General features: G+C 39.0%; 4 protein-coding genes, 2 long non-coding RNA genes and 2 pseudogenes across 31 annotated transcripts in view; 4 read left to right on the top strand and 4 right to left on the bottom strand.

The window, feature by feature from the left end:
• Positions 1–737: 737 nt before the first annotated feature.
• ZNF461 (zinc finger protein 461) lies at positions 738–51,910 on the bottom strand. Of its 6 annotated transcripts, none has more exons than XM_036068032.2 (7): positions 51,726–51,910; positions 34,393–34,964; positions 32,170–32,258; positions 21,507–21,654; positions 20,566–20,661; positions 6,112–6,165; positions 738–2,737 (listed from the first exon to the last, which is right to left on the bottom strand). In XM_036068032.2, exons 4-7 carry the CDS (start codon positions 21,628–21,630, stop codon positions 1,347–1,349), a joined length of 1,665 nt encoding a protein of 554 aa, XP_035923925.2. In that variant the 5' UTR covers positions 21,631–21,654; positions 32,170–32,258; positions 34,393–34,964; positions 51,726–51,910; the 3' UTR covers positions 738–1,346. The 6 variants fall into 6 exon arrangements, with proteins under 6 accessions (XP_035923925.2, XP_035923921.2, XP_035923924.2 ...); XM_036068028.2 differs by having other exon boundaries at positions 21,507–21,633; positions 51,726–51,907; XM_036068031.2 differs by having other exon boundaries at positions 6,112–6,162; positions 21,507–21,633; positions 51,726–51,906.
• Positions 37,823–39,409, top strand: LOC144378761 (uncharacterized; annotated as a pseudogene).
• A 124-nt stretch (positions 51,911–52,034) lies between the features above and the next one.
• On the top strand, positions 52,035–123,011 carry ZNF567 (zinc finger protein 567). The gene is given in 7 exon segments (XM_036068014.2): positions 52,035–52,603; positions 53,365–53,469; positions 55,682–55,755; positions 74,427–74,553; positions 74,808–74,894; positions 78,646–80,293; positions 121,963–123,011. Coding segments are annotated over 5 exon segments (2,592 nt in total). The 5' UTR covers positions 52,035–52,603; positions 53,365–53,469; positions 55,682–55,746; the 3' UTR covers positions 122,684–123,011.
• Positions 70,025–119,009, bottom strand: LOC144378787 (uncharacterized). Of its 5 annotated transcripts, XR_013444305.1 has the most exons (11): positions 118,086–119,009; positions 117,191–117,251; positions 103,865–103,908; positions 91,378–91,449; positions 81,521–81,753; positions 74,683–74,925; positions 74,400–74,547; positions 73,556–73,756; positions 73,130–73,317; positions 72,862–72,994; positions 70,025–71,001 (listed from the first exon to the last, which is right to left on the bottom strand). It is a non-coding gene; the product is annotated as an uncharacterized LOC144378787 (long non-coding RNA). The 5 variants fall into 5 exon arrangements; XR_013444306.1 differs by lacking the exons at positions 73,556–73,756; positions 81,521–81,753 and having other exon boundaries at positions 73,130–73,320; positions 118,086–119,008; XR_013444307.1 differs by lacking the exons at positions 73,556–73,756; positions 81,521–81,753 and having other exon boundaries at positions 118,086–119,008.
• Positions 123,012–152,486: 29,475 nt separating the features above from the next.
• Positions 152,487–178,432, bottom strand: ZNF146 (zinc finger protein 146). 10 transcript variants are annotated; one of them, XM_036068084.2, is made up of 4 exons: positions 178,028–178,121; positions 168,041–168,274; positions 165,369–165,491; positions 152,487–155,573 (listed from the first exon to the last, which is right to left on the bottom strand). In XM_036068084.2, the coding sequence occupies exon 4, from the start codon at positions 154,776–154,778 to the stop codon at positions 153,900–153,902; it is 879 nt and encodes a 292-aa protein (XP_035923977.1). In that variant the 5' UTR covers positions 154,779–155,573; positions 165,369–165,491; positions 168,041–168,274; positions 178,028–178,121; the 3' UTR covers positions 152,487–153,899. The 10 variants fall into 10 exon arrangements, 9 of the variants coding, with proteins under 9 accessions (XP_035923977.1, XP_035923980.1, XP_077919468.1 ...); XM_036068087.2 differs by having other exon boundaries at positions 152,487–154,907; XM_078063342.1 differs by lacking the exon at positions 165,369–165,491 and adding an exon at positions 163,947–164,037.
• A 32-nt stretch (positions 178,433–178,464) lies between these two features.
• ZNF565 (zinc finger protein 565) lies at positions 178,465–216,004 on the top strand. 5 transcript variants are annotated; one of them, XM_078063309.1, is made up of 7 exons: positions 178,465–178,590; positions 190,899–191,060; positions 192,530–192,616; positions 196,918–196,991; positions 203,073–203,199; positions 203,875–203,970; positions 212,072–216,004. In XM_078063309.1, the coding sequence occupies exons 4-7, from the start codon at positions 196,983–196,985 to the stop codon at positions 213,340–213,342; spliced, it is 1,503 nt and encodes a 500-aa protein (XP_077919435.1). In that variant the 5' UTR covers positions 178,465–178,590; positions 190,899–191,060; positions 192,530–192,616; positions 196,918–196,982; the 3' UTR covers positions 213,343–216,004. The 5 variants fall into 5 exon arrangements, with proteins under 5 accessions (XP_077919435.1, XP_077919436.1, XP_077919438.1 ...); XM_078063310.1 differs by lacking the exon at positions 190,899–191,060; XM_078063312.1 differs by lacking the exon at positions 196,918–196,991.
• The window catches only part of LOC144380284 (uncharacterized), a 24,465-nt gene continuing 6,759 nt past the window's right edge, over positions 214,573–232,278 (bottom strand). The window contains exons 1-6 of one of the 4 annotated variants that reach the window (XR_013444319.1): positions 224,822–224,881; positions 222,839–223,089; positions 222,553–222,634; positions 221,515–221,542; positions 220,595–220,644; positions 214,573–216,433 (exon numbers count right to left, since the gene is read on the bottom strand). This is a non-coding gene — a long non-coding RNA (uncharacterized LOC144380284). Of the gene's footprint in view, positions 216,437–220,594; positions 220,645–221,514; positions 221,543–222,552; positions 222,635–222,838; positions 223,090–224,821; positions 224,882–232,278 lie in introns of those variants that run through there. The other 3 variants (XR_013444320.1, XR_013444318.1, XR_013444321.1) reach the window with 3 other exon arrangements.
• LOC118520220 (U4 spliceosomal RNA) lies at positions 227,120–227,251 on the top strand (annotated as a pseudogene).

The raw sequence follows: 232,278 nt of genomic DNA, 5'->3' as shown, positions 1-232,278 counted from the left end.
GAAAAATTTCTAGCTTGTCTGACTTAACCAAAAACACAGAGACAGAGAGGACCCAAATAAATAATATTATAAACAAAAGGAGAGAGTTCCAATATTGCAGAGCAGGCAATGAAGGATGAGGAGCAGAAAGGCAGTAAGTTTATAGTTGGCACAATGTTTATAAATCCCTGGATAATATTGAAAATAAATGAAAGAGGGCTAAATTTGGACCAATGATGAGAATTTCATGAATAAAAGATTATGACTGGGGCACCTGGGTGGCTCAGTCGATTAAGCATCTGCCTTCAGCTCAGGTCATGATCCCAGGGTCCTGGGATCGAGCCCCGCATCAGGCTCCCTGCTCAGCGGGGAGCCTGCTTCTTCCTCTCCCTCTGCCTGCCGCTCCCCCTGCTTGTGCTCTCTCTCTGCCTGTCAAATAAATAAATAAAATCTTTAAAAAAAAAAAAAGATTATAATTAATCTACTTTCATCCAAAGAATTTTTTTAAAAAGTTAATCCCTGGAAGAATACAAAAGAATTGACAGCTGTGGTTGACCCTGTGTAAGTAAAGCAGGTGGCTATAGAAACAGATATTAAGGAAGCTTTAATTTTTACTTTACTTGCTTGATAACTTCTGAATTTTGTAGCATGTGCTTTTATTGCCTAATTTTTAAAATTAAAAAATCAATGTAATATCAAAACATACATACACTCTCATGGCTGGTAATCTACCCTCCATAATGGAAATAAAACAATGACAATGTAAGAATGTTTACTGTATGACCATTTGTGATGAAAATAGAAACCACTGAACGTCTACAGTAGGAAATGGCTTAAAATACAGATATATATCCCATACTAGAAATATTTTGAGGCTTGAAAAATAATGAGTTAGATCTTTATGTATTCACCTGGGAAAATGTTCGCTATTATTTGTGCAAAAAGAAATTGCCATGAAATATGTCACTATAAGTGGTATAACCTTCCACACACATGCAATAAACCCTTCATATTTGCAGGTATGTTTGAGCAGGATGGAGCAACACTCACATATTGGCTATCTCAGGGATTTGTGAAAGGGGAAGAAATTGTTTTCATTTTATTTCTGCCACATTTCATTAGTTTCAGTAAAAACACTGTTTTATAAAATTTATCTCCAATACTGGGTGTTATAACAACCCAGAAACAGCACTGGAACCAGAGCAATTAAAAAATTTTACCTGTTGATTACTTTTCCATTTTCCCGCTTGAAGTTTTTTTTTTTTTCCCCAAGGATTACTGAAATAAATCAGTATTAATGAAATTCAGTATTTTACCAACTTTTACCTTGAAGACAAAAAGGAAAACCTGTATTTCTAAAAATATTATCATGATGCTAGAGTAGGATGGGGAGAGAGGAGAGGAAATCTTACTGGCATCTCAACAGTATGAAGTGCCTGATGTAGGTTAAATTGCAAGCCATGATTAAAGGCCTTTCCACACTCATAAGGTTTCTTCCCAGAATGAATTCTCTGATGGTGTGAGAAGCTTGAATGATAGCTAAAGGCCTTCCCACATTCCTTACATTCATAGGGCTTCTCACCAGTATGTATTCTCTGATGTTGAATAAGGTGTGAATGAAGTCTAAAGGCCTTAGCACATATCATACATTCATGAGGTTTCTCACCAGTATGAATTCTCTGATGTCTTTTGAGGTGTGAGCACTGTCTAAAAGTCTTCCCGCATTCCTTGCACTCATAGGGTTTCTCACCAGTATGAATCCTCCGATGTAGAGTAAGTTGTAAGCCATCACAAAAGGCCTTCCCACATTCATTACATTCATAAGGTTTTTTGCCAGAATGAATTTTCTGATGGTGAGAGAAGCTTGAGTGATAGCTAAAGGCCTTTCCACATTCTCTACACTTGTAGGGTTTCTCACCAGTATGAATTCTCTGATGTATGGTAAGGTGTGAGCGATGCCTAAAAGTCTTTCCACATTCTTTACATTCATAGGGTTTCTCACCAGTATGGAGTCGAAGATGTTCAGTAAGTTGAAAGCCACGAATAAAAGCCTTCCCACATTGCTTACATTCATAAGGTTTTTCACCAGTATGAAGTCTCTGATGTTGAGTTAGCTGTGATCGCTGCCTAAAGGCCTTCCCACATTCCTTACATTCATAGGGTTTTTCACCAGTGTGAATTCTCTGATGCAGAATAAGTTCTGAGCCGTAATTAAAGGCCTTTCCACATTCTTTACATTCATAGCGTTTTTCACCATTATGGATTCTCAGGTGTTGTTTAAGTTGTGAACAATGAATAAAAGCCCTCCAACATTCCTTACATTCATTGCACTTGCTACTATTTTGAATTCTCTGTTTAGTAAGATATGATGTATTAACAGTTTCTGCACATTCCTTACATTCAGAAAGTTTTTCTTTAGAATGAGTTCTTTTGTGATGACTAAAAAATAAATGGTAACTGAAGATTTTTCTACATTCTTTACACTCAAAAATTTTCTCTCTATTATAAAATTCCTGAGTGAGTAAAGTATGTTGGTTAAATATAGGCATGTGTTCATGGTTGATAACAAATTGCCTGAAATAGCCCTCCTGTTCCTGTTGTATCTCAAACTGACTACTGCATTCCCAAATATCTCTGAAAATGGACTTCTCAGGATTATGACTTTTAAATTGTTCCATGATAGCCCATCGGGATGTCTCTGTCTCATAAATGTCTCTTTTTGGAGATAACTTCTTGGCCTCACACCTGGACACCAAGTCTGAAAGATAAGAAACACATTTTAATTGCTGGCTTTGTGTTAGAAAACAAATAAAATATCTATGGTAGAAAAGAGAGATAACTGAAAAATAATTCACACACAAGATGAAAGGCTTGGAGAGCTCTTAAATACCATCATGCAACTGAATGAAAAAAAGGGTAAGGAGAACATAGAGAAATGAGAGCTCATAGGAGAAAGTGAGGGAGTTAATTAACAAGTCAAGTCAGTGGTTCTGAAATTTTTTTTGAAGATTTTATTTTTAGGCAATCTCTACACCCAACATGGGGCTCGAACCCACAACCCTGAGACCAGGAGTCAAACACTCAACCAACTGAGCCAGCCAGGCGCCCCAATGGTTCTGAAATTTTGATCTACCTCAGAATTTGTTGCAATTATGGATGTTTAGGAAACATTCTAGATCAAATGAATCAGTATCTACCAGAGTCAGTTTTAGAATGAGATCAACTGAATTAGAATCTACAAGTATATGTTTAACACTTTCCACCAGGCCAAAGGATTATGATATGGAGACTGCTAATTACCCCCAAATGTATATTGTATATTGATTGAACCCATGGTTTTTAATTGAGAACAACGCTGTCCAATATAAAACACTGCATTTCCCAGGCTCTTTTGCAGAATATGCGATCTAACTGAATTCTGCCTTAAAAAATGCATAAGTATTATATAGTAGTTTCTGAGATGTTAAAAGCCAACTGGCCCCTGTCCTATATCCTTTACTCTTCCATTTCCTCAGACTGCAATGTGGATGTGGTGTCATGTCACATAATGGTTTTGCAGAGCAGAACTTCCACTCCAGCCTGGACTTTAATGCAAGAGAAAACTAACCTTCTATATAGTTTAAGCCATTATTATTTTTGAGTTTCTGTCACATGCAGCCAAACCTATAACCAAATTAAAGTAGCTTTCTATTGAACTGAAATTTAAAAATCCAATTCTTTATTATGAGAACACAAGGCCCTCTGTGTACTAATAAGGCCTCACTTAGAGTCCATTTCCATTTTATTGGTGTGCTACAACGCTAACCTCCTTTCAACAATTAGGACATTCCAAAGTCTTTCTTATCTTAGAGCTTTTCAGAGGCTGTTTCAGAAGAAAAAGTTTAAGACTGACAGCTGTATAAAGCATCCTATTCTAACACAATTTATTTTTCCATTTTCCTAATGATGGACATTTGGGTTGTTTTCAATTGTTGGCTATTATGATTAGTACTGCTATGAACATTCCTGTACATTTCTTTAGGTGGAAATAGGACTCCTTTCTGCTAAATGTATACATTTAGGAGTGAAACTGTTGCATCATGGGATATGCATTTGTTCAGAGTTCACTGACACTTTCCAATAGTTTCCTCATTTTCTCATCAAATTGTAAAAGAGTTCCAGTTCCTCACATCCTCACCAACACTTGTTATTGTCAATCTTACATTCAGGCATCCTAGCAGATATGTTATGATACTGCATTGTGGTTTAATTTGCAATTTCCCTGATGGCAAGTGAGGTTGAGCACTTTTTCATATGTTTATTGGCCAACTGGATATCTTCTTTAATAAACTGCCAACTCAGGTCTTTTGTCCATTCTTACTGATTTTGTGTGTGTGGTAAAATTCATATAACATAAAATCTACCAGTTTAAACATCTGGAAGTATACAATTCAGTAACTTTTAATACATTCTCAATGTTGTTCAACCATCAGATCACTATCTAATTCCAGAACATTCTCATCATGCCAAAAAGAAACCACATATCCACAGTCATTTCCTCTTCCCCTCAGCTCCTGGCAACCACTAATCTGCTTTGCATCTCTATAAATTTGTCTATTCTGGAAATTTCATACAAATGGAATCATACAATATGTAACCTTTTGTGTCTTTTTTCACTGACTACAATGTTTTCAAGGATCAACCCTTTTGTAATATGTATCAGTGCTTCATTTCTTTTTTAATGGCTGAGTAATATTCCATTGTACATATATACCATTTATTATTTATCCATTCATCATTTGAGTGTCATTTGGGTAGTTCCTGGGTTGTACTGTTCTTTTTTCTTTGTAGGAATTCTTAATGTAGTCTGAATATAACCAACATATTGCAAATATCTTACTCGGCCTGGCATTTTCACTCTCTTAATGTTTTGATGAATAGAAGTTCCTAATTTTAAGGCAGTCTAATCCCAAGGTCATGAAAATATACTCATATTTTGCCTTTCATATTTAGACCTATAACCTACCTAAATTAGATTTTAAATTTTAAGATTTTATTTATTCATTTGAGACACAGAGATACAGAGAGAGAGAGAGAGAGAGAGCATGAGTAGGGAGAGAGGCAGAGGGAGAGGAAGAAGTAGGCTCCTCGCTGAGCCAGGAGCCCGATGCGGGGCTCGATCCCAGGACCCTGGGATCAGGACCTGAGCCGAAGGCAGACGCTTAACCATCTGAGCCACCCAGGCGCCCCACCTAAATTAGATTTTATGATGTGAGATAGAACTCAAGATACCTAGCTTCTGATGTAGTTATCCAATTGGCTCACACCATTTATTGAGACCATCCTCTGCATGTCTTTCTCTGTAATCCATTCCAATAAATATTTCAACTCCCATACCTATGTTGAAATATTTCTAAAGTCACTAATAAAATCACTTTGCCAAAATCAGTGCTCTAGTGCTAGTCATTACTCTACTCGACTCATTAGCAGCGTTTGACACAAATGATCAGTCCCTTTGCTTCCTATATACCATATTCTTCTGTTTATCCTTCTACCTTTGTACTTGTACTCAGTTCCCCTTAATGCATCCTCTTCTACTACCTGACCTCTAAATATTGGAATGTCCTGAAACCCAGGCTCTGGCTAGCCATCAATCTATACTCTTTGCCTATAACAGGTCTCACTTAAGTTCCAGTCAAATACTCCTAAGTCTTAAATTGATAATGCTGACTTTTTAAAAAAATGTGGCAAAATACATGTAACATAAAATTTACCATCTTAAAAATTTTAAGTGTACAGTTCAGCAGTGTTAAGTATGTTCACATTTTTGCACAACCAATCTCCAGAACTTTTTCAACTGAAACTCTGCACTCATTAATAACTCCTCCCCATTCCTTCCTTCCCCAGTTCCTGACATCCACCATTCTACTTCTGTTTCTATGGATTTGACTACTCTAGATACTTCATATCAGTGGACTCATACAGTGTTTGTCTTTTTGTGACTGGTTTATTTCACTGAGCATAATGTCCTCCACATGTTCATCCATGTTATAGCATGTATCAGAATTACTTCCTTTTTAAGACTGAATAACATTACACTGTATACATACGCATATATACATATAGACACACACATTTTGTTTATCTACTCACCTGTTGATGGACACCTAGGTTGCTTCCACCCTTTGGCTCCTGTGTATAATGCTGCTAAGAACATGGGGGTACAAACATCTGTTTAGATTGCTGCTTTCAATTCTTTTGGGTATATATCCAGAGTTAGAATTGCTAGATCATACGGTAATTCTCTTTTTAAGTTTTTGAGGAACCATCATACTGTTTCCCACAATGGCTACACCATTTTACACTCCCACTAACACAAAGGTTCCAATTTCTCCACATCCTCACCAACACTTGTTATTTTGCTTTTTTTTTTTTCTTTTAAGATTTTACTTATTTGACAGAGAGAGAGAATGAGCACAAGCAGGGGGAGCAGCAGAGGGAGAGGGAGAAGCAGGCTCTCCACTGAGCAGGGAGCCTGATGCAGGGCTTGATCCTAGGACCCTGGGATCATGACCCAAGCCAAAGGGAGACCTTTAACCCCTTGGTTTTTCATAGTAAACCTCCTAATGGATGTGAAGTGAGATTTCATTGTGGTTTTGATTTGCATTTCCCTAATGGCTAGTGATGTTAAGCATCTTCTCATGTGCTTACTGGCTACTTGTATATCATCTGTGGAGAAATCTGTATTAAAAATCTTTTCCCCCTTTTTTAAATTGAGCTGCTTGGTTTCTTTGATATTGAGTTGTAGGATTTCTTTATATATTCTGGATATTAACCCTTTGTCAGTTATATGATTTATAAATGTTTTCTCCTATTCCAGAGGTTGCCTTTTCACTCTATTGTGTACTTTTATGTATATACTTCTAGCTTTTATCTTGTATTCAATACAAGTCTAATAAAATTCCTACAATGTTGTTTGAAGAACTTGAAAAACTAGTTCAAAAATATATTTGGAAAAACAAACATTTAAGAATAGCCAGAACACTACTGAAAAAGATCAGAGTCAGAGAATTTACAATGCCTATGATAAAGACATCATAAAGACTTAAAAATTAAGACAATGTAGTATTCATATAGGGCCTGACTCATGGAAAGACCAGAAGCAGACCCACATAGAAAGCATTACAGATCAGTGATGAAAGAATAATTTAATAAATGATATTAGAACAACTAGCTATAGATATAAAAAAATTACTCTGGTTCCCTACCATACACCATAAATACATAAACTCTAACTGCATTAAAGACCTACAAGTTAAAGGAAAAACTGTAAAGTTTATGGGAAAAAATATGGATATATATAAAGCACACCTAAAGGTAGAATGGATTTCTCAAACAAGACACAAACAGGCTAACTAGAAAAAAGATAAAGCTAAAAGAAAAATGGGCAAAAGATCTGTTTAGACATTTCACAAAAGGAGAAACACTAATGCTAAACAATCATATGCAAAGATGCTCAAACTCACTAGAAATCAAGGACATTCAAATTAAGATATAATGTGATACCATTTCATACTCATGAGGTTGGTGAAACTTAAAATATCTAAGAATTTCACTCATTGTTAAGATGTTGAATCACCAAAATTATTCAACATTGCAGTGGTAATGTAAATTACTACCAACACTCAGGAAAACAATCTGGTGTAACATAAAGTTGAAGATGAACATGTTCTATGATCCAGCAATTCTAATAGTACATAGCCTGGAGAAAATCTTGTATTATGTGCTTCAGGAGACATGTAAGAATATTCATTGCACCATTGTGCAAACTAGCAAAAAATTACAAACCCAAATTATAACAACCAGAAATTTGTGGAATGAAATATTATACAGCTATGAAAATGAACTCAGGCATAAAACAATATGGGAAAATTATTATAAACCATGTGGTACAAAATAACCAAATCACAAAAAACACCTCATTATCATTTTTATAAACTTAAAAATAAGCAAAACACAACAAATAGTATTTAAGGGCATACACAAGTGTCATAAGCTATTTTTAAGAATGGAATAATCATAATACAATTCAAGATAATGGTTACCTTTAGAGATGTAGCAGGGGAAGGGACCAGGGAAAAGCATACAGGTAGCTTGCATGGCATTGGTCACGTAACAATTCCTAACTAAATCACCAGATAGACTCCTCAGATTAAATAAAACATTCCATTCTCTCTGGAATACATTATGACAGGATCCAGCAAGATCAGTGGTACTAGTTACTTGGCTACACGTATCCAAGACGATCCCAACAGCCAAGTTGTATGCCTGCCAGAAGTCAGCTGTATTTGTTACCCTCCCTGTTTATACCAATAGATGAAATGAATATGAAAACTGTTTCAGTAAACTAACTGTTTTGGAAAGATCACATAATGGCAATCACTTAAGAAAAAGCAAAAAAAAAAAATGCTACGAGAAAAAGATTGGTGATGGTGACATAAAAATGAAGTACTCCACACACACAGTCTTTAGGATCTTCCCCTTCTTTAAAGAAATCAAAGCAAATATCATAGAAAATGCACAGTCTAAAGTTCATTTTTAAAAAATTTTTTAAAGATTTTATTTATTTTAGAGAGAGAGAACACATGTGGAGGGAGGGGCAGAGGGAGGAGAGGGAGAGAATCTCAAGCAGACTCTGCCTTGAGTTTGGAGCCTGATGAGGGGCTTGATCTCAAGACCCTGGGATCATGACCTGAGCCAAAACCAGGAGTCAGACGTTTAACCAACTGAGCCACCCAGGTGCCCCTAAAGTTCATTTTTAAAGGAAAATTTAAAATCTCTATCACAAACCAAAAACCCTGGAAATTACCTATCATACAATAAAATTACTTTGAAAGCCTGAAGCAAGAAGGTCAATCGATTTGGCTTCTGTGGACTTGAGGAACTACCGTGTGGTGAGTTCCCTGGGGTTTCTTTTCTTTTTCCTGTTTTTTTTTTTTTTAATTCCACTATAATTAACATAGAATGTTACATTAGTTTTAGGTATACAATATAGTGATTCAACAATTCTATACATTACTCCATGCTCATCCAATTAAGTGTAGTCTTAATCCCCTTCACCTATTTCACCCATCTCCCCACCCACCTCTGGTAACTATCAGTTTGTTCTCTATATTTAAGAGTGTTTTCTTGTCTCTTTTTTCTTTGTTTCATTTCTTAAATTCCACACATGAATGAAATCATATATTTGTTTTTCTTTGACTACTTCACTTAGCATTATACCCTTTAGATCCATCCATGTTGTTGCAAATGGCAAGATTTCATTCCTTTTTATTGCCGAATAATATTCCATTGTATATATACACACCACATCTTCATCCATTCATCTATTGATGGACACTTGGGTTGCTTCCATATCCATGCTATTGTAAATAATGCTGCAATAAAAATGCTGCATATATCTTTTCAAATTAGTAATTTTATATTCTTTCTGTAAATACTCTGTGGAATTACTGGATCATATGGTAATTCCATTTCTAGTTGTTTTTTGTTTTTTTTTAAGATTTTATTTATTTATTTGACAGAGAGAGACACAGCGAGAGAGGGAACACAAGCAGGGGGAGTGGGAGAGGGAGAAGCAGGTCTCCCATTGAGCAGGGAACCCGACGTGGGGCTCGACCCCAGGACCCTGGGATCGTGACCTGAGCCGAAGGCAGACGCTTAACAACTGAGCCACCCTGGCGCCCCTATTTCTAGTTTTCTGAGGAAACTTCATACTGTTCTCCACAGTGGCTGCACCAGTGTGCATTCCAAACATGCATGAGGGTTCCTTTGTCTCTACATCCTCGCTAACACTTGTTTATTGTGTTTCTGATTTAGCCATTCTGATAGGTGTGAGGTGATACCTCACTGTGATATCTCATTATGGTTTCAATTTGCATTTCCCTGATGACCTGTGATGTAGAACATTTTTTCATGTGTCTATTGGCATCTGTATGTCTTCTTTGGAGAAATGTCTGCTAATGTCTTCTGCCCAATTTTTAGTTGGATTATTTGTATTTTGGGTGTTGAGTTGTATCAGTTCTTTATATATTTTGATACTAGCCCTTTATCAGGAATGTCATTTGCAAATGTCTTCCCCATTTGGTAGACTGTCTTTTAGTTTTGTTGATTGTTTCCTTTGCTGTGTAGAAGCTTTTTACTTTTTACTTCCAATAGTTTATTTTTGCTTTTGTTTCCCTTCTCTCAGGAGACATACAAAGAAAAATGTTGGTATGGCCAATGTGAGAGAAATTACTATGTGTGCTCTCTTCTAGCATTTTCATGGTCTCAGGTCTCACTTGTAGGTCTTTAATTCATTTTGAGTTTATTTTTGTGTATGGTGTAAGAAAGTGGTCCAGTTTCATTCTTTTGCATGTAGCTGTGCAGTTTCCCCAACACCATTTGTTGAAGAGACTGTCTTTCACCCATTGGATATTCTTGCCTCCTTTGTCATAGATTAATTGACCATATAATTTTGGGTTTATTTCTGGGTTTTCTATTCACTTCCATTGAACTATGTGTCTGATTTTATACTGTTTTGGTTACTACAGCTTTGTAGTATATCTTGAAATCAGCTATTGTTTCTTCAGATAAATTTTCTGCCCTTTTTTCTCTCTTTTCTGGGATCCCTATAACGTGAATATTATGCTTGATGGTGTTACTGAGTTCCCTTAGTTTATTTTCATTTTTTATTATTCTTTTTCCTTTCTCCTGTTTGGCTTAATAGCTTTCCATTATTCTCTCCTCCATGTTGCTGATCCATTCTTCTCTTCCTCTAGTCTACTACTTATTTTTAATTTCAGTTGAGTTCTTCATTATGGATTGGTTTATTTTTATGTTTTCTATCTCTTTGTTGAGGGTTTCACCGAGGTCCTCCACTCTTTTCACAATTCCAGTTAGTATCTTTATGACCATTACTTTAAATTCTCTATCAGTCATATTACATATCTGTTTCACTTAGGTCTATCATTGTGATTCTGTCCTGTTCTTTCATCTGGGACATATTCCTCTGTCTCTTCATTTTGTCTAACTCTCTGTGTCTGTTTCTATGTGTTAGGAAAGTTAGCTATGTCTCCTGCTCATGAAAGTGGTGGCCTTATGAAGAAGAGGTCCTGTAGTGCCCTGCGGTGCAGTGTCCTCCAACTAGAACCTGGCACTTCAGGGGTGTCTCCTATGTGTGTTGCATGTGCCCTACTGTTGTGGCTGAGCTACATTTGCCTTCAGTCTAGTCATCTGCAAAGGTTCTCTTTGCCTGTTGTGAGCTGAGTTTAGTCCCTGTGTTGTTAGTGGGCCAGTCTAGGGCTACTTTGGGCTTGAGTTGGGTCAGAGAGGTGTCTGCCAGAGATGCAGTAGCACCTAACTTCAGGGTGCTCTCCTTGTGTTGTTTCCTGAGAAGCTGTCATTGGTGAGCAGGGCCTATGATCAGATTAGATGTCTGCTCCAAGCCCACTGCTGAAGCCATAGTCGAACTGATGTGGTTATCTTCCCCTGTCCCCAGGGCAGGAGTCACTTTGGAGTGGTGCTGGCCCCTGTTGGAGGTGCTTGCACACTGTCACATTTGTGGCACCACTCTGGAGAACTCCTACCAGGCCAGGTTGGAGGGGCATGATCCAAAGGAGAACAAGGGGGAAGGTATGCGGTGTTAGCAAGGTTTGTACTGGTCTGCAGTGGGAGAGGACATGCAGCCACTCTGGAGAACTGCTAAGGGAGGGTCCACAGGAGAGCATGGGGGCAGGGCATGCTGTTACCAAGCTAGGTGGAGAGTGTGCATGCTGTGCTGGTTCCCACAGGTATCCATGTATCTATGCTGGGGGGCAGGGGAAAGAAATGGTGCCTGCCAGCTCTTTTGTTCTCAGAGAAGTCTCCCATAGATCCCTGACCCACCAGCACATATTCTGAGATTAGCAAATAAATCTTCCCCCAGGTGTTTGTCAAATTGCTGTTTCTATGCTATATATCAGCAGGGCTGTTTATTATGCTGTCTCTTTAAGGGCAGGGACTCAGTTTTCTATCACCCTCCTGGCTCTCTCAGAGCTGAGCCTGCTGATTTTTAAAGTTCCAGGTGTTAAGCCCAACTAATTTAAAAAACTGGTGAAGTTAGACACCTCTGGCTTTCAAAGCCAAATGTTATGGGGATTCATCTTCCCAGTGTGGGTCCCCCATGCCTGGGATGGGTTCTGCTCCTCTTCCTTGTCAGTGCCTGTGGTGTCCTTCCCTCCCACAGACATTATTACAGGTCAGTTTGGTTCCTGCCCACATCTCTGCCCTTCCTACCTTTTTCAATGTGGTGGTTTCTCTATACTTAGCTGTGGACAGTCTGTTCTGGCAGTCATCGGATCATTTTCTGGGTTATTCAAACTGATGTGGGTGTTATCGAGGTGTAGCTATGGGATGAGATAAGCTCAGGATCCTCTTACTCCACCATCTTCCCAGGAAGTTTGTCCCTGGGTTTTCTTTTTATTTCTTATATATCCCCATAATGGGCACTGGACAGCAGGCCTGCAACCTGGAACCATTAGCAGATGCACACACACACCAAGAAAAATCCACTCTCCAGCCAAAAGACTAGGAGGAAGGAAGCCCAAAAGACTTAGTGGAATCCCTAGCACCTGCTCCACAACCTAGACCCTAGCAACAGTTTCATCAGCCAGCTGCAGTAGCAGGAAGAATTCTGTGATTGATGTATCAGTAGCCACAGCAAGAGGAAGTCTCTTGATGTAAAAGCCAACAGATCAATTCACCCAGAAAGGTACCATTAGCAGAGTCTTGCATCTCCCTGTCCTCTGCCCAGTGGCATAAGGAAATCCATGCCCAGTGCCTTCTGTATCTCACTGAAGCTAAGTGTATCTCAATGGCTTCTGCCTCCCCCAACCCACAGAAGGTGGCCTAGCTACACCAGGGATTCACAGAAGTTTCTGTCCTTGCAGACAACACCAGCAGGCACTGAACAGGATTCCCAGCAGTACCAAAGATATAAAGCATATCAGAATAGCACTGAAAGGGCTCTGAAAACTAAGCTGCCATTAGAACTAAAGCTTACAAAAGTAGGACAGATCTATACACTAAACCTAACAGCATGACTCCCTGATAAAATAGATTGAAATAGACTTAAACAGAATCAAGACTCTCTTAACATAAAAACAAAAATGTCTACGATACAACAAATCACCTGTCATACCAAAAGCCAGGGAAACCAAAATCTGAAGGAGAAAAGACAATCAACTGAGACCAATACCAAGATTAATTAGATGCTGGAACTACCTGACAAGAATTTTATTTTATTTATTATTATTATTTTTTTTTTTTAAAGATTTATTTATTTATTTAACAGAGATAGAGAGAGAGCACAAGTAGGCAGAGCGGCAGACAGAGGTAGAGGGAGAAGCAGGCTCTCCGCCAAGCAGGGAGCCCGATGCGGGGCTCGATCCCAGGACCCCGGGATCAAGACCTGAGCCAAAGGCAGCCGCCTAACCGACTGAGCCACCCAGGCGCCCCTATTATTATTATTATTATTATTATTTTAGATTTTATTTATTTATTTGAGAGTGAGAGGGAGAGTGAGCACGAGAGAGACAGCACCAATGGGAGGAGAGGCAGACTCCCCGCTGGGCAGAGAGCCCAGTGACGTAGGGCTTGATCCCAGGACCCTGAGATCATGACCTGAGCCGAAGGCAGACGCTTAACTGACTGAGCCACTCAGGTGTCCCCTGACAAGGATTTTAAAGTGGTCTTCATAAAAACACATTGACAATCAATTACAAACTCTCTTTAAACAAATGAAAAAAACAGAATATTTCTGAAAAAAAAGTACTTACAAAAAAGAAGTAAATGCAATGAAAAATATAATAACTGTTAAAAAAGACACACTACTGGTCTCTAGAGTAGACTAACAGAAGCTAGAAATCAGTGAACTTAAAGACAGAATTTACTTCATCTGAAAAACAAAGATAAACAGACTTAAAGAAAAAAATACAGCCTCATTCCCTGTGGGACAATAACAAAAGGATTGGATTCATATCATCCAAGTCCCAGAGGACAGGAAAAAGACTGTGGGACTGAAAAAATATTTAAAGATATAACAGTTGAACTTCCCAAATTTCATACAACACAAATCCACAGATTCAAGAAACTCAGCAAATACCTATTAAGAAAAATCCAAAGAACTCAAAACCAAGACATCCATTTCTAAAAACTAGACAAAGAAAAAAGTCTTTAAAATAGAAATGCATATTATATATTGATGATAAAGAAATACCAATTCAAAAGACTAGATTTCTCATTTGAAACTATGGAGACCAAAAAGAAACAGCACAATAATTTTCAAGTACTAAAAGAAAAGAACTGTGAACCTCAAATTCTATACCCATTGAAACTATACTTGTTTTTTAAAGATTTATTTATTTATTTTAGAGAAAGAGAGAGTACGTGAGGGGGAGAGGAAGAGGGAGAGAGAGAAACTCAAGCAGACTCCGAGCTGAGCGCAGAGCCCAATGTGGGGCTCAATCTCACAATCCTAAGATCACAACCTGAACCGAAACCAAGAGTCAGACACTCAACTGACTGTTCCACCCAGCCGCCCCTCCAATGAAACTATTCTTAAGGAATGAAGAAGAAATACAGGCATTCTCAGACGAAGGAAAACTAAGAGAATTTGTTTTTGCAGACATGCCCTTAAAGAGTGGCTAAAGGAAGCTCTCCCAAAACAAAGAAAATGATAACAGAAGAAGGCTTAGACATTCACAAAGAAAAGAATAATAGAATGAGCAAAAGGAGAAAAAAACATACCAGGCTATTCTTTACCCCATGAGTTCCTTTAGTCCTATTTTATGGTAAAGCAAAAATTTTAACACTATCTCTTGTGGTGATTAATGTTGTAGAAGAAATAGTTAAAACAATTATACCAAAAAAGTGGGGAGGATAAAGGGACCTAAATGGATGTAAGGTTTCTACACTTCACTTGAAGTGGTAAAACATCAAAACCAGCAGGCTGTGATAGGTATGTACATATATGCTAATACTTAGAGAAAACAATAAAATAAAAATAAAGCAACATATCAAAAAGCATAAATCAAAATGGTACTCTAGAAATGTTTGAGTAACTCACAGGTAGGCAAGAAAAAAGAAACAGAAGAACAAGAAACAGAAGAAAACAACAAAATGGCTGGGGTGCCTGGGTGGCCCAGTCAGTTAAGCATCTGCCTTCGGCTCAGGTCATGATCTTGGGGTTCTGGGATCAAGTCTTGCATTTAGAAGATCCCAAAAAAGAAATCTCCAAGTCCGCATGGTTTCACTGAAGAATTTTACCAAACATTCCCAGAATCTTGCACACAGTTTCTTCCAGAAAACAGAAGAGAACACTTCCCAAGTACTTTATGAGGCCATTATTACTCTGATACCAAAACCAGGCAAAGGCAGCACACACAAAATAACTGCAAACCAACATCCCCTATGAACTCAGATGAAAAAAATCCTCAATTAAATTTTACCAGTCAAACTCATTAATGAATAAAAAGAATGATATACAATGACTAAGTGGGATTTATTCCAGGTATGAAAGGCTGATTCAATATTTAAAAATCAATGTAATCCATCATATCAACAACTAAGGAAGAAAAAAATCCCATGATCATATTAATAACCATTTATGATTTAAAAAAACTCTTAGGGTGAGGGAGACAAACCATAAGAGACGCTTAATCATAGAAAACAAACTGAGGGTTGCTGGAGGGGATGGGGGTGGAGCGATGGGGTAACTGAGTGATGGACATTGGGGATGGTATGTGTTTTAATGAGCACTGGGTATTTTGTAAGACTAATGAATCACAGACCTGTACCCCTGAAACAAATAATACATTCTATGTTAATTAACCAAATTAAAAAAAAAAAAAGCTCTCAGGGCATCAGGAAGAGAAGGGAACTTCTTCAAACTCATAAAGAGCATCTACAAAAAACCTAGAGCTAATATACTTTATGGTAAAAGACCAAATCCTGAATGTTTTCCCTCTAAAATTGTTAAAAAAGGATGTCTACTCTTACCACCCTTATTTATTTTTTTTAATTTTTTTTTTTTTTTAGATTTTATTTATTTATTTGCCAGAGAGAGAGAGAGACAGTGAGAGAGGGAATACAAGCAGGGGAAGTGGGAGAGGGAGAAGCAGGCTTCCCGACGAGCAGGGAGCCCGATGTGGGGCTCAATCTCATGACCCTGGGATCATGACCTGAGCCAAAGGCAGATGTTTAACGACTGAGCCACCCCGGAGCCCCATTACCACCCTTATTTAATACAGCCCTGGAAGTTCTAGCTATTCCAATAAGGCAAGAAAATAAAGGGCACAGTTTGGGAAAAAAAGGAAATAAAACTATTTGCAAATGATATGACTGTCTACAATAATGAATCTACAAGGAAATAATTGAGTTGAATAAGGTCACAGAATACAAGATCAACATACAAAATCAATTTAATTTCTATACATTGACAATAAGCAACAACCAAAATAAAAAGGCAATTTATAAATGCTCCTGAAAAAAAAAAATACTTAGGTAAAAAATTAACAAAACATGTACAGGATCTATATGATAAAAATTATAAAATGCTAATAAATCAAAGAAAAAATACTTGAAGAAACATACTGTGTTCATGGATTGGAAGACTCAACAGAGTAAAGATGTTAATTCTCTAACTTCATCTACAGGTTTAACATAATTCCTATGAAAGTATCAGCAAGTTTTTTTTGTAGACACAGACAACCTTATTTCAAAATTTACATGCATAGGGGTGCCTGGGTGGCTCAGTTGGTTAAGCATCTGTCTTCGGCTCAGGTCATGATCTCAGAGTCCTGGAATCGAGCCCCCTCTTCAGGCTCCCTGCTCAGCAGGGAGTCTGCTTCTCCCCCTCCCTCTGCCCCTCCTCCCACTCGTGCTCACTCTCTCTCTCTCTCAGATAAATAAAATCTTTAAAAAATAAAAATAAATAAAATTTATATGCATAGAAAAGAGCACTAAGGATAGTCAAAGAATTTTGAAAAATAACAAAGTGGGAAGAATCACTCTTTCCAGTATTAAGGCTTACAGTAATTAAAGTATGGTACTGGCAGAGGGTCACAAAGATCAATAGTACAAAACAGAGAACTCAAAAATGGAGCCACACAAATGTGTCCAACTGATTTCTGACAAGGATGAAAATGCAATTCAATGGATAACTTTTTAAATAAATGGTGATGGAGCAACTGGACATCCATGGGGGAAAAAAAATTAACCTTGACCTAAAGTCTCACATCTGTAAAAATGAACTCAAGATGGTCCATACACTTAAATGAAAAATGTAAAACTATAAAACTTATAGAAAAACACAGGAGAAAATCTTTGAGATGTATGACTAAGTGAAGTGTTTGGGCTTGACATCAAATAAAAAAAAAAAACCCTCACAATTCATAAGATTAAAAATGGACAAATTAGATTCTATGTAAATTATAAACTTTTGCTCTGCAAAAAACCTTGGTAAAAGGTTGAAAAGAAAAATTACAGACTTGAAGAAAATATTTGTTTAACTCACAAATCCACAAAGGCCTATCTAGAATACATATAGAACTTTGAAAATTCAACATTAAAACACCAAATAATCAAATTAGAAAATGGGCAAAGACATGAACACACATGTCACTGAAGAGGATACACAGATAGCAAATAAACACATGAGAAGATATTCAACAAAATTTTCTATTAAGGAAATTCGAATTAAAACCACATTGAGATATCACTACCCACATATCAAAATGGCTAACATGAAAAACAGATAATACCAAATGCTGGCTAGGATTCAGTGAAACTGGATCACTCCCGTATTGCTGGTAGGAATATAAAATAGTAAAACCATTGTGAAAAATAGTTTGGCAGTTCCTTTCATTACATGTTTGAGCTTTATCCCAGACTTCTTTTCTTTATTATTATTATTATTTATTTGACACAGAGAGAGAGAGAGCACAAGCAGACAGAGCGGCAGGCAGAGGGAGAGGGAGAAGCAGGCTCCCTGCAGAGCAGGGAGCCTGACGCGAGGCTCGAACCTAGGACCCCAGGATCATCACCTGAGCCGAAGGCAGATGCTTCACCGACTGAGCCACCCAGGCGTCCACCAGATTTATTTTCATGTACACACTTTCACATGAATATAAGGAACATATATATATATATATATGTTTATGTGTATATATATAGTTGTAATTCATATAATATATATATTCTTACATTCAGGTACTATATACATGAGATAGAAGAGCCAACTTCAAAAGGACATACCGTAGGATTCCATTTATATAACATTCATGAAATAACATAATTAAATAGATGTAGAAGAGATTAGTGGTTACCAAGGGTTAGGAATAAGGGAGAATGGGATGGGTATAGCAATAACAAAGAGGAGGGAGCCTTAAGGTGATAGTACTACTATTTTGACTACTGTGGTATGATACAAGACTATGTGATAAACCTGCATAGAACTATACACACAGAAGTCTGAAAAAGTTCTATGGATTGTACCCATGTCAATTTTTCAGTATGATATTGTACTGTTGTGCCAGATGTTAACATCTGGGGAGGCTGGAGGAAGTGCACATGGGACTTCCTTGTACATTTCTTTTTTTTTTTTAAAGATTTTATTTATTTATTTGACAGAGAGAGAGATAGCTAGAGCAGGAACACAAGCAGGGGGAGTGGGAGAGGGAGAAGCAGGCTTCCTGCCGAGCAGGGAGCCCAATGTGGGACTCGATCCCAGGACCCTGGGATCATGACCTGAGCCGAAGGCAGACGCTTAACGACTGAGCCACCCAGGCGCCCTCCTTGTACATTTCTTTGTAACCTCCTGTGAATCTATAATTATTTCAAAATTCAAAGTTTTTTTTTTTTTTTAAGATTTTACTTATTTATTTGAGAGAAAGAGAGAGAGAGCACAGAGGGAGAGTGAGAGGGAGAAGCAGACTCCCCGCTGAGCAGAGAGCTCAATGCAGGGCTCGATCTCAGGACCCTGAGATCATGACCTGAGCTGAAGGCAGATGCTTAACCGACTCAGTCACCCAGGCGCTCCTCAAAATTAAAAGTTTTAAAAAAGAAACCACTACACCTTTGCGAAAAGAAAGGCGTGGTCAGGCATCAAAACCTGATAGAAGAATGACATCTTTAAATGAAAACAAAACACTTAGAGTATATATCATTTTTCCATGATTCCTTCCATATTAGTTTCTTAGGACTGCTGTAACAAAGAACCACAAACTGGGTGGCTTAAAACAACAGAAATTATACTCTCTCACAGTTCTGCAGTACTAATGCTGATTCACAGATATCATCAAAGACCACTCATCTGTAGTATGGCCCTGCTCTTGGCCTCCAGGACCCTATACTTTCCTACATGACCTCCTTCCTTCCCAATCAACCCTCTACTATCTCTCTCCTTTTTTTTTTTAGTATTTTATTTATTTACTTCAGAGAGAGAGAGCACAAGTGAAGGGCAAAGGGAGAGGGATAAGCAGACTCCCTGCTGAGCTGGGAGCCCGATGAGGGACTCGATCCCAGGACCCTGGGATCATGACCTGTGCCAAAGGCAGACATGTAACTGACTGAGCCACCTAGGCGCCCAACCCTCTGCAATCTCTACTTCCTCAATGTAATTTTCTTTAACTTTCCCAATTTCTAATCAACCTTAATTTTTCCTACTATACCATTAGAACATATGTTCTTGATCCACTACTGTAACATTTAAAAAAAGGTATTCCTGTTACCTCGTAAAGCAACTCGTAGGAATTTTTTTAAAAATTAATAAACACTGTTGACTGTCTTTTGATGAATAAACATTTTTAAGTTTGGTGTACTCCCATTTGTCTATTTTGCTTTGTTTACCTATACCTTGCTTGGTGTCATATCCCAGAAATCACTGCCAAATCCAATGTCATGAAACTTTTTCCCTATATTTTCTTCTAGTTTGGGGTCTTAGATTTAGTTCTTTGATCCATTTTGAGTTAATTTTTGTATATGGCGTAAGGTAAGGATCCAACTTTATTCTTTTGCTATGGATAATCAGTTTTCCCTACTCCATTCATTAAAGATAGTCCTTTCCCCCATTGAATGGTCTTGGCACCTTTATCTAAAATCATTTGGTCATATATGTGAGGGTTTATTTCCAGCCTTTTTATTCTATTCCATTTTTGAAAGATTTTATTTATTTATTTAGAGAGCGCGTGCAAGTGGGGGAAGGGGGAGAGAGAGAGAATCTCAAGCAGATGCCATGCTGAGCACAGAGCCCAATGTGGGGCTCGATCTCACAACCCTGAGATCATGACCTGAGCTGAAATCAAGAGTCAGACACTTAGGCTACTAAGTCACTCAGGCGCCCTTATTCTATTCCACTGATCTATATGTCTGTCTTTATGCCAGTACCACAGTCTGATTACATAGTGTTATAATTAGTTTTGAAATCAGGTTTTCCCTAATTAGTCTAAAATAACCTTACTAGCCCAACATTCTGACCAGTGGGCCTACTCCTTGAAATAGCTTCCTGCCTCCTGATCATTGCTCACTCACCTGGGCACCGTCGTCCTGTCACTTCCCTCACAACCATCCAGGGCTCCTTCCCTTGCTCTAATGAAGAGATCACAGCCGGCTTAGATATAGAAAGTCCTGGTTATAAGAAAAGAAATGGAGATGAAGTGGAAATCAAAGTACCCAAATACTATGGTTCAGAATTGATAAAAAAAAATAAACTATAGCACAAAATGGTATTTGATAAAGTCTACAGTTGAAAAAAAGAATAAATTAAACACTCATATTCAGGTAAACTCAAAATAAAAAAACAAAGCAAATAAATAGGTGATAAAATGCTATTTAAATTAGATAAGCTTTCTATCTCTACTTCGCTATGTGGAAAAAACAGCTTCTTGAGTATGCTTATTTCAGATATTTTTCAATGTTAAATGAAAAGTTCTTAGAATGTAACTCCCAAATGCAAATTGTTTAAAAGAGAACACATTTGTTGTAGGAAATGCAATAGTGTTCATTTGAGCACTAAATAGTAAGTGATATTTCTTGATCCAGTCCATCACTACATTAATTGGGAAAGCTAAAGAGCTTCACACCCAGGCCCCATGTGTTTAGTTTTAACCTACTCTAGTGCACCTGCAGGTTTAGCACAGTGCAAATGAAACAAAAGATGAAGTGGTTTCTTTGACCATTAACTAATTAACAATTAATTTATTAACATTAAATAATTAAATAATTAAGCATAAGCTTTAATGGTACAGAATTCCAATTCTGTTCTTTAATCATCAAGGAAGAACATTGATTATAAGGACCAGAGGAAGGGTTAAGGATGGGGAAAATGAAGACGCACCCCCATCTAAGTGTGCACATTTTTATGCAAAGAAAAAATTCATCTAGTTATTTGAAAGGTAGCTCTAAAATTCATGGTAAAGAAAGCAGAAATTCCAAGAAACAGATTCTAAATTATAAGAGGCAGATAACTTTACCCAGTGAAACCAAGTTGCTATAGTTCTCCAACATCACATCTTTGTACAAATTCCTCTGTGTAGGGTTCAGGCATTCCCATTCCTCCTGAGAGACATCTATAGCCACATCTTTGAACATCACCATCCCCTAAAATGACAAATAACAGTACTATTTTTTGAAATTATAAGAAATATTTTTCAAAAGGAAGAAGAGGTGCTAAAAGAAAGCATGCAGGAAAAGGACAGTATATATACATATATATATGTGTGGATATATATATATATAGTGTATAGTGAGTATATAGGCAAAGGTGGAAGCGTGTAACATGGGTCAAAAAGAAATTTAGTGGAAATGAAGCAGAGTGCTTCCATGTTCTTAAAAATTCAATTTTTGCAGACACATCCTCTTGCATAGGATGGAAAATCAGTCATCTAGAAATTTAAAAAAATAAGTAGAGGTTTCCAACTAAGTTAAATAGTTGGAATTTTTTTAATCTTTCCAGAATGTCTTATGAAAACCTCCAACTTGAGAAAAAGGACTTGAAGATTTTTCTTCATCATTATGACCATTATGTCATAACCATTTTTACTTTTCATGCAAATTCTTTAGTAAATATCCAGTGCAGATTGTATTTTCCAAGGATAGATAGAACAACAACTCCCATCCCATATGCTCTTCTTCAGTGTAACCTTGACATACCCCCACACCACTGGTATAAGGTCTATGTCCTCTGCCCTTGAACCTGATCCTGGGAAAACAGTTGTGACTTACTCAACTTATAAAGTATGCAGAAATAACTATGTGACTTCTGAAGCTGGATTATAAAAATGTCTCTCCACCCAGTGAGAACACCCTACACCAATTCCCATAATGTCTATTTGGAAAAGTCAAAATTGTGGAAAAGTTCAAAGATTTCCCATGTGTGATTCAATTAACCATTTTCCCCTGACAACACCATTTCCTGTGAGGACATCTCAACTGGGTGGCTGGTTTTTCTCCTACAATCTTACTCTTTCCTCAATCTCACTCTGTCCTCTCTTCTCCTCATTGCTGGTGCCAGCAACTGTCCCTCCTTCTCTAAAATCTAATGTCATCATTTCATCAGACTATACATGCATTATTTCTACCTATTGCAGTGATGTGCTAACATGCAGATTTTTCCCCCTCAGGAATTTTAGCTCCTGGCTCAGTGCCACCATCTCCAATACTACTCCTATCTTAATTCTCAGTGATTTCAAATATCTATATAAGTATTCCATCTATCATCCTGGCCTCCCAATTCCCTCACCTCCTCTCCAATGAGCTTGTCTTCCACTCTAGTTCACTCTTTGTATCACTATCCTAGACATCATCATTAATAGTAACTTCAACATCTCCAAAATATCAGCTGTCTTTCTCTCTGGACACCTTTACATTGTCACTCACCACACTCATACCTCTTCTTCCCTTCTTACCCAACTTAAAGTCTATATTCAGCTAATCATCCAACTTCATAATGAGCCTGATGCGAACTTCCTTTTCATATTTGCTAATAAGCAAAGCCTGAATCCTAGATAAATCTCTCTTCCTACTCTATCACTGTATCTATGTAACTGAATATGATTAGAGAAAACCACCAACCTTAATGACGAGTTTTTATTTTTATATTTTGTTTCCCTTTCTTAAATAAACATTCAGATGTCTTACGCCCACCTTGTCCTTTCCATTTTGTCTCCCACCTCCTAACCCCTTACAGATGAGCAATTTCGTAAGTTTCTTTGATATCTTTGCAATGTTTTTAAGCAAATACAAATATATATACATTATTTTCTACACTTTTACACAGAAGGTAACATACTATAATATATACACTGTTCTGTACTTGATTTTTAAATTCTAAAGTTAATGGTTTCCTTATTTTTCTATAGGTACATATAGTCCATTTTTTGTATTTATCATAGTTTATTTAACGAGACATCTCTAGATGGATACTTGGTTGTTTCCAATCTTCTGCTCTAACAAACAATAGTGCAATGAATATTCCTGTAAATATGTCATTTTGTATACATACAGGTATATCTGTACCAGAAAGTCTCAGAAATCAGATTGCTAGGTCAAATGGAAAATGCATTTGTAATTCTGGTAGATGCTGTCAAGTTTCCCACTATAGCAGCTGGACCATTTTGTCAGACACCAGCAATATATGAGAGTACCCATTTCCTCACAGCCAAGGCAGCAAAGTATTTTGTCAAAACATTTTGTTTTTATCAATTTAATATGATTAAAAAAATTATATGTCAGTAGAATTTTAAATGGTATTTCTTGAATTATGAGTTGAGTATTTTTCTTTTTGGGGGTCTTTTATATTTCTTTTTCTGTGAAATTTCTGTTCATGTCCTTTGACTCTTTTCCTACTGGGCCATTGGTCTCTTTTTTAAATTTCTTAGTCTTTACAAATTAGATGATAAGTTCAGTGCCTGTATATGAATTGTAAATACTTTCCCCATTTTGTCATTTCTCTTCTGACTTTTCTTACCAGTATTTCTTGCCATGTAGAAGTTTTTTATTTTTATGTAATCAAATTTGTTAATACTTTCTCTTTTAGTTCCTAAAATTTTGAATCCTAGTTAGAAAGTCCTTCCAAACATCAAAGTTATGAAGGAATACTCTCATGTTTTAGTCTAGTAATATTATGATTGCATTTTTAAAAATTAAATCATTCAATTTAATTGGAGTTTATTCTATATGGTAGATGAAATACAGATTGGGCTTTATTTTCCAAAATGGCTACCTAGTCTATCTTTAACCAAGAAGGTAAAAGAATTGTATACTGAAAACTGTAAGATGCTGATGAAAGAAAGACAGAAGTAAATGAAAAGATATCCCATGCTTAAGGTATGGAAGAATTAACATTGGTAAAATGTCCATACTACTGAAAGCAATCTACAGATTCAATGTAATCCTTCGATTCCCAATGGAATTTTTCACAGAAATACAACAAATAATCCTAAAATTTCTATGAAACCATCAAAGACCTCAAATACCAAAGCAATCTTGAGAAAAAGGAACAAAACTGGAGACATCACATGTTCTTGTTTCAAACCACATTACAAAGCTATAGTAATCAAAACAGTATGGTATTGGCATAAAAACAGACACAAAGATCAGTGAAACAGAATAGGAAACCCACACATATATGGTCAATTAATTTATGACAAAGGAGCCAAGAATACACAATGGGGAAAGGACAGTCTCTTCAATAAATGATGTTGGGAACAGTGGACAGCCACATGAAAAAGAAGTAGACTGTATCACTATCTTATACCATACATAAAAATCAACTCAAAATGGATTAAAGACTTGAATATAAAACCTGAAAGTATAAAACTTCTAGAGGAAATCATAGGTGGTAAAGGTACTTGGCAATGACTTTTTGGATTTGATACCAAAACAGCAAAGGCAACAAAAGCAAAAATAAACAAATGGGACTACATCAAACTAAAAATCTTCTGCACAGCAAAGGAAATCATCAACAAAATGAAAAGGCAACCTACATGGAGAAAAATTTTGTAAATCATGTATCTGATAAGGGTTTAATAATCAAAACATAAAGAACTCATAAAACTCAATAGCAAAAAACCCCAAATAATCTGAATTAAAAATGGGCAGAGGATCTGAGTAGACATTTCTCCAAAAAAGACATAAAAATGGCCAACAGGTACATGAAAACATGTTCAAAATCACTGATCATCAGGGAAATGCAAATCAAAACCATAATGAGATAGTGCCTCACACTCAGAATGGCTATTATCAAAAAGACAAGACATAGCAAGTGCTGGCAAGGATGTGGAGAAAGGGGAACCCTTGTGTACTATTGGTGAGAAATGTTAATTGGTGAACCTACTATAGAAAACAATATGAAGATTCCTCAAAAAAATTAAAAATAGAATTATCATATGATCCAGCAATTCCATTTCTGGGTATTTACCCAAAAGAAATGAAAATATCTACTTGGAAAGCTATTGGGACCTCCATGTCCACTGCAGCATCATTTATAATAGGCAACATGTAGAAAAAAAATCCCAGTGTCCTCCAATGGATGAATAGATACAGAAAATGTGATACACACACACACATACACAAGAATATTATTCAGCCATTAAAAAAAAAAAAAAAAAGGAGGGGCACCTGGGTGGCTCAGTCGGTTAAGTGTCCAACTCTTGATCCCAGCTCAGGTCTTGATCTCAGGGTCCTAAGTTCAAGCCCGGTGTTGGGCTCCACACTTGGTGTAGAACCTACTTTAAAAAAGGGGGGGTGGCGCTTGGGTGGCTCAGTTAGTTAAGCATCTGACTTCAGCTCAGGTCATGATCTCAGGATCCTGGGATCAAGCCCTCCACTCAGCAGGGAGTCCGCTTCTCCCTCTCCTTCTGCCCCGCCCCTTGCTTGTGCTCTCTAATAAATAAAAATAAAATCTTAAAAAAAAAAAAAAAAAAAGGAAATCCTACCGTTTCCAACAACTTGGATGGACCCTGATGGCATTATAATAGGTGAAATAAGTCAGACAGAGAAAAACAAATGCCACTTATATGTGAAATCTAAAAACAGAAAACAAAAATCAAACTCATAGATGCAGAGAACAGACTGGTGGTTGTCAGAGATGGGGGGGTGAAATGGATGAAGCTGGTCAAAAGGTATAAACTTCTAATTATAAAATTTATAAGCCCTGAAGATACTATGAACAGCATGGTGACTATAGCTATTAATATTGTATATCTGAAAGTTGCTAAAAGACTAGATCTGAAAAGTTTTCATCACAAGAAAAAAACTTGTAACTATGTGTAGTAATGGATATTAACTAGATTTACTGTGGTGATCATTTTATAACATATACATATACCAAACCACCCAATGTTGTGCACCCAAAACTAACACAATGTTACATGCCAATTATATCTCAATAAAAAAGTCTATCTTTAGCTTGCTGTTTTGAGATACCACTTTTATTGATATTCAATTACCATATGCAGGTGTATTTCTAAATTTTTCTATTCTGTTCCCTTGATCTATTTATACACCAGTACCATGATGTTTTAAATACCATGCTTTATATTATGTATAATTATATGAATTATCTGGTAGAGCTAACCTCTTCTAAGAGGGGATTAACAAGATCCAGAGTCAGAGTCAACAATATATAATATACAATGTTGAGTATACAATAAAAAATTATTAGAAATGATTACTAGTAAAAGATTACTAGAAATGCAAAAAAAAAAAAAAAAGAAGAAAATATGACCCATACTCAAGAGAAAAATCACTTAATAGAAACACCAGTAAATAATTCAGATGTTCAGATTAGCAAACAAAGATCTGAAAAATTTAGGTACTTTAAAAAAGAACCACAGGCAAATCCTAAAATCAAGAAATAAAAAATTCACTGGAAGAATCTGCAGCAGATTAAACACAATAGAAGAAAAGATCAGTAAACTTCAGGACAATTCAATAGGAATCACCCACTGAGGATCCAGACTGAAAAAAGACTGGGGGGGAAAAAAAAAAAAGAGCCATAATGATCTATGAGACACCAGCAGTCCAACATACATGTAACTGGAGATTCAAAAGAGAAAAACAAGGCAAAAAAAATCCTTAGAACCAATGGGCAAAATATTTTCCAAATTTCATTTTTAAAAAAGCAACCCATAGATTCAAGAAGCTCAATGAATCCCAAGTAACATGAAACAAAGAATGCTAGGGGCGCCTGGCTGGCTCAGTTGGAAAAATGTGGGATTCTTGATCTCAGAGTTGTGAGTTCAAACTCCACATTAGGTGTAGAGATTACTTAAATAAATAAAACTTAAAAAACAAACAAAGAATACTATACCTATGATCATACTTATAATCAACCTACTGAACACCAAGGATAAGGAAAAAAAAATCTTAAAAGCAACCAGACTCCTTTTCCTACAAAAGACACGTTATGCATAGGGGAACAACAATAGGAATCAAAGATTAATTCCCATTAACAACAATGGAGGCAAGGTGACAAAACAGTATCTTTAAAATGCTGAAAGAAAGCTGTCAACCTATAATTCTATATCCAACTGAAATCTTTCAGAATGATAGGGAAATAAAGCTTTGGTGGGTTTGGTTTTATTTGGATTGTTTTTTGAAAGAAACAAAACCTGAGAGGATTCTTCACCAAAAGACCTGTGCTACAAAAAATGTTAAAGCAAGTTCTTCAGGGAGACAAAAATTTGATACTAGGTAAAAACTTCTATCCATAGAGGAATGAAGAGTACTATAAATAATAAATTTGGGGGTAAATAGAAAAGATACCATTTTCATTTCATAATTTCTTTAAAATATAATTGACCATCTAAAGAAGAGAAAGCTTTGTGGCTTTAATGCATTTAGAAATAAAATATATGAGAACAAGAGAATAAAAAGATGTGAAGGGAAAATGTAAGTATCTAGTTGTAAGATTTCTGCATTATTTGTGAAGTTGTATAATTACTATAAGACTGTAATAAGCTCTTTTTAAAAGCATACTGGAAACCTTAGAACAACCCCTAAAACAATAAAACAGTAAAAATATAGTATAGCTAATAATCCTATAGTGGAGATAAATGGAATTCTAAAAAGTAGTGAAGATACATGGAATACTAAGCAAATATAAAACTTGTCCAAGAGAAGGCAGGAAAATAGGGGAAAAAAGTAAGACTAGATGACAAGATAATAGATTAAAACCTAATAATTACATTCACTTTAAACAGTCCGTGGGAAGTCAGGAAACTTTTTCTGAAAAGGTTCAGATAGTAAATATTTTAGGCTCTATGAGTCACATATGGTCCCTATCACATATTCTTCTTTATTTATAACCCTTCAGAAACGCAAAATCATTCTTAGCTTGAGGCTGTGGGCTGGATTTGGTCAGCATACCACAGATTGCTAGCCCCTTGTCTAGATACTCAAAGGCGGTGATTATCAGACTGGATAAAAAAGTAAGACCAAACTATATGCTGTTATATGAGATACACTTAAGTTAAAATAAAAGGCTAGAGAAAGATATGCCATGAAATAACAATAAAAGAAAGCTGAAGCAGTTATATTAATACATAGAACGCAGGAAAAAGAATATTACCAAAGGAACATTTCATAATAAAGGCGTCAATTCATCAAGAGGATATAGGAATCTTGGGCCACCTGGCTGGCTCAGTCAGAAGAGCATGCAACTCTTGATCTCAGGGTTGTGAGTTCAAGCCCCACACTGGGTGTAGAGATCACTTAAAAATAAATAAATAAACTTAAAAAAAAAAAAGGACATAGTAATCCTAAATACGCATGCACCTACTAACAGAATTTCAAAACATAAAGCAAAACTGACAGAATTGTAACAGACAAATCAACAGCTGTATTTGTAGGTTTCAAAAGTCCTCTTTTAGTAACTGATAGACCAAGTGACAAAAAAAATCAGAAAAGATAGAGAAGAGTTGAGTACTATCACAAAACACTTGACCTAGGGGATAAACACTCTATCCAACAATAGTATAACACTGCTTTTTTTTTTTTCAAATGCACATTGAGAATTAACCAAGATAGTCCACATTTTGGGCCATAAAACAAGTCCCAATAAATTTAAAAGGACTGATGTTACAGAGTATGTTCTCTGACCACAACAGAATTAAATTATGAACTAAATAAATTAAAAATGAATTCTCAGAAAGATCTGAAAAAGTCCCCCAAAATTTGTAAGTTAAAGAACACTCTTCTAAGTAGCCCATGGGTAAAAGAAAAAAGGGAATTTTGAACTCAAAAGGAAGAGAACATTATGCAGAAAAAAGGAAAGAATAAAATCAGTAATCAAAAGTAGCAATCAAAGACTAAAAGCTAGTCTTTGAAAAGATCAATAAAACTGATAAATTGCTAGTATACTGATCAAGAAAAAAAGACAAATTATTAACATCAGGAATTAAGGGCGGGGCATTACTATAGATCTGACAGGCATTAAAAGGATAATAAGGGAATATTATAAACAACTTTATGCTAATAAATTTGACATCTAAATGGAAATAAATAAATTTCTTGAAAGACACAAATTACTAAACTGATTCAAGAAGAAATAAAACCAGGGTGCCTGGGTGGCTCAGTAGGTTGAGCGTCTGCTTTTGGCCAGCCCAGGTCATGGTCCCAGGGTCCTGGGATCAAGCCCCGCATCGGGTTCCCTGCTCAGCAGGGAGTCTGCTTCTCCCTCTGCTCCTCCCCCACTTGTGCTCACACTCTCTCCCTCTCTCAAATAAATAAAATCTTTAAAAAAAGAAAAGAAAAAAAAAGCCCCCCAAGCCCTATATTAATTAAAGAAATTAAAGTCTCCCCATGAAAAAAACTCCAAATTCAGATGGTATATTCACTTTCTATTGCTGCTGTAACAAATATAGCACCTTAAAACAACAAATTTATTATCTTACAGTTCTGTATGTTAGAAGTCCAACAAGGGTTTCACTAGACTAAATGCAGGTGTCAGCAGGGCTCTGTACCTTTCTGGTGGCTTTAGGAAAGAGTCTATTTCCTTGCCTTTTCCTTGCCTTGACTAGCTTCTAGAGGCCACTTACATGGGTCATGGCCCCCTTCCTCCATCTTCAAAGCCAGTAACACTGCAGTTCTCTAACAGGAGTATACACATTACATTCTCACATCTCCCTCTGATCCTGATTCTTCAGATAATCAAAAATAACCTCCCTATCTCAAAATCATTAATTTAATAACATCTGCAAATTCCCTTTTGCCACATAAGGTACCATAGTCACAGGTTCCAGGATAAGCAAGTAGACATATCTGGGGGTGATTATTGTGCTTACCACAGATCCCTAGGTTGTTGAATCCTATCAGACAATTAAGGAAGAAATACTACAATTCAATAAATTCTTCCAGAAAATAGAAGAGGATGTATTTCCTGACTTATTTTATAAATTAAGGTGAAATAAAGACATTTTTATGTTAAGAAAGCTGAGAGTATTTATCATCAAAAGAGACAAACCATGGGAAATGCTGAAGGAAGTTCTTCAAGCTAAAAAGAAATGATACCAAACAGAAATTCAGATCTCAAGAAGCAAGAGCAATTAAAAATGGTATATATGTGGATAAATAAAATATATTTGCAAATAATCCAATAAAGTATTTTTTCAAGGTTCTTTTGATTCCTTTGTTTCTGTGGATTTTCCCCTTTTTAAATTTTTATATTGCACTTTCTCTTTCCTAATTTGAGATTTGTCTTATCTTATTAATGATAAGTTTTTCCTGTTTTCTAACACATACAATTTTTATCTTTATAAATTCCTTCCATATTTCCTTCTACTTCCTTTCAACTTACGTATTTTCATTATTTTTGTTAGAAGCATTAAAACTGTAACTTTGCCCTTAGAGTCTTACTTTAACAAAATCCCATGGGTTCCAAAATATAGTGCTATCACAGAGTACCAGAAAGTCTTTACTTTTAGATTATATTTCTTCTTTGATCCAGGAGCAATTATTGAGACAGATTTTACAAATTGTTGGTAAGAGTAACTTTAGTTTTCTGATTTTGTTATTAAATCCTTGCTGTATTTCATTGTGTTCAGAGGATATGGTTTATCATTTCTACTTACTTGGACTTAATTGTAGCCTAATATTTTGTTATTTTTCCTGACTGATCTATGAACACTTGAAAAGAATGTATAATTATTATTACTAGGATACAGAACTGAATATATATCAATTAGGTAGATTTGATAGAGTGTTTCATCCTTACTAAATTTGTCCACTTGGCCTGATTTTGACTGAAAGGATTAATTAGTGTCCTCTACTGCTTTCTTCTTCTATCTGCTTTCCTATCTGCTCACGGAAATGTGATATTTGATACATGTGCATTTATAACTATGTTATCTTCATTTTGAAATGTATACCTTAGAATTATATAGTGTCCTTCTTTGCCATGTTTAGTGGTATGATGTGTCCTGAATTTTTGTCTGTTTTTAGTTTCCATTTGTTTGTTATAATTTATCCATCCTTTCATTAAACTTTCTAAGTCACGTGTCTCAGAGTCTCTTAAATACAGAGTTGAGTTTTTCTTTGAGACTCAATCTAAAAGCCTTTTTCTGAGTTAAAATTCATATATATTTATTGATAGGACATATATTTATTTTTTGCTCTTAGTTTTATCTTGTAATTGTTTTGTTCATTTGTTTATATATATACGTGCATATATATCTGTGGGTCTTAAATCTTAAGTCTGGTATTATATAAATTTATTTTTTGTCTCTCTCACTACAAGTTAAGTTTCACAAGGGATGATTTGTATGTGTCTGATTTTTTCCCCCACTGATTTACTTGTAGTTACCTAGAAGTAATATTTGTTAAATCACCTCATCAAACCAAAGTTCTGACAAGAGAAACATCAGTATTTCCCTTTTCAGAAGAATACTATTTCTGTTCTCTCCTTCTCCTGGCAGAAGTCTGAGCATATGAGAAATGAAAAATTATTTATTGAATGATTATAAGAACACTGGTTAGAAAGGAGAGGAGGAAGACCTTGAAGTTTTGAAACTAACACTTACTCACTAGTAAGTTCTTGTATGATATTCAATCAGGCAACAATATCAGGATAAAGAATGCAAATATTCATAGGACTATAGAAAAAAAAGGACATTAGGAACAAAAAAATCAACTTACATGGGCCATGGTTTTTTTTTAGAATTCAATGTATTAGTCCTCTTCTTAGTTCCACTTTAGAAGAAACTCACAGTCCAAAGAAAATGTTGCTGGATGAGAGGGGTTTAAAAAAAAAGACATGAGATGATCTTGCTTCTTAGCTACCAACTTGCTAATACAGAATGACATTTTTCTTCCCCTTGCACGTCTCCTATGCCCAATCTCCATACACACATACATGAAAGATTAGAGGGAAATTGGACAAATCCCAACCTTACTCAAAACAAGAAGGGAAGCCAGGTATAGTAGAATGGAGTCAAGAAAGACTGGGCCCAGGCTTTTTAGCAGGAAAGATTTAGGCAGACCAGTGCCCCAACCCTATGATAAAATGAACACAACCAACCTGTTCAGACCTATCCTGACAAGATCTTCACTGAATTAAGAGGAAAAAGAAAAGGAAATGGACATTACAAAAAGATTAGAGAAATAGAAAACAACCCAAAAGCCCTAATGCATGACTCACAGGAATTTTAAAAACAGAGACTGATGGAACACAGACGAAAAAGAAGAAATCAACGAAACAAAAATTTCCAGGCCAGAGGCGCCTGGGTGGCACAGTCAGTTAAGCGATGGACTCTTGATTTCAGCTCAGGTCACGAGATCCAGCCTGTGTGTCAGGCTCTGCACTGAGCCTGGAGCCTGCTTAAGATTCTCTCTCTCTCCCTCTGTCCCCCCACCTCCGCACGTACATGGACATGCACTCTCTCTCTATTAAAAAAAAATTCCAAACCGAAATAAATACTTGAGACTTTAATTCGAAGTACTGGTGAGAAAGCACACCTGGAAGCATCCTGGAAAATCTTCTGAAATTTATTCCTGAATACATACAAAAGACCTAAATATCCTGTAATAAAGAATTACAAAACAATGTGTATTGTGGTCTAATCTTTCGGGGAAAACACACATATACATAAGCATATATGTATGCATATAAGGAGGGTGAAAGCACTTGTAATAAAATGTTCAAAGATGGGGCGCCTGGGTGGCTCAGGTGGTTATTCATCTCACTCTTGGTTTCGGCTCAGGTCATGATCTCAGGGGGATCAAGCCCCGTGTGGGGTGGCTTGTCCCTCTCCCTCTGTTCCTCTCCCTGCTCACATGCTCCCTTTCTTTCTCTCTGTCAAATAAATAAATAAATAAATAAATCTTTTAAAAAATGTTTAGAGTGGTTGAAGAATTATAGGTAACTTTTACTTTAAATAAAGTAATATAACAAAAGAATTTTAAAAGTTTATATGAACACTTTGGTAAGCAGCAGCACCTAATCATCTCAGACACTGATTTTGGAAGTGCAACAGTGCCATTCTTTCCTCCTACCCTAGGTATTTCTAAGGGGAATGGCAGAAGTAGTGAGGTAGATAAGAACTACGAGACGCCAGGCCTTTCCTAAGTAATCTCTAAACCCAATGTGGAGCTGAACTCACAACCCCAAGATCAAGAATCCCATGCTAAAAAAATCTTTAACAAAAAAACAAAAACAAAAAAGAATCCCATGCTCTACTGACTGAGCCAGCCAGGTGCCCCCAACCAGGCCTTTCTTGAAGCTCAAACTTTGTGTGACCTTGTGTGTGATGTGGAGTAGACATTGTTTGTGACCATGGTAACTATGATTCTGTGACACTTGGTGCTGTGTTTGAGCTCTTCAGATAACTGTTGGGGATGACGGCTAAGTAGGCATAAGGGCAGTTTGTGGTTGGGGAGTGGTTGTTTTTGTTTTACTATATATATGTGTCTGTGTCTGGGGTAGTGGGATGATGATAAACGTGAGTTGTATTATGTCTTTTTGGCTTTGTGTTGTATGAATCTACAGTTGAATACTGGAATGTCTCCCTAACTGCCTGATTACGAGCCTGGGTGTAACGCTTTGCGTAATTGTGCTTTTTTTCTTTTATGCAAGTATCTGAGGCTCACACAAATAGCCACCTGCAATCATGGTCACAACCACATACAAACTCCATTCACACAAATGGCCACGCAGACAATTACACTGTCACAAAAGCACGATCCGAATCCAGTCGCTCTCACAACTAACAGCCAAATATCCTTAGTCCGGAGACACACTCATAGTTTCCTTCAAGCACTCACAACAACCCCATCTATCCTCCTAGAGCAGCTCCTGCACTTTGGAGGCCTAACGCTCCAGACACTCCTCTTGCCCAGGCCTGGAGTTCCAGGAGTCCTTACCTTCAGCATCCTCAGGAAGGGCTCTGGTCCAAATTCTGATTTGCATTCCAGGTGAGGCCGCACGCCTACCCTCGCACACTCCGCTGGTCGAGTAAAAAGCCCTCACGTGCCTCTGCGGCCGACCAGTCAGCCAACGTTCCTACCGGAAATAGCTTTGAACCGCTGTGTCCTCTGGGAAACGTAGTCCAAAAGGAAAGCGCCGGGGAGCTGAAAGTGGTAAATCTTCTGCCGCGTTTCGGGATGCACCTGCGCAGTTTCATCGGGCCTGGAGTGACGCTACCACCTCTCCCTTTCGAAGGCTCAGACCCGAATATTGGGTCTGAATCCGGGTCCTCGGATTCCTCTGAGGGCGGATTTCCCCAAGCCTGGCACCGTGGCTGTCCCTACCTCTCAAGGTGGACGCGCACGTGCTGTGATTTGAGGGAATTGTTGTTGTCCGATGCGGAGGGATCCGGCCTTCGTCTGTAAGGTGGCTGTGGGAGATGTGTTTTCTGAGTCCGAAGGTGCGAGTGGCCGAGGGTGAGTTTGATCGAGAGGGAGAGGATGTATATGTTACACCGACTGAGTGTGTCCTGAATGAGGAAATTAGTTTGTGAGACGTTTCTGAGACCGTTTGAAATAGTGGTCGTGATGTATACCCGTGTGGGGCCACGCGCAGTGATTGTGAAGTGGTGTAATATAACGTGGCTTAGGAGTGAGGGGCCATTTGAGACCTGTGATTGATTACGCATGCTTGTAGGTGGCGCGACTATGCGGGCAGTGAGTTTGTAAAGTTTTGTGGGAGGCTGTTTGTGTTGGGTCTACGTATGACTAGCAGGAGCGGTTGGCTGAGAGGTAGGTGTCCGTCGCGAGAAGGGAGGAGGCTGGTCTCCCTGATGGACCCTGATGGATGAAACAGATACTTGGGCCAGGCAGAGCTGATCCTGAGCCTTACCTGTATGCGTGCGAGAGGCGTGAAGCGACATTGTGGGGTCTAAGTGTGTGCGAGAAACCAGAATTGACTGAGAGGGGTGGAAACTAGTACAGATTATCTGCCAGAAGAGGCAAATCTAAAGATTTTTAACCTTGCTAAAAGTACAGAAACCCTATCTCAAAGTGTCATATGAAGAAATTTATCTGTGAGAACAAGTGGTTGTGTTTCTGGGTCTGATTCTTGGTCACGTGTATGAGTTGGTTTGCATTTGATACTGTCCAAGGTGTTGAGTGAAATATACAAAGTATGGGAAAGTGGTTTGTGACTGTACCCAAGTCTCTGAATGAATTGTATGACAGTGCAAGAGCAGGTGATTAAACATTGTGACTTTGAGGTTGATATATGTGAGTTTTAATTGAGTATGATTGGGAGATCTGTGAGAGATCTAGTAAATTTGTTTTTGTGTGTTTGAATGCAACTTATGCAAATTAAAATCTGGATGGAAGATAATGTGTGTGGTTGTGATCTGAATGTAGTTACTATATGAGAGACTGCAATATTAAGAGTGTGAGATTGAGAACTCTAAGCTTCCTGCAACATAGGTTTTACTTGAAAATTAAGTTTCCAGCGGAAATTTTTAAAAATTTAAGTATAACTTAAAACGTGGATTTTAAAAATATGAAATAATTTATTGTGATGAATGCAAAATGATCATGAAAGATTTTTTGTTAATCTCTGTTATAGGGTAACTGGGAGTATGGTTAGTTTTCTTCGGTGGAAGTGAAATAGATGGGAAGTCTAAATTCTTAGTCGATCTGTATAAGTGAAAGAGTTCTAGTCAAGTGAACAAAAGCCTAACTTGAATAATAAAAAGTCATGGACTGTCAGTCAATTCTTAAGACTTGACCCAGTATACTGACCCAGAACCCCTTGAATGAAAAACCCTGCTACACTGCCAAAAATTTATGCTGATAATTTTCCCCCATGCCTTCCTATAGGAACCCACAGCCTTTACCAGGAAGACCATACTTTGAGGAAAAGGAAATAATCAGACCTTGGACACTGGCCTTGAGCTGACACTAATTCCAGGAGACCTAAAACCTCACTGGTCTACCAGTCAGGGTAGAGGCTTAAGGAGGTCTAGTGATCAATGTTGTTTTAGCTAAGGTCTATCTCACAGCAGACCCAGTAGGTGCCTGAATCCATGCTGTGGTTTTTCCCCCAGTTCTGGAATGGATAATTGGAACAGACATACTCAGCAACTGTCTCTCTGGCCTGTTGAGTGAGGAAAGGACAAGTGGAAACTACTAAAACTGCCTCTACCTAAAAATAAATAATAGACCAAAAGAAATACTGCATTCCTGGAGGGATTGCAGAGATTAGTGCCATTATTAAGAACTTTAAAAATGCAGGGGTGGTGATTCCCACCATATACCCATTCAACTTGCCTATTTGGCCTCTGCAGACAGAAATCTTGGAGAATGACAGTGGGTTATCATAGGCTGGTGGTGACTCCAACTGCAGCTGTTTTACTAGATGTGGTTTCATTACTTGAGCAAATTAACATTCCCTGGTACCTGCTATGCGATTACTGATCTGGCAATTTTCCCCCTCCATCCCTGTAAATAAAGACAACCAGAAGTAACGGTTTTCACTTGGCAATAACAAGTAATATACCTTCAGTGTCCTACCTCAGGGGTACATCAGCTCCCCAGCCCTGTAACTTAGTTTACATGTATAATAATTTAGTTCACAGGGATCTTAATTATTTTTCCCTTCCACAAGATGTCACACTGGTCAATTACATTGATGACATTATGCCATTGGACCTAGTGAGCAAGAAATGGCAACTACTCTAGATTTACTGATAAGACATCTGGGTGTCAGGGTTGGGAAATAAATCCAACAAAAACTTAGAGGCCTTCTACTACCTCAGTGAAGTTTCTAGCGATCCAGTGATGTGGGGCATGTTATGATATCCCTTCTAAGGATGAAGGATAAATTGTTGCATCTGGCTCCTCCTACAACTAAAAAAGAGGCACAAAGCCTAGTGGACCTCTGGATTTTGGAGGCAGCCTATTCCTCATTTGGGTGTATTACGTTGGCCCATTTACCAAGGGATGTGAAAAGCTGCTAGTTTTGAGTAAGGCCCAGAACAAAAGAAGGCTATGCAACTCTGCAACAGGTCCAAACTGCTATGCAAGCACTTTGCCTCTTGGGCCAAAAGGCTCAGTAAAGCCAAGGGTGTTTGAAATATCAGAGGCAGATACTGATGCTGTCTAGGGCCTTTGGCAGGACCCTATAGATGGGTCACAGTTCAGGCCCTTAGGATTTTGAAGCAAAGCCATGCCATTTTCTGCAGTTAACTACTCTCCTTTTGAGAAACAGGTTTTGGCCTGCTACTGGGCCTTAGAGACTAAACACTAAACCATGGGCCACCAAGTTACCATCATAAACGGGGTGTAATCTGACCCAACAAACTATTAAGTTCGGTGTGCATAGCAGCACTTTCATAAAATGGAAGTGATGTATAAGTGATTGGGCCAAGTATGCCCTGAAGGCACAAGTAATCCTACTGGTCAGAGCTTTAAGCAGTGCACCTGGTTTTTGTTTTGTTTTGTTTTGTTTTGTTGCTTGGAAGAAGAAATGGTCAGATGTGCGATTACATACTGATTCACAGGCTGTGGCCAGTGGTTTGGGTGGTCAGGAACTTGGAAGGAACATGATTGGAAAATTCATGCGAAGGAAGTCTGGAAAAGAGGTACAGACCTCTTTGAATGGGTAAAAGTGAAGTTCTTTGTGTCCCATGTTAAATGCTCAGCAGAGGAGGGTTTTAATAAAGTAGATAGGATGACCCAGTCTGTGGACATCAGTTGGTTTCTTTCCTCAGCCACCCCTGTCATCACCCAATGGGTTCTTGAACAAAGTGGCCATGGTGGCAGTGATGGCAGCTGTCCATGGGTTCAGCAACATGGGTGTCCACTCACTAAGGCCAACCTGGTTACAGCCACTGCTGAATGCCCAATCTGCTAGCAGAGACAAACAGTGAGTCCCCGATATAGCACCATTCTCTGGTGGCAGGTTGATTACATTGGACTGCTTCCATCATGGAAGGGGCAACATGTTTTTTCTTAATGGAACAGACACTCCAGATACAGATTTGCCTATGTACATAATGCTTCTACCGAAACTACCATCAGTGAACTTACAGAATGCCTTATCCACTATCATGGTATTCTAAACAGCAGTGCTTCTGGTCAAGGAACTCATATCACAGTAACTGAAGTGCAGCAGTGGGCCCATCCTCATGGAATTCACTGGTCTTCCCAAGTTCCCCACCGTTCTGAAGCAGCTGGCTTGACAGAATGGAGTGATGTTTTGAAGACTCAGTCACAGTGCCAGCTAGGTGGCAGTATCTTGCAGGGCTGGGGCATGGTTCTGCAGAAGGCTGTGTATGCTTTGGTATCAGCATCCAGTCTCTGGTGCTGTTTCTCCCATAGTCAGGATTCACAAGGCCAGGCATCAAGGGGTTGAATTGGGAGTGACAGCACTCACTATTACCCCTAGTTACCCAATAGCACAATTTTTGCTTCCCCTCCCCACAGCCTGTGCTCTGCTGCATAGAGGTCTTAGTTCCAAAGGGAGGAATGCTTCCACCAGGAGATACAGTGATTCCATTTAACTATAAATTAAGACTGCTACCCAACCGCTTTGGGTTTCTCATCCCTCTGAATCAAAAGGCAAAGAAGGGAGTAAGTGTGCTGGCTGGGGTGATTGATCTTGACTACCAAGGGGAAGTTGGACTGCTACTCCACAATGGAGATAAGGAGGAGTATGTCTAGAGTACAGGAGATCCTTTGGGGCATCTCTTAATATTACCCTGCCCTATGATTAAAGTGAATGGCAAACTACAAACTATAAAGGCAGGGTTACTCATGGGCCAGACACCCAAGAATGAATGTTTGGGTCACCCCACCAAGTAAAGAACCATGACCAGCTGAGGAGCTTGCTGAGGGCAAAGGGAATATGGAATGGGTGGTGCAAGAAGGTAGTTATAAATGCCTACTACAACCACGTGACCAGTTTCAGAAATTGGGACTATAATTGTCATGAGTGTTTATTTTGTTGTGTGTTTGTACGTATGTATATAAATATCTTTGTTCCTTTTTTATACCATTATCATGTAATATAAGATGTATTGACCTTATAGTATGTAAGTATTGTTAACTTTACATAATAATATTTAAGTTGTGGGATATAAGGGAGAAAAGTAAACATCATGCAAGACTTTGCACCCTCTTCTGGGGAAAGGATTCGTGTATTTTCTGGTTGTATGCAGGATAGTTGTATCATGTTAGGTGGAAGTATGTCTGTTACTGTTTTTATTCAGATTATTATACTATTTTATTCAGATATTATACTGTTTTATATCAGATATTAAGTATGTCCTTGTTACTGTTTTTATTCAGATATTAAGTATAGTTTAAGGACATGCAGGTGCCAAATTGACAAGGGGTGGACTTTATGAAGCCTAATTTTATGTAACTTGGCTGGGCACGATGCCCAAATATTTGGTCAAATATCATTCTGGGGGCGCCTAGGTGGCTCAGTCGTTAAGCATCTGCCTTCGGCTCAGGTCATGATCCCAGGGTCCTGGGATCGAGCCCCGCATCGGGCTCCCTGCTCGGCGGGAAGCCTGCTTCTCGCTCTCCCACTCCCCCTGCTTGTGTTCCCTCTCTCACTATGTCTCTCTCTGTCAAATAAAGAAATAAAATCTTTAAAAAAAAAAAATATCATTCTGGATGTTTCTGTGAAGGTGTTTATTAGATGAGATTAACATTTAATTTAAATTAAAGCAGATTATCCTCCAGAATGTGGGTGGGCCTCATCTAATCAGTTGAAGGCCTTGATAGACTAAAGACTGCTCTCTCCCAGAGCAGAAAGGAACTCTGCCAGCAGGCAGCTTTTGGACTCAAACCGCAGCTGTTCCCTGGGTGTCCAACCTGCTGACCTGACCTATAGATTTCAGACTTAACAGGCTTCTACAATCTTATGAGCCAATTCCTTAAAATCTCTTTCTTAACTCAATACACACAGACACACACATACATCCTGTTGTTTCTGTTTCTCTGGAGAACTCTGACTAATACACTATTATAAGGACATGTATTGTCTAATTTAATCCTCATGAGAACCCTGTGAGGGAGGTATTACCATTCTCAGTAAACTGCTTAGGCAAGTGAGGCATCAAGGGCTGAAATAAGTTGTGAAATGTCACAGAGTTCCTGAGAGATGAAACTAGAACTTGAGTTCCAAAGTCCTCAATCTTTATTTAACTACCAGATTCTACTATTTTCCAACTCTATACCTTCTGCTGTATTTCACTAAGCCATTCCTGATGAGTATCTCTCTTTGACAATTAAATTGAGGCCAAAATCATAGTGATTATAGTGTGGTCTATCATATCTTATTTAACACATTGTTTATTCTGAAACCTTTTTTTTACTAATTATTATCAAGAATTCTTTTTTAAATTATTCATTTGAGAGAGAGAGAGCACACACACGAGCGGGGTGGGGGGATGGGCAAGGGGGGAGAGAGAGACGCAGACTCCCCGCAGAGTGGAGAGTCCAACTCAAAGCTCAATCCCAGGACACTGGGATAATGACCTGAGCCGAAGGCAGACACTCAACCAACTGAGCCACCCAGGTGCCCCTATTATCAGGAATTCTTCAGTGAACATCTTTGTAATACTTATTTATTTTTAATTCTTCCTAAGTATCCAGAAGTGGGATTTCTATCTAAGACATTAGACATGCCTACAGTGTACCAGAAGTTGTGCCTATGTATTAGGATGAAACACAGATGAATAAGATATAATTGCTACCTTTATGCTGTTCATAATCCAACAGGGGAAATAAAAGTAGGTCAAAGGTAATATCAGATAAAGGGCTAGTATCCAAAATCTATAAAGAACTCATCAAACTCAACACCAAAAGAACAAAGAATCCAATCAAGAAATGGGCAGAAGACATGAACAGACATTTTTCCAAAGAAGACATCCAAATGGCCAACAGACACATGAAAAAGTGTTCAATATCGCTCGGCATCAGGGAAATCCAAATCAAAACCTCAATGAGATACCACCTCACACCAGTCAGAATGGCTAAAATTTACAAGTCAGGAAAGGACAGATGTTGGCGGGGATGCGGAGAAAGGGGAACCCTCCTACACTGTTGGTGGGAATGCAAGCTGGTGCAGCCACTCTGGAAAACAGTATGGAGGTTCCTCAAAAAGTTGAAAATAGAGCTACCATACGATCCAGCAATTGCACTACTGGGTATTTACCCCAAAGATACAAAAGTAGGGACCCGAAAGGGTACGTGCACCCCGATGTTTATAGCAGCAATGTCCACAATAGCCAAACTGTGGAAAGAGCCAAGATGTCCATCGACAGATGAATGGATAAAGAAGATGTGGTATATATATACAATGGAATATTATGCAGCCATCAAAAGGAATGAGATCTTGCCATTTGCAACGACGTGGATGGAACTGGAGGGTATTATGCTGAGCGAAATAAGTCAAACAGAGAAAGACATGTATCATGTGACCTCACTGATATGAGGAATTCTTAATCTCAGGAAACAAACTGAGGGTTGCTGGAGTGGGGGGTGGGGTGGCAGGGATGGGGTGACTGGGTGATGGACACTGGGGAGGGTATGTGCTCTGGTAAGTGCTGTGAATTGTGCAAGACTGTTGAATCTCAGATCTGTACCTCTGAAACAAATAATGCAATATATGTTAAGAAAGAAAAAAAGAAGAAGAAGAATGTAGCAGGAGGGGAAGAATGAAGGGGGGGAAATCGGAGGGGGAGAAGAACCATGAGAGACGATGGACTCTGAAAAACAAACTGAGGGTTCTGGGGGGGGTGGGAGGATGGGTTAGCCTGGTGATGGGTATTGAGGAGGGCACGTTCTGCATGGAGCACTGGGTGTTATGCACAAACAATGAATCATGGAACACTATATCTAAAACTAATGATGTAATGTATGGGGATTAACATAACAATAAAAAAAATTTAAAAAAAAAAGTAGGTCAAAGGTAGAACATAACAAAGACCTCTGGAGAAGTGCAATGATAAACCATGGGAATTGACAAGAAAGAATCCTAACTATAGCAGCATGTCCAAATTATTGTGAATTCACAGGAACTCTTGAATGTGAATTTTCCCTAGTCAAGTTTATGCCCTACAGTTTTGACTCCCTTGATGTTGGGTCCAAAGGGAAACTAATAAAGCAAGGTGATTCTCTCACTGGTTGCAGGGCATTATGGCTAATATTTCAGAAGTGAAATAAATTCTTCCATCAAAAGACATAAAACAACTAGACCAGGGTTTGAGCCTCTTAGCTCTTCTCTAGGCAGAAACCCCTAGGTATGCTTGGAAACAAACTGTTAGAAGGGACATAAGACAAACCATTCATAGCCAACTATATTTAGAATATGCTGAGCTATAAATCTAACCTAAGGACCCATAACAGACTTTTTTTCACCTATTTTTAAAGAAGTTCCCTTTAATAAAATTTCTTAAAAAATAATCTAAAATCAAGACATTCTTGATTCTTCTAAAGAAAATAGGAAGTAAATTTAAATTTATATAAGTTATGGAAGTATACTTAAACCAAAAATCAGTATCACAGACTAGAAATCAATAATGTTAACATTTAGAGGTATAAATCCAGATATTTTTCTTTTTTTTTTTAAGATTTTATTTATTTATTAAATGACAGAGAGAGACACAGCAAGCGAGGGAACACAAGCAGGGGGAGTGGGAGAGGGAGAAGCAGGCTTCCGCGGAACAGAGAGCGCAATGCGGGGCTCGATCCCAGGACCCTGAGATCATGACCTGAGCCCAAGGCAGACGCCTAACAACTGAGCCACCCAGGTGCCCCCAGATATTTTTCTTTCTATTGCTGATGTATGACATTCTATCCGTAATGATATATATGACCTTTTGGTAAATGGAATAGTTGTACATGTTGTGTAGTAACCTGCTTAAGCCACTGTCAGTATATTTTGAATTTTTCTCTGTTTTTTGGTTATTCCTCAATTTAATTTTTAATAACCACGTAATATCTTATTGTGAGGAACTTCTGGAATTTATTATATTTGTATATTCTTGCTGGACTCAGAAAGCTGAACCATGCCAGAGAAATTCCTTCTATATGCTGCCTAGCTCCCACATCTGGCCCACCTTCCCCTTTCTTCCAGGGTCATATGGGGCTAGAGTTTGTGGAGTTGGAATGTTTTTGTCATTGGCAGTACTATCACTTCCAAAGACGTCCATCAAGTTCTCCCAGGGGAGGAGTGAGTGCCTAAACCCTGTTCAGAAGGATGTAACTACAAGGATGGGATGTTGGAGCCTGATTTTGCCCATTAAGAATATTTTCGCTCCACTACATCAAAAAAAAAATTTTTTTTTGCTCATTATTTATAATCTGCCTACTGGAAGTATCCTCCTTCAATATGACTCTCTGGAGAGCCTTTGAAGAACTGATTTGGGAGCGCCTGGGTGGCTCAGTCGTTAAGCGTCTGCCTTCGGCTCAGGTCATGATCTCAGGGTCCTGGGATCGAGCCCACATCGGGCTCCCTGCTCCGCGGGAAGCCTGCTTCTCCCTCGCCCACTCCCCCTGCTTGTGTTCCCTCTCTTGCTGTGTCTCTCTCTGTCAAATAAATAAATTAAATATTTTTTTAAAAAAAAAGAATAACTGATTTGGCATTTGTATAACTGGAAACAACTGCATTTTGTTTTTACTGAGGCTTCATTTTCTTGAGATCTAAGGTGATTTCATCTTCCTCTGGCCCTTTTTCCCTGATTGGCAGCACCTCAGCAAACCCAAGTCCCATTTCATTTCCTATATATAGGAGTTTATATCTCTCAGCCAGGTGTGATTTCCTTATCAGAGGAACAGAGACAGCCCTGAATGGTAGAGAAACCAATGAGTAAACAGGCTCCAGGAAAAGGGAAGCCATTGCAGTTAAAAGCTCAGCTGATATGAAAAGCTAGAACTTTAAGATGTTTGAGCAGCTTTCTTTAGCCTGAATTCTCAAAGATACATCACCATCATCCCCATTCTGTGTCTGTAGCTATTTCTATAATTATTTTGTGAATGTAAAAGAAATAAATAGAGCATTAAAATTCAGAAAACAGGGAATCCTAAAATAACAATAGTCTACTATGAACATTTATTGTAAATCCCTTTACCCTCCCTGTATATGTAGACTTTCCTTTCAAAAATAGAATTGGCTACACATGGCTATTATGAAACCTACCTTTCTTACCTAACACTAGTGAACATTTTTCCATGCCAACAAGTAAAGGTCTAGAGCATCTCTTGTAATGTAAAAAACTTCCATTTTTTAAAAGATGGAAGTGTATCTTCAGAGTAAATTCCTAATATTGAATGTCAGGTAAATATATACTTGAATAGCAGTGGTTTGAACTGCGCAGGTCCACATATAGGCAGTAACTATTGTTATTGGTAAGGATTCCACTCAACAGTAGGCTATTAGTAGTTAAGTTTTGGGGGGAGTCAAAAGTTACACATGATTTTCAGCTGCACAGAGGATAAGCATCCATAACCCCTGTGTTGTTCAGGGTCAAATGTAGATATTTGTGTTTTTTTTTTTAATGTGGATAGTTTTTAAACATACTGTTATATGCCCCACTATAAGGCTTGTACCAGCAATATATGATACTGCCTAATCCCCTCTGTATTAGTTTTCTGTGGCTGCTGTAACAAATCATCACAAACAATTATTTTCTCTCATAGTTCTGGGGCCAGAAGTCCAAAATCAAGAAGTCATCAGAGCCAGACTCCCTCTAAAGACTCCAGGGAAGAACCTGTTCTTTGCTTCTTCCACGTTCTAGTGGCTGTAGGTATTCCTTGACCTGTGGCCCCATCACTCCAATTTCTGCTCCATGGTCACATTGCCTCCTCTTCCTCTGTCAAATCTTTCTCTGCCTCACCCCTACAAAGACACTTGTCATTGGATTTAGGGTCCACCCAGACAATCCAAGATAAACTCTTCATCTCAAGATCCTTAATTTAATTATATCTAATTGAATTAATTTCCAAATTAACATTCCTAAGTTAGGACCTAGACATATCTTTTTTGGAAGTCACCATGCAGCCCATTTACCCTATCTTAATAACAATATGTTGTTATATTTAAAATTTTTGCCATTCTGACAGGTGGGAAATGGTGCCAGTATCATTTTAATTTCCATTTCTCTTTTCTACATTTAAGCGCTTTTACATATTTTTTGTGAATTGTTTGTTCCTTTTAGCCATTTTTTCTGTCAAATTTGTTGGTATTTCCCTCAATTTTAAGAGTTTTTTAAAATTGGGGTATAATTGACATATAACTTAGTTTCAGATGTACAACATAATGATTCAATATTTGTATATATTGTTAAATGAAGAGTTTTTTTTAATATTAGGAATTCTTACAGACTGAATTATGTCCCTACTCCCAGTTCATAATGTTGAGGCCCTAATCCCTTGCACCATACCTTAGAATGTGACTTTATTTGGAGATAGGGCCTTTAAAGAGTTAAGTTAAAGTGAGGCTGTTAGGGTGGACCCTAATCCAATCTAACTAGTGTCCTTATAGGAAGAGGAGATTAGGGTATACAGAGAGACATGTGTGATGCATACATACAGAGAAAAAACCACATGAGGACACAGCGAGAAGGCAGTCATCTTCAGGCCAAGCAGAAGCAACCTCAGGAGAAAGTAAACCTGCCAACACCTTCATCTTGGACTTCAGCTTCCAGAACTATGAGAAAATTAATTTTTGTTGTTTAAACCATCCAATTGGTGGTATTCTGTTATGATAGCCCTAGCAAACTAATACAGGAATATTAGCCCTTTATTTGTGATACATCTTGCAAATATTTTTTCCCAATTTGTAAGTTGTCTTTTGATTTTATGTTTTTTTCTAATGTAGTCAGATCTTTGAATATTTTCTCTTATTGCATCTGTTTTCGGAATCATAGTAAGAAAGTTCTTTCTTACATCGAGGTTAAAGAGGGATTCACTGATGCTTTCTTCTAAGACCTATATGGTTTCATTTCTAATGTTTACATTCCTAATCTATTTGGAGTTTATTCTTGTGGTATGATAATGTAAGGATATAATTCTATTTTTTTCCAAATGGCAAACCAGGAAACTTGTCCCAGCTATGTGCTTATATTTTAATTTTTTATTTTGAGATCATTGTAGATTTACATGCAGTTGTAAGAAATAATAGATCCCACATAACCTTCCCTCAATGGTTATTTCTTGTAAAATAATAGTACAATATCATGACCAAGATATTGATATTGATACAGTCCACAGAACTTATATCTTTTGTCGGTTTTACATGCACCCATTTGTGTATCTATGTGTATATTTAGTTCTATGCATTTTTATCATTTGTGCAGAGTCCTGTGACAACCACTACCATCATGATTCAGAACAGTTCAATCCCAAGGATCCCTTTTGCTACCCTTTTATAGTCACAGCCACCTCCTCTCCACCCAATTCCTGGCATCCTCTAAGCTACTCTCCATCTCTATAGTTTTGCATTTTAAGAATGATACCTAAATGGATTCATACAGTTTATAACTTTTATGAGATTGGTTTTCAGTTAGCATAATTCCCTTGAGGTCCACCCAAATTGTGAGTTTCAATGGTTCATTACTTTTTTTTTTTTTTAAAGATTTTATTTATTTATTTGAGAGAGAATGAGAGAGAGAGAGAGCATGAGAGGGGGGAGGGTCAGAGGGAGAAGCAGACTCCCTGCTGAGCAGGGAGCCCAATGCGGGACTTGATCCCAGGACTCCAGGATCATGACCTGAGCCGAAGGCAGTCGCTTAACCAACTGAGCCACCCAGGCGCCCCGGTTCATTACTTTTATTGCCAGTGTTTTTCCATGGTAAAGATAAACCCTAGTTTGTTTAACCATTTACCTGTTAAAAGACATTTGGGTTATTTCCAGTTTGGGGTTATTATAAATCTACTATGAACATTCACGTATAGGTGTTTGTGTAAACCTATGTTTTCATTTCTCTGGGATAAATGGCGAAGATTGCAGTTGGCTGGGTCGTATGGTAAGCTATACACTTCTTTTATTGTGAAACTTCACTTATTTCAATTTTGTTCATTCCCAGCTCTGTGGATACCCTTATCCTTAGGAATTTATGTTGGCAGCATCACTGGTCATAAGGGGAATGCAAATTAAATATAAATGTACTACTACACACCCATTAGAATGGCTAAAATTCAAAAGACTGACGATAATAATGCTGATCGGGTGAGGCAGCTGGAATTCTCATACATAGCACGTGGGAGCATAAAATGGAACATTCACTTTCAAACACTACTTTGCAATATTTATTAAATCTAAACATTTACTTTCTAATCTAGCAATTCTGTTTTTGGGTACATAATACAAACAACTGATTTCATATGCATGCCAGAGACTGACACAAGAATGTTCATAGTAGCTTTACTCATAATAGCCAAAAACTGGAAACTCAAATACTCCATCAACAAGGGAATGGATAAATAAATTATGGCACATTCAGACAATATAATACTATACAATACTATGTTAAGTTACAAGCTACTGCTGCATACAGCATGGGTGGCTGTTACGGATACAATGTTGGCTAAAAGAGGCCAGACACAAAAGTACATACTGTATGATTGCAGTTCTGTAAAGTTCAATTATTGTGATAGAGGTCAAAATAATGGTTAACTTAGAGGTATATTGATTGGGAAGAGACATGAGGGAGGCTTCTGGGATGTTGGAGTTTATCAAATGGTGGTTGTAAGGGTTTATAAAAGAAATCATTAAGCTATGATTTTAAGATCTGTGTTCTACTTTGTACAAAAGTCTTATTTAAAATGAAGGAAAAGAAATTATATATGCTCAGTAAATGGCAGGTCTATGATATGAATCCACATTTCTCTAACTACAAAATCAGTTCTCTTTGATTCTGGTTTTTTGTCCCAGACGCCCAGATTTTATTACATTAAATGAAACCTCAGCATAGGTAATTAATTTAAGCAAACAAACACAACTTCCACTAAAGGTAGATTTAAAGGATTGATAATATCCTATATTAGTAGAATAGACACTCTTTATGGTATGTTGGTGAAAATTTAAGCAGGGCAGTTGATGAAGGTATGTAAGTCGATTTTAACTTTGAAAGCTTCATTCTCAACAATGTTTAAGACTTTAAGATATACATGTTCACAAAAAGGAGTGTGCAGTGAAATGCTGTATGGGGAAAAGCTAGAAAGAAGTTAAATATCCTTCAATAGGGAAATGTCTTAGTCAAAACATTTGTGACAGTTTGTAATTTGATGACATGAAAAGCTGTTCACCATATTTTGTTAGATGAAGAAGGTAGATTACAAAACAGTATTGTGGTGTGATTCTGTTTTGAATGAATAAATCCTATATGCCTATATCCATGTGTTAATTCACAGAGAAACAGATGAAATGATTTGGAATAAAATGTTCAAAGAAGCTGTTTCTACATGAGCTTTATTTTAAGCTTTTCTGTATTTTCTAAATTTCTGAATTAAGAATGTACTAATTTTACAGTCAGAAAAAATAATGGAGCGAATCCCTCCCTCTTTGAAAGCAGAAGAAATAATAGGAGATATGTGTATGAAACATGGAGTAGACTTCTGTAGTGGTATGAATTCTGGCTATAAGTGGCCTGAAGTTTCTTCATAGATGTGAAGCCTTTCAGATTCTACTACCTTAAAGGTCTTAATTTTGAAACTTAAGATTTTTTTTAATTTAAATTCAGTTAGCCAAAGTATAGTACAAAACCTAGGATTTTAATACACAATGGATTCCTCTTGCTGGTTGCACCTCAGTTACCTCGGCTCAGATCCCTTATTGCCAGTCTCTCCACCAGCCATTGCTCCAACAAGGAAATCACATCTGCCTTGGAAATTAATTAATACTAAACCCTGCATGTAGGAGAAGAAATGGGACTTAGGCCTGATGTGGCTATGCAGAAATTCAGACCGTTCCTTTGATGATTAGGCAGAAAAGGAAGTTAAGAAAGTAATCTGAAGGATCGGGATGATGACACTTTAGAAAACACAGCAGAGATGTCCATTTCTACCTCCAGGAATCTTAAATCAGTCCTTCAGAAAATTAGCTAAGTACCCTAACGAGTCACAATGAAGGAAGTAAGATGGCTCCACAATGCAGATTTTGAATTGGAAAGGGGGAAAAAGATACTGTAATCATGGAGACCCAGTTGATTAGTTAAATAAATGTATATAGAACCTGTATCACACCCTTGAACAAATTTCTCTAAGTGGGTTGAGTCATCTATATTGCACTCAGCAGAAGTCAATACCACATTCCTAAGTCTACATACCCATGAAATGACAGGAACCATGTCCTGCTAAGGTTCTGGAAGGGAATGTAAAGTTGGTGAAGACATGGGAGCTGGACAGTAAGAAGGAGTTGCTCAGTAAAGTTAATAGTTAAATAAATTATAAAATATCCATGTAAAAGAATACCAAGATAAACAAATGCAAAGCTGTAGGAAGTAATTAAGGATATAGAAAAATTTCAAGATATAATACCAGTAGAGAAATCACTTTACAAAACAGGTTGACCAATACAATTATATCAATATGGAGTGATAGATTTAAAAAAAGTCTAGAAAGTTAAACACCTGTTTCAGTTATCTATTGTTATGTAACCATCCCCAAAATTTGTGGCTTAAAACAAAAAACATTCATTAGCTCATTATTCTGGGGTTGGCAAATTTGGCTTGGCTTGGCTGAGCGGTTCTACTAATTCCACTCATCTGATAGCAGCCACTGGCTTGGTGGGGGCTGGATGGTCTAATACGGTCTCAATGAAATATCTGGCAGCTATTGCTGAATGTCAGCTGGGTTTCTGTCTCCAGGTGATCTTTTGTCTTTAAGCAAGCTAGTCATAACCTTCAGTTTGAAGTCGTCTCAGGGCAGGAAGAGGAAAAGGGCAAAAGCTGCAAGACCTCCTAAGGCTTTGTCTCGAAAGTCTTACAACATCACTTTCACCACATGCTATTAGTCAAAGTACATCACAAGGCCCTGCCTAATGGTAACCTAACCATTTCACAGAAGAACTTCTCTGAAAAACAAAGAGAACAAGGGCAACAAAAGCCCCAACCTTGAGCTTGGTTTCATATATGCCCAGTAATGTTTTATTTTATCCCGGCTCTTCACTCAGAGAAGAGCACTGCAGGGGAAGGGGAGGGAATCATCAGACACCAGACCTTTCTTGGAGCACAGACTAGTGAAATCGGAAGAAGTTCTTCAACACCACACAGCCTCTTGCCATCTATCACACACAGACGGAAGTAAAAGGGAGATGGGGAGTACTGCTAATCCTTTTTAGTATCAAAGGAAAAAGCCAGGGTCACTGACATCCAAGGCTGAAACTTTCTCTAAGTTCACAGGAAGTTTCCTGGGGAGACAGCTTTGGGAATGATGTGGTTCTGAAACATGGAACTTGACCTCAGCTCCCAAGGGAGATCCTCTGAGGAAGGAATCCTTCTCCTAGGACTCTTCCAAATGTCTTCCTGGGACTCTTCCAATTCTAAAATTCATTCCAAAAACAGGTGTGTGCTTTTTTGCTTGTATGTAACCTTTATACTACCACTCAAATATCTGACTCCCTTTTGGTGACCTTTTCTCTGCAGCTGGGGTCCATGGCTCTAAAGCAGGAGAAAAAAGGAAGTTGCAGGGAACCCAGGCATATACAAATCCTAAGAAAGGACAGAACCTAAAATTGGCCCCTAGATGGGCAACATCATCTTCACTGATACCCCCCACTGTGTTAAGCACGAAGCTAGGCACTGGAGGTGGGGGTGCCCTGACAAGGCAGCTCAGGCCATGCTTCGGTGCAGCGCGACTTGAGTTAACATAGGCATTGCAGTCTTCACAAGCACAGATACACTCTCAGAGAAGTCTTCAACAGACCCCTCAGTCCCGACGTTAAACCCAGAACTGAAGACACGAAGCTCTATCTCATTACACAACCAAACTCGTACCGGTCAGAGAATTAAAAGCCTCTTCCATCACACTAGGTAACAACTAGGCACTATCTTATGATGGGCAGTCTCAAACCCCACAGTGCCACATGCCTCACATCCCAGCCGACTGGTCACCCACAATGTCCTGCATCCGATTCGGGACACACACGCAAATCACACACCTGTCACAGCCACATCACCGCACATACTCGCACTCGGCTTCGTCACGGCCACAAACGCGCATACACAGGCTTGAGCCCCAGGCTCCACACACCCTGTCAGCACTGGGGGGGCGATGGGCTTCCTCACCGTGCGCGACGGTTGCCACTCGGAACGCGACGACTTTCAGGGTTTCGGGCGATAACCAGAGAGAACCCAGGAATCAAAGTTCTTTTCCAAAGGCTGCACAGGGGCTGTGGGAAATGTAGTTCAAGGGCGGAAGAGCCCGTATGTCGAGAAGGCGCGCGCGCGCCACCGCGCGCGCGGAGCCCACGGCCTGAAACACCGAGCCGCGGAGACACTTGGGAGGTACAGCCCGCGCGGGAGTACGCAGGCGCAGACGGCTGGCCAGTGGTCGAAGGTGAGGCTGGTGGGTCTTAGGAAGGCGGAGGAGGCGGGTGATGGCGGGACCCGTGGGGAATGCCGAGGAGGGAGGCGGGAACCTGGGCTGAGAAAAGCGGGGAAGGAAGAGGGAACCTGGGCCAAGAAGGCCGGGGAGGAAGGCGAGAGTCTGGGCCCTACAGAGAGCGAGGAGGGAAGCGAGAACCTAAGTAAAAGAAGGAACCAGGATCCAGGGCCGAGGAACGCCGAGGAGGGAATAGGGAGCCCGGGCCGGGGAGCGCCCTAGAGGCAACTGGTAGTCCAGGCTGGACAGCGCCGAAAAGGAAACTGGAAGCCCGGGGCTGGTGTGAGGATGGGGAGGGCAGGAATTTTGTCTGTGTTTTTCTCCCCCGTAAGGAAACTCCAAGTCTAGGAGTGCGGCCTGGCACACACGGGCGTTCAGTTCGTGTAGCTTTTTGTGGCTGTCCTTGTGTAGTTTGGGCATGTGTTACTCCGGGTGACGTTGTGGAACCGGTTGTTTGTGAAAGTGATAAGGTCTCCGTGTGTGTCTAATTTTTAAAATAGGTTGCGAGTCGATTTGTGTTTGAGACTGCATGCGACTTTGGAGAAACGACAGTAAAGGGTTTGTGAGTAAAATTTTGCTACTTTGTATAGAAGTCTGTTACAGGCTCTGTGAGATTAGCATGACGTGTGTTATGGGATTGTGATTGTGTCGTGGGTGATATAATTGTGTCTTTGTCTAATTTTTAAAGTGTTTTGTGTGCACAGTCCGCGGTAATTCATGAATATTGTTTATTGTGTGACTGAGATGGAGCGCTTGAGAAATTGGATGCATGACCAGTTAAATATGTATTTAGGTTATCTGAATTTTGGCCTTTTTATACGCTTGTAAAATTTGACCCTGTGGCAATTAGACAAGTGAAATAGAGATTTTTTTTTTTTATGGAGAAAAGGAAGTAAAATAAAAATAATTTTCAGATGGTAGGATTGTATATTGGGAAACCCCACACTGACTAATAACTTGTATGTTCAAATGAGTAGAACACCATTTGGGAAGACACACATAAAAAATTTCTCCCATAATTGCCACTCAAAGTTTCTATTTGGGTGAATCTCTTTATTTCCCTGCTGCTGGATGCATTCCTAGACAGATTCAGTAATTTCTTCAGTCATTCTGAAGACTGAATCTGTTGAACATTCAAATATAAGATTAGTCTCATCATCTAATAGCTATTTAAATAAGAGTCTCTATAGAAATCAATACTTTGAACTTGTTTTAAAAGTAAAAACTCTCCCTCCTGCTGGAAGCCTGCGAGGAAAAGAGTACATGATCAGTTTCTTCTTTAATTCCTCAACCTCTATTTTGTCTCCTCCTTATCCCCTCTAGGTGGGTAGTCTCTAGCTGGAATGGATTGGGAGCTGGAAAACAGGAGACAAGTCAGAAGTCAGGGACAAGAAGAGACTAACATAATTGGTACCGTTATAATTTAGTGTAAGTCATCTCTTAACCTTCTGAGAGAACCCACTGCTGGGAACTTCCAGATACACTTCCCTTCTCATGGGTGTAGCCACTTCTCTAGCTGTCTCCTCAGTGTTTTCTCTGAGCATGCAGTAGTCCACCTGCTCTGGTGGGTCTTGTTGTCTCTCCAGTGAGTCCTCTTGGACAAGAGGATCCAAGTCAACCCAGGCAGGCTCCATCCATGGGTTGCCATCTAGAGCTCAGGTGAGAATTAGCCCTCTCAGTCACTTTGCCCTCTCAAATCCTGGAAATATGTACATTTCCCCCAAAATTCTCTCACCACTTTGGTTTCCAGTGGCATCAGCCTCTGAGGGGCCCCTTGTTTTCTTCCCCTGGAAAACTATGCCCTAAAAACGATTTTTACTCTCCTAGACATTTCCTTCTCTCAGCCTCTCCAGCCTCTTAAAGTTGGGGTTAAATTAATGATAGCAAACCTTACGTTTTTTACAAGATTTTATTTTAGAATTAGGGACACTTAGAAGCTTGTTTTGCTCACCAGCTTTGGGATGTCTGCTGAGACTGAGAGAAAAATTTCTAAGTTACCATACTGTTACAAACAATAACAACAATTAGAAAACTCGGAGGCTTGTTGGAAAAAACATTGACAAATCAATAGGCTTTCTATGTGTGCTTATATGTATGTATATATATGTATCAGAAAACTATGGAAAATGGCCAGTGGCCATCAAAAATATGAGATACAAAGGATTTTGTAATCTGTGAAAAAAGAATGTTCCTAAGGGACTCAAAAAGTCAGACTTGAATAAAAGAACAGGAAGACACAAAGTGATAAAGTGTTAAAACTCCCTAACATCGTGCAGTTCCATTAAAATTTCAGTAAAATTTTTGAACTTTCTAAAATTCTTAGGAGAATATGAACAAGCCAAAAATTCTGAAAGAAAATAATGAAGGGGGAAATAGCCCAAACCTGATACTAAAATATGTTTGAAAACTGTAGTAACTGAAGAGTCATCCAGACAATTAAATGAATAGATTAGTGAAACTAAATATAAAATCCAAATCTACTCAAATATATAAAGGAAATAAAGTACATGATGTCAGTTTTGATGAAGGGAGGAAATAATGTTATTGAACACCTAACGGTACTAAACCAGATGGTCAATAATCTGTTATAAGTTATTTTTGCATAGGAAAAACAAAGACAATTGAGAAACTATAAAAAATTATTTTAAGTGAATGCAATATTTCCGGGGCGCCTGGGTTGCTCAGTTGGTTAAGGGTCTGCCTTCGGCTCAGGTCGTGATCCCAGGGTCCTGGGATCACACATCGGGCTCCCTGCAGAGCCTGCTTCTCCCTCTCCCTCTGCCTGCTGCTCCCCCTGCTTGTGCTCTATCAAATAAATAAATAAAAATATTCTTTAAAAAAAGAATACAATATTTCCTTCCTTTTAAAAAGATCTAATAACCAATCTAGAAAATAAAAATATGATAGAGAAATGAAAGAATTATAAGAGACCATTCACATGAGAAACTAAGGATGTTTTTTAAACTTATGGGAAGAAGCTTATTTTCTGTCATAATAAAAAAAATAGGGGCGTCTGGGTGGCTCAGTTGGTTAAGCGACTGCCTTCGGCTCAGGTCATGATCTCAGGGTCCTGGGATTGAGCCCTGCATCGGGCTTCCCGTTCAGCGGGAAGCCTGCTTCTCCCTTTCCCACTCCCCCTGCTTGTGTTCCCTCTCTCGCTGTCTCTCTCTCTGTCAAATAAATAAATAAAATCTTTAAAAAAAAAAAGAAAAGAAAAATAAAAGCTAGAACTACAATTTCTACCTATTAGATAGGCAAGCATCTAGAAGTTTATATCCGCATTTGTCAGGGTGTGGGGTGACAGGTATTCTCATATATCGTTGTTGATAGTATAAATGGTAGAGCCTTATGGAGAGCAGCTTGGAGGTAGGCTACTAAGAGAGAAAAGATGGTGCTAGAAAGAAGGGGAACTTGCCCAAAATCTAACCTGTTGCCCAAGAGCCTGTATCTCTGGATTTGGGGATAAAATAAGATCTGTCTAGCTCATTCTCCCCCCATAAATGATGTGGAATGTGCAGAGTGGTCAAGGGCCAAAGTAAGGGAAACGGAGGCAATTTCAATTGAGTCCTAAGTCACAAGAGAGCTGTAAGGCATGTATAGTGTCATGTGGCTTCATTTCATCTCAGCTTTGCCTTCATAGGAACTGCCTCTTTTCCAAAGAGGAACCCAAAGGAAGACTGGTCACCTCTTGCAGATCTCAAAACCATGGCTCAGGTGAGGTGATGATTTCTCTCTCCTTTCCAAAATCATCTTTTTTTTTTTTTTTCTTAATGGATATTTGAGCATTTGTCTTTCTTGCACTAAATCCTCCTGCCTATCATCCCCTACAGAGAAGTGGTCCTCATTTCTTCCCATATTGGCCAGATAAGTCTTTTCCTTCCACAAATGCTCCTTCTAATTTTAACCAGTGTTCACACATTAAGTGGGTATATCACTGAACATCTTTCTCAGTCTTCTCCCAGAGGCAGAGTTGGGACAAAAAAAGCGTTTCCTCAAATGAGAACATATTACTGCATGAACTTGGCTTTAGATAAAAACAGTCAAGAGGGAGATGGAATTGATATATTGCTATTAATAAGTGGCAAGGAGTCTTGTCTTGTGGCTTTGAGAATAGAGCTATGCTGAGAATCTTACTTTTCTCCTGTCTGATCCTTCAGTTTTGCTCATAGCTGCTAACAATTCCTAAAAATCTGTGGCTTGCCAATAACACTCCCCCATTATGCTAATGGTGTTCCTATGTTTAAATTTCTTATAATGGGGCGCCTGGTGGCTCAGTCGTTAAGCGTCTGCCTTCGGCTCGGGTCATGATCCCAGGGTCCTGGGATCGAGCCCCACATCGGGCTCCCTGCTCGGCAGGAAGCCTGCTTCTCTCTCTCCCACTCGCCCTGCTTGTGTTCCTGCTCTCACTATCTCTCTCTCTGTCAAATAAATAAATAAAATCTTTAAAAGAAAAATAAAAAATAAAACTAAATAAATTTCTTATCCTTTTATATTTGGATGCAGGAGAAGTAAATGTATATGCTTAGATCACCATACTGCATTACAAGTTTTAACTCTTGAAATATTCTGTTCTTGGTTTCAAAGTCGTTACTCTCTTGGTTCCTTCAGAAAATTCGTCTTTAGGGGCACCTGGGTAGCTCAGTCGGTTAAGCATTCGACTCTTGGTTTCGGCTTAGAGCATGATCTCGGTGTTATGGGATTGAGCCCCTTGTCCAAGTCTCCTTGGGATTCTCTCTCTCCCTCTCCCCCTATGCCTCCCTCCCCCACCCCGCTCACATGTGCATGCTCTCTAAATAAATAAATAAAATCTTAAAAAAAAAAAAGAAAATTCATCTTTGTATCTGGACGTCTTAAATACTAGTGTCCTCCAGATTTTTTATTGGTTCTCTTCTCTTTAGTCTCCTGTTCCTATTCACAATCTACCACTAGTCTAATGATGCTCACATAATTTTAAACCTGAAACTCTGTCAGAACCATATCCAATCTCCAACTAAATATCACCACCTGCATGTTCCACAGATACTTCAGGCATATGGCCAAGATTTATCTCATTATCTCCTGCCCATCCTATTCTTTCTTGTTTTGTTTTCAGTCTGCTTTTGGCCCCAGTCCCATACCCACCTACTAATACAGCTAGCTTGAGTTAAATAAATGTCTCTCTTCCACTGCATAATTTAGTGGTAAATATTATTCCTTATAACACAGTTCCTTCATCCCCACTGATATCTTTATTTTGAGTGCCTCTTGCATCCCGTGGTCACTTGTTTTCCCATTTAACACCTTTGCTCCTTTTCTAGTCCTCCAAGTGCTCACCCCAGTGCTCACGTTTGGATCTTTGTGTTTCTGTGCTTTTCTGTTTAACTGTGTGTGTGGGTGTGGGTGTGGTAAAATATACGTAATATAATATAAAATTTCACCATTTTAGCCATTTTTAAGTTTATAGTTTAGTCCCATTAAGTACATTCACAGTGTTGTGTAACCAGCACCATTATGTATTTCCAGAAGGTTTTCATCATCCCAAACAGAAACTTAAAACATTAATCAATAACTGTTCTCTTGGGGCGCCTGGGTGGCTCAGTCATTAAGCGTCTGCCTTCGGCTCAGGTCATGATCCCAGGGTCCTGGGATCGAGCCCCGCATCGGGCTCCCTGCTCGGCGGGAAGCCTGCTTCTCCCTCTCCCACTCCCCCTGCTTGTGTTTCCTCTCTCGCTGTCTCTCTGTCAAATAAATAAATAAAATCTATAAGAAAAAAAAAAACTGTTCTCTTATACTTTTTATAGCATCAGACCTAAAGCACATTAGAAGAATGTGTAAAGACAGCCCGTTAGGGTGGAAGATGTTAAAATGCTTATTAACAGTTTAAATTCAAGAATAGTCATCATTAATAGTAATACGATTTTCTTTCTTTTTTTTTTTTAAAGATTTTATTTATTTGAGAGAGAGAGAAAGAGAGAGAGAGAGCCCATGGGGAGGGGAGGGTCAGAGGGAGAAGCAGACTCCCCGCCAAGCAGGGAGCCCGATGCGGGACTCGATCCAGGGACTCCAGGATCATGACCTGAGCCAAAGGCAGTCACTTAACCAACTGAGCCATCAGGTGCCCCAATAATACAATTTTCCAATTCATGTACATCTCTTTTTATTTAGATCGTTAAATTCTCTCAGTAATGCTTTGTTGTTTTCAGTTTACCTTCTTGTACATGTTTTGATATATTGATCCCTGAGTATTTTTTTTATGTAAATGCTATTCATTTTTCTGTCAAATTCTCACTGTTTACTGCTAATGTATGAAAATGCAATTGGTTTTTGTATATTGACCTACAATCTTTCTAGTCACTTATTAGTTCTAGTAATTTTTTGTATATTATTTAGGATTTTCTACATAGACAGTCATGTCATATGTGAATAATGACTGTTTTCCATCTTTTCTTTTTTTAATTTTATTTTATTATGTTATGTTAATCACCATACATTACATCATTAGTTTTTGATATAGTGTTCCATGATTCATTGTTTGCGTATAACACCCAGTGCTCCATTCAATACGTGCCCTCTTTAATACCCATCACCAGGCTAACCCATCCCCCCACCCCCCTCCCCTCTAGAGCCCTCCGTTTGTTTCTCAGAGTCCATAGTCTCTCATGGTTCATCTCCCACTCCGATTTCCCCCCCTTCATTTTTTGCTTCCTACTATCTTCTTCTTCTTCTTTTTTTTTTTTTTTTTTTAACATATAATGTATTGTTTCAGAGGTACAGGTCTGTGATTCATCAGTCTTACACAATTCACAGCACTCACCATACCATCTTGCTTTTCAATCTATTTATTTACTACATTGTCTAGAACCTTCAGTACAGTATTGATTAAAAGTGGTGAGAACAGACATTTTTACCTTATTCCTGACTTAGGGGAAAGGGATTCAGTGTTTTACTATTAAGTATGATATTAGCTACAGGTTTTGCATAGATTTATCATGTAAAAAAGTTCTAGTTTGCTGATAGTTTTTATAATGAGAGGGTATTGAATTTTTTCAAAAGTTTTTCTGAATCTATTGGTTATTCCCCATTATATGAATTTTCTCTTTTTTCTATTAACACAGTGAATTATATTGATTTTGATATGTTTAGCCAACTAAATAGCTCTAGGATAAATGCCACTTTGTAATGATATATATTTTTTTATATACTGCTTAATGAATTTGCTAATACATTGTTAAGGGTTCTTTTGTTTATGGTTCATAAGAATTTGGTTTGATTTTTCTTGTAATACCTTTGTTTAGTTTTGGTATCAGGGTAATTTTTTTTTTTTTAAGATTTATTTATTTGAGAAAGAGAGAAGTGTGCATGTGTGTGAGTGGGGGGGAGGGGCAGAGGGCAAGGGAAAGAGAGACTCTCAAGCTGCTCCCCACTGAGCTGAACGCTGGGCTCAGTCTCATGACCCTGAGATCATGACCTGAGCCGAAATCAAGAGTCAGCCGCTCAGCCAACTGAGCCACCCAGGCACCCCAATATCAGGGTAATTTTTATAAAATAAGTTGGGAAGTATTCTCTCCTCTTACTTTCTGAAAGAATTTGTGTAAATTGGTATTACTTCTTTTTTTTTTTTTTTTAATATTTTTATTTATTTATTTGACAGAGAGAGACACAGCGAGAGAGGGAACACAAGCAGGGGGAGTGGGAGAGGGAGAAGCAGGCTTCCTGCTGAGCAGGGAGCCCGATGTGGGGCTCAATCCTAGGACCCTGGGATCATGACCTGAGCCAAAGGCAGACACTTAACCAACTGAGCCACCCAGGCGCCCCGGTATTACTTCTTCGTAAAATGTTTGTTAGAATTCAGCAGTGAAGCCATCTTAACCTGGAGATTATTTTGTGGATAGGTGTTTAACTAGCAGCTCAGTTTCTTTAGTAGAATTAGGAATATTCAGGTTATTGGGTTTTTTCCCTTCTGTGAGCTTCTGTAGTTTGTATCTTTCAAGGAATTTATCAAATTTATTGACATAGAGTTGTCTAAAATATACTTTTTATCCTTTTGATGTTTGTGCAATCTGTAGCAATGCCCCTCTTTCGTTTATGTTATTGGTAATTTGTGTCTTATTCTTTTACTAGGTCAGTTGGCTAGAGGTTTATCAATTTCATTGATTGTTTCAAAGTACCAGCTTTTGGTTTCATTGGTTTACTCCATTGTTTTTGTTTCCTCTTTCTTTACTTCTTTTCTTATCTTTTTTGTTTCCTTTTTTTTTCCAGTACTTTATTAAATCATGTTCTGGTTTTGCAGATGGAAGCTTATATTATTGATATGAGACCTTACTTTTTTTCTAATAGAAGCATTTAATACTATAAATTTCCCTCTAAGCACTGTTTAAGTAGTCTTCAAGAAATTTGGACATGTTATATTTTTATTTTGATTCAGTTGAAAATATTTTCTAATTTCCCGTGAGTTCTTTTTCAACCTATTGGTTTAGAAGAAATGTATTTAATTTCCAAAACCTGTGGGGATTTTCCAGATAGCTTTCTATTATTGATTTCTACTTTAATTCTTTTCAATCAGGGAACATATTTCTATTTGATCTTAAATTTATGGAGATCTTAAATTTATGGAGACTTTTTTTGTGGCACAGATATAGTTTAAGTAGATGACTTTTCCATGTGCACGTGTATAGAGTATTCTGGTGTTATTAGGTAAAGTATTCTCTAAATAATCAGGTCAAATTGGTTGATTGTGATGGTAAAGACTTCTGTATCCTTATTGATTTCAGTCTATTTGTTATAGCAGTGACTGAGAGGAAAGTTGAAATCTTCAGTTATAATTTTGGTTTTGTCTATTTTTCCTTTGCTATTCTATCAGTTTTTACTTAACGTATTTTGAAGTTCTGTTTTTAGGTGCATTCACATTTAGAATCGTTACATTCTCTCATGAATTGACTCACTCTATTATTATGAAATGCCTTATTTAATCCCTAATAATATTCTTTGTTCTGAAATCTATGTTGTTTGATATTATAGCCATTTTGGCTTTCTTATGATTAGTAGTTACAGAGTGTTACATGATTTCCATCCTTTAAAAAAAAAAGATTTACTTATTTTAGAAAGAGAGAGAGTGTGAGCAGGGAGAAGGGCAGAGGGAGAGAATCCTCAAGCAGAGTCTCCACTGAGCATGGAGTCTGATGGGGAGCTCAATTCCAAATCATGATCTGAGCCAAAACCAAGAGTTGAACACTCAACCAACTGAGCCACCCAGGTGCCCCTCCATCCTTTTTACTTTAACCTTCCTATGTTTTCATATTTATAGTGAGCTTTTTTTTTTTTAAGATTTTATTTATTTATTTGAGAGAGAGAGTGTGTGTGTGTGCGCGTGCACGTGCAACCAGGGGGAGAAGCAGAGGGAGGAGCCGAGGGAGAGGGACAAGCAGAGTCAGTGCTGAGTGCAGAGCCTGATGTGGGCCTCGATCTCTCGACCCTGAGATCATGACCTGAGCTGAAACCAAGAGTTGGGATGCTTAACCAACTGAGCCACCCAGGCACCCCTATAAGGAGCTTCTTATAGTACTATATAGTTTGTTCTTACTTTTTTCTCCAGTCTGATACTCTCTACTTTTTTATTGCAGTTTTTAGTCCATTTTCATTTAATGTAATTATTAGTAAGTTGGGTTTAAATACACCATGTTGCCATTTTTTCCTTTTTTCCCCAATTGTTATTTTACTGTTCCTTTTTTTCTATTCTTACTTTCTTTTGGATTGAGAAATTTTTTTATGATTCCATTTTTTCCTCTGTTATTCACATATTACAAGTACTTCTTTGTTTTATTTTTTTAGTGGTTATCCTAGGCCAAGGATTGGCAAACTATTGCCTGAGGACTAAATCAGTCATGCCACCTGGTTTTGTAAATAAAGTTTTACTGGAATGCAGCCAGTTGCCAAAGCATTTGGATAGCTTATGTTGCTTTCTCTTCAAGTTTACTGCTCTTTACTTCTTCAGTGTCTAGTCTGTTGTTATTCCCATCCATTGATTTTTTCATATTATCTACTTTTCTTCTCTAGAAGTTTTTTTTTATCCTTTTTTATATCTTCATTTTCTCTCATCATATTCATCTTTTCCTCTATATTCTTGAGCTTATGGATCATGTTCCCAATATCTGCTTTAACATCCTTATTTGCTTAATCCATCACCTGTTATTTCTGGTTTGTTTTGTTTTGTTTTTTTCTTCCTTCTAAATATAGGTCCTATTTTTCTGCTTCTTCGCATGCCTGGAATTTTTTTTACTTGAATTTTCAAATTGCTGAAGGCTGTATTTTGTTATGTTCCTTTAAAGAGTAAGCTACTTCAGATCATTTTGACCCTTTTGAGGCTTAAGCTTTTGTTAGTGTAGAGCAGCATTTGGTCTAGGGCTAGTTTAGCCCCATTACTAAGGTTAGCAACTTAGAGTTCATAGCCAAATCCAGCCTGCTGCCTGTTTTTGTGAATAAAATCATATTGGAATGTAGCTAGACTCAATTTTTTTTTTTTTTTACATGTTGTCTGTGATTGCTTTTGCACTACAACCAGAGTAGTTGTAACAGAGACCATATGGCCCACAAGCCTAAAATATTTACTGTCTGGCCCTTACACAGAAACCTTGCCAACCCCTGCTCTGCTCAAAGCCGGTATATTATCAGCTCTCTCTATTCTGGCTGGTGGGAATATAAACTGTTCTCAGGCCTATTTGAGCTCTGGGAATTGTTCACCGTATTACTTTCCTCTTTTTCCTTCCCCAGCTCCACAGAGTTTTACTTCCATGTATTTGCAGATCAGTGTTCAGTCATAGATTCAAGGGAATCACTCTGCAGATGTCTGGAGTGGTCTTGGGGTGTGTTGTGTGTGTCTCTGCTACTCCCTACTCCTGATTATTTTGCCTGGCAGTTCTAGCTATCTTGGACCCTCCAAACTCTGATCTCTGTTTCTGCAACTCAGGGAGCCTGCTGGGCTCTGTTTGTGTATCCTCTCCAGGTTCCTGACCTAGAAACTGTTTTTAGGTGGTAGGCTGGGGCAGTTATAGAGCTTACTTTGTTTCCCTTCTTGCAGGATCACCATTTTGTCCTGTCAGCTGTGCAGTACTTGAAAATAGATGTTTAATATATCTTTATAGTCTTTTAGCTGTTTATGGTAGAAGAGAATTTCCTATAGCAGTTAATGTCCATGGAAATGGTAGTGTGGAGTACTGATTTGCTTATTGGACAGTTAATTTGGTTCAACTCAAATCTCAGACTCTCTGATTGGTGGCAGCTTAAATCCCTGCTTTATTTCCTTTATGTTTAACCAGAGTGCTTGGCTTCGGGCCCACCCATGCCTAATTTGGGTATTAGCCAAAGGTATGAATAAAGTTTATTCAGACTCTTTGGGGCTCCCTTCTGGCTTTCATTTCTGTGGGATTTCCCTGCTTCCCTTCCAGCTGCTGCTGTTACCCTAAACTCTGTCTTTTGGTTCTTCAAGCCAGTAAGACCATGGGTTTCCACCTCAATTTTATTTGCCACACACAGTCTCTACTTGGTACTTTCCCTCAGGCTACAGGTAGTATAAATTGGCAATTCTCCCCTTGCTCTTCTGTTCTTCCAAATGTAAACCCTCCCCTCCAGTTTCTATCTGTTTGGGTCTCTTTGCAGTGCCTTCAGATAGTTTTTTAAATATATATTTTTGATCTGGAATTTATACTTGTTATCTACAGTAACAGTCAAATAAGAGATATTCTGCCATTCTTGAAGCAGAACCCCAAAGCCACCCTCATTTTTTAATCAACTTCATTGAGGTATAATTTATATATAATAAAAGCACTCATTTAAGTATAGAGTTCATGAACTTTGAAAAGAATATAGGTCTATATAATCACAACAGTCAAGATTACAAAATTTCTGTTACCCCAAAAAGTTCCCTTCTCTGCCCCCATACAACCAGTAGCTCTACTGCCACTCCTGGCCTTCAGTAATCATATATCTGCTTCTGTTGCTATAAACTAGTTTTGCCTCTTCTAGAATTTCACATAAATGGGATAATAGAATATGTGCTTTTGGAGAGATTGGTTTGTGTAACTCAATGTTTTTGAAGTTTATTCATGTGTGTACATGAACATTCTTTGTATTGCTAAGTGGTACTCAAGTATATAAATATACTATGATTTGTTTATCTACTCATGTTTTGATAGACTTTTTTTTAAAAAGATTTTATTTATTAGAGAGAGAGCATGCATGAATGTGGGGAAGGAGCAGAAGGAGAGGGAGAAGCAGACTCCCCACTGAGCAGGGAGCCCGACATGGGGCTCAATCTCTGGACCCAGAAATCATGACCTGAGCTGAAGGCAGATGCTTAACCAACTGAGCCACCCAGGTGCCCCAAGACATTTTTTCCCCTACTTTCTGACTATTACAAATGATGCTTGCGTGAACTGTATTTTCATTTCTTTGGGGTAAATGCCTAGGCGTGGAATCAGTGGGTTGTATGAAAAATATATGTTTAACTTTATAAGAAACTGCCAGATTTATGGAGAGTAGTGCCATTCTACATTCCCATCAACAATGTATAAGAGTTAGAGTAGCTCCATATCTTCACCAACACTTGGTATGGTCACTTTTTAATTTTAATTATCCTAGAGAGTGTGTAATGGTATTTCACTATTTTAGTTTTCATTTCCCTGATATAAGTGCTGAGCATTTTTTGCTTATTTGACATTTAGATATCTTCTGAACTTGTTCAGAGCTTTTTCCAATTTTTAATGCATTCATTGTTTTCTTTTTGTGTTGTATGAGTTCTTTATATATTCTAGACATAAGTCTTTTGTCAGATAAAAGTACTGTGAATTATCTTTTCCCAGTCTGTGATTTGATTTTTTATTTTCTTAAAGGTCTCTTTCAGAGCTGAAGTTTTTAATTTTGACAAAATCCAGTTCATTAGGTTTTCAAATTTTATGTTGCGTGTTTTTTGTGTCCTATTCCAAAACTCTTTGCACACTCCAGGTTGTGCATATTTTGTTTTTTTGCTTACTATATGAGTATTATGAGTTTAGACTTTCTTTTTTTAAGTGAATTATCTATTACAACTTAATTCTTTTGTATGCCATAAGAGTTGAGGTTCCTTTTTTAAATTTTTTTAATGAATTTTCAGTTTTTCCAGAGTTGTTTGTGAAAAGACATCCTTTCTCTACTGAATTATCCTGGAGCCTCTGTTGACAGTTATCCATATATGTATAGGAGTGTTTCCATAGTCTGTTTCATTGATTTGTATACTTACCCTTTCACCAGTGTACACAGTCTTGATTAGTCAATGAGGTCACAAAATCAGATAATGTGAATCTTCCAACACTGTTTTTCAAACTTACTCAGACATGCTAGGTGTTGTACATTTCCAGTAAATTTTAGAATCAACTTAACAATCTCTATAAAACAGTCTACTTAGGGGTGCTTGGGTGACTCAGTCGGTTAATCGTCCAGCTCTTGGTTTCAGCTCAGGTCATGATCTCATGGGTTGTGAGACTGAGCCCTGCATTGGGCTTGGTGCTCAGCGGGGAGTCTGCTTGAGGATTCTCTCCCTTTGACCCTACCCCTACTTGCATGCTCACACATGTGCTCTCTCTCTCAAATAAATAAATTAAATCTTTAAAAAAGAAAAACAGATGTGTTGGGAGATTCTTAAAAGTGGTACTGTAGGGGCACCTGGGTGGCTCAGTTGGTTAAGTGACTGCCTTCGGCCCAGGTCATGATCCTGGAGTCCCAGGATCGAGTCCCGCGTCGGGCTCCCTGCTCAGCGGGGAGTCTGCTTCTGCTTCTGACCCTCTCTCCTCTCGTGTTCTCTCTCTCATTCTCAGATGAATAAATAAAACCTTTAAAAAAAAAAAAAAAGCGGTACTGTAAGGGGTACCTGGGTGGCTTAGTTAATGGAGCGTGTGACTCTTGATCTCAGGGTTGTGAGTTTGAGCCCCAGGTTGGTATAGAGATTAGAGATTACTTAAAAATAAAATCTTTAAGGGTCATCTAGGTGGCTCAGTTGGTTAAGCATCTGCCTTCAGCTCAGGTCATGATCTCAGGATCCTGGGATCCAGCCCCACATTGGGCTCCCCGCGCAGCAGGGAGTCTGCTTCTCCCTCCCTCTGCCCCTCCCCCCACTTATGCTCGCTCTCTCCTCTCTCTCAAATAAATAAATAAAACCTTTAAAAAATAATAAAATAAAATCTTTAAAAAAAAAAGGGACGCCTGGGTGGCTCAGTTGGTTAAGCGTCTGCCTTCTGCTCAGGTCATGATCCCAGTGTCCTGGGATCGAGTCCCACATTGGACTCCTTGCTCAGCAGGGAGTCTGCTTTTCCCTCTGCCTGCTCTGCCTGCTGCTCTCCCTGCTTGTGCTCGCTCTCTCTCTGACAAATAAATAAAATCTTTTAAAAATATAAATAAATATAAATAAATAAATAAATAAAGTAGTGCTCCACAAATATGAAATGAGTTAGGTTGTTGTCAGTGTTCTTTAGAGATTCTAAATCTGTCCAGATTTCCCTCCCCCCTTTGGTCTAGTTCTTTCATTTATTGACAAACATTAACATCAACCATGGTTTTGGACTTTTTTAAGTCTCATGTTACTTTTGCCAGTATTTGCCTAGTGTACTTAGAAACTTTTCTTATTTAAGTACATATACATTTGTAATTGTTATTCTGGTGTATTTTCTCTTTTATCATTATAAAATGCCCCCTTTGTCTGTAGTAGTAACATTCCTCAACTTTCCCATGTCTAGTGGTTGTGTATAATTTTCCATCCATTTCCATTTTCAGCGTATTTATGGTATTTAAAATATTTCTCTTACAGACAGAATTATATGAGTCTTGCTTTTTCATGCATTCTAATAATCCTGGCCATTTTATTGGAGTGTTTAGTCCATTTATATTTAATACAGTTAGAGGTATATGGATATAGGGCTACCATTTTGCTGTTTGTTTTCCAAATGCCTAACTTGTTTTGTTTTAAGTTTTTAACTAATTCTTATTAGTTAACCTATAATGTAATATTGGTTTCAGGAGTAGAATTCAGTGACTCATCACTTACATATAACCAGTGCTCATCACAACATGTGCCATCCTTAATACCCATCACCCATTTAGCCCATCTCCCACCCACTTCCCCTCCGGCAACCCTCGGTTTGTTCTGTATCATTAAGACTCTTATGGTTCACCTCCCTCTTTTTTTTTTTCCCTTCCCCTATGTTCACCTATTTTGTTTCTTAAATTCCACATGAGTGAAATCATACGGTATTTATCTTTCTCTGACTGACTTATTTCACTTAGCATAATACACTCTAGCTCCATCCATGTCATTGCAAACGGCAAGATTTTATTCTTTTTGATGGCTGAGTAGTATTCCATATAGATACACATACCACATCTTCTTTACCCATTCATCAGTTGATGGACGCACGTTTGGGCTCTTTCCATAACTTGGCTATTGTTGATAATGCTGCTATAAATATCGGGGTGCATGTACCCCTTTGAATCAATATTTTTGTATCCTTGGGCAAATACCTAGCAGTGCAAATTGCTGGGTTGTAGGGAAGTTCTATTTTTAACTTTTTGAGGAACTTCCATACTGTTTTCCAGAGTGGCTGTTACCAGTTTGCATTCCCACCAACTGTGTAGGAGGGTTCCCCTTTCTCCACATCCTCGCCAACATCTGTTGTTTAATGTGTTGCTAATTTTAGCCATTCTGATAGGTGTGAGGTGGTATCTCATCGTGGTTTTGATTTGTATTTCTCTGATGATGAGTGATGTTGAACATCTTTTCATGTGTCTATTAGCCATCTGGATGTCTTCTTTGGAAAAATGTCTCTTCGTATCTTCTGCCTATTTCTTTCTTTTTTTTTTTTAAGATTTTATTTATTTATTTGACAGAGAGAGACACAGCGAGAGAGGGAACACAAGCAGGGGGAGTGGGAGAGGGAGAAGCAGGCTTCCCGCGGAGCAGGGAGCCCGATGCGGGGCTCAATCCCAGGACCGTGGGATCATGACCTGAGCCGAAAGCAGACGCTTAATGACTGAGCCAACCCAGGTGCCCCTCTTCTGCCTGTTTCTTAACTGGATTATTTATTTTGGGGGTATTGAGTTTGATAAGTTCTTTATAGATTTTTGGATACTAACCCTTTATCAGATACGTCGTTTGCAAATGGGAGAAGTCCCATTCTATAGGCTGCCTTTTAGTTTTGTTGATTGTTTCCTTCATTGTGCAGCTTTTTACCTTGATGAAATCCCAATAGTTCATTTTTGCTTTGTTTCCCTTGCCTCTAGAGACTTGTCTAGTAAGGTTGCTATGGCCGATGTCAAAGAGGTTTCTGCCTGTTTCTCCACTAAGATTTTGATGGTTTCCTGTCTCACATTTAGGTCTTTAATCCATTTTGAATTTGTTTTTGTGTATGGTGTATAAAAGTGATCGAGTTTCATTCTTTTACATGTTGCTGTCCAGTTTTCCTAACACCATTTGTTGAAGAGACTGTCTCTTTTCCATTAATCTTTCCTGCTTTGTCAAAGATTAGTTACCATATAGTGTGGGTCCATTTCGGGGTTCTCTATTCTGTTCCATTGATCTATTCATCTCTTTTTGTGCCAGTACCAGACTGTCTTGATGACTACAGCTTTGTAATATAACTTGAAATCTGGAATTGTGATGCCTCCAGCTTTTTCTTTTTCAAGATTGCTTTGGCTATCCAGGGTGTTTTGTGGTTCCATACAAATTTTAGGATTGTTTGTTCTACCTATTTGAAAAATGCTGGTGGTATTTTCATAGGAATTGCATTAAATGTGTAGATTGCTTTGGGTAGCATAGACATTTTAACAATATTTGTTCTTCCATTTCTCTGTGTCATTTTCAATTTCTTTCATAAGTGTTCTATAGTTTTCAGAGTAAAGATCTTTTACTCTGGTTAGGCTTATTCCTAGGAAAGTTATGGTTCTTGGTGCAACTGTAAATGGTATTTGATTCCTTGATCAAAGGTGTATTGGTGTATAAAAATGCAACAGATTTCTTTATGTTGATTTTGTATCCTGCAACTTTGCTGAATTCCTGTATTCTAGCAATTTTTTGGTGGAGTCTTTCAGGTTTTCTACATAGAGTATCATATTGTTTGTGAATAGTGAAAGTTTGACTTCTTCCTTGCTAATTTGGATACCTTTTATTTCTTTTTGTTGTCTGATTGCTGAGGTTAAGACTTCTGGTACTATGTTAAATTACAATGATGAGAGTGGACACCCTTGTCTTGTTCCTGACCACAGAGGAAAGGCTTTCATTTTTCCCCATCAAGGATGATATTAACTGTGGGTCTTTTGTATATGGCCTTTATGATGTTGAGGTATCTTCCATCTATCCCTACTTTGTTGAGGGTTTTTATCAAGAATCGATACTATATTTTGTCAAATGCTTTTTTTGCATCTCTTGACAGGATTGTATGGTTCTTATCCTTTTAATAATGTAGCATGTCACGTTGATTGATTTGCAAATATTGAACTACCTTGCAGCCCAGGAATAAATCCCACTTGATCGTGGTGAATAATTGTTTTAATGTACTGTTGGATTCGGTTTGCTAGTATCTTGTTGAAAATTTTTGCATTCATGTTCATCAGGGATATTGGCCTTTAATTATCCTTTTTAGTGTGGTCTTTGACTGGTTTTGGAATCAAGGTAATGCTGGCCTTGTAGAATGTGTTTGGGAGTTTTCCTTCCATTTCTATTTTTTGGAACATTTTGAGAAGAATAGGTATTAACTCTTCTTTAAATGTTTGGTAGAGGGGCACCTGGGTGGCTCAGACAGTTAAGCGTCTGCCTTTGGCTCAGGTCATGATCCCAGGGTCCTGGGATCGAGCCCCGCATTGGGCTCCCTGCTCCATGGGAAGCCTGCTTCTCCCTCTCCCGCTCCCCCTGCTTGTGTTCCCTCTCTCACTGTGTCTCTCTCTGTCAAATAAATAAAATCTTAAAAAAAAAAAAAAAAGTGTTTGGTAGAATTCTCCTGGGAAGCCATCAGGCCCTGGACTTTTGTTTGTTGGGAGATTTTTGATTACTGATTCAATTTCTTTGCTGGTTATGGGTCTGTTCAAATTTTCTATTCCTGTTTCAGTTTTGGTTAATTTATGTTTCTAGGAATTCATCCATTTCTTCCAGATTGCCTAGTTTGTTGGCATATAATTTTTAATGTTCTCTTATAATTATATTTCTGTAGTGTTGGTTGTGATGTCTTCTCTTTCATTTGTGATTTTATTGATTTGGGTCCTTCTCTTTTCTTTTTGGTAAGTCTGGCTACGGGGTTATCAATTTTATTAATTCTTCCAAAGAACCAGCTCTTAGTCTGATTGATCTGTTCTACTGGGGTTTTTTTTTTCTATTATTTGTCTATTATTTACTTCTGCTCTAATCTTTATTATTCCCTTCTTCTGCTGGCTTTAGGCTTTATTTCCTCTTACTTTTCTAGCTCCTTTAGGTATAAAGTTAGGTTGTGTATTTGAGAGTTTTGTTTCTTGAGATAGGCCTGTATTGCTACATACTTCCTCTTAGGACCACTTCTGCTTCATCCCAAAGGTTTTAGACTGTCATGTTTTCACTTTCATTTGCTTTCATGTATTTTTTTTTTAATTTCTTCTTTAATTTCCTGGTTAACCCACTCATTCTTTAGTAGGATGTTCTTTAACATGTATTTGTGGTCTTTCCAAATTTTTTCTTGTGGTTGACTTCAAGTTTCATAGCGTTGTGGTCAGAAAATATGTATGGTACGATCTCAGTTGTTTTGTACTTGTTGAGGCCTGATTTGTGACCCAGTATGTGATCTGTTCTGGAAAATGTTCCATGTGCACTGGAAAAAAATGTGTATTCTGCTGCGTTAGGATGAAATGTTCTGAATATATCTATTAAGTCCATCTGGTCCAGTGTGTCATTCAAAGCCATTGTTTTCTTGTTGATTTTCTGTTTAGATGATCTTTCCTTTGCTGTAAGTGGTGTTAAAATCCCCTATTATTATTGTATTTTTATCAATGAACTTCTTTATGTTTGTTATTAATTGATTTGTATATTTGAGTACTCCCAAATTGGGAGCATAAATATTTACACTTGTTAGATTTTCTTGTTGGATAGGCCCCTTTATTATGATATAATGCCCTTCTTCATATCTTGTTACAGTCTTTGGTTTAAAATCTCATTTGGGAGTGCCTGGGTGGGTCAGTTGGTTGCGCGTCTGCCTTCAGCTCGGGTCATGATCCCAGGGTCCTGGGATCAAGCCCCACATAGGGCTCTCTGCTCAGCGTGGAACCTGTTCTCCCTCTCCCTCTGCCTGCTGCTCTTGTGATCTCTCTCTCGCTCTGTCAAATAAATAAAATCTTAAAATAAAATAAAATAAAATAAAATCTAGTTTGCCTGAAAAAATATGGCTCCTCAGCTTTCTTTTGATGTCCATTAGCATGATAAATGGTTCTCCATCCCCTCACTTTGAATCTGCAGGTGCCTTTACTAACCCTTTTTTTTAATCCTTTTAAATATATTCTGTATTTTAAGGCAGTTTTAGGTTCATAGCAAAATTGTATAGAAAGTACAGTTTCAGGGCTCCTGGCTGGCTCAGTCCATGGAGCATGTGACTCTTAATCTGGGATTTTGGGTTCAAGCCCCACATTGGGCATAAAGATTACTTAAAAATAAAATCTTTTTTTAAAAGAAAGTACAGAGTTTCCATTTACCCTACACAAGAATAGCCTCCCCATTATCAACATTTTGCACTAGAGTGATACATTTATTACAGTGAACCTACATTAACACATCATTATTTCCCAAAGTCTATAGTTTACATTAAGGTTCACTCTTGGTCTTATATATTCAGTGGATTCTCACAAATATATAATGATATATCCACCATTATAGTATTATATGGAATAGTTTCACTGCTCTAAAAATCCTCTGTGCTACATCTATTCATCCCTTATCCCTTCCTTTTTTTTTTTTTTTAAACTATCTCCATAGTTTTGCCTTCCCAGAATATCATATAGTTGGAATCATACAGCCTTTTCTGATTGGCTTCTTATCCTAACCTGTTTTGGGTTTTGTTTTTTTTTTTAAGATTTATTTATTTTAGGGGAGGGAGGAGTAGGGGGAATGGGAGAGAGAGAATCTCAAGCCAACTCCCCACTGAGCATGGAGCCCGATGTAGGGCTCAATCCCACGACCCTGAGATCATGATCTGAGCTGAAATCAAGGGTCAGATACTTAACTGACTGAGCCACCCAGGCACCCCAACCTGTTTTTTAGTCATCTGTTCTTATATATGTTGTCTCTTGTGTCAATCAAATACATTTTAATAGTTCATTTTCATTCATGTATTGATTTTTTACTTACATCTATTTCCATGCCCAGGTTTTTCATTACTCCTTTGAACACATTAAAAATAGCTGCTTTGAAGCCTTTTTTTGGCAAAATCCAACATTGGGGCCCACTAGGGATTAGTTTTTCTGGCTTTTTCTGAATATGGGTCATACCCCTTCCTCTTGTTTTGTTTGTGTGTTTAGTAATTTTTGCTAGAAACCTGAATATCATGAATAATACAGTAATTTCATTCTGTCTTTTTTTTCTGAGGATTATTGGTTTTTTTTTAAGCAGGCAACTAATTTGCTTGAAATCGAACTTTAAAACTGCCCCCACCCTCAAGTGTAAAGCAGCTGATATATCAGCTCAGTTCTTTCAGCTTCCACCTGCTGCTTTTAACCCTAGCCCCCTTAGGGGAGGGGAGGTCAGTTCTCTTTGTGTTCACATACTTTAGCTCTTTATTAAGGAATTGGTGTTTATACTTATATTTTAGGGCTTACTTTCTGTAGGGCTCTTTCTTCCAGTGTTCACCCCCTATATTTCCTGCTGCTCTGTGAGCTGCAATTTTCTGACACCTCCATCCAGTAAGGCTTCAGTTTTCTTCTGCTTGAGCTATGAGCAGGTTATGTAATGCTGTTAATAAAAAAATGCAGAAATCTCAGAATCTCACTAGGTGTAGGTGCACTTCTATTTTTCAGAACTCTTTTCTGGTATCTTTTGCTAAGTCCTCTGTGATTTCTCCAACAATTGCTTAGTTTTACTACCAACCTGGAGTTCTGGCAGCGTTTATACTCTGATTTTGGTTCTTATCCTTTCTGCAGTTCTCTCACTTCAATAATTTATTTCCAGGGGTGCCTGGCTGACTCAATTGGTCAAGCGTCCCTTGATCTCAGCTCAGGTGTTGATCTCACGGTCGTAAGTTCAAGGCCCGCATTGGGCTCAACACTGCGTGGAGCCTACTTTAAAAAAAGAAAGAGAGAGAGAGAAAGAGAAAGAGAGAAAGAAAGAGAAGGAAGGAAGGAAGGGAAAAGAAAAGAAAGAGAGGGAGAGAGAGAGAGAAAGAAAAGAAAGAATGAATGAATGAATTTATTTCTAAATCTCCAGCTTATCTGCCAGTTCTAAATTCTGCCTCAGGAGCTGTAGGGTTTCTGCTACCTTCATGCAAGAAAAAGCCATGAACTGAACAGTTCTTACGCATTGCAGTTGCTGTCCATTAAGAATAAATTCTTCGGGGGGCACCTGGGTGGCTCAGTCATTAAGCGTCTGCCTTCGGCTCAGGTCATGATCCCAGCGTCCTGGGATCGAGCCCCGCATCAGGCTCCCTGCTCCGCAGGAAGCCTGCTTCTCTCTCTCCCGCTCCCCATGCTTGTGTTTCCTCTCTCGCTGTGTCTCTCCCTGTCAAATAAATAAATAAAATCTTTAAAAAAAAAAGAATAAATTCTTCGGTTTTTGCTTGCTTTGATTATTTTCCAGTGCCATCTGTCATTTATTATATATTATGTTCAGAAATATATGTTATGTTAATTCTAAATAATGATTATCTGAGGGATCGTTTTTGTGACCAATTCACTGTATTAGTTTTGGATGCCAGTTGTTCCTATGCATTCTAAAACCATATTCTTCCCACATAACATAATCTTGACAGGGAAAAATTTTACCTCCTCAGTTGTGCTCCCCTTGTAATATACTGCATCTTGTATATTCTTTTGTTGTAGTACCTGTAACACCTTCTAGCAGGTTTGTGTTTATACATACCTTATTAAAGATATGTGTTCCTTGCTTTGAGGCTATGCAGGGACCATGCTTTGTATGTCTTGGCATTCCAGTAAACGAATGCAGTTTGGGGGTACAAAGCGACTTCACATAAATATTTTTAGAATTAATTATTAAATAAATTCAGTGACAGTTACTTCTGCCTTCACTTTTGTTTATCTTACTATGTAAATCACAAGACAAAAATGATTGGCTTTCTTTATATTCATATGAATGCCCCAAAGGAGCAGGATCAAAAGTAGTCCACAATATCTAGTCAGCTTACTCTGATCATAGTCCCAATACATTGCAGTCATCAGTGTCATTCAAAGATGTGACTGTGGACTTCACTCGGGAGGAATGGCAGCACCTGGATCCTGCTCAGAAGACTCTCTACATGGATGTGATGTTGGAAAACTATTGCCATCTCATCTCTGTGGGTAAGAAAAACTCTCTTTGAAAATTCCAGTAGTATACATTTCCTTTCAAAGTGCCTGAATTATGCCCTGAATTTCAGGCTTAAGAGGTGATGAATCATTTGTTAACAGAAAGGATAATTGTGTACTTACCCAGAACAAGATGTTAAGTTTTCTCTTACATGAAGAAGTATCTTAATTTGCATTGAAAATGTACTGTACTAATTTTTCAAATGTATTGAAGCCTAAGCAACTTAATCCAAATTTTTCTTTATCAGGGTGTCACATGACCAAACCTGATGTGATCCTCAAGTTGGAACGAGGAGAAGAGCCATGGACATCATTTACAGGTCATGCCTGCTTAGGTGAGTTTCTGATTCTTCAGGTAGATAAAGTCTAGTGGAGAATAAATTTTAAAATGGTCATGTGGTGGGTGGCACCTTTGAAATATTTTGTCTTTTTAAAGGCTCCTAAACTTTTAAATGATCATCATGCCTGCAAAATTTAAACTTTTAAATATCACTTTCCCAATATAATATTCTTTTCTAGTTTGCTTGATGTTATCAAGGATAGTTGCCACTCAATCAAAATGTACTATAAGCCTTCCTTTAGATCTTTTTTCTTGATTTGTGTCTTTTTCTAGGCTCAGTCCTTTATCTTCTTGCCGTTGTATATATTTCTTTTAGGGATTTTTAAATCTATTTTTAAAGAAGAGAATATTCTTGGTTAATGTTTTTCTTCTCACTGCTTTCCATTTTTTTTCTTTTTCTTTTTATTACCTCAGATTTGTTTTCTGTGCTAAGTCTAATAAGCTCCCCTTCTCACCACAAATCTAGCTGTTGGTTTTAAAACTCACTTGCCTTGGCTAGATTGATAATTCCACAGTTATCATTTTCTTCCAGTAAACTTTTGTGGTTCATTTTATATGGCTGATCATCACACCTGAAGTCAACCCTTGGTGTGAGTAAAACATTACTTATTCTTTTATCCTGATTCCCTTAGTGATTATTTCCAACTTGGTCTGTTTTCTTCATTACTAGCCATATTGCCTGGAACAATACCTGGCATGTAATAGTCACTGATACATATATTTTTAAATGTATATTGTTTTACTAGACTCTCAGTCTTATTTCTCTGATTTGACCTCAAGGGATCTGCCTTTAAATTATAGTAATCTCATCCATTCTGAGGACTGAAGCTCTTTGTTTTATGTAGATGTCTCTAACACCGACATACTCAGCACATTTCTCCCACCTTCACTGTAGTACTTCAGGAGTTCTGAACTCTGATGTTTCATCTATTTTGTGACATTATGTTGAAATGAAAATCATGAAATTGCCTAGCTTTTAAATTCTTCCTCATTATCTATTTCCAAATTATTTTATTTCTACCATGATACCAGCTTTTTCTGTCTCTATCACCATCTCTTGTGGATCGCTTCACAATTTGTATTATGTTTATCAGCCTGTGAGATATATTTACTTACATCTTCCCATATTTTCATTTTTCACTGATGTCATACAAAATGATGTTACCTTATTTCATGTCTTGACTATAATAATTACATCTTGGCTTTCCTCTAATTTTGTCTTAACTCTTTCAATTTATTGTTCCCTATTATTATATGAAATTGAAATTCTTGATTCAAGGACTACTAAAATAAGCCTTCATTTGGTCTTTTCAGCTTTATTTTTCTCCCTGTGGAAAACTTGGTAATTTCCACTTGATCTAGTCTCCTCAATGTTCTCCACACATCTATGATTTGTCAAGATGTATGTACTTTTCATTGTGTTGTGTTCTCCCTTTCATATACTATATATCTTTTAAGTTAAGTCTTGAGATTTTTTTTCTCCATAAATTGTTCCTTAACTACTCCACATTCTTTTTCTAAATTCCCATGCTACCTACTAACTAAAACACAACTCTTGGATATGGTTATATAATTTGATACCTGATTATACATGGTTTATATTTAAGGATTCTTTCCTTAAGAGGATAAGATCCTCTGTTCGAATCTTTTTTGCTGTAGTATATAATATATTAAGGACTCAGTAGTTGCTTCATTAACTGTGGAGCTATCAGAGGAGGTATGTTTTCCTCTATTCAGAAAGCTCATACTGGTAATTCCTTTCAGATGTACCTGCTCAGGCCATCATTGTATAGATTCTGATTGAAATGGTTGAATTCTGCCAAGCACTATCTATCTAGGTAGGATACACAGTGTTAATGTACACTCAGAAGAGTTCAAAGGAGATAACCAATAAAGTATTCTTTTCTATGAAAAAGGATTACTATCAAAATCTGCACTTTTCATGAAATATTTATGACTTGATTAAGCTTGTAAAAAGATTTGTTAAAAAGACTTTCCTAGACTATAACCATTTTCAAGTTATAAAGAAATAGTGCTTAAAGTGGTGGGGGGAAATAAGTGAAGGAATTTTCATATCATTGAATGATAGCATTTTTTTTTTAAATTATCTAAATATGAGCAGAAATAAGACTGGAAGGCAAGCCAACTGATTAAAAGAACATGAGCAAAGCATGTGATTAAGTGAGATATTTATAAGCCAATAAATATGAGGCCTTCTGTTGTTATGTGTGAGATTTGTCAGATACGTGGACAACGCTGAAAGCTTGTTTGAGTATAAAGAGTGAATCTAGGTGATTTAAAGTCTTGTTTACAGAGGTTTCTTTTATGTTCGTGTTGAAGGTAATGGACTGAAGGAAAAAAACCTAGGTTTAACATTGTTCTATTGGATGTGCATGATTGCAGAGTAACAGAAGTCAAATATAGCTACAAAATTATAAGAGAAATGAAGGTTAAAGTTAATGATTTAGAATGAGAATGAACAATCTAATCTTGTCCAGCATATGGAAAACTGAGTTAAGAAAAGTTATTATATTGGGGAAAGACTTGCAGCAGTCTTTAAACATGAAAAAGTAAGTCTACAAAGAGGAATAGTTATAATTGATGGTCATGAGATTTTTGTTATTGAACCATCCTAGAAGGATAGATAATAGCAATATGAATATGCCAGTAAATGTACCCCCAGTTTTATAATTCCTGTGGAAGTATTTTCTTAGCTCTTTTCTCACAAGAGAAAATGATTCCCAGCTATATGGGGGATTAGAGCCTAGGCTATAAGATTGTCTTTCGGGGCGCCTGGGTGGCTCAGTCGTTAAGCATCTGCCTTTGGCTCAGGTCATGATCCCAGGATCCTGGGATTGAGCCCCACATAGGGCTCCCTGCCCCCTCTCCCCCCCCCCCCGTGTTCCCTCTCTCGCTGTCTCTTTCTCTGTCAAATAAATAAATAAAATCTTAAAAAAAAAAAAAAAAAGATTGTCTTTCTAGGGGTGCCTGGGTGGCTCAGGTGGTTGACAGTCCAACTCTTGATTTTGGCTCTTGATTTGATCTCAAGGTCCTGAGATGAAGCCCCGCATCAGGCTCTGCACTCACTGGAGAGTCTGCTTCCTCAAGAGTCTGCTTCTCTCCCTCTCCCCCCACTTGCATGTGTACTCTTTCTCTCTAAAATGTATCTTTTTAGAAAAAGTGTCTCTCTAAACACTAGGAAATTGATACTTGGAAAGATTAATTAGCCATTGATAGCTACATGGAAAGGGGTGGTGGAACAACTGGAAGTGTTTTGCCTCACCATCTAGGGATGAATGTATAAAAATATAGGCTCTGATCTGTGTTCTCCAAAAGTAATCCTTCCTCTAGTATTTTTCTTGAACAAGCTTTTCTACTAATTTTTCTTGTCCATCCTACTTAAAGTTTATTGTCTTTGAAAGGTTCACTTCATTGCTTCTGAATCCACCTATCCAAGCATCGGTCTCTCACCATTCTTTGTCTTCTCCTCACTGCTTGGTGTATTTGTTTCACTTTCTGTATGAAGTTCTGGTACAAAGTGCAAAAGTTGATAATGTACATTGCTTAATTTTTTATTTTTTTCCACACTGAGGCAGGGTTTTTATTTAGGTTTTGTGTCTTTTCCCAGGCAGGGAGTAATTTGTCCTGGGTCTTTCTTGATCTCATATGCTAGATACTAGTACAACTTCTTTCCATAGCAAATATGTGAAGATTCACAAATTGTTATTAATTATATTCTTTTGTAGAAGAAAATTGGAAAGAGGAAGACTTTTTAGTGAAATTCAAGGAACACCAAGATAAGTTTTCTAGATCAGTTATATTCATCAACCACAAAAAACTGATTAAGGAAAACAGTAATGCGTATGAAAAGACATTTACTTTAAGCAAAAACCCTATTAATTCAAAAAATCTACCTCCTGAATATGACACTCATGGAAAGATTTTTAAAAATGTTTCAGAATTAATCATCAGTAATCTAAGTCCTGCAAGAAAAAGACTTAATGAGTATAATGGATATGGGAAATCACTCCTCAGTGCTAAAGTGGAGACAGCTCAACCTGGAGTCAAATCCCATAATCAACGTGGCAGGGCTGTCAGTCATAATGAAGTACTTATGCAGTATCATAAGGTGGAAACTCCAGCACAGTCATTTGGATATAATGACTGTGAGAAAGCCTTCCTTAAAAAGGGAGGCTTAATTACACATAATAGAGCTCACAGAAGGGAAAACCCATCTGAGTGTAATAAAAGGAGAAGAGCAACCAATATTGAAAAAAAACATACATGCACTGAATGTGGGAAGTCCTTCTGCAGAAAATCAGTACTGATTCTGCATCAGGGAATTCACACAGAGGAAAAACCCTATCAGTGTCATCAATGTGGAAATTCATTTAGAAGGAAGTCCTATCTCATTGATCATCAGAGAACTCACACAGGAGAGAAACCCTTTGTTTGTAATGAATGTGGAAAGTCCTTCCGCCTAAAGACAGCCCTCACTGATCATCAGAGAACACATACAGGGGAGAAATCATACGAATGTCCACAGTGTAGGAATGCCTTCAGATTGAAGTCACACCTCATTCGTCATCAGAGAACTCATACAGGAGAGAAACCGTATGAGTGTAATGACTGTGGGAAGTCCTTCCGCCAGAAGACAACACTCTCTTTACATCAGAGAATTCATACAGGAGAGAAACCCTATATTTGTAAAGAATGTGGGAAGTCCTTTCATCAGAAGGCAAACCTTACTGTACATCAGAGAACTCATACAGGGGAAAAGCCCTATATTTGTAATGAATGTGGAAAATCTTTCTCCCAGAAGACAACCCTTGCTCTTCATGAGAAGACTCATAATGAGGAGAAACCCTATATTTGTAATGAATGTGGGAAGTCCTTCCGCCAGAAGACAACCCTTGTGGCACATCAGAGAACACATACAGGGGAAAAATCCTATGAATGTCCTCACTGTGGGAAGGCCTTTAGGATGAAGTCATACCTCATTGATCATCACAGAACTCACACAGGAGAGAAACCATATGAATGTAATGAATGTGGGAAATCCTTCAGTCAGAAGACAAATCTGAATCTACATCAGAGAATTCATACAGGGGAGAAACCCTATATCTGTAATGAATGTGGGAAGTCCTTTCGCCAGAAAGCAACTCTCACTGTACATCAGAAAATACATACAGGACAGAAATCCTATGAATGCCCTCAGTGTGGGAAAGCCTTTAGCAGGAAGTCATATCTCATTCATCATCAAAGAACTCATACAGGAGAGAAACCATATAAATGTAATGAATGTGGGAAGTGCTTCCGCCAGAAGACAAATCTCATTGTACATCAGAGAACTCACACAGGGGAGAAACCCTATATTTGTAATGAGTGTGGTAAGTCCTTCAGTTATAAGAGAAACCTCATTGTCCATCAGAGAACTCACAAGGGAGAAAACATAGAAATGCAATAAATGATGTGACTTCTTTGTAAACCCTTTCCAAGTTATTGTAAAACTTTAGTTTAAAAAAAAAAGCATGCTAAAACATTTTAATAAGGTAATTTTAATCACAAATGTAATAATAAAGTACCAACTACATAACTATCTACTGTTTACTAGCATATATAATGGGTATGATCATTGTTATTGAACTCTATCAGAAATGAAGCTAATTTTTAAGTTTTCAAGTTCTGTTGACTCAGTTTATTTTTTAAAAAAGTATTACATAATACATGCAGAGGCAAGATACAAAATGGTCATAAAATCAGTTTTTATAAAAGAAAATATGAAATATATTTCTCCTTATGCTCTGGAATAAAAAAGTTGTTACTTCCCCAAAGATTACCATGTACCTGGCTTATAACGTCATGAAGTAGTCTTTGCATGTCTTTAAACTTTATGTATGTTTTATCATGTGTCATGAATTTTTTTGTGTCTTGTTTCACTCAACATTTTTAAGATTCATACATTATTGCATGTGGCAGTAATGTGTTCATTTTCATTCTCTTTACTCTTCCATTTTAAAATATACCATATTTATCCTCTTGATGGATATTGGTATTTTTTAATTTTGTGTTATAATAAAAATACTGCTATAAATGCTATAAATATTCATGTGTGTGTGTATTTCTGTTAATCTTATATTAAGATGAATTACTCAGTCCAAGGGTATATGCAAGTTTCTTCAGCTATGGTAGATAACTGCCAGACATCTCAGACCTTTCTGACTATGAGTTGATTCACTTTGGAGAGTAACATCTCTGATTGTAAGCAATGTGGAGAAAGGTCTTTTAGCAGTCATCCAACTGGAGAATTCTAAAAAAATCCATATAGTGTTATAATTGTAAGAAGACTGTTAGTCATGAGTATATGAATGTAAGAAATTTTAAAAAGACTCTTTAGCTGTGGCTTAAACCTTACACAAAACCAGAGAATTCATATTGGAGGGAGTCCTACAGTTGTCATGATTATAGGGATACTTTTAGCCATAACTTACACCTTATTCAACATCAAAGAATTCATACTAGAGAAAGGGAGACCAAGAAGTGACAAAGATGAGTAAAATTTGGGAGAATAAGTCACTGTAGACAGAATTATGAAATAGATATATAAGTAAGCCTTTATACCTTGATTTTTCTCAGGAAATGTGGGTCTCTGAACTTCTCAAATGAAAAATCACTGGAGGGGTGCCTGGGTGGCTCAGTTGGTTAAGTGTCTGCCTTGGGCTCAGGTAATAATCCCAGGGTCCCGAGATCGATTCCCGCATCGGGCTCCCTGCTCAGCGGGGAGCCTGCTTCTCCCTCTCCTCCCCACTTGTGGTCTCTGTCGCTCTCTCTCTCTCTCAAGAAAAAAATAAAATCTTTAAAAAAAAGAGAAAAATCACTGGAGAGATTGTGATGTTTGAGAATTGGAAATCTGCTAAAACAATAACATCTATAGCATCTTTTCTGTGAAAATAGTAAATTCAGCAGCACCTTGAACAGTGTTACTGAAAGCCCCTGATTATTTATAACATATATTTACTGTATACACTGTTACTCTGTATAATAAAATGCAGTGGAAATTTAAATAAGTTTCCCCTGCCCCCCAATTGAGGCCGTCTGTCTTACAGAAAGGGACAGCAATTGCCAGTGGATAATAAATGGAAACATCCTTGTCCAGGGCTTGCAGATAACTTGAGAGAAAAAAAAAGTGGGTGATAAGGAAATTCCGACATGATAAGAATTCAGACTTGAGAGGGTCATAGAAAATATAATGCCTTGTCTGGCCAGACAGAACATTGTGGAATTCAGCCTTTACAAATAATTATTTATGCTTACAGGGATTTGGGGTCTTTTGAGGTTTGGGGTTTGTTTTGTTTTTTGAGTGTGGGCAGTTTGAACATACTAGAATAAAATAAATAGGTAAGTTATAGGGTCTGTATTCATAAATACGAGAATCTAGTAATTGTTTCATTTGAATAAATCTATATTTGTATATGAATAAATACTATTATATGCTAACAATTGGCAATTAACAAAAGAATTATACTCACAACTGAGGATGTAAGCCTATCCTTTTTCCTGGGTATGTAGTGAGTGGGGAGGTAGTAGTACAACTGAATCTGTTCTAGCCTCAACCAACCAAAGATGTTGGGAATGTGTGAGTCACTTTTTCTTGGATATTCTACTCTCATTTGTTTCTTCTCTCCTATGCATTTCTGTGGCTGTCATAAAAATAAATTATCTAGCATTCCTACATGTGCTATCCTGCCTCCTGGTTTACTAATTATGTCCTGAAATAGCCATGTTTTGTTTTCAGTAGAGCATTGTATGCATATACTTATTTTATTGCTATATAGTACATAAAATTCATGTTTTATAGGTCTTGTGTATGAGGTACTAGAAAATCTGGTGTACTAACAGACAGTGTTTTAAATGGCTAAACTTAAAAATACAATTATGAACTCACAGATGACTAGGCTGTTTTCTTACCTACTAGAACTTCCAGTATAGGAGGTTATATAAACAAGTCAAAAGTATTTGTATAGTCATCATTGGGAACCTCTACATATTTATGCTCTTAACTGTTTCCCAAGATCTCCCGCAATTTCTACTCTCCTATCATAGTTACTATACCCACCAAAATATATATCACTTATAGGAGGGGATGGAATGGAGTATTATTAGAAGAGACACATTGCTACTGTATTCATTATACTGAAAACATTAAAAACAGGTAGGCCAGTCCCAGACTCCTTTGGTACCCTAGGACAAACAGCAAATATCCTAAACCTGTATTTCACATTTTACATTTCCCTTACTCCCAATCCTATAGTAAGCCCTCCTCATGCAAATCTGTGGGATGTAATATATCTCAGTTGGCTAAAGAGGGAAGGGGCAAAAAAGATATTATGCAAATGTTTGTCCACAAAATGTTACCCACTTGAAATGTCCCTGCAAAAATTCAAAGAAGTGGCAGAAGCGAAGTTTTCTGTATGATTTTTCTGTTTTTAAATGTATAATTTTTAACTTTTCCATTTAAAATCAAGTCCATTCAATTTAATTTTATAAGTGTGCTACTTTATAAATATATGCAATTTTCTTGTTGTTTTAACCACCAAATTTGTGATGATTTTTATGGTAGCTCCAGGACATTAATACAGATTTTGGTACCAGCAAATGGGGCTCTGCTAAAACAAACACCTAAAAATGTGGAAGTGCATTTTGGCAATGGGTAGAGGCTGGAAGAATTTTAAGCCACATGATAGAAAAGCCTAGATTGCCTCAAACAGACTGTTAGGCTTAGGGATGGTAAGGTGTAGGCTCAGGAGGAAAAGAGCAAGATTGAGAAAGCTATTTTCTTAGAGGATACATATATCCTCATGAGGAGAATGTTACTACAAATATTAACATTTAATAGTGTTTCTGGTGAGGGCTCAAAAGAAAATGAGAAAACTATTACTGGAAACTGGTGGAAAGATGATTCATATTACATAGCAGAAAACTTGGCTGAATTGTGTTTTATAGTTGTGTGAAAAGCAAACTTGTAAGTGATGAATTTGAATACTTGGCTGAGGAAATTTCCAAGGAAAATGTTGAAGGTGGGACCTGGTGTATTCTTGCTGCTTATAGTAAAATGTGAAAGAAAAGAGAAATTGAGGAAGTAACTATTATGCAAAAAGGAATCACAGTCTGATTATTTGGGGGAATTAGCCTATCCAAACTGCAAAGGATGCTGTAATTAGGAGATTCACTGGAGAAAGCTTGCTCTGGAGAGAGGGTGTGCCTGGACAACTTTAGCTGAAGAGATTAGGTATGTGACTCATGGATCCAATCAACCATCTCAATAGAAATGAATAGAGATGGTTGCCCAACAGTGATGGCTTTTTTTTTTTTTTTGAGTGTGGACAGTTTGTCCTGCCTCCTGACTAATTGTGTGGATCCCTGTGACAAACAGAGAAGACCCACAACCCATAAGGTCTTTGCAAATTTTGTATCAGCAGAAACACTGCTAGCTTGGACTGACAAGAACAGAGACAGGATGAAATAACAAGGCTGTCAGGTTTCCAAAATTCTACAGGCAGGAAATGGGCTGATCAAGATACTCAACTATAAACATGTGTTACCCTTCAAGAAAAGAGGAAGAATGACCATGAGCCATGGGCCTTGAGGGCAGAGACCCACCCTGGAAGGTAGAGTCTCAGGGCACAGGGGATTACTGTCAGGCCTTGAAAACTAATGGAATTTACTCCACTGGGTTTTGAACTTTCTTGGGACCAGTGACTTTTTGTGTGTTTATTAACCATCCGTATAGTTTATGTTTATATCTTTTGTCTGTTTTTCCTTTTTTTTGGGGGGGGGGGTTGTGTGTGGGTTTTTGCTGTTGGATATTGAGAGTTCTTTATATATATTAGATATTAGTACTTAGCAAGATATGTGATTTGCAAGGATTTTCCTCTAGTGGGTAGGTTGTCTTTTCATCCTCTTAGCAAAGTCTTTTGCAGAGCAAAAGATTTTAACTTTGATGAGATCTAATTTATCAGATTTCTCTTTTATGAATCATGCTTTGGTATCAACTCTAAGATCTCTTTACCTAGCTCTAAATCCCCCCAATTTTTTCTTTGTTTTTTCCTGCAAGTTTTATAGTTTTATGTTACACATTTAAGTCTACAATCCATTTTGAGTTAATTTGTGTTATATGATTGTATCATATATATGACTGAGATATTATTGAGTTATAATGTATAAGACTTAGGTAGAGGATTTTTTGTTTGTTTTTGTTTGCCTGTAGTGTCCAATTGCTCCAGCACCATTTGTTGAAAAAGCTGTCTTTCCTCCATTGAATTTGTTTTATACCTCAGAAATCAGTTGGGCATGTTTATGTGAATCTAGTTCTGATTCTTTGTTTTGTTCCATTGATCCAAGGGCCAGTTTCTACTAATACCACACTGCCTTTATTATTGTATCTATACTATAAATCTTGATATTGGGTTGAGTGATTCCTCCCACTTTGTTATTCTTTATCAAAAGGACTTTACACATTCCAGCTCATATGTCTTTCCATATAAATTTTAGAATAATCTGATCTTTAAAAAAATAATAATCTGGGGGGGCGCCTGGGTGGCTCAGTCGTTAAGTGTCTGCCTTCGGCTCAGGTCATGATCCCAGTGTCCTGGGATCAAGTCCCACATCAGGCTCCCTGCTCAGCAGGAAGCCTGCCTCTCCCTCTCCCACTCCCCCTGCTTGTGTTCCCTCTCTCACTGTGTCTCTCTCTGTCAGATTAATAAACAAAATCTTTAAAAAATAATAATAATAATAATCTGGTTTATATTTACCAAGATAGAAAAAGTAATGGCCTCACAAATATATCCACATCTTAATCCCTGGAACTTGTGAATTTCCAGGTTACATAGCAAGGGATTGCAAGATGGAATCAAGGTTGCTAACCACCTGTCTTTAAATAAATTATTCTGGATTATTCACACGGGCATGATGTAATCACAAAGGTCTTTTTAAAGATGGAAGAGACAGAAGAGGAAGTCAGAATGATGCCTTTTGAGAAGGACTCTACCTGTTGTTGCCTGTTTGGAAGATGGAGACCAAGAGGGCCATGCGCCAAAGAATGCAGGCAGGCAGCCTCTAGAAGCTGGAAATGACAAGAAGATTAAGAAAGAGGAGGAGGAGAATAGAGGAGAAGATAGAAGGTCCCACCTGAGCCTCCAAAAGGCCATAAGGGAATGCAGCCTGCCCACAACTTGCTTTTAGCCCAGTGAGACCCATGTCGGACTTCTAACATATAAAACTGTAAAATAATAAATCTGTGTTTTAAGCCATTTGTTACAGTAGCAATAGTACATTTACAAAAATTCTCGCTGGATTTGGATAGGAATTACATTTAAACCTCTATATCAATTTGGAGTAAATTGACATCTTTACGGTGCTTGGCCTTCCAATCCATGAACACACTGTGTCTATATATTTTGTTTTATTTCTTTCATCATTGTTGTATAGTTTTCAACATAAGAGTCCTACATATGTTTTGTTTTACACTACTATGTATTTTTGAGTGATTATAAATAGTATGTATTTTTTAATTTCAGTGTCCACATGTCCATTGCTAATATATAGAAATACAACTGATTTTTGTATGTTTGTCTTCTACTTTGTGACTTTTCTGAACTCAGTTGTTGGTTCTAGAAATTTAATGACTCATTGAATTTTTCTACATAATCATGTTATCTGTAAGTAGGACAGTTTTATTTCCTATCTATAGGCCTTTTATTGCCTTTCTTTCCCCTACTGCATACACAAGAATTTAAGGATTATGTCAAGAATAGTGAGAGGATAAATTCTTGCTTCTTGATCTTCAAGGTAGGATTTACTATTACACCCTTAAGTATAATATTAGCTGTAATTTTTTTGTAGATACTTTATCAATTTGAAGACGTTCCCCTCTATTCCTGTTTTTCTGAGTTTTCATCATGAATCAGAGTTGAATTTGGTCAAATGTTTGTTCTATATCAGTTGATTTGATTGTGTTGATTTTTTTTTTCCTTCTTTAGTTTATTGAAATGGTAGATTACCTTGATTGATTTTCAAATATTGAACCAGCATTGAATCCCTGGAGTAAACCCCACTTGGTCACGTAAAATTCTTTTTATATAATATTGAATTCTCCTTTTTAATGTTTTTTAAGGATTTTTTGTGTCTATATTCATAATGTATAGTAGACTGTGTATTTTTTTCTTTTATACTGTCTCTGTCTTCAGCATCAAGGTAATACTAGTATCCTGTTTTCTGGAAGAGATTGTGTTCTTTAAATATTTGGCAAAATTCTTAAATGAAATTATCTGACCCTGGAGGTTTCTTTTTGGGGAATATGTTACAGATTATAGATTAAATTTCCTTAATAGTTTTTCGGCCATTCACATTTTATATTGGGTGTGTTGTGGTAGTTTTGTGATTCAAGTAAGTTGTTCATCTAAGTTGTCAAATTTATGTGTAGAATTGTTTGTAGTATTCCCTTATTCTTTTGATGTCTGCAAAGTAGTGATATCTGCTATTTCATATGGGTATTGGTAATCTGTGTCTTTGGGGGTTTTGGTGGTGGTGGTGGTGGTGGTGGTCTTTCTAGAAGTTTGTCGATTTTATTGATCTTCCCAAAGAACCAGCTCTTAATTTCAGTGATTTTTCCTATCTTTTTTTTAAGTTTTAAGTTTCACTGATTTCTGTTCTTACTTTGATTTGTTCTTTCTTCTGTTCGTTTTCCATTATTTTCTTTTCTAGGTCTTGTTTTGGGAAGTTAGATTAATAATTTGAGAATTTTCCTCTTTTCTAATATATGCACTTAGTGCTATAAATTTCCCTTTCATCCCTGCTTTATCTGCCTCCTACAAATTTTGATACATTGTTTTTTAAATTTTCTTTTCTTTTTCTTTTTTTTTTTATTTGACAGAGAGAGAGCACAAGCAGGCAGAGCAGCAGGCAGAGGGAGAGCGAGAAGCAGGCTCTCTGCTGAGCAGGGAGCCTGATGTGGGGCTCGATCCCAGGACCCTGGGATCATGACCTGAGCCGAAGGCAGACGCTTAACCAACTGAGCCACCCAGGCGCCCCTGTTTTTTAAATTTTCATTCAGTTTTATTTTCATTCATTTCAATGTCTTTTTTCTATGAATAATTTTTAATTTTTATTTACTTAGAAAAATTAAATAACCAAAGCAGTATTTTAAAATTGCATATGGTTCATTTATTTATCAATAGAGAGTATTCTTTCTGATGAAAATGCCATTTTCACTAACATCTCATTTTTAAAATTCAGGTAAGTCTCTTTGGTTATCATTCACTAAAATACATTTTGGTTTTTACCATATACCAATTTATATATGTAGTATTTATTTCCAAAATTAGGTTCCCAAACCATAATCAGCTCAACATGTTTTTGAGACTTCCTCTTTGACCCGTGGATTATTTAGAAGTGTGTTTTTTTTGTTTGTTTGGTTAGTTGTTTTTTTTTAAGATTTTTATTTATTTATTTGACAGAGAGAGACACACACACAGCGAGAGAGGGAACACAAGCAGGGAGAATGGGAGAGGGAGAAGCAGGCTTCCCGCTGAGCAGGGAGCCCGATGAGGGACCGATCCCAGGACCGTGGGATCACGACCTGAGCCGAAGGCAGATGCTTAACAACTGAGCCACCCAGGTGCCCTAGAAGTGTGTTTTTAAGACAGCCACTCCTGGTTTTCTTTGATTAATGTTTGCATGATTATCCTTTTCTATTCTATTACTTTCAACTTGCCTATATCTTTATATCTGAAGTGCGTTTCTTGGCAACAGCATATTTTTTGTTTTAAAGATTTTATTTATTTATTTGACAGAGAGAGACACAGTGAGAGAGGGAGCACAAGCAGGGGGAGTGGAAGAGGGAGAGGGAGAAGCAGACTCCCCGCAGAGCAGAGAGCCCGTTGCGGGGCTCAATCCCAGGACCCTGGGATCATGACCTGAGCCGAAGGCAGACACTTAGCCGTCTGAGCCACCCAGGCGCCCCAACAGCATATTTTTCAAAATGTTTTAATTGTGGCAAAATATACTTAATGTAAAATTTACCAGTTTAACAATTTTTAAGTGTACAATTCAATGGCATTAAGCACATTCACACTGTTTTGCAAACATCACCACTATCCATCTCCAATATTTCATCATCCCTAACTGAAACTTGGTATCCATCAAACATTAATTCCTTATTACCACTTCCTCCCAGCCAGTGGTAACTACTATTCTACTTTCTGTCTCTATGAACTTGACTATTCCAGGTACCTCATATCATGGAATCATATATTTGTCCATTTGTGTCTGGCTTCTTTCACCTAGCGTAGTATCTTCAAGCTTCATCTATGTTGCATGTGTCAGAACTTAATTCCTACTAAAGACCAAATAACATGTCCATTGTATGTATATACCACATTTTATTTTTCCATTCATCCAATAATGGACATTTGGGTTGCTTCTACCTAATTTTAGCTATTGTGAATAATGCTGCCATGAACATTCACATACAAGTATCTGTTCTAGTCCCTACTTTAAATTCATTTGTCATTGTTGTACTATATGATAATTATATATTTAATTTTTTAGAGGAACTGCCATAATGTTTTCTATAGTAGCTTCACCACAAGGGTTTCTCCACATCCTTGCCATTGATTATTATTTTCTTTTTTTTTTTTAATTATAGCCATCTCAGTGGTTGTAAAGTGGTATCTCATTGTGGTTTTGATTTGCATTTTCCTAATGACTGATGTTGGTTCCCTTTATTCTTGAATGATTTATATATATATGTTTCTGTTTGGGTTTTTTTGGTTTTTTTGCTGGATATAGGGCTTGGAATTTGGAATTCTTTCTTTCAGTGCTTTAAAATGTACCACTTCTTCTGGCCTCTATGGTTTCTTATGAGAAGTCTGCTTTTGTTTGAATTTCCCCCTCCAAATTTAAGGTGGTGTTTCTCTTACTTTCAAGATTTTTATTTTGTCCTTAGTTTTTAGAAGTTTGACTATGATATGACATGATATTGATTGGGGGCAGAGGTGGGGGGAAGCTTGTTACTCAGTGTCTTGAATCTGTTTATGGTCTTTTGCCAAATTGGGGGAATTTTCAGTCATTATTTCTTTGAGTACTTTTTCAATCCTGTTGTATTTTTTCTTCCAGGACTTCCATGTTAGGAATGTTAGATCTTGTATTATAATCTCACAGGTTCCTGAGTTGTTTTTCACTCTTTTTCAGTCTATTTTCTGTTGTTCAGATTGGGTAATTTCTGTTGTTCTGATTCCTTCCTCTGTCTCCTCCATTTATGCTGTTAGCACATCTATTAAGTTTATTTCCATTATCATACTTTTCAGTTAATTTTCCTTTGTTTCTTTTTTATATCTTCTATTTTCTTCACTGGACTTCACATTTCTTTGCTAAGACTTTGTTTTTTCTTTTGTTTCAAGTATATTTGTTTCAGGCATTTTTGTGAAGTTTTATGTATTTATGAGATAATTCTAACATCTTTGTCATCTTGATACTCTTTTGAATATCTTTTTTCACTCAATTTGAGATTTTCCTGGTTCTTATTATGATGATGGATTCTAAATCTTATTTAAACCTTGTTTAAGCTGGCGTTCTCTGACTCCACTCACATGGGAAGGGGCTGTGCCATCTTGTTATGGCAGGTGGGAGACAGAAACACAGGTTTCTCACTCAGCCTCCGTTGACGGGGGAAGGAGGAGTCCTCCTTACTATTATGTGTGAATGGGAGTTCTGGCACCCTACCAGCCTCCTTTTTATACCTTCCTGGTTGAGAGAGGTAGGAGTGCCTCTTTATCGCTCTTCATTTGCCCTCCATATTCACCATAGAAAAGAATGGCCTAGTTAGCCTGGGTGGTGGTGAAGATCTTGACTCTATATTACACTTACTCTGACACCAACCCAGTTAGTTGCTAAAAATTTCCCCCTTGGGGGATGCCTGGGTGACCCAGTCTGTTAAGCATCTGCCTTTGGCTCAGGTTATGATCCCAGGACCCTGGCTGGGATCAAGTCCTATGTCAGGCTCCTTGCTCAGCGAGGAGCTGGCTTCTCCCTCTGCCTGCCACTCCCCCTGCTTGTACTCACTCTCTCTCTCTGACAAATAAATAAAATCTTAAAAAAAAATTCCCCTCTTGGTACTGCTGTGGCTGTATCCTATAAATTAATATCCTATATTTCCACTTTTGTTCAGTTGAAAATATGCTCTAATTTCGTTTGAGACTTCCTGTTTGACTCATGGATTGATTACATGTCAGTTGTTTAATTTTTAAGTATTTGTGGACTTGCTAAATATCTTTGTTATTTTTTTCTAATTTAATTCCATTTTGGTAAGGAAAATGCTTGGCCTGATTTCAATTCTTTTACATTTATGAAGATTTAGTTTGTGACCCAGAATATAGTTTATCTTGGTGAATATTCCACATGCAACTGAAAAGAATACATACTCTGCTGTCAATCTATAGATGTCGTTTAGATGGCATTGAATTCTTCTGTACCTTGATTTCTTGTCTGTTGATCTATCAATAGGAAGAGATAAATGTTAAAATCTCCCACATTAATTGCGGATTTATCTACTTCTTTCATTTTATCAGTTTTTGTTTTGTGCATTTATTTTATATAGACACATATATATCCCCCACCTTTACCAAGGTATAACTGACATATAACACTGGGTAAGTTAAGATGCACAATGTGGGGGCACCTGGGTGGCTCAGATGGTTAAGCATCTGCCTTCGGTTCAGGTCATGATCCCAGGGTGCTGGGATCAAGCCCCACGACCGGCTCCTGGCTCGGCGGGGAGCCTGCTTCTCCCTCTCCCTCTGCCTCTCCCCCTGTTCATGCACTCTCTCTCTCTCTCTCTCTGTATCTCTGTGTCTCAAATGAATAAATAAAAAAAAATCTTAAAAAAAAAAAAAGATGTACAATGTGATTATTTGATACGTGTATATATTGTGAAATGATTACCACAAAGGGTTAATTGACACCTCCATCATTCCATATAATTACCTTTTTGTGGGTATGGTGAAAACAGTTAATCTACTTCCTTACCAACTATCAGTTACATAATTCAGTATTAACTAGAGTCACCATGTTGTACATTAGATTCCCAGAACTTATTCATCTTATATCTAGAAGTTTGTACCCTTTGACCAATATCTCCCCACTTTTCCCATCCCCAAGCCTCTGGCAACCACCATTCTCACTCTGTTTCTGAGTTTGCCTTTTTTAGATTCCACATATAAGTGAGATTGTACAGTATTTGTCTTTCTCTGACTTATTTCACTTGCATAATGCACTCAGGGTCCATCCATGTTGTCACAAATGGCAAGAATTCCTTTCTCATGGCTGAAAACTATTCCATTGTATTTATGAGTGTACACACACACACCACATCTTCTTAATCCATTCTTCTATAGATGGATACTTAGATTGTTTCCATATCTTGGCTATTGTGACTAGTGCTGCAATGAACATGGCAGTGCAGATATGTCTTTGAGATCCTGATTCTATTTCCTTTGGAATATATACCCAGAAATGGAATTGCTGGATAATACTATTTTTACTTTTTGATGAATTTCCATACTGTTTTCCATAGTGGCTGTACCAATTTACATTCTCACCAATGATGTACAAGGGACCCCTTTTCTCCATATCATCACCAACACTTGTTAAGTCTTGCCTTTTTAATAATACTATTCTAACAGGTATGTGGTGATATCTAATACTGATTTTAACTTGCATTTTCCTGATAATTAGTGATGTTGAGTACCTTTTCATGTACATGTTGGCTATTTGTATGTCTTCTTTGGAAAGGTATTTATTCAAAGGTATTGTATGTCTTCTTTGCCTATTTTTTACTATTGAGATTTTTGCTGTTTGAGGTTTTTTGCTATTGAGTTGTAGGAGTTCCTTATATTTTAGATATTAATCCCTTATCCAGGTAGATGGTTTACAAATATTTTCTCAAATCTATAGGTCAACTTTTCATTTTATTTATTTTTCTGTGTGGAAACTTTTATTTATTTTTTATTTTTTTTAAAGATTTTATTTGAGAGAAAGAGCACAAATGGGGAGTAAGGAGGCAGAGGGGTGGGCACGGGAGGGGCAGAGGGAGAGGGAGAGAGAGAATTTTAAACAGGCTCCACAGCCAGGGTGGAGCCAAGGGCACAAGGTTCGATCTCATGACCCTGAATATTTTCACTGAATAGAATATGAGACTGACAGTGGTTTCCTTGAAGTATTTTAAAAATGTTGTTCCACCTACCCATGGCATTCATACTTTCTGATGAGAAATTTTGTTCTTAAAGGTATTGTTTTCCTATATGTAATGCATCAGTATTCCATAAGAAGCTTTCAAGGTTTTTTTTCCTTTGATTCTCAGCAGTTTTATTATGGTCTGTCTCAGCAAAGGTTTCTTTTTAGTTTATCCTTTTTGTGGGATTACAGGCATACCTCATTTTATTGAGCTTTGCAGATCAGGTTTTTTTTTTTTTTTTAAGATTTTATTTGTCCATTTGACAGAGCGAGACACAGTGAGAGAGGGAACACAAGCAGGAGGAGTGGGAGAGGGAGAAGCAGGCTTCCTGCCGAGCAGGGAGCCCGATGCGGGGCTCGATCCCAGGACCCTGGGATCATGACCTGAGCCGAAGGCAGACGCTTAACGACTGAGCCACCAGGCGCCCCTGCAGATCAGGTATTCTTTAAAAATTGAAAGTTTGTGACAAGTCAGTCTTGAACAAATCTATTGGTGCCAAAAAAATTTTTGAACAAAATTTGCTCACTTTGTGTGTCTGTGTTATATTTTGGTTAAGTCTTACGTCAAAATGTTCATTATTATTATATTTGTTGTAGTGATCTGTCATCAGTGATTATGACTCACTGCTCAGATGATGATTAGCATTTTTTAGTGATAAGGTGTTAAGGTATGTATATTTGTTTACACAATGCTATCGCACATTTAACATACTACAGTGTAGTGTAAACATGACTTTTATATGCACCGGGAAACCAAAAAATTCATTTGACTCTCTTTATTGTGACATACTTTATTGTGGCAGTCTGGAACCAAACCCAAAATATCCCAAGGCATGCCCATATCTTTCTTGAATCTGTAAGTTTGTATCTTTTGCCAAATTTGGTAGGTTTTTGGCCATTATTTCTTTAAATATTTTCTCTTCATTGCACTTTCTTCTCTCCTTCTACAATTCAAATGACACAAGTGTTAAACTTTTTGGTATTGTCCCTTAGGTCCTAAAGTTTCTGTTAAATTTTTTTAATCTTTTCTATTGGAGGGGTGCCTGGGTGGCTCAGTCAGTTAAGCATCTTCCTTCGGCTCAGGTCATGATCCTGGAGTCCTAGGATCGAGCCCCATGTTGGGCTCACTGCTCAGCGCTCCTCTCTTTCTCCCTCTCTCTCAAAAAAATATATAAAATCTTCTTTAAAAATCTTTTATGTTGGGGGGTGCCTGGGTGGCTCAGTCGTTAAGCATGCCCCACGTGATGCTCCCTGCTCGGCTGGAAGCCTGCTTCTCCCTCTCCCACTCCCCCTGCTTGTGTTCCTGCTCTCACTGTCTCTCTCTGTGAAATAAATAAAATCTTTAAAATATATATATATTTTATGTTGGATAATTTTTATTGATATATGTTCAAATTCACTTCAATCTTTCCTTTGTTTTCTCCATTTTGTTATTGAGCCCATCAAGTAAGTTTTAATTTTTGTTATTATTTTCCAGTTCTAAAATTTACTTTTGATTCTTTTTTTTATAGCTTCTATTTCTCTGCTTAGTCATTCTCTCAAGAGTATTCACCTTTACTTCCTGAAACATGGTTCTCATAGCATTTGAAAGTCTTTGGTAATTCCAACATGTGTGACCTCAGTGTTGGGTCTTTTATTTTTTTTCCCCCACTGTGAGTTGAAATTTTCTTCATTCTTTGTATGTAGAATACATTTTTGTTTCTTGGACATTTTGAATAATTTTATTCTCTTGGCCTAGATTAAATCCTATGGAAGTTGATAATTTTGGTTGGTTTTAGCAGGCAATTTATTTCCATTCAGCATGCAAGTTCCAAACCACTTTCTGTGCCTTGAGGCTCCAATGTCAGTTCAGTTTTCAAAGCATTTGCAGTGTTGTTATGCTTTATGTGTGCTTCACCCACTATCCATTTTGGGACCCAGATGATGATCTACCTTCTGATTCAGTTCTCAAGGCCTTTCGTATGCTGCCTAGTGTCAAATCTACACATGTACAGCTTGAGAGTGCTCCCTCAAGTCCATACACCTTATGGGACCCCTGACTTGAGTTGCCTCCTCGCCTCTGTCTCCCCAGAACTCTTTAGTTCCCAGAGGTCCCCTTCCTGATCTAGTTAGATCTAAAGAGCTTTAGTTTTCCTATTCTCTTTTTTTTTTTTTTTTTTTTTACACTAGGCTCCACAGCCCACCTGGGACTTCAACTCATGATCCAGAGATCAAGAGTCACATGCTCTACCAACTGAGCCAGCCAGGCACCCCTTTAGTTTTCCTATTCTGCTGTGCCCTTCCCACAGCTAGGTCTTCCTCCAGTGCCAACCAGTAAGAGAATAAAGAGGAAAAAAGTAATGGGATTTCCTCTATTCTATTCAAAACAGACTTTCACTAATAAGGTAGGATTCTCCTTCCTCAGGGTTTAAGTACTTGCTGGCAGCTGCTGCAACTACCACCTGCCCACTAGAGGATTGCAGCTTTCAGGACTATTGTTTGCCTGGGGTGAGACCAGAAAGAAAACAAAAACAACATAAATTTCTTAGACATTACCCCACAAAATCCTCTTCTCCCACTCATTTGACCAGAAAGAGCCTCTCTCGGAGTTCTTTCTATTTGAGCTTGGTGCACAGTTCTGGGATTCAGGTTGTGTTTTAGTCCAGGCAAGAACACTTAACCACCAAATTAGTCAAACTTCCAAATTCTGGTTTCCTTCTCCAGTCTACTAAAATTTACTTTCAGGTTTCTCTAATAGCTGCCCATCCATTCTCTCTAGGATTTTAACTGCATTCAGTGGGAGACACAGGGAAGAATATACTAATTCTATCTTAACTGGTATTGGCTCTTTATTTTTTAAGATTTATTTATTTTAGAGAGAAAGTGCACGTGTGAGTGGGGGAGGGGGGATGACAGAGGGAGAAGTGGGAGAGAGTCCCAAGCAGACTCCCCACCAAGCGCGGAGCCCTTCCTGGGGCTCAATCCCACAACCCCAAGATCATGACCCGAGCCAAAAACCAAGAGTCAGACACTCAACCGACCGAGCCACTTAGGTGCCCCTTCTGTTTGTTTTTTTTAATTTCTTGAGTTTGGATACATCTTGCTTAAGAAGCTGTAAATAGAGTGCAATCATATAAATTATATAAATTTTAAAATGGTGACTGATAAGCAAAGTTCTAGCTCTCAAATCATGATTTCCTCAATTCTTGGTTTCATTGCTAATGTTTTCCTTAGGGTATTTGTATTCATATTCATAAATCTAATTTTTTTTTTAGAAACAATCCTCATCCAGTATGGTTTCAGACTGTTAGCCTTATAGAATTAGCTTGTAAAATTCTTTTACAGATTATCTCTGCAGTTTTTACCTGGTGACTTATTTACGTATTTTTTTAAAAGAGAGATTTTGAACCAAATTTTCATTTTCCCACTACATTTATTAGACGAGGCCAATTTCTACTTTGAGTCAATTTGAAAAAAAAATATTTTATATACATAGTATTACCATGCTATTTTAAAACTCTCCATAAATATATGTGTGCCACCTTATTAAAGCCATTGTATTTTTCATCTTTACATTGATCAAATTTATAAGTCTAGTTTAGATCGGTGTTTTTCCCACAGAAAATAGATGTTTTACTCTTCCTCCATTAACTTCTAACTGTATGAATGGTTTCCTTCTGCTGGATTTAGGTTAATCTGTTCTTTTCCTAGTTTTTTTTTTTTTTAAGATTTTATTTATTTATTTGAGAGAGAGAGACGGAGATAGTGAGAGAGAACATGAGTGGGGAGGAGAGGGAGAAGCAGGCTTCCTGTTGAGGAGGGAGCCCAACGTGGGGCTCCATCCCAGGACCCCGAGATCATGACCTGAGCCAAAGGCAGACGCTTAACCGACTGAGCCACCCAGGTGCCCCCTTTTCCTAGTTTCTTAGGTTTGGATTGCTTTGACAGCTTATCAACTCTCCACTATGTGACAGATACTGTATTAGAACTAGGATTATAAGTGTAATCATGTGAGGCAATATCATTTGTTAGATGGTGACTGTTAAGCAAATAAAAATTCTGGCCCTAAATTTTCATTTCCTGCATTTATTAAAGAGTACTAATTTCCCACAAGATTACTTTCCGAAAATGACTTTGATCACCTCCTACAGGTTTTGATATATAGCAACTCATTATCACTCATATCTGAATGGTATCCTATTTCAACTCTGGTCTTGCCTTTGAATCAAACAAAATATAAATTTCCAAGAGGGTGTTAGAATCACTTCACAGATTACTTTCTAATTGTAAGGATTAAAAAGGACCTTTAAAATGAGAAATTTAACAGTCATCACCTTAACCATATGATCAAATTTAGTATCAATGGTATCAATATGTGCCTCTTAATATATGACAATACAAAATATTTAACATCATTTATGATAAAATATTCTTGCAAAATTGTTTAACCCAAACTCAATCTTTTCTCTACACTTAATTTCCAATGTAGATGGCAGAGTAAGTTAAATGAGAACATTAGGAAACAAACACAACAATCCAAAATATGGAACACCCTACAAGACAAATGCATGGCCTCTAAGAAGAAAAAGCCAGCGTCATGGAAAAAAGGAATAAAGGTAAAGAACAAAACTAGACTAAAAGAGACATATCAACTAAATGTAATTTATGAACCTAGAGTTGATTCTAGATAAAAAGAAAAATAAATAGCTATTAAAGTCAATCTTGGGACAACTGGGAAAATTTGAACATGCATCACTTGACATATTTTAGAAGGTGTGATTATATTATGGTTATGTAGAAAATTATAGGAAGATAAAGCAAATATGACAAACTGTTAGCTTTTTCTTTTTTTTAATTTGACAGAGAGATAGTGAGAGTGGGAACACAAGCAGGGGGAGTGGGAGAGGGAGAAGCAGGCTTCCCACCAAGCAGGGAGCCCAACGTGGGGCTTGATCCCAGGACCCTGGGACCATGACCTGAGCCGAAGGCAGATGCTTAACGACTGAGCCACCCAGGCACCCCTAAACTGTTAGCTTTTAAACTGGGTGGGGGTTGGATGGTAAATGCCTGTTCATTATCCTTTTCAACTTTTCTGTGTTTGGAAGTTTTCGTAATGACAAGATGGGCAAGTTTAATGGGCACTTTTCTCCGTTATCCTTTTGATAATTTCTAATAAATTTTGAATTCTAAGAAGATAGTGTAGATTATAGAATACATGTTATTTGGACTTGACTGCAAACTGTATAATACCCTTTTCTACTTCTTCAGCAATGAGCTATATTCTCAATATATATTTACAGCCATTAATTCCAGAGTATTCCAGGATTAATTTCCTGTTGCAACTTAGGAATGAAGTTGTCTCACATGTTATTTTTTTTAAGTTTATTTATTTATTTAGTAATCTCTACACCCAATGTGGGGCTTGAACTCACAACCCCAAGATCAAGAGTTGTGTGCTCTTCTGACTAAGCCAGTCATGTGCCCCCATGTTCTTTATATTCTACTATACTTTATTCAGAATCAATTATTTGAAGTTCAATAGGAGGTGGGTAGTGATTGGAGGCTTTCTAAGTTCATTACCAATATAGATTCTTTCATAAGAATTCACTAACAGTTATGCTATTATTACCAGAAGAACAGTAGCTAATCTTTAGTTGCCAAATAATCTTACAAGGGTTTACAGGAGTTAATCCTCACAAAAACACTATCAGATAGGTATTAACTTCACCATTTTACAACTGAGGCACAGAGCTAATAAGTATATTGTTGAATATCTTGAAGATGATGATAGGCTAAGTATGTGCTGTGACTTAAGGCTTTCCTTCAGTTCCACAACTGATAGAGTAAGAAATTCTTCTCTAGTGTGAATCTGCTAACATCCAACAGGAACTGAGTGATTTTAGAAATCTTGTATATTCAATAGATTTAAGACACCTGGTATGAAATTTTTTATGCCAAATTAAGTTGTAAGATTGACCCCCCCGCCCCCGGAAAAGGGTTTCCTAAACATTTTCCCCTAGTATGAATAATATTCTATGAATAATGGAGTAAAAGTACTTTCATATGTACTCAATAAGGTTATGAATTCTCAGATTTGATAGTGGCATGAATATTGGGCCTTCATACATTTCTCACCTTTTTAGAGTTTTTCATCATTATAAATTCTCTGATGCTCAATAAGGTATAAACAAAATCTAAAGGCATTCCCACATTCTTTACATTCACAGGGTTTCTCCTTAGTGTACATTCACTGATGTACATTTTATCTAAAGGCCTTCCCACATCACTCCTCACTTATAGAATTGGTTTCTCAGCATTGTGAAATATCTGATGATCTGTAAGGATTTAATGAAGTTGAAAGGCTTTTCCATATACCTTCAACCGAATTTCTTGTTAGTATGCATTTTTTGATGTTGATTAAATGTTGAATTCCATCTATAGGCATTCTCACATTCCTTATATTTGTAGGGTTTCTCTTTAGTATTCTCTTTAGTGTACATAGTGATGTTGGGTAAGCTGAATTCTGTCTAAAGACCTTGCCACATTTCTTACATTCACAGGGCTTCTCACTAGTATGTATACTGTGATGACCTTTAAGGTGTGAATGCAGTCTAAAGGCTTTCCTACATTCCTTACATTCATAAGATTTCTCACCTTTATGAATTTTAGATGTCAATTGAGTTGTTCATGCAATATAAATGGTTTTTCACATTCCTTATATTCATAGGGTTTTTCATCAATATGAATTTTCTGGTGTACTCTAAAGTATCTCAAAGAGCTGAAGGTCTTCTCACAGTCCTGACATTTACAGCGTTTCTCACCAAAATGAGTATGCTGGTATATATATATATTTTTTAAGATTTTATTTATTTATTTGACAGAGAGAGACACAGCGAGAGAGGGAACACAAGCAGGGGGAGTAGGAGAGGGAGAAGCAGGCTTCCCACGGAGCAGGGAACCTGATGCGGGGCTCGATCCCAGGACTCTGGGATCATGACCTGAGCCGAAGGCAGACGCTTAACCGACTGAGCCACCCAGGCACCCCAGTATGCTGGTATATTTTAAGGTCTTTGCCAAAATTAAAAGCTTTCCTACAGTCTTTACTTTTTTTTTTTTAAAGATTTTATTTATTTATTTGAGAGAGACACAGTAAGAGAGGGAACACAAGCAGGAGGAGTGGGAGAGGGAGAAGCCGGCATCCCGCTGAGCAGGGAGCCCGAAGCAGGGCTCGGTCCCAGGACCCTGGGATCATGACCTGAGCCGAAGGCAGACGCTTAATGATTGAGCCACCCAGGCACCCCACATTCTTTACTTTTATAGGGTTTCACACTACTATGAATTTTAGATGTTGAGTGAGATGCTGATGTATTCTAAAGGCCTTCCCACATTCCTTACATTAATAGGGTTTTTCACCAGTATGAATTTTCTGGTGTACTCTTACATACCTGCCCAAACTAAAAGTCTTTCCACATTCATAGGATTTCTCACCAGGATGAGTACTTTGGTATACTCTAAGATCTCTGCCAAAACTAAAAGCCTTCCCACATTCTAGACATTTATAGGTTTTCAGATGTTGAGTTCTCCATGAAGCTTAAAGGCCTTCCCACATTCCTTACATACATGCATAAGAATTTTTTTTTTAACAGATGTTTATTTATTTGTCAGAGAGAGAGTGCACAAGCAGAGGGAGTGGGAGAGGGAAAAGCAGGCTCCCCGCTGAGCAAGGAGCCTGATGCCCAGACTCAATCCCAGGACCCTGGGATCATGACCTGAGCTGAAGGCAGATGCTTAACTGAGCCACCGAAGCACCCCATGATGTAGTGATTTTTAATATAAATAAATAAAATAATGGTGGAATTACAATCAATGCTTTATTAAATTCAATCAAATGTATTTTTTAAATAAGCTTACTAAGCCTTTTTGTTTTTATTATTTTTTTTTTTAAGATTTTTTATTTATTTGTTTGAGACAGAGGCAGAGACAGAGCACAAGCAGGGGGAGAGGCAGAGGAAGAAGCCACTTCCCACTAAGCTGGGAGCCCAACATGGGGCTCAATCCCAGGACCTGGAGATCATGACCTGAGCCGAAGGTAGACTCAACCATCTGAGCCAGCCAGGCCCCTCTCTTTTATTTATTTGTTCTTTAATTTTTTTTTTTTTTTAAGATTTTATTTATTTATTTGACAGAGAGAGACACAGCGAGAGAGGGAACACAAGCAGGGGGAATGGGAGAGGGAGAAGCAGGCTTCCCACTGAGCAGGGAGCCCGATGTGGGGCTCGATCCCAGGACTCTGGGATCATGACCTGAGCCGAAGGCAGACGCTTAACCGACTGAGCCACCCAGGCGCCCTCTTTTATTTATTTTTTTAAGATTTTATTTATTTGAGGGGCACTTGGGTGGCTCATTCGCTGGGCATCTGCCTTCGGTTCAGGTCGTGAGCCCAGGGTTCTGGGATCGCGCCCCACATCGGGCTCCCTGCTCAGCGGGAAGCCTGCTTCTCCCTCTCCCCCTGCTTGTGTTCCCTCTCTTGTGCTGTCTCTCTCTGTCAAATAAATAAATAAAATCTTAAAAAAAAAAAAAAAGAATTAAAAAAAAGATTTTATTTGAGAGACAGAACACGAGCTGGGGGAGGGGCAGAGGGAGAGGGATAAGCAGACTCCCCGCTGAGCAGGGAGCCCGCTGCTGGTCTCGATCCCAGGACCCTGAGATCACGACCTGAGCTAAAGGCAGACGCTTAACCTTAACTGAGCCATCCAGGTGCCCCAATTCAATCACATGTATTAAAAAAAAAAATGCAAAAAATAAATAAAACAAGAAAGTTCTTAGAAAGAATTCAGAACCGGGGCGCCTGGGTGGCTCTGTCGTTAAGCGTCTGCCTTCGGCTCAGGTCATGGTTCCAGGATCCTGGGATCAAGCCCCACATCGGGCTCTCTGCTCGGCAGGAAGCCTGCTTCTCCCTCTCCCACTCCCCCTGCTTGTGTTCCCTCTCTCACTGTGTCTCTCTCTGTCAAATAAATAAATAAAAATTAAAAAAAAACAAAAACCACACAATAAAAGAAAGAATTCAGAACCATAGGTCGCCTGGGTGGCTCAGTCAGTTAAGCATCTGCCTTCAGCTCAGGTCATGATCCTAGGGTCCTGGGATGGAGCCCCTTGTGGGGCTCCCTGCTCAGTGGGGAGCCTGCTTCCCCCTCTCCCTCTGTCCCCCCACTTGTGCTCTTGCTCTCTCTCTGAAATAAATAAATAAAATCTTTTAAAAAAAGAGGGGGGGCGCCTGGGTGGCTCAGTCGTTAAGCATCTGCCTTTCGGCTCAGGTCATGATCTCAGGGTCCTGGCCTCCCTGCTCAGGGGAAAGCCTGCTTCTCCCTCTCCCACTCCCCCTGCTTGTGTTCCCTCTCTCGCTGTGTCTCTCTCTGTCAAATAAATAAATAAAATCTTTAAAAAAAAAAGAGGGAGAGAGAGAAAGAAAGAATTCAGAACCTGAAAGATGAACATAAAAATTGTGAATGTTTCAAAAAGAGAAAAAGCTGTGTGCTTACAAGAGAATAAGAATCAGATTAATCAGACTTTCATCAGTTACAAATATGTGAGGAAAACTAAATCTTTTATTTATTTTATTTTTTTTGAAAGATTTTACTTATTTGACAGAGAGAGACACAGCAAGAGAGGGAACACAAGCAGGGGGAGTGGGAGAGGGAGAAGCAGGCTCCCCACCGAGCAGGGAGCCCGATGCGGGGCTCGATCCCAGGAAGGAAAATAATTTTGCATTTAGAACCCCATACTTTGCAAAACAGAAGGGGAATCTAAGCAGAATAAAGAAATCTCTGAGTGCCGACAGAAAATGAATATCCAACTTTTAATCAGGAATTAGACATCTGAAATCAGAGGGGGAGACGAACCATGAGAGACTATGGACTCTGAGAAACAAACTGAGGGTTCTAGAGGGGAGGGGGGTGGGGGGATGGGTTAGCCTGGTGATGGGTATTAAAGAGGGCACGTTCTGCATGGAGCACTGGGTGTTATACGCAAAAATGAATCATGGAACACTACATCAAAAACTAATGATGTAATGTATGGTGATTAACATAACATAAAAAAAAAAAAAAGAATTAGACATCTGCCGGACGCCTGGGTGGCTCAGTCATTAAATGTCTGCCTTCGGCTCAGGTCATGATCCCAGGGTCCTGGGATCAAGCTCCGCATCGGGCTCCCTGCTCCTTGGGAGGCCTGTTTCTCCCTCTCCCACTCCCCGCTGCTTTTGTTCCTTCTCTCGCTGTGTCTCTCTCTGTCAAATAAATAAATAAAATCTTAAAAAAAAAAAAAAAAGAATCAGACATCTGAAGAAGCAGATAAACATGAGCCATAAACCAGAAAAATATCCATTCATAGAAATAGATGCAAGAGACAGAGATAATAGAAACATCACACAAAAATGTCAAAAACAGTTACTATAAATAAGATCCAATGTACAGGAAAACATGAACTTGATATTTTTTTTAACCAAAATGGACAGAACAGATGAAAACAGAATATCTCAGTATTTCCATACATTCTGTATGGAACTAACAGCCGATTAGACATTGTAGCAGAAAAGGTCCAGTGAACTTGAACAACATAGCAACAGAAACTATCTAGAACAAAGCTCAGAGGGAAAAAAAAAAAAACCTGAAAAAACAAAACAAAAACAGCAATAATTACCTTTGGGATGATACCAAGAAGTCCAGCATATGTGTAACTGGAGTCTAAGAAGGAGCAAAAAGAAGGTGAACAGAAACAACCTTTCAAGAAATAATGTCCAGCTTTAAAATATTTTGATTAAAAAATATAAAAACCCCATAGATACCAGAATCTGAACAAACCCCAAACAGAAGAAACAAATGGACACACACACACAGAGGCACATCATAATATGTTGCTGAAACACAGTGATAAAGAAAAAAATTTTTAAAGGAGCCAGAGGAAAAAAGATATCTAGATATTTTGCATACAAAGGAGCAAAGAACTATAGTTGACTTTTCATTAGAAACTACACAAGTTAGAAGACAAAATTGTCAACCTAGAACATTATACACAGTAAAAAATATCCTTCAAAAGTGTAGATGAAATAAAGACTTTTTTAGACAAACAAAAGCTGAGAATTCACTGTTGGCATACCTGCACTTCAAGAAATATTAAAGGAAATTTACTGAGCAGAAAGAAAATACTAACAGCTAGATATTTGGATCTACACCATGATGTGGAAAACATGGGAAGTGATAAACATGAGGGTAAAATTTCACTGCTTAAAGGAAACACATATACATGTAAAATATATGACAAAAATAGCACACAGAATGGGAGAGGGGAAATGGAAATGTACTGCTGTTAGGTTCTTAAACTGTATGTGGAATAGTATAATATTATTTGAATTAAAACTGTGGTATGTTAAAGATGGTACTATGGCCATTATAGCAAGCCCTAAAGAAAATACAAAAACAAAGAGGTATAACTAATAAGCCATGGTGGAATAAAATGGAATCACAAAACAAACAAACAAACAAACAAACAAAAACAGATGGAACAAACAAAACCAATGGCAAGATGGTAGAATTAAGTCCAACCACAGTGGTAATTACTTTAAAACATAATGATTTAAACCAGGGGTCGTCAACCTTTATGTGTAAAGGGCCAGGTACTAACTGTTTTAGGTTTTGGGAGCCATATGGTCTCTGCCATAACTATTCAACTATTCAGTTGCAGCATGAAAGCACTACAAACATGTAAACAAATCTGATGACTGTATTCCAACAAAACTTTATAAAAACAGGTGGCAGGGGCGCCTGGGTGGCTCAGATGGTTAAGCGTCTGCCTTCGGCTCAGGTCATGATCCCAGGGTCCTGGGATCGAGCCCCACATCAGGCTCCTGGCTCAGCGGGGAGCCTGCTTCTCCCTCTTTGTCTGCCTCTGCTCATGCTCTTTCTTTCTGTATCTCTGTGTCTCAAATGAATAAATAAAATTAAAAAAAATAAATAAATTAAAAAATAAATAAATAAATAAAAACAGGTGGCAGGCCGGATTTAGTCCAGGAACCAGTTTGCCAATTCCTGGTCTTAACACTCCAATTAAAAGGCAGAGATTGTCAGATTGGATAAAAGTATAAGACCAAACTATAAACGGTCTAAAAGATAGCCACTTTAAATATAAACATATAGACAGTTTAAAATATAGGACAAGAAGGGCTCCTGGGTGGCTCAGTTGGTTAAGCATCTGCCTTCGGCTCAGGTCATGATCCCAGGGTCCTGGGATTGAGCCCTGCATTTGGCTCTCTGCTCAGTGGAAAGCCTGCCTCTCCCTCTCCCTCTGCCTGCTGCTCTGCCTGCTTGTGCTCTCTCTCTCTCCCCCTCTCTGCCAAATAAATAAAATCTTTAAAAAATACTATATAAAATATAGAAAAATATATAACATGCAAACTAATCATAAAAAGGCAGGAGTGGCTATATTAATATGAGACAAAGTAGACTTCAGAACAAGGAATATTACCAGGAACAAAAAATTTTGTAATGTAAAACGGGACAAAAAATCCTAATATATATGTACCTAATAACAGAGTTCCAAAATATGTAAAGCAAAAACAGAACTGGAAAAAAAAAAAATAGAGAAATCTATCATTACAGCTGGAGATTTCAACATACTTCTCTTATTGATAGGACAAGCAGACATAAAATCAATAAAAATAAAGAAGAGTTGACCAACTCTGTCAATCACCTTGACATTTATAGAATACTGTTTTCAACAACAGCAGAATACATATTCTTTTCAGCAGCATGTAAAACATTCATCACAAAACACCATATTTGGGGCCATAAAGCAAGTCCTTATAAATTTAAAGGCTTGGAATATATTCTCTGAGCACAAAAGAATTAAGCCTGAAATCAGTAATAAAAATATTTTAAAAATCTACAAAATGATTGATATTCAAACATCATATTTCTGAAGAATCCATAGGTTAAAGAAGAAATCATGAGGGGGGCGCCTGGGTGGCTCAGTCGTTAAGCGTCTGCCTTCAGCTCAGGTCATGATCCCAAGGTCCTGGGATCAAGCCCCGCATCGGGCTCCCTGCTCTGCAGGAAGCCTGCTTTTCCCCCTCCCACTCCCCCTGCTTGTGTTCCCTCTCTAGCTGTGTCTCTCTCTGTCAAATAAATAAATAAAATCTTTAAAAAAAAAAAAAGAAAAAAAGAAATCATGAGGAAAAATTAAACTTTTGACCCAATAAAGAAAATAGGGCATACTAAAATTTGTAAGAGGCAGCTGAATAAAACTACATAGAAGGGACGGAGATTTCTAGCTTCAAATTCCTGTATTACAAAATTTAAAAAGTTATCAAAATAAATGATCTAAGAAAGAAACTATTTAAAAAGTGCATATTAAACCCAACGCAGAGAAAAATAACAGCATGGAAATCAGTGAAAGAGAACAGTAGAGATATAGAGAAAAATCAATTAAAAATTAATTCGTTCTACAGGAAGAAATAGAAAATTTGAACAGATCCATAACCAGCAAAGAAATTGAATCAGTAATCAAAAATCTCCCAACAAACAAAAGTCCAGGGCCTGATGGCTTCCCAGGAGAATTTTACCAAACATTTAAAGAAGAGTTAATACCTATTCTTCTCAAACTGTTCCAAAAAATAGAAATGGAAGGAAAACTCCCAAACACATTCTACAAGGCCAGCATTACCTTGATTCCAAACCAAAGACCACACTAAAAAGGATAATTAAAGGCCAATATCCCTGATGAACATGAATGCAAAAATTTTCAACAAGATACTAGCAAACCGAATCCAACAGTACATTAAAACAATTATTCACCACGATCAAGTGGGATTTATTCCTGGGCTGCAAGGGTGGTTCAATATTTGCAAATCAATCAACGTGACATACCACATTAATAAAAGGATAAGAACCATACAATCCTGTCAAGAGATGCAAAAAAAACATTTGACAAATACACTATTGATTCTTGATAAAAACCCTCAACAAAGTAGGGATAGATGGAACATACCTCAACATCATAAAGGCCATATACGAAAGACCCACAGTTAATATCATCCTCAGTGGGGAAAAAAATGAAAGCCTTTCCCCTATGATCAGGAACAAGACAAGGATGTCCACTCTCACCATTGTTATTTAACATAGTACTGGAAGTCTTAGCCTCAGCAATCAGACAACAAAAAGAAATAAAAGGAATCCAAATTAGCAAGGAAGAAGTCAAACTTTCACTACTTGCAGATGACATGATACTCTACGTAGAAAACCTGAAAGACTCCACCAAAAAATTGCTAGAACTTATACATGAATTCAGCAAAGTTTCAGGATATAAAAACAATGTACAGAAATCGGTTGCACCATTACAGAGCAGCAGAAAAAGAAATCAAGGAATCGATCCCATTTGCAATCGCACCAAAAACAATAAGATACCTAGGAATAAACCTAACTAAAAGATCTTTACTCTGAAAACTATACAACACTTATGAAAGAAATTGGAGACGTCACAAAGAAATGGAAAAATATTCCATGCTCATGGATTGGAAGAACAAATATTGTCAAAATGTCTATACTACCCAAAGCAATCTACACATTTAATGAAATCCCTATCAAAATGCCACGAGCATTTTTCACAGAGCTAGAACAATCCTAAAATTTGTATGGAACCACAAAAGACCCTGACTAGTCCAAGCAATCCTGAAAGAGAAAAACAAAACTGGAGGCATCACGATTCCAGATTTCAAGCTGTATTACAAAGCTGTAGTCATCAAGACAGTATGGTACTGGGTGCCTGGGTGGCTCAGTTGATTAAGCGACTGCCTTCAGCTCAGGTCATGATCCGGGAGTCCCTGGATCGAGTCCCGCATCGGCCTCCCTGCTTGGCAGGGAGTCTGCTTCTCCCTCTGACCCTCCCCCCTCTCATGTGCTCTCTCTCATTCTCTCTCTCTCAAATAAATAAATAAAATCTTTAAAAAAAAAAAAAACAGACAGTATGGTACTGACACAAAAACAGACACATAGATCAATGGAACAGAGTACAGATCCCAGAAGTGAACCCACAACGCTATGGTCAACTAATCTTCGACAGAGCAGGAATGAATATATGCAACAAATGGTGTTGGGAGCAACATGCAGAAGAATGAAACTGGACCACCTTCTTACACCATACACAAAAATAAATTCAAAATGGATTAAAGACCTAAATGTGAGACAGGAAACTATCAAAATCCTAGAGGAGAACACAGGCAGAAACCTCTTTACTTCAGCCATAGCAACTTCTTACTAGATATGTCACCGGACGCAAGGAGACAAAAGCAAAAATGAACTACTGGGACTCCATCAAGTTAAAATGCTTCTGCACAGTGAGGGAAACAATCATCAAAACTAAAAGGCAGCCTACAGAATGGGAGAAGATATTTGCAAATGATGCATCTGATAAAGGGTTAGTATCAAAAAATCTATAAAGAACTTATCAAACTCAACCCCCCAAAAACAAATAATCCAGTTAAGCAACGGACAGAAGACACGAAGAGACATTTTTCCAAAGAAGACATCCAGATGGCTCATAGACACATGTAAAAGATGCTCAACATCACTCATCATCAGGGAAATACAAATCAAAACCACAATGAGATACCACCTCATGCCTGTCAGAATGGCTAAAGATAACAACACAAGAAACAAGCTGTTGGTGAGGATGCAGAGAAAGGGGAGCCCTCTTGCACTATTGGTGGGAATGCAAACTGGTGCAGCCACTCTGGAGAACAGTATGGAGGTTCCTCAAAAAACTAAAAATAGAACTACCAGCAATTACACTACTAGGTATTGACCCAAAGGATACAAAAATACAGATTCAAAGCAGTACATGCACCTGATGTTCATAGCAGCATTATCAACAACAGCCAAACTATGGAGACAGCTCAAATGTCCATTGACTGATGAATGGATAAAGAAGATGTAGTGTGGGATGCCTGGGTGGCTCAGTCGGTTAAGCATCTGCCTTCAGCTCAGGTCATGATCCCAGGGTCCTGGGACCGAGTCCCACATCAGGCTCAGCGAGGAGCCTGCTTCTCCCTCTGCCTGCCGCTCCCCCTGCTTGTGCTCTCTCTCTCTGACAAATAAATGAAATCTTTTTTTTTTAATTAATTAATTAATTTTTTTATTTGCAAGAGAGAGAATGAGAGAGAGCACGAGAGGGAGGAGGGTCAGAGGGAGAAGCAGACTCCTCGCTGAGCAGGGAGCCCGATGTGGGACTCGATCCCGGGACTCCAGGATCATGACCTGAGCCGAAGGCAGTCGCCCAACCAACTGAGCCACCCAGGCACCCTAAATAAATAAAATCTTAAAAAAAAAAAAAAAAAAAAAGGAAGATGTAGATGTAGCGTATATACAATGGAATATTACTCAGCTGTCAAAAAGAATGAAATCTTGCCATTTGCAATGACATGGATAGAGCTAGAGTGTATTATGCTAAGTGAAATAAGTCAGTCAAAGAAAGACAAATACCATATAATCTCACTCATATGTGGAATTTAAGAAAGAAAACAGATGAACATATAGGAAGGTGGGAAAGAAAAAAAAAAAGGAGAGAGGGAAACAAACCATAAGAGACCCTTAACGATAGAGAACAAACTGAGGGTTGATGGAGGAAGGGATGGGCTAGATGGATATTGGGTATTAAAGAGGGCATTTGTTGGGATGAGCACTGGATGTTGTATGTAAGTGATGAATCTCTGAATTCTACTCCAGAAACCAATATTGCACTGTATGTTAACTAAAATTTAAATGAAAAAAAATTGGTTCTAAAAAAATTCTTTGGAAAGATTAATAAAATTGATAAACCTCTACTAGACTGGTCAAGAGAAAAGAGAACACAAAATTACCAATATCAGAAATTAAAATGTGGACATCAAAACTAGTTTAAAAAAGCAGATATGGGGTGCCTGGGTGGCTCAGTCAGTTAAGCGTTTGCCTTCGGCTCAGGTCATGATCTCAGGGTCCTGCGATCGAGCCCCAGGTCAGGCTCCCTGCTCAGTGGGGAGTCTGCTTCTCCTTCTCCCTCTCCCACTGCTTGTGCGCTCTTTCCGTGTCAAATAAATAAAATCTTTTTTAAAAATAAAGGGATGCCTGGGTGGCTCAGTTGGTTAAGCGTCTGCCTTCGGCTCAAGTCATGATCCCAGGGTCCTGGGACTGAGTCCCACATCGGGCTCCTTGCTCGGCAGGGAACCCATTTCTCCCTCTCCCTCTGCCTCTTCCCCTGCTTGAGCTCTCTCTCTCTCTGACAAATAAATAAATAAAATCTTTTAAAAATAAATATAATATAATATAATATAAATAAATAAATAGGGAAGTTTACAGCAATAGAAGCCTCTCTCAAGAAACAAGAAAAATCTCAAATAAACAATTGCACAATAGACCTTTAGGAGCTAGAAAAAAGAATAAACAAAACCCAAAACAAGTAGAAGGAAGCAAATGTAATAAAGATTAGAGCAGAAATAGGGGCGCCTGGGTGGCTCAGTCGGTTGAGCGTCTGCCTTCGGCTCAGGTCATGATCTCAGGGTCCTAGGATCGAGCCCCATGTCAGGCTCCCTGCTCAGCTGGAAGGCTGCTGCTGCTTCTCCCTCTCCCACTCCCCCTGCTTGTGTTCCCTCTCTCACTGTGTCTCTGTCAGATAAATAAATAAAATCTTAAAAAAAAAAAAGATTAGAGCAGAAATAAACAAAATAGAAACTAAAAAAGCAATAGAACAGATCGTTGAAACCAGAAGCTCGTTCACTGAAAATATCAACAAAATTGATAAACCTTTAACCAGATTCATGAATTTTTTAAAAAGGAGAGAGGATTCGAATAAACAAAATTAGAAATGAAAGAGGAGAAATAACATAATAAAAGATTATAAATATAAATAAATAAAAGATTATGAGACTATTATGAAAAATTATTTGCCAACAAATTGGAAAACCTAAAAGAAATGGATAAATTCCTAGAAATATATAAGCTCCCGAAATTGAATCAGGAATAGAAAATTTGAACAGACCAATTACTAGCAATGAAATTGATTCAGTAATCAAAAAACTCCCAACAAAGGAAAGTCCAGGACCAGACAGTTTCACAGGTAAATTCTATCAAACATTTAAAGAAGAATTAATACCTATTCTTCTCAAACTATTCCAAAAAATAGAACAGGAAGGAAAGCTTCCAAATTCATTCTATGAGGCCAGCATTACCCTGATACCAAAACCAGATAAAGACACTACAAAAAAAGAGAACTACAAGCCAGTATCTCTGATGAACATAGATGCAAAAATCCTCAATAAAGTATTAGCATACTGGCCGCTTCCGCGGGCAGGGTCTGGGGGAGGGGCGGCAGGTGCCATGTCCGGCCGCGAAGGTGGCAAGAAGCCCCTGAAGCAGCCCAAGAAGCAGGCCAAGGAGATGGACGAGATAAGGCATTCAAGCAGAAACAGAAAGAGGAGCAGAAGAAACTTGAGGAGCTAAAAGCGAAGGCCGGGGGGAAGGGCCCCCTGGCCACAGGTGTAATTAAGAGATCTGGCAAAAAGTAAGCTGTTCCTTGTGCCCGAGGCAATGATGATCCTTAATTCCATTCCTGTTTAAACATCTGGATTCCCTGTCATAGCATCTGTTGCTACCTATAGCTGGAATGAAGTGTTGTCTTAGATCCTGTTGTACATTTAAGAATAAACTTCTGTAAAAAAAAAAAAAATAAAATAATGATAAAACAAAAACAAAAAAATATTAGCAAACTGAATCCAACAATACATTAAAAATCAGTTACCACTATCAAGTGGGATCTAATCCTGGGATGCAAGGGTGGTTCAATATTTGTAAATCAATCAATATAATAAATCACCATCAACAAGAGAAAAGATAAAAACCCTATGATCATTTCAATAGATAAAAAGTATTTGACAAAGTACAACATCCATTCATGATAAAAACCCTCAACAAAGTAGGTATAGAGGGAACATACCTCAACATAATAAGGGCCATATACAAGTAACCCACAACTAACATCATACTCAACAGTGAAAAATGGAAAGCTTTTCCCCTAAGATCAGGAACAAGACAAGGATGTCCACTCTCAACATTTTTATTCAACATAGTACTGGAAGTCCTAGCCACAGCAATCAGACAACAAAAAAGAAATAAAAGGCATCCAAATCGGTAAGAAGTAAACCTTTCACTATTTGAAAATGATGTGATACTATATATAGAAAACCTGGAAGACTCCACCAAAAAACTACCTGAACTGATAAATGAATTCAGTAAAGTGGCAGGACACAAAATCAAAATACTATTGTATTTCCATACACTAATAATGAAGCAGCAGAGAGAAATTTAAAAAATGGTCCCATTTATAATTGCACCAAAAATAATAAAATACTTAGGAATAAACTTAACCAAGGAGTTTAAAAGATTTATACTCTGAAAACTATAAAACACTGATGAAAGAAACTGAAGATGACACAAAGAAATGAAAAGATATTCCATGCTCATGGACTGGAAGAACAAGTACTATTAAAATGTCTATACTATACCCAAAGCAATCTACAGATTTAATGCAATTGCCATCAAAATACCAAGAGCATTCTTCATAGAACTAGAACAAATAATCCTAAAATCCATGTGTATGGAACCACAAAAAAAAAAAAAAAAAATAGCCAAAGTAATCTTGAAAAAGAACAAAACTGCAGGAATTACAATCTCAGATTTCAAGATATCCTACAAAGCTGTAGTAATCAAAACAGTATGGTACTGGCATAAAAACAGAAACATACATAGATCAATAGAACAGAACAGAGAGCCCAGAAATAAACCCATGATTATATGGTCAATTAACCTTTGAAAAAGGAGGCAAGAATATATAATGGGAAAAAGACAGTTCCTTCAACAAATGGTATTGGGAAAACTGCACAGCTACATGCAACAGAATGAAACTGGACCACTTTCTTACACCACACACAAAAATAAATTCAAAATGGATTAAAGACCTAAATATGAGACCTGAAACCACAAAAATCCTAAAAGAGAACACAGGTAGTAATTTCTCTGACATTGGCCATAGCAACATTTTTCTAGATAGGCCTCCTAAGGCAAGGGAAACAGAAGCAAGAATAATGTATTGTAACTGGGGCACCTGGCTGGCTCAGTCGGTGGAGCATGTGGCTCTTGATCTCAGGGTTGTGAGTTTGAGCTCCACACTGGGTGTGGAAATTGCTTAAAAACAAAATCTTTAAAAATAATAATTTATTATGCCAAAGTAAAAACTTCTACACAGCAAAGGAAACAATGAAACTAAAAGACAACCCACCAAATGGGAGAAGATATTTGCAAATGACATATCTGATAAAGGGTTAGTATTCAAAATATATAAAGAACTGATACAACTCACACCCAAAAAACAAATAATCCAATTTTAAAAAGGGCAGAAGAGGGCGCCTGGGTGGCTCAGTTGGTTAAGCGACTGCCTTCGGCTCAGGTCATGATCCTGGAGTCCCTGGATCGAGTCCCACATCGGGCTCCCTGCTCGGCAGGGAGTCTGCTTCTCCCTCTGACCCTCCCCCCTCTCATGTGCTCTCTCTCATTCTCTCTCTCTCAAATAAATAAATAAAATCTTTAAAAAAAATAAAAAAAATAAAAAAATAAAAAATAAAAAGGGCAGAAGACATGAACAGATATTTCTCCAAAGAAGACATACATACAGATGGCCAACAGACACATGAAGATGCTCAACATCACTGGTCATCAGAGAAATGCAAATCAAAACCATAATGAGATATCACCTCACACCTGTCAGAATGGCTAAAATGAAAAACACAAGAAACAGCAAGTGTTGGTAAGGATGTGGAGACAAAGGAACTCTTATGCACTGTTGGTTGGAATGCACACTGGTGCAGTCACTGTGGAAAACAGTATGAAGGTTCCTCAAAAAATTAGAAATAGGCTCCTGGGTCATTCAGTCGGGTGGACATTCAACTCTTGATTTTGGCTCTGGTCATGATCTCAGGGTCATGGGGTTGAGCCCTGTGTGGTGCTCCACCCTCAGCAGGGAGTCTGCTGCTGGAGATTCTCTCCCTCTGCTCCTCCCCCTGCTCGTGTTCTCTCTCTCATAAATAAATAAATATATTTTTTAAAGATTTTATTTATTTATTTCACAGAGAGACACAGCATGAGAGGGAACACAAGCAGGGGGAGTGGGAGAGGGAGAAGCAGGCCTCCCGTGGAGCAGGGAGCCCAACTCAGGGCTCGATCCCAGGACTCTGGGATCATGACCTGAGCCAAAGGCAGATGCTTAATGACTGAGCCACCCAGGTGCCCCAATAAATAAGTATTTTTTAAAAATTAGAAATAGAATTACCATATGACTCAGTAATTCCACTACTGGGTATTTACCCAGAGAATACTAATTTAAAAAGATATATGCACCCCTATGTTTACTGCAGCATTATTTACAATAGCCAAATTATGGAAATGTCTAATGATAGATAAGGAAGATGTGGTGTGTATACACACACACACACACACACACACACATGCACACACACAATGGAATATTACTCAACCATAAAAAAAGAATGAAATCTTGACATTTGCAACAACATGGATAGATCTAGAGGGTATAAAGCTAAGTGAAATAAGTCAGTCAGAGAAAGACAAATACCATATGATTTCACTCATATGTGAAATTTAAGAAACAAAACAAACGAACAAAAGGGACAAACCAAAAAACAGCTTCTTAACTACAGAGAACAAACAGATGGTTACCAGAGGGGAGGTGGGTGAAGGGTTGGGTGAAATAGTTGAAAGGGATTAAGAGCACACTTATCTTGAGAGCACTGAATAATGTAGAGAATTGATGAATCACTATATTGTACACCTGAAACTAATTAACACTGAATGTTAATTATACCAGAATTAATTTTTTTTAAAGAAATGCAGGAAACCCTGCCATTTGCAACAACACAGATGGACATTGAGGGCATTATGCTAAATGGAATAAGTCAGAGAAAGAAACTGTATAATCTCACTTATATGTGGAAATCTTAAAAAAATTAAAAAATTAAAAAACTGAACTCGAGATACAGAGAATAGATTGGTGTTTCCAGATGTGGGAAGCTGGGAAGGCAAAATGGGTGACAGTGGTCAAAAGGTATAAACTTCCAGTTATAAAATGAGTAACTCCTAGGGATGTAATATATAGCATGTTGACTATAGTTAATAACTTTGTTGTAAACACTATTTGAAAGTTGCTAAGAGAGTAGATCTTAAAAGTTCTCATCATAAGAAGAAAAAAATTTATTAACTATGTGTGGTGATGGGGACGCCTGGGTGGCTTAGTCAGTTAAGTGTCTGCCTTTGGCGCAGGTCATGATCCCAGGGTCCTGGGTTCGAGACCTGCATCAGGCTCCCTGATCAGTGGGGAGCCTGCTTCTCCCTCTGCCTGCTACTTCCCTGCTTGTGCTCTCTCTCTGGCAAATAAATAAAATCTTTAAAAAAAAAACTGTGTGGTGATGGATGTTAACTAAATTTATGAGATCATTTCACAAAATATATATATATTGAATTATGTTGTACACCTGAAACTAATGTTATATGTCAATTATGTCTCAGTGAAAAAATGATAATAAGAGCTATGGAGAAAAATTAAATAGGACAAGGGTGATAGGAAGTACACTGGTTGAGATGCTATTCTATACAGGGTGGTCAAGGATGGCTTTTCCAATTTGGTGATGTCTGAGTTAAGTCTTGAAGAAAGTGAAGGAGTAAGTGATGCCAATATCAGGAGTAAGAAAATTCCAGGCAGGGGAATCATCAAACTCATACGCAGAGGGGTCAGAATTAAGTTACAAAAAAATTTACAGAAGATAGAGTCAGGTTAACAGAGAGCCAGATCACACAGGGCTATATAAACAACTGTAGAGACTTTGGTTTTTATTCTGAGATGGGAAACCACAGAAAGCTTTAAGTCAAGAAGTGACATAATCTGACCCACATTTTGGAAGAATCACCCTGGCTATTGTGTTAAGAAATAATTTTAGGCAGGCAATGGAGGAAGTAGAGACCAGTTAATAGGCTACTGCACAGATCAAATGAGAGAAGACTGTGGCCTAGATGTGGATCAGCTGAACTTTTACATGCAAAGGCTTCCAGTATCTGAACTGCCCTTTCACCTGGGCATAGGTGTTAGTCACAATGTTGAAAATGCATATGCTCTATCTCAAACACAGTTTCAATTAACTGCATAAAATGCCCGTATAGCAGGAATTACTTAAAATTTCCTTATTTATGAAGCTCGTTTTGGCTATTATTATCTCAAAGATTGTCCTACGGTGTTGTTTTTAAATCTATCCATCTTTTTTGTAATCCTTAGTATCATTACAGTCTCTTTCCCTTTAGAAGTCAATGATGGACGTGGATTCCAGGTTGAGTACCCCAATGAGGACCATTTGAGCACTTAATTCAAAACAGACCTGGAAACTGGTCCAAGTGTTTACTCACAGATTACCGGGTAAAGCCTGGTCTTATTGGTATAGAACTCTTTGATCAAGCCCCCAATCTCATTTATACTTCAAAAATACTGCCAAAGTGAAAGATCTTATTACTTACTTGGACTGAGACTAACCAACACCATCCCATAAATTGCATGGCTTTCGGTACCAGGACTGTGGTGTGTGATGTTACATACAAGGTAATCTTATTTCCAACAATTCTGTTAGGATAAAGGCTCTTGTATTTGCCTCACTAGACCAGCAGAGATCTTAGCAGAGATCTGGCACACAGAAGAAACTGCCCAATTAATACTAAGAGGGAGGGGATAGATTAAAAAATTGAGTCTTTGGACTCAATCCAAATGGGAAGTACTATGGACAAGGTTTGTTGAATGGGCTTTTGGTAGGCAGGAACTGTCAGGAGAGGGAAAAAATTATGCTCTGAGAAACAAGAACTATTTCAGGGAAGAAAGAAAAAAACCCCAAAGCACCTTGATCTTGGCCTCTAGATGTTCAATAATCGTTCTTTACTCTTCCTCTTAGCAATAGAAACTGTAGAAAGAGAAAAGAAATTGATGAGACACTGGCTTTTCTTGGAATTCCAGTTGACCAGGTTGGAACATATACTTTAGGGACTCCAGTCGCTCACTGTCCCCACACACATACAAAGGAAAGTCAGGGAAGACTAGAGAGTCCAGCCTAATGTAGTTACAGGAAAGGCCAGAATCTGTCATGAACTCACAGATGTCTCCTGGATAGAGTGGTGAGTAACACCCTCCACCCCATGTGCAAACATGGTGCTGTACCAGGTCACTCGCTTACATATAATACCACACCTTGGGGACACACAAAGTCAGAATCACACAGCCTCCCCACACCCACATACCCACTGCCCCACAGCCAATCACAATCACACACACACACACATCCCCCAAGGGGGTCACACTAGTCACACCTGCACACAGACTCACACACACACACACACACACACACACACACACGATGCCGCACACGTTCCCAAAATCACACACACTCCCTCACCGCGGGACACAGTCCCAACTGCACAATCACCGGCCCTCTACATCCCTGTGCACGATGGTGCAGTCATGCAGTCACAATCACATACCCATTCTGGGAACACGCACAGTCCCAAGCACCCTACTCCATCACCCAGAGTCATCACCACATACAGTCACAATCACACACCACGACGACACGCGGTAACAATCACAATTAGTCTCTCTCCCCCTCCCATCCCCTCTCCCTCCCTCCTCTCTCTCTCTTATTCTAGCTCTCTGTCTCTCTCTGTCACACACACACACACACACTCACTCACTCAACTCTCTCTCTTCTCTTCAGCCCGCTCCGGACACGAAATGCTCCTACCTGAACTCCTCACCCTAGTCCTTCCCTAGTTCCGGTCTGGCCCAAACCGGCCAAGTTGCACCGGACTCCAAAGGCCCCGCAGCGGCTAACTCGGGAAGCCAACGGTCCCGCCATCCCGCAAAGCGGCCGAAATCCTGAGGAATGTAGCGTCCGCCTGCGAGTCCCCTGGAAAACGCAGTCCGGAAGCGGGCAGCAGGCCTCCGGATTCATCTCAGCGCGCGAGCTGGGCTCGTGCTCATCTACAGCTTCTCCGCGCCAAACAACCGCGAGGCCCGACGCCGAGCGGCTGGTAGGCGGAGCGGGTCGGCGGGATGCACCCGCCAGGCCTTCAGCCGCCTCACCCCGGGCAGCTCGAGCGTCGCCGTAGGCACCGGACGAGACGCCGCGTTCTCGGCGGACGCAGCCTCGAGCCGCAGCGTCTGTGGGAAATGTAGTCCAGGCCAGAAAAGCAGCCACTCAGGCCAGAATGCGAGCGGACACCTGGTCCTGGCCGCCGGAATCCGACCGGCGGCGCCCGGGAGATTTCTGGAGGTTCTAGTTCGCCCTCTGCATGCAAAGGGATGACATTTCATCTTCGTCGGTGAGTGCAAGCCTCGGTCGCTCAGCGCTGAGGGTGAGTGAAGGTGGGACCTAGTCGTCTCTTTCGGGACCTCGTGGAGGCGGCGACCGGGAAAGAATCACGGTCTTGCAGGGGGAAGTGGGGACGCGCCCGAGGGACGCCCTCAGGTGAAGAAGGCGGCGGGGCAGAGGTGAGTCCGGAGATGCTGTGTTGCGACCGCAGGGTGTGACTGGGTGTTGTGTATATATGAATATGGGTCACCTATTTGGGAGAGCAGGATCGTATCTGTTTATCACCAGTTAACCCCTAAGCCTCATCCGTAAAATGGTAAGGAGGCATCTTTCTGGAGCATCAGTTTTCTTTGAAGGTTGACAGGAGGAAAAAGTAACCTATTATATGATAGACAACATAAAATGGGTTTTTATGTTAAAATAGACATGTTTCGTATGGATTAAAATGCTAATTTAACATGCTTTTAAAGCAAGAAAGAAGGTTGCAAAATAATTGTTATGAAATGCTTGATTTTATCAGCTGAGACCCTCAAGTTTAGAAACATACTTTCTTATGTACATTTAATGAAACTACTAAAATATTTAGGTTTAACTCTACCACCTCTTTGTTTTCTGTTTATTCCACCTGTTCACGATCTTAACCTTTTCAGAATACAGGTTATTTTGCAGTTCTTCAATTTGTGTTTACCTGATGTTTCCTCATCATTTATACATTTTTAAAAAGATTTATTTATTTTTTGAGAAAGAGAGCCTGCAAGTGTGTGGAAGGAGAGGGAGAGAGAATCTCTCTCTCTTTTTTTTTTTTATTTGACAGAGAGAGACACAGGGTCCTTTTTGTGAATTGTACAGGGACCTCTTTATTTTGAAGAATCATGACCTATATTTCTAGAAAGCTTATATTTGTTCTCTTAAAGTTTCTTCCATTCAGTTTGCTCCTCTCTCTCTTGAACTCCTTTTATCTGGGTATTGAAATTCCTAATTTTATCTGTTATCCTTCTCATCTTTTACTACCTTTTTTAAACTTTTTTTTCCTACAACTGAGTGATTTCCACAACACTATTTCCCATATCTGCTATTAAATTTTTACTATAGCTATCTTTTTTTTTTATTTCAAGAGCAGTTTTTAGGGGCACCTGGGTGGCTCAGTCAGTTAAGTGTCTGCCTTTGGCTCAGGTCGTGATTCCAGGGTCCTGGGATCGGGTCCCACATTGGGCTCCCTGCTCAGTGGAGAGCCTGCTTCTCCCTCTCTCTGCTGCTCCCCCTGCTTGTGCTCTCTCTCTCTGTGTCAAATAAATAAATGAAATCTTAAAAAAAAAGAATAAACTTTTAAAAAAGAGCAGTTTTTATAGTACCTGTTATTTGTTTCCTTAATATAATATCTTATCTCTCTGTGGTATTGGGGGGGGGGGTTGGTGGGTTGTTTCTGTTTTTTTGTCTTTTTCTGCTCCTTACATGTATCCATTTCCTTGGAAATTTTTTTTCATTGTTTTCATTTGTCTTTCGTATTACTAGGTTTACATTAACATTATTAGGTTTTCCCTAATTTACAGATTAATAGCTGTCCTTTCATCTTTTCTTAATGCACTAAAAAGATGACTGTAATATCTATATATAATGAGGACTTGTCAACTTGCGAGCTTCTTTATAGAACTATTGGTCAAGAATTCAGACATTTCTGGGGCGCCTGGGTGGCTCAGTTGTTAAGCGTCTGCCTTCAGCTCGGGTCATGATCCCGGGGTCCTGGGATCAAGTCCCGCATCAGGCTGCCTGCTCAGCGGGAAGCCTGCTTCTCCCTCTCCCACTCTCCCTGCTTGTGTTCCCTCTCTCACTGTGTCTCTCTCTGTCAAATAAATAAATAAAATCTTTAAAAAAAAAAAAAAGAATTCAGACATTTCTTTGTCAGTCTCAAAATGTTAGTATTACAGGTTTTCTCCTGGGCTGTTCCATTTCTCCAGAGAAGAGTCTTCTCATCTCTTTTTTTTTTTTTTTTAAGATTTTATTTATTTATTTGACAGAGAGAGACAGCACAAGAGAGGGAACACAAGCAGGGGGAGTGGGAGAGGGAGAAGCAGGCTCCCCACCGAGCAGGGAGCCCGATGCGGGGCCCGATCCCCGGACCCCGGGACCATGACCCGAGCTGAAGGCAGACGCTTAAGGACTGAGCCACCCAAGCACCCCTTCTCATCTCTTGAATACCAGAATTTTGGAGGTCCAACAGTAATGAGGACCCACCATTTATTTAATCCCCCTGATTTGAGGTGCCTGAAAGTGGCTCAGTCAGTTAAGCGTCCAACTCTTGATTTCGGCTCAGGTCATGATCTCAGGGTCATGAGCTAGAGCCCCACCTGAGTGGCTCAGTCGGTTAAGCATCTGCCTTTGGCTCAGGTTATGATCCCAGGGTCCTGGGATGAAGTCCTGCATCAGGCTTCCTGCTCAGTGGAGAGTCTGCTTCTCCCTCTCCCTTTACGCCTAACCCATGCTGTGCTCTCCCTACCTCTCTCTCTCATATAAATAAAATCTTTAAAAAAAAAAAAGATTCTCTTCCTCTGCCTCTCTTCCTCTGCCCCTCCCCCCACTTCCATGTACTCTCTCTCTTAAAAAAAAAAAAATTAATCCCCCTGATTTCAGTTTGGTGCCTTTCCCTGCCATCTGCTTTTCCTTTTTTTTCTTAAAATTCTTTATCTATTTATTTGAGAGTTGAAAGCTTAATTTAGACTTAACATATTATGAAGGAATCCATGTAATAAAGAAATGCTATGAATATTGTAAGTATATTATAACTCATCCTATTTTGCAGTAACCCCTGCTAATTGAAATCTGTATTAACAGGGATTCATAAATAAAGCTCATTAAATACCTGAGAATACACTGTGGAGAGAAACCCTATGAACTAACTTTCTCCATGTGAGGGCTTATATTCACACTCATCTTATTAGTCACTAGAGAAATAATGCAGCAAAGGAAACCTATATATGTAAGGCTATTGGAAAACCTTTAGCCAGTTACTCAAACTGAAGGAATATGAGAAAATTCAAACTGTGGAAAAACTCAATGACTGTAACAAGTTTGGAGAACTGTTTTGCCAGAAGCACAACTTCATAGAACATGAGAAAATTTAAACCTTATGAATGTGAGAAAGCTTCCATTCAGATGTCAAACCTCATAAGTCACCAGCAAATTCCTTTTGGAAAGAAATCTTATTCATGTAAGAAATGTGGGAAAGCCTTTAGCCACAAACCAAATATCACTGACCATGAGAAAATCCATATGGAAGAGAAACCCTTTGAATGTAATGAATGTGGAAAAGACCTCAGAAGCAATACCTCACCAAGCATCACACTGCTCACTCTGGAGAGAAATCCTACAAATGTAAGGAATGTGGAAAATCCTTCGATCAGATAGAAAATCTCATTACCCATCAGAAAATTCATATTAGTGAGAAACCATTTGGATGTAATTACTGTGAGAATGCTTTTATTCAGAAGTCAAGCCTCATCGAACACCAGAAAATGCATACTGGGGAAAAATCCTATACATGTAAAGAATGTGGGAAAACCTTCAGCAGGAAATCAATTCTCACAAAGCATGAGAAAATTCATATTGGAGAAAAACCTTTTAAATGTAATGAATGTGGAACAGCCTTTAGCCAGAAGCAATATCTCATTAAACATCACAACATTCATACAGGAGAGAAACCCTTTGAGTGTAATAAATGTGGAAAATCCTTCTCTCAAATTACATCACTTTTTGTACAGGTGAGAATTCACACAGGTGATAAGTCTTATGATTATGAGGTATGTGGGAAAGCCTTCTCACAAAGCTCATCTCTTACTGTACATACGAGAAGTCATACAGATGAGAAACCCTATGGATGTAATCAGTGCGGGAAAGCTTTCTGTTAATTCTCAGCTCTTGCTTTACATGTGAGAACACATACAGGTGAGAAGCCTTATCAGTGTAGAGATTGTGGGAAAGCATTCAGCCAGAAGTCACACCACGTTAGGCATCAGAAAATTCATACTCATTAAAGATAATATTAATGCCTTGATAGCAAAGCCTTCAGTAGGAACTTACACCTCCTACACATCAGAGAATTCATCGTGGGATAAAACATTATGAATGTAGGAAAGCCTTTAGCAGGAGCTCAAAATATGAGATACCAGAACATTCTTATGAGGAGAAACATTAATATAATGAAAATCCTGAGTCCAACAAAATTTTCAGTAAACGTCATAGTTAATGCTGAACCTTTGGAAACATTCCCATTAAAGTCAGAGACAAGACATGGATGCCTGGTATCACAAATCAGTATAATCCTAGAGACCAGAGCCAATGCAATAAAATGAAGAAGTATAAGGATTGAAAAGGAATACATATTTTCAGATGATATAATTTTTATATAGTTATGATTATTAAAACTTTGTGATATGCATTAATAGATATTAGGTTAATAGAATGGAATATGAAGCCTACATACAGTTCAATTCTGTAAAGAAGTTATGACCTAATTAAACAATGTTTTGGGTGATTATTGCCTTTCTCTTTAGAAAAAAAGATTCCTACCTCTTATCGTACATTGAAAAAAGAAAAATCCACTGTGAAAAAAAAAATCTGAAACTTTAGGAAAATGACTTAGTAAACCTGAATAGATTTTCCTAAGGTATACCTCAAAACACCCCAAAATTTCTTTTTTTAGTATTATGCCTTAGAGAAACTCCAATACAATACAGAGAGATGTGTACCATAATGTTCTTTGCAGTGTAATTTCTGGCAGCAAAAACTATTAGCATGATTTCTAGCAGCCAAATATTGGGGGTGGAAGGAATTGGAAATGCCTGTCATTAGGTAAAAGGTTGAATAAAATGTGTTATATTTATATGATAGAATAATGTACAGCAATTTACTGCAACAAACCATATCTATATGGATTAATAAGGATGATCTAAAAACCATGATCTTGAGTGAAAAACAAATCAAAGGGCAGATGATGCACATAATATAATAATATCTCTAACTGGAATAAAACAACATTAGATTGTATATTGGTTATGGGTATAGATATGTATGGAAAGGTATAAAAAAGGATTGGATGATTGTATGCTAAATTCGTGATGGTGATTGCCTTTGGGGACAAGGAAGAAGAATGGGATGGGGTGATGGTTACAGAGATTTTGGCTTCACATCTAAATATGTATGTTATTGGGGTGCCTGGGTGGCTCAGTCGTTAAGCGTCTGCCTTCAGCTCAGGTCATGATCCCAGGGTCCTGGGATCGAGCCCCGCATCGGGCTCCCTGCTTGGCGGGAAGCCTGCTTCTCCCTCTCCCACTCCCCCTGCTTGTTTTCCTCTCTCGCTGTCTCTCTCTCTCAAAAAAGTAAATAAAATCTTAACAAATAAATAAATAAATATGTATGTATGTTATTTAAAAACTACAAAGAAACATAAAATATTTTACTTCTATATGGTGGTAATACACATATTTGTCTTGCTATTTTTTGTGTTTGTGAAGTTCTTCATAGTTGAAAAGGTGGATTTATATTACCAATAGAAATAACGTAACAGTGGTCTCCATTTCCAATCAGATACTAAAGGTGTATTTTTTGAGAAGTTTTTGTAAGCTGTTAGGTCTATTGAACATCACAAACCATAAGCTATGAAAGAACTTTGGGGGGCGCCTGGGTGGCTCAGTCAGTTAAGCATCTGCCTTTGGCTCGGGTCATGATCCCAGGGTCCTGGGATTGAGCCCCACTGCATTGGCTCCACGCCCAGCAGGGAGTCTGCTTGTCTCTCCTACCCTTCCCCTGCTCGTGCTCTCTCTCTCTCAAATAAATAAATCTTTTTTTCAGTAAATAAGTAAATACCAGTCCTTATTAAGTAATCCTGTCTTCCAGCTGTGTGTTGGCCTTGATACATATGCAGCTTCCTGCTCTGTCATAGAAAGAAAGCAGACCTCTCAGGCCACCTCCACCACACACTTTCCCAGGAACTTCTTTAGTCAGGCACCTCTTCCTTCCTCGCTCCTCACACTTAATTGTGTGAGAAGGAGTTTACCACCACGTACTGCCATGCCCTGGTGTGGCCACAGGAGCTCAGCCGAGCACTGGAGAGTGCAGTAAGAGTGGCAGAGGGGCTCTGTTCAAGAAATCCAGAGAGTCTGCAGCTGCCCCTCAAAGACCATTCCACACATTCATTTTCTAATTAGTCATATGTCAAAGGGGAGCAGAGGGACAGATGGATGGACTAGCATTCACACGAGCTGTGGTTGAAAGAATTCTGATTTTCCAAAACTGGTCTAACAGGGTGGTGGATGTGGTGATGTTAGTTGGGGTGGAAGAAGATTCATACCGTGTATTTGTTTAGTGACCCCAAAGATTTTAAATTATATTATCATTTGTATTTAATGACCATTAAATGCTCAGAAACTGATTAAGGTACCATGTTTTGATTCACAGTTTTTACACCAAACCATTTCTTTGTTGTGTTTTGTTCTCTAAAAAATTCTAAGATTTACCCAACTCTGATTATATTTGTATTTCTCATGCCTATGTTTTAAAATTTGTATCCATGGCGGGGCGCCTGGGTGGCTCAGTCGTTGGGCGTCTGCCTTCGGCTCAGGTCATGATCTCAGGGTCCTGGGATCGAGCCCCGCATCGGGCTCCCTGCTCAGCAGGAAGCCTGCTTCTCCCTCTCCCACTCCCCCTGCTTGTGTTCCCTCTCTCGCGGTGTCTCTATCTGTCAAATAAATAAATAAAATCTTTAAAAAAAATAAAATAAAATAAAATAAAATTTGTATCCATGGGTTTTCTTTTGTCCCTTTCTTCTGAATCCTGGAAGAACTTTGTCTTTGACATCAGTGATATGATTTTTGAAGTGTCAATTTTTTTTAAAGATTTTATTTATCCACTTGACAGAGAGAGAGCACAAGCAGGCAGAGCGGCAGGCAGAGGGAGAGGGAGAAGCAGGCTCCCCGCTGAGCAGAGACCCTGATGCGGGGCCAGGATCCTGGGATCATGACCTGAGCCAAAGGCAGACACTCAACCAACTGAGCCACCCAGGTGCCCCTGAAGTGTCAATTTTTTAAAAAATTGAGTTATAGCTCTTAGCTGCTAATACTAATGCTTCTTATAGTGGTGAAGTTTTGGTAGTTACTCAAAATTGTTAGATTCAGTTATATGCAGTTTTGTTTTTTAGTAGGGGAGAAAAATGTTTTTCTAATAGAACGTATTTCTGAAAACTTCTAATTGCTTACTATGTAAAATTACTCAACTAATTTATTAAAAATGAAATCAGAGGGGCACCTGGGTGGCTCAGTTGGTTAAGTGTCTGACACTTGATTTTGGCTTAGATCATGGTCTCAGGGACATGAGATCAAGCCCTGTGTTGCTACACTCAGCATGGAGTCTGCTTGAAATGCTGTCTCCCCTCTCTTTTTGCCCCTCCCCCCACTCATGTGCTCATTCTCTCTAAATAAATAAAATCGTTTTAAAAATGAAAAAGTACCAATAAAAATTTTTAACAATACTCTCTATATATTAATTCATTGGATCCTTATGATGCAAGTATTATCATAATTCACAATTTTCCAGATAAGGAAACTGAGGCAAGTTGTCCAAGGTAAGCTAGCAAATGATAGAGCTAGAAATCAAACCCCAGCAGCCTGGTTCTTACTCACTATGCTTTATTTCTTCTCACACAAGACCCTAGAAGAGACTTTCATGAATTAGAAAAATCAATAAATGGATACTTAAAAAAATGAGTGAATAAATGAATACATGGATTGCTGAATCAAAATTAACTCATGGAAAAAAAAGAATAAGCCACTGGACAGTAAGAAAAATGATCAGAAGTGTTTTTATTTCTTTTAAGGATTTTATTTATTTATTTATTTGAGAGAGAGAGAGAGAGAAACAGCATGAGAGGGGAGAGGGTCAGAGGGAGAAGCAGGCTCTCCGCTGAGCCGGAAGCCCGACGTGGGACTCGATCCCAGGACTCCGGAATCATGACCTGAGTCAAAGGCAGTCGCTTAACCAACTGAGGCACCCAGGTGCCCCAGAAGTGTTTTTAAAAAGTAGGTATTTGAGAGGGATGAAAACACGTAAGTATAAATAAATGCAAAAGAGCAAATAAAAAAGAACAAGACCTTAAGGACTGGGAAAGGATGTCCATTGGGGAAGAACAAGGGCACCTCCCTTTTTGAAATGAGAGAGAAACAGGTAAGGGTAGCACAGAGAATAGTCATCGGGACACAGAGACGACATGCTGAAAGATTTTATCTCCTCCGAATGTCCCAGGCCTTTCTCCATAGGCCGTGGCCTTTGAGGAGAGCTTCCCACTAAAGATCTCAAGGTTGTTTCTGGGGCTTTCCCCCACCTGATCAACCCCTGCCTGGGCACAGTCCTGTCACATCCAATCATCCAGGGCTCTTTCCCGTGTTCGCATAAGGAGATCACATCTGGCTTAGAAATGGAATATTCTCTTCACACACACACACAGAAGAAAAGAAAAGAAATGGGACTTGACCAAGTTGTAGAGATTCCAGAATTCAAATCCAGTTGCTTAGAAATGAAGGAAGAGAGGCAATCCCAGATAGGATTTTAAAAAGGGGGGGCAGGGAGGAAAGGTTTTCTGGAGATAAGATGAAATTGCCCAAAGGAGCCGCTCATTCCCAAACTTACAAAGCACAAACTACTCCCTTAAGAAAAGAGAAGAAAAAAAAAAAGAAAGAAAGAAAAGGGAAGAGAAATTCTGCTAGGCACATGAAAGACAACCCATAAAAGCACAAATAGGAAATTCCAGAAATATTTGGAGATGGATATGCTTATCCACTGAAATTGGGTTGCTATAGTTCTGTAACATCACATCTCTATACAAATCCTTCTGAGCAGAGTCCAGGCATTCCCACTCTTCCTAAGAAAAGTCTACAGCCATATCCCTGAACATCACCAATCTCTGGAAAAACAAATCCGTGTAGTACTAGTGAAATTGAAGGAAATATTTTAAAATGGAAGAATCAGAACTGTAAAAGGACACTGAGGAGAAAGGGTGAAAGGCTGGAGCTAAAAGTTTGTGTTATAATACAGCTCAGTAAGATAATTAGAGTACATGCACGTTGCTTAAGCATGGTAGGACTTTTCCATTATCCTTATATACCTGGAAGTGAACAAAATCTATGTAGAGATTAAAAAAACAAAAAACAGGGGCGCCTGGGTGGCTCCATCAGTTAAGTGTATGGCTCTTGATTTTGGTTCAAGTCATGATCTCAGGGTCATGAGACTGGGTCCCACGTCAGGCTCCATGTGGAGTCTGCTTAAGATTCTCTCTCTCCCTCTCCCCCTCACCCTCTCCCCACCCCACTTCACCCCCACTTGTGCACCTGCTCTCTCTCTAAAAATAAACAAAAACAAAAACAAAAAACAATGTTTATGAAATACAAAGCAAACTATAGGCTTGGTAATAAACAAATTATAAAAAAAAAAAAAACCACATGAATTCCTCATCTCCCATGAAGAACTAAACAAGAAAAAGGATTTTTCCATAACATCTTATAATAATAAATATTTCCTTCTTGGAAAACAGAATTAGAACCAGGAACTAAAACATGGCTGGATCTGGGAACAAGAGAACTTCAGAACTGGAAAGATGAAGGCTGGGCCTTCATTTTACTGTAATTTTTAAAAAACAAACTCAAGCTTACAGAATAGTTGGAAGTACAGTGGAAAGATATGCCCCATACCTGAATACTTTAGAGTGTGTTTCTCACAAACCAAGGACATTCTCACATATGACACAATACAACCATCACCATTAAAATCAGGAAATTAATATTGATACACTATTACCTATCCTCAAACATACCATGTGAATTTTGCCAATTGTCCCAATAATGTCCTTCATGGCAAAATGAGTTCAATATCATGTCATGTCTCCTTAGTTCATTCCATCTGAATCACTTCTTCAGTACTCTTTGACTTCCATGAATTTGACAATTTTGAAGATTATAGGCCAGTTACTTTGTGGAATAACCCTAAATTTAGTATTGCCTGATACTTCCTCATGATTAGATTCAGATTATACATCTTTGGTGGGAAGGTCACAGAAGTAATACTATGTTCTCAGTGTACTGTATCACGTTATACACAACTTGTCCCATTATTGATGATATTCACTTAGATCATTAAATTAAGGTGGTGTCTGTCAGACTTAGCTAAGGAAGAAAGCTTAAGAGTATGTAAGTAAATATTCCATTCATCAAATTTTCAATATATTTATTTTTTATATCAGTATGGATTCGTGGTTTCTCACTGTTGGAGAAGGGAGTTACAAATATTGAAAAGGGAAAAACTAGAATAAATACTGTGGTGTTAGAATGAAATTAGAGGAATCAGTGTGAACTCATGGTTTCTAATATATACAGTTAAATATAGAAATAAGTAAAGATGCTTAGATTTTGGCTCCTAAATACTATTTCCTACTTAAAAGGATATTGAGGGGCACCTGGCTGGCTCAGTTGGAGGAGTGCAACTCTTGATCTCAGGGTCATGAGTAGGAGCCCCATGCTATTCCATCATGTGGATACAGAATGATTTACTCATAATTTATCTATTATTGTATGTGAACTCTGGGCCAGGTCTTTATACCACATAATTCTCCTTATCTCTAAGTATATCCATAAAAAAAAAAATCCAGAAGTAAAATCACTGAAAGTTAAACGTCATTCCCAGATATTACATAGTTTTTGATTCTAAATAAATCATTCTAAATCTTTTGAGGTTAGACTCCCTTTGGTGGATATTATGAAAATATAGATTCCTCTCCTCCTAAGATGGAACTGGACTTTTGGGGTCCACCTAAACACTGTCCAATAAAAACATAATACAAGCCATACATGTTAAATTTTCTTATAGCCATATTTTTTTAAAGTAATAGAAGATAAAATGAATTTTAATAATATACATTATTTAATCCAATATTTCCAAATATTATTTCATCATGCAATCAATATAAAAGAATTATTCATAGGATATTTTACATTCTTTGTTTCCTACTAGGTCTTTGAAATCTGAACGTATTTTATACTTATAGCCCATCTCAATTCTGATCAGTTACATTTCAAGTGCTCAATGGCCACTTGTGGCCAGTAGCTACCATATTGCACAGCACAGGCTCAGTATTATAGCTCCCATCTTTCACTGTGACAGGAACACCTAGGGAAAAGATTACTGAATGATCTTGATTAAGAATTCTCAGGAGAAGGAAAACAAACACTCTCATGCTCTGAAAAAATAAGAAGTTACTTTCAGGAAAGAAAACAGCCACTAACCTCAGAGTTTATAGATCACCATTTTTTTCCTTGTCCTCTGGGCACCTTTCTTGGAAATGCGCAGAAATAGGAGAAGGAATCATGAAATATGGGCCCCTGCTTGTAACCCAGAGTGACCCAGAAAAATCACAGCCTCAATCCTTCCCCACTTGTCACAGACCCACAGAGGGAATCTGGGCAAGCAGACCCTCCCAGGATTAGAGAAGAACCGAATTCCTCTACAAGGTGGTCCAAGGTGGGGCAATTCAGAGGCTGTAGGGGAATCTCCTCCTCCTATTCCAACTGGTGGAAACCTCCAACTCTAAGTTTCATTTTAAGACCTGGTATAGAGCATGGAGACTCTTCACCTCAAAACTTTACTCTAGGCTCATGTTCTTCCTTGGGGGTGATTTCTATGAAACTCTCCTGTCACAATAAGGTGAGAGGGTAGAGGGGCAGCAGAGACCGCACAGTCAGAAGCTTCCAGAAATCTAACACTCACAGTTAGCCTCCGGGTGCACATCACTCCCATAATGCCCAATCTGTGTCAGCTCCTAATAGGATACGGCTTGGAGATGCCCAGAGAAAACTGTACAGGTCCTACTCGCATGAGGGTGTAGCGGCACTGTTGTGAAGCGAGGGGACAGGCCTGGGAGAAAAACAGGGGATTGGCACTAATACCAATCCTAGAAACACAGAAATAAGATCTGTACCCAGCCCCTGCCAGTTACATTCCTATGGTCAAATGCTCACAACTTCCCTCACGGTCTTCAAAATCCCCAAAAGTACCATTGCACAGCCAATAGAGATCCCAGAAACACTGAAATGAAGACAGAAACCTCTCACACCCACTCGCCTCACAGCCAAACTCTAATATTGTGACACAGGGTAACCACACTCATAGTCGCCTTCACAGAGACGCAAAAGCATCAGCACACGGCCACAAACCCCCACCATTAGAAACACTGAAATGAGGACACCCTCCTCATTCCCAGTCCATTCCCAGCCAAATTTCTACCCATTCAGTAACACAAATGGTGACATACAGCCACATAGACGTTGCACACATTCTCAAAGATCCACAGAAACACTATCACGCTGTCATAATCCAACCAACCTATATCCCGGAGACACAATTATGGAGATTTAAAAAAAAAAAAAAATGGGGCAACTGGCTGGCTCAGTCAGTGGAGCATGCGACTCTTGGTTTTGGCGTTGTAAGTTCGAACCCCACATTAGATGTAGAGAGATTACTTTAAAATCTTAAAACCCGGGCGCCTGGGTGGCTCAGTTGGTTAAGCGACTGCCTTCGGCTCAGGTCATGATCCTGGAGTCCCGGGATCGAGTCCTGCATCGGGCTCCCTGCTCAGCAGGGAGTCTGCTTCTCCCTCTGATCCTCCCCCCTCTCATGCTCTCTCTATCTCATTCTCTCTCTCAAATAAATAAAATCTTTAAAATCTTAAAAACCAAAAACAAACCCCAGGTATGGAGATTATGCTCAAACCATCTCCACTATTCTTCACCTCCAAACCCTTACCAAAATAAATAACACAAATGGTGACATGCAGTCACACACAATCACATTCACACAGCCGTACCACACTACACTTCCACTAGCTGAACAATACAAATATAAAGCAACCCCTCCAATACATAGCCAATAACATAGACAAGAGACACACACAGTCCACGTCGTCACAAACGGTCACACGCATAATCCTGCAGTCACAATCATGCAAGAGTCACACAGCCAGCCAGTGCCTCACCCCATCTCACCCCCCGTGCGCGCGCGCGCACGTCCCCGCCGCCGGCTCCGCGCTCCCTCACCGACCGCCTCTCGAGGGTGCGTTCGGCCGGCTTCAAACTGCACAAACGAAGCTCCCGCGAGGCCGCAGCCTGGCTCCTAGGCGAGGGATCTGGGACAGAGAGTAGCCTTGGGCACAGAGGCTTCTCGGTAATGTAGCCCGGAGCCCCGAAAGCCGCGGACCGCGCCAAGATGGGCGGTAGATTCTGCCCGGAGACTGGAGTTGCCCTGAACTGCGGGGCCTGAGGAGACCCTCAGTTCACTCACCCTGGGCACCAGAGATTTAGCCAGAGCACGAACTGGGGCAGGTGGTAGCCTCGAGAAGAAGGTTCCAGGAAATGGAGGCCAGGGCTAGATGTCACTTAGAGGCGCGGTGGACCCTGTGAAATGGAATCGTGAGTGGAGCCAGCCTCGCCCGCCTGGCCTGCGCTCCCCTCCGCGGCACCTGCCACGTTGCAGTGGCTGTCCCCGCGCAGAGCGGGCCCCTCCGCCCAGAACCGAGCCTCTTTCCTCGGCTGGGACAATTCACGCCCCCAGAAGCGAATCAGTGCGCTGCGAAGACGTGTGGTAGTCCCAGGGAAGGGGAAAACGCGTGCAGCTCTAAACCGAGGCCGTGGTCATGGGAAGTGGAGGGAGGCAACTGCCAAAGGGATTCAAAGGACAGTGTGCGATCCTTAGCGACAGACCCTATGACTCTGCTTAAATATTGATACATTACATCTGTAGGGGGCAATGAGGGAGGCTCCATTTCAAATTGGGTCAAAAAATCAGAAGAAATAAAATAGGGGCGGCTGGCTGGCTCAAAGGTGGAGCAGGGGACTCGATCTCGGGATTATGAGTTTGAGCCCCAGGTCGGATGTAGAGATGACTTAAAAATAAAATCTTTAAAAAAAAGAAAAAAGAAAGAAAGAAAACAAAAAGTCAAATAAGAGAATTAGAATTTCAGAAGTTTTCTAGCCACTGAACAGGATAACAGGAATTTAAGAAAAGGGAACAGAGGAAATAAAATACTGAAAATTATCAGTACAAGAAAATGTCCTAGGGGCGCCTGGGTGGCTCAGATGGTTAAGCGTCTGCCTTCGGCTCAGGTCATGATCTCAGGGTCCTGGGATCGAGCCCCACATCGGGCTCCCTGCTCGGCGGGGAGCCTGCTTCTCCCTCTCCCTCTACTCTCCCTGCTTGTGCTCTCTCGCTCTCTCTGTCAAATAAATAAATAAAATCTTTAAAAAAAAAAAAGAAAAAAGAAAAAAGAAAATGTCCTAAAATTGACAGACATGAGTCAATAAGAGGAAAGTCCATGGAGTACCAAGCACCAGTGAATGAAAAAGATTCGTTCTAAGGCATGTAATTAGACAATATCAAAGCATCAGGGATGGCTGACTTCCACTACCACCCAACATGAAATAAAGCCATTACAGAGTATCCAATAACTACTTAACACTCTGGACAGGATACAAAAAGCAACCATCCAAGGACTCAGAAATGTAAATAATTGCAAGTGGAAGGGGCGGGGGCTGGATAAAAATTTGAAGAATGAACAATGCAGAGGTATGGTAGCTGGGGTATTTTTCTTCCCCATCTCCTGGTTTTGCCTGGAAGGAGGGCATGTTCCAGAACTGTATAATTAGTGCAAACAGCAAAAGCTGTAAGCGAAATCCCTTCTCTCTAGGCAGAGGACTAAAAAAAAGAGGCTCCTGAATGGGAGTGGGGTGAAATTTCCCCTTTTTTTCTCTTTTCTTCTTTTTTTCTCTACTGACTTTGCACCAACATCATCACTGCAGGTCCTGAGGCTGCAGGGCCACTACAGTAGCTGTCAGCAGAACCAAGAAAAGAGGCCCACAGGGTCACTGCAAGGTGAGTTGTATGACAGCTTGGGGGAGGGGGACAACCAAAACTTTGACAGAAACCCACTCTTCCTAACCTGAGGACTGGCAAAAGTGGCCGCTGGCAGTCATAGGATGGGGGGAATATCCTGGATGAGAAACCTAGAGAAGGGGATCCCCTGACTCTGAATGAACTGGTAGGAGACCCATACTCCCTCTCAAGCTGTACAGGAATGGAACAGACTCAAAGAAGCATAATAGAGGCTCTGAGAAGTGAGCTGTGATATAAACCACTACACAAGTCCTAGACTAAGCTCAGAGTGGCATATGTGTGGGCATGCCCAAAGCAGCTTAGTAAAGCCTTTGAAAACTGAACTGATGTTGAATCCATGACCCACAGAAGGTTAAACAGAACATTCAGTGTGAACCTAACTGGGTATACTGCCTGCTAAAATTATTAATATATATATATATATGTATATTATCCAGATGATTTTATCAGAATACAGAGTCCCAGATAATAATATTAAAAATGTCCAGGATATAATCCAAAAATTACTTGATACAAAAAGAACCAGGAAGGGGCGCCTGGGTGGCTCAGTCAGTTAAGCGTCTGCCTTCAGCTCGGGTCATGATCCCAGGATCCTGGGATCGAGCCCTGCATCGGGCTCCCTGCTCCATGGGAAGCCTGCTTCTCCCTCTCCCTTTGCTTCCTGCTCCCCTGCTTGTGCTTTCTCTCCTTCTCTAATAAATAAATAAATCTTAAAAAAAAAAAAAAAAAAGAACCAGAAAAATATGGTCAGTTATCAAGGGAAAAGAAAAATCAATGGATGCCAAAGTCAAGATGACTCAAATGTGGGCACCTGAGTGGCTCAGTTGTTAAGCGTCTGCCTTTGGCTCAGGTCATGATCCCAGGGTCCTGGGATCGAGCCCCGCATCGGGCTCCCTGCTCGGCAGGGATCCTGCTCTCCCTCTCCCACTCCCGCTGCTTGTGTTCCTGCTCTCACTATCTCTGTCTCTGTCAAATAAATAAAATTAAAAAAAAAAAAGATGACTCAAATGTTAGAATTATTAGACAAATTATCAGATAAAGACTTTAAGACAGTTAACACTATGCTACATTTGACTCTTTAACTGAATGGAACCACAGAAGTTCTCAAAAAAGACAAACACTATAAAAGGATCCAAAGGCAAATATTAAAACTGAAAAATGTAATACCTGGAATAAAAAAAAATTAGATGGACTCAATAGCAGAATGGAGATAACAGAAGAGTCAGTGAACTTGAACTTGAAGATCAATAAAAAGTATCCAATCTGGGATGCCTGGGTGGCTCAGTCAGTTAAGCATCTGCTCTCGGCTCAGGTCATGATCTCAGGGTCCTGAGATCGAGTCCTGCATCAGGCTCCTTGCTCAGTGGGGAGCCTGCTTCTCCCTCTACCTGCCACTCCCCCCTGCTTGTGTTCTCTCTCTGACAAATAAGTAAAATCTTAAAAAAAAAAAAAAAAAAAAAGTATGGGGGCGCCTGGGTGGCTCAGTTGGTTAAGCGACTGCCTTCGGCTCAAGTCATGATCCTGGAGTCCCAGGATCGAGTCCCACATCGGGCTCCCTGCTCAGCAGGGAGTCTGCTTCTCCCTCTGACCCTCCTCCCTCTCATGCTCTCTGTCTCTCATTCTCTCTCTCGCAAATAAGTAAAAACCTTAAAAAAAAAAAAGCATGCCATCCAAAGAACGGAGAGAAAAAGACTGAAAAACAACAACAAAACAGATCCTTTAGCAACCTGTGGGACAAGAGCAAATGCTCTAAAATTTGTGTCATTGGAGTCCCAGAAATTGAGGAGGGAGAGATTGATGCAGAAAAAAATATGTAAAAAAATAATGGCTGAAATTTGGTGGAAAACCTATATTTACAAGTTCAAGGAGCTCAGTAAACCTCAAACAGGATAAACACAAAATCATGCCCAGACGCAACATCAAATTGTTTAAACAAACAAAATATTTTGAAAGCAGCCGAAAAAAAAGAACACATTACAAATAGGGGAAAAATGATTCAAATGGTTGTGGATTTCCCATCAGAAACCTTAAAGACCAGAAGACAGGAAAGCAGTATGTTTATTTTTTTTTTATTTTTTTATTTTTTTAAAGATTTTATTTATTTATTTGAGAGAGAGAGAATGAGAGAGAGCGAGTACATGAGAGGGGGGAGGGTCAGAGGGAGAAGCAGACTCCCTGCCGAGCAGGGAGCCCGATGCGGGACTCGATCCAGGGACTCCAGGATCATGACCTGAGCCGAAGGCAGTCGCTTAACCAACTGAGCCACCCAGGCGCCCCAGGAAAGCAGTATGTTTAAAGAGCTGATTAAAAAAAAAAAAAAGTGCCAATCTATAACACCAGTGGAAATACCTTGGGAAATAAGGTGAAATAAAGACATTCTTAGATGATGGAATATTAAGAAAATTCATTGCCAGCACCCTACTCTAAAAGCATTGCTAAAGAAATTCTTAAAATGGAAGAGAAATGAAAGAAGGGGGAAACTTGGAACTTCAGAAAGTAAGAAAAAGCAACATAAATGGTAAATACCGGGGAAAATATGAGACTATTTGTCCCTTCTGAAATTATTTAAAATATGTATAACTTCAAAAAGTATTACATGGGGCACCTGGGTGGCTCAGTCGGTTAAGCGTCTGCCTTCGGCTTAGGTCATGATCCCAGGGTCCTGGGATAGAGCCCCACGTCAGGCTCTCTGCTCAGCGGGAAGTCAGCTTCCCCCACTCCCTTTCCTTCTGTGCTCTCCCTCAAATAAAATCTTTTTTTAAAAAAAGTATTACATTGTCTGGTAGGGTTTTCATTATATGTAGATGTAGTACATATGACAACTGTAAAATGAAGTGGGGAGGCTTTAAGGCTTATACATTGTACTTGAAGTTGTCAGATATTAACTTAAAGTAAACTGTGACAACACAAGAATGTATGTTGTAATACCTAGAGGAACCACTTTTAAAAATACAAAGAAATAAAGCCAAACAGACAATACATAAGCTCAAATGTAAAATGTATTCTAATGCAAAACTGTTTCTCCACTCACAACTAACATCAAATGTGTAGGATTCCCCCCCACACACACATCAATCAATTTTCCAACTCTGGACAGCAACTGGTATAATTCAGTCCAATTCTTTTTTTTTTTTTTTTTTTTATAGTAACACATGGAAACATTTTATTTTATTTTTTTATTTTTTTTTAAGGTTTTATTTATTTATTTGACAGAGAGATAGAGCCAGAGAGCACGGCAGAGGGAGAGGCAGAAGCAGGCTCCCCACTTGAGCAGGGAGCCCGATGTGGGGCTCGATCCCAGGACTCTGGGATCATGACCCGAGCCGAAGGCAGACGCTTAACCATCTGAGCCACCCAGGCGCCCCCAGTCCAATTCTTGACACTAACTTAGTGTCAGACTCCACAGGTTTAAGGGCTGAATCCCACAAGAGTGTCCTCACTTCAGACACTACTTTCAAGTAATGGGTCCCCAGGTAACCCACATTTCTCTCCAACTTGGCTACAAAGTCCAGGGTTTCCATATACAGCCCCTTCAGTTTCAATAATTGGCTGGAATGGCTCAGGAAACTCAGAAAAATGTTACTTATGTTTCCAGGTTTATTATAAGGGATATTATAAAGGATACAGATGAACAGCCAGTTGAAGATATACACAGGGCAAGGTTTATAAGAGTCCTGAGTGCAAGAGCTTCTGATCCTGCGGAGTTGGGGTGTACTACCCTCCCAGCACATGGGTATGTTCACTGAGTAGATTCACAGTGCCTGGATAGATAAAACCTGACTTGTATATGCCTCCCTGGAGGAGACTAATTGAAAAGCAAAGTTTCTTGGCTGAATACGGCCGGATTCTTACTGGGGCTCAAGGCTCTCATCCAGGGAGTAAATGCTTAAATGCAGGCACCTGTAGTGGTCACGTACTTCATGAACTCCTTACCTTGCACATGGTGTGTTAATTAAACTCACAATAAAAGCAGAGACTTCCAGGCCTTTTGCCCCTAGAGCATCTGGCCCTCAGGCCTCTCCTTTCTCCTACTAAGGTGTTGGGAGTAATCCTTTTCATTCGCCGTCTCAGGGTTTGCTGGCCAAACCCGACAGTTCACTAACCCAGAAGCTCTCCAAACCCCCTAGTTTAGGGAATTTAATGGAGGCTTCATCATATAAGCATGATGGATTCTTAATTCAGTCTCTAGCCCCTCTCCCCTCCCTGGAGGACGAGAGGGTGGGACTGAAAGTTCCAAGATTCTAATCATGGTTTGGTCTTCCTAGTCACCAGCCCCCATTCTGCAGCTATCTAGAAGCCCACCAAGAGTCACCTCATCAGAACAAAAGATGCTTCTAGCACCCTTGTCACTCAAGAAATTACAAGGGTTTTAGGAGCTCTCTGTCAGGTACTAGAGACAGAGACCAAATAGATATTTTTTACTATCTCACAATTCACATAATCCAAAGAAAACAGGATGGAGGGAATAGAAAAACAATGCACAGAGGGGCCAACATAAAACAAATAATAAAATGATAGACCTAAAACTAACCCTATCAATAATTAGATTAAATGTAAAGCGTCCTGGGGCGGCTAGATGGCTCAGTCGGTTAAGCGTCTGCCTTTGGCTCAGGTCATGATCTCGGGGTCCTGGAATTGAGCCCCGTGTCTGGCTCCCAGCTCAGCAGGGAGTCTGTTTCTCCCTCTCCGTCTGCCCCTCCCCCTGCATATGCTCTCTCTCTCTCAAATAAATAATCTTTTTTAAAAAAATGTAAAGGATCCTAATACACCAAATAAAAGGCAGATTTTCTCTAATTATATTGAAAAAAAAATTGCCCAACTATATATTGTCTAAAGATATCCATCAGAGGGGCACCTGGCTGGCTCAGTTGGTTAAGTGTCTGCCTTGAGCTCAGGTCCTGGGATCAAGCCCCAAAGGGGAGTCTGCTTCTCCCTCTCCCTCTGCTGCTCCCCCTGCTTATGCTCTCACTCTCTCAAATAAATAAATAAATATAAAATAAAATAAAATAAAATAAAATAAAAATAAAAAAGAACTGCCAACCCAGGGCGCCAGGGTGTCTCAGTCAGTTAGGTATCTGACTGGTGATTTTGGCTCAGGTCATGATCTCATGGGCCATGATTTCATGGGTCCTGAGATTGAGCCCTGCTTCAGGCTCTGCACTCAGTAGGGAGTCTGTTTGATATTCTCTCTCTCTCCCTCTCCCTCTGCTCCTCCCCACCCCTCTCTCATTCTCTAAGATAAATAAATATTTTTTTAAAAAGAACTGCCAATCAATAATTCTCTTTCTAGTGAAAATATCCTTTAGGAATTAAGGTGAAATAAAGGTGTTCTTGGAGAATACCTTTGGTGAATACCTTGATGAATTTTCTTCTTGGAAGGAAAAGGAAGAGAATTCATTGCCAATATCCCTACTTTGAAGGAAATGCTAAAGTTCATCAGGCTGAAGAAAAATAAATGGGAAACTTGGAACTTAAGAAATAAAAGATGACCAACAAGAGTGGTACATACCTAGATAAATATAAAAACATTATTCATCCCTTTAAGAGTTGTCAGTGTATATAGATATAACACTAAACATAGAGATTTTAACAGGACTTTATGGTTGTGAGGCTTACATTTTACTTAAAGTAGTAAAATATCAACTCTACATGGACTGGGAGAATTTAGATATGGATACAGATCTTCCTTGACTTGTGATGGGTTTACATCCAGATAATCTCATCATAAATTGAAAACATCATAAGGCAAAAATGCATTTAATACAATTAACCTATCAAACATCACAGCTTAGCCTAGCCTACCTTTTTTTTTTTTTTTAAGATTTTATTTATTTATTTGAGAGAGAGAGATAGCGAGAGCAGAAACACAAGCAGGGGGAGTGGGAGAGGGAGAAGCAGGCCTCCCGTGGAGCAGGGAGCCCCATGTGGGGCTCGATCCCAGGACCCTAGGATCATGACCTGAGCCGAAGGCAGACGCTTAACGACCGAGCCACCCAGGCGCCCCTAGCCTACTTTAAAGATGCTCAGAACACTTACAGTTGGGCAAAGTCATCAAACATGAGCCTCTTTTTATAACAAAATGTTGAATATCTCATAATTTGTTGAACACTGTACTGAAAGTGAAAAACAGAATGGTTGTATAGGTACAGAATGGTTCCAAGTGAATTGGTTGATTACCCTCATGCCCAACTGGGGTCTGTGGCTCACTGCTGCTGGTAAAATCTAACCTAGAGAGGGAAACTCTGGGTTGAACAGTTTTTTCTTTCATCATTTGAAAAATGTGCCATTTTCTCCATGATTTCTGATGAGATATCTGCTGTCAAATTGTTTTCCTTCTATAAGTAAGGTGTCATTTCTCTCACTGCTTTCGAGATCTTTTTCTTTATATTTAGTTTTCAGAAATTGGATTATAATGTGTCTTGGCTTGGATTTCTTTGGGTTTTTTTTTTTTTTCTTCTTACCCCGTTTGGGTTTTGCTCAGCTTCTTGAATCTGCAGGTTATAGATGTATGTATTTTGCCATATTTGAGACATTTTTCAGCCATTATTTCTTCAACTACTTACTTAGCCCTGACTTCCTTTTCTCCTTCTATGGGACTCCTGTGACAGGAATATTACATTTTTTCTTATAATCTCACAGGTCTCTAAGGCTCTGTTTCGTTTGTTTATCTGAGGTTTTGTTTTCAGTCTAGTTTCTCTCTGCTGTCAGACTGAATAATTTTTATTGTCTGTCTTCAAAGTTAATGAATCTTAAAAAAAATTTAATGAATCTTTCCTCTGTACTTTCCATACTGCCGTTGAGCCCATCCAGTTTTTTTTTTATATCAGTTATTGTATATTTCAATTCTAAAATTTCCACTTAGTTCTCTTTATGTCCTCCGTTTTTTGCTGAAATTTACTTTCTATTTTTCATTTATTTCAAGTGTTTTTGCAATTGCTAATTAGGGCATGTTAATAATGGCTGCTTTATTTTTTTATTTTTTAAAGATTTTATTTATTCATTTGAGACACAGAGATACAGAGAGAGAGAGAGAGCATAAGCAGGGAGAGAGGCAGAGGGAGAGGGAGAAGCAGGCTCCCTGCCGAGCCAGGAGCCAGGAGCCAGGACCCCGATGTGGGGCTCGATCCCAGGACCCTGGGATCATTACCTGAGCCGAAGGCAGATGCCTAACCATCTGAGCCACGCAGGCGCCCCAATAATGGCTGCTTTAAAAGCTTTGTCAGATCATTGTAAGATCTCTGTCATCTGTGTTGTCATCTATTAATATTTTTTGTTAATTTTTAAGGTTTTTTTTTTTTTTTTGAAGATTTTATTTATTTGACAGAGAGAGCACAAGCAGGGGGAGTGGCAGGCAGAGGGAGAGGGAGAAGCAGTCTCCCCGCTGAGCAGGGAGCCTGATCTGGGGCTTGATCCCAGGACCCCGGGATAATGACCTGAGCCGAAGACAGACGCTTAACCAACTGAGCCACCCAGGCGCCCCTCTATTAATATATTTTTTAAGTATTTTATTTATTTATTTGACAGAGAGAGACACAGCGAGAGAGGGAACACAAGCAGGGGGAGTGGGAGAGGGAGAAGCAGGTTTCCCGCAGAGCAGGAAGCCTGATGCGGGGCTCGATTCCAGGACCCTGGGATCACGACCTGAGCTGAAGGCAGATGCTTAATGACTGAGCCACCCCATGCGCCCCATCTATTAATATTTTTGATAGACTATTTTTTAAAGCAGTTTTAGGCTCACGACAAAATATCTATTGATTTTTATTCAAGTTGAGATTTTCCTGGTCTGGGTATGATTTTTTACTGAAATGTGGACACTTTGGGCATTATGTTATGAGACTAGATCTTATTTAAACCTTCAGTTTTAGCTGGCTTCCTCTGACGTTGTTATGGCTGAGAGCAGAGATACCACCTTGTCTCTGCCAAATGTGGGTAGAAGTCTAGGTTCTCCACTCAGGCTTCTTTGATACCTGAGAAGGGGAAGGCCTCCTAGTTATTGCTGAACAGGGACAGGAACAGGGACAAAAGTTCCAGCTCTCCATTAGGCATCCACTGGTAACCTCCCTGGCTGGGACAGATTGGACTATATCATTACTGGTTCCCAGTTTCCAGTCTTACTAAGCTGCTGCTTTCCTTGTTCTTTGGTTAGAGTGCAGGATTTTTTTTAAAGATTTTATTTATTTATTTGACAGAGAGAGACACAGCGAGAGAGGGAACACAAGCAGAAGGAGTGGGAGAGGGAGAAGCAGGCTTCCCGCAGAGCAGGGAGCCCGATGTGGGGCTCGATCCCAGGACCCTGGGATCATGACCCGAGCCAAAGGCAGACGCTTAATTACTGAGCCACCCAGGTGCCCCTAGAGAGCAGGCTTTTGCTGGGGCTTTTTTCCTACTGTCTACACCACTTGGCATTTCAGAGTTGCCAACTTCTTCAGCTCCAAGTGTGGGACATATGAGGCAAAAAAAAAAAAAAAAAAAAACTCCAAGAATCTCATCACCATGTTATTCCTTAGGTCCCATGGTCCCAACACTGTGTCTTCTTTCCACTTTCAAAATCTTACGTTTGTTTTCTCTAAGCATCCAGGGTTTTATTTGTACTTAGGAGAAACAGGGAAAAGTACCTCTACTCAATCCTCCCTGAGGCAGGGAATCTTCCATTTTTGCTTTAATTATTACTTCCACCTTGTACATCTGTCCTTTTCTTCCCCTTTTATATGTCTATTGTACATATAGAGGATATTCTAGATCTATTTTTATATTTTTCCCTTTCATAATTTCAGTGTCATTTTTCTTGGTCTTGTGATAACTTACCAAGCTGTTAAGATTGATTTGGTACTCTGCCTATCTATTCATTATGCTAATTATAGTTCTTCAGTCAAATTGCTTCATTGTATTGGTCTCAGTTTGTTCACTTATAAAATAAAGGGGTTAGAAAAAAATAAAATAAAGGGGTTGCAATAGTCTTGAGCTTCCCTTTCATCTCTAAAGATGCTCTTTTACAATAATGGTTTAAGAACTAATATTTAATTACTAGCTATGTAAATTTCTATTTCCTCATCTGTAAAATGAAAATGACCACATTTCATAGACTTGATACATTATAAGTTTTTAGAACAGTGTTTGGCAAGTATTAAAGACTCAATTATTGGTAGTTACTATTTAGGAACCTATGATCTCTAAGTGTACAAAAGCAGGAATAGGAAAGGCTCAATGGAAGAGTAACAGCTGAGGGCGCCTGGGTGACTCAGTTGGTTAAGCGACTGCCTTCAGCCCAGGTCATGATCCTGGAGTCCCTGGATCAAGTGACCCTCCCCCCTCTCATGTGCTCTCTCTCTCTCATTCTCTCTCTCTCAAATAAATAAATAAAATCTTAAAAAAAAAAAAAAGAAGAACAGCTGAACTCTGCCTTTGATGGCAAATACATTTTGATAGCTGGTAATTAAGAATTATAATGATGGACATTCCAAGCAGAGGAAAAAGCATAAGAAAAGTTGGTAATGTGGAATAGTGCAAAGCAAGATCTGGGACCATCAGCAATCTATTTTTAGTTACTATATAAAGCACATGCTGACTGCCTTCGGCTCAGGTCATGATCCTGGAGTCCCAGGATCGAGTCCCGCATCGGGCTCCCTGCTCGGCAGGGAGTCTGCTTCTCCCTCTGACTCTCCCCCCTCTCATGTGCTCTCTCTCTCTCATTCTCTCTCTCAAATAAATAAATAAAATCTTAAAAAAAAAAAGTTATAAATTAGTGATAGGTAAAACTAGAAAAGTAGAAAGTGAACAAAACATGAAAGAACTTGAATAATTATATAAGGAATTCAGGTTGTTCTTCACAAGAATTGAAGAAATAGGGGCAGCTGGGTGGCTCAGTCGGTTAATATCTGCCTTCGGCTCGGGTCATGATCCCAGGGTCCTGGGATTGACTCCCGCATCAGGCTCCTTGCTCAGCGGGGAGACTGCTTCTCCCTCTGCCTACCGCTCCCCCTGCTTGTGCTCTCTCTCTCCCTAATAAATAAAATCTTAAAAAAAAGAATTGAAGAATTATAAACATTTATTCTTTGAATGGCAATGAGATAACCAAAGCCGTCTTTTAGATTTCCCTGGGAGATACGTGGAGATTGCATTTACCAATGACCACATTCTATATGGCTCTATTATCATAAAAACTTTGCAGGGCGCCTGGGTGGCTCAGTTGGTTAAGTGTCTGACTCTTGGTTTTACCTCAGGTCATGATCTCAAGTCCTGGGATAGGGCCCCCCTGGGGGTTCCGTGCTCCATGCTCAGTGGGGAGTCTGCTTCCCCCCTTCTCTCTCCCTCTGCCCTTCCTCCTGCTCGTGTAGTCTAAAATAAATAAATCTTAAAAAACAACAACTTAGCTTCTCCTGCCCTTTCCTTCCTAGATTATGTATCTGACAGGAATCCTTGAATTATCTCAGTAACCCAGACAACCAGACATTTAACCATTTACACTTAAATGAAGTTAGGAAAAATTAAAACTGGTCTGGTTCCAGGTGAAAAAGATGGGTGTGACTGTCTGCAGTGGTTCAGAGAATTTACATAAGAAAGCCAACCAAACAGAGCTATGAAGCCCCTGCACCCCCACTTTTCAGACCTGTCAGCATAGCCACTGTTAGTCAATCATCCTAACTCACACTTCCCCTCTACTACTGTCTGGGCCTATCGTTTCATTTTGCCCTTAAAATTGACAACCATATCACAAACATTGCATATGTGCTAAACCTCAACACTAAAAGTTCTACCTCCACTTTCTGCCTTAACTTAGCCATGCTTTTCCTAAGGATTTCTCTTCCCTATCGTCCACTAGAGTTGATGTTGCTCATTCCCCATGCCTCACATCCTATGGATCCCAGATGTCATTGTTTTGTTGCTTACACATTTGCATCCCTCATCCTCACAATGAAAGTCCTTCAGTGAGAGCTATGTCCTATGTTAATACCCCTTCCTATATTTTGAAATATTGTAATGTTCAAAACTCATTCTGGGAATATAGATTTGAGAAAAACTCACGCATCTAATTTTTTTTTTTTTTAAGAAACTGATGCCTTCCAACTAGATTTGCTCAAACTCATGCTGGCAATTTTAAGGACTTATGTATCTAAGCTTATTTTCACAGAAACTGCTGTTTGAGTTAGGTTTACTGATTTCCACGTTGTGGGTTGGATTATGTCTCCAAAAAGATATGTTTAAGTCCTAACACTAGTATCCATGAATGTGACTTTATTTGGAAACAGGGTCTTTGCAGAGGTAATAAAGTTGAGATCATACTGCATCAGGATAAGCCCTAAATCCAATAATTCATGTCCTTATAAAAGAGAGAGGTTTGCAGACAGACAGAGGAACCTAGGGGAAAGGGACCATGAAACTACAAAACCAGGAATGCCTGGGGCCACAAGAAGCAAGGAAGCATTCTTCCCCACAGCCTCTAGAGGGAGCATGTCCCAGATCACACCTACTGGTTCTGAACGTCTAGCCTCCAGAATGGGGAGAGAATAGCAAAATACCACAAACTTGATGGCTTGTTTTAAGTTTTGTGGTATTTTGCTCTGGCAGCCCTAGAATACAAACACTCCTCATTCACTGAAAACCTTTACATTCGTTTTTGAATTTCCTCTATCTTTAGTTCATCATCATCTGCATGGAAAACTTACCCAATTGGCCAGTCCTCTTCTCACATATATTTTCACAGTGGTAAAGAACAGCGATGAATGAGAACATATCATGTGGATTACAAACTTAAGGGGCGCATGGGTGGCTCAGATGGTTAAGCATCTGCCTTCGGCTCAGGTCATGGTCCCAGGGTCCTGGGATCAAGCCCCACATCGGGCTCCCTGCTCAGTGGGAAGCCTGCTTCTCCCTCTCGCACTCACTCTGTTTGTGTTCCCTCTCTCGCTATGTATCTCTCTGTCAAATAAGTAAATCTTTAAAAAAAATTAAGTTAAAAAGGGAAATTACATATCAGTTTCATTTATGCAATCAGATTTGAAAGCTTAAAAACTACCAAACTTACTCCAATAGAACTCCAAGTTGGCCAAACAGGAATTCTATAAGGAACTCAATAAATGGACTTTTGTTGTTCACTTTTATTATACAATGCATGTATTTTTTAAAAGATAGGGGTGGGGGAAAAAGTTTAAAAAAACCCAAACTCATCTATAATTCCAGCCACTCAGGATTATCACTCTTAATATTTGCTAACCATCTTTCCTTATTTTATTCTGAGTATGCTCAGAAAGTGTACCTTGTATAGAAATGGTTATTTTACATCTTGTTATTGGCTTCCCTACCATACCCTAGGAAATTGCCCATTTTTATTGCACTGTAAAAACATGCAAGAGCAGTAGAATAAGTGACCTGAAGGCAACAAAATGTATGTGCATGTGGCTTTCCCACCCCACTCTATTCATGCGTTGTGGCACTCCCCAGAGTTAGGAGAGAGAGAAAAAATAGAGATATTCCTGCTTGAAGGTACATTAGGTGAAAGGGTTCTCAAAAAGAGTATGAGTCTTCCAACTTACACACAGCCCAATTAGAAGGCCAGGCCTGAATGATTATCCATAATTGATGGGTGAGGAAATTGAGTAAAAAAGCCAGGTCAGGGGCGCCTGAGTGGCTCAGTTGTCGGGCATCTGCCTTCAGCTCAGGTCATGATCCCGGGGTCCTGGGATCGAGCCCCGCATTGGGCTCCCTGCTCTGCGGGAAGCCTGCTTCTCCCTCTCCCACTCCCCCTGCTTGTGTTCCCTCTCTCCCTGTGTCTCTCTCAAATAAATAAATAAAATCTTAAAAAAAAGAAAAGAAAAGAAAAGAAAAAGCCAGGTCAGTGCCATGGCACAATTTGGGAACCAACTCTGATATCTTCCAAAGACCTCTATCTCCTCTCTTTTTAGACACTCAAGAGTAAGGAATTTTAAAATGATAGAAATGATCATGAGTTTACACTGAATTGGCTTTGCTCCAGTTTTAAAATATTTGGTGAATTTGTCAAATTTCTTTGTGTGGTTCCTTTTACTTAAAGAACATACATTAGGGGTGCCTGGGTGGCTCAGTTGGTAAAGCTACTGATTCTTGATTTCAGCTTAGGTCATGCATGATGTCAGGGTCGTGAGACCAAGCCCCACATCAGGCTCTGCACTGGGCGTGAAGCCTGCTTGGGATTCTCTCTCCCTCTGTCACCGCCCACCCCCCACACCCTACAGAAGCTTGCACTTTTTCTGTCTCGAAAAAAAAAAACACAAAAACATACAATATTAGAATCATTTTACCTTCCTGGTGAATTCAAATTTTTACCATTCTCTATGACTTTACCAATGTGTTTGCCTTAAAGACTATTTTGTTCTTGTATGCTATGTGCCTAGTACATCTTTCTCTGTATTTTTCACCTTTCTGTGTCCTTATCTTTTTAGATGGGACTCTGGTAAATAGCATATAGCTGCTTTATTTTTTTTTTTAAGATTTTATTTATTTGACAGAGAGATACACAGCGAGAGAGGGAACACAAACAGGGGGAGTGGGAAAGGGAGAAGCAGGCTTCCCGTGGAGCAGGGAGCCCGATGCGGGGCTCGATCCCAGGCCCTGGGATCATGACCTGAGCCGAAGGCAGATGCTTAACACCTGAGCCACCCAGGCGCCCCAGCATATAGCTGCTTTAAAACAAAAAAGCAAAAAAAACCCCAAAACCCATTTCACAATCTTTGATCCTAACTGAAAAGTTGAGCCCATTTACACTTATTGGGATTAATGATACATTTAGATTTATTTCAAGTATTCATTATGGTTTCTACTTACCTTTTTTTTTTTTCTTCACTTTCCTGCCTTTCTTTGGGTTGGTTCTTTTCTCATTCCATTTTCTTCTACTTTAGAAGTTCTCTTTCCCTGCTGCCTCTCCCTCTTAGTGGCTACCCTGGCTACTTTAACATGCACACTTAAGACAATTTGTATGCCATCCTCTTGAAATAAAAGGACCTTAGAGTGCTTTAACCTAATAACTTGCTCATAAAAGTTTGCTTCTCAAAACTTTATTATTTTTAATTCAATTTTAAAAAAATTTAAGTAGGCACCACATCCAGCATGGAGCCCAACACAGGGCTTGAATTCATGACTCTGAAATTAAGACCCGAGCTAAAACCAAGAGTCAGATGCTTAAACGACTAAGACACCCAGGTGCCCTTTTAATTTTATTTAATTTTATTTTTTTTAAAGATTTTATTTATTTGACAGAGACACAGCGAGAGAGGGAACACAAGCAGGGGGAGTGGGAGAGAGAGAAGCAGGCTTCCTGCTGAGCAGGGAGCCCGATGTGGGACTCGATCCCAGGACCCTGGGACCATGACCTGAGCCGAAGGCAGACGCTTAACAACTGAGCCACCCAGGCGCCCCTTAATTTTATTTTTAAGATCTTATTTTAGAGACAGATAGCACGAGAAGTGGGAGGGGCAGGACAGAAAGAATCTCAGGCAGGTTTACACAGGACTCCGGGGCTCAATCTCACAACTCTGAGACCATGACCCGAGCCAAAACCAAGAGTCGGACGCTTAACTGACTAGCCACCCGGTGCCCCCTTTTATTTTTTTTTAAAGATTTTATTTGAGAGAGGTAGAGAGGACAGGAGCAGGGGGGAGGGGCAGAGGGAAAGGGAGAAGCAGACTCCCCGCTAAGCAGGGAGCCCAACGCAGGGCTTGAACCCAGGACCCTGGGATCATGACCTGAGCTGAATGCAGACTCTCAACTGACTGAGCCACCCAGGCACCCCTAATTTTATTTTTTTAAAGATTTTATTTATTTGACAGAGAGAGACACAGCGAGAAAGGGAATACAAGCAGGGGGAGTGGGAGAGGGAGAAGCAGGCTTCCCGCGGAGCAGGGAGCCTGATGTGGGGCTCGATCCTAGGACCCTGGGATCATGACCTGAGCCGAAGGCAGATGCTTAACAACTGAGTCACCCAGGCGCCCCTCTAATTTTATTAAGTAAACTCTACACCCAACGTGGAGCTTGAACTCACAACCCTGAGATCAAGAGTCACATGCTCAGGACACCTGGGTGGTTCAGTTGGTTAAGCAATGGACTCTTGATTTCAGCTCAGGTCATGATCTCAGGGTTGTGAAGTTGAGTCCCACTTCAGGCTCTGCACTCAGAGGGGAGCCTGCTTGAAGATTCTCTCTCCCTCCCTCTGAGCACTCTCAATCTTTAAAAAAAAAAAAAGTCACATGCTCTACTGAATGAGTCAGCCAGGTGCCCCTGCTTCTCAAAATTTTAGTTCTTTTGTTAACTCCACAAAGTGGACATTACCATTGTTGCATAGTCACTATTCCTTAAAATATTTGTTGAAAAAATTTTTTTGCATAAATATTTAACCCTTGGTATATTTTGTCTGGTCTCCAGTATTTTCTTGTTTTCACATATCAACTTATTTTCTACAAGATTCCTGATGTAGCATTGCCAAAAATTCCCTGGCTCCATATTAATTCTACAGCTAATGAAGATTTGCCCAAAAGTTCATTCCTCCAACCATCTGCATTTTATCTTTTAGTTCTTTAGGACAATAATCTCATTATATAGAACTTTCATTCAATAACAAACTCTCATTAATTCCCTTTCATTTAGCAGGTTATCTGAGTAAGTTTCTCAAATGTGATTAACATCTGAAATCATTGGAGAAAAGTTACCATTAGTATGTTCTTGGCCAACTCCATAAAACCCAGGGGTTTTCTGCAGTTCAAACTGGATACATCTTAGGGATGTATGAAATGAGGATTGCTTGATGAGGAAAAGGGGATTTTTTTTTAAAGGTTTTATTTATTTATTTGACAGAGAGAGACACAGCAAGAGAGGGAACACAAGCATGGGGAGTGGGAGAGGGAGAAGCAGGCTTCCCGCAGAGCAGGGAGCCCGATGCGGGGCTCAATCCCAGGACCCTGGGATCATGACCTGAGCAGAAGGCAGACGCCCAATGACTGAGCCACCCAGGCGCCCCGAAAAGGGGATTTTTAATGAAAAATTTAACAGCCTTCATTTTACTGGGGATCCATGAGCATGTTTCAACTCTTAAGTATAACATACCTATTATCTCCTCAAATCTTACACATTCCAGCTTTCATTCTAACTAAACAACTTTATCTGATAGTTCATTGAGAAAATATAATCAGATAAGAACTCCTTTTATTCTTCCCATATTTTCAGATGTGCTTGCACTGATGCTTACATTCTCTTCCTTCCTGTTCAGATAAAATAAGCCAGTTCCTATCAACCACCAGCTGGGTCATCTATGCAACAACTCATCTTCTCTTAGCCACTCAAATATTGTGTACTGAAGTTACCTTACTGGGGCATTGCCATCTGTTTATAAATATACTCTATATATTCTATCTTTAATAACAAACCAAAAATAAAGAACCAAAATCCCTTCCTTAATCTCACATCTGCCTCAACCTGACTCACTCTGGGCTTCCAGCAAGATATTTCAAGTAATCTATACTTGCTGTCACCTCTTCCTATCTTTGTTCACTATCTAACTCAGTCTAATAGTGATAAACATTTATTGAGCATTTATTATGTACAGAGTACTAAGATTTTCTTTAATGTTAATTATTTAATTACAACAACTGTATGAGATGATGCACTACTGATAAGGCAACTGAGGCACAAATGTTACAAAACTTGCAGAAAGCCTCAAAAATAGTAGCAGGGGCGCCCGGGTGGCTCAGTCATTAAGCATCTGCCTTCGGCTCAGGTCATGATCCCAGGGTCCTGGGATCAAGCCCCGCATCGGGCCCCCTGCTCAGCAGGAAGCCTGCTTCTCCCTCTCCCACTCCCCCTGCTTGTGTTCCCTCTCTCGTTGTGTCTCTGTCAAATAAATAAAATCTTTAAAAAAAAAAAAAAGTTTGCAAGAGCCTTCTCTCTGATCTATTACACTGAAATAGTCTTAACTCTCCCACTAAGTAGATATAAAACACTAAGCTTGTCACTTACTTTTTTTTTTTTTTTTAAGATATGGAGAAATATGCATACTACTTAATAGAGCTGTTCTTAAGGTAAAAGGGTTTAGATCCTCAGTTCTCAAAAGTGTGGTCCCTGGCACAACAGCACTGGCATCACCTGGGAACTTGTTAGAAATACAAATTCTCAGCTCCCACTTCAGATTTACTGAATCAGCACCTCTGGAGGTAAAGCTCAAGCAGCAAGCACTTTCGGTGACTCTTATGTACACTGAAGTTTAAGAATCACTGACTTTGATGAAAACACTGGGGAAAAAAAGTAAGGCTAAATAAATGCCAGCTTATGTTATCATTACTTTGTATGACAAAATCACATTTAACTTTGTTATTCATTGGTGGAAAATAGTAACATTACAAAGCCAGTTTTTTTCACAAAATAGCTTGTGTTGGTGCTAGTATTTTAGACACAGAACACCTTAAATTTGAAATACATATGCAATCAAGGAAAGCAAAGAAAGTGTTGCTTACCGTAACAGACACAACTAAGGAATACCTTAAATGGTAGATTAAGGTTGACTGATAATTAGGACATTTTAGAGGTTTTTTGTTGTGCTTGGGGTAAATAAAGGAGACTGTTTTGTGGCCCTTACATGGTTTGGGTATTATAGAAGGTATTTATCCAGGCAATGTGGGATTAACCAAGATTTATCTTACAAATCTTGTCTAATGATTCAGGTGTCCAACTGTCAAGTCACTTACCAATTAGAATGAAGTAAGATAGATGTACTTGGGGGTTCAGATCACCCACCTCCTGACATGCTGAGTAATAACAATTCTGAACTTCAGATTCAATTTTCCTCTTTGGGTCAATACAACCAGTCTTGCTCTGTGGGGGAGGAGTCCTAGGCCATAGCCAGTGAACACATAAGGCATTCCCCTGGTTTTGTCTTAGGGTCAGGCTTTAATTACTCTGTTGACTCCAAAGCTGCACAAACATAGGAGCAGAGTTAAGAGTTAAATGAAGCAAGACAGATTAAAGAGAAAAAAATACTTTAGGAAAATGTTTTAGGACTAAAATCTTATATACAATATTTTTCTTAACTGGCAGGTGATAAAATGGAGGCAATTTTAAAATGGTGTAGAGGGGCGCCTGGGTGGCTCCGATGGTTAAGCATCTGCCTTCAGCTCAGGTCATGATTCCAGGGTCCTGGAATCGAGCCCCACGTTGGGCTCCTGGCTCGGCAGGGAGCCTGCTTCTCCCTCTCCCTCTGTCTCCCCACCCTGCTCATGCTCTATCTCTGTGTCTCAAATGAATAAATAAAATCTTAAAAAAATAAAATGGTGTACAAACATGTGGTATAATTCCTCAGTAGATTAATATAGAACAACCTTTTTAAAAAGGGGGTGGGGGACTTCATATTAAAAAGAACTAAGATTTGGGGTGCCTGGGGTGGTTCAGTTAAGCACCCGGCTCTTAATTTCAGCTCAGGATATGATCTCAGGGTTTTGGGATGGAGCCCAGCGTTGGGCTCTACACTCACCTAGGAGTCTGCTCAAAGATTCTCTCCCTCTTCCTCTGCACCCCGCCACTCTCTTTAATAAATAAATAAATCTTAAGGGGGGAGGGGAGACCTGAGCTGAGATCATTGTTGGAAGCTTAACCAACTGAGCCACCCAGGTTCTCCCAAAACTGAAGTTGTTCTCATGAAAATGTATAGGACAGCAAAATTGGTATTCCAAAATCAGTTTATCTGAAAAAGACAAGTTATATGAAGTATGTGCATGTACACTTATTGAACAAAAGTTCTTAAAAATTTCTAAGCTCAAATGGTATGTTGCAAAGTAATGTTAGAAATGTAAAGACAGACCATACAGTGCACACCATAACATGTAAAAATAAAACAGATTTGGATTATGCTGTCATTTTTAATTTTAATAAAATAGATAATTTCGTATTACATAGAGAGCAAGTCCATCCACTCATTATTGATAAAATTTTAGAAATATTTTCTATAAAAAGTTTAGTACTTGATTGGGAATGAATCCATTAGAACATGATTTCTACAGGTACAGTGTTCCCATCCTCACCCCCATTCTTATTAATTCTGAGAAAATTTAAAAATACAGAAAAGTACAAAAAATAAGACAAGATATCCATATACCACAATCCAGAATTATCCAGTATTTTGATATATTTACTTGCAGTCTTTTTAGTTTTTAAGAGAAATGGATGTTTATATATAAAATTGAAGTCCCTTTAAACAGTCCCCATCCCATCCCTCCCACACTCATCCCCTTTCCCTTCTCCACTCTTCACAAGCAACCACTATCAAGAGTTTGGTCTGTATCTTCCAATCCATTTCAAAAACATTTTAAAAACATACATACATATATGTATCCATTACCAATACATAGTACTGAATTTTGTGAGAAAAGTTTTAAAATTTACAAAAATGTCATTGTAATATATGTGTTATTCTGCAACTTCATTTTCCCCCTTCAACATGATTTTTGAGATCTTTCTCTGTAATACATGTAGATCTTGCTTGTTAAATTTTACAGATATACAGTATTTCATCATTAAGTATTTTCCATTTTGTTCCCGATGGGCATTTAAGTTGTTTCCAACTTATGGCTACTACAAATCATGCCACAGTAAATAGACTGGTATATATTTCCTAAGCATACAAACTCAGAATCTAGGTATTCTTGAACTTGTTATAAGGAATGTTTCCCTACTCCCAAGGTCATAACCATTTCAGTATATAGCTTTTTCATATTCCTGTTTTTATCCTCTTGGATCTTACCTTGGTGTATAGTTCATGGTTTGTTTTTTTCCTTGGAGAACAGATTACCTCCAAATCATTGTTTACATAGTCTCATTATCTTCTCACCTCCCATTGCCATTTCTATCATAGTCTAAATTCTAATAAATGCATAGGTGTTTCCAGAATCTCTTCTGTTCTGCTAAATCAATATAAAAGTCTCTTCCTTTCCAAAACTTAAAACTTATTTTTTTATTACATTGGTGAAAATCTCCAGATCTATGCAGACAGCAATAAGAAGCATGTTTCCCATTCCCAATTTTAGTGGAAATGCATCTAAAGTTTCAGCATTACCTGCACCATCAGCTTTTTTGTTGGGTGCAGGATTTTTATCATACAAATGTCTTTCTCTTCAGTATAAATTCCCTGGTGTCCAGGACGTTTTTCGCTTTTGTTTTCCTCATTTGTGATACTTTCCTTGAGCATGATTATTTCTGATGTGCTACGAGGCTTAAATTCTTAGTCAATGCTTTCCAATTTTTAAGATATTTACATGGTTTTTAATGAGTATGAATTTTCTGATGTCTAATGTGGTGTGACTTCTGGCTAAAAGCTTTCCCACATTCACTACATTGATAAGGCTTCTTACCTGTGTGTATTCTCAAATGCAGAGCAAGGGTTGAGAACTGAGAGAAAGCTTTCCCACACTCATTACAACCATAGGGTTTCTCACCTGTATGGCTTCTCACATGCACAGTAAGAGATGAACTTTGAGAGAAGGCTTTTCCACATACATTGCATTCATAAGGTTTATCACCTGAATGAATTCTCACATGTACAATAAGCGATGTTCGTTGAGAGAAGGCTTTTCCACATTCATTACATTCATAGGGTTTCTCTCCAGTGTGAATGTTTTGATGTTTTATGAGGTACTTCTTCTGGCCAAAAGCTGTTCCACATTCACTACATTTAAAGGGTTTCTCTCCAATATGAATTTTCTCATGCTCAGTAAGGTTAGACTTGCCACTGAAGGTTTTTCCACACTCCTTACATACAAAAGGCTTCTCTCCCGTGTGAGTTCTCTGGTGTCTGATGAGGTTTGACTTCTGAATGAAAGCTTTCCCACAATCCTTACACTCAAAAGGTTTCTCTCCAGTGTGAATTTTCTGATGGGTAAGGAGGTTTTCCTTCTGGCTGAAGGATTTTCCACATTCATTACATTCAAAAAGCTTCTCTCCAGTATGGGTGTTCTGATGTTTAATGACATACTGCTTTTGGCTAAAGGCTTTTCCACATTCATTACATTCAAAAGGTTTCTCTCTATTATGAAAATGCTCATGCTCGGTGAGATTTGATTTGTGGCTGAAGACTTTCCCACATACCTTACAAGCAAAGGGGTTTTCCCCACTACAAATTCTCTGCTGACTGAGGTGTGACATCTGAATGGAAGCTTTCCCGCATTCACAAGGTTTCTCTCCAGTATGAATTTTTTGATGAATGAGGATTTACTTTTGGCTGAAGGTATTTCCACATTTCTTACATTTGAAGGGCTTCTCTGTGTGTATGACCTTTCAAATGTAAAGGGATAAAATTCAAGAGAAAACTTTATAATACACAGTACATTACAAGCTTTGTCTCCAAGTATAAATTTTCTAATGCTCAATGAGGTTTTGTTATATTCACTGGTTTCTCTCCAGTAAAAATTTTCTTCTGCTCAATGAGATCTGTCATCTAGCTAAAGGCTCCTCAGTATTCCTTAGAACAGGGTTTCTCTCCAGCCTGACTTCTACATTTAATGAGGTGTGACATGTGAGTGAAAGTTTTCCCACATTCAGTAAATTCATAGGGTTTCTTGCCAGTATGAATGCTCTGTTTTCAGAAAGCGTTCAAACTTTTTTAACTGAAGGCATTTTCACACTGACTTACACTTAAAGGGGGTTATTACCATAAAGAATAAGCTGTGGCAGGATTTCCAAACTAAATTAAGTTGATGATTCTTTCCTACACAATTTCCCTCATGATTATAAGCTAAACTGTGTTTCAAATTCTTTCTAGGTAAGTTGAAAAAGATGTTGCCCTTAAAAGATATAATGTCTGAGATCAGAGGAAGTATTCTTCCAATTTTCTTATATTCACTGCTTTTTGTTTTTCCTCAGTCTTTACTGGAGATGGATGCAACTTCCTTCCCAAGTCTTGTTGCCTCTCTATCTGCTCATCATCTTCTCAGGCTTCTTCTAAAATGGAGTACAAAGAATCATCATTTAAAGGAGTTAATGTATAAAGTGCTTAGTACTGTGGCTGACAAATGGTAAGCACTCGATAATGTTAGCTTTATGTTACCATTATTTATGAGTTTTCCCATTACTAGTAATAAAATTTTGGGTTGTGCTTTTGGGATGAACTCTGGAAGCCCACCTCACAGTATGAAAAAATCCTCATGACCAATGTCACCAAATAACTTTTGAGAAGGAAACGCTTGTGGAGGATATCTGCATAGAAAATTAACATTCATGGGCACACAGAGCTTAAGGATTACTCTTGAAAAATACCCTTTCCCATTTCTTAGTTCAGCAAACTGAATGTAACCAACAATGAGGAATTAACAAGTAGGATAAAAAGATGACATAAAATTGAGAAAGTCTCCCAGGATGTCTAAGAAAAGGAAAGGAATTAACCAACAACTGCTTCCTTCCAAAACTCCAATTAAAGACAAGAAAAGGGAAAATGGTACAAGCTCACAAGAAAAAATGGACAGGACTGGAGACATCAATACACACAAACATTAACAAATTTCCTGATAACATAAGAGCACACAAAAGATTTTCAACACAGCAGAACTGAGGAAGTTTAAGTATGTAAAGATACTGCAGAAGATGCCAATGTCAAACCAATTTATGCCACAAAATATCAGAAAGACTAAGGAAATGAAGGGAATCAAGTACCTCAAAAGAAGGAATAAAGGATGGTAGCTGAAGAAAAGATTATATAAGGTGCAGCTGGAGCACTACCCTCCCAGTAGGACCACTCCTTTGTAGGAAATGGAAATTATTCTTTGCAGAAATTTAATCAGAGAAGCTCCAGGCTCAGGGACATCCAGTAAGAGATGATAAGGGAGAGGTGCTACACTGAAACCAATGGGATTAGATCTGTACATAATATGGTGAGCCCTCCAGGACAGTCTGTAGCTCATGCCCAAAAGGGTTGGCCTTCAGGTAATATATACCTGTGAGCAGGTATGAAAGGCTCCTTCTCTGAAAAACCTGAAAAGCCCATGAAAAAACTCAGTAGATACCCCTCCAAGATGTTATCTGTCACCTGTTCTCTCTTTTTTTTTTTTTTTTTGACCAAAACAAAGGACCTGGACACATCAGGGTTTGTGTGGGTAAAGCAGTATAATCATTCTGTGGAGACCTTGGTCCATAAGGCATTCCCCTCCCCCACTTTTTTTAAGATTTTATTTTTAAGTAATCTCTACACCCAGCGTGGGGCTTGAACTCACAACCCCGAGATCAAAAGTCACAAGCCCACCAATTGAGCCAGCCAGGCACTTTTTTTTTTTTTTTAAGATTTATTTGAGAGAGAGAGAGAATGAGTGGGAGGGGCCCAGGGAGAGGGAGAGAATCTCAAGCAGACTCCCTGCTGAGCACAGAGCCTGACACAGGGCTGGATCTCACGACCCTGAGATCATGAGCTGAGCCAAAACCAAGAGTCAAACACTTAACCAACTGTGCCACCCAGGTACCCCACCCCATGGCATTCTACTTTTGATTCACTGAAACCTACCAGATGACTAGAAGCAACCAGGCATGAAAGAACTTGTGATCACCTTTTAGTGGATCAGTCTTAAATATGGTCGCAGCCAATATTTCAAACACATTTGAGGAACCCCTACTAATAAGACAGATCAACATCAAAAGAAAAAATAAGAATGTCTGAGAAATATAGGTAAGGAACAATAAACAACAAAACCTAAAACCAATCAGACAGATGATATTTTATCAGTGAAACAATAATCTGGTTCTGTAAGCAAGAAACAAAAAGTTCCTTTGAAATTAAGATGGGGAGTGGGAAGTTAGACTGTATTATTCACTAATTAACATGGTCCTCTTACTGGAGAAGGATTATAGTACTTCACCCTAGCAAACTCAGGCATGGCCAGCTAACCTGTTTGGCCAATGAAATATAAGCCCAAGTGACAAGTATTTCCCGGAAGAAGCTTTAAGAAGACAAATTCAGGGACACCTGGGTGGCACAGTCAGTGGAGCATGAGACTCTTGATCTTGGGGTTGTGAGTTTGAGCCCCATGTTGGGTGCAGAGATTACTTAAAAATAAAATCTTAGGGGGCGCCTGGGTGGCTCAGTCGTTGGGCGGCTGCCTTCAGCTCAGGTCATGATCCCAGAGTCCTGGGATCGAGTCCCACATGGGGCTCCCTGCTCAGAAGGGAGCCTGCTTCTCCCTCTCCCACTCCTCCTGCTTGTGTTCCTGCTCTCTGTCTCTGTCTCTGTCAAATAAATAAATAAAATCTTTAAAAAAATAAAAAATAAAAATAAAATAAAATAAAATCTTAGGGGTGCCGGGGTGGCTCAGTCAGTTGAGTGTCTGCCTTTGGCTCAGGTCATAATCCCAGGGTCCTGGGGTCAAACTCCACGTTGGGCTCCCTGCTCAGTAGGGAGTATGCTTCTCCCTCTCCCTCTGCTCTCTCTTGCTCACTCTCTCTCAAACAAATAAAATCTTTAAAAAATAAATAAAAATAAAAATAAAATCTAAAAAAAAAAGATAACAAATTCAATGCCAGTTACTCAAAAAATTAAAAATAGGGGCACCTGGGCAGCTCAGTCATTAAGCGTCTGCCTTTGGCTCAGGTCATGATCCCAGGGTCCTGGGATCGAGCCCTGAATCAGGCTCCCTGCTTCGCGGGAAGCCTGCTTCTCCCTCTCCCACGCCCCCTGCTTATGTTCCCTCTCTCGCTGTGTCTCTGTCAAATGAATAAATAAAATCTTTAAAAAAAAAATTAAAAATAGAACTAACCATATTCACTTCTGGTTATATATCCAAAGAAAATGAAAACATTAAGTCAAAAAGATACATGTGCCCCCATGTTCACTGCAGCATTATTTACAACAGCCGTGTTATGGAAACAATCTAAATGTCCATCAATGGATGAACAGAGAAAATACAGTACATACATACAATGGAATATCATTCAGCCATTAAAAAGAACGAAATCTTGCCATTTGCAACAACATGGATGGAACTTGAGGATATTACAGTAAGTGAAAGAAGTCAGAGAAAGACAAATAATGTATGATCTCACTTATATGTGGAATCTTTTTTTTTTTTTTAAGATTTTATTTATTTATTTGACAGAGAGAGACAGCGAGAGAGGGAACACAAGCAAGGAGAGTGGGAGAGGGAGAAGCAGGCTTCCCACCGAGCAGGGAGCCCGATGTGGGGCTCGATCCCAGGGCCCTGGGATCATGACCTGAGCCGAAGGCAGATGCTTAACAACTGAGCCACCCAGGCGCCCCTCTATATGGAATCTTAAACAAACCAAGCTCATAGATAGAGAACATACTGATGGTTGCCAGAGGTGGGGTTGGGGTGTGGGCAAAATGGGTGAAAGGGGTCAAAGGTACAATTTCCAGTTATAAAACAAGTCATGGGGATGTAATGTACAGCATGGGAACTACAGTTAGGAATACCGTATTGCATATTTGAAAGTTGCTAAGAGAGTAGTTCTTAAATGTTCTCATCGGAAGAAAAAAAAGTTCTTTAACCATGTGTGTTGACAGATGCTAACTAGAGTTACTGTGGTGATCACTTCATAATATATACAAGCATCAATTATGTTGCAGTGGGTGGGGGGATGGGGTAATTGGGCGATGGGCATTAAGGAGGGGACCTGATGTAATGAGGACTGGGTGTTATTTGCAACTGATGAATCACTAAATTCTACCCCTGAAACTAATAATATACTATATGTTAACTAGCTTGAATTTAAATAAAATCTTAGGGAAAAAAATATATTGTACATCTAAAACTAATATAATGTTGTAGGTGAATTAGACCTCAATAAATTTTTTTAAAAGACAAATTCAGAGCATAAACCAAGGTAACATATTAGCTGAATGAAGTAAGTTCCAGAAAACAAAAGAAGAACACTGATTAGAGGAAATACTCAAAGAAAAACAAAACAAAAAAAAGCTTCCTCTCCTGTAAGCCATGAATCTCTAGACTTAAAGGGCACACTTAGTACTTTGCATGATGAAAACAAGATGCATACCTACATGTATCACCATGATATTTCAAAAGAAAGAGGCCATAAATAAAAAAAACTATTATATATGTACACACACACACATATATATCACCCAACTACACGTAGATATGTATTACTGAAAGGAACAGGAATCAGAATGTCACCAAATTTCTCAACAGAAACACGAGAAGCTAAAAGACAAAACTCTGAGGGAAAATTCTAAGCTTAGCCTACCAATCTAATGGGACAAAGGCATTTTTCAGGTATGCAAATGTTAAAAAATTTTATCTCAATGCACCTTTCCTCTCAGGATGCTACTAGATGAGCTCCACCAAATTAGTAGACAGAGAAGGTGATACAGAATCCAAGAAAGGGGATATAACATGGAGAAAACAAATGAAAAAAAGTCTTTGATAATGTTGATGAAAAACTACAAGATAAGAGCTATCAGGTCAAAGTACAGCCAGTTCTGACTGGAGCAGAAGGACAAAAATTCTACAGGTAAATCTCCATGGGGAAAAAAATTTCCCAATGCATTTGACCATGTGGAAACTAGTATTTAGAGAGCTTTTAACTATTCTATGGAGTCTGTGCTAAATACAGAAAACCAAGGAAACAAAAGTATGACAAATATAAATTCCATGAAAGAAAAAAAGTATAATAAATAAAATTCTATACTACACAAATACTTCTGTTCTACATGAAAGGATAATAGTTGTCTCAAAAAGATGTCTTAAATAAGTTGTGAGCTAAACTAGTCACTTTTTTCATGGAGCACTATTAATTTACTTCAATAAATTAATAAATGACTGCCTTACAAATTATGGTTATTCAGACTTGGGTATTATTTGGCAGGTACTTTCTTGAGACAGAACGAAGTGAGAATCATTTCAAGAAAAACAACTGACAGTACATGTTGCCAATGATAAAATTTGAGTTTTCAAACAAAAATTAAAATTTTGGAAAATCTGTATCCTTCACCATGAGATTGATAGGTCCCAATACTTAAAAGACTTTGCTTTGGGGCGCCTGGGTGGCTCAGTCGTTAAGCGTCTGCCTTCGGCTCAGGTCATGGTCCCAGGGTCCTGGGATCAAGCCCCACATCCGGCTCCCTGCTCGGCAGGAAGCCTGCTTCTCCCTCTCCCACTCCCCCTGCTTGTGTTCCCTCTCTCGCTGTGTCTCTCTCTGTCAAATAAATAAAATCTTTAAAAAAAAAAAAAAAAAGAAAAAAAAGACTTTGATATGTTAATATTTGAAAGATCTGTATAACTCAATTGACCAATACATGATGTTTCAAAAGTCATGCATGGGCAAGAGACCCACTCAAATTTTAAGACAGACCAACAGATTTTACCTAAGAAAACAAAAAAATACAGAGTTTCAAATTCTATATTGCAGCTAATCTTGAAAAAATTATTTATCAGGTGTTAATGTAGTACCAAAGAATATCCACAACTATCTGAAAAGGCTACTGAAATATTTCTCCCTTTCTAACTATATCTGTGTGAAGTCACAATTTTTTCACATACTTCAACCAAAATAACATGTTACAACAGCAGAAATGAGAAATCGAGCTGTCTTCTATTAAACCAGACATTAAAGATACAGATATGACAAACACTGCCTCTCTTCTCACTAAACTTTTTCATTTTGAAAAATTATTATTTTTTTAAAATTTGTCAGAGAGAGAGACAGAGAGAGACGGAGAGAGAGCGTGAACAGGGGGAGTGGCAGGCAGAGGGAGAAGCAGGCTCCCCACTAAACAAGAAGCCTGATGTGGGACTTGAGCCCAGGACCGTGGGCTCATGACCCGAGCTGAAGGCACTTAACTGACTGAGCCACCCAGGTGTCCCTGGAAAATTATTTTTATTAAGAAATATAATTTAGGGGCACCTGTATGGCTCAGTCGTTAAGTGTCTGCCTTTGGCTCAGGTCATGATCCTAGGGTCCTGGGATCGAGCCCCACATCAGGCTCCCTGCTCAGCAGGAAGCCTGCTTCTCCCTCTCCCACTCCCCCTGCTTGTGTTCCCTCTCTCACTGTGTCTCTCTCTGTCAAATAAATAAATAAAATCTTTAAAAAAGAAAGAAAGAAAGGAAGGAAGGAAGGAAGGAAGAAAGAAAGAAAGAAATATAATTTAAGGGGCACCTGGGTGGCTCAGTCATTAAGCATCTGCCTTCGGCTCAGGTCATGATCCCAGGGTCCTGGGATCAAGCCCCGCATCGGGCTCCCTGCTCGGCGGGAAGCCGGCTTCTCCCTCTCCCACTCCCCCTGCTTGTGTTCCCTCTCTCTGTCAAATAAATAAAATCTTTAATAAAAAAAAAAAAGAAATATAATTTAAATTTACAAGTAATGGGATTATTATTATTTTTTAATAAATACACTTTTAAAAGTTTCTCAATTTTACTTTTAAATAAGGCAAATATCACTAAAGTCCACATAAACCAAAAGGTCTCATGTTTGTTTATATATTCCATTGTGGTAAAACACACAACATAAAATTTGCCATTAACTATTTTTTTAAAAAGCCATCCAGGCGCCCCTACCGTTAACTATTTTTTCCTTTTACTTTTTGTAATTGAGGTATAATTGACATAACATTATACGTTCTTTAGGTTCAGGTGTACGACAAGGATTCGATATTTGTATACACTGCAAAATGGTTACAAGTCTAGTTAACATCTGTCACCATACATACAGATCTTTTACTTGTTATGAAAATTTTTAAAATCCAGGTGGTCCTCAAGTTTTAAGAATATAAAGGTGATTGCTAATGGGTACCAAGTTTCCTTTTTGTGCGGATGAAAATGTTCTGGAATTAGTGGTGATGGTTGCACAACTTGGGAATATACTAAAAACCACTGAATTGTATACTCTAAAAGGATACATTTTATGTTATGTGAATTAAATCTCAATAAAGCTGTCATTAAAAAAAAAAGTGGAAGTCTGAAAACTGCTACTCAAAACATTTCTCATTACTCATTCAACAAATACCTTCTTTCCTTACTCTGTGTGTGGCACACTTCTAAGCTCTAGGGATAAACAATATTGACCAAAACTGACAAAATTCGCTGTCCTCATCAAGATTACACTATAGTGGACAGATAAATAAAGAAGATGGTTTGTTAAAAAGCTGTAACTGCTATGGAAAAAAGATCAGAGAAGGGTAGAGTTTTAATTTTAGATAGAGTGGCCTCTGAGAAAGCAAGATTCAAGACATAAAAGAAGAAAGTGATCCTTACAGGTATCTGGAAGAAGAGCATTCTGAACAGATTTTAAAGAAATTCACCAGACCCGAGGAAGAGCCTGTCAAGCATGTTAATTATGCAATCAGTGAATCACATAAATTATGCATATTATGTTCCTCATGTCCTTCTTGGCTTAACTTGACCCCTCCTATTTTTTGACCATCTTAGAATCTACAGAACCTCCTGAGAGCAGCTCCAATAACATGCTCCTAAAAAGGTTTCTCCAATCTTGTCTCTTACTTATGAGCATCTTTCCCTGAACTTCTAATTACAATCAGATTCACTTTTCCTAAAATGTTTCATACTAAGTATCTTTAAACCGAATTTGTATATAGCTAAGTCTTAACATCCTAACTATAACCTGAGATGCTGGATTGTATTAGTCGCTCTACTCTTTTCTTTGAATGGCTGATGGCAGAAATTTTTTAAATGCCAGGGGCAATACCATGGGAGAAAAAAGGAAGAGAGAGAACTTAGATTTTAAAGACTAAAAAGACAACAACCAAATCCAAAGTCTAAACCTTGACTGGATTCTGGCATTTTAAAAAAAGCTGTACTCCACACTGGGTATAGTTAAAGACAAAAAAAAAAAAAGAACAAAATTTTTTTAAAGCTATAAAAGTATTTTGGATATAAATGAGGCAATCTAAATATGGACTAATTATTACATATTAGGGCATTATAGCTAATCCATCTAAGGAGTAATGATATTTTGGTTATGTAGAGTGATGCCATTATTTTTAGACAATGAATACTTAATTTCTTAGAGGTGAAGTGTCATGACGTTTCAGCACATACAAATATGCATACACAGGGAGAGACATATAAAACAGACATAGCAAAATAAGTATTGAATCTACATAGTGGCTATATGGGAGAATGCTATACTCTTCTTTCAGATTTTAATATTTGAAAATGTTCATGGATAAAAAACTGAAAAAGAAGAACTGATCAGTAACAATCCTTCCACAACAATTCATAGATTAGTTAATAAGTATCTCATATTTAATCAAAATGGGAGACAGAACATGGGCCTTCTTTTCAACAGGTTATAATATAGACTCCAGATACCAAAATATAAAAACATGTAAGACAACTTACTCAGGACTTTTCAATTTCCATGAAAATGTGAAACAGGATGGTCGAAGGGGAGATCAACAAAAGAGGAACATGTTTAAATGATAAGTAGGACCTGAATAGGTAGAACATTGCGTAATCAAAAGCCAAGATTCAAAGAATTTTATAAAGAAAATACGTTCACATTTATATTCATGGTTAGTTAATACGTCCTCTCTTGATAAGATTAAAGTATATCTTTTTAAAGGCTTGGCTGACCATATCTCAAGGATCATGAGAAAATAAATAATCCAGACATAATATGAAATTGGTTTTAGGTAATCTCTCTGGACCTGAAAATAATGAGCTGAAATCTCCAATTTGGGTATTATATTAATGACTTCAGTGATACAAAAAGAATGAAACAAATCAGACAGTTGTTTATCGTATAAACAGGTAAAATTATGGTGGACAAGACAGAAAGGCTGGAAAAATAAAAACTGATACTATAGAGTTACTTCTAACTTCAGAATAAATGAGTGTTGGGGGGCCTGGGTGGCTCAGTCGGTTAAGCATCAGCTCTTGGTTTCGGCTCTGGTCATGATCTCACGGGTTGTGGGATAGGCTCCGCACTGCACATGGAGTCCGCTTCAGATTCTTTCTCCCTCTCCCTCTGCTCCTCCCCACTTGCACGCAGGCACACACATACTCTCTCTCAAATAAAATCTTTTTAAAAAATGAGTCTCTGGGATTTAATTTATAAAGAAAAGGAGGAAAGGCAGAATGCAGTGTTCTAGGAGCCACCTCCAGTGAGAGGAAAAAGGGGAAAAAAATAAAAGCAAAAGATAAGAAAACACTTAGAAAGATAAAGCAACATCTCAGGTCAAGACACCAATCAAGCAGAAGTGTGAGAGAATTCCTACAGGGGTGACTCACATGACATAAATAGATCCTTTCTTCTAAAATGGTAAAATAAGAACATCTCTGCTCACTTTTCACATCTGTGAAGGATAAAGAAAAACAGGGAAGGAAAAAAAAAGGGAAAACTACATTGTTGAGAAGAGTAGGAAGTAGCTATAATTCTAACATCTTATGAGGATTGTTAGCAGGCAGCTGCCATTGCTGTTTTTAGGAAGAGTTCTCAGGCACAATGCTCTCCGAAAACATAAGGCACAGCCTCAGGGGCCAAATCATCACCTTGTTTCTAGTAACAGAATCCAGGAATGTAGGCTGGATACAGAAGACTTGGTGGACCCACCAGCATCCCTAAATGGTAGAGAAAGTAGGACGGAGCAAGGAAATACAGAGACACCATCAGTAAATAAAGCAGCTTATTATTAGTACGGCAGAACAGAAGGTCACAACTCTCTATCTCCCTAAATTCCTGACTTGTATATCTAACTGCCTATATGAATATGCACTTAAATGATCAGTAGACACGTCACAATCAACAAGTCCAAAACAAACCTCTTGATCTATCTCCCAAAATTCCTGAAGTCTTCCTATCTCAGGAAATGTTAACGCATTCTCTTCTAGTTAAAACCCTGGAGTTATCAGTGTGATTCCTCTTCCTCTTATAAACAATACAACCTAAAAAATAAATAAATAAAAATAACAGTCTATCAGCCAATCCTGTCAGCTATTTCTTTAAAATATCTTAAGAATCTGGGGCACCTGGGTGGCTCAGTGTCTGCCTCCAGCACAGGTCATGATCCCAGGGTCCTGAGATGGAGCCCCACATCAGGCTCCCTGCTTTTCTCTCTCCCTCTACCCCTCTGCTCCTCCCCCTGTTCGTGATCTCTCTCTCTCTCTCTCTCTTGCTTTCTTTCTCAAATAAAGAAATCTTTAAAAAAATAAAATATAAGAATATGACTTGTCACTAGCTCAACTACTACCATTTTCTTACCTAGATTACTGCAATAGCCTCTGATTAATCTCCTAGCCTTGGCCCCCTATACCTTATTTTCTATACAACAGCCAGAATATAATTCTGATCTTATCACTCCTCTGCTCAAAACCCTTTGATGGTCTCCCAAATCACTCAAGATAAAGGCCAAAGTCTCTTATTCGGCCTGTTACCTAACCAAACCTGTTCTTTTTCCTTTGTGCTCACTGTGTGCCAGCCTACTCTGCCCTGATCAATATTTCTAAAATAGCAAGCTCCAGCCTCAGGGCTTTTAACACTTTTTGTTCCTTCTGGCTGAATGCTCTTCCATCAAATATTACATGCCTCACTTGCACATGCCTCACATCTTTTTTTCAAACGTCATGCTTTTAGTGAGACCTTTCCCTGACAAACTGATTTAAAATTGTAACTACCAACTGGCCTTCTCTATGCTGGTTTTCCTTGCTTTAATTTTTCTCCAGAGCACGACCACCATCTGATAGAACATATATTTTTACTTATTTACTCACAGCGTGTCTTCCTCAGGAGGGAGGAATTTTTGAAAACTTTAATCAATGACATCTCCTTAGTAACTGAAATGGTACCTAATAATATCATTCAATAAATACTTGTCAACTATATGAATATACCATGTCGAGAGAAATGTAAATTGGTTTACTACTTTTGAGAACATGCTTATTTCTGTCAAGTCTATAAATAAACATAACTTTGACTCAGCATTTCCACTTAGGATAAATCACCATAGAGTTGTATCTACACTACCTCTGCGAAGCAATATAAATAAGCATATATGCACTTGTGTATTCAAAAGCATACGTCTGGGGCGCCTGGGTGGCTCAGTTGGTTAAGCGACTGCCTTCGGCTCAGGTCATGATCCTGGAGTCCCTGGATCGAGTCCCGCATCGGGCTCCCTGCTTGGCAGGGAGTCTGCTTCTCCCTCTGACCCTCCCCCCCTCTCATGTGCTCTCTCTCATTCTCTCTCTCTCAAATAAATAAATAAAATCTTTAAAAAAAAAAAAAAAAAAAAAAGCATACGTCTGGAAACAACCTAAATGTCCATAAATAGGAGACAGGTCAAATAAAATGTGTTGGTAAGAGTCCTTCCCAGAAAACAAAAACAAACAAACAAAAACCACTATGGACCCAACAGAATACATACTACCATTTATATGAAAAGGAAAAGTGAGGGCTTACATACGTATATATTCATATTTATAGCATAGATATATAATATATGGTTTATTCACAGACTACCTCAAGAAGGCTACATGTGAAACTCTTAAAAATGACTGCATCTTTATATATATATATATATATTTTTAAAGATTTTATTTATTTGACAGAGAGACAGCACAAGTAGGCAGAGTGACAGGCAGATGGAAAGGGAGAAACAGGCTCTCTGCTGAGCAGGGAGCCGGATGTGGGGCTCGATCCCAAGACCCCAGGATCATGACCTGAGCCGAAAGCAGCCGCTTAACGGACTGAGCCACCCAGGCGCCCCATGACTGCATCTTTAGAAAAAAATCTATAGGACTGAAGTAAGAGTTAAGAGACTTTTTCACTGTACACCTTGATGTTCAACAATTTTTACAAGCTCATGTTATTATATTAAAAACCAAACACAGACTCATAACATTTATATGCACATACAGCAGAAAAGGGCAGAACTGATTGCTAAGGCAACAACTTCTGAAAGAGGTATATGGGGGTGGAAGAGAAAGGGAGGCTTTGTTTGTTGATGTGTAATGGGGGAGAAGGTGCGATAAGAAGACAAGAGAAAGCATGATTACAGATGTAAAACATAACTCAGAGGCATTTAACCACTGAAAGAATGAAAGAAGGTGGCAAGTAATAAAAAGGAACCTAAATGTCAGACAATTTATAAAGATTTAAGACCTATAAAAGACAATGCATGGGAGGAAAAAAGTCTATACACATTGGGAGGTATGAGATGAGGGTATGAATGAAAGGGAGAACAATCACACAGAGGTAATACAAATAAAGTGTGAAGTGCTGACATCCAGAATGGAGATAAGAGGGGCATCTAAAAAATCTGATTAAATAATACAGTACTGAAGCAGAAAAAATGATGACTGTAAATGTAATTCAGGTATCTAAAGAATTCATACCAAGTAAATACTCCAAGTCTAGGGACTATAAGAAAACATCCCTGAGTATTTCAGAGGTATCAATGCTGCCTGAACAACTGTGACCTGCCTTGCCATTCACTCACCTGAACAAATTTCCTTTCCACTTTGTTCTCCACCATCCAGAGTGTCTTCTTATTCAACAGAGGATCACATACAGTTTGGTCAGTTTATAACCTGCTTTTGGGGAAATGACACAGCACTAGAATGTTAATGCTGGGGGCCAAAGTACCATCCTAGCACTCAGGCTGAGCCCTGGGGCCTCCAGGCCTTCTGAATGATGAGGCAGGTGCAGTTTCCAGGTACACAAGGAAGCAGCCCTGTGAAAAAGAACAAAGTAATGACCTTTTGCCTTAGAGATTAAAGCACACACAATTATAATAAGCAAAGGGACTAAGACTATCTGAAACCTGAATTTCAAAGCCATACCCATTAAACCATTTAAGTTTCCACACATCCAGAAATGGGGTAAAAAAGAGAGAATTATTTCTCAGAATTTCACTTACATAGGAAAGCTGTTCATACCTTACATGACTGGTTGCTACTGTTCTGTACCACCACATTCCTACATAGGTTCGAGTGGATTTTAACCATGGCCCTTATTCCTGGATGAATTTAATACTCACATCTATGACAACAGCAGTGGATGCCTATCAGAACTAAGTTACGAGGATACAATGCATAGGAAATCGTTCTTACAGTATTCAGGAATAAAGTTGCAAAAAGTTTTCCTGGAGTCCTAACATTTACTTTGTATTATAATCTGATTAAAACTATGTATTAGAAATGTCCTCTAGGGGCGCCTGGGTGGCTCAGTCGTTAAGCATCTGCCTTCGGCCCAGGGTCCTGGGATCAAGCCCCACATCGGGCTCCCTGCTCCACGTGAAGCCTGCTTCTCCCTCTCCCACTCCCCCTGCTTGTGGAATTCCCTCTCGCTGTGTCTCTGTCAAATAAATAAATAAATTCTTTAAAAAAAAAAAATTTTTAAGGACATTATTGGGACAACTGACAAAATTTGAATATGGATTTTGTATTAAATAGTAGCAATGTGTCAATGTTAAAAATTTTCTGATTCTAGTTACCATACTATGGTCATGAAAAACAATGTCCTTGTTCTTAGAAAATTCATGCTGAAATACTTATAAAGGAAGCATGTATTCAACTTAGTCTCAAATGGTTAAAAAAAAATTATGCAAATATTTGGACAAAGAAAGAAGGAAAAATAAAGCAAAAAACCAAAACGTAAATGGTAAATTTGGGTAAAGGATATATGGGACTTTCTGAACTAATCCAACTTTTCTATAAAGTTGAAATCATATAAAAAAAAAAAGCAAAATCCTAAAAACCTGAGTTACTACTTATACACATACACACTATCTACTATGTATGTTGAAAAAGCTTGGTCACCAATTTTTGTGCTGGGGTGTGGCAGAGATGGAGGGCTTAGAACATAATTTAAACAGTAACGTACACAGAAATAGGGGAGAGTGAGTTGGCTGAAGACAATCTGCAGGGGAAAGGAGATCAAGTTTGATATTCTGGACATCCAGAGTGTCAGGTTTCTGAGTAACATGCAGGCAACTGCGCATATACGTAAGGAGCTCAGAATAGGCCTAGGAAGCCCAGGAAGGAAATGGGAATTTATCAGCTGTGAGAATATCAGTGCTGCTGAAGACATAGGTGGAATGTGACTGTGACTGCTTAGAGAATATACACAGTATATGAAGAAGATAATCAATGACAGAATCCTAGGAACACCCAACAGTCAAAGAGGCAAGGAAAGGTTTCAAAGGAGCATGGTGGCTGCTTAGTTTTGAATCTTTCAAGTACTTCTGAAAACTATACAAAATATCAAGAATAATGGGGGTGGTGGGCAGCCAATACACACTCTATTATCTTTTGTAAAACTAGCAGAGAGAATACGTTCACTCTAAATCATATTAAGTGTAGCCCCAAACACCCAAAATAGTAGATATGGTGCAGGGACCACAACAGTATGGCAGGCACAGCAAGAAAGACTACATAATGGTGAGCAGTCTTTGAAATAACAGATCTCAGAAATAATTAGCAAATATTCATCCTCAGAATGACAGTGAGTGAGAACTGTTGCAACTCAGTCTAATAATGAACAACAAAACTAGAACCAAAAAACCCCTCCCAAACTCCATGTACCAAAGGCAGACCCACAAGTGGCCTAAACAGGAAGTTGCAAAGAAGCCTAGGAAGAACTGGGAATGCTTTGAGGGATTCCAAGAACTTAAAAAGCTCAGATTTGTGCAGCTAATATTTCTTTACTGAATGAGTAGGCCTCACCCTAAAGGGATCTAATAAAACAAGACCTAGATTAAACAAAAAAGGACTGCGGGGAAAGCAGGAGTATGCTTAAAAAGTACTTGGGAGTAGGGTGTCCCCAGATTTAGTAACTTCTAAAAGTGAATTTATCATTCTGGAAGGCAAGTACTGTGAAGAATTATGGGAAAACAGGGAGATGGAGATAGAAGTCGGCTTCAACCAGGTTAGGGTGAGGAACTCATTTGCTTTAAACACTAGAAGAGGCACATAAACTCTGAAGCACAGAATGCTATTATGTTTCCTTTTTCCCGGTTAATGGTCTCAAAAAAATCTATCTCATGCAAACATGAGTAAACAAAATAATTTGTCTGTATCCATACAAAGATACTACAAGAAAAACAGTGAAAGCAAACAGCATAACTTTCAAACAGCTGAGTGAACTCACATGAAAAATACCGCAAGAAAGAAATGAAAACAAAATGAATTTTTAGAACTTTAAGAAGCAAGCAAAGCTATATAAAGAACACAATGATAAAAACAGACTCTTAACTATAGAGAATAAACTGAGGGTCACTGGAGGGGAGGTGGGTGAGGGAATGGGTTAAATGGGTATTAAGGAGGGCATTTGTTGTGATGTGCACTGGGTGTTATAGGTTAAGTGATGAATCACTAAATTCTACTTCTGAAACTAATATTACATTATATGTTAACTGGAATTTCAATAAAAACTTGAAATTACAAAAAAAAAAAAGAATACAATGATAGAGAAACTAAGCGAAGAAAAGGTCACTCAAAAGGAGGGAATGAAAAGAAAACAAAGTAAGAATAGACATCTTGGGGTGCCTGGCTAGCTCAGTCGGTAGAGCACGTGACTCCTGATTTTGAGGTTCTGAGTTCGAGCCCCATGCTGAGTGTAGAGATTACTTAGAAATAAAATCTTAAAAAAAAAAGGATGGACATCTTATTTTGTTCTGCCTGATTTTTTTTTTTTAAAGACTGCAGTATTAGAGTTTGGGGGGATTTTTGTTTTCCTTGATTAATGTGATCTTTCCTGGTTGTTTCATCTGAGGCATAGCAGTAGCTTCAGCCTTAAATTTTTTGTTTCTACTCACATCCCCAGAGTTGCAGGCAGCATGGGTAATGTATATATAGGTAATCATAATCTATATTTGACCACAGAAGCCAACATCTTATCCAATGCAAAAACAAACACTGGAGGAGCTTCTATTACATTCTAATAAAAATAAGGATGCTGTCTCAAGTATTATATAATTATAAGCAATAATTCAGTAAATTAAGCTGGAAATAAAATTAATTTATAGATAATCAATGACTTTCTCATATACCACAACAAATGACATTGTTGTAAAACAGCAATAGAAAAGATAAAGTACCTAGAAATAAACTTAGTAAGAAGGTCTAAAACCTGTTATGAAAAAAAATTTAAACACTCCAGAGGACCCAAAAGGAAACTGGAACATATAAATAAAATACATATCATGTACATGGACAGTATTTAACATCATAAAGATCTAATGTCCCTTTCTCCTAAGTTATTGTAGAAATTTCATGCGATACCAATAAAAATAAGCTTTCCCCCTCAAGAACTAGACAAGTTAACTCTAAAGTTTACATAGAAAAATAAATAAGCGGGGCGCCTGGGTGGCTCAGTCGGTTAAGCAGCTGCCTTCGGCTCAGGTCATGATCCCAGGGTCCTGGGATCGAGCCCCGCATCAGGCTCCTTGCTCAGCGGAGAGCCTACTTCTCCCTCTCCCTCTGTCTGCCTCTCTGCCTACTTGTGCTCTCTCTCTTTCTCTGTCAAATAAATAAATAAAATCTTTAAAAAAAAAGAAAAATAAATAAGCAAGGGGGCGCCTGGGTGGCTCAGTCAGTTGAGTGTCTGACTTTTGATTTTGGCTCAGGTCATGATCTCAGGGTCCTGAGACTGGGCTCCGCACACAGCAGGGAGTCTGCTTGAGATTCTCTCCCCCTCCCACTCTCTGGAAGCACGTACATACATGTGTGCATGTGCGTTCTCTCTCAAATAAATAAAATCTTGAAAAAGAAAGAATAGCTAGGAAACTCTGAAAAGAACAAGCAATAACAGACTAGCTACACCAAAATTATAAAGATTCAATAATAAAAAGATAAATATTGGTATATGAATACAGACTGGAAGATGGATGAGACTATGAAGTCCAGAAATAGATCAATACATGTGAGAATTTATTATATGATCAAAATGGAATTTTAAAATAAACTTAAAAACAAATAAATAAAATAGTAAACTTAAGAACTTTTAATAAATGGAGTTGGAAGAATTGGGTAGCCAACTGGAAAAAGAGGATGCATGCCTAATATACAACAGGATAAACTCTAAATGGACTAACATATAAATATAAAAATGAAAACCTATAAAAATTATAAGATTTGAAAGCACTGGTGAAGGCTTTCTGACTATAAATGATTGATAAATCTAACTACATGAAAAAAAAACACAAAACCCTCCTGATTCAACAGAATTTTTAAAAAAGAGGGGTGTCTGGCTGGCTCAGTCAGAAAAGCATGCAACTCTTAATCTCCAGGTTGTGAGTTCAAGCCGCACATCGGGTGCAGACATTACTTAAAAATAAAATCTTTAAACAAATTTTAAATATAAAAAATAAATTAAAAAAAGAAAAATGAACGTCAAAACAAATTTTTTAAACTTGAAAAAAAAATTGCAACTCATTTCACATAGGGCTAACTTTTCTAATGGACAGCTACTAGAAGAAAATGGGACCCCCCACAGAAAAATGAGAAGGATATGAACAGACAGTTCCCGATAAAAACATGAAGCCCTTAAACATATGGAAGATAATCAACCTCCCTCATAAGAGATGTAAATAACACCTACACTGAGATACCAATTTTCACTTATGCCTTTGGCAAAAAATAAAATAGTAACACTATACTCTAATGGTAAGGTTCTAGCAGAGAAGGTGCTCTTGTACATTGCTAGTAGAGTGTTAAGTACCTAGCTATATGGGCAATTCCACTTACGGCAATCTAGAGATACTCCTGCATAAGTCCAAAATGACACAGGTAAAAAATTATTCATTACTGCAATTAGTAACAGCAAAAGATTGAAAACAACCCAAATGTCCAACAACAGATGTCCAACAACTGAATCAACTATGGTAAACACACACAATGGCATCTTATTTATACAGCAGTTAAAAAGAAAAAAAAAATAATAATGATTAAGGAGATCTCCAGGACACATGGAAAGAAACTATACTTGGCTGGGACAAAGAATGTGATGGGTGAGGGAAGCAGAATGAGATGTTATCACTGTGGGTTGTATTTCTTTTGTTGTTGTATCACATAAATATATAGTTTCTTTTAATTTTTTTGTTTTTTGTTTTTTTTTAAGATTTTTAAATTTTTTTAAAGTAATCACGTTGAATTTTTTTAAAGTAATCGCGATACTCAATGTGGGGCTTGAACTCACAACCCCAAGATAAAAACCTGCATGCTCTACCAACTGAGCCAGCCAGGTGCCCCCATTAGTTAGTCTTTAAGTAATCAAATTCATTTTTTAAAAAGCAGTCCCTGAACTTGAAAACAAATTGAAACAAATGAACCCAACTATACATTAACTTGAGTAACAAAGTTCCCCAAAGAAAGGATTTAGAACAGAGAATTGACTGTACATCTTTAGTGGGATGCATTCTAGGGACAAAATAGCTACAAAGAAATTTTTCATGTGATAAAGTATGTTCATGGTTACTATTAATACCAGTAATGTTACTGTGAAACCACTTTCCTTATATTGAAAGATAAAACAAAGAAAATAAGCATTTATGTTACATGTTTCAAAATTTTTACTATGAAATACAATTAGGAGCTAATTATTAGATAAAAATATCATAAAATTTAAATTGAATTAGAAATACTTATATGAACTCATGATTTTTAAAAATGGATTTTCTAGCTCTATCACCAAAATGCCTTGAAACAAAATTACTGCTGCAGCAATGAGAACGTCAGCACCCAGATCCTGGGCTCTAATACCATTCTCCAATAAAAGGAACCAGAGCTCCTTGGGAGAAATGGCAAATTCGAAGGCTAAGAGGGAAGGTAGAAAATGGGTCTGGAGTGCAAGAAAGTTTTCAAATTAAATGGCAGCAAGTCAAAATGAACTAGGAGTCAGACTGGAGGAATGTCTACCAGCTAAAACTGTGGTAATATGAGTATCAGAAAGAAAACTAGTTTTAGTTACTAGAACACAACTTTATAATGATGCTTACAAGTCAGAAAAATCTGAAACAATTTGAGGTTTGCAATCAAATAAATGTAAAAGGAATTTTAAAAACTAGGAAATCACCACTTTCCAACCCTTAAAGAAGCTGATTTAGCCAAGGATTATTTATCAGTGTTGAAACCATCCATTAAATCAATGGGGAATGAACATTCATATGGTACCAAAGTAAATCATAAAGATTTCATTTTGGTCAAAAAGGGAAAAATATAATCACTAATGATATGTCTCTCCTGATGTTATGCAATTTGAAGATCATCTCTGATGTACTCTGGCCAAAAGTAAGTCACAATTGGGATTTTTAAAAAACATGATCAGAGGTTCTGAATTACAACCATGAGAAAGTAACCACAGAAATCAAAGAACATTTTCATGAAAAAGATAATGATGGGTTTCTAAAGATGAATGTAACTTGAACACAGAAATCTTAACTTCCTCATTCCAGTTATAAAAGGAAATGTCAAAAAAAAAAAGTTTAAACATGGAAATAAAAAAAGAACATCTATACATCTGAATCTTTCAGAAATATCTACCAGAAATAGTACAAATGGCTGTACTATTTCTAAGGAACTATTATTTTGCAGACAGTAATAATACTGCTATTTATCATTTATCGAGTACTTACTACATACCAGGCACTATTTTTTAGAACTTAGAACTCCTTACTTAATCTGCACAACCAACCACCCCATGAATTAGATACTATTATTTTCTACTAGTAAATGAGAAACAGGCATAGGTTTAAGTACATCAAGGTACAAAGTGGCAGACTTCTGAGTTAACGGCAGTCTGGCTCCGTGGCCTATGTCCTCCTTAAAAACAAACAAAAAAACAAAACAAAACAAAACTTTAACTTTTAAATACTAAATTCATATACTTAGAAAACCAACATAAAAAGTTATTTGCCCAGGCACCTGGGTGGCTCAGGTCATGATCCTAGGGTGCTGGGATGGAGCCCCCCCTCCTCCTCCCCCCCATTGAGCTCCCTGCTCAGCAGGGAATCTGCTTCTCCCTCTCCCTCTGACCCCCACCCCCCACGCATGAATCACTCTCTCTCAAATAAATAAAATCTTTTTTTTTTTTTTTTTTTTTTTTTTTTTAAGATTTTTATTTATTTATTTGAGAGAGAGAGAATGAGAGAGAGCGAGTACTTGAGAGGGGGGAGGGTCAGAGGGAGAAGCAGACTCCCTGCCGAGCAGGGAGCCCGATGCGGGACTCGATCCAGGGACTCCAGGATCATGACCTGAGCCGAAGGCAGTCGCTTAACCAACTGAGCCACCCAGGCGCCCTCAAATAAATAAAATCTTAAAAAAAAAAAAAAGCTATTTGCCTTTGCCCTACCTATCCCAGTACCACCACCCCAAACAGAGATAGCCACTTTTATTAGTTTCTTGCCTATCTTTTGAGTTTTCTAATGGAAACAAATACAAACATGTATTATTCTGCCTCTTCTTACTTCAAATGAAGCATACCATACATTTGGCATCTTGTTTTCACTGAACAATACATTTTAGAATTATTTCAGTGTCAATATACAAAAAGCTTCCTCCTCATTCTTTTGTACACTTGTGTATTATTCTGTTGTATAGATGGACCTAATTTTATTAAACGAATCTCCCAGTGATGGCTAATCTTTACCTATACCTGCAATGAGCAACTTCATACCTATATCATTTCATGGAAATGCAGGTACATTTGTAGGATTAATTTCCAGATGTGAAATAGCCAGCCAAAAAGAAAATACATTTGTAGTTATAGATGTTGCCTGCTTCATGCTAACACCAATACGATTTTAATTTCTAAGGATTTATATTTTAAAATATGTTACCACTAGATGGATGGATCTAGAGAGTATAATCTTAAAACTAAATAAGTCAAAGATAAATACCATATGATTTCACTGATGTGGAATTTAAGAAACAAAACAAACGAACAAAGGAAAAAAAAAAAAAAGACACAAACCAAAAAAACAGACTCTTAACTACAGCGAACAAACAGATGGTTACCAGAGGGGAAGTGGGTGGGTAGGGGGATGGGTGAAACAACTGAAAGGGATTAAGAGTACACTTGTCTTGATGAGCACTGAATAATATATACAGTTGTTAAATTACTATATTGTACACCTGAAACATATAATGCTGTATGTTAACTATACTGGAATTGAAAAACAAAAAACAAAACAAACAAAAAAAACATTAGCGCTGGGCTCCCACCTCCCCACACCCAACTGCTTTTCTTTTTCAGAGTTTTACTGGCTATTCTAGTTTATTTCTCCATGTGAGGTGCATAGTCAGTTTATCTAATTCCCCCGCTCCCCCCAAAAAACTGTAGATACTTTTATTACGATCACACTGAATTATTAAATTTATTTAAATTTGCACACGCTTCTTTATGACGTCTTCCTATTAAAAACATGGTGTATCTAATTAATATATTATTCCTCTCAGCACTTTTTTTTAAAGTTCTTTTCTAATAATTTTGCATACTGTTTCTCATTTTTTTATTGTTATTGTAAATAGTTCTCTTCTATTATGTGTTCTGGCTGTTGTTTATTTGGAGACTGTTGATTTGTAAATATTAAATTGGTACCCAATTACTTTAACTCTTATTATTTAAAATTCTGTTAGGGATGACTGTGGGGATTCCTTAAAAAAAGCATCTTCGTAGAAGGAGTAACGGTCTTTATTACTTCACAAAATCCATTCAACTTGGAAACACCTCGATTCATTTAGGAGTCAGACACCTAGAAACTAGGTCAGACTAGTAAATAAACATTGCCAACAACTAAATTTTCTTCAAAGAACGAAGATAACCGTACCTAACCTGGAACTCCAAACCCTTGACTCGAATCCTGGGCTTTCTGTGCTATATGACGCTGTTGCTCAAAGTGCAACGTCGGCATTTAATCTAGGACTTAACAGCAGCCCTATTAAAATACCCTGAAGATCAGGAGATTTGAGATCGTCTCAAGCTCCCCCACGAACAAAAAGTGCCTTCGAAATAGTCTTGCTTGCTTAAAAAAGAAGAAACCACGGTGATCTGCATTCTACTCCAATTAAAAGTAAATGTGTTTTTATATAAAAATTCACTTTTAAATCATTTATCACTTAGCTTTTTCCCCCCTTCAAATAAAAAACACTCCACGAAGATGGCACCGTTATTATCAGCACTTTCGACAAGCGAAGTGCGGCTCAGATATTATTACCTCAATGCTAGTCTCCTACATCTCCCTCTCAGATGCAGCCATACACAATCCTGCACCCAGTTTCTCACTCAATAATCCCGACATCCAGTCAAACTTACGGACAAACTCAGGGTCACACACGCTCGAACCCTCCTCAGAAACCCCCACCCCCACCCCACATGTAGGCCAGAAGCTCTTAAACCCACTCCTCATCCTCGCGCCGCGCCCCAACAGATCCAGAATCCTCCCCTTCAACCTCCCCGACCCGACCGGCCCAAGACGCCCACATCCCACCTCCTACTTTCGCGCCACGTGGACCCAGGGGCCGGACTGACCCGCGGACAAAGACCAAAATGTCCACTCGGCGCGCTGCGCCTGCGCACTCCGAGGGCGAGCGAGCACTCCCAGAAGTCTCCGCGACGCGGCCCGCACGGTCACCGTGGCCAGGCCCAGGCTGGTATTTGATTACCTTCTGTCAACAGCAACGCCGCTTTTCCGGCCTTGAACTACATTTCCCTTAAGGCTTTGCTGGTCAGCACTCTGTCCCACACGAACTTGGCTGCCACTTCCAGTGATTATGGGGCTCTCAGGGTGAGTCGTCCTGCTTTAGAAGAAAATCAGCTCAAGCCTGGTGGGAGGTTTGGAGCCGGGACTACGTCTTTGAAGCTCCCCCAGGCGCAGTGTCAAACGGCCAAACTCAGGCTCTGAGGTACGAGGACGCCATCTTAGCTGTCTCTGGTCTGGCTCTGGACTACGTTTCCCAGAGGCCACAGTGGCCCGACGTTACGTCTTTCTTGACGTCGTGGCGAGATCGTTAGCTCCACAGGGACCCGGACGCGACCAAGGGGAGGCAGAAGGTGAGGGGTCTGGGAGTCCGGGGCGGGGACGGGGCGTGTCCAGAGCCTCCGGTCTGTGAGCGCTGGCGGGAGCCGGCTGAAGATGCTGGGTTGTGAATGAGTCTTTGTGGCTGCGTGACCAGGTGTGGGTGACTGAGTGTGCGGTTGTGGCCGCCTGGCTCCAGGGTGTAAGTCTGGTTGTGTTTGTGTAACCATGTGTGATACTGTGTGTTGGGGTGTGGGGTCCTTGCTACTGTGGGTGATAACTGATTGTGTCTCTGTTGTGTATGTGTGACTGTACGCCTTGTTCTTGGGGGTGCGGGTGTCTGTGCGGTTATGATTCCATGTCTCCAAGGTGAGCGTATGGTTTGGGTTGCACAATATTATAGCCACGTGTGGTATTGTGTGCAGTTGTGTGTCTGTGACTGTGTGGTGACGATGCGTGTGTATCCCTCTTGTGTCCCTTGGAGTGTGTCTGTGAAACGGTGGCTGTGTGTGGTGCTGTGTTTGTAAGTGTAACGTGTCTTTCTTTGCCTGTGTGAGTGTGACTGTCTCAGAGTGAATGTTCAATTATGACTGGTTGGTGTTGGGTGGGCTGGAGTGCCAGTGATTATGTGTGTCCCCCAAGTGGGTATGTGATTGTGGTTGTGTGAGACAGTTGTGGGTATTGGTTTGGAAAGGCTGTGATTATATGAGAGTAACTTTGCGTATCATCGTGGTGAGTAAAATTGAGTAACTGTGTATGTCTTTTTAGTGGGTGTGAGATTGTGACTGTGTATAAGGGCCTGGAGGTGTCTGTGATTGTGTGGTTGTGTCCTTGTGTGTTTCAAGAGTGGATGTGTGGTTGTGTTTGTGTGACACTGACCATTTGTGTCCCACCAAGTGTGCTGATGTGAGGTGCCTGTGACTCCAGTATACTGACCTTTGCAGAACCTGTGAAGTTAGAACAGACTGTGGCCCTGGACAGTGATAGCCTCAACCTTTACCTGTGACACTGGGACTGGACACGATGTCCAGTCTTCTCTGACTTCTGTCTCCTATGTGGAGATCAAAATGTTCTGCTTACTCACAATTCCTTTTTTTAAAAGTCTTCTCCAAGAAGATGTTGAGAGGAAAAGGAAAGAATTGCTATTGAACATCCAAAAGCTAAGCTCAAGATGCATCAGTTTTTCTTCTTTCCCTGAGACCCTTCTTGTTTTTCAGGATGTGCTTTTCTTTTCTTTTTCTGAAACTTCTTGCCTAACTTCTCCTCCCCCAAAGGACCTGGTCTCCAGTATATTGCCATTGGAGTAAATTATTGAGAGCCCTTTAGGTGAACTGTAAGGTCCATATACCCCCTGCTTCCTGCACACCTAATGTTCATTAAAATTTTTTTAACTTTTCGGGGCGCCTGGGTGGCTCAGTTGGTTAAGCGACTGCCTTCGGCTCAGGTCATGATCCTGGAGTCCCAGGATCGAGTCCCTCATCAGGCTCCCTGCTCAGCAGGGAGTCTGCTTCTCCCTCTGATCCTCTCCCCCTCGTGCTCTCTCTCTCTCTATCTCATTCTCTCTCTCAAATAAATAAAATCTTTAAAAAAAAAAAGATTTTTTTAACTTTTCATTTTGAATTAGTTTTAGACTTAAAACTCTTGCAAAAATAGAATTCCCATATACTTTTTTTTTAAGATTTTATTTTTAAGTAATCTCTATACCCAGCATGGGGCTCGAACTCACAAACCCAGAATCAAGAGTTGCACATTCCACTGACTGAGCCAGCCAAACACCCCAGAATTCCCATATATTCTTAACCTGTTTCCCCATTTTACCATTTTATGGTTATGTTTCCATTTTACATAATCACAGTACATGATCAAAACCAGGAGATTAACATTGATACACTACTACTAACTAATCTACAAACTTTATTCAAATTTCATGAATGTCCCTTAGTGTCCTTTTTCTGCACGAGGATCCAATCCAGGATCATATGTTGCAGTTAGTAAGTCTTCTTAGTCTTCTTTGATCTGGCACAGTTCCTCGGTCTTTATTTGTCTTACTTGACCTTGACACTTGTAAAGAGTACTGGCCATTTATTTTGTAAATTCTGCATTGTAGAATGTTCCCCAATTTGAGGTTGTCTGATGCTTCCTTGTGATTAAATTCAGAATATGCTTTTGGGACAAGAATATCCCAAAAGTGATGTGTTCTTCTCAGTACATCGTATCAGGAGACAAGAGGTCAATTTGCCTCATTATTAGTGGTAACTTTAATCACTTGGTTAAAGTGGTGTCTGTCCAATTTCTCCACTGCAAAGTCACTATTTTTCCCATTGTAATTAACGTGTGTCTTGTGCAGAAATACCTTAAGCTTCTCATCTTACTTCCACCTGCAAATCTTAACATTCATTGATAATTTTTGCCTGAAAATGTCATTACAGGCTATTTGCCAAATGGTGATTTTTAAATTTCCATCCTTCCTTCTACATTTATTAAATAGGATCCTACTGTTAGGAGATTTTCCTTCTCCCCCACTTATTTACTAAATTATGTATATATAAATTGGATTTTTATTTTATTTTATTTTATTTTTTTTAGTTCTGTAGGTTACAATTCATTACTGTCACTATGTCTTTGCTCAGATTACCCCAGATTTGGCCATTGGGAACTCCTTTAAGTTGACTCCTGTATACTTTCAATGTGTCCCCTTTATTATTTTTTTTAGTACTGCCATATTTTCTGGCACCATGAGATGTTCCAAGCTGATATTGTACTTTTGTTACCCAAAACTGGGTTTATCTCTTGATGGGTGTCGAGCCAAAAGACAAAACCAGCCGAAGAATAGGAAGAGTTTTTCTTGCGCTAAGTAAGGGAGGACACCGGGGATCTTCCCTAAAGCAGTGTCTCCCTGAACAAAAGAATTGGGGAAGTTTTAAGCTAAGGGTGCATATATATTAACAAAGGGGCTTGTACAATGGGGAATACAGCATGGAACAGAGGCAAAAGTTATCTTAAAATGACTGACTCCGTGTCAAAGTCATGAGGGCCAGCAAAGGACAGCATCATCAATTGTCTGGCCCCAATTGGTCTGGTATCTGAGTGCTCAAGGGGGTTTAGATCCTGCAGATATAATTCAAGAATGTACATCAGGTCAGTCTTCACTTTTGAATCAGCTCCGTGAATTTTACTGCTGATTTGTCGTTCCTGGTATGATTAGGTTATCTCCTGGCCTGATAGTGGCCGTTTGTTCTTAACATTCTTTCACAAGATGGCCAGAGGTCTAAAATGACTTTTCTTATATCAAGAATGCTGTGTGTCTGTTTTTTTTTCCCCCCCAAGGCCCCCTAACTCTTTCTGTTTACACTTTCCCAGCCCCAGTTCTGGAACATGTACATTTCCTAGGGAACACTGGCTCCTTTTAGTAGAAAATGATATTTAGAAACCAAGATTAGGGGACGCCTGGGTGGCTCAGTCATTTTGCATCTGCCTTCTGCTCAGGTCATGATCCCAGGGTCCTGGGATCGAGCCCCACATTGGGCTCCCTGCTCTGTGGGAAGCCTGCTTCTCCCTCTCCCACTCCCCATGCTTGTGTTCCCTCTCTCTGCTGTGTCTCTCTCTGTCAAATAAATAAATAAAATCTTAAAAAAAAAAAAAACCAAGATTAGATACACTCATTGCTTCTAGGTACTCTCAGCTATGAAGTATATATATCTATACACACACACACACATCCATATCTATCTGTATGAGTATACGGATAATCCATTGCTTCATATGCTATCTCTAATTCCAGTTTAACACCAGGGGATTTATTCCAGCCTTCTCCATTTCCTTTTATTTTTTGGTAACTCCTTTCTCTGACAATGAAAAAGTTGACTCTTGGGATGCCTGGGTGGCTAAGCGTCTGCCTTCAGGTCATGATCCCGGGGGCCTGGCATCGGTCTGCGTGGGGCTTCCTGCTCAGCAGGGAGCCTGCTTCTCCCTCTCCCTCTGCCCTTCCCCGGTGTCTCTCTCTCAAATAAATAAATGAAATCTTAAAAAAAAAAAAAAGTTGACTCTTATTAACCACAATATATTTATTTATCTATTTGCTCAGTCCTAAGTAGAAAGTAGTTTAAGAATTGCTGACCTAAAATAAGATGAAATCAGAGAGGGAGACAAACCATAAGGACTCTTAACTATAGGAAACAAACAAACAGAGGGTTGCTAGGTGGGTGGGGGGTTGGGGTAACTGGGTGATGGGCATTAAGGAGAGCGCTTGATGTAATGAGCCCTGGGTGTTATATGCAACTAATGAATCACTAAACTCTACTTCTGAAACTAATAATACACTATATGTTAATTGATTTTAAATTAAAAAAAAAAAGAATTGCCAACCTACACTCCCATACCTCATACAGTTATTTTTATTTTTAGTCTTAGTGAAAATACAGTTTTCCTCACACCCTCCTATATGGTAATGTTACTCATTTGTAATATAGTTGGTTCATTTGTTACCATTTGTATTTTATTTTGGATTTACACACATACATCCTGGTTGATTTTAATTATTTTTTGAATACAGGAAACATTTCTATGTTTCTAAAAGCCTTAATTATTTTTTTTAAAGATTGATTGATTGATTGATTGATTTGAGAAGAGAGAGCACATACACGTGGTGGGGTGGGAGGGGCAGAGGGAAAGGGAGAGAGAGAAACCCAAGTAGACTCAATGCTGAGCTGGAGCCCAACTCAGGGCTTGATCTCATAACCCTGAGATCACGACCTGAGCTGAAACCAAGAGTCAGATGCTTAACCAACTGTGCCGCCCAGGCACCCCTAAAGGCCATAATTAGACAAAAGATCTACCCAATCACTCCTCCACCATTCCTTCTCTCCCAATTCTATTACCCCATCCTTTCCACACTGTTCCCACTCATTGTAGGTAACCAATTTCATTAGTTTGTTGGGGTTTTTTATGTTTGAATATACATTAAAATATACAGAAAATTTAAACATACATAAAATTGGCCACTCTATTTTTAAATGTACCATTCAGGGACATTGAGTACATTTACATTGTTGTGCAGCCGTCACCATCATCCATACCAAAACTTTTTTCATCTTCCAAAACTAAAACTTTGCTCCCATTAGACAATAACTCCCCATTTCCCTTCCCTCTAGCTTCCACCTTTTGGCTATTGTGGATAATAGTGCTACGAACATTGGTTAACAAATATCTGTTCAAATTCCTGCTTTCTCTTCTTGGGGGCATATACCCAGAAGTGGAATTGCTGGGTCACATAGTAATTCTATGTTTAATTTTTTGAGGAATCACCATACCATTTTCCAAAGATGCTAAACCATTTTACTTTCCAACCAGAAGCACAAAGATTCCAGTTTCTCCACATCCTTGCCAACACTTGTTACACACATACATATATACATATAAATATTTATATTAAAATATTTTTATGATAGCTATCCTAATGAGTATAAAATGGTATCTTGTGAATTTTCTTAAGTTTATTTATTTTTTTTAGTAATCTCTGTACCCCACATGGGGCTCAAACTCCCAACCCTGAGATCAGAGTTACATGCTCTGCCAACTGAGCCAGCCGGGCACCCCTCATTGTGGTTTTGATGTGCATTTCCCTAATGATTACTGATATTGGGGATCTTTTCATGTACTTTTTGGCCATTTGAATATCTTTGAGAAATGTCCTTTGCCCATTTTTTAATTGGGTTGGTTTTTGTTGCTGAGTTGTAAGAGTTTTTTATGTATTATAAGTATCAATCCCTTATTAGATACAAATAACAAATATTTGTTCCCGGTTCATGGATTGTCTTTTTACTCTGTTGATAGTGTCCTTTAATGCACAAGTTTTTAAATTTTTTTAAAAGATTTTATTTATTCATTAGAGAGAGAGAGACAGAGAGAGAACATGAGCAGGGGAGAGAGGCAGAGGGAGAAGCAGACTCCCCGCTGAGCTGGGAGCCCAACATGGGGCTCAATCCCAGGACCCTGGGATCACGATCTGAGCTGAAAGCAGACCCTTAACCATCTGAGCCACCCAGGTGCCCCCGAGTTTTTTAATTTTAATAAAGTCCACAACATACCTATTTTTTCTTTTGTTGCCTTTGCTTTCTTTGTCATAATCCACGAAATCATTAGATTAATTAAATCCAATATTGTGAAAAATTTCCCCTATGGTTTCTTCTAAGAGTTTTAGTTTTAGCTCTTATGTTTGGATCTGTGATACGTTTTGAGTTAATTTTTGTGTATGGTATTAGGTAGGGGTCCATCTTCATTCTTTTGCATATGGATATCCAGTTTTCCTGACGCTATTTGTTGAAAAGACTGTCCTTTTCCCCATTAAATGGTCTTGTCTAGGGTGCCTGGGTGGCTCAGTTGGTTAAGCGACTGCCTTCGACTCGGGTCATGATCCTGGAGTCCCAGGATTGAGTCCCACATCGGGCACCCTGCTCGGCAGGGAGTCTGCTTCTCCCTCTGACCCTCCTCCCTCTCATGCTCTCTATCATTCTCTCTCTCTCAATAAATAAATAAATAAATAGGGCGCCTGGGTGGCTCAGTCGTTAGGCGTCTGCCTTCGGCTCAGGTCATGATCCCAGGGTCCTGGGATCGAGCCCCACGTCGGGCTCCCTGCTCAGTGGGAAGCCTGCTTCTCCCTCTCCCACTCCCCCTGCTTGTGTTCCCTCTCTCGCTGTGTCTCTCTCTGTCAAATAAATAAAATATTAAAAAAAAAAAAGAATTTACAAAATAAATAAATAAATAAATAAATGGTCTTGCCTATTCCTGTTGAAAAGTATTTGACCACATATGTGAGGGTTTCCATTCTATGCTATTGGTCTAGATATCTGACTTTATGGCAGTACCACACTGTTTTGATTACTGTAGCTTTTTTTTTTTTAAGATTTTATTTATTTGAGAGAGAGAGAATGAGAGAGAGAGAGCACATGAGAGGGGGGAGGGTCAGAGGGAGAAGCAGACTCCCTGCAGAGCAGGGAGCCCAATGCGGGACTCGATCCTGGGACTCCAGGATCATGACCTGAGCCGAAGGCAGTTGCTTAACCAACTGAGCCACCCAGGCGCCCTTGATTACTGTAGTTTTGTAATAATTTTTGAAATCAGTGTTCTTTGTTCCAATGAACAGTGTTCAGTGTTCCAACTTTGTTCTTTTTCAAGACTGCTCCTTCAGATTCTGTGTGTATTTTAGGATGAATTTTTCTATTTCTACAAAAAACATCATTGGGTTTTGATAAGGATTGCATTGAATCTGTATATCCCTTTAGGTAGTATTGATATCTGTCTTGGTCAGCTGAGGCTGCTCAGAGTTATGGAGGCTGGAAGTCTGAGACCAGGGTGCCAGCATAGTTGGCTTCTAGTTAGGGCTCTCTTCCTGGCTTGCAGATGCCCACATTCTTGCTGTATCTTCACAGGAAAAGAGAGAGAGAGAAAGCAAGCTCTCTCTAGTGTCTCTTTTTATAGGGATACTAATAGGACTAATAGGACCCCCCCACCTTACAAACTCATTTAATCTTAATTACTTCCACCCTTACAAACTCATTTGATCTTAATTACTTCCACAATGCTCCTGTCTTCAAATACAGTGACAGTAGGTGTTCGGGCTTCAACATAGGAATTTGTCTTCCAATCCTTGGGCACAGGATATCTTATCATTTATTTATGTCTTCTTCTGTTTCTTTCAGCAGTGTTTTGTAGTTTTCAATGTGTAAGTCATTTCCTTTCTTGGTTTAGTCCGAAGTATTTTGTTCTTTTTTGATACTATCATAAGTGGAATTGTTTTCTTAATTTCCTTTTCAGATTGTTCATTATTACTGTGTAGAAATGCAAATGATTTTTGTGAGTTGATTTTGTATCCTACAACATTGCTGAATGTATTAGTTCTACCAGATGTGTGTGTGTGTGGGAGGAATCTCGAGGGTTTTCTACATGTACAATCATGTCATCTAAGAACAGAAATAACTTTACTTCTTCCTTTCCAATTTGGATGCCATTTACTTCTTTTTTCTTGCCTAAAGCTGCTCTGGCTAGGACTTCCAGTATGTTGATGAACATCTTTTCATATGCTTAAGGGCCATTTTTACATCTTTTTTGTGAATTATCTGTTCATATCTTTTTCCTATTTTTCTTTCAGTATTTTGTCTCAATGTTTAAGAATTCATTACATATGAGGGATATTAGTCCTTCACGGTGATGTATGGTGCATGTATTTTCTTTTAGTTTGTCAGTTGTCTTTTAACTTTGTTTATGGTGGAGTTTTGTTTTTTGGGTTTTTTTGTCATTCAATTTTTTTTTTAATGTTATGTAGTCAAATTTACCAATATTTTTTTTCATTACTTCTGGACTTTGACTTTCTCAACCCCAGGATTAAAGAGGAATTTACCTGTGTTCTTTTCTAATACCTGTATGGTTTCATCTTTTTCCATTTAGATCTCTGATACATTTGGAGCTTAATTTTATATATGGTATGAGGAATGGATTTAATTTTATATTTTTCAAATGGCTACCCAGTTTTCCAAACACCATTTATTAAAAACTTGTGATGCCATCAATCTCCATCATATACTAAATTTCCAAATATACTTGGTACTATTTCTAGGTCTTCTGTTCTGCTCCACTGGTCTGTTCATCTATTTATGCACTACTACCATCTATTTATGCACTACTACTGTTTTAATTATAGAGGCCTTGCAATATATTTTAATGTCTGGTACAGCCACATCCCAGAAGTCTGGATAGGATAGAAGTTTGTTGCGGTGGGGGTGATTGGGTGGCTCAGTCGGTGAAGCATCCAACCCAGTTTTGGCTCAGGTCATGATCTCAGGGTTGTGAGATCGAAACCCCACACTGGCCTCTGCACTGGGAGTGCAGCCTACTTAAGAGTCTCTCGCTCCTTCTCCCTTTGCCCCACCCTCACACTCCTGCTCACTCTCTCTCTCTCAAAAAAAAAAAAAAGTTTGTTGCAGTGACTAGATCTAATTTGATTTGGGGGCATTTTGGGTTTTGGGTAGTCTTAAATTTGCTTCAAGCCAAATTCTTTTTTTTTTTTTTTTTAAAGATTTTATTTATTTATTTGACAGAGAGAGACACAGTGAGAGAGGGAACACAAGCAGGGGGAGTGGGAGAGGGAGAAGCAGGCTTCCCGCCAAGCAGGCAGCCCGACGCGGGGCTCGATCCCAGGACCTTGGGATCATGACCTGAGCCGAAGGCAGACACTTAACGACTGAGCCACCCAGGCGCCCCTCAAGCCAAATTCTTATTGTGCTTTTGATAAATTATGAGAAATAAAAAAATATAGTTAGTAGTACTTGATGTTTGTGAGTTAGTCATTATAGCAGGGTTTTAAATAAGGTCTTAGTCCCCACCCTTAGACATCAGGGCTCTGCAGACTCCATGAAATTTTATTCACAATTTTTGCAGATGTTTATTCATTTGATTTTTTTCTTGGAAGAAGGTTTAACATTCCATAAGATTTTCAAAGAGATTCAAGACCCCTGAAAATTTAGAACCACAGGTCTAAAATCTAAGACAGTGATACCTGGTAATAGCCTTTGAGATGCCCAAAATTTGCAGCCAACAATAGAGAAACAGAAGAGGAATGTTCCATCATCTATTACATTCATATGATGGAATATTATCCAGCTAATAAAAAATATGCTTACAAAGTGTTAATCAGAACAATGAAAAGGATGTCATAAACAAAATGATAAATTAAAAAGGGCTCAAATTTTGCAAAGACCCCACCTAAAAATCTGATTAGTGATTGAACAGAGAAGAAATTCACTGTATATCTGACACAATGCTTTCTGCTTTGCATACACTGCCTTATTAATTTGAACTGTCCTAAAAATTGGTCATTCACAGAATGTTTTTGATAATGAGGCTATATCAAGGTACCAGGGAATATGAGTCAACATTTAAAAGACTGTTAAAGTACTTCTAGTTATTATTGGTTTTCAGTCACACTAATTTCCTTTTTTGTCCCTATTCGTGTCATAGATATTTTCTCAGTTGCTCATAATTTTCCTACTGCCAGGAAAATAAATACCAACTACCATTATGGTTATTTATTTTTAAATGGAAACAATATTGTTATGATTTTTATTATGAAAAACATAAACTTAATGTAAAAATAGAAACTTGCTAAAAATTCTTCATCCAGAAATATTCTTAATATTTTGATGGATATATTTCAAATATTTTTTCTCTGTGATTTTATAGAGGGGTGTCACATATATATAAATTCTGTAACCTTCCTGCCTCATTTAATAATGCATTGACCATAGTACTGTTGTATTTTTTTAAAGATTTTATTTATTCATTTAAGAGAGGAGAGGGGGAGAGAGCACTAGTGGTGGGGAGGGACAAAGGAAGAGGGAGAGAGAGACAGCAAACTCCCTGCTGAGCACTGAGCCAGTCATGGGGCTCAATCCTGGACCCTGAGATCACGACCTGAGCTGAAGTCAGGTGCTTAACTGACTGAGCCACCCAGCCTCCCCAGTACTGTTGTATTTTAAAATCTCTGTATAGTATTTCATTATCAAGATGTACCTTAATTTATTCATTTTATTGTCTATTAAAGAGTATTTATATTTCTATAATTCAGTTATGAGCTATTTTTGTGCATACCACTTCATATATTTTTATAATGAATTCCTTTGGGAATTAGACATTTACTAAGAATTTGCAAAGATGCAGGGCACCTGGGTGGCTCAGTCAGTTAAGTGTCTGCCTTCAGCTCGGGTCATGATCCCAGGGTCCTGGGATCGAGCCCTGCATCGGGCTCCCTCCTCCGCGGGAAGCCTGCTTCTCCCTCTCCCACTCCCCCTGCTTGTGTTCCTGCTCTCGCTATCTCTCTCTCTGTCAAATAAATAAATAAAATCTTTAAAAAAAGAGAGAGAATTTGCAGAGATGCAAAATCCTAATCTAGAACTCAAGGAGACAAAATGCTATTTAAAAGTTATAGTCTTGAGGGGCACCTGGGTGGCTCAGTCGGTTGAGCATCTGCCTTTGGCTCAGGTCATGATCTTGGGGTCCTAGGATCAAGCCCTGCATCGGCCTCTGTGCCCAGCTGAGAGTCTGCTTGTCCCTCTTCCTCTCCTTCTGCCCCTCTCCCCACTCATGCTCTCTCTGTCTCTCAAATGAATAAATAAAATCTTTTTTAAAAGTTAAAAATAGGGGCGCCTGGGTGGCTCAGTTGTTAAGTGTCTGCCTTCGGCTCAGGTCATGATCCCAGGGTCCTGGGATCGAGCCCCGCATTGGGCTCTCTGCTCGGCGGGAAGCCTGCTTCTTCCTCTCCCACTCCCCCTGCTTGTGTTCCCTCTCTCACTGTATCTCTCTCTATCTGTCAAACAAATAAATAAAATCTTAAAATAAATAAATAAAAGTTAAAAATAGGGGCACCTGGGTGGCTCAGTCGTTGAGCATCTGCCTTCGGCTCAGGTCATGGTCCCAGGGTCCTGGGATCAAGCCCCGCGTCAGGCTCCCTGCTCGGCGGGAAGCCTGCTTCTCCCTCCCCCACTCCTCCTGCTTGTGTTCCCTCTCTCGCTGTGTCTCTCTCTGTCAAATAAATAAATAAAATCTTTAAAAAAAAAATAAGTTAAAAATAAATAAATAAGATAAAATTTGTAGTCTTGGGGTACGTACATGGCCCAGTCAGTGAAGCATGTGATTCTTGACCTCAGGGTTGTGAGTTCGAGCCTCACGTTAGAGGATGAGATTATGTAAGGGAAAAAAATTTTTTTAAATAAAAGTTATAGTCTCTATTTACCCTTTTTTTTTTGAGAGAGAGAGAGAGAGGGAGAGAATCTTAAGCAGGCTCACTAGCCTGCGATCATGACCTGAGCTGAAATCAAGAGTTGGAGCTTAACCAACTGAGCCACCCAGGCACCCCTGTATTTACTTTTTTTTTTCCCCTGTATTTATTTTTAAAGTGCAAATGATGTAATAGGGGAGATAATACTAGTATACAAATGTTCAAAGTAAAGGATGATAAAGGGCACTATTTACCCTGATAGCATGCTATGAGAATTCATAAGAAGGAGATAACTTGTATGACCAGAGCAGTCATTGTCATGTCATGTCTAAGTCAAACTGATCTCATAAGAGCTCTGTGGAGGGAAATTAGTTTTCTTGAGTCCTATACAGGACTTGCAGTTTTCATTCTAATCATCAGAAATCCAAAGTGTGTCCAATTGGGCAAAATGAGTTTGTAGCTGTTTGGAGAATAGTGGGGCAAGTACGGAAAAAACAGACCCATCTGACAAGAAGAGCTAAAAGGAAGCACCACTTATACATAGGACATGACCCTAATGACTTCATTTTTTTCCAGGCTCAACTACAGCACACATGAATATAGTTACCAAATCAAGAAGTTTGCAACTATTAGGAGCTGACAAAGCAAAAACAAAAGCCATTCTGTGAAAATATAACTGTTTTTAGAATATCCTAAGCTATTATTTCACGTTCAAGGGGAAGATTGTTTTTAAAAAAAGTAAGTATTTTCTTTTTCATCTGCTATTTGGGAATAGCTTACATTTAACAGAACCTAAAAATCATTTAAAAATTGGGGCGCCTGGCTGGCTCAGTTGGGAGAGCATGCGACTCTTGATCTCAGGGTTGTGAGTTTGAGCCCCATCTTGGGTGTATAGATAACTTAAATAAATAAAACTTTAAAAAAACAATGAAAAAAATTTAAAAATTAATACATAGTTACTGAAAAACATACACTTAAGTAAAACTAAGAACATTGAAGATCACAACCCAGAGATAACCAAAGTAATCTTTAAGGATAAAACTTCCTAGACATTTTTCATCTAATTTGTCTGTCTACATTGTCTGTATTGATATATCTTTATATTTTACAAATAGGATCACGTGATGCCCAGCTGTTTTGTAACCTGCTTTTTTTTCATTTAATCATATCTTAAACATTTTTATGTTATTAAGTATTACATTACTAAATTTGTGAGTACTTAGAATTACTGTTCTGGGGGCACCTGGGTGGCTCAGTTGGTTAAGCGACTGCCTCCAGCTCAGGTCATGATCCTGGAGTCCTGGGATCGAGTCCCACATCGGGCTCCCTGCTCGGCGGGGAGTCTGCTTCTCCCTCTGACCCTCCCCCCTCTCATGCTCTCTCTCTCTCATTCTCTCTCTCAAATAAATAAATAAAATCTTTAAAAAAAAAAAAAAGAATTACTGTTCTGTAGAAATCTTTCATTTTTTTAACCTATCTGCTCTTGTCTTACTTAGAATACTGAATATTGCCTAAGAATGTATATATCTCTCCTTGTAATGATTTTGGCTGATGTTTATACTGGAAAAATGTATGTTTACATCCTTAAAATTCAGTACAACATGAAAGATTTCACACAACGTGAAAAATCCCTTTGAGGTGTATAGAGTTGGAAATGAACCAGTTCTGTTCTATTATTTCTGAAGCTTCCTCTCACTTTTTAAAAAATTGTTCTTTCTCGCATCAGCCACAGGCCAGAGTCTGAATTTTTATATAGTCAGAATATAGCTGAATTAGTATATTCGTTAGGACAGGCTATTATGCTGTAGTAGCAAACAACCCCCAAATCTCAGTGGCTAACAGAATCACTTTTTATTAACCTGATCATGCTACACGTCTAATGTGCATCAGTATAGGCAGGGTCCCAGACCAAAGCAGACTCCACCAATCTATAGCTGTACCATCACACATATACCCTTGGCCACCACATCGGGGAATAGACTGGAGAATTGTGCAGTCTTGCCAGTGCATCAGACTGAAGGGACACACATCACCTTAGCTCAGATTCCATTGGCCAAAACCAGTTTATGGCCCCGCCTGACCGCAAGGGTCAGGAAAGTGTCATCTATATGCCCCAAAGGAGAGGAAAGCACGATAATGGTGAAACAGTAGTAATTCAGTTAATGTCTACCAGACTGGCTAAGACCCATTTCTTTTTCTGTGTGTAGGAAGTTGCTTCTGTAAATTAAGTGTGATTTCTTTTTGGAGCAAGGAGGATATCCTGGATTGAGGGCTGACAAGAGGTCTGTGCACAGGTGAGTGAGGAGACTAAGGAAAATGGAAGATTTTCATGTGAAAGCTCACTTTCTCTGTGCAAAGTCAGGAGCTTTAAGTTACTGTTTGAGAACAAGCCCCCACAAAGGCTCTAGAACAAATGGAGGAAATAAAGCTCCTTCAGCATGTAAGTTCCCCAAAGCACCTCACTGTCATTCATGAATCACTCCATTCATATTTCCTTTTATAATTAACCCCCCCAATGAAGAGGAAGGTATACATTCTATTACTTATGATTATAAAACATATGCTTAAGGGAAAACTTCAAAATATAGAGAAAACAAAGATTCTTTTCGTAGATATACACCTAGAGACAAATGTTGAAAAATGTAATTGAAAATCCTTTCAGTCTATCTTATGTATACACACACATGCATATATAGAACATATGTATATTTTTCCTATAAAAATAGGATTACACTGGGGTGCCTGGGTGGCTCAGTCAGTTAAGCGGCTGCCTTCGGCTCAGATCATGATCCTGGGGTCCTGGGATCGAGCCCCACGTCCGGCTCCCTGCTCAGCGGAGAGCCTGCTTCTCTCTCTCCCTCTTCCTACTTATGCTCTCTATCTCGCTGTCAAATAAATAAATAAAATCTTTAAAAAAAAAATAGGATTACACTATACATACTGTTTCATTAGTTACCTTATCCGCCCACCGTTGTTTGACATCTTTTTTTTATTATGTTAATCACCATACATTACATCATTAGTTTTTGATGTAGTGTTCCATGATTCATTGTTTGCGTATAACACCCGGTGCTCCATGCAGAACGTGCCCTCTTTAATACCCATCACCAGGCTAACCCATCCTCCTCTGCCCCCTAGAGCCCTCAGTTTGTTTCTCAGAGTCTATCGTCTTTCATGGTTCGTCTCCCGCTCCGATTTCCCCCCTTCATTCTTCCTCTCCTGCTATCTTCTTCTTTTTTTTTTGTTTTTATTTTTTTTCCGTTGTTTGACATCTTAACATCAACAAATATATGTGTTGTTCATTTTATGGCAACAGTGTTTCCATTGTGTTCATATACTGTAATTTATTTATTTAACCGATCCTCCTTTTAAGTTCTCTCCAAGTCGTTTCCATTGTCAGCAGTGTCTCCATCGTGTAGCCCCCACACGTCTTTTGGATAGTCTCAGCTATGGAATTGCTTCATCGGAAAACACACCTGGTTTAATTTCTGCTAACGTTGCCTTGTTGGACGTTTGCAAAACTACAGCCCACTGTGTGTGTGATGTGTAGTAGTAATCTCAAGTACTAAAGTCTAAAACAGAACTCATAATTGGTTTATTGACAACTTCGTACTTCCAGTTACTCAAGCCAAACAGCTTAGTGTCATCATGGCTTCTTTTTTTTTTTTTTTAATTTGCTTTTATACCTAAAATCAGCAAATCCTGCCAGCTCTCCCTTCAGAGAATATTTAATCTGGTCAGTTATCACCACCACCCTAGTACAAGCCCCCCTCGCTCCTTGCCTGGATTATTGCAGTAACCTTCCACTTGTCTCCCTGCTTCCTCCCTTGTCTTCTTAGTTCACTTTCTGTGAGTGATCCTTTTCAGTGTAAATCAGATTATGCCATTCCTTGTCTTAAAACATTTTAGTGGCTTCCTGTCTTACTCGAGTAAAAACCCAAAGTTCTTACAGTGGTGCACAAGCCCCATGTGATCCATCTTCCAGCTACGTCTCTCACCCAAATGAGCTTCTGACCCTCTTTCTTTTGCACACTCCATTCCAGCTACCCTAGTCTTCTTTATTAATCAAAGAAAGCCTGCTTCTGCCTGGAGGCCTTTGCAATTGCTGTTCCCTATACTAGGAATGCACTCCTCTTAGATATCTGCATTTTTCACTCTATTCAGTCTGTGCTTACATATCACCTTCTCAATGAAAAGCCTTCTTCGGCCACCTTCATTCCCCCGAAGCTCCCTACTTAATTTTTCTCTGCAGGACTTTGGCCATCTGACATAAAAATTGGAATATCAGTGTCAGTATATCAGTATTTGTTATTGTCTCTTTCCATTAGAATGTGAGATCCACTGGATTTATTATCTTCCTCACACCTAGAACCATGCCAATTGAGGTAGGAGCTCAGTAAATCTGAAAGAATTTTTGACTCCTCTCTCTTTCTTTCTTTTTTTTTTTTAATGTTTTATTTATTCATGAGAGTCAGAGAGAGAGATAGAGAGAGGCAGCGGCAGAGGGAGAAGCAGGCTCCCCGCTGAGCAGGGAGCCCGATGCGGGACTCGATCCCAGGACCCTGGGATCGTGACCTGAGCCAAAGGCAGACGCTTAACCATCTGAGCCACCCAGGCGCCCCTCCTCTCTCTTTCTTTGCCTCCATATCTGATCAGGTGCCAGAGCCTGTGGATTTTACTTCTCTTCATCTTGAAATTATACACTTCCTCCTTATTTCCACTCTAATTATCCTGGGTCAGGTTTTTTGCTTGCAATTGATCTCTCTGACTCCAATTTTGCTTCTCTCCAATAAAAGAATCTGGCCATATTGGCCCTATAACTTCCCTCTGTAAATTCTTCAGTGGCCTTCCATTCCTTACTGGGTGAAAACCAAACATTTATATTTAAGTTAGTATTCGTTGGGCCCTTCTCCAGACACCATGGCAAGTGCCAGTCACAGTCATGATGAGACTTGGTCTTTGCCCTCATTATTATCTTATTTCATTCATTCGCCTTCATTTTCCAACCCCTGATACCATCTCCAGCATTATCTTCCTCTAGATTCTGGAACTAATTACATTTAAATTTAATTAAAAATTCAGGAAAAAATCGTACTAGGCACTTTTTAATTGCTTAGTGCATGTGGCTGATGGCTACGTTATCGATGGTACAGATACAGAGGTTTCCATTATCGCAGAAAGATTTGTCGGACAGCCCTGGTCGAGACCCTTCCCCAAACTGTACAAGTCACTCCAAATTATTCTCTCCTCCACAAATACACCATATACTTTTGGTCCACTGTTTTTGTCACTGCTCTTCATCAATCAGAATACTCTCCTGTACCTTTTCTACCTAATAAAATAATCTGATTTTTAAGTCCCAATTCATATTCTACAACTTATAGGACATTTTCCTTGACACCACTGCCATTGAGTAAGTTAGTCTTCCTTCTGACCCACCCACCCAAAAACCATAGGAAGCTTCTTGCACCTCTGATTAGAACCAGCCTTACCACCCTCCTTAAAACCCCTGAGTTCTCATTACTCTGAGGCGATTTTCCACAGAACTCCAGCCTTAGCAAACACCAGCCAGTGAGGAAGTGATGTTCTGCAGGAAAGGAGGAGGGGAGGCTTAGATTGAAAATTAGGAGTGCTGGCCCAAGAGGCTTCTAGAAATTGAGTTCCCATTCAAGTCAATACTCTGGATATGCAGATATGCTTGTAAGATACCTATTTACTGTGATTTTCTTGCTCCTGTCTGGTGAGTCCAGCCAGGGTTGGAGTCTCTGATGAAGCCTCTGGTGTAGGTGGTATTCCTTTCTGGACTTAGAAGAAGGAAGTAGGGGCACCTGGGTGGCTCAGTCAATTGAGCATCTGCCTTCAGCTCAGGTCATGATCCCAGGGTCCTGGGATCCAGTCCCACATTGGGCTCCCTGCTCAGCAGGGAGTCTGCTTCTCCTTCTGCCCCTGCTGCTCCCCCTGCTTGTGCACTGTCTCTCTCTCTCTGTGTCAAATAAATAAAATATTAAAAAAAAAAAAAAAAAGGAGGAAGTAGATTCAGGGAAGTACCCAGGAGGTTTTGCCTGTTGAGCCCAGAGTAGCTGGAAGACTTTGTTTAGGGATATCTTTTTCTCAGGGTTTGACCTCCACAGGTATGCTATGCTGCTATGCTCCTAGCCTGTGGGTACTGTCCTCAGCCTTAGCGGGTAAAGTGAGCAAGTCTGAGTTTTGATCGTCCTTGCAGCAGTTGCAGAGGAAGATCAGCTTGGAATAGGTGGGAGCCATCTAGGCCCCATATAGAGTATAAATTAGCATCAGCAAGTTGGAGAACTGTTCAGGCTGGAATCCCTCCTGCCGCGGCGGTTAGATTCTATGTGAGTGCTGGAACCTATCTTCGTTGACTATCTTTTAGTTTCCCTAGAGTTGCAGAAGGGGCTGGGTTTTGTTAACTCTTTAGTTATTGATATGAGTGTTGGGTGGTGGGACAAGGGGGAGGGCAAGGGAAGCAAAGCAGGGACATTGGGTACAGTTATTTTAAGGTCCTCTATTTAGGAGTGCTCAGGCAAGCTCAGTTTATGAGAGATTTCCCCTTTTTCCCCCTACTCTGCTTTTTTAGGACTCTGCATTTGTCCAAGAGAAGAATCTAAAGAAATCAGAGCAGCTCAGGTAGTTCTAAAAGCCATGGCACAGGTAAGTTGAATTTCCTCTATACTTGAAATAATCTCTCTTCCTTTCAAATCATATGAACAGGTGTGTTCTTCATCCTGAAACTTCCCTGTCTCACTGAGCCCCATTCTTGCTCCCAGTTCCTCCATTCCAGAGATGAGTGGCTCTCTCTTCTCCAACAGTATAGACATAGACACACAGTGCTCTTACCAGTGGAGCAGAAATATATTCTCTTAAGAGAAATATGAGAGCCCCCCCCTTATCAGAACCACAGTTGAGTGGGGCCAGAGATGAGATAACTTTGATCTTTTCCATTAATCTAGGTGGTTTCTGTTCTTCTATTTTTAAATGTTACTCCCTCGTTAAAAATCATAAAACATTTCATACTACCAAAGAATATATAAAAAAAATTATAGGGGCGCCTGGGTGGCTCAGTCGTTAAGCGTCTGCCTTCTGCTCAGGTCATGATCCCAGGGTCCTGGGATTGAGCCCCGCATCGGGCTCCCTGCTCCGCAGGAAGCCTGCTTCTCCCTTTCCCACTCCCCCTGCTTGTGTTCTCTCTCTCACTGTGTCTCTCTCTGTCAAATAAATAAATAAAATATTTTTTAAAACATATCTATAACATGTATATGGTGTAAAAAATAATAAAGTATCGATGTACTCATTACCCAGATTAATATCCCATCTGAGCAGCCTGCATTCCCTTCCCACATTGCATTACTGTTCCCACCAATGGTAATCACTGCTTTCAATTTTGTGTCAATCAGTCCTTTGATTTTTTATAATAGTTTTACCATGAATGAATGCTACTAAGCAATATACTATTGAGTTTTTTGTTTTTAAATTTTTGTACAGTTATCATACTCTATATTTTTTACCAGATTTTTTCATTCAACACATGTGTTTACAAATCATTCATGTTAAGTTGTGTAGCACTAGATTAGCAGTTCTCAAAGCATGGTCCAGGAAGACTTTGACATCCTTTCAGGAGTTAATACTAAAATGTTACTTGCCTTTTTCAGTCACATTCTCCAATGAGTGTACAGTGTAGTTTCCTAGAAGCTATATAATATGTGTTATCCCAACAGATTGAATGTAGAAGTAGATGTGAAAATCCAGCTTTTTATTCAGCCAGTCATAAAAGAGATTGCAAAAATATAAAACAAAGCTATTAAATTTTTTGACAATAGTTATTTTTCTTAAAAAGTATATTACTTAACATGTAACAGGTTTATTATTGGTTATTTTAATAAATTAATTAGTATTTTTAAATCTCTCACTTTTAATTTCTAATGTAACTATTGATAGATATACCCAGCATTAACAGTTCTTTGAGGTCCTCAAATTTTTTTAACAGCTTTATTGTATATATAATTTACATATGATGAAGTTCACCCATGTAAGTGTAAAGTTCAGTGGTTTTTAGTATATTTATAGAGTTATACAACCGTCAGCACAATCCATTTTAGAACATTTTCATTACCCCAAAAAGAAATCCCATTTGCATTAACAGTCTCTCTCAATGTCTCCTCCTCATCCACTGGCAACCACTCATTTACTGTCTGTCTCTGTGGGTTTGCCTATTCTGGACATTTCATATGAATAGAATCTTACAATATTTGCTCTTTCATGTCTGGCTTTTTTGACATAGTATGTTTTCAAGCTTCATCCATGTTGTAGCATTTATCAGTAGTTTATTTGTTTTTATACCAAATAATATTCCATGGATATGTATATTCCACATTTTATTCTTCAATTCATCAGTTTATGGACATTTGGGTTATTTCTGCTTTTAGGCTATCACAAATAACACTACTATGAACATTGGTGTGTACCAGGGTTTGGGGGTGGACATATGTTTCCATTTCTCTGTACCTACATAATTCTATGTTTAATGTTTGGAGAAACTGTCAAAACTGTTTTCCAAAGTAGCTGCCCCATTTTACATTCCTGCCAGCAATGTAAGAGGGTTCTGATTTCACTACATCCTCACCAACATGTGTTATTTTGGTTTTTTGGTAATAGTCATCCTAAAGGATGTGAAGTGGCCTCTTATAGGTTTGATTTGCATTTCCCTAATGATTAGTGGTATTGAACATCTTTTCATATGCTTGTTGGCCATTTGTAGATCTTCTTTGGAGAAATCACTACTCAGATTCTTTGCTTAGTTTTTAATTGTTTTGTCTTTTTTGTTGTTGAATTGCAAGAGTTCTTTATATATTCTGGACACAGGTCCCTCATCAGATATAAGATTTGCAAGCATTTTCTCCCAGTTTTTTGATTTGGATGTTTTCTTTCTTTCTTTTTCTTTCTTTCTTTTCTTTCTTTCTTTCTTTCTTTAATGGAGGGGGTGGAGCAGGGCAGAGGGAGAGGGAGAGAATTTTTTTTTTTTTATAAGATTTTATTTATGGGCGCCTGGTGGCTCAGTTGGTTAAGCGACTGCCTTCGGCTCAGGTCATGATCCTGGAGTCCCGGGATCGAGTCCCGCATCGGGCTCCCTGCTTGGCAGGGAGTCTGCTTCTCCCTCTGACCTTCCCCCCTCTCATGTGCTCTCTCTCTCTCTCTCACTCTCTCAAATAAATGAATAAATAAAATCTTTAAAAAAAAAAAAAGATTTTATTTATTTATTTGTCAGAGAGAGAGAGATGGAGACAGAGAGCAAGTACAAGCAGGGGGAGCTGCAGGCAGAGGGAGAAGCAGGCTCCCCGAGTAGCAAGGAGCCCGATGCGGGACTTGATCCCAGGACGCTGGGATCGTGACTTGAGCCGAAGGCAAACACTTAACTGACTGAGCCACTCAGGCATCCTGAGGGAGAGAATCTTAAGCAGGCTCCTCCACCCAGCTCAGAGCCCAAAGTGGGGCTTGATCTCACAACCCTGAGATCATGACCTGAGCCTAAATCAAAAGTCAGATGCTGAACCAACTGAGCCACCCAGGTGCCCTGGGATTTTTACTTTCTTGATGGAATTATTTGTAGCACAAATGTTTTTAGTTTTGATTAAGTTTATTTTAACTGTTTGTCCTTTTGTTACTGTGTTTGATGCCATATCTAAGAACCCACTGCCTGACCAAGGTCATGAAGTCATACTATGTTTTCTTCTAAGAGTTGTAGTGTTAGCTCTACAACCTTACATTTAGTTCTACAACCTATTTTGAGTTAATTTTTATATATGGTATGAGGTGGGGTCTAACTTCTTTCTTTGCATATGAATATCTACTTGTCCCAGCACTATTTGTTAAAAAGACTGATCTTTCCCTCTTGAATTGTCTTAGTTGACTTAATTTAGTATGTGGTAGTCCTTAGGGAACTGGGCAGAGGATGCCTTTCTTCAGAAAGGTTTTGCACCTATGAGTGTTCTCAAACTTGGCACACTAATTTTTCGCATGGGGTTTCCTCCAACTGCATGAATAATGTTACTTTAAATTCCAGGCTTCCTTGAAAGTACGCCCTGGGTTGTAGATCGGCAAGGGAAATGATTATTAGTAGTAATAGTGTTATCATTAATGATAATCCTTTTTTTCTCACCTGGAGTGCAGAAGGTTCCTTGTTACTTTTTTCCAACAAGGTTTTCATTGGAGCCTACCATTTCACAGAGAGAGCTCTTCTAGGATCCCAGCTTTAAAGTGAGGGTCCTGGGCTCTCACTCCATTTGGTATGTGTCCTAGGCCCCATACTAAGGTTAATCCCCAAACTGTTTGACTTCAGGGTGGCCCCTCCTAACATATTTGCTTATCTCTGTGTTCAATTGCATGTGTGTGTGGTGTGTATTGTTTTTATCATTGTTAGCTCTGGGATTTAATTTTCCTTACCTTCTCGAGAGCTTAGAGAAGCATTAAATAGGTGTTATAGCCTAGGTGATTGCAGTAGAAGCCTCCCCACTCTTGCTGTGTACACATGGTCAGAGCTGGAGTGGTTGGTCTTGGTCTCAGTGTGTGGTGACATCTCCTATTTTAGGAGGCCTTCAGGATGGGGACTGTGATTGGGAACTTTGGTTACAGAAAGTTCTTTGGTCTTGCAAGGGAATTTATGAGAGACAACCATAAAATTATCCATTTTGAGGTTGACCAATATGTGTTAGTTGTGAGCCAAATATATGTGACTGAGGTACACCTTCCATCGGCTTTCTTATTTCAGGAACAAGGAAAAGTGGACAGTGAAGAATAATAGATAATTAACAGGTACATAATAAACATTAAAGATTTTAAGTTAGATGCTCCCAAATAAGGGGATAATTACATCTTCCAGGACATAAGGTGCATCATTATACAGCAAATAAAAATCCCTGTGTTTACTATAAAATTTGCCATCACAAAAAATATGCTCATGATATCTAACAAACTGCTTCTCGGTGGAGACACTATTGGCATTCTCAGCAGTACGGTTCTTTATTGTATGGGACTGTCCTGGGTACATGGCCCAGATAAACCAGGACACAACATTCCTGATGCAAGGCGCTAAAAGTCAACAGCACGCAGCCCCCAATCCCAACCAACCTCCCCCAACATAGTAACAACCAGACCATCCCCTGCATGATCCCAAATGCCTGAAGGGGAAGGGAAAACCCGGATTGAGATCTTCCAACTAATTATGAACCTGGGTCTTTAGGATAGTTTTTTTTCATTTATTGCGAATATAGGATAGTTTTAAAACTTATATAAGTCCTATATTTTAAGTTAGAGATTTATAAGACATTTTGGATTCTATCTTTTTCATTATCTCCATGGAGAAATTTTTAAAAGACTTTATTATTTGCAAGGCCCTTGTTTGCTGTGTGTTTTGTATATGCTATTTTGTTTATTTGTAAGATCCCACTTAGCGGGGCACCTGGGTGGCTCAGTCGTTAAGCGTCTGCCTTCGGCTCAGGTCATGATCCCAGGGTCCTGGGATCGAGCCCTACATCGGGCTCCCTGCTTAGTGGGAAGCCTGCTTCTCCCTCTTCCACTCCCCCTGCTTGTGTTCTCTCTCTCGCTGTGTCTCTCTCTGTCAAATAAATAAATAAAATCTTAAAAAAAAAAAAAAAAAGATCCCACTTAGCTAGATTTTGTTCATTCCCAGACCCTTCTAGGAAATAGAAGAATCCTGCTGTATGAAAGAGGTTTTAGCTCTAGCTACAGGAATATTCAAAAGTATGTAAGCCTCTAGTCAAATAAATGTACTTATTATACTACCTTCATGGCATAGGCATCCCGCCCTAGCTCGCTTGCTTGCTTGCTTGCTTGCTTGCTTGATCACCTCCTTCTTACAATGCCCTTCGCCATCTCCTCTCTTTCCATCTTTCAGACATTTTCCTGGATGAGTCAGATTGTCAAAACCTAAACCTACTCATCGATTTTAACTTCATTTAAAATGGTACAACCAGTTATTGTGTGCCTCCTGATGGATGCGATAGGAAGTACATAGCACCACCTCTGATATATTCCTGCCCCTCCAAAGAAAATGTGAATCAGGCCTACAGATCTAACTACCTTTTCACACAAAGTATGGAAGTAAAGCAACATCTTGAACCATTCCATGTAGATGCAATAAGCCAACAATGTGAGAGATCTACTGATTCAAATGTTTCTTTAATAAATAAATAGCAATAAAAATTTTTGAAGGGTTTCTGGGGGCTCTTATAGATTCTAGAGACTTAAGGAAACCTATCCTCTAAATGCAATGTGTAGATCTAATTTGAATCTTGATTTGAACAAACCAACTGTAAAAAAATATCACTTTTGAGAAGATTGGGGCAATTTGAAACTTGATCTGGTTATTAGGAAATTATTGTTAATTTTATTAAGTATGATAATGGTATTCTGGTTGGTATGCTTTAAAAAAGAAGACTGATCTGTTAGCTGCTAAAGTATTTATAGTTAAAATACATTGATGTTTGGTATTTGCTATGTAGGATCTGCCTCAAAATACACCAGGGGTGAAAAAAACAGAAGGGAAGAAATAAAACAAGATTTGCAAAGTCATGTTAATTGTTGAAGCAGAGCGATGGGTTCATGGGGGTCATTATCCTACTCTGTATACTTCCGTGAAATGTTTTGAAAATTTTCGCAATAAATGAAAAAAATAAAAGTCCTTTCATTTACTAGTAATGCATGGGTTTATTATTTCAGGGATTTGTAACATTCAGGGATGTGGCCATAGAGTTCTCTCAGGAAGAATGGAAGTGCCTGGAACCTGCCCAGAGAGACTTATACAGGGATGTGACTCTGGAGAACTTCAGTAACTTGGTCTCACTAGGTAAGGATGTTGTGTAATGCAGGGCCAGACAGGAAACAAGGCTCCCAGGGACTACAACAATGGAAGGTTGTTACCACCTCTGGTATAGAGGGAAAACTGCCACTGGACCATGGTGAGAGCTGGAGTCATGGAGAAGGGCCCAGCAGCAACTGTAGCCACTTCCAGAACTCCCCGGTCAGAGGAGGGAGGGAGAGGGATAAATACTCTGAACTCTCTCATCCTACCCACTGGCCTCCTGCTGATGCTTTCCATAATGCCAAACCCAATGAGAAACCATAGGGCCAGGATAATACAGTCCTTACAGGTAAGCTGTCTGGGGCAGGACCAAGAACAGGGAGGAATGGATTGAGCAGGGAGGAGAGGGCAAATGGAGAATGACCACCATAGTTATCTACTCTAATTCAGGACTATCCTTCTGGAATTTCTGGTATCTTCATGGTGAATTTCTAGGGAGACTTACAAGTTTCTGGCTGAATTTCTGCTCTCTGCTCCCAAGGGAATTGTTTGTGCTTTATGGAAGGGGAAGTGGGTAGTTCCATGGGCATCCCTGTCTTCCTATCCTTTGGACAAACTTTACTCCTTCCTTCATAATTGTCTCTCTTCCTTAGTGACCAAGGGACTGGGTTTGAATTTTGGAACAGGACAATCATGCTCCATTTCTTTTCCTGTAAACAGGACTTTCCATTTCTAAGCCTGATGTCATTTCCTTATTGGAGCAAGGGAGAGAACCCTGGATGATTACAAATGATATGACAGGACCATGGTGTCCAGGTGAGTGAGGGGTGATCCACTGGGAGAGGTCATTGGGAATAATAGCCAGTGGGTGAGTCAACTGATAGCAGTAGCTTGAGTTATCGTTGAGAAGCTTCCCTCCAAGCCATACCGAAAATTGCCGAACAACAGCCTGAGACATGAAGACATGAAGAGCAAAGATCTTGTCAGCATCTGATCCCAAGGGAACATTGCCCTTACCCCCATTAATCCCTCTCTTCTTTCTTCTTGCTTGGTTTCCTCCCATTTCAAAAAAGGACATGCTCCCTTCTTCCTCAGTGGCTGCGTTTTTACCTGTACTTTGGATCCTTTTTCCTGCAAGTATCTTCATCCCTTAAAAAATACTTAATTTCTTAAAACAGCTCACTTTACCCAATTCAGCAATTCATTTATTCTCTAAATGTTTGAGAGAGAAGGTCACGTAGAGTGGCTAAGGGCACTGACTTGGGAATCAGACTGAGTTCAAATCTTGGCTCTGCCAATTACTAGATCTGTAAGTTTAGGTAAATTGCTTAAATTCTCTAGAGTGCTTCAGTTTTATCCTCTGCAAATGAGTTAAAAACAGAGCCTTCCTTATGTAGTTATTATTGTGATTGTTACAGGAATTAATCATATGAAACTGCCCAGAACAATGGCACGCAGGAGTGACCACTAAGTAAAGATTATCAAGTGTTATTAATTAGCACGTGCTGGACGATATTGGAATCTTTGAATACTTAATACTGAATACTTAATCCTTGAATACTTTGAATAACCCCCAACTTCTCTGTTGTTATTATTATTATTTACTTTCATCTGGGATTATTTTTTCTCTGTCTAAAGAACACCCTTGGGGCACCTGGTTGGCTCAGTCGGTTAAGTGTCTGCCTTCAGCTCGGGTCATGATCCCAGGGTCCTGGGATCGAGCCCCGCATAGGACTCCCTGCTTGGCGGGAAGCCTGCTTCTCCCTCTCCCACTCCCCCTGCTTGTGTTCCCTCTCTCACTGTGTCTCTCTCTGTCAAATAAATAAATAAAATCTTTTGAAAACATCTATTTAAGAATACTAAAATATAAAGCTTTTTCCTTTTTCCTTTAAATCTTTAAAAAAAAACATTTCCTTTTGTGTAGGTCTGCTCAACAAATTCTGGTTTTTTTTTTTAAAGATTTTATTTATTTATTTGACAGAGAGAGACACAGCGAGAGAGGGAACACAAGCAGGGGGAGTGGGAGAGGGAGAAGCAGGCTTCCCGCCAAGCAGGGAGCCTGCTGCGGGGCTCGATCCCAGGACCCTGGGATCATGACCTGAGCCGAAGGCAGACGCTTAACGACTGAGCCACCCAGGCGCCCCTAATGTTTTTGTTTTAATGATCCTGAATTCTTCTTTCATACCATCATTGTTCTTATAATATTTCATAAATTAGGAATTAATCCTCACTAACAATAAAGATATAAACCAGTCATCTGCACACTATATAGTCTGTGGGCCAAATCCAGCCTGCCGCCTGTTTTTATATGGCCTGTGAGCCTATTGAATTCCGTAAATGCCTTCTAAGGGGTGCATATACAAAATTAAAATGATATGTTTGTGGATTGATACCGGTATTTGGCATTTATATCTGTATGAAACATTCCAAAAGATTAAATAAACACATAAAATCTCATTGCTGATCAGCACCAACAGATGAACATTTACCATCAATTTTGATGCTAGAAAACACTAGCCTTGAACTCCAATTAAGTGAAATGCTGTCTTCCCCAGAAAGAATTCTATTCTTCTATTTTTTAAAGATTTTTTAAAAAAAGATTTTATTTATTTATTTGAGAGAGAGAGCGTGAGCAGGGGGAGGGGCAGAAGGAGAGGGGGAGAGAAAATCCTCAATCAGACATCCTGCTGAGTGTGGAGCCTGATGCAGGGCTCAATCTCACGACCCTGAGATCACAACCTGAGCCGAAACCAAGAGTCAGATGCCTCACCGAGCCATTCAGGCATCCCTACCATCTGGCCCTTTAAAGAGAGTTTGCCAGGGTGCCTTGGCTGGCTCAGTTGGTAGAGCATTCGACTCTTGATCTCAGGGCCTTGAGTTCAAGCCTCACGTTGGATATAGAGCTTACTTAAAAAAAAAAAAAAATGGGGCACCTGGCTGGCTCAGTCAGTAGAGCATGCAACTCTTGATTCAGGGTTGTGAGTCAAACTCCTTGTTGAGTGTGGAGCCTACTTAAAATTTAAAAAAATAAAATGATAAAAAAAGAAGAAAAAGTTTGCCAACCCCTGATTTAGAGATATAACTGAAAACCCATGTTTAAGAAAAGTGTATATAATCAAAATTATATTTGCCATGCACCTATACCAGCTTTTTTTTTTTTTTTTTTTAAAGATTTTATTTATTTGACAGAGAGAGACACAGCAGAGAGGGAACACAAGCAGGGGGAGTGGGAGGGAGAAGCAGGCTTCCCGCTGAGCAGGGAACCCGATGCGGGGCTCTATCCCAGGACCCTGGGATCATGACCTGAGCCGAAGGCAGACGCTTAACGACTGAGCCACCCAGGCGCCTCCTATACCAGCTTTAAATCACCAAGACATCTGCACTTCAAAGCTCAAAAACCAGGAACCAACCTCCTGGCTTTTCTTTGTACTTTGGCTCTAACCTACATTTCCATGGGAGAGTAGACTCCAAGGTTAAGATTGAACAGGTGTGATACATACATCAATAAAGTACTCAGGTTTTTCTTTCTGTGTATACTAGTTTCCTGTGGCTTCTGTAACAAAGCACCACAAACTTGGTGGCTTACAACAATACACATTTATTATCTTACACTTCTGGAGATTAGAAGTCCAAAATGTATCTCAATGGGCTAAAACTGAGGTGTCTACAGGGCTGTGTTCCTCTCTGCATCCTTTCTTTAAAAGGAGAACCATATATATATATATATATATATATATATATATATATATATATATATATATATTTTTTTTTTTTTTTTTTTTTTTTTTTTTTTTTGCCTTTTCCAGCTTGCATTTCTTGGATGATAGCCCCCTTCCATCTTCAAAGTCCGCAGGATAGCATCTTCAAATCTCCCTCTCTGATTCTGACTCTCCTACCTCCCTCTTTCACTTACAAGGACCCATGTGATTACAATGAGCCCACCCCAGTAATCCCCATCTCACTGTCAGCTGAGTAGCAACCTTAATTCCATCTCCAGCCTTAATTCCCCCTTGCTGTGTAATAGAACATATTCACAGTTCCCGCAATTAGGACATTTTGGCTGGGGCCTGGGGGGCAGTCATTATTCTGCTTACCACTCTGTATATGGGTTTGTTTTAGGGGTTTTTTGGGGGGTGGCTTTTTTTTTAACCATTTTTTCCCCCCATCATGGTAAGTGTACTCTTTAATCCCCATTTCCTATTTCTGCCATCTCCCCACCTACCTTCCCCTCTGGTACTTGTTTTCTGTAATTAAGAGTCTGTTTCTTAGTTTGTCTCTCTTTTTTTTTTCCTTTTGCTCATTTGTTTCCTTAAATTCCACATATGAGTGAGATAGAGATCATCCATATGATACCTGTCTCTCTCTGACTTATTTCACTTAGCATTATACTCTCCAGCTCCATCCATGCTTTTGCAAATGCCAAGATTTTGTTCTTTTTTATGGCTGGATAATATTCCATTATGTGTATATACCATATCTTATTTATCCATTCACCTATCAATGGACATTTAGGGTGCTTCCATAGTTTGGCTGTTGTAAATAATGCTGCCATAAGTGTAGGGGTACATGTATCCCTTTGAATTTGTGTTTTTGTATTTGGGGGGTAAATATGCAGTAGTGCAATTCCTGGATCATAGGGTAGTTCCATTTTTAATTTTTTGAGGAACCTCCATACTGTTTTCCACAACGGTTGCACCAATTTGTATTCCCACCAACAGTGCACAAGGGTTCCTTTTCCTTCACATCCTTGCTAATATTTGTTGTTTCTTGTGTTATTTATTTTAGCCATTCTGACAGATGTGAGGTGATTTCTCATTGTAGTTTTGATTTGCATTTCTCTGGTGATAAGTGATATTGAGCATCTTTTCATGTATCTGTTGGCCATCTGTATGTCTTCTTTGGAGAAATGTCTTCATGTCTTCTGCCCATTTTTATTTTTATATTTTTTTAAAGATTTTATTTATTTATTTGACAGAGCAAGAGAGCACAAGCAGAGTGCAAGGGAGAAGCAGGCTCCTTGCTGAGCAGGGAGCCCGATGTGGGGCTCAACCCCAGGACCCTGGGATCATGACCTGAGCCGAAGGCAGATGCTTAACCATCTGAGCCACCCAGGCGCCCCTTCTGCCCATTTTTAACTGGATTATTTGGTATTGAGTTGTATTGGTTCTTTATAGATTTTGGATACTAACCCTTTATTGGATACGTCATTTGCAAATATTTTCTCCCATTCCATAAGTTGCCTTTTAGTTCTGTTGATTGTTTGCTTCACTGTGGATGTATATGGTTTTTTTGTTTTGAGAAAGAAAGAGTGTGAGCATGAGTGGGGGGGAGGGGAATGGGATAGAGAGAGAGAGAGAGAATCTTAAGCAGACTCCAAGTCCATTGCAGAGCCCAAGGCAGGGCTTGATCTCACGACCCTGAGATCATGACCTGAGCCGAAATCAAGAGTCAGACATTTAACTGAGCCACCTAGGCACCCCATGGATGTATATGTTTTTTGAACACAGATCATTAAATATGCATAAATTAAAAGTGTATATAGCATAACTCCACTGGAATTCTATATTCTATTGCTAGGAAGCCCATTACTGTTTATTCCATACAGAATATTTAGTTGGTGTGTTTTCGTTCTTTCTTTTTTTTTTTTTTCTTTTTCTTTCCTTAGTTGGTGTATTTTCTAAGTGCTTGTAGTTCTTGGGGTCTTGGGGAAGCTTTTAATTAGGTTTTTAGTTGTTTGTTTTTTTTAAATAAATATCACATACAACTTACCATTTGGCCATTTTTAAAGTATATAATCCAGTGGCATTAATTACATTCACAGTGTTGTGCAACCATTACCACTACCCATTTCCAGAATTTATTCATCATCCCAAATAGAAACTCTATTCATTAAACAATAACTCTCCATTTTCCCTTTCTCGCAGCCTGTGATTACCTCTATTGTACTTACTGTCTCTATAAATTTGACTATTCTAAGTACCTCATGTAAGTGGAGTCATATAATATGTGACCTTTTGTATCTGGTTTAATTCACTTAGCATAATGTTTTCAAGGCTCATCCATGTTATAGCACTTACCAGAATTTCAAGAAAAAAAGCTGAGTAATATTCCATTGTATGTATATACCACATTCCGTTTATCCATTCACCTGTTGATGGACATTTGGGTTCTTTCCACCTTTTGGCTATTGTGAATAATGCTGCTGTGACCAATGGTGTACAAGTATTTGAGTGCCTGTTTTCACTTCTTTGGGGTATATACCTAGGAGTGGAATTGCTGGATCAGATGGTAATTGTATGTTTAATTTTTTGAGGGTATTTCTCAAACTTTTAAGAACTTTTCATAAATCCTGAAGATTATTCCATTAAGTGTGATATAAATTTCAAGTATTTTCCTCTGTCATTTGTCTTTTGATTTTACTTTTGTTGTTTTTTGTTCATGTGAAAGTTTTTTGTTTTCTTCTGCTTTTCACCTTTACATACTGGAATTTACCAATCTGCTTTGGTTGCTTTTGGATTTTGTTTTGTTGTTGTTGTTGTTTTATAAGATTTTATTTATTTATTTGATAGAGAGAGACACAGCAAGAGAGGGAACACAAGCAGGGGGAGTGGGAAAGAGAGAAGCAGGCTTCCCGCCGAGCAGAGAGCCCGATGTGGGGCTCGATCCCAGGACCCTGGGATCATGACCTGAACCGAGGGCAGACGCTTAACAACTGAGCCACCCAGGCGCCCTGCTTTTGGATTTTGAGTCATCATTTCATTGTTAGGTTTCCCCATGTTATAAAGTAATCTACCATATTTCCTCCTAGTATTTGTATGGTTTCTATTTTCTTTTAACATTAAAACTATTTGGGGTTTATTCTGGTATATGGTGGTGTAATATATGGATACATTTTTATCTTTTCCCAAATGAGTATCCAGTTGCCCCAACATTATTTATTACAGAAACAATCCTTTTCCCCTTTGAAATACCATCCTTATAATAAATTCAGTTTCCATATAAACTTCAGTCTTTTTCTGGCCTTTCTATTGTGTTCTGTTGGTCTGTCTCTAGAATCCAATATTTATTCATCAAACAACGCATTATTAATTTATTATATGCTAGGTTGGTTACAATAGCTAGTAAGAAAGGCTGTATTTCTGGTGCGTCTGTGTGGCTCAGTCGGTTGAGTGTCCGACTCCTGATCTCATGATTGTGAGTTCAAGCTCTGCATTGGGCTCCACACTGGAGCCTACTTAAAAAAAAAAAAAAAAAAAAGAGCTTTGGGGAGCTTTAGGAGAAACAAAACAAAAAGATCAACAGATGAGTAAGTAAATGAAAATCTAATTACAACTGATAAAAGTGTTATGAAGACAGGGGCAAGATGTGGAAGAGAGAATCAGGCCTGAAAGCTTTTTTGAAAATGTGAGTTTTAATTTGAGACTTGAAGGATGAGAAAAGCAGCCATACAAAGAGCCCAGGACAGGATTCCTGATAGATGGAAGATCCTGATGAGAGGTCTAAGATGGAAAGACCTACATTTATTTTAGAAAGCCCTGTGATATGGTACCTAGAGAGGAAAGGAGACAGTGTTCAATATGAAGATATATTATCCTTGGTTGAAAGAGAATGACAACAAAGAGAGGCAGGGACTCGCTTTGCCAAGAGCCTGTGAACCATGGCAATGACTTTGGAATTTATTGGAATTTTACCAGTGACTTTGGAAATGCAATGAGAAGGCTATGGAAAAATTTAAGCAGGGATTTTCATTTTGATTGGCATCAGCATCATGTTGTTAAAAACACAGATGCTGGGGCATGAGGGTAGCTCAGTCTGACTCTTGGTTTTTGGCTCAGGTCATGATCTCAGGGTCATGAAATACAGCCCTGCATCGGGCTCTACACTCAATGGTCAGTCTACTTTGAGATTCTTTCCCTCTGCCCCTCCCCCCACTTTCTCTCTCTTTCTTTCTCTAACATAAATAAATCTTAAAACACATACACACACACACACACACACACACACGCACACACAAATGCTTTATTTATATGAAGTGCCCAGAAACTGGAAAATTCATAGAGACAGAATTAATGGTTCTCTGCTATTAGTGATTACTGGGGGCTGGAGGGAATGGAAAATGATGAATGGCTCCTTAATGGGCACAAGGTTTCTATTTGGGGTGATGAGAATGTTCTGGAACTAGATAGTGGCAATAGTTTCATGACATTGAGAATGTATCACAAACTACTAAATTGTACTCTTTAAAATGGGGGGATTTATGTTCTGTGAATCTTACCTCAATTTAAATATATATAGGGACGCCTGGGTGGCTCAGTCAGTTAAGCGTCTGCCTTCAGCTCAGGTCATGATCCCAGGGTCCTGGGATCGAGCCCCACATCGGGCTCCTTGCTCAGCGGGGAGCCTGCTTCTCCCTCTGCCTGCCACTTCCCCTGCTTGTGCTCTCTTTCTCTCTCTCTCTGACAAATAAATGAATAAAAATCTTAAAAAAAAAAAAAAAAGAAAGAAACCTCATACCATATCTTTAATATATATATATGCTTTTTAAGTATATATAGACATATACGTATAGGCAAGTATATGCACACATATGCCTTGTCTCTACTCCTATAGATTTTGATTCAGTCTGGGGTGGTCTCAGACCTTTATATTGTTAACAGGCTTCCTGGATGATTCTAATCTTTATAAAATTGAGAAACCCCAGCTTAATTTCTTTTCTTGCTTCCTTCTGGCACCATATGAGCTCTCATCATATTTGTGCTTTCATGTGCTCTTCAGAAATTGCACAGCAATATTTGAGACTTACATAAGCCATTCACTTTTTAAGGTGATTTTCATTTTGTCTCTCTGGTCTGCTATAGAATTTTTTATTTCTCTTAAAAGAATAAAACTGCTTGCATTTTTTTTTTTCCTTTTTCAGAGCTGGAGTCCAGGTGTGAGAAATTTCCACGAAAAGATATTTCTGAAGTAGAGTCATTCAGTTGGGAAATAATGGAAAGCCTTAAATGCTGTAATTTTGATGGCTCTAGTTTGAGAGATGGCTGGGAATACAAAGGCCAATTTGAAAGACAACAAGTAACTCAGGAATGCTGTTTCAAGCAAGTAAAAGTCATGTATGAAAACATGCCCACTTTTGAGCATCGTACATCCCTCACTTTACATCAGAACAATGAGATTGGTGAAAAACTGATTGAATGTAATGAATGTGGAAAAGCATTTAGCCGTGGCTCACACCTTATTCAGCATCAGAAAACTCACACTGGTGAAAAACCTTTTGAATGTAAGGAATGTGGGAAGGCCTTTAGTCGTGCCTCACACCTTGTTCAACATCAGAGAATTCATACAGGTGAGAAACCTTATGACTGTAAGGAATGTGGGAAGGCTTTTGGCCGTACTTCAGAACTCATTCTACATCAAAGACTTCATACTGGTGTCAAACCCTATGAATGTAAAGAATGTGGAAAGACCTTTAGACAGCATTCACAACTTATTCTGCATCAAAGAACTCACACAGGTGAGAAACCCTATGTATGTAAAGACTGTGGGAAGGCTTTTATTCGTGGCTCACAACTTACTGTTCATCGGAGAATTCATACAGGTGCTAGACCTTATCAATGTAAAGAATGTGGGAAAGCCTTTAGACAGCATTCACAGCTTACTGTCCACCAGAGGATTCATACTGGTGAGAAACCCTATGAGTGTAAGGAATGTGGGAAGGGCTTTATTCATAGCTCAGAAGTTACTCGACATCAAAGAATTCATTCTGGGGAGAAACCCTACGAATGTAAGGAATGTGGGAAGGCCTTTAGACAACACGCACAGCTTACACGACATCAGAGAGTTCATACTGGTGACAGACCTTATGAATGTAAGGACTGTGGGAAGGCGTTTAGTCGTAGTTCATACCTTATTCAACATCAGAGAATTCATACAGGTGACAAACCCTATGAATGTAAGGAATGTGGGAAAGCCTTTATTCGTGTTTCACAACTGACCCATCATCAGCGAATTCATACTTGTGAGAAACCCTATCAATGTAGGGAATGTGGAATGGCCTTTATTCGTAGTTCACAACTTACTGAACATCAGAGAATTCATCCTGGGATCAAACCTTATGAATGTAGAGAATGTGGGCAGGCCTTTATTCTTGGCTCACAGCTCATCGAACACTACAGAATCCATACTGGTTAGAAAGCCTTGAATGTTAGGGGTGTAGGAGCCTTTACGTGGAGTTCACACCTGACTCAATATTAGATAATGTGTATGTAATGTGATTAATGTGAAAACCTTCACTTGTCACTTCCATTACGGAACATCGGATAACTCATAGCAGAAGAAAATCCAATAAATGTGGGAATTCTTTTTGCCTCACACTCACTGCTTACCAAGCATCAGAAAACTTAGGCTGAAAAAAATATTAATATGAATATAGAAAACCTTTCTATTACCACTCAAAATGTGTTAAACTTCTGAGAATTCCTAATATTAAGATATTTTGTGAATGTGCCTTTTACCATGACATACATCTTACTTAACATTATCTCAGCTCCACCAGTTACCGACTGTATGGCACTGGACAAATAATGCAGTCTTCCTGTTCCTCAGTTTACTTGTTTTTAAGCAGTGATCATTATACTTTTTTTTTTTAATATTTTATTTATTTATTTGACAGAGACAGAGATAGCGAGAGCAGGAACACAAGCAGCGGGAGTGGGAGAGGGAGAGCAGGTTTTCCCACGGAGCAGGGAGCCCAATGTGGGACTCGATCCCAGGACCCTGGGATCATGACCTGAGCCAAAGGCAGACGCTTAACGACTGAGCCACCCAGGTGCCCCAGTGATCATTATACTTACCCAATAGAGTTTTCCTATCAGATATTTTATATAAAGCCTGTATTCAATAAATATTAGTTACCGTTGTTAATTAGTGACGGTATTAGTGTTAAGGAGTTCTTGTGAGAGGAGGCCTTCTGAATGTGTCAAGTATTAAAAAGCCTTCATAACCACTTGTTAATGATAATTCATTCTAGAAAACAGTAGTCAAGTGTAATTATCATGAGGTCGTCATGATATTTAAAGCTAGAAAGTCACAAGAGTAGAAGCTAACAGAAGAGTAGCCAAAAGAAATCTGCCCATTTGGAAATCTAAAGCCACCTTCAGGTAGAACTTGAAAAGCAGTCAAAAAGTTCTGCACATCAAAACCAGTTCAGTATAGCCAAAGCTGTGTTCCTGTCAACCCAAGGAGTGAAGGTAAGGGCTTTGTTCTCCAAATGTAGATCTCCAGCACCTACTTGTTGGCAGTTACATACTAAGCACATTGAATGAATGGTCAACTCTAAACATTAGAGGGAAATAAACCCTAATCAGCGGTAAGAATGATCATTAAAAACAAAAAATAATAAAATAGAAAACAACAGTAGACTTAATATGAAGGTTATTTATTTAACAATATAAGATGGACAATTAACAACCCTGATCTAGAAAAGAAAATATTTAGCATTATGAATAAGGAAGGGGTGAATATTCCTTTTAAAAAGCTACTATGCATGATTTTAATGTATTTGGAAATTTGAATAGATTTTTACAAAAATATCAAAGTTCACAAAGATATGGAATACCTGAATAAATCAATGATTGTAGAACGACATAAAAAGTCAGTCTGCCCCTTCAAAAAAAAATAGCTTAACCTACTAAAACTTCAAGGAACAGGTAGATAATCCCTGAGAGAAGCTTGCCAGTTTATTTTCAAGGCTAAATAAAATTATGATTAAAAAAAATTCAACAAGGATGGCTCCCAAGAAAGAAATTGTAGATGATTATCATTTGTGAAAATAAATATAAATAAAATCCCTGCTAATTGAATCCAGTCTCTTTAAAGTTAGAAGCTCGCGGGCGCCTGGGTGGCTCAGTCAGTTAAGCGTCTGCCTTCGACTTTGGTCATGATCACAGGGTCCTGGGATCGAGCCTTGCATCAGGCTCCCTGCTCAGTGGGGAGCCTGCTTCTCCCTCTCCCTCTGTTGCTCCTCCTGCTTGTTCTCTCTCTCTGTCAAATAATAAAATCTTAAAAAAAGAAGCTCATTCTAAATGGAATATCTAGAATTTCACCTATTGTGGGTTAATTATGTTTTCAGAATTTTGATATCACTCCAGATGACAGTGATAGGGCAAAGAGCCCTGATCCAACCCCAGTGGTATCTGGATCAGAGCTTGTGAATGAATCTGGGGAATCTCAGGAAGCATCCCCTCAGTCCAGGCAGTGTTAGGGGCAACAGGCCTGTTGTGTCCTGAAGCCTCCATCTTCTCAGTCATCCTGAGTGTTCACTAAGGCACCTGTATTTTCTACATGTGTCAGAAAGTACTATTCTGTATGTCACTTTTAAGTGGTTTCATGATTAGGATGTACATTTGGAGGGGCTCAAAGCTATGACATTAATAAGTGTTACTTTGAATAGTTAAAACACATGCACAGGATAAATATTTTAAAGTTACGATTTGGTGTACAGACATAAGTCAATGTCCACACCCTTCCCACCCTGTTACTGTATTACTGTACCCTCTCATTGTATCAAGTTCTTGTATATACTTCCTGATTTTTATGTTTACCTCCTAAGTGTAGACATGTACATAACAGTCTTTATAAAAGTTTTTTTTTTACATAAATGGTAACAAATTTCTATACTTGCTATTTTTGCTTATCCATAAACCTTGAAATTGGGTCATATCGATACATACATAGTTGCCTTATTCTTAACAGCTGCATAGTATATGTGTTTCATTATTTATCCTGTCAATTTAGTTTTTTTCATTATTCTTTGCTTTCAAACAATCCTATAATAAATATCCTTGCACATAAATTATTTTGTATATGTGTGATATCTCTTTAAGATAAATTCCTAAAAGTGGAAATGCTAGATCAAAATGTATATACAGTTTTGAAACTTTCTGTTCACACAGAATCTTATAACGTACCCCTAGTGCCCCCATCACCAGCTTCAGTAATTATCAGCTAATGGCCAGTCTTGTTTTATCTGTATTCCTACCCTCTCCCCCACCCTCATGTCAGTGGGAAGTAAATCCCAGCTACATAATTTCATCCATAAATATTTCAGTATGTATCTCTAAAATATATCACAATTTGAGAAAAGATTTTCACTCCTTAAAAAAAATGGCAGGGTGCCTGGGTGGCTCATTCGGTTAGGCGTCCAACTCTTGATTGCAGCTCAGGTCTTGATCTCGGGGTCATGGGTTCAGGCCCTGTTTTGGGCTCTGTCTGGGCATGGAGCCTGCTTAAAAAACAAACAAACAAACATTAAAAAAAAAACAATACTGTCATTGCAGATCTGATGGTCAGTGTTCCAATTCCTAATTGATAAATGTCGATTTTTTTTTTTAAGTTAATTGAGATCCAAATTATGTCCAGAAATTGCAGTTGTCACATCTCTGAAGTCTGTTTATCCATTCTTCCTCATCCTTTTTTTCCCTGGTAATTTATTTTCTGAAGAAACTAGATTGTTTGCCTTGTAGAGTTTCTCAGAGCCTGGTTTTTGCTGACTGCATCCCATGGCATTGTTTTTGTTGGTTGGTTGGTTGGTTTTTTAAAAAAAGATTTTATTTATTTATTTGACAGAGAGAGAGAGTACAAGCAGGGGGAGAAGCAGGCTCCCCGCTGAACAAAGAGCCTGACGTGGGACTCGGTCCCACAACCTTGGAATCATGACCTGAGCCGCAGGCAGATGCTTAACGGACTGAGCCACCCAGGTGCCCTCATGGCATTGTTTTGTTTTGTTTTGTTGTTTTTTAAAGATTTTATTTATTTATTTGACAGAGAGAGACACAGTGAGAGAGGGAACACAAGCAGGGGGAGTGGGAAAGGGAGAAGCAGGCTTCCCGCTGAGCAGAGAGCCTGATGTGGGGCTCGATCCCAGGATCCCGGGATCATGACCTGAGCCGAAGGCAGATGCTTAATGACTGAGCCACGCAGGCGCCCCCTTCATGGCATTGTTTAACATGCTCCTCTATCCTTGGTATTTCTTATAAATTGGTAGTTGGTATCTAGAGGCTTGATCAGATTGAGGAAGGTCTTTGTTTTTGTTTCTGTTGTTGAGATACTGAGATGAAACATTGAGGTGTCTTTTTATGATGTTAGCAACTATTGTTCAATTGATCTATTAATCCATTAAGGATTACAAATGATACCCTATTTCTTCTTCCTTTATTAGCCAAAATATTTTTATGAAGAAAAACTTCCCTTTAACTACCATTTGGTTACCCATGTTATAGTAAGGAAAGGCAAGATAAATGCTTTTTTCTTTCTCTTTATTGGTTTTCAAAATAATGAGTTGGTTCCCTCGCATTTGGCCATGATAACTTACAAGTTTAGGGGTGTGTAGCATATTTATTTAAATACAATTTGGTTGTACTCTCATTGATGCTCAAATTGTTCCATGTTTGGGATGTGGAGCCTCTTCCAGCTGGCTTCTTTGTCCTTTGGTATGACCCCATTAGTCTTTGATCACTTGCTTGCTGTCTGCCACAAGATGTGCCAGGCTCTCCTTGTTCATTTCCTACCTCCCACCTTGAAGTAGCCATTTTCCAAGGAGTCGTGGGTTTTTTGGTTTTTTGGGTTTTTTTTTTTTTTTTTTGGTATTTTGGTACATTCCCAAATGGTATATAGAAACCACAAATCACGAGGAGTGCTTCATTCTCTGGTTGGTGATTTTTTTTTTTTTTTAAAGATTTTATTTATTTATTTGACAGAGAGAGAGACAGCACAAGCAGGGGGAGCAGCAGAGGGAGAGGGAGAAGCAGACTCCCCGCTGAGCAGGGAGCCCGATGTGGGGCTCGATCCCAGGACCCTGAGATCATGACCTGAGCTGAAAGAAGCCGCTTAACCGACTGAGCCACCCAGGCGCCCTGGTTGGTGATTTTTAGATAGCTGTTTTAATCACATTGCTCAAGTGCCTTTAGGAAGATTATGCATCTATGCATCTGCCCACACAGTAGAGAGATCCCAAAACACCACATTCATCTAATCCTGCAGAAAACACTTACTTTAAATGTAGACCATTCAATGGGTGAAAAATGGAAAAGTTACTTCTGATTTCACTTGCATTCCTTTGACTATGATTACGATAGATGACCATTTGTTCACATACTTCTTGACCATTGGTATTGCTTGTAGCATGGTGCCTAAAACATAGTAGCTGCTGAATAAATATTTGTTAATGGAATAAATTAATTGTATGTTCATATCCTTTGCTCATTAGTAATGAACTAGTCATATTTTTCTTACTTAAAAGAGCTATTTTTGAGAGGAATAAATGTGTATAAAGTTCCTAGCACAGTACCTGGAATTCATCAATGTTCTCTGTCTTGTTATTTGCATACATTGTCATTTATGTCTCTGATTTGGCTTTTTTCCCCCTATTTTAAAAGATAAGAAATTGAGAGCCAACGAGATTAAGTAGCTTGCCCAAGGCCTCATAAGTGCAGAATCCTAACTTACAAGGGCAAGGTCAAGATAGGGCAGAGTTTCATGTACATACACAGCTTTACAGATGTGAGACTGTGAAAAGGAAAAATCAGTGTTTTTTCAGGTAATCTGTAAAATGCATGGTCGTAATACAGAAAGTGGCAAGGCTAGGAACAAAGGTATGAAAGAGCTTAATAAGAATCTTTTTTTTAAGGGCGCCTGGGTGGCTCAGCCGTTCAGCGTCTGCCTTCGGCTCAGGTCATGATCCCAGGGTCCTGGAATCGAGCCCTGCATCGGGCTCCCTGCTCGGTGGAAGCCTGCTTCTCCCTCTCCCACTCCCCCTGCTTGTGTTCCCTCTCTCTCTGTGTCTCTCTCTGTACAAAAAAAAAAAAAATCTTTAAAAAAAGAATCTTTTTTTAAAGATTTTATTTATTTATTTATTTGTTTGTTTGTTTATTTATTTATTTATTCGAGAGAGAGAGAGAGAATGAGCGATGAGGAGGGGCAGAGAGAGAAAGAAGCAGACTCCCCACTGAGCAGGGAGCCTGATGTGGGGCTAGATCCTAGCACCTGTCGATCATGACCTGAGCTGAAGGCAGACACTTAACCAACTAAGCCACCCAGGTGCCCCAAGAATCTTTTTTTTAATATTTTTTTTGTTTTGTCCTTACAAAAAGTGAAAATACTCAAATAGAAGAATACAGAGTATAGAAAACTGTAAGAAAACATTTTGAGTATCTTCACTCAAATATGCATGTTAATCATTTTTGTGTATTTCCTCCTAGCTTCTAAATTTTTAAAAATTCATACTTTATGGGGCGCCTGGGTGGCTCAGTCGGTTAAATATCTGACTCTTGATTTCAGCTCAGGTCATGATCTCAGGGTCCTGGGATTGAGCCCCAAGGCAGGCTCTGCGCTCAGCAGGGAGCCTGCTTGAGGATTCTCTCCCTCTCCCTCTGCCCCTCCCCCCACTCACACACACACTCTCTCTCTAAAATAAATAAATAAATATTTTTTAAAAATTAATACTTTGGGACACCTGGGTGGCTCAGTTGGTTAAGCGACTGCCTTTGGCCCGGGTCATGATCCTGGGGTCCTGGGATCGAGTCCCATATCGGGCTCCTTGCTCAGCAGGGAGCCTTCTTCTCCCTCTCTCTCCCTCTGCTTGTGCTCTCTCTGTCAAATAAATAAAATCTTTAAAAAAAAATTAATACTTTATTATGGAAAACTTCAAATATGCACAAAAGTAGAAAGTACAGTGAACTCTCACAATTCTCATCACTCTGCTATAAAAACCATCAATGCATGACCAGTCTTACTTTGCCCATATCCACACCCACTTCCCCTTTCATTGGATTCTTTTTTTTTTTTTTTTTTGTGCATCCTTTTGAAAGCAGAACTTAGGTCATATGATTATCTGTAAATATTTCAGTAATTATCTCTAAAAGAATTTAAAAAGATACCTATATGTCAGTAGAAATTTATAATCTTGAGCCATTAGTAGGGAGGACAATAAAATTTTATACTAAATGTGGCTTAAGCTTATACTTACGATTCTCACTGTGATTGCAGAGACAGTTGTCTCACATGTATTAGAAGAATCAGGAATTTAGGAAAAGGTTTTCCTATGAACAACATTCTTAACCCAAAAGTTCTCTCTTTCCTTTTCAAAAAAGGAAAATTTTCAGGTGCAATTGTGAGATGTGAAGATTGCTTTGTTTGTTTTTATTTTAAAAAATTGACTGAATTAGGGGCGCCTGGGTGGCTCAGTCATTAAGCGTCTGCCTTCGGCTCAGGTCATGATCCCAGGGTCTTGGGTTCGAGCCCCGCATCAGGCTCTCTGCTCAGCGGGAAGCCTCCTTCTCTCTCTCCCACTCCCCCTGCTTGTGTTCCCTCTCTCGCTGTCTCTCCCTCTGTCAAAAAATAAATAAAATCTTAAAAAAAAAATTGACTGAATTGGTACAACTCTTACCATAATTCTAAATCCTTGATGTGTTGAGAATTGTATTTGCTTCTTTGCTCCTAGGAGACAGATACTTGTTTAATAAATAATAAGTAATAACAGGTAGTAAATCTGAGTTAATAAATTAGGCAAATGATAGAACATTTTTGTGGGGAGAAGATGGAGGTGGGAAACCTTCCCTTTACCAAAAAAAATTTTTTAGATAGATATAGATATGAAATTCCACACTTAGAAGTCACTATGCCTTAAACTCTAGCTGAAGGAGAATTCCATAAGTCATTCCAAAGAATTCACATATTTTTAAAAAATATTTTACTTGGGACATCTGGGTGGCTCAGTTGGTTAAATATCTGCCTTCAGCTCAGGTCATGATCTCAGGGTCCTCAGATGGAGTCCCACATCGGGCTCCTTGCTCAGCGGGGAGCCTGCTTCTCCCTCTGCCTGCTGCTCCCCCTGCTTGTTCTCTCTCTCTCTCTCTGACAAATAAATAAATGAAATCTTTAAAAATACATATTTTATTTTACTTATTTATTTGAGAGAGACAGAGCATGAGCAGGGGGAGGGGTAGAGGGAGAGGGAGAAGCGATGTGGGGCTCAATCCCAGGACCCTGGGATCATGACCTGAGCTGAAGGCAGATGCTTAACGACTGAGCCACCCAGGCGCCCCTCCTTCCATATTTCTAATACATCTTGTGTAAGAACGTATTTAAAGTTTAAAAATAGTCTGCCTGGCCTCTCAAGCCAGAAACAGGCTGTCAGCTAAGACTTCTTGTACCTTATCTCCTGTGTTTAAAATAGTAGCTTTAGAACCAGGTCTGGACTCTGTCACTAGCTAGATGAGGATAGTCTATCCCCACTAAGCTTTTCAGTTTGTAGCTCATAGTAGTACATCATGGAGTTATCATGAACACTTAAATGTGAAGGCGTACCTAGCAGTGTTTCCAGCACACAGAAAACCTAAAATCAGAAAAGAAAGTTTGATATTATGTAACCACTCAAACTTAAGTAATTGCAGGCATACCCAAACTGAGTCATTCCTAGTCCCATAATTAAGTTCCTCTAACTGTCCTCCCTCTCAGTGAGTGGCCTGCATTGCCCATCCAGTTCCCCAGGCCAGACACCCAGGGACCATCCTTGGCCTCCCTCTCCCTGATAATTCTGAAATCTACTTTGCTTTTCCTCTAGGACACATCTGGAACACACACGTCCCTTTTCTGAGTATCAGAAAGAGGTACTTTAGAATAATAGGCCCATGGGGCACCTGGGTGGCTCAGTCGGTTAAGCATCTGCCTTGGGCTCAGGTCATGATCCCGGGGTCCTGGGATTGAGCCCCGCATTGGGCTCCCTGCTCAGCAGGGAGTCTGCTTTTCTCCCTCTCCCTCTGCAGTTCCCCCTGCTTGTGCTCTCTCTCTCTGTCAAATAAATAAAAATAAAATCTTTTAAAAAAAAATAGAGTAATAGCCTCTGCAGCCAGAATTCTTTTTTTTTTTTTTTTTAATATTTTTTTTTTTTAAGATTTTATTTATTTATTTGACAGAGACACAGCGAGAGAGGGAACACAAGCAGGGGGAGTGGGAGAGGGAGAAGCAGGCTTCCCGCAGAGCAGGGAGCCCGATGCGGGGCTAGATCCCAGCACCCTGGGATCATGACCTGAGCCGAAGGCAGACGCTTAACGACTGAGCCACCCAGGTGCCCCTGCAGCCAGAATTCTTGAGTTTATATCCAAGGGCTGCTACTTACTGTGTAACCTTGAACTAGTTTCATACTTTGTAACTAGGCAGTACTTTTGTTGTAATGATGTAAATCATATATGCCTAGGACATGCCTGAAACATAGTAAGAGTTGAGTACATTTACTTTTTGTTCAACTCAATTCAACAGTATTTATTGAGAACCTACTACTATGCTCCAGGCACTGTTCTAGGCCCTGGGGGTACAGCAGTGAACAGAACAGACAGAGAGCCCCACCTTCGTGGAGGTTGTATCCCAACGGGGGAAGAGAGAATCACATAGTGAGTAGATTTTACAGTGTGTTGGAAGATGACATGTCCTAAGGTGAAAAAAGGGCAAGGTAAAGGAGACTGAGAATATGAGGGAGGTACAAGGAGAGTTATCACGATTTAGTATCATTACCACATTATCTAATAATTATATTCATTAACTGTGCATGTTTCTTATTAATAACATTGTTACTATTTACAATTACTATGCCAAATATTATGCAGTATAATCAATAATTATTTTTTATTATTACCATTTTTATCATTGCCTTAATTCAGGCCTCATCATCTCTTATCTGCCACCAAAGAGCTGGAACTAAAATTAAATATAAGCACGTCACATCGGGGCACCTGGGTGGCTCAGTCGTTAAGCGTCTGCCTTCGGCTCAGGTCATGATCCCGGGGTCCTGGGATCGAGCCCCATGTCGGGCTCTCTGCTCAGCGGGAAGCCTGCTTCTCCCTCTCCCTCTGCCCCTGCTTGTGTTCCCTCTCTCGATATCTCTCTCTGTCAAATAAATAAAATAAAATAAAATAAAATAAAAAATATAAGCACATCACATCAATAGTCTTTCCTCACTTAAGGAATAGAGGCCAAGCTCCTTAATTTAGCACAAAGTCGTCCCCCCTGACCCCTCAACCTTGGACCTATGTGACCTGCTGGGCTCACCAGCTCCATCTCTTAGCCCTCCCACTGGAAGTACCCAAGCTGCTTCACCTCATCCTCACAGCACATTATTTCCTGTGACGTGATAGAGTGAGAGGACAAGGTCACTGTGATCTCATCTGAAATGAGAGAGAAGGATGCTCTGCAACCACAAAAATAACAAAACATTGAGGTACAGGGTAATGACTGTTCTAGCTTCGGGTACTCAAAGTAAAGATAAGAACTGTTTCAGTGTTGATAAACATAATAGATTACATTTAGAAAATAAAGGAACATTTTAGAGTCCATTTTAGTCACCAAAGTTTCTTGAAACATGCAGATAATGTTCAGTGTGAAAATTAATCATGACTTAAAATTGTTTGCCTGACAGAAAAGATCTTCGACTTCCTAAGATAGGGTGTCAAGGTCATTAGTTTACTTGGCCAACTTCCTACTTTCTATCCTCATGTGTCCCCAGTGGAAGCGTTCTCTCTGGGGACAAAGATCTTCAAATCAGCAGAGTTCAAAGTTTCCAGGAAAGTAAGGAAAAATTCTGCCAGTTATTGGGTGTAACAATGAGAGGAGCCACTCCTCCTTCCACTCCCAGGTCCATGTATTTGGCTATGGGGGAGACAGCACCATATGATGGTCTCTGAGTCAAAGCATATACTAAATCCTGTGAAAACAGAACTCCATCTTTCCAGGTTGTTGACTCCCAACTGGCGCCATAACTGAGTCTTCAGTAAGTTATTCCACCTTTCAATCGGGCTAGCTGGTGCCAGATGATAGGGTATGTAGTTAGACCAAGTAATTCCACAGGCATGAAACTATTATTGAACTTCCTTTGCTGTGAAATGACTTCTTTGACCAGCTTCAGTGCTGTAAAGAATGTCATGATGGTGAATAAAGCATTCTGTGAGCCCACCTATAATGGCTTCAGCACAAGCGTTATGGGCAGGAAAGGCAAGTCCTTTTCCAGAATATATGTCTATTCTCATGAGGATAAATCTCTGCCCAACCAACCTGCCACCAAGTTGATGGTCCCTACAGGGAAGATTCCTTATCAGGGACACTGTGTTGGTGTCTTCTGTTAGCAGATTAAGCACTTGGCATTTAACTGGTTAGTATTAACCAGGTCAGCCTTGATGAGGGAAGTCCACATTGCTGAGCCTATGCATAACTTCCCTCCATGCCACCATGACCACTTTGTTCATGGGCCCATTAAGAAAGCACTGGCTGGCTGGGGAAGAAGGCTGACATCCACAGAATGTGTCATTTTTGTCTACCTGATTATTAAGAATCTCCCTCTGCAGTGGGTGTTCTTTAGTGGGCATTCATATGGAAGTCCTCCTTGAAAGCCTGTGCTCATCAGAGAGCTCAATGAATATACCTCTTCTCCAGAATTCCTTGTCACCAATTTTCCAATATTGTTACTTCCAAGTCCCTGACCAACACTAGCAACTGTCCACGAAACCATGCAGAGTCATACTTCCGGCTATCTCTCTAAGCCAGCCAAATGAGAAAAACCAAATATATTGTTCAAAGTCCTACCCACTGGAAGGAATCATTCTTCACCATTGTCCTTCAGGATTACCTCTGAGTAGTGTTGTAACGCCACAGCTATCAGCTTCTCATGCAGACCCGTCTGTTTTCCAGGCTCATGTTTTTACCTCCTCAGTCAGCCCAGTGTAAGGAACATTCCATGTGACCACAGGCATGGAGGAGTCGATGCCATAGGAGTTGGTGCCATATGGACCTGAGCCACCTGTTTGTGCAGCTCACTGGTACCTTTTGTACCTGCCGAGTTTGGTCTCTTCTGTACCATTCTTATCTGATGATAGATTACTGCTGCTCACACCCAACCTCATGGCCAGATGGGTCAGACAACACACAGCTTATGATGGAAAGCTCAGGCTGAATGGTCACCTCACGCCCCACAGTCAGGGTTTCAGTCTCTACAAAGGCCCAGTAGCAAGACAAAAGCAGTTTCTCAAAAGGAGAATGAGTAGCTGCGGAAGATGACATAATTGGCTCCAAAATTCTAGAGGTCTGCTTTGTGATTCCCCTGCTGGTGCTTAGCAGAGCCTCCGTACAGCATCCCTATTTACCATAAACACTCAAGTACTTCGGGATCTTCTGGATCATAAGGCCAAGTGGTCGACTGGCTTGTACTGCAGCCTCAGCTTTCCACAGAGCCTTCTCTTGTTCTGATCGCCACTAGAAACTTGCAGTCCTAAGTGTGACTATAGCACATTCCAATGTCATATATGTTGCCTCCACAATCCAAAGACCTGCCAAACTTTGTGCCTCTTTGTTCATTGTAGGTGATGTACTTTGGAGGAGATATGTTGACATCCTCCAGACCACGGAACCCAAGAAATTTCACTGAAGTTATGGCCCCTGATTTTCGGGGAGTTTGTTTCTTACCCTCTTATGTATATGTTTTACTGAGGTATGTAAAGCCCTTCCTACTTCCTGCTTCTCAGATCCAGTCAGCATAATGTCACCGATGTAATACACCAGGATGATCTTCTGATCAAGATTTCTGCAAACTGCTTTATGTCAAAGAACAGCAGAGCTGACATAACCCTGAGGCAACACCGTGAAAGTACACAGGTAAAGGAAAATTGCTTCTGGTAGTTCTTCCAAATTGGTATCGAGAAAAAGGCATTGGCCAGGTCAGTAGCTGCAGCCCAGGTACCTGGGGATATGTTGATTTTTTCTAGTAGAAGTACTACATATGGGACAGGAGCTGCAATGGGAGCCACCATCAGGTTAACTTTACAATAGTGCAGCCAAACTGGTGAATTAAATAAAGGTATCAATTTATCAAGTAATTACTCTCTGCAATTCCTTCAAGGATGCAGTATTGCTTGCTATTTACTGTCTTTGAAGTGAAAAGAAGTTTCAGGAACTTCCATTCAGCCCTTCCTATAATAATGGCCTTCATCTACCAAGGGTCGCGATACAAAGGCTCAGCCCTTTTGTCCACGGGCAGCTCTGTAGGGCCCGCCCATCCCAGTTCCACAGCTTCCGGTGGGTTGACAAAGGTGTGTCGCTGTTGCTCTGCAGCCGGACTTCTGCCCCCAGCCAGCTCTGCTGCCTTCAGTCTCCCAACAGATGCTGATTCCGTAGCACCACCTGTCAAACATCCTGAATGCAGACCTCTTAGAGTCTGCTTCCTGTGGACCTTGAGCCTTTCTAATATTTTCAGAGCAAGAGAAAGATCAAAGTTCTCAGCTCAATATTTTAATTGTGCTATGAGTGTTAATGAAGAAGTCTTATTTTTATTGTATTTAATTATATCTGGCATGACAAGATATCAGTCAATATTCTTATTTTATTTTGGTATATTTAATGAAGTATATAATTTTTCAGGGACAAATCAACTGTGATAAATTAGGAACTCTACCTCTCAGTGATAAGACTGTATCTTATCAAATCTAGGCTATTATTTGATAACAACCCAGCACCCCAATTCTTGTAAATATAAACAATTTTTTTTAGGCACTTAAGTCTGGCATGGAATTGATAGTCTATTTCCTTAAAGCACTAGTACTTCACGCTGTACAATACTTTCCACCAATGTTACGTATCAGGCAAGATACATAAACCTCCTTTATGGAAGTTTAACTGTATTTAAATTTAACTTTATGTGCACAAGACCGAATACACTAATAGGATTGGGAAGAGACACTGTTAATCAGTATACATTAAACTGGCAAATTTGTAAAAGGAATTACAAGTGATGGACCTACAAGCATAACCAGAAAACCCAGGGGAGCTATTAAATTGTTGGAAGAATTGTAGGAACACTGCTTCATATAACAAAGCTCTGGCACTCAAAGAGATTCTTCTGAATCTCATTAAGTGGCTTTGAAAATGCAGCAAGAGCTTTGCGCAGTGGCAGTATTATAGCCAATGAGGTTTATCCGAGGCGCGATTATTGCTAATTGAAAATGCAGCAAGAATTGTTTAAATAAAGCTCATCAAAGAACTGATTTTTTTTAAGATTTCATTTATTGAGAGAGAGAGAAAAAGCATGAGTGGGGGGGGAGGGGCAGAGGGAGAGGAAGAGAGAGAATCCCAAGCACGGAGCCCAACGCAGGGCTCGATCTCAGGATCCCCAGATCATGACCCAAACCGAAATCAAGAGTGGGCCACCCAACCGACCCAGCCACCCAGGCACCCCAAAGAGCTGAATTTTTGAAATAACATATTTTGTTCAAAGATTGGAGCTACCATCCTGAATTAATTGTCACGAGGGTAAACTGAACTCAGTAATGAGATACACATTTCCTACTTGAAAAGTAATTTCATTTGGCAAATATTTTTAAAGCTGCTATTTAACAAACAAAAACTGACACATTTAACTGTTACTCTTTGCATTCTTAATGGATTGCATTGAAAGTACAGGGGGAAATTATATGTTTCAACATGTGGAACATATTCAAGGACTCCAAAGGAAATTATTATGACAAGCAAAACAAAAAATCACCAGCATTGTTGCAATGTATTGAAAAGAACAATGTTAAGGTGGTTTGAATGAAATAAAATAGCAAATAGTGTTTAAAATCCTGTCGTCGGGGCGCCTGGGTGGCTCATCAGTTGGTTAAGTGTCTGCCTTCAACTCAGGTTGTGATACCAGGGTCCTGGGATCAAGCCCCGAGTCCCATCCAGTTCCCTGCTCGGCAGGGAATCTGATTCTCCCTCTGACACTACCCCCGCTCGTGCTCTCTCTCTCTCAAATAAATAAAATTAAAATTAAATAAAATCCTGTTTGTCCATTTAACCTTTGCAAACTAACCGGTTAAATGAATTGTGGAAAATCCATGCACTGGAATACAGTACAACTTATAAAGAAATATAAAGAGTGAGGAAGGTATTTATGTACTTATATGTACTCCAACAAGTTTACAACAGAGTCTAGTGTTTGTTAAGTGCTCAGTAAATGTTAGCTATTATCATCCCACCAGAATGTAAGCTACATGAATGTATGGGGTTCTTTTCAGTTTCCTTCACTGCTGATCCATAGTGTCTGGAACAGTGCCCAGCACGCAGTAGGTGCTCAGGAAATATATTTCAATTTTTAATCATGGAAAATTTCAAACATATACAAAAGTAGGGCAAACAGAATAATGAACACTGCTTCCTCATTTTTTTTTTTTTTTAAGATTTTATTATTTTTCAACAGAGAGAGCGAGGAAGGGAACACAAGCAGGGGGAGTGGGAGAGGGAGAAGCAGGCTTCCCGCCGAGCAGGAAGCCCGATGTGGGACTCGATCCCAAGACCCTGGGACCATGACCTGAGCTGAAGGCAGACGCTTAACGACCGAGCCACCCAGGTGCCCCACTTCCTCATTTCTATGACCCATCCTCCGCAAACTTGCTTCATCTACACTCCCACTCACTTTTCCCCCATGATGGGTTTCAAATCAAACCAAGACATCCTATCATTTCATCCATAAATACTAAAAGTTGCATCTTTAAGTGATAACTCCCTATTACCCCTAAACAATTAACATTAATTCATTAAAACAATAAAATATCCAGTGTTCACATTTCCTTGTTGGGTCATATATATATTTATATTTTTTGTTTGTTCAAAACATATGCACATTGTCTGTTCAAATCAGGACCAATATTATTGAATGAATCTGCTGATTTCAGGAATTAATTATTCTTTTATGACTGAGAAGGCTGAGTATATTTTGGGGGTATTGTCATGTTTTTTGGGGGTGCTGGGTCTTGCTTTTGTTTTTTTATATACACATAATATTTCCCTGGAAGGATACACAAGATACAGATAACATGGAATTGTTCCCCTGGAGTCTTCAGGGGAATAAGACTTCTCTCCCTACTCACACTTATGAATTTTATTTTTAAATTCAGTTAAATTTAATTTAAATTCAATTAATTAACACATAGTGTATTATTGTTTCAGAGGCAGAGTTCAGTGATTCATCAGTTGTATGTAACACTCAGGGCTCATTACATCACATGTCCTCAATGCCCATCACCCCGTTACCCCATCCCTCCACCCCCTCTCCTCCAGCAACCCTCAGTTTGTTTCCTATGGGTAAGAGTCTCTTATGGTTTGTCTCCCTCTCCGATTTCGTCCTGTTTTCTTTTTCCCTCCCTTCCCCTAGGCCGCTCTGTTTTATTTCTTAAATTCCACATATGAGTGAAATCATATGATAATTGTCTTTCTCTGATTGACTTATTTTGCTTAGCATAATACCCTCTAGTTCCAGCCATGTCATTGCAAATGGCAAGATTTCATTTTTTTGGATGGCTGAGTAATATTCCATTGTATATACATCTTCTTTTTTTTTTTAAGATTTTATTTATTTATCTGACAGAGAAAGAGAGAGCACAAGCAGGGGGAGCAGCAGAGGGAAAGGGAGAAGCAGGCTCTCTGCTGAGTAGGGAGCTGGATGTGGGGCCTGATCCCAGCACCCTGGGATCATGACCTGAGCCGCAGGCAGACGCTTAACGACTGAGCCACCCAGGCGCCCCAGAATTCAAAAGTTCTAAAAATCAAGTCCTAGGGGGGAGTCTGGGTGGCTCAGTTGGTTGAGCCTCTGGCTCTTGATTTCAGTTCAGGTCATGATCTCAGAGTTGTGAGATCGAGCCCTCAGTCGGACTCCACGCTCAGCATGGTGTCGGCTTGAGATTCTCTTCCTCTCCCTCTGCCCCTTCCCCTGCTTGTGTGCTCTTTTTCTCTCTCAAAATAAATAAATAAAATCTTTTTAAAAAAATCAAGTCCTTGGGGTGCCTGGGTGGCTCAGTTGGTTGAGTGTAGGACTCTTGATTTCAGCTGGGGTCATGATCTCAGGGTCCTGGGATGGAGCCGGGCATTGGGCTCCATACTCAGCGGGGAGTAAGCTTGAGGACTCTCTCCCTCTGCCCCTCCTCCCACTCTCTCTCTCTAAAATAAATCTTTAAAAAATCAAAATCAAAATCAAATCCTAAAACATCATGGAACAGGATCAGTGTGGAAGGTCCAGGTGGGAGGGGTGACTGTTCTAGGCCTGCCACAAGATGGCAGCAGAGTGACACCAAAGCTTGGTTCTGGACCCTGGAAGGGTGTCTGAGTCAGTCTCCCTCCCCACCCACAACGGGCAAATCCTGGTGGGTTCCTGCCCACTTTTGCCCTGAGTTGTTGACTGTGGCTGGGCTAAACCATCCCCAGATTCCTTTTTTTTTTTTTTTTTTAAGATTTTATTTATTAGAGAGAGAGCCCATGAGTGGGGGGAAGGGCAAAGGGACAGGGAGAGGGACAAGCAGACACCCTGCTGAATGGGTTAGCCCAAGGCAGGGCTCCATCCCAGGACCCTGAGATCATGACCTGAGCCAAAGTCAGATGCTTAACCCACTAAGCCACCCAGGCATCCGCATCCCCAGATTCCTGATCCACAAAAACTGTATAAGATATTAAGTTGTTTGAAGCTGCTACATTTTGGGGTAATCTGTTAACTGGCAGTAATTAATACACTGGACATCATACCAAAAAATATTTAGGTATGTGGGGTGTGTGTTTTACGACTTTTATTTTGGTGGGGGGCAGCTGGGTGGCTCAGTTGGTTAAGCATCTGACTTTGGCTCAGCTCATGATCTCAAGGTCCTGGGGTCAAGCCCCATGGTGGGCTCCCCGCTGAGCGGAGAGTCTGCTTCTCCCTCTCTCTCCCTCTACCCCTCCTCTGGTTCGTGCTCTCTTTGTCTCTCTCTCAAATAAATAAAATCTTTAAAAAATTATTTTTTTAAAGTAATTCTACATATAGCCTGGGGCTTAAACTCTTAACCCCAAGGCAAGAGTTGCAGGCTCCACCAACCGAGCCAGTCAGGCTCCCCTAAGTATGAATTTCTAAAATATAGATTTTTTTTAAACACAACCACCAAAGCCATGTCACATATAAAAATTTCAAATTATTTGTATAATGAAATATTCAGGCACTTGGGAAATATCTAGAAGAAGAATATGGATATCTGCAATTTACTTTGAAACACATCAAAAAAGATATAGATTGACAGAGATATAGATGGCTAGTTATATGATAAAGCAAACAGAGCAAATGTTTATGGTAAAATAAAATCTAGGTGTTAGGTATGAGTGTTCACTCTAAGATGCCTTCACCTTCTCTGTACCTTTGAAAATTTTTTTTGTACTAAAATGTTGAAGGAAAAGTCCATCATTGTTCAAGTTTCCAATTGTCTCAAAAATGTCACAATTTTTCCTTTGACTGTTTGTTCATATCAAGATCCAAAAAAGGATAACAATAAAAAAAAAGGGATTAACATAACAATAAAAAATTTTTTAAAAAAAGATCCAAAAAAGGTCTACATATTGACATTGGTTGGTATAGAAGCTGCATGGTCTTTAGACCGCAGTATTTTGTCACCTATTTGTTACAGCAACAAAGTCTTCAAGCTAGCTAATACAGGTCAGCATAGTTTATAACCCCCAGCTGGCTCTTTATCCAGAGTTTGAGCTCTTTTGTCCTGCAAGTCGACAAAACCTTTTCTAAAAGAGATCTGAGCAATGACAGCAGCAGCTTCTTGATTCAGGCTTCCTGACTCCAGGTCAGTGCCACAGGGGGGTGTGTTCTCAACCTCATCCCTGCAGGGGCCACTTTAGAGCAAACGGCTTTCTGAGGTCAGCTTTTAGATGCTTCCAGTCATTCCGGGATCGCTAGCCTGGAAGCAAGATATGTGTTGGGAGCCTGATATCGGACTCAATCAGGACCTGAGCAGAAGGGAGAGGCTTAACCGACTGAGCCACCCAGGCGCCCCTCCCTGAGGCAAGCTCTTGGCTGCCTGTTCTGCCTCCCTGGGGCCTGGGACCTGTGCAAGGGCATCAGGAGGGTCAAGGTCCAATACGCGTCCATTGTCTATGACCTCTGAGGGCAGGGCGGGGTGCCAACCCCCCGCCTTCAGTCACCATGCCATGGCACATTCAACAGGTAACCCAGCAGGAAAGAATGTTTTGCCCACCTTTGATCCCTGGCTCTTCTTGGCATTTTAGTTGCATTACCCCAGGCACCAAGCCCAT

The sequence above is a fragment of the Halichoerus grypus genome, chromosome 15 (assembly GCF_964656455.1).
Source record: "Halichoerus grypus chromosome 15, mHalGry1.hap1.1, whole genome shotgun sequence".
Classification (NCBI taxonomy): Eukaryota; Metazoa; Chordata; class Mammalia; order Carnivora; family Phocidae; genus Halichoerus; species Halichoerus grypus.
The sequence above is the reverse complement of the archived record's forward strand: the minus strand, read 5'-3'. Positions and strand labels throughout refer to the sequence as shown.

What these genes read in the sequence shown, in the direction of transcription:
- ZNF461 (XM_036068028.2), bottom strand. An exon ending in GACAGGACGACGGTGCCCAG is followed by an intron (nt 6,166 to 20,565) that starts GTGAGTGAGCAA and finishes CCATGTTCTTAG; the next exon opens with CAGCATTATACACAGGAGCC. An exon ending in ACCTAGGTGTCCATCAACAG is followed by an intron (nt 2,738 to 6,111) that starts GTGAGTAGATAA and finishes CTTATCTTTCAG; the next exon opens with ACTTGGTGTCCAGGTGTGAG.
- ZNF565 (XM_078063311.1), top strand. An exon ending in CAGTAACTTGGTCTCACTAG is followed by an intron (nt 203,200 to 203,874) that starts GTAAGGATGTTG and finishes TCCTGTAAACAG; the next exon opens with GACTTTCCATTTCTAAGCCT. An exon ending in GACAGGACCATGGTGTCCAG is followed by an intron (nt 203,971 to 212,071) that starts GTGAGTGAGGGG and finishes TTCCTTTTTCAG; the next exon opens with AGCTGGAGTCCAGGTGTGAG.
- ZNF146 (XM_078063343.1), bottom strand. Translation starts at nt 154,778, where the DNA reads ATGTCACACCTCAGTCAGCAGAGAATTTGTAGTGGGGAAAACCCCTTT.